Below are 282,215 nucleotides of genomic sequence, written 5' to 3' on the forward strand. Positions count from 1 at the left end.
ACCCTCTGTATGTGTAGTTATTTGTAAACTTTAGTTTAATGTGTGGCTATAAGCTATCATTCCTAATTTGGCTCATTTTTGTTTTCTTTCTTCTCCCTCTGTAGGTACAGACTTTTGTTTGTTTCTTGTGCATATTTATTCAAGGTTTAGTTTGGGTCTCCCCTTAAGACAAGGATCTGAGTTGAAGTTGTTTATTTGGTTGGTGCAGGGAAACACTGGAGGGGAGTGGGGAGATGACCCACGGGCAGGAAGGCAGCCAATAAAGAATGAGTTGTTCAGCCAGCCACAGCTGTCGGGACTGGAATGTGACCCTGGTGACTCTGGGAGTACAATCACACTTCTATAGGGGAGGAAGACAATTCCTCTACCTTCTAGGTCCTTCTGGCTAGTCTAAGAATTAAATAGATATGAGACAGAATAACAAGAGAAAATCAAGTTTAGTAACATGTATACATGTGACAAAGCCAGGAAAACTGAGTCACTCTCCAAAATGGCTGAAGCCACCACCTTAAATTATCTTTAGCTAAAGACAAAAGAGGATGTTGGGGATGGTGGCTTGGGACTTCAAAGGTGAGGAAGGCAATTTACATGGAGATGGAAAAGCAAATGTTTGATAAACAAGTGTTTGCTGGGCCATCAACAGACAATGGGACCCCAAAGAGACAGAACTTTGATAAAAATGGGCTTGCTGGTGCCTTTCTGTCTATCACACCTATTTTACATTATACTGTAGTTATCTTATTGTATTAGCTCCTTCCTGGAACAGGCCTTCTATCTTAAATTCTTTTAGGCAGTTAGGAGGAAGATCAAAGTTTCTTTCAGAGTCTTTTGTTCTTCAAAGTAATCAAGACTAAGAGACACATTCTGGGGGAGCTAATTCAGATCCCCCACACCTCCAAGGGATCCCACCCAAGGTGGGTGCACTGGGGTTATTTACACACAACTCCTGACGGTGATTGGTTGAGGGTTACTGTGTGTGGAGGTGGGGTGGGGTGGGGTGGGGTGGGGGGGTGTCACATGTTAATTCCCTGGCGCTGATGGCCTGTCTTGGGCACAAGCAGAAAGGCCTCCCACAGTCTCAGAAAAAGCTGTTGTGCAAAGGAATGCAGATACTGACCCTGGAATTCCTTTGGAAGACACCAAAATGACGATGCCCTGGGTATATGGGACAGACACAACAGCATCTGCCACATACACCCCCTGGGGCTTATTTATCAATTCTGCTCTTTCATGGGTTTCTAATTAATTTCATCTTTCAGCTTTATTCACTTATTTCTTCTAGTTTTGAAGTTTTAATTTAATGTCCCTCTTTTTAACCTCTTGAATTATATGCTTCCTTCATATATTTTTAGTTTCTTATTTGATAACAAAAGCATTTCAGATTGATTATGAGGAATAATTGAGAAACTACTCTTAAAAGTGCTTAGCCCAGTGTCTGTCACACAATAAGTGCTCAAAAATGTTAATTATTATTTTTATTGAACACTTTGAAGTGCTTCTGATTACAGATTTGGCTGTCTCCTCTTGATGTTGATATGTGGTATTTTTATTATCATTATTTTTCAAGGGTTCTGTAAATTGCAGAATTAATCTATGGATTATTTTGAAGAGTGTTTTCATACCAAGTAGTTGGACATTTTTTGCATATTTTTCCAATTTCTAGTTTTATTGTATTATGATATAGGATGTAGTCATGTGTAATTTCTGGTTTTGGAATTTAGTTAAAGTTTTTGGTGATTTAGTAGGTAATCAATTTTTAAAACTATACTATGGACATTGAAAAAGATTGTGTATTCTCTTTTATTTTTTCCAAATTTGCTAAATGTATCCCAGCAATGACTTTGTTGGGGTTCTATATCTTTATTTATTTATTTATTTTTTAAAGATTGGCACCTGATCTAACAACTGTTGCCAATCTTCTTTTTTTTTTTTTCTGCTTCATCTCCCCAACCCCCCACCCGCCCCCACATAGTTGTATATCCTAGTTGCAGGTCCTTCTAGTTGTGGGATGTGGGACGCCGCCTCAACGTGGCCTGACGAGTGGTACCACATCCGAGCCCAGGATCCGAACCCTGGGCCGCTGCAGGGGAGCATGCAAACTTAACCACTCGGCCGAGGAGCCAGGCCCCAGGGGTTCTGTATCTTTATGTTTGTTTACTTGGTCTGTTGAGAACTGACAGATAAAAAGTCTCCCCAGCAATTGTGCTTTGGTCATTTTCCCCTTGTTATTCAGAAACTAAAGGTTTATGACAAACACCTTCATTGCAGATCTTCATTTTCATTAATTATTCTTTACTTTGTTTAATAGTTTAGGATTTTAATTTTCCTTTGCTTAATACATCTTTCTCCATCCTTTTATTTTTAAAAATACTGAGCCACTTTGTTTGGGATGTGCCTGTTGTGGACAATATATGGTGGAATCAAATATAAAAATCTTTGTCGCTTAAAAGGGAAATGTAACTTATTTAGATATATCATGTGACAACGATCATGTTTGACTTTCCAGTGAATTTGTCTGGATCCCTTGGTATGGTATAGTGAGAAAAAAATATTTGATTTTCCTCCCTGGTTCCTGGCACAGAGCTCCTGAAATCCCTGGACTTTCCCCCAGTGATGGTGTGACAGGAGCATCTTTTGTTAGTCCTAACGAGCCCCTTTCAATCATACCTGAATTTATGCTAATGAGGTCACTCTAGGCCAGCCCCCAGATAGCTTCAGGATGGGGGCTGGTGCCAGAAAGACTAAGGCAGAATTAGAAGCTTGGAACTTCCAGCCTCACCCTGCCCCTCCCACCCCATCCCACTCCTCCCCTCCTCCGGGAGATGAGAGGGGCTAGAAATTGAGTTAATCACCAGAGGCCAATGATTAATCAGTCATGCTTGTGTAATGAAACCTTCATAAAAACCCTTAATGACAAGGTTCAGGGAGTTTCCAAGTTGGCAAACACAACCACGTGCCAGAAGGCTGGCACATCCCAAATCCGTGCAGACAGAGGCTCCTGCACTCCAGACTCTTCCAGACCTTGCCCTGTCTTCCTCCTCCTCTGACTGTCCCTTTGTGTGCTTTATAATGTTAAAAGATAAACTGAGGCATATTAAAGATTTGAAAAGTTTATTTAAGCAAAAATTATTTGGAATTGGGCAGCGCCAAACCGGAAGTGGTAAGGAGCACTCTGCCGACGGGGGCTAGGGGAATTGATTTATATAGAGAAAGTGCAGAAGCAAAGAAAAAAAATTACTTGCTTGGCTATAGCTTAAAGCCTAGTTGGCTATTTATGATTGATTGTCCATAGATTTCGATTTCGTAACCTTGAAGGATTTATAGGGTTAGATTTTGGTTTGCTTACGCAGGCAGCCATGGCATTAGAACCACCTCAGTCTAACAGCCCCCTTGTTTAATTAATTTAACGATAATAAACTGGATAGTAAATATAGAATCTTCCTGAATTCTGTGAGTTGTTCCAGCAAATTATGGCATCTGGTTGGGGGTGCATGTGGGAACCCCTGACTTTATAGCCAAGTTGGACTGAAGTGTGAAGATCCTGGGGACCCGATCCTTGAGACTGGTGTCTGAAGTGAGGGCAGTCTCATGGAATTGAGCTTGGGACCTGTGGAGGCTGATGCTAATTCTGTGTACTTAGTGTCAGAATTCAGGTGAACCATAGGGCACCCAGTTGGTGTCAGAGAATCAGAGAATTGGTTGGTGTGAGAAAAAAACCTGACACTTGGCAAAGATGGAGATCTACTTGTAGTGTATGTGTTTGCTAATACTTTAAAAACATTTGCTATTTCGATCGTAGGGATTGGCCCAGACCAGTTCCTACCCACCCTTGGTGATGGTGGTGCCACATAGAAATCAGACATGATTCATGTTGCTTTGGAACAGGGCTCTTTATTGCTGTTGCTGCTTTTCGTTTATAGTAGCTGCTAATGCCTGGGCTTTCTGTCTGGCTTCTCATGAAGCTGCTATGCTGCAGTGCCTAAAAGGACTCCATCTGGACCCTTTCCAGACTCTTCCAGGGCCTGCCCTTGTCTCCAGGATTTGCCTCTCAAATTGCGAGTGTCTCAGGAATTTCTCTTCTAGAGCCAGGGGAAGACGGAAGGTTGTGCTTCTTCAGGGAAGAGAGGTGAAAAGTCACTCTGAAGTCTTTCTTCAGTGTAGTCCCATCTGAACTTCGTCTAGTACAAATACATCGAAGTTTCAGGCATGTGATTGACACTCTTCTTGGGACATTATTCAACTAACTCACAAATTAATGTGGGAACCAATAAGATGTTAAAACTGGTTCAAAGAGCATTTGAGAAATTCAATATATGTAAATATAGATATAGATATGCAATCTAGTAAAGGAATGTTAGGTTAAGATTACTGGGTTAGACACACAATGGGTTAAAATGTTACAGGGCCATAAACTATAACCTTTGGGGTTATCTGTTCCACTTGACAATAAATTGTTTACATTTTTATTGGACAAAAAGCTACAACTTAACTTCTTAAGTATTGTAAAATAACCTGCTCAATAAAAATCAAGCCCAGCATTGCACTGAAAAGAACACTTCTAAATCTCTTGCCTAGTTGCATGTGACCGATCGTTTTGGTGACAGATATGCTGTTTTTCACTTTTTACTAATCATTATTTCTGGACTGGGTAGAAGTAGAGGGTCTGTCCCCAGTCCTTATGTTGCCATCTTACACGGACGACCAAAAGAAATATTCACGGTCTGCTGTAGCTACCTCCAGAGAGATTGTTTTCATTTCTCTTGTTAATGGATTATTGGCAGGCTCAATATAGTCTTGGCCAAACTAGATGTCTTAAATTATAAAAGAAACTTCTCCAAAATTCATCACAAATGTCTTATTCATTTAAAAATGCAAACACAAAAACTCAAATAAAATAGAATTACTGTTATATACTTGTTTAACTTAAGTACATCCATCTATATACTGAGCAAGAGAACTTGTTAAATAGTAAGAGAATTTCCCCTCGCTAGTCCATTCAATGCATATAGACCACAGAATGAAGGTGAGAGGGAGGCGCAGATCTGCTTTCATCTTCATAAATCTCATTTTGCTTGTATGAGTATCTTGGTATGCTGTGTGATTCTAATGTTTAAAAACACGTATATTTTTGAGGCACATGGTCCCCAAATGAAAGTCACCTACTTCAACTGGTACCATAAGTTCCAATTTAGAAGAAAAAAACCTAGTTGTCAGTGTCGGCCTTTTTTTTTTTTTTGAGGGAGATTAGCCCTGAGCTAACTACTGCCAATCCTCCTCTTTTTGCTGAGGAAGACTGGCCCTGAGCTAACATCCGTGCCCATCTTCCTCTACTTTATATGTGGGATGCCTCCCACAGCATGGCTTTTGCCAAGCGGTGCCATGTCTGCGCCTGGGATCTGAATCGGCGAACCGTGGGCTGCTGAGAAACGGAATGTGCGAACTTAACTACTGAGCCACGGGGCCGGCCCCAGTGTCAGCCTTTTTAAAGGATTTTCATGGGTAATTTTGTTTTTCATTGAGGTAACATTGGTTTATCACATTATATAAATTTCAAGTGTACATTATTAAATTTTGATTTTTGTGTAGACTCCATTGTGTTCACCACCCAAAGACTAATTATCATCTGTCGCCATACACATGTGCCCTATCACCCCTCATGGGTAATTTGAACACTATGTGTAATTGGCTTCGTACAAAGTCTGCAGATGTTATATTAGTTTTCTTTTACTGTGTAATCAGTTACCCTGCATTTAGCAGCTTAAACGCATGCACACATTTATTAACTCACAGTTTCTGAGGGTCAAGAGTTCAGACATGGTTTAACAGAGTCCTTTGCTCAGGGTCTCCCAGGAGGACAATCAAGCTTTCAGCCAGGCTGCATCTTCATCTGGAGGCTCAACCGGGAAAAAGTCAGCTTCCAAGCTCATCCAGCTCTTACTTCATCAAGTCAGCAAGGAGACTCTCTCTGACCTCAGGAAGGGCCTAGTCTCTCTCTCATAGGGCTTTCATCTGATTAAATCAGGCCCATTGCAGATCGCCTCTCTTATTAACTCAAAGTCAGCTGCTCTGGGACCTTAATTACCTCTGCAAAATTCCTTCATCTTTGCCACATTCTAAGGGTTGGAAGCAAGTCACAGGTTCCACCCACACTCAGGTGGAGGGGATTATACAGGGCCTGGACACCAGAGGACAGGAGTCATGGGGGTCACCCTGAGGTCTATCTGCCGCAGACCTTAACTCCCCTTTGTAGTCAGGGCCCAGCCAGGAAAACAGCAACCACACTAGGTATTCTATCAGAAAATATTTAATGTAGGAAATTGGCTAAGTTATCAGAGGACTAAAAATGCAAAAAACTAAAAGAAAAAAGGAATAACGAGGTAACAAAGTAAATAAGTTGAGGAAGCAGCTACCCTCCATGGCTAGGGGAGTGAGGGATGAGGTCGGTGTTACCAGGGACTATGAGCTTGGAGAAGAGACCCGCACACCATAACCTCTGAGTAGAGTCCCCCTCTGACTGCCTCTGTTTATCAAGGAGGGCCAGCAGAGCTGGGCTCAGACCTCTGAGGAGGGGTGCTGCCTGGCTGGTGCTGGTACCTCTGAGTTGGAATCATGAGGCTCATCCTAGGAGTGCTGAAAGAAGTAGCAGACTGGGCCTAACCTGCTGCCAGAATGAGGGGCCGTTATTGGGCCTCCCTGCCAGGTGGAGCAAGCCAATAGGAAGAACGGTCCTCCGTCCCCATGCCTTCCAGTCTCTCCTTAGCATCCCTCTGGGAAGAACCTAACAGTGAGTAAGCTGGCAAAGGAGAAACTTAATTTTCAGAGTCCTGCAGTCAGCATCACAAAACAAGTCTGAAGGGTAGATTTGGAACCTAGAGACAGTAGCTTGATAACCAGCGTACACTTCCCTAAGATAAGACTGCTGAAACCTAGGTGCAGTAGAAAACACTGGACTTGGCCTTCTGGTCTCACACTGGCAGGGCTGGGATTTTGGGTGGTCAAGGAGTAACACCTCTCTCTTCCCTGCTTGAGTTCTGAACCAACCAAGGAAGGGTCTCAATAGTTGGAAGATGGAAATAAAAATATGAAGTTTATTGCTAACAAAGTCTCTGCTGCCAGGTGTGCAGCCAGATGTGCTTACTAACATCCCTTGACTCAAACTTACTGCCTCAAACTGCAGGCCTCCCTGTGGGTTCATGAGAATGCGAGCTCTCAGGAGGCCCACAAGTTCCATGGAGAGATGGAGAGACGGAGAGACGGAGAAACACCCGAGGGAAGGCCACACGGGGAGAGCCTGGGGGCACTGAGAGAGGCCTGGCCGGTTCCCTGGTGGAGGTTCCTCGCCTAGGGAAGGGGAGGGGTGGAGAATGAGTTTTTTCAGACCAGTAGACTTGGAAGCATATTTGGTCACAACCTGGCTCTGGTTAGAGATATTGTAAAAAGACAGATTTTTTTTTCTTAGTTGGAGGTACTTTTTTTAAATTGTGACAAAATATCCATCACATACAATTTACCATTTTAACCATTTTTTTTAAGATTTTGTTTTTTCTTTTTCTCCCCAAAGCCCCCTGGTACATAGTTGTGTATTTTTAGTTGTAGGTCCTTCTAGTTGTGGTATGTGGGATGCCGCCTCAGCATGGCCAGATGAGCAGTGCCATGTCTGCGCCCAGGATCCAAACTGGCAAAACCCTGGGCTGCCGAAGCAGAGCGCACTAACTTAACCACTTGGCCGTGGGGCCAGACCCCATTTTAACCATTTTTAAGTGTACAGCTCAGTGGCATTAAGTACATTCACATTGTTGTGCAACCATCTCCACCATCCATCCCCAGAACGTTTTCATCCTCCCAAACTAAAGCTCCACACCCATTAAACAATAAGTCCACGTTACCTCCTCCCCAATCCCCTGGTAACCTCTCATCTACTTTCTGTCCCTATGAAATTGACTACTCCAGGGACCTCAGATGGTGGGATCATACAACAGTTGTCCTTTTGTAACTGGCTTATTTCACTTAGCATAATGTCCTCATTCATGTTGTAGCACGTGTCAGAATTTTCTTCCTTTTTCAAGTCTGAATAATATTCCATTGAACGTATATACCACATTTTGTTTATCTACTCATCCCTTGATGGACACTTGGGGTGCTTCCACCTTTTGGCTATTGTGAATAATGCTGCTATTCACCTGCTAAGAATGTGGGTGTACAAATATCTGTTTGAGTACCTGCTTTCAATTCTTTTGGGTGTATACCCTGAAGCAGAATTGTTGGATCTATGGTAATTCTGTGTCTAATTAGAAACACAGATTTTAATGGCTATTGTGAGGAGTGTCCAGAGGTATGTGCAGAGAGCCTTTGAAATGCACATCATCCAGTCTGGAGGCCTCTTAGGTACAAATCGCCCCTTGACCCTGAGGGTCTGCCCTTGCTGCTTCAGGCCCACAAAGTGGGGAATAGGCTTCTCGGGGAAAGGAGCCCGCGTGCCCTTCACCTTTAGGCTCCACACTCAAGAATAGGACAGTGGCTGAAGTCCACTTCAGTCCCCATCCTCCAGGGACTTGTTGTGAGACCTGAGGAAGATTCTGGGGCCCTTGCAGCTTGCCTAGCTCTGCTACTTTTGCTGTCCTTTGTCATCAGTGTCACTGTAATGATTGGCAGTAGAGCCTTAAGTATGAAAGCCAGCTGTGTGTGTCTTTAGGGACATTGGAGAAGGGAGCTGGGAGGCTTTTTTCTGGTCTAGGGCCACTCTTGGGGCAAGAGCGGATGGGCAGGGCCAGCGAAGGAAGGCAAGCTGAGTTCCTGGTGGCTCCTGAGGCTTAACAGTTGTGAGACCCACGCACCATTTCCTGATAGAGTTAAATTTCCTGTTCAAAGGAGTTGCCCAAATGGTAGAATTTCAAGCACTGAGACAGACTAAACATTTCGGAGCAGATGGCAAGGTTAAAAGAATAGTCTCTGGCATGGAGGGTTCAGGTACCTGCTGAGCCAGGAATGAGGATGGTGTTCTGAGCTCACTGGAGTCTCAAAGAGAAAGTGATGGCCACATCCTTCTGCCCTGGGGCAGAGACTGCACTGTGCCTGAGGCCAGTGAACTTACTCTCTTGCTTTAGCTGTACCAGGCAGTCAAGAATCAAGGGTGCTCCCAGGAATGTCCCTCAGTCAGCATCACAGAAATACACAAAAGAGGGAGATGAGTGCCAGGGGCAATTGTAAAGAAGTCAGTGCATCCTACCACTTTCCCTGAATGTGTAGGGCTTGTCTCTGTTCCGTTCCGTTCAGCAAGGTTCAGAGACTCAAAGAATCCTGTCTGATAGAAGTATAATGTGAGCCGCATACAGAAATTCAAAGTTGCTAATTGCCCCTTTAATATAAAGGTAATGGAAAGATAAAAGAAAACAGGTGAAATTAATTGTAATAATATATTTAATTTATCCACTATATCCTAAATATTCTCATTTCAATGTGTAATCAGTATTAAAATGATAGAGCTATTTTATATTCTATTTTGTTTTGTACTAAGTCCTTGAAATTTGGGCGTATTTTATACTTGTGGTGCACTTCAACCCAGACTGGCCACATGTCAAGTGCTCAATAGTCACATGTGGTTTGTGGCTACCATAGTGCATCATGCAGCTCTAAGAGGTCCAAGGATGATTACAATAGTGAGCATTTATTGAATGATTACTATTGCATGTATTAAATCTTTTAATCCTCATAGCAATACTCTGAGGCAGTTGCTATCTACTAAGGAATATAGGTATGTTCCTTGGTTTTTGGCCCTCTTCCTCTGTCTTTAAAAAGTCAGTGGTGTAACATCTGTTTCTGATTCTGCTTCCCTCTGCTTCCGTCATCACGTGGTCTTGCTCTGACACTGACTTCTTCTGAGGCCCTATTGATTACATCAGGCTCATGCAGATAATCCAGGATAATCTCCCCATCTCAAGATCCTTAATTTAACCACATCTGCAAAAGTCTCTTTTGCCATATAATGTAGCATTCCCAGGTTCTGGGGTTAGGGTATAGACATCTTGGGGGGACAATATTCAGCCTACAGAGAGGATGACTTTATTTTCACAATCATGTAAGAAAAATATTGAGCTGAGACCACAGTTTTTCCATTTTCTCTTCTTACTGGCTGTGTAGTCAGCTCACTCTGCTTCTGGAAGAGACTGTCTTCCTTGTTCTATCACATCTGAAGTCCTGGCTGCTGCTGGGAGAAGCGTGGCCTTGCTTCTCCTGGCATCTCCTGTTCTTCCTCTGCCCTGGTTGCTTGCTGCTGTGAATGACTCTACTGAGATTTACATGTGTCGTTCTTCTGAGGAAGTTGGAAATTTGTGAGAAGCCCTTCTTCCTGCTTTTTGCTTCTCGTTTTGGGGGAAACAGCCCAGAACCACTAACTAGAGCAGGCACATCTGTCCTCTTAGAAGGGATCTGAAAGGTCATCTAGCCCCAACGCCCACCACCCACCCGTGTCCTACCACCACCCTGCTCTGCTGTGTCCTAGCCAACAGGGACCTCCCACCTAAGCTTGATCTCTCAAGCAAGTCATTTCCTTCTTAACAATGATCTTTCAAGTGAATTCATTAGAGTCCTTTAGTTCCAAGTAATAGAAACCAACTTGAATTAACCTATGCAAGAAAAAACAAAGTTTCCAGAAAACCTCTCTTTGGGGAGATCCGATCTCTTGCTTTTCTTGGCAACTTGAAGACTCCTTGCCTAGGAAAGGGAAGCTTTCCCTGTCTACCTCTGACTCCCAGCAGATATTCAGTGATTGTGATACTTCTGGCCATGGCTCCTCAAATACCCTCCTGCCATATACACCTGACTCCACCCAAGGGATGAAGAATCACAGGCCTGTGGTGTCACCAGGAAGAAGATGCTGGATGAGAGGGTAAGTTGATAAGAGAGGAGCCAGACCAGGGTACTAATGACTGGCTAAGACATTGGGACATAAGCTGGAACTTTGATGTTGTTATTTAATGTACACACATGTGTGTCTGTTTGTACACATATAGATACACACAACATTACACAAAGTTTGGGCACCTACTGTGTGCTAGGTACTGTGCTAGTGTGGAGGATACAGACATGACTCTATTCCTGACTTAAAGGTTTCCCTAAGAGACAAAGGATTGCAGGACAGTTTGATGAATGCCATAGAGAGGCATGATCTCCTCTGCTTGGATGTGTCCAGGAAGACTTTAAAGAGAAGGGGACATTTGAAGTAGATCTTAATAAGAATTCAAAGATCATCAGAAGAAGTGTGTGTGTGTGTGTGTGTGGTGGGTTAGGGCATGCTGGGAATGGAGAAGAATGTTCCAGAAAGAAGGAATTATATGACCAAAGACCTGGACCTGAAAAAGCACTGGAGTTTAGAAAAGTGCAGATGGTTCTGTATGGCTGTCAGGAGGGGGACTTGGGATGAACGGTATGAGAATGGGCAGTTGAGCACAGGCTGAATCTGAGCAGACTGAAGTTTTAAAATTTTTCTTGTAAGGGACTGGGCATTCTGGAAAGAGTGAAAGCAGAGAGTGTGACAAGATCTGAATTTGAGAAGAAGAATGACCCAGGGAGTGTGGGGGATGGACTGAAGGAAGGGAGACTGGGGGCAGTGAGGTGGGTTAACAGAAGTAGAGACCAAGACAAAAGTTGACATGCAAGAGATTCACTGGGGGAAATACCCGACCTGTGATGGAGAAAGAGGAGGAACAGGGTAGCGGAGGAGAGCCTTCAGGCCGTAATGCAGGTGTGACACCTGTGAAGGAAGAGCAGGAGGGAAGGAGGGGTGAGTAGGAGGAGCCTCAGACCACAGTGCAGCTCTGAGAAAACAGCCAGGCTGACAGGATGTTCTAGGGCTGATGGAGTGCCCATTAGCAACGTCCTACATCAGGCACAAATGGCCTGTCTCTGGTACCCCACTGTGCTCAATCACTGGCTGGGAGTGGCCTTTGGGACATGACCTCACTGTGAACACCTGACACATCCAGAGGTGCAGCAGCTGGAGGCTATCAGTCAACTAGGCTCCACGCAGCAGGTTCTCTTGAAGGAAGACCTGAGCGCACCTCCCAGCCAGTACGGAGATCACTGCAGCAGCCCAGGCTGAACCAACACAGTACCAGGGGAGTGGAAAGAGACATGAAAGAGGAGTTGACCTCATTAGTACCCCTGGTCCGGGCAGGCTGTTTTCTGTCAGCCTCCTGGAAAGGCTTAAACTGCTCTCCCCAGTGGGTGTGGCTCCTGCCCCCTCCTCTTTTTCAACTGGGGCTGGAAGTCTTCCTCCCTCCACTCTTCTTGAGCACACCACAAGCTTGCTGGACGGCTTAGTCAGCTAGGGCTGTCATAACAAGTACCACAGACTACTGGGCTTAAACAACAGAAATTTGTTTTCTCACAATGCTAGAGGCTAGACGTCCGAGATCATAGTTGGTTTCTTCTGCGGCCTCTCTCCTTGGCTTGTAGATGGCCGCCTTCTCTCTGTGTCCTCACGTGGTCTTCCCACTGTGTGTGTGTATCCAGTCTCCTCTTCTTATGAGGACATCAATCAAATTGGATTAGGGCTCACCTTAGTGACCTCATTTTTAACTTAATTACCTATTTAAGACCCTATCTCCAAATACAATCACATTCTGAGGTACTGGGGTTAGGACTTCAGCATATGGATCTGAGGGGACACAATTCAGCCCACAACAGTGAACTACCCCACTTCTTGTTGTGCTGAGGCTGAGGGCATTTTACTAGAGTTTTTCCACTTTTCTTTCTTCCTGCTCAGGACCTTTCTATGTGTTCAGTTTCTGTGCCGCTTCTGCTTTTCTTTTCCTTTACTCTCTTTTCACTGTATGATCAGCTTCTGCTTGTAATTACTCTTTTCCACCTACCTGAGGGTCCTGTCTTATCAATTACTCAGCATCTCCCATCCCTCCCCTGTTTACTAGTGTGCTCAGGGTTACTCCATCATGAAAAAAACTTCTTTAAAACTCGTCACCTCCCCTCAACTTTGTCCTTCCATGACAGCCTGAAGGAAACGTTCATGCCCTTCCTGTCTGTTTTCTGATTGCCTGGCTTTTCCCCTGTGATTTTATATTATTTTATATACATGTACAGAATATATAGATTTGTTCTTAAGCATAAACGTGTTCATGCTGAACAGATTGTTTTCCAACTTGTTTTCTCACTTAAAAATGTCTTTGAGATCTTTCTATATTGGTATACCAGATATATCCTGCTTGGTTTAGTTCACGCTAGAGGGTTGGAGAGGGGCGGAGGCCTCAGTGTTCTTTTCTGGAAGAGCATAAACGTCAGTTCTGAGGTGCAGCTTGGTTGGTGAGCACGGTCCTCACTCCAGAATGGCAGCTTATTTGGGGGATGTCAGTTGAGGAGAGCTGCCTGGCTGGGAGGAAGCCTGCTGGGAAATGTCTTGGTTTTAGGTATGAACCTATTTTTTTATGCACTGAATTGTGTCCCCCACCCCAAACTTGTATGTTGAAGTCTTAACCCCCAGTATCTCAGAATGTGATGTATTTGGAGATAGGGTCTTTAAAGAAGCAATTAAATAAAAATGAGGTCATTAGGTGGGTCCTAATCCAATATGACTGGTATTTTTAACAAGAAAAGGAAATTGGGGCACAGACATATACAAAGGGAAGAACAGGAAGAAGATGGCTGTCTGTAAGTCAAGAAGAGAGGCCTGGAGTAGATCCTTCCCGCACAGCCCTCAGAAGGAACCAACCCCGCTGACACTTTGATCTTGGTCTTCCAGCCTCCAGAACTGTGAGAAGATAAAATTCTGCTGTTTAAGCCCCTAGTCTGTGGTACTTTGTTACATCAGCCTTGGCAACCTAACACACTATTGCAGTGGGTAGATTCTTTCAGACTGCAAGAAAAAGAGATGGGCTCAGGCTTAGAAGAGCTTGAGTGATGAGGTTTATTTTAGGGCCAAGTAAGGAAACTGTCTCAACTGTCTCAGAGTCAGGACTCACGGGAGAGTGAGAGTGACCCAACAGCAACTCTGGTTGCCCAGGCAACCGGTTGTCCCCTCAGAAGTGTTTATCTACTTTAGGTATAGCTGTTCTCCTCGCTCAGCTTCTCTCTCTCTCTTCTGTCTTTACTTCTCCTACTTCTGTTTATATTGCCCTTTCTTTTACTGCTCTTTTCCTCTCTGTTGCACACAAACCTCCCAAAGAGAATCTAATTGGGAAACTTAGTACTCTAGGATATGGCGCTCTCCTATAAATCCACTGGTCTAGCCAGTCCTTGATCCTTGGTCCACTCAGTTGTGTCCGGGGTAGCAGGATCATAAAACTCAAGGCATGGCAAATTTTGCTGGCATATAAGACAAAACTGATTTCTTCTGAAGGAGCCCATGCATTTGGAAGGAACTTATAATATCAAAAACTTCTCTTCAGTCCATCCATACCAATATGGCCTCGGGAGGATGTAGTAGTTTGATGGGGCTACCATAACAAAATTCCACAGACTAGGTGGCTTAAACTACTGAAATTTCTCTTTTTTGCAGGAAAGGATTCTCCCTGAGCTAACATCTATTGCCAATCTTCCTCTTTTTTTTTCTTCTCCCCAAAGCCCCATTACATGGTTGTATATCCTAGTTGTAAGTCCTTCTAGTTCTTCCATGTGAGCTGCCACCACAGCAAGGCAACTGACAGACTGGTGGTGTGGTTCCACAACCAGGAACTGAACCTGGGCTGACAAAGAAGTGAGAGCACAGAACCTTAACCACTAGACCATCAAGGCTGGCTCAGAAATTTGTTTTCTTACAGTTCTGGAGCCTGGAAGTCTAAGATCAAGGTGCTGGCAGAGTTGGTTTCCTCTGAGCCCTCTCTCCTTGGCTTGTAGATGGCCACCCTTTTGTTGCCTCTTCACAGCATTGTCCCTCTGTGCATGAGCACCCTTGGTGTCCTAATCTCCTCTTCTCATAAGGACGCCAGTCAGATTGAATTAGGGCCCACCATAACAGCCTCATTTTACCTTAATCACCTCTTTAAAGATCCTATCTCTGGTTACAGTCATATTCTGAGGTACTGGGAGTTAATACTTAAATATACAAATGGGGGGCAGGGCAAAATTCAGCTCGTAACAGAGAGTAAGCAGTATCCTACCTCTGCAACCGTCTCACACATCAGGAGGCCCTAGTCCTTTGGTGTATGTGTTGGTGCTCCTTCCTGTGATTCCTGCTTCTGCCATCTGACAAGGAAAAGGGAAATCCAATGGGTTCAGGAGACATGGACACAGAGGGTTGGATGAAGATATGAGAAGAGCTGGTGAGTGAGAATTAAACATACTAAATAGGGTTGAGCTCTCAAATTAGCTCTTAATTCTCAGAAATCTCTGTTGCCCTTCAGAGGAGGAAGTGGTCAGGCATTTGGGCAATGTGGTTGGGTACTCTTCTATCACTAGTCACTTTCAAGAGAGAACAAATGTAGCCATGAGGTGAAAGGACAAGAAGATAAGAGGTACCCAGGCTGGTGGAGGGAGTGAGGGATACGATAAATGGGAAGAGGCTGGAAGAGTGGCCGAGGAAGGAAGAACGTTGAGCTGGGTGAGAAGGTGAGTCTTTCTGACTAAGAGAGGAACCAAGAACTCAGTTCATTATGGAAGGATGTCTGTGCCCTAGAAATCCATCCTGGAAGTGTGTCTAGGAATCATTGTTCTAGTGGGTCGTTAGGGACAAGCTCTCAGCAGCAGAAGAAATGGGAAAGAACAGAAGACACATGTTGCTGGTTGGCTCTAAACTTCCTTTGCCTCCGTCTTGCTCAGAGGGTCCCAATCTTCTCTCTTACCCTTATTTTCCACTAACTCCCCACTCCTACCCTATGCTCCATCCAGACCTGACCATCTGATGTTTCCTAAAATATCCTGTGATGTTTCATCTCTGTGACTTTGTCATTGCCACTTCCTTCATGTACAATTTATTTTACTTATAGCTGCCTCCAGATCCCTTCTCTATGCCAGTTGAGCCCTCCAACTGAGTGGGCTATCCATTCTTTGAACTCTCGTGCTACTCTGACCCTTTGCTTTGTGTCCCCGTAAGGGCTTTGTCCTGCATGGCCAGACTGCCTGGGAATGAGGACTGTTGCATAAAATTTTGCGTCCCCAGTTTCACCTAGCACAGAGCCTTACATATGGTAGAATTAAATAGATCTTCGTTGAGTTGAATTGAAGCAGAAAAGGAATGCCTTAAGTTATTTTCTCTAGGTCATTCATGGTGAAGAGTCCCATGAGGGCTCTCTCAGTCAAGAAAATATTTTTTGGCTACTATACTTGGACTCTTAACTCCTGCCCTTTGAAGCTTCGATTGATTTAAAGCCCTTTGCTTGAAACGCTTAAGCTTGCACATTTACCAAAATGAGCTCATAGCTTCAACTAAGCCTGCTTACCCAAGGAGATTTACATTTTCTCTGAACATTTACAAAGATATTAGAACAGTTTCTAAACAGAGATATATTATGGTTTCCTCTTATCTTCGTAGCAGTATTTGCATATTAAAAGAAGAACTTGGGGAAGGTGGTGACAACCAACAAGAAATCTGGAAATCCGGGGACTTTCATGTAAGGAGGTGCGGGTGGGTCCCAGAGAGAAGTGATGGAGAGGGGCTTCTCTAAGGCAGCTCAGACTGTACCTCCTGGGTAGCCTTCTAATCCTCCTCCTCCTGGTTTGTAACCACTGTTACAACTTCCCCCACTCCCATCAGCTTTGCAAGATTTTCTACTGACAGCCATGCTAAGTAAACCACAAACCTGGAAAACTGAGCATGACAAATAGAAGTTAGAAGGAAACAATACTGACAGCATTGACGAAACGTTTAATTACACACAAGGCTCATGCAGTGCCTCCTGATAAATCAGCATAAATGTTCCCCTGTCCCTCAAAATCAACAGCAATCTGTATCTTCACACAAATGAAGTATTTTCTGGGGTCAACTTGGGGAAAAGATGGTTTGGAGTGGGAGCAGCTCCTCTTGCTGCAAGAGGAGAGAGCCAGTTACCGCTCAGTCCACATTTTTGCAAGGAAACATTGCCTTCTTTGATAGTAACGAAATTCAGAACCCCTGAAGGTGGGCCTGGAACAAGGATTTCCTGGTGGGGAGGGCCAATTGGAACACATAGGCCTGAGACACTCTCTGTTTTTGAGGTTCACCTTCTCTTGGGGGCTCTCCTTGATTACCACTTCTGATGTCCACCATGCTGGGTTTTGGGGATTTTGCTTCCCCTTCAACACATGGCTAAGATAGGCTGAAACCTTTAGACATGTCTTTACTAAAGACTAGAGCAAGCAAAAGAGAAACTTAAAAGTACCAGCAGGAATCTGTCTTAGGGGATACAGTTTAGGCACCTCTATCTGCTTCCTTTCTTAGTACCTGGCCTGTCTAGATGCCATCCTAGCATGTGTCACCCAGGTGACTACAATTGTCCATTTATCTCCTTCAAGTTGGAGTCAGGCTCCACCTGCTGAGACTCACCTCATCAAATCTGGTGTGCTGTTTGAAGATCCACCTTTTCCCTAATAATTGACACCAAAGTCATGTTCTATTTTATAAATTCCCCCACCCCAGGTGTTGTCCTACCTGCTTCTTAGAGGATGAAGTGGTTGTCATTTAAGTCCTATCTGGTCTCCTTTTCTTGTTCCTCCTAAAGGAGGGAGGATAGGGAGTGGGGACAGGTAAGCCATGGGCAGGCTCCATGGAGGCCCTAAAACCAGGATGGCCAGATGCTGTACAGAAACGTTCCTATGAAGCTTATCAGGAAATGTGACCAGGTGGGGGTGGGGGAGCGGTGAGGTTGGCACTTTCCAAATCTGTGTAGGAAGAGGGAGTAAGGGGGCTCACTGTAGCCACCGTTCCCACACTTAACCACTCTATCTGCCAGGAAATTATTATCAAATCTAATCCCCATCACTTTTTGCCACTGCAGATCCCTGTGATGGAAAGTTTAACGCATCTTTAATTTCACGTTCCTGCTGTTTCTGTGTTCATGTCCCATTCTGACCACCCGGGCTATTTGGAAATGTCTGTCTGAGGGGGCAGTTGTCTGGCTGAGGTTGCTACAGTCCTTACTCTAGATCATTCAGTAAAGCGGGCTACATCTCACTGAGCTCAAGCTTTTGCGTCTGTCTGTGCAGTGGTTTATTCCAGATCTGGAGGCAAGGGAGGTCTCAGCCTCTCTTCCCTCCTGTGAATGGCCCTGGACCTCCATCTCCTCTCCAGTGCTCAGTGGCAAACCTCTGTGTCTGGGTCCATTCTGATTTTCTTTCTCAGCCACCTTCTCCCATTTGCACCAGGCCTTTCCACCAACAGAAGTCCTAGCATTGCAGGATGCTGTGACTGGCTACCGGGAGCTTATCATACAGGGATGCAACGACTCTTTCCCATAACTGGAGAGAGACAGAGAAAGTGATGGCAGAACCAACTTCCAGCAGAACATCCTTCTCTTTGTGTCTGAGTAAAGACTGCATCGGCTAACCTCACAAGTCCTCCAGTGCTACCTGGGACCTTGGCATGTAACTTCAAGGACATAGGCTCAGCCATGCTTTGTGTCTCTCTTATCTCTTGCCACCAACAAAATGGCAAGCCTATTGTCAGTTGCTGGTCTTCTCATCTACTCATCCTACTCTGCCTGAACTACGATATCCTGGATTCTCAAGTCTACAGTCTACACACCTCCTCCCCACCATTCTCATTGTGCGGTGAGAAACAGAGTTCCTTAGGACCTTCGCTTGCGAGGAGTGGATCCATATTCAGGTAACGTCAGGTAAGAGGGGTTTATTGAAGGATGTATGGGGAAATAAAGAAGGTTAGAATCTTTTGTTTTATTTCGCTTTTTTATTGAAAAATATAGGTGAATGTGATAAAAACATTAGAAAAAATCTTTTAAAAGAACAAAAAGCACATTGTGAAAACCTTTCTTCCAACCCTAGCCCATGATTTACCCAGTCTACTCGCTATATTCTAAAAAATTTATGTATATATGCAAACATATATATCTGTGTGAATATGTATATGTATTTCTTCTTATATAGAAATGGAGGTGCATTGTACACACAGTTCTACATGTTGCTTTTAATTTTCTTTTCCTAACACTGTATCTTGGGGCTCACTCCATGTAGGTATTTGTGGACCTACCTTTTTCTTTCTCATGGCTATCTTATGTTTCATTATATGGCTGGACTATAATGTATTTAACCAGTCCCTTATTAATAAATATTTTAGTGTTTTTATTCTTTTGCTGTTTTAACCAATATATTTATATCAAGCTTTATAGATTCTACCTCCTCAGCATCATGCATATTCTGCTGGGGTGGGCATTTGCATGGGGCATTGATGGAATCCTGGCCTGGGAGAGCCTCTGAGGAGGGAGGTAAGAGGGAGCCAGCTTAGGTTTGCCCATCTCTGGATTCTCACGGGGGCTGGCCCTAGAGCTGCTGTGGGAGGTGGGGGCCGCTGGGTCCTCCGGGACCAGAGCAGGATGTGAAGTTTGTATGACGGGCATCTCTTCAGGAAGAAAAAGACAGCCAAGTGGTTGGAATGATTCCAGCGGGAATCAAATATGTCAAGGATGAGGAAAGCCCAATATATGGTATGGTCAGGGAGACAGGAAAAGAGAGAAGAAAGGGGAAAGAGGAAGGAAAGAGGAAGAAGAGAAGAAGGAGGGGAAAGGAGAGCAGAGGCCCTGGCCCTCGTCTGGCATGAAGGACGGGGGCAGGGACAGCTGCACAGGTGCAGTCCAGGAGCCTCCATCCCCAGTGGGAGGCCTCAGGCTGGAGACAGAGGGAGAAAGTGGGCTGATGGGTGACCCTGTTCCTGTGTCTCACAATCCGGCTGAACCTCCGAGCCTGGCCAAACCCCAAGTGTGAAGGAGACATCTTGACTCTCTGATGCCAGGAAAAGAGGAATGCAGCCCTGTCCCAGGTGACATCCTACAAAGATGGGAAATTCCTCTAGTTCTCTGAGGATAACCGACCTCTGTTCGTGGAGCCAGCAACAATGAAAAACAGTGGCCAGTACTGGTGAACTGGGCAGGTGACGTACGACCAGACAAACCTCAGGGATTGCCATGCTTCAAGTCCAAGGTGAGTCACCAGTTTGGGGGGTCGGGGGGAGTAGGGTGCTGCTCAGGTATCTGGTCTCTAGAGGTCAGCAGCTCTCTGGGCAGTACCCCCACCTCTGGCTGCCCCTGATGCTGGGCCAGTCCACAGGGCCCTGAGACATCCATGACGCTGTCCAAATACCCTGCCAACTCCCCATGGGGCACGTCTGGAGCCAGGAGAAGGAGGTGAAAAGCCCCGGAGAGGGGCTAGGAAGAACCCTGAACCAGCCCTGCCACTCACTCCCCTTGAGGCCCTGGGCTGGACCCTTCCCCTCTGGGGACAAATGACCTCTAAGGCCCCTCTGGCTCTGGCCTAGGATTCCAGAGGGACTCGGGTGTGTGGGAGTCGTTTCAGAGCTAGTGGGTAGGATGAGAGGCCGGTTCCTGGGAGATGATGAGTGTTTTCCACAGGACAGGGGGCTGTGGCCTGGGATGTGCTGAAGTGCAGACCTCAGCCTCCTGGGGCCTCGCTGTCAAGGGCTCCCCTCCTGAGTCCTGGGCCTGCCTCTCCCCAGAGCTGTTCCTGCTTCCTGTGCTGCACGCTGTGCCCTCTCCTGAGCCCCATGAGGGGAGCCCGGTGACCCTGAGATGTGAGACAAAGTGGCACCCCCAGACGTCGGCCTTGTGGCTCCTCTTCTCTTTCTACAAAGAGGACCACATCTTGCAGGACAGGGGCCTCCCCTAAGAACTCTGCATCCCAGGAGCCCAGGAGGGAGACTCCGGGCTTTACTGGTGCAAGGCTGCCCCTCAGGGAGGCCGAGTCCAGAAACAGAGCCCCCAGCTGGAGATCAGGGTGCAGGGTAAGTGGGGGAGAGAGGGGAGACACTCCCCAGGGATCTGGGCATCAGGCAATGGGGTCCCCTGGGAGTACGGATAGGAGTCCCTAGGGGAGGAAGAGCTGGGAGCCTGGGTGGTCCAGCTGACCCTCCCAACCTGTGTGCTGCCCCAGCTCCTGTGTCCCGTCCTCTACTCACGCTGAGAGCCAGGCTCACTGGCCTCGCTGTGGGGGACATGGTGGAGCTTCTCTGTGAGGTCCGAAGGGGCTCTGCTCCGATCCTGTACTCGTTCTACCTCAATGGGGAGATCCTGGGGAACTGCTCAGCTCCCCATGGCGGAGCCGTCTCTCTCCTCTTCCCGCTGATGTCAAAGCAGGATGCCAGGAACTACTCCTGCCAGGCTGAGAGCCCAAGTGAGCCCAAGATGCTCTCCCAGGATGTATGCCTTGTCCCCCAACTGGATTCTGAGCAAGCTGGCAGCATCACTTCTGACTCCTCTGTGTACCTCCCACCATGCCCGGCACAGAGTGTAGGTGGCTTGGAGGAGGGAGATGTTTAGAGAGAGAGGACTCTCAATTCACATGAAAATAAGCAGTTGCATAGGCCTCCTTTTTACAATCACAGATGTTGTGGACCCTCTAGAGAACTGCTTTCCTGGGATTTCACTAAACCTGAGCCATCTGGATTTTAGCCTGAAACACAGGCAACTTCCCTCCTGTGGACAGACCACAGGGTGTGTGTTATGGACTGAATGCTTGTGTCCCCCTCAAATTCATATGTTGACGCCCTAACCCCCAGTGTGATGGTATTTGGAGAGGAGGCTTTGGGAAGCAATTAGAATTAGGTGAGGTCACGATGGTGGAGCCATTGGGATGGGATTAGTGCCCTTATAAGAAGAGACACCAAGGGCTCTCTCTCTCTCTCTCCATGCAAAAAGAAAAGGTCACATGAGCACACATCAAGCTGGCAGCCACTTACAAGCCAAGAGGAGAAGACTCAGAGTGAAATCTACCTTGCTGGCACCTGATCTTGGACTTCCAGACTCCAGAACTGTGAGAAAACAAGTTTCTGTTGCTTAAGCCACGCAGTCTATGGTATTTTGTTGTGGCAGCTCAAGCTGACTATGCAGTGCGTGTTAGAGAGAGAAAGAGCCGGGAGAGGGAAAGCCCAGCACAGATACACACAGGAGCATGAACAGAGAAAGGCCAGAGCTGGAGTCCTGTGTGCAGATGAGCTCCAGAGACCTGCCGGAAGCCCCACAGCCTCAGCTTGGCCCCGCAGTTCTCCCCTGGGTCTGCAGGGGCCCTCTCCTCTGAGCTGGCTGTATTTCCTTCTCCTCTTGTCGCTGAGGTGGGCCTGCCTCTGCAGGCCTCCTCTTGCCCAGGACTCCTCGGAATACCAGGGGAGAAACGGCAGCTGTTTCACCAGGGGGCTGCCTAAAGACTCGTGAGAGGCTCTGAGGCTCTAGACACTGATTATCAACTATGACCTTGACTCAGCATCCTTCCCAAACAGTTCTGCAAATCTACCAGAATTCCCACCTCTCATGGCACACGTGCCCATCTTAACCTACTCCACCTGGGAATCCCTTACCTAATAACGTGAGAAGATGGAATGTGTCTGCCTCTGCGTCAGCATCTCCATGCCTTCCCTGGTCTCAGAGGGCACTGCGAGATGTCACTTCTCCCTCACTCAGGCAGAGCAGTACCCCTGGCTCCCTCCTCCAACCCAGGGTACCTCGAGCAGCACAACCAGCCTGCAGAGGGGCACAGTGGCTCTGGGCACATAGTGTCCCTGCTGGAGTCCCTCACCCTTGATTTCTCCCTGAGTAGCATTGTCATCCATGAGGGACAGTGGCCAGGAGTCTGGTCATGTCTGGATTGATTCAATTTGATTGGTTAGTTCATTCCTTCTCTCCTTCTCCTCACTTTGCTTGAAAAATGAATTTAACATGTTGTGTAGTGGGAAGGAATTAACTTGACCCAAAGAGAGGCCTGGCCTTTGCCACTGGCTCCTGGGAGTGATCTTTAGACCTTTGGAATATCGTGTCTGATAGGAGTGTCTTTGTTTGCATGGGGACCTTGGCCACCAGGCAGTCTGGCAGTGTGATTTATGATGAGGGCTTTGGGCCATGCAGTATCATTTCTGCCTCCACAGGGACTGGAGACTGAAGGTATTGGCCTAGCCTTTGGAAGGGCTGGAGACTGAGGGTCAGTCGCCTGGGCCGTATGTCATCCAGCCCCAGCAAAAACGGCACCAAGGCTCAGGTGAGCTTTTCTGTGTATATTGTCACATTGATGCCAGGAGTGGAACACTGTGCTAGGATTCCACAGGGAGAGGACGTGTTAGGTGCTTTTCCTGGGTCTCTGCGCTTCTTCCCTAGGCTGACTTTAATCTGTATCCTTCCCCTGTAATAAACCAGAGCTGTGAGCATAAATGCTTTCAGTGCAGTCTGTGAGAGCTTCTAGAAAATTATGGAAAGTGAGGGTGGTTTTGGGAACTGCTGGAACTTGCATTTGGTGTCAGAAGTGAGGGTGGTGGTGTGTAGACTATTCTGTCTAACTGTACGCTGGGCTAAACTCTGGCACGTCTTACAAGATGTGCACAATGTGGCAAGATGAGACACCGATCAGTTAGGAGAATGAGATTAGAAGAAAGCAGGGTAGGAAGAGAAGCGGGAGCAAGGAGCAAGGTCAGTATCTGAACTGCATGCTTTGGTGTTCTCTCCTGGTCATGGGAAGGCTACAGACCCGGTCTCTACGGGATGGCAGCCACTCTGAGTGGGCGATGAGATCTGCTATACAACCACAGGGCTGCGCGGGGAAACAGCCCTGCTGTTCCCGCCACGGGGAGGCATTTTTTCTCAAGAGGACACTGTGGGACAATAGTGAACAGTATCTTTAGCTACATCCATCTTTTCCATAGTCCTATTGAATATCCCTGCTTTATAACACCCTCTGCACAGGCGCTGGGCACTGCAACAAAGCACTTCAGTAGGTCCTTATATGATGTGGATCAGGTTTCAGCTTTCTGATCATCCCACTTATCTGCTCATCCTGGTTAGTGACTCTCAAGAGGGCAATCTCCTCTGACCCCAACCTTGAGGACCTCTGCCAGAGCAAGTCGCGATTACTTATAGGAGCATATGGTATTCTTTTATGTTGTGAAGTCTACAAAATTGGTGATAAACACTATTTTAAAGGATTTTGAGTAGAGTGGGGGATTTTTTTTTTAAAGGGAAGTCTCCCCTCCATCCCCCCCCCCCCCCGCCCCCGCCCCTCTGGGGAATCTTTTCATAAGCCCCATATGTAAATAGGAGAAATTCCAGCTATTCTCTTTGAAATGGGGGTAGAGGGCCTGGAATCCCACGTTCTCATGCTGCCTCATTTCTTTGCTATCTGCAACCCCTGAGCAGAGGAACTCCACAGAACCTTCATGGCTCCAAGGAGTTGCTTTGGGGTTTAAGCTGACAGGGGATACGCTCTCCAGCTTCTTTTATCTGTCTCATATATTAGATTTCTTGTAATATTTCCTGTGAGGAAAATGTCATGTGGATGTTTCTGATGTTCAGAAGCCACTGTAGTAAAGGAAGGACCGGACTGCACAGGCTTTGGGTAACACCTCATCGGGTGAGCCTTGGAACAGCAGCAAGTTAGGCACTACACCCCTTGCCCCCTCCTCCGCTCCCTCCCAATGCAGTTGGCCAAACTGGCTACGCCTAGAGCCAGGACTTGTCAATCCCAGGAAAAGTCTCCTCGCCACTGCTTCTTCCCCTACCCCAAGAGCAGTTGTGGTAGCAGCTCCTAGATCCTCCACTTCTCTTTGTGTCCCTCCATTTCCTCTTCTAGCACACTGAGGGATTCCTGAGGCCTTCCCCACGCCTTAGTCATTTCCATAGATTGAGAGAAAGTGTCTCCATTGTTGGTGTTTTGTTACCAGGCTGCTCTTCTCTCGGAGAAGGGAAACCTCTCAGGTCCAGGAGATCCTGTCCCACAGTGTGATGGCCTCAACTCCAAGCCACCTTCCATGCTCTGAGGGCAGGACCCCAGACAACCCCTCTCTTTCCTAGGAAGAAGGATTTGACCCAGAGCGTGGAGTGACACCATGGGGTGTCGTAAAACCTTTATGAGTGATAAGCTCTTCGGGGAAACGACAGGGAAGAGAGCCCTCCCTGGTGAGGGCATTTTGTATCTGATGATGGAAGAGCTGCAGCCTTTGCCAAGAAAAGTATTTAGTGGGGCCATGGGGGGCAGGTAGGCAGCCCTAGAAAAGGAGAAAGTGAGACTGCCTTCTGAGTCCCAAAGTATTAAGTCAAAATGTAGTGGGTCAGAGATGAGAGTTTCAAATTATCCCCAAAGAAACAAACGATCAAATGAAGGTATCTACCTTCTCAGAAAAACGAGATGGGGTGGTGTGGACTCATTGCAAGGAGAGTCACAGAAGTGAGCCCTGGCAGTGCCATCGAGTCCTGTCCGGGGACTCTGGCAGCCAAACTGCAGCATCCTGGCAGCCTGGCAGAGGGGCGCACTGTAGAGATGGACACAGGAGGTTGTCACCAAATTGTTGAATTCTAGGTTGTCCCCTTTCCTCTAATGCCATGCTCCCAGCAGTTTGTTGCTAACTCTGTGTACTGACTGTGTGCGGTGGGGGGGATGTCAGGGCAAGGTAGCTACTCCTGGAGTATCTGATCAGAATGCCCTCAACAAAGGGGACTTCCTGCCCCGTCCCTCCTTATGCTTCGTCCTGCTTTGTTTTCCCTCACAGTGCTTTATTACTTCATGCTGTGTGTATGTTGTGTATTGTATCTCCTCCCACCCCCACCCTAACTGTAAAGTAAGTTGCCTGTTTTCCTGTTCCCTGCTGCAGCTCATATCTAGAACAGTGCCTGGCACTTAATTGGAGCTTCATAAATATTTGTAGGATGAATGGCTAATTTTATAGGTCACTTGATAAAATGAGGCAGCATCCCAGATTCTGGTCAACCCTGGGACACTGATGAGCTGGAACTTTGAGCCTGTCCTGTGAGAGCTGGAGCCTGAACTGTGCTGAATTTGCTAAGAAAAATATCACCATGTGCAGACCTATCTGGGCGGCCATGGCTCTCCTCATCTCACTCCCCTCTGTTCCCTTTGGGTTTTCTTTGTGTGCCTCACAAATACAAAATTAACAATAACAAATGAATACAAATACAAATTAATAATGACCCCAAGCAGAATACTATTTACTGAGGGTTTTCTATGTGCTGGGACATCACCAGATGTAGTTGTCTGACATCCCAAATTAGTTTAATCAAGTAAAGTGCTGCCAGCAGGGCACCAGGAGACCTGGGTTTGGATCTCAGCTTTGCCATTAGACTGTGTGGCCTTGGAGAAGTCCCTCCACCACCTCTGCTTTAGGTTTTTTTGTGTTTTTAATTTGTAAAATAAGGGGTTGGACAAGATCAGTAGAATTTAATTTTTTTTCTTTTAGCGACAGCACCCTGTTTTCAAGCAAGTTCCACTTCAGCACGCCCATTTGACAAAGGACAAAAGCAGACACCTCACCGGGCTGGCCCAGGGGCATGGTTGCGCGCTCTGCTTCCACAGCCTGGAGTTTGCTGGTTCAGATCCTGGGTGCGGACCTAGCACCACTTATGGTGCCATGCTGTGGCAGGTGCCCCACATATAAATCTGTGCCCATAGTGGAAGATGGGCACAGATGTTAGCTCAGGGCCAATCTTCCTCAAAAAAAAAAAAAAGAAAAGAAAAGAAAAGAAAAGAAGAAAGTCGCAGATACCTTAAGTTGAAGCTCCTGGCCTTGCCCCTGCTTCCCGGAGCAGTCCATGAGACAGCTCTTCCCAGTTCCCAGTGGGACTCTGGGGAGGACAGATTAAAAGCCGCTAGAGATCCTCTCAAGTTCTAGGAAGCCCAGCCCCAGAAGGCAGCAGTGTCACAGCTCTACTCAGGGGGAAAGAAACCTTTTATGATTGGAGACAAAGATGTCACCAGCTGGGGAACTTTCTCTCTGCTTCAGCAAAATAGAAGAGCAGGCAAAGTGTGGCATTCTCAAACTTTAGCCTACAGTGGACCTGCCCAAGGGACCTTGACAAACAGGTGGACTTGCAGGCTCCTCCCCCCGCGGTCCCCATCCTGATTCCCCAGGTGTGGAATGGAGCCAAAGGAATCAGCGTTGTAACCAGCCCTCCATGTGGTTCTGATGCAGATGGTACAAAACCTGCATTTTGAGAACAGTAAGCATAAAGGAAGCAGAGGACACACGACCTGGTGAGTCGATTTGAGAAAAGGCAGACAAATCGTACTTACGAGGGAAGTCGAGGGAGGAGGGTGTGTGTGTAGGAACCACTCTGGCATCTGTGATGCCCGAGAGACAAGGAATGAGTTGTCAGTGCATTAAAGGGGCTCAGCCTAGTGTGTGGGCTCTGCATTCATTATGGGCTGACCTGGTGAACAGGCAGGTGGCCTGGAAAACCCTGAGCTGGGCTGTACATTCTGGCAGCAGTGCCTGCTGTCTCCCCAGACCAGGAGCTGATTGGTGCTGCCAGCGAACGTTCTCGAATGAACCCATTCATGTGTCTTATCTTGAGACTTCCTGTGTATTCTCTTCAGTAGCTACAGACCCTGGCCAGTTACCAAGGGCCCCAGGTCTTCATAATGCCAAAGCCGACAGTCTTTACCCTTAACCAACCTTCAGTAATAACCACAACTCACACTCACTGAGCCCTCACCACGTGCCAGGCTCTGTGCGAAGTGCTTCACGGGTGTCATCTCATTTCATTTTCACCACCATCCTATGAAGTGGGTATTGTGAGTATCTTTTTCTGCAGACGAAGGAGCCCATGCAGTTTGGTTCCAGATGCATTTTCTTATCCCCTGCCCACCCCATTGCCTTCCTCCAGATCTTCAGGGCAATTTGTTGACCAGAAAAGCTAAGAGTGGTCTAGAACTTGCAAAGCTTACCTATCTCACTGTGATTCCTTTAATAATATTTTGCTCCTGTTTTAGGGTAACCACATAATTTATCCTATAAACCAGGACACTTTATAAGGGTGAAAAGGGGTACTATTAATCATTATGCCAGGACAATAGGCTTAAACTGGGACTGTCCCAGGAAACCTGGACAGAGTCCCCTCAACTCTTTTAAACTTTATCCATTCTCCTGAAATACCTGCCGTTGATACACACACTTAAATCTTCAGTTTCAGCAGATCCTCGGCCTCTACTTTACAGAGAGAATTTAAACCACTAGACAGGACTCCCCGTAACTTCTTGCTACACACAGGTCTACCTGCATCTCTGACCATCTTTTCTTATTATAGTGAAGGAGCATCTTGCGACCTAAGACCACTTCTTCTTCCTGGACTCTGAATCTCAGGCTTTGCTCTGTTGATCATCTCCTTTCTTTCCTGCCTGTGCAGCTCCACTCCTTACTTGTCCCCTCAGCATTTAAATACATTCAAATCTCTCCCATCTTAAAAAAAATTAACAGCAATAAAACCTCCCTCTACCCTAAGAGCTCCCTTCGCCTCCATCCTATATTTCTCTTCCTTGTCAAAGGTAAATTTCTTGAGAAAGTATGACTTCTAAACTCCTGACCAGGTCTCTAAGGCCCTGGTGAGCTGTCTCCAGTCCCTCTGCAGCCCCCTCGCAGCTCTCCTCCACCCTACCTGGTCGGGATGCCATCTATGCCTCCATGTGCTCAGTTTTCTCCCACCTTGGGGATCATGAAGAGGCTGGTCCCCCTGCAAGGAACACTCCTTTCTCCTCTGTTTCATAATGACTCCTTTGGGTGCACTTCAACAATCTGCAGACTGTTTCAGTTCTCTCCAGCCAACTTCAAGATTCGAATGCATAATCACTCTTTTAACCCTGACACTTTAAAAAAAAAAAAAGGAAAAGAAGAAGGCAAATCATGGATCAAGTACACAGCAGGCCCCGGAACAGAAGACACATGTAGGTCTCACCTTACTTTGTGTTGGGAGGGAAGTGGCTTCTTTGGAACTTAGCTGCTAATGGCTCCTCTAGGACCATGGGTCTGCTGTGTGGCTCCCCATCTTTCCAGACCCAAAGAGAAGCTGAGGAGAAAGTCTGAGCAAAGGTTTGAACCATTATGATTCCCCTCATCCTCTCCATCAGAGCAGGACCAGCTTTTCACTGGTCGCTCTTTCCCAAGACTGTTATATCAGAAGAATTGGGGTGGGAGGCTTATTTCTCATTGACTTATTTGCCCCTAAAAACCCAGGCAGAGGGGATAAGGGATCTAAATTTCACTGGCTCAACTACTTTACCGTTTCTAATAGCACCTTAATCTAGGTTCCTCCCAATGAGGGGCTTTGACAAGCACTTGGGTGGAGGAAGTCTTTCTGGAAGATGACCCAGGAAACAAACCTGAAAGAACGAGGAACATGAGACAGGGAAGGGAGAAAAACCAATAAAGGGCGTGTCAGTGGCTGGTTACAGCTGTGGGCAACTGGGGCTCAATCCAGCTGAAGTGCCATAGAGAACACGGCTCAGAATTGCCCCATGGAAGGGCAGGGAGCCTGGGGCAGCTCCCTGTCAAGTCAGCACTCCACTGGTTGGGCTGCCTCTGGGGTTGGTACACTCCCCTACACTTCCCAGCTGCACTGAGCCTGGGCTGATGACCTTCCACTGCATCAGAGAAAGCCCTGAACCAGAAAAGCAGAGATGCAAACTTCAGGGTGGAGGGGCACAATAATGAAACTGTCCACCTCTGCAGTGTGGAAATCAACAGGACCAAAGGCTGTGGTAGGGATACTTAAGCATCTGCTACAAGCAAGATGTTAGCAGGAACTCTCCCTGCTGTGGTTGCACAGAGGTCTCCCTGTGACAGGTGTCAGGAGATCGAAGGCAGTTTGAAGGAGATCTCCTCTTGTGGGATTTACAGCCGGAATGAAGGAGAACCTGTGTCACTGCTCTTGGAACGCCTCCTCCATGGATGGGGAGTGGAGAGAGGGAGATTGGAAAGAGATTTCTTTGGAAATAGCTTATTTTATGGTGAGCACCCTCCACCTTTTCCCCCAGAGGATAGACGATATTGTCTCTGACCACAAACCAAGTGAGGAGACTTCAAGGAGAGCACCTGGAGAGCTTTGAAACCTGTGCCCTGCAGGTGAGGGTCTGAGGAGACAGGAGCCTGGGGTGGGCCTGGGAGCGTTAGAACGAACTGTGGACTGAGGTGGGCCTCCCACTGGGCAGCCAGGAGTGTGGTGTAGTGTTGTGGCTCTTGGAATCTACTAGGGTGAGGAATGTGATGGTGGGCAGTCACGGGACACCCATGAGATACAGCCCACCTGGTTGTTCTGGGTGCTGCACAGTGGGGACAGGTGGAGGGGTGAGGGGAGGAGTAGAGATGTATGGCCAGATGTCCAAGGGGCAAGAAAGGAGTCTCAAAGGACCACCCAGAACAGAGATGCACCCACCCTGAGTCAAGAATAGGAGAGAGGAAACCAGTGGAAACGCTTAAGAACCCACCAAACTGTACCTCAAGAGAAAAGAGGCCATCTTAACCATCTGCCAGACCCACAGAGAACAAAGCCACTCAGCCATGTAAGAAGAGTTTCATCGCCTCCCCTCCCTGCCTGCCCTCCTGGGGACGGGAAGGTGCGTTTGGGGAGGTGAGTTGAGGGGAGCTGAGGTGGAGAGGGAAGCTGAGTAGAGAGCAGGCCCTTTCTCTCTCCCTCCTTGTAGGCTTCCAGCCTGAAACAGATCCAAGCCAGGGGAAGGGGAGATGGTTTGATTCTAATTTAATTTTGGAATTTTGTATATTACATGGGACAGGAAGTTCTCATTTCCGAACTGAGACCAGAAAGCAAGGCGAGAGTTCTCATCTGGGGCAGAGGAAGACTACCTCACTGGACAAGAGTAAAGGGGCAGTGAGAGACAGAAACAGAGCTGCATCTGGGTCACAATCCATGAGCCAGAATGGAAAGCAGATTTTCAGAGCACTTGAAAATCACTTTCTGAGAAGTATTTTCTCCACATCGGACTAGGAGGGCTTAGTGAGGATGAGTTGGGGGCAGTTGGGGAGGGAGGGAAAATTATTTTCCTCTGCTCAATAAGCGTAATATACTGTTTATGCTTATTTATGGAGACAGATTTAATCAGTCTGAACACAGTTACCTTTTGGCTGATCAGCACATTTTCAGTAGCACCTACAAAGCTGCCTCTGGATCTCCTTTCAAGAGAGAGCTTGTCTTCAGCTGTGAAGGTGCAGTTAACTGACAGCCTCCGGTGGATCTGCTTCAGGCCCAGCGAAGGACTGTGCACAGTGGGGGTGCTGGATCTTTGCCCAGAGCTCGCTGCTGAGTTAGTGGATCCCTCCACTCTGCATCATGGTCTGAGGCTCTCCTTGCTCAATTCTGCTTCCTTCTCTTTTTATCTTTTACAGGCAATACCCCTGCCCCATTAAACCTCTTTCATTCCTAACTCCAGCATCTGCTTCTCAGAGAACCTAACTGGTACACTCACCCCTTAACCTCTGAATATTTCTCTTCCCCCCTTGCTTTAATTTTACTTTTTTTAAATGGAAGATTAAATAAAAATGTTTTTATACTCAGACTGAGACCCGGTCTACCTTTCCAAAAACTCCTGGTCCCTGAGGTTTGATACTCATAAATTGAATTTTAAGAACTATCCACTCATTCTCTTTTTCACTTAGAAAATCCTACTCATCCTTGAAGTTTCAGCTTAAATATCATTTCTCCCTGAAAGCTTTTCCCTGACTCTGCTGACGTCAGCTTTGCTAAACCCCCTTGCTACGGGCTCCCTGGCTTTTTCCTTTTTTTTTTTAACAATGTTTTTTTTTTTTCAAGATTTTATTTTTCCTTTTTCTCCCCCAACCCCCCTGGTACATAATTGTGTATTTTTTAGTTGTGGGTCCTTCTAGTTGTGGCATGTGGGACGCCACCTCAGCATGGCTTGATGAGCGGTGCCATGTCCGCGCCCAAGATCCGAACGGGTGAAACCCTGGGCCTCTGAAGTGGAGCGCATGAACCCAACCACTTGGCCACGGGGCCGGCCCCTGGCTTTTTCCTTTAATGAGACTCATCAAACCTACTGGTCTATGGTCAGTGGTTAGCTTATGAGCTCCACAGAGTCATCATCTAAAATTCTTGTTCACTGCTGATCTTCCGGCACTTAGGATGGTGTCTGAGCCATAAAAGCTGCTCAGTAAGTATTTGCTCAAGTGCCAAATCTGCTGACCTAAAGATATGAAATGTTGGCGCAGGACCAGAACTGAATATATCTGCCTCCATGGTGCTCTTGGTCTTGAGACACCACTCTTGTTTCCTCAGCACAGCACAGACTAAGGGAATTGAGTATTAGAAGGAACTTAAACATTATCTCATCTGAGGACCCATCTGATGCCACAGATGTTGCAGAAAATCAAAGCAAGTGATTGTCCAGTCTTACTTTGAACACCAGAAACTACCTCCGAAGGCCACCCATTGCATCCTGGACGGCTCTGACCATCAGATTTCCTATTTGGATCAGCTCTCTGGTCCAAACTGCTTTTTTAAAGAACCAAACTTCTTCCTCTGATTAGTCTCTCAAGTGGGAACGTAACTAGCTTTAGATAGAAAGACTTCATTCATTCATCCATCCCAAAAATATCAGTTGAGCGCTGCATGTGTCTAGCATGGGGACCAGCAACAGTGGGACAAACAGAGATGTCCCAAAAGATGCAGTCTGCCTGGGGAGATAAAGATGTTTACAGGATCAAATGATTTCAGCCACAGAGTAACTGCCTAGGGAAAGGCAAGGCGGAATATGCTGCGAGCCAAATGACAGGGCTGGATGGAAAGTGATCTAAGAGCTCGGAGCAGGTGATATGTTTGAGGGGTCTGAGAGCGTGGGGAGTCTAGGAAGGCTTCTTTTAGGAAGTGGGATTTGAGCTGAGTTTGATGAACAGGAAACATGAGTCAGTGGCTAGACCATTTTGACAATCAGGCTCTGAGAGAGAACTCTTCCCAAGCAGGCAGGGAGGGGCTTAGTGAGGCTGGAGGAAGTTAGAGGGCTGCTGGATAGGGTGAGAATTATTTCTCTTCCCTCAAGACTGTCAATCAGTCACTCTGTCTCTAGCAGCCTCCAGAGAGCTCGTCTTCTTCACAGCCTTGGGGGCTGACTAAGTCAGCCTCCTGGGGCTCGGGGCTGCTGACATGGGGGCCCTTCCATGGCTGCTCTTCCTCTTGCTGATCCAGGAAGGTGAGAGACACTGCTGCTCCGGGACAGAAGTGTCTCCTGCGCACTCTGTTCTCCTGTTCTGCTGGGCTTTGGGCTAGCGAGGCACTTACTCTGGGGCTGAATGCACCAGTTCTTCTGGAGTAACGAGGAATAGTGTGTGGCTTCAGGGCAGGACCAAGAAATGAGGGACTCTGGGGATATGGAAGGGGGAGCAGCCCCACAATGACAAATGGAGAAGGCAAGATTTGGAGGGTGAGGGCACAGAGGGAAGCCGATCCCTGATAGGTGCTCAAGTCAGGTGCAGCAGAAAGCTAGAGCCAGAGAGGCAGCTGGAGGTCAAGATTGAGTGTGGGGCCATAGAGGCTGCTCAGTTGAGATTGAGACCACGGCCCTCCTGCCAGGCTCAGCAGCCAGGAGACACCAGATTTTCCTTCTGTATCTGCAGACAAAGGGTACTCTGGAGATGATGTGGATCCTGAGGAAGTGCTTGCGGTCCTTCAGGAGTCCATTACTCTACCCCTGGAAATACCATCTGGTGAAGAGGTTGAGGACATCATCTGGTCCTCCCGCATAAGGCTTGCCACTGTGGTGCCAGGGAAAGAGGGACATCCAGACACCATCACAGTGACCAACTCTCGCTACCAGGGCCGAGTGAGCTTCTTGGGCCCCAGCTACTCCCTGCACATCAGCAATGTGACCTGGGAGGACTCAGGGTCTTACGAAGCTCAAGTCAATCTGAGGACATCCCAGATCTCCACCACGCAGCGTTACAATCTACGTGTCTATCGTGAGTTTAGGCTGGGAACCATAGAGCTGCTTTTTCTGGCTCTCCTGAGCCTCCCACCCAAAGGAGGAGGGCTCTCAGGACTCGGGGTTATGGTGTGAGGTGCTGAGACGGGAAGGCAGTGTGCCCAACCCAGTGTCTGAGGTGCACCACAGGTAGAATGACCTGGAGCAGCGAGGTCGTGGGCACCAAGGTTGTTTCCGTGGACGTGCCTGACACAGTGAGAGGAGGCAGGCGCTTCATGTATTGACCTCAAGGGGGCCTTTCTCTCCCAGTGAGATTTTGCACCCAGGGGATGAATGCCACCTTCATTCTTGAGCCTTTATCCTCTCGTGTGATTTGAAGGTGACTAATCAGTATCTCCGTTCTACTTGAACCCAAATTTCTTCTTAGTGCGTGTGACACTGACTGATATTCTACCTTGAATCTTGCAGAGACACTGATTAAACTATAAATGCCCCTGAGAGGGGTGATAGTATGTTCCGGGATCAAGGAGGCAGAATGGGGTTTGGAGGAAGGTGGGGCACAAAGGTAAAAGAGAGAAAGCAAGGCAGGAAGGGGAGTAGAAGATGCCAAAGGCAGCTGTCTCTACCTGAGCAGCTGCCCTGGGGACTCTGCAACCATGGGTTTTATGGTGGCTGGGTTTTGTTGGTTTTTGCTATTTTTTGTGTAGTTGAAGGGGCTCTCAGAGGGCCATGTTGAGGAGCTTAGGAGAACAGACTCAACCCCGGATTGCTTAGACAGTCTTTGTGTTTCTCCTTCATCTAGGACGGCTGTCGGAGCCTCAAATCACTGTGAACTTTGAGATCTCTGGGGAAGGTCCCTGTAATATGTCCCTGACCTGCTCTGTAGAGAAGGCAGGGCTGGATGTGACCTACAGCTGGATATCCCGGGAGGACGGTGCTGACACAGCTCGTGAAGGCTCTGTCTTCAGCACATCCTGGAGGCCTAGGGACAATGCCCTCTCCTATACCTGTAGGGCCGGCAACCCCGTCAGCAACGTCAGTTCCCGTCTCATCCCTGCTGGGCCCTTCTGTGCAGGTACCAGGCCCCCAGAGACAGCCCCTGAGCTACTTCTGCAGGACCTCAAGGCCACCACCTGCCTCCCCCAGTTCTTCCCAAGAGAGCACATGGAATCTAGAACCTAACCCCCTCCCAAAGAGACTTGACCCCTGAACGATGGGGAGGGAGGGCCTCCCTTTTCTTACTGCTCCCAACTTCCAAAGGTCTCGTCGGGTCTCTTGCTCAGCTTGAGAGTGCTCCCCAGATCTCAGTTCCTGAGCTTCTGTGAATAGAGTGTATATGTCCAGAGACACTTGCAAGGGAACATCAACTGACTGTGAACTTGAGATCCCCTCTGTGGAATTTGGGGTAGGTGTCTGACCCGTAATCTGGGCCTCACCCTCCCTCGGGTGAGTGCCTCTCTCCTTCCCTTCTTCCGTCCCAGATCCTGGCTACCCTTTGGAGAAGACCTCCACTTCCTTCTGCCTCCTGGCCAAGGGATTGCTCCTTCTCTTGCTCTTGGTGATTCTGGCCGTGGGACTCTGGTATATCCGAGTCCAGACGAGATGCAAAACGCCAAGGATGAAGACACTCAGGAGAAACAGAATGAAACTGAGAAAGAAGGGGAAGCCTGATCCCAGCTGGGCCTGATTGCTCCACGGAGACCCCAGTTCAGAGCTTTGTTTCTTCCCAGCCCCCGGAGAATCCTTCCTCTTCTCCCAGGGGGGCGAGGGGTGGATGTCCAACGGGCCATACTCCCAAGGGAAGATTGTCTGACAATAAACTAAAACAAAGTGACCACCACTCTGGAGGAGCTGTGTTTGGTCCTTGGCCGGGAGACTGTACAGTCCCGCTTCCCTGCCTTTCCTCCCACTCCAGGTGTTCTCCTCCACGCCCACACGCTGTCCGTGCTTGCCTTTGGGGAAGAAAGTGAGTCTAGAGACCCATTCACAATGAGGTGTTGTCTGTTATTGTTCACGCCTATCCCATTCCCCACCAACACACACAACATTTACACTTTAAATAAGAAAAGTGAGAGATCCCTGTGAACCTAACTGAACCTGTGACTCCTAAATGGGAGAATTTCGGGCTCTGAAAACCCTATACAAGACTGGTATTATTCCTGCTATGATTTTTCTGCTCTAATACCCCTTACTGCCCCCCTACCCAGATGAGTTCACTTAGCTATTCCCACGCACCCCACCCCTGTCGAGAGGCTGTCCTGCCCAGGGAGATAAGCAGCAGCCAGGTGCAGCCCCGCTCTGGTGACCTTGCTGCTCTGGGCCTCTGGTGCCTGCCCCACAGAGATGACAACCCAGCTGGATCAATAGTTGAGGTCAGGAACTTTGACCTCTGTTTGTGGGTGGTCTTACTGTCTTTTCTGTCCCTTCTCGATAGATTTCCATGTCTCAGAACTTCTCTCTGGACTCTTGTCCTGGGAGAGAAGAATGCCTATCCTTTATACCCTCCACCCCTGGCCAAGGCCCTTAAGTTTATGTTCTTGCTCTTTCCTGAGCCCAACGATCAGCCTGAACTCTTCTTCCAGGATTGTGCCACTACTGAAGTCTTGGTCGTCCTCCCCAAATCAGATCTTGTGGATGTTACTTAATGCAGCTACCATGGTGAGGGTGGGGAGCCGGGGTGGGAGATTGGAGAGGGAATTGGAAGCCACCCAGGTGACAGGACACACGTCAGTATGGAGTGAATTAGAAGAGGTAAGTAGGCTACAATAGGGGGAGCATCATGTGAGCTCTCAGGAGATCTGGGCTCTGCTCTGCCCCTCACCTCTGGTTTGGGACACTTTGTTCAGCAAATGCCCCTTGGGCCACAGTCCCTTTCCACAGGGAATGCACACTTTGGAGGAGAGGCAGGCATAGGCGCATGCCTGACATTTCTCTAGATCTCACTTTCCCCCTCTCAGTGAGGAAAAAGATGCTGAGCACTGAAGTGTCTTCCACGAAAAGGAACATTAAGGCTCTGAAGGGGCAGTGGGATGTGCTGGGGATGGTGGTGACCAAAGACACTGCTTTCAGGAAAATAGGACACGTGAAGCAGGCACTAGGACACCCCAGGAGCAGGGCTCCCAGAGCAGCATGGGGCACAGGCAGCAGCCAGGAGTCAGGGTCCCCCAGACTGGAAAGGGAGCAGGGCACAGGAGGTAGGCAGGGGCTTCCTGCCTAGGTTTTTGTGCAGGAGATGGAGCCCCTTGGGGCTTGGGAAGGAAGTGGTGAGGGTGGGACACCAGTCCCCAAAGAGCTCCTAAGACTGGCAACTGATCCACTCTGCTCCCTGAGGGCCTGAGTTCTTGTCCCGCTAGAAGGCAGTCTCTGGCGTGAGGCTGGTTTGCTGCACCTCCCTTCAGCCTGAGCAGTCCCACCTTCCAAAAGGCCTGCGGCTCCAGGACCAAGCCTGCAGCCCCAGTTCATCCGACTCCTTTAGTGCCTTTCCGGAGACTGACTGGAAAAGACCAACTGGAGCCCATCTTGCACGCACGGGGGCAGCTCATTTCTCATGTGTTCCAGGATCTGGCACACAGAAAGTAAATAAAGGGATGAATGGTCCCTACACAACTGGCCCACAGCTCTCCCTGGAATTTGGCAAGGTCCCTTCTTCTCACACCCAGTCTCTGAGCAGAGAAAGGCTGAGGCCCCCAAACAGCCCAGAGTAGCTGGAAGAGGAAGGTTGAGACCCTCAAGAAGGTGGAATATCAACTCAGAGAGGCCCAGGCCTCTTCCTCAGCTGGAAGTCAGGATAATAATCCCCTGACAGCACTTTACAGTTGGCAAAGTTTGCTCAACCCTTTGAAATAGGTGAAAGCAAACTGGGCAGAGGAGGGTCATATGTAAGCACCTACTAAGTGTCAGGCACTGAGCCAGCCCTGGGGAGACAGGAAAGACAGTCTGCCCTCAAGGAACTCTGTGTGGGATGTGTAAAGATGTAATTACAATGAGGTGTGCCTAGGTCTGTGGGTGAAGGTGAGGGCGTGGTGGGAGGAGGCAGGCAAGGTGTCCTGGAGGGAAGAGGTAAATAGAATTTTGCCCTGTGATTAGTAGCAAGTCCAGGGAAGGGAGAAAAAGGACATTCTAGGCAGAAGATAAGTGCTAAGGCACTGGAGTGAACTCTAGTGCCTGCAAGGCCACACATGGTGTGATAAAAGGATAGGTGAGAAGCAGACGGCTGGAGAAGCAGGCAGGGCCCCACTGGTAGACTAACGGCTGTGGGGGAACAAGGGGAAGCAGACAAGCTCCACACTGTCGTGGAGCTACAGTCTCATCGGGTCAGAAGCCAGGCACACAAACACTTTAGTGACAACCTGAGAAACCATACTTCTTTTCTGATCTGCTGCTAGGACCAGAAACACTGAAATTGACAACATTTTCCCATCTCCTTGTCAACAAGTTGAAAATATATGGACCGACTGCCGCTTTAAGTAGAATCCTGGTTGGTCGAATAAACTTTCCCAGAGTAATGATTAGGGATCAATAACAACCTGGAAGAAAATCTTTAGTTTTGAGCCTCATGGACTATTTTGATCAACTTTTACTTCTGGCATGCTGAGGGAACAAGCTACAGGGCTGGGTTCCTTTTTTTTTTTTTTTTTTTTTTTACCAAAAAGCCAACAAGATACATCAGAATCAGAGCAAAATGACAATAATAATAAAACACAAAATGAGCCTCCAGGAAAAAATGATTATATCACAAACTTTTAAAAATTGAAAACTATTTTAAACCTCAAGTTTACAAAAAGTTACTTTAAAATGCAAATGAGATTAGCTTATCCTCAGGAAAACACTGGAGACAGCAGAAATGAAACCTTTGGACCAGAGGTGTAGCTGATTTTAGTGTAGGGGAGATCCTTCCCGCTGGTTGGTGAGGAGCCAAGATGTAGAAAAGGCTTCGCTCTTTGACCGTCTTTCCTAGGTATTCTGCCTGACCTCGCTTTCATAGAGTGTCCACTAACATATTTTCATTATAGTCTTATCACTGTTAGGTCAGTCTGCTACACTGTAAAGTAATGTAAGCTAAAAGCTGCCACTGTGGGAGAATTCACTGGAGGGATGGTGGGAGAGACCACACTACTGCTCCCATCACCCCCACCTCCACCCCCACACACTTCCATCTCAGGCTATGACATAAAGCCAGATGTTTACACCTGGTAGAACTTTCCAACAGTCAGTGTCCCTAAAGATGGAATGGGTTACTACAAGGAGTGGTGAGGTTCCTGGCCCAGGATGTGGTCAGATGGGGCTGGCTGATCCCCTGGAGGGAGGATGAGGCAGGAATGCTGGTGTGAGCAGTGGTTAGACCCATCCTGCAGGGTCTCTCCCGATGTTGAGGCTGTGGTCCCATGAATCAGATGCCTGGTGCACTCAGTCTGAGTTGTAGGAGTTCAGACTGGGGTGAGATCAGTGTGTGGCCTTTGAGGGAGGCTTCCTGAAGGGGAAGGACCACAGCAGGTATAACTGCCTACGCCTAGCAGGGAAGGTGTGACGACCCTGTATCCCTAAGGTGGACCAAGCTGAGGAAGTAGAAAGCTCTGAGGGGCAGACATGCAAGACATCTTTTAGCCTGAGGTCTCCAAGGGGGTGGGTTTGATGAAGTCCAGGCTGGGTCTGAATCCAGCTCTGCCGTGTCCTACATAGGAAGTCTGGGGCAAGTTACTTCACCCCCTTGAGCCTCCCTTTTCTCATTAGTCAAACGGAGCTTTACCTATTTCACAGGGTTTGGGTGCAGGTTACGTAAGAGTTATAAAGTATGCAGTCTAGGGTCTGGCACTCTGCAGGGGTTCAGTAAATGATCATTTACTCCACTCCTCCTCTTTCAATCTCCCGTGTCAGGATGTCTCTCATTTCTCCCCTTTCTTCCCTCTGGGCCTGTTTCTCTGGATCGTTTGTGCTGGGAACTGCAGCAGGAGCTGACTTGGCAACTTCAAACTCGGAGCGCAGCCTTCCCCTGCTGCACACTGTGGGAGGCGCCTGGGCAAGATTTGGGAGCTCGCCAGCGCAGACAGGTATTTCCAGTCTGGCCAGAGAGGAAATGGGTGGAGGTGGGGATGGGGATGGGGGAGGAGATCAGAAGAGCCCAGTAGCTGGGTGGATCCCCTGGGAGGAGGGCGGGGTGTCCCGCTCCCCGCCGGGCGCTCCTGCCCCAAGGCTCAGATTTCAACCCTAGCTGCCGCATCTGCGGTTCTCTCTGTCCGTTAGGGGAGGAGAGAGGGTCGAAGCGAGTTTACGAAGGAAGAGCCAGCTAAGGGCCAGCTCCTGCGACCCCTGGAGCACCGGCCCTGACCCGCGAGCCCCGCACTCTTGCGGGGTGAAGTGGCCGACCCGCCTTTCCACGCTTGGTTGTACAGAGCTCCACCAGGGGGCGATCGAGCCCACGTGCCACCGACTCTTGCTCCCCCCGAAACTACAACTCCCAGGCGGCTCGAGGGTCGCGCCCGCCGCTCCTCGCCTTCTGTTTGCTCCAATTGGCCGCCGCGGGAGGGGGGGATTGGCGGTCTCCAGGGCGACGGGAGGCGCTCGGGGCATCCGAGGCGGGGAGGCGGGTCCGCCCCCTATTGTGTAGCTGGAAGAGCGGAGCCGAGCTGAGCGGAGCAGGTGAGGGCGGGGGCGTTCTGGGGGGAATGGAATGGGGGTTCTGGCGGGGAGATGGAGAACAGTGAGGGAGTTATGGGGGACAAGAGAAAGCGAGGGACTTGTGAAGAGGAGTGCAATTCTTTGGGGGAGCAGAACTAGGGGAGTTCTGGGGAGTGAAGTGGAATTCTTGGTGGGTGGGTCGGGGTTCCTGGAGAACTGGAGTTCTGGAGGTACTGTATGTGTGTGTGTGTGTGTGTGTGTGGGTTTGTGTGTGTGTGTGTGTGTATGTGTTGGGGGCTTCTTGGTGGGTTCCAAAAGCAAGGAGGAGTTCCAGGGGTCCAAAGACGACGAGGGAGAGGGAATTGGGGGTGGGGTACCAGAAGTGTATTGTGGGCCGAGGCAAGAGAATTCTAGGGAGGGACATTCCAGGGAGAGGATGGGAGAAGTGAGGGGGTGGAGGGGTGGGGATTCTGGAAGAGACAGGAAGGGAATTCCTTGAAGCGCAGAGGACCTTGTGCAATTGGAGATCAGGTGTGAAAAATTGGGATTTGGGGAGGGGGGCTATGAGAAGTAGAGATAAGGAATGGGGGACGTGGGAGAATGAAGGCGTGCTCGGTGGGGAGACTAGAAAGGTGAGGATGTGCTCGGGGCAGAGGAGTTGGAAAGATCTTAGGAAAAGCAGAGGAATTCTGGGGAAACCCGGGTTACTAAGGTTCTCAGAAAACGGAGGCAGGAGGGAACTGGGGGTTCCTACACACCTGGAAAAAGATTTGTCAGCGAAGTATGGGAGAGCTGGCTGGGGGTGGTGGGAAGCTGGGGAATGTTTGCGGGTGAGTTGTCAGGAGTTAGACACACAGGGCCATTAAGTAGAGGCAGGGATCAGGCTGGCAGACATGGGGGATGTTTTATAGCCAGTCCTGAACTGTGAGGCCAGGAGTGGGGTGGAGGCCACAGAACAGAGTCCGCTTGCATTTGCCAGTCCCCAGGCAGCACCCCCCCCCCCCCCCCAGCCCACTGTGACTGCTCTGGGAGCCCTGGGGCTGGGGCTGTCAAGTGTTCCTACCCTTCATGCTCCAGGGTTCACTTTGTGCACCCTAGGGACTCGCAGGCTTTCTTTTTTGGCTTCTCAGGGTCCATGCCCCTAGGGCTGGGGAAGGGAGAGCTGGGTAAACCCTGGTGCTCTGAGGATATTGGAGGAGTGTGAGTGGAGGAATTGGGGTAAGGCCCTTGGGTCGTGGTGTCTGACGGAGGGAGGGCTGCCTGGCAGCATGATAAAGAGCATGTGGTGCCAGCCGCCAGTGCTGGGACCTGCCCAGACCTGGAGGATGCTGCCTGGGCCCCCTGTACCAGCAGATGGAGAAGGCAGCTCCTCCTGTCCCAAGTGACTGACTGACTCACTCACTCACTGCTCAAGAACATTGGGAGGCTGAGTGGAGAAAGAGGTCTGGGGTCCCCAGCTGCCAGAGTCCACAGAGGCTAGGGAAATGGGGCCTGAGATTGTGTGGGAGTGTCCTGGGGGCCACTTTCTGGGGGTTCTTATCTAGGCTTTGCCCCTGACTGGCTCTGTGCCCCTGAGCAAGGCTCTCTGAGATCCTCAAGGTCCTTACATGTCACAGTCAGGGTGGGGGTGATAATACTGGTTCTACCTCCTATCTGCTCCCTTGTCATTAGCATTAGGACTAAGGAAAGAGAAGGGAGAGAGGCTGGACTGTGGGATTCTTCATCTCCCATACTTCCCTAACAAATCTTTTTCCAGGTGTACAGGAACCCCCGGTTCTTTCCTGCCTCTGTTTTCTGAGAACCTTAGTAACTCGAGTATCCCCAGAATTCCTCTGCTTTTCCTAAGATCTTTCCAACTCCTCTGCCCCCCACCCTGTCCTCACCTATTGGGTCTACCCACCCAGCACTCCCTCATTCTCCCAGTACTCCTATCCCAGCCCTTATTCCCTGGGGCATCAAGATCTCTGGTGTCTTGGCGCCCCCTCCCCCTCCCCCTCCGGCTCTCCTCTCTCCTTTCTCTTCCTTTGCTGTCCTCTCAGCCTCTCTCTAACTGTGGGGTTTCTTCTGGTTCCCACTATTAGCCAACTCTGCGTGTTGCCTTGCATTTTGCATTTAGATCTGGTGATGCTCCAGGGAGCAGCTTCATCAGGTGTTACGAGAGCCAAGCCCTAACTGTCCAGAAGAGTGAGAGCTGACACCTGTTACCTGATCAGAAGGGTTGGCGGGGCTTGCTGGGCTGTGGACATCCTTGGGCCCCTCCATCTGGGCCCCTGTGGATAGGAGGGGCCGGGTGAGCAGGCAGCTGGGCTATGGTTTGGTGCCTCAGTCTGGCCATCCTCAGCCTGATCATCAGCCAGGGGGCTGACGGTGAGCTGCACTCCCTGGCTTCAAGGACTCCTTGGGGTGGGTGGCATTGCCCAGGGGGTTCTCTGTGCGCATGTGAGGGGAGGGGAGGAAGAGGGCTGGTTCTGGAGAGGTTGAGGATTTCCTCAGTCACTTCACAAAGTCTTAGGGAGCCCACAGAGATACTGATGAACCTCCCCTCCCAGCCCTGACCCGGGCCCCTGCTGTCCCTCATGCCACCCACCATGCAGGTCGAGGAAAGCCTGAGGTGGTATCGGTGGTGGGCCGGGCTGGGGAGAGTGCAGTGCTGGGCTGTGACCTGCTGCCCTCGACTGGCCGGCCCCCACTGCACGTCATCGAGTGGCTGCGTTTTGGGTTCCTGCTTCCCATCTTCATCAAGTTCGGCCTCTACTCTCCCCGAATCGACCCTGATTACGTGGGTAAGACTTATTCTCAGGTAGGAGGTTGGGAGGTGTCACCAACAAAGGTGGGTGTGGTGGGGGGGAGCCAGACCACTTCTTAATGCTCAGTCCCTGCCCCAACTCATCTCCACCTCCGCTGCCTTAACTCTGCTAACAAGCATGGCTCTGCTCCCAAGCGCTGTTAATTCATTGAAGGATTCATTCATTTACACACACACACACACACACACACACACACACACACACACACCCCTTATAGCTGTGCTGTTTAGAACTCCACGTGGTCTGTTCCAAAGGAGATCCTGCAGCCCTATTCCAAGTATCCATCCTAATTCTCTCCTTGCTCTTTCTAGATCTCCTCGTGAAGCCTCCCAGACTCCATCCTGATCTCCCTTAGTCTCCCTCTTTGGTCCTCTCCTCGTCCCTGGCTCTGCTGTCTGCTCACTCCCCTGCCCTCCCCTTCCCCCACTGTCTTAAATGCTGGTTCTGGGTTCTAGGCTTCTAGGGAGTGGGCTGAGAGTGGCTGTGTCTATGACCTGTTTGTTTCTCCAGTGGGCGCTCAGCCAGATCGAGTAGAGAAGAGCGTGTGCACAGAGAGGTGGGCTGGGGAGGGCCAGGTTCCCTAAAGATCAGTGAGTGGATGGGGCTGGGCTGGGTTGCTGCTTCAGGGGCTCCTGTGCAGACTGAAAATAGTAGAAAGCCCCCTTGGGGGCCTTCTCCTGGGCCCCAGATGGCTCCCTGGAAAGGCTTGGCTTTCTCCTAATCCCAGATGGAGCCTTAATCTGAGCGGTTTAGTGCCCGTCTCAGAGGGCGGTGTGTGGGAGGGCCTAAGGATGGGTCTGAGGCCGCTGGGCAAGAGAGTCTTGTAACCTCTTCAGAGGGGAAACCCAGGAAAGGCCACCAGTTGATGGCGGAGGGGGACCCCCACCTTTCCCCTCTTTAGTTTGAATCCCGGGAGAAGCCCTAGGATTGGCTGAGCTCCCACCGTGGGGCGGGCTGAGCAGAGTGGGGAGGAGGCTCAGGCAGGTGCTCCGGAAGGGGAGAGTTTATTTTCAAACTAGGGGCAGTTGTTGGCAAACAGCCTGGTGGGAGCGTATGTGTCTACACAAGCCCCATGAGAACTGATGAAAGTGGGCCCCAGTTGGGACAAGAGGAGAAAAAAAACAGCTGTGCCTACCCTGGGCCCGGGAGGGGTTTGGGGAGGGGTTTGGGCAGACTCAGAACACTGCCTGAATGAGGGCACGGCAGGGGGAGGTGGAGGAGCAGGGGGAGGTGGAGGAGCGGAGAGAGACGTGCTTTTCCTGGGACTCCACCAGCGAGAGTGCAGCTCTTCCCCTTCCCTCTGCCCTCTGTCCTGTCTTGCGGTCCCTCAGGCGGATGAGCCACTGGATGGCTAGCAGCTTTGCTACCTTTCTTTCTGTCTCTGTATTGCTCCATTGAGCTGCAAGGGCTGGGAGCTGTAACCTCGGGGGCTTTCTTCCTACCTCTGCCCTTTGTGTCCACTCCTGCCCCCAGTCTGGAGACCAAGTCTGGAGCTCCTGGGCAGGCCAGAGCTCATCTGGGGAGTCAGGGCCCTGGGGGGAGGCCCCTGTGCTCATTAACCCTTTTACTGCCTCCAGTGTGGAAGGGGCCTCTCAGCCTTTGTGTAGGGGACTCTGAACTGCTGTTGCTAGGCAACGGGAGGTGGAGGTTGCTAAGGACAATGCTGTCCTGTCATAAACCCTCTGGGCAAGTGAAGGGGAGATGGCCTGGGACTCTGTGTGAGGCTGGTGGCCTAGAATGTGGGAGGGACCACGAGGGAAACTTTTTGGAGCTTTAGGGACTACACTGAGGGGAAAGCTTCCAATCTTTGAAGACTCGAGAATCCATCCAGCAGAGGAGACTGGATTTATTAATGAGTATAAAAGTAGTAAAAAGCAGTAAAAAACAAGCTGGGACTGAATCCTAGATTAAGTTAGCCACTGTATGTCGAGTAGCCAGAACAGAGCCTGCACAGAGTGCCCATGTGGTGTGAAACCGTGACCAGGCGTGCAGGGCCAATAGAGGCTTGGCTTATTGTACACCAACTTTCCTGGGGTGGATCTTAGACCCTAGAGCATATGGTCTGTGGTATGATAGAGATCATAGATCTCTTCTAATCTATGGGACTGGCTTTTGGTCTTTTCCTTTTGTGCTATATTTCTAGGGAGTTTGAAGATACCCCATTCAGTAGAAGGGATATGAGTTCTCTCTGTCTTGAGTTGTTCGATAAACATCAGTAATCTCATTCCATTTAGAATGCCCCGCTCCTTCTAGTCATTTCCCCTTACTACCTTTTATCCTTCAAAATGGTCCGTGTAGTCACAGCTTCCTGGAGGCCTTCCATACTCCTCTTGCTTCTTGTGTCTTGGAATATTTGGGTACTGTTAGCACCACTTTTGAACTGTGTGTATGTGAACTTGTACATGTACGTGAGTGTGGGTTCCCTGACTTCCGAGAGCTTGAGAGAGCAGAGTCTGTGTTCTCCTGCTTCCTTTCCACACCCTCCAGAGTCTGAAGTCCATCAGGTTCTGGCCCTGTGAGTGGAGAGTGGGCCTCTAGGGGGTGGGCCCCGGACTCAGGAAGACCCAGCAGTGCCTGCCATCTCCCTGTTCTTCTGTAACACTACAGGCCTAGCAGTCCATACCTCACAGAAAATGTGGGATGTACAATACGCTTCATGGGATATTCTGATCAACAAATGTTTAAAACTGTTACCCACTGGCCACCAACCTCCTCCAACTGAGAATACACTGAATATGCTCAGTGCTGAGTGCCCTGAACGTCACTTGATCCTCATGCCAGTGTGCAATGGAAAATACACTGCATCTGGAGAAAGAAGGCCTGGCTTTGTCACTTACTAGGCATGTGATTTTGGAAAGAAGCTTAATGTGAGTTTCTTCCTCTTTAATGGAATTCTTGGGAGCATTAAATATGGTGGCAATGCCTAATATAGTCATACACCGCATAATGACATTTTGGTCAATGATGGACTGAATATACAATGGTGGTCCCACAAGATCAGTACCACATAGCCTAGGTGTGTAGTAGGCTGTACCATCCAGGTTCATGTAAATACGCTCTATGATGTTCGCACAATGACAAAAATCACCTAACAACGCATTTCTCAGAATGTATCCCCGTCATTAAGCGACACATGATGTATTCCATGGCCTATAGTCAGTGCTCAATCTCCCTTCTCTCTTCTTTCTGCATTGTAGAGCTTGAAGATCACCGTGATGAAAAGTTACTACCATGTGGGACTTAGAAGAGGTTGCAGTCTGGGGTCAGCAGGGTTCCACGGCCAGGCACATTAGGGTTACTGAGGAATCCCATGAGGGGGTGGAAGGGTGTGATTAAGTTAAATATTTACCTGCAAGTCCTAGGCTTATCTCCTAGGTGGGGATTTAAACACCTAGCCCTTTAAGCAGGTCCACCCTTCCTAAGAATCCACACTCCTGAACCCCTTTTTTAGAGGAAAAAAATCCCTTGCCTCAGATCACATAGCCAGCCTCAACTTGATCATTCTCCTCTTCCCTGACAGCATTAGGGGCATTGTGGCTTAGATGACATTTCAGAAAGATTGCCCTACAGTTAGAAGGGAAGCAGATCAGAGGGGGTGAGCGCATAACAACTTCAGAATTTCTAGTATTAGGAAGGGCTAGTTAGGGGCACAATCTGGTTGGTGAGGTGGGCACAATGCTAAGGGACTTGTCTTAGAGCTGTAATTGTTTTGCATAACCCACAAGATTTAGAAACTGTCATTTGTCCATAAGAAAGGTCAAGGTGGGATAAGCAGTTGAGGAATGCAGGGGGGGTAGGCTGTTGGAGTAACCCAGGTGAGAGATACCATAGGACTAAACTAAGGTGGAGATGCTAGAGAAGGAACGGATATTTAGGAGGAAGAATTTGAAAGATTTACTGAACAAGACAACATGGAGGTAATGGCGAGAGGAATCTAGGCGATACCAGGCTTCTGGCTGGGTGACTTGGTGCGTGGGTGCTACTCACTGATACAGGGGGAGAGAAGGGAGATGATGTGTTACCAGGTAAGGGACGGGGCCAGGATCGAATGCGGGCTTCTGATTTCAAATGCTGAGCTCATTCCTCTGTTTACCAATCTTTATTTGAGCACCCACTGATGCCAGCCACCGTGCTGGCTGCCTTCCCTACGTTCTCTCTCCCCTTCATCTCACCTAGATTTTTCCTTTCTCTCATTCTACAGATGAGGAAACTGGAGTTGAGAGAGAGGTTAAAAAACTTGCTCAAAGGAGTCCAGAGCAGAGCTAGATTCTAGGTCTCTCTGGCTCCCAAGTGTATGCCTTTCTCATTGGCTGCACTGCCAGGGACCCCTGAAGCTGTCTGGGCTGTAGGGCTCCATCAGGGGAGGTTGCTGAGGGATGTGGGGGGATGTGTGGTGTGGATGCTGACTGAGGGTGGGAGTGTGGGGTCTGCCTCTGCTGGGCTGTGTGGCTTTGTGGAGCTCTATGTGGTCAGTCAACCGGGGCCTGGGTGCCGTGGGGCGTGAAGGGATGGGGTGAGGAGGCTGCTGACCTTGCTGCCTGGCTGGGCTGGACTCTGGCCACCCTAAGGCGCTTAGGCTGCTGATAATAGCCCTGAGGGATTAGGGGCTTTGGTAGGCGAGGTCTGGCTCCCTGCTCAGGCCCCACACTCTGCTGAGGTTTCTGGGGGAGAGTCCTCTGGCAGGAGGAGTACCCCCAGGAGCCCATACCTTGCCGCTACTAAAAGAGCCAAGGGGTGGCAGATCCTGTAAGAATCTGAAGGAGACTAAGTGTGGCTCTTCAACTCCCTTCCCCCAGCAGTCCCGGAAGCCAGGTGTAGTTCCGTGGAGCATCTTGTCCACCTGCTGCCTGCTGCTCTGGGTTTCTCTTTGTCTAAACCGGGTCCCACCTGTTGAAAGGCAGGAGCAATCAGAGGGGCTGAACGGAGAGATCTGCCCTCAATGACCCCAACCCTATCTCTGCCTCTTCAGACCCCACTCTATCAGAGTAACTGGGAGGAATGGAGCCTGTTCTTAACCTCTGAGAATGACCAGTGTGAACAGGGGTTTGGGGCTCCCATGGGGTCCCTTCAGCACCCTTAATTCAGGGCTCCCCTTCTAGGGCGAGTTCGCCTGCAGAAGGGGGCATCTCTCCAGATCGAAGGGCTCCGGGCCGAAGACCAGGGCTGGTACGAGTGCCGTGTGCTCTTCCTGGACCAGCACAGCCCCGAAGACGATTCAGCCAACGGCTCCTGGGTGCACCTCACGGTCAATTGTATGAAACTGGGAGCAGGTGGTGGATAAGGGAGGGGAGCAGAAAGATGGGGACCTCTGGCTGGTAGGGGAAGGGGAGGGGGGCAGTTCAGATGCCCACCCCAGCTGACACCCCGTGTGGCCACGTGAGCTGGCTCATTGTTTGCATCTTACCCCTCCCACCCCCACTCTTGCCCTCTCGGTTCTTCAGATCTCAATCCAATTGGCCTTCTAGGCTCTGTGTTAGGAACTCCCCCTTCCCTTCTCTCTTCCTTGCTCCCGCCTCCCTGGCCAGGAGAGGGTAATGGGTAGGGAGGGGGAGGGAGTTCTTGGACCCTAAGTGAAACAGAGCACACATATACATAGCATTTTGTTTTTCCAAACACCTTTTAACCAAGTACCTCATGAATTCTCTTTCCACGCTAACATGGAAGGAGTTCATGATTATTCCCATTTCATAGATGAGGAGACTGGGGCACAGGGAGACTGGGTCATGCAACTGGTTAAAGGCAGAGCGGAATCTAGAACCCAGGGCTCCTGACCCCCAGAATAGGCTCTTCCAGAGGGCACCTGGCTCTCTCCTGGCTCTGAACACACAGCCTATGCTCAGCCCCAGTTGCCAACTCTGAGGCCAGTCTGGGGATGGGCTGGTGCAATCCCACTTGGCCCTGGGGTGCAGCAGACATGGTGGCCCTGGGCTGGGGATTCCTCTGAAGGTGGGCAGGCTGGTGGGTTGAGGGCTGCAGCCCTGATCTGTCTCTCTGGTCCTCGGACGCTGCTCCTTGGGCTGATAGCCCTTCTGGCAGCCTCTGAAGCCTCTCTCCTCACAGCGCCCCCTCAGTTCCTGGAGACGCCTCCCCAGGTGCTGGAAGTGCGGGAACTGGAGCCCATCACCCTGCGCTGTGTGGCCCGCGGCAGCCCCCAGCCTCGCGTAACTTGGAAGCTCCGAGGACAGGACCTTGGCCAGGGCCAGGGTCCGGTGCAGGTGAGTCCTGGCTTGGGCAGGGTGGACCAGATAGAATGTGAGGGGCAGGTGGAGGCCTGGGAGCAAGACTGGAAGACAGAGAGGTAAAGGCCAGGCTGGGAGACCAGCCAGAAGTGGGACTTTGCGTTGGCTTCCTGAGCCTGGGGTACTGCCTCCCTCTGCTGGCCAGCCTTGGAAGTGCAGGGTCCGAGGTCAGCCGGAGGGAAGGGGACACAAGTGGGACCTTCCTCACCGACTTTTACCCTAGGTGCGGAACGGGACGCTGTGGATCCGGCGGGTGGAGCGAGGGAGCTCTGGGGTCTACATCTGCCAAGCCTCCAGCACTGAGGGCAGCGCCACCCACGCCACCCAGCTGCTGGTGCTAGGTACTCTCTGGGGGGGAGGGCTGGGAACTGGGATGCCTGTGTGAGAGGACAGTGACCTGTGGCTGGGGCGTACACAGCAGGAGTGAGGAGACATGTGCCTGAGGGCAGGGGCCCATGGAGAGTGAGGGGGCTCCCAACGCAGTTTGTTCCTCTAAAACCAGCATCTTAATTTTCAAAGGATCGTAAACGGACAAATAGATATTTAGTGCCCAGCAGTGTGGTATAGTGGAAGGAGCATGGGTGCTGGTGTGAGACCATGAGCCATGTAGCCCCCCTGAGCCCCAGTGTCCTCATCTATATAAAGAGGTTTATATCTGCCTCTCAAGACTGTTACAAGAATTTAACTAGGTTCAGCTGAGCCCAGTGATCTATGCTTAGTAATTCCTGGTGAAGACCTTCCCTTTAGAAGGAAAGCTGAGAAACAGAACACCTGGGCTCTGTCTCATGGAGCCTGTTTTCTATGTGGGAAGATAAGATGGATTAGCCAAGTGTTGCTCTCCTTGGTCCAGTGGGAAAGGCAGTGCTGGGTCCCTGGTGTTGGGAAGGCCTGAATATGAATCCTGCCTTCCCTGCTGACCCCGGGCAGGTCACCTCACAATCTCTCTGCCTCTGAGCCTTTGTTTCTTCATCTATGAAGTGGAGACAGTAATTCCTACCACCAAATGAGATGATGCAGTAAAGTGTGTAGCAGAGTGCCTGGTGTGCCCATAAGTGTTCTGTACGCTGGACGCGTATCATTACCTCTTATTACTGACTCCTTGTGCAGTGGAGCCCAGAGAGGGCAGAAAGCGGTGGAGTTGGGAAGTTAGAGATGGTTTTGCAAGAGCTATGTGGCTTGGCCAGGGTCTCAGGGAAGACCATTCTATACTGGGGGTTCAGAGAGCAAAGGCATGGAGATGGGCGTGAGCCTGGCCTGGGTCACAGCGAGTTGCCTCTACTGACCTGGAAAAAAAAGAAGTTTGAGCTAAGGGGGTGGAGACAGGAACTGTTGCAGATTCTTGAGCAAAGTGTTCTGTGACCAAAGGGGACGTTTCTGCATGGATGGCCATCAGAGTGGCAGAGGTAGGGGAGCCTGGAGTCAGGGATTGGGGTAAGATATTGGTACCTTGATTAGGGTAGGGGACATAGAGGTGATTTAAGATGTGACAGAGGAGGGACATAAAAGGTATATGAGGAGAGAGTTAAATGTGATTCTGCCTCTCCAACACACACGCATGTGCACATGCACACACAGTTTCTAGGCAGGGCAAACTGGGTGAATGGGGTTGTCCCTGGTGGGAAGGGGAGCTGGTCTTGGGGAGAGGAGAAACTTTGTTACGTACAAGGGCCTGCTTCACTTCCCCAAAGCCCTGTAATACCCAGCCTGTATTCCAGAGGGCAGGACTGGGAGGAAGTGCAGAAGTGACCTCAGGGTTCTGGGAAGACTGTGGGCTGAAACCTCCTCCCTCCCCTTCTGCTTCCCCACAGGACCCCCAGTCATCGTGGTGCCCCCCAAGAACAGCACGGTCAATGCCTCCCAGGATGTTTCCTTGGCCTGCCGGGCTGAGGCGTACCCTGCTAACCTCACCTATAGCTGGTTCCAGGACAGCATCAATGTCTTCCATATTAGGTGAGGCTCTGGGGGTGGGGGTGGGGAACTGGTGGGCAGTCTTTGAGGAGCCCCTTGGCTGAGCAAGGCCTGGACCCCTCCTCACACATGCCATATTGCAGCCGCCTGCAGTCCCGAGTGCGAATCCTGGTGGATGGGAGCCTGCGGCTGCAAGCTGCCCAGCCTGAGGATGCTGGCCGCTACACCTGCGTGCCCAGCAATGGCCTCCCGCGCCCGCCCTCAGCCTCTGCCTACCTCACTGTGCTCTGTAAGCCTGACCTCATCTCCCTCTTCTGCCTGCTCCCCTCCTCTGGGCCAGGCCAAGCTCCTCCTCCACAACTTGCCCCTGCTTCCCCCCTAGACCCAGCCCAGGTGACAGCGATGCCTCCTGAGACGCCCCTGCCCGTAGGCATGCGGGGGATCATCCGGTGCCCAGTTCGTGCCAACCCCCCACTGCTCTTTGTCAGCTGGACCAAGGATGGGCAGGCCCTGCATCTGGACAAGGTACAGATGTGAGGCAGGGAGGAGGAAGGTCTTAGCTTGGTGTTATTCTAGTTAGGACAGCTGGGGTGGAATTAGCTCAGTTTAATTCAATTCAGTGACTAGGAAACACACACTTCTTCCCAGGTGCTGTGTGGGGTGTTTTGGGGAGCAGGAGCAAAGAGACATCCATTGTTAAGGAGGGCACAGCGTAGTGGGGGTAGGACAGCAACAGACACTTTGCTGGAAGGCCAGGGATGGAGTCAGCACCTTTCTTTTAGGGCTGGTTGAGGATAGATCAGCAACCACTTCTAGACTTTGGTGATGGGCCTTGAAGGGCGGACAGACACTCCATACAGAAACCAGGGCCCCGAGGCAGGAAACTATATAGTGTTTATGGCATAATGAATCGTCCAGTTTGTTGGGAGCCGCAGTGCCTGTGGGCTCGTGAATAGTGTGGAGAAAGCTGGAAAGACAGGTTGGGGCCAAAAGGAAGAACTATGGATGCCAAGTTAACATTACTTCATTTCAAGGCGATTGAGATCTTTTGTTTATCTGCAAAGACTGCAAATTCCTTGTGGGCTACTACTGTTTCCTTTCATCCTAGTGTCTTAGAGGCTTCTGCAATAGTAATACTCAATAAATTTTTGTTAGAAGTTAAGAAAAAAAGTATAAAGGCAGTTGGAGGCAGTGAAGTTGTTGGAGCAATGGTGTGATAGCATCAGAGCCTTGAGCGGAAGTTCAGTTTGTCAGATGGAATGGATGGGAGAGGGTGGACATAGGGAGGAGGTCAGAGGCTGCTGAAATGGTCCAGGTGAGAGGTTATGGAGTCCGAGTTAGAGAGGAGGACGTGAAGATGGCTGGCCTTACGCCTAGACAAAAGGCCTTCCCAGGTGATAGACCTGGTGAGTATTTAAATGGGGGAGTGAGGCAGAGTGAGGAGTCAAATGTTAGTGAGGACACTGTATTCTCTGTGAGTGGCGCCCCCTGGAGTTGTGCAGTCCTAGCCTTCACACCCATTGGTAGTGGCCCCTCTGCAGGAAAGAGAAATGAAGGACTGGAATTCAGAGAGAGGTCAGACCTGGAGGAAGAGTCGTGGAGTCCTCTGCATAGATGTGGGTTTCTCAGCCGGTCTCCCTCCTTTGAGTCACCTCTCTCCATATCTGTCTTGCCTCTGCTGAGTTTCTTTCTCTCGTCATCTCCTTTTCCCTCCAGTTCCCCGGCTGGTCCCAGGGCCCAGAAGGCTCACTGATCATTGCCCTGGGGAATGAGGATGCCCTGGGAGAATACTCCTGCACCCCCTACAACAGTTTTGGTACTGCAGGGCCCTCCCCAGTGACCCGTGTGCTACTCAAGGTGAGGTTCAGGGTGGCCCTGGTGCTGACACCAGGCTGAAGGAGGGGGTAGAGCCGTCACATGTGGGGAGGGGTTTCCAAGTCTGTGTTTCCCACGGTGGCCACAGCAGCAGCTGTTGGACACCATCCCAGAGGTTTTTGCAGAGATGGTGCTGGGGAGGTGGGACATCAGTCACACAGCACATCCACAAAGTAAGATACCCCACCCGCCCCAACTCTCACCCACCTTGACCATGCCACTTCCCTCTCCGGAGGGTGAAAGGGTGTTCTGCAGAGGTTTGAACCTCTCCAGAGAGGCCTCCCAGCCCACCACTCCTCGTCTATCCCCCCATTTCCTTCCAGCCCCCCTGCCAGGGAACAGAGACGTAGAGCTAAAGAGACAGTGAGAGATGGAGAACTGAGCTGTGGTGTGACAGGGAGCCCTGTGGGGGGAGTAACAACTGACCCTTTGACAGCAGTGTGAGCGAGGCCCCTCCCAATGCCAGATCTGGCTTTCAGGCTCCCCCAGCTTTTCTAGAACGGCCCAAGGAAGACTATTTCCAAGAAGTAGGGCGGGAGCTCCTCATCCCCTGCTCTGCCCGAGGAGACCCTCCTCCCACCATCTCTTGGGCCAAGGTAAGGCTTCTGACCCCACTCAGCCTGCATTCATGCCCACAACACCTCTGCCTCTCTGCCCCTGGCCATTTTGTGGGAAGGAGGATGTGGGGAGGAGAGGGTTGACGGAGGCAGGGCGGGGAGGAAACAGGAGCTGCCTGGAGAGATGAGTGGCGCCCTTGGTGAGGGGTGGCTGCGTGTGTCCTCAGGCTGACCAGTGGTTCTGTAGGTGGGCCGGGGGCTGCAGGGCCAGGCCCAGCTGGACAGCAACAGTAGCCTCATCCTGCGACCATTGACCAAGGAGGCCCACGGGCGCTGGGTGTGCACTGCCAGCAATGCTGTGGCCCAAGTGGCCACCTCCACGAATGTCTACGTGCTGGGTTAGTGGCTGGAGAGCTGGCTGGGGGCTGGAGGAATCCATGTGGGACAGGAGACAGGGGAATCATTTTGGAGGCCCAGATAGGGTTTGTGGGTGGGGGACCCCTAGGGTGATGGGTCGAGGGCAGAGGCCCTGGGGCTTTCCTTAGCTCTTTACCTTCTCTCAGGTCCCTGACCATCATCCGTCTCTCCATTCCCCGCTACCCAGGCACCAGCCCCCACGTTGTCACCAATGTGTCCGTGGTGCCTTTGCCCAAGGGTGCCAATGTCTCCTGGGAGCCTGGCTTTGATGGTGGCTACCTGCAGAGATTCAGTGTCTGGTATACCCCATTGTAAGTGACCTGTCCCTGCCCCTGGCCCTCTGCCCTCTATCCCAGCCCTGCCCTAACTCTGCTGCCCGATTTCCAGAGAATCTTAGGTGTTCTGAGCCTAGGTCCTGAGACCCTGATGCTTGAGGGGAGGGGAGAGGTCAACTCTCTGGACTCCAACCTTCCTGGTCTTCCTAGTTCATGAGGTGCCCCCATTTCTTCATGTTCTCCAGGGCCAAACGTCCTGACCGAGCCCACCACGACTGGGTGTCCCTGGCGGTGCCCGTGGGGGCTGCTCACCTCCTAGTGCCTGGGCTGCAGCCCCATACTCAGTACCAGTTCAGTGTCCTAGCTCAGAACAAGCTGGGGAGTGGGCCCTTCAGTGAAATCGTCTTGTCCGCACCTGAAGGTAAAGAGTCCTCTCACCCCAAAGCAGCACAAGGATGGGGAAGGGCTGCCAGGGAAAGCAGGGATATGGGAGCACCTGGGTGGGAGGGGGCTGAGGTGCTGGGCAGCTTCGGCTCCAGAGGGGTTTGTGGAAGATGATCCAGGCTTGTACTTAGGGGCTCTGGGAGAATGGTTGGGTGGGGGTGGGGCGGGGTGGTGGAGGAAGGGGCCCTGGAAATCCTATCTCTGTCATGCCTATCTGTCCCATTCAGGGCTTCCTACCACACCAGCTGCCCCCAGGCTCCCCCCGACAGAGATGCCGCCTCCCCTGTCCCCTCCTCGGGGTCTGGTGGCAGTGAGGACACCCCGGGGGGTACTCCTGCATTGGGATCCCCCAGAACTGGTCCCTGAGAGTCTGGATGGCTACATCCTGGAAGGACGGCAAAGCTCCCAGGGCTGGGAGGTGCTGGACCGGGCCGTGGCAGGCACGGAAATGCACCTGCTGGTGCCAGGGCTCATCAAGGTATGTGAGGGAGGCGGGCACAGAGAGGGTGCTCTCCAGCTCTCTGTTCCACTCCCCAAACCCAGGCTTCTCAGCCTGATTTGACCATCTTTCCACTTAACCCTAATCCTTATCGCCCAACTGCAATGTCTTCCCGAAAGGGGCTGGGGTGGACGGTGCTGGGCCCTGATCCCCTTCTGGACCCCACCTCCAGGATGTTCTCTATGAGTTCCGCCTTGTGGCCTTCGCCGGTAGCTATGTCAGCGATCCCAGCAACACGGCCAACGTCTCCACTTCCGGTGAGAACCTGGAGGGAGGGCAGAGCGCTGAAGATTGGAGGGCTCGGAGCCCACTAAGCCTTGGACACCGAACCCCCCTTGTGGCCCCTCACCCAGGCCTGGAAGTCTACCCCTCGCGCACACAGCTGCCGGGCCTCCTGCCACAGCCCGTGCTGGCCGGCGTGGTGGGCGGGGTCTGCTTCCTGGGCGTGGCTGTTCTCGTGAGCGTCCTGGCCGCCTGCCTCATGAACCGGCGCAGGGCTGCGCGCCGCCGCCGAAAACGCCTCCTCCGCCAAGGTAGGCCCGGGGGCCCCGCCCACGGCAGGGCCCCGCCCCACCGCAAGCACGTCCTACCTGGAGGAAAAGTCGCTCCTTCCGGTGTGGGCCTGGTGCCTTCCCACAGCTCGCATAGTTCCCACTGGGATGGGGTTGAGTGCCTGGTGTTGGGTGAGGGGTTCTGTGCCTGGGTCCCTCGAGGGCCTTGGTTTTGCTTGTGTCACCTCTAGTTCCCCCTGCCCTTTCAGATCCACCTCTTATCTTTTCTGGAAAGTCAGCTTCACAGTAAGTCCCTCCACCTCCTTGGCTTCCTTCTGCCTTCCCCCTGTGGCGCCAGTATTCTCTGCTTTCTTTTCTGCACCTTGCAGAGAGGTGGGAGGGGCCGAACAGAAGTGAGAGGGAGGTGAGGATGGGCGCGCCCGAGGCCCCAGCCTGGGGGCGGGTCCAGTGTCGCTGGTGCCTTCCCTCCACCCCTCCACCATGTGGGTCCTTTTCTCGCTTGCTCTCCCTAGCTCTGCTCTGTTGTGCACCAAACCTCTCAAGGCCTGACGCTGGTTCCTGGGAGGGGGACTGGCCCCCTACCACAGACCCTGATCTCCTGTCCTTCCCCAGCTCTGCTCCGGGCTCGGGCAGTCCTGACAGCGTGGTGAAGCTGAAGCTCCAGGGTTCCCCAGTCCCCAGCCTGCGCCAGAGTCTGCTCTGGGGGGAGCCTGCTGGACCCCCCAGCCCCCCTCCGGATCCTCCACCTAGTCGGGGGCCGTTACCCCTGGAGCCCATTTCCCGGGGACCAGATGGGCGCTTTGTGATGGGACCCATTGTGGAGACGCCCCAAGAAAGGTCAGGCCCTGAGCGGGCGGAACCTCGGACCCCAGCCCGGCGGCAGGCCAGGTCCTATGACTACAGCAGCAGCAGCCCCAGTGGGATACCCCAGCCCCTCTGCATTGCAGACATCAGCCCTGTGGGGCCCCCTCCCGCAGCCCTGCCCAGTCCCCTGCCGGGTCCAGGACCCCTGCTCCAGTACCTGAGCCTGCCCTTCTTCCGGGAGATGAATGTGGATGGGGACTGGCCCCCTTTCGAGGAGCCTGATCCTGCTCCGCCCCCAGATTACATGGATACCCGGCCCTGCCCCATCTCATCTCTCCTTCAACCCCTGGACTCCCCCACTGTGTCCCCCAGGGCAGCGCTTCCTGGGGCTGTTGTTGGGGCTGGCACCACCCCAGAGCCTCCATACACAGCACTGGCTGATTGGACACTGAAGGAGCGGCTGCTGCCCAGCCTTCTCCCTGCTGCCCCTCGGGGCAGCCTCACAAGCCAGAGCAGTGGGCGGGGCAGCGCCTCCTTCCTTCGGCCCCCCTCCACGGCCCCCTCTGCAGGAGGCAGCTACCTCAGCCCTGCTCCAGGAGACACCAGCAGCTGGGCCAGTGGCCCTGAGAGGTGGCCCCGAAGGGAGCATGTGGTCACAGTCAGCAAGAGGTGAGGGCCGTCCCTGCACATTCCTGCCCTGGCCCCAGTTCCGCCCTATCGTCTCAGACGTTCTCCCCACGCCTTTCCTAATACCCTCTGCCCTCTCTGCTCCACCCCTGCCCTGGACCAGGAGACTTTGTCTCCTTCAGATGCTTTTCTTGAGGTCCAGACGTGTTCAGGTGAAACGCATGGCAGTGAGTTTGGGAACCCCAGGTTTAGGTTTTTTTGGCCACCTTCTATTCCTCTACCCACAGCACACATTTGTCCCTTTTAACAGGAGGAACACATCTGTGGATGAGAACTATGAATGGGACTCAGAATTCCCTGGAGACATGGAATTGCTAGAGACTCTGCACCTGGGCTTGGCTGGCCCTCGACCCCGACTTGAAGCTGAGCCAGAGCTAGGTGTGTGAGTCTTCCAGAAAGGGGGGCACTCCTGGCCTCGCTGTCCCATGTACCCTGACAGCCTTAGGACCCAGTCTGTTCCTCATTGGGCCCTGTGCCCCAGGCTCTCTCCTCTGGCTCCCTTGGCTCCTCAGCACTGGCAGGCCCTAGAGAGCTTCATGGTGTCTGTGAACCTCAAGACCTCTTCCTCGCATTGATCTGCCGTCCTCCTGCAGGTGCAAAGACTCCAGAGGAGGGTTGCCTCCTGAACACTGCCCATGCTCCTGGCCCTGAGGCCCGATGTGCTGCCCTTCGGGAGGAATTCCTGGCCTTCCGCCGCCGCCGAGATGCTGCTAGGGCCCGGCTACCAGCCTATCGACAGCCAGTCCCCCACCCTGAACAGGCCACTCTGCTGTGAACACCCTAATGTGAGGCAGGGTGAAGGCACACAGACCCTGCAGAGGAGCCCCAACAACACCCAACTCCAGCCTGGGACACTGCCACTGCCCCTTTGCACCCAGGCACAGGCCCCGCGGGTGGGCTTCGGATGGGATGTGTGTGCTGAGCCCCTAGAGCCTGGGGACTGGAACAGGGATCTCAGGTCTGCCTCTGTGTGTGTGTGTGTGTGTGTGTGTGTGTGTGTGTGTGGCATTTGTGGTGTGGGTGAGGTTTTTTACAGGTGAATAAAGAAAGTCTGAAAAATGTTTCTGTGTGTCGTCTGGCTTTGATTCTGAGAGGGAGCTAGGAAAATCTTTGAACCTTTAAAAAGGTGGGGGGGACTCTTCCTGAATGAATGGAGGTGCATTCAATATCCTTTCAAAAAACATTTATTGAGTGCCTACTGAGGTCAGCTACTAAAGATCAGCCATTGAGCTGGATGCTGAGAAAATAGAAAGTGCACTAAGATATGCCTTTGTCCTTGAGGAGTTCTTTCTAGTCACCGAAGCAGGCAAGTAAAGAAATTGTTACAGTATGATGCGACAAGTTCTGTGATAAAGCGCTGTGTTGGTTATTATGGTAGCACAAAGGAAGGAGTCAACAGTGAACACTTACAGTGTGTGCTGGGACAAACGCTACATGTGGGGCAGCTTCAGGAGCCTCCCAGATGGTGGGAACAATGATAATAGCTAACAGCTGAGCACTCACTATGTGCCAGGCCCTGCTTTAAGCTCTCGACGGGTATTTAATTCTCTACAACTCTGAGGCACGTAGTACTGTTAGCTCTGTTTTGTAGACTAGGGAACTGAGGCATACAGTGCTTGAGTAATTTGCCCCAAAATCACACAGTGGGTGGGGGTGGGGGTGGGGGCGGGGGGGGGGGGAGAGGAAGAGAGAAGTCAGTGAAGGGAGGGAAAGCATTCCAGGCAGAGGAATAGCCTCTGTGAAGGCACAGAGGGGTGGAAACCTGTGGTCTCACAGGGAATCACCAGGAGATCCTGGAATATAGGGCTGGGTGGGATTGGGGAAGAGAGAATGGAAAAGTGGAAGGACACTGGTTGTTGATGACCTTGAAAACCAGGCTAAATGGGCTTCCATCATAGATGAAGAATGCCACTAATGGGTGCAAGCAGGGACTCCACCCCAAGGGGCTGCTCAACTGAAGCCTGAAAGCCGGGAACACTCCTTCAACCTCCAAACTATGCTCTCCACCCTCAGAGATGGAATGCCAGCCTCCTCCACTGAGGCCTCCTCTTCAGATCCTTCCAGGATTAAGAAGACATGTCAGGTCATAGAGGAGGAGATGAAAGGGAGAGGTCAGGTCTGAACCCTGGGTCCCCACACGGATCATGCCCCTTGGGTTCAGGGCAAGCAATGACCTCACTGTTAATTCCTGCCCAGGCTTGAAGCAGGTGAGGAGCAAGACCACGTGAGGGTGCTGTCCCGGCCTGCAGTCTTGTCACACCCTAGTCTGTTGCGGGGGAAGGGTCTTCCTATGCCTCTGTTTACCCAACCACCCTTTTCAAACCAAGAGGCATCTTCCCACGTACGCACGCCCAGTCTTGAGCTAACCTAGGCAGAAAGTTTCCCACTGGGGCATAGGTTTCTGGGCTCTGGCGTGGGGATTGAGGTTCTCATGAGCAGAGACGACTACCGCTGCCCTGTCAGCCCAGATGCCCCAGATCCTTTAATTCACGTTCTAGCCCACCGCCCCTCTCTCTTAAGCACTGCCCTCTGCTTCTGCGCTGCGGCGCCTTTAAACCGCCTCGGCCCTTGCCCCGCCCCTGGTCCGCCCCGTCTGAGGCGGGAGCCGCTGAAAACCCCCGACCGGGCCCGGGCGCTCCACTCGCCGCTGCAGCCCCCGCCCGAGCGCGCCGCTGTCGATCCGCGCGAACGGTGAGCAGAAGGGAGGGCCGGGGCTCGGGGGATGTGCATGGTCTCTAGAAAGCAAAAAGCTCGTGCTTGCGACTTGCTCCAGTGAGCTCGACGATCAGGGGCTGGGAGGCCGGAGTCCGATAACTTCTCTGCCCCGCCCTGTGCTGCCAGGTCCTGTCCCCAAACTCTGACCCGGCATTGTTGGGCGATGAGGTCAGGCGAGGCTTGCGGGTGCATAGACGGGGCGTCTGTCCGGAACAAGGACTCGGGGACTGTCCCCTACCCGCCGACTGCAGCCCCGGGTCCTCGCCGGGGTGAGGAAAGGAGGGCGTCGGGGCTGGCTGGCCCCGAGCGTCGCGCGTGCAGGGGCCAGGCTCCCGCCCTGGGCCAGCTCCGCGCTGCCGGGCTTCCCGCGCGACCCTTCACTTCCTGGTTCCAGCAGCACGTGTGGGTGCTGCCTGCTCTCTGCGTCCCCGAGGCCGGCCTTTCTGTACCTCGTCCTGCCAGCTCATTTTCCTGGGGACTCGGGTCACGGGCTGGGGCGAGGGGGCTCCGTGCGCAGATCCCACAGTGGCCTCGCTTTCCTCGGTTCTGGCTGGGAGTTGAAGCTGCAGTCGCCTCCTGGAGAGCCCCCCGACCTCAGGCATCCTGCAGGCCTGACTGCGGCCCGGGGTGCCCTGCCTGGGTGAGGTGGTGTTGGGCGGGGATGGCTGCTTTCCAAGCCCTCCTGCCCCTACGCGAGCTGATGCCCCCACCCCGTGCCCCCTGCTGCTGGGAAAGCCGGTGGTGGCCGCGGGCAGGCGGGCGGGCGGACTGCCCAGACCACTGCGTCACCCCAGCGGCGGGCGGTGGGTGACTCATCCCGCAGTAACGGCCCAGGGTGTGGCGGGGGCGGGGGGGGGGGGGTCGTCGGCTGAGGGGGCCGGACCAGCAGGACCGGAAGTGGACTGCCGCCTTCTCCCGGCTCTGCAGGCCTCCTGGAGCCAATAGCACGGAGGTTCTGGGAGAACTTGGTGTTTCTGAGCAGAAAGAAGCGGCGTGGAAGTGAGGATGGACTGGTGTGCAGATCGGTGTAGGAGGAGACCCGTGGCTGGGTGGACCCTCCCTCATTCTCTGTTTGACTCCAGAACACCAGACAGAGGGACAGCTCCCCATCTCCAACTCCCCTCCTAATTTCTCCTTCCTGGTCCATTGGGAAGGCTTAAAACTGCAAAGGAAGCCAAGGTAGGGTGGGGCCAGCAGGGCCCTACCATTCTAGAACCTTGTCTAACTCCTATGGGCCCCCTCACTCCATCGCCCCATGGGGATCGGCTTTTAATCCTTTCTTCACCTTGTCCCTTCTCCTCCAGGATTTTCAGATATGGGGCCAGCTCAGAATATACTATCTGTTCCTACAGCATTTGTTCTTCTCCTGAACTATTTCCTTGAGTCTACTTCTGTACCCCAAAACTTATAACTTCCCGTCTCCAGCCAGTGCCCTCCATATCCTCCACAGCTGCCTCCTTGAGGAGTCCCTTGCACCTGACTATACCTGAGAACTGCTGCAAGGGAGCCTTTCCCCAAGAGTCCCCCCTCTGCCCTCGGGGCTCAGAGCCTCCTCACCACTCTGTGCTGAGTGGATGTTTCTGCCTGGTGCCCCCATCCTGCCCCGTTCCTGTGTTTGGTACACAGAAGCCATGGCAACGGCCCTCACCTCACCCCTCCTCCTGCGCAAGCCTCGTAGCTTCCTGTTTGTGTAGTTTCAGCTTTCTCTTCCGCTCACTTACTCTTGCTGGTGAGGGGGCTGCCCCAGGGTGCTGGCCCCTTAATCATAGGTCTCCCACCATCCTTGCTTCTGCCGGCTCCCTGTGGCATTTCGCTCTTTCAGAATAGTCTTAAGCCCAATTCTGAGCTGGGAAGTTCCCCTGAGTCCTGTCTGCACAATGAATGGAGAGTCCCTTGGTCTCCCCAATTAAACACTGCAGCCAGGAACCCTCAAATCCTCCCACCCCCACCCTGTCTGCCTTTTCTTTGGCATTGGCGTGGGGTGGGGTGGGGTGAGGTAAGCTTCCAGCCCAGGGTCTGGGTGGGGCTGAGGGCTGGAGTGCTTTTTTGGCCCCTCCCCCTTTCCTGACTATTGTAACCTTGTGGGTGGGGGTGAGGGCTGTTCCCACAGCTCTCCCTGGAGTTTAGATTGCTCACAGCCAACCCACCCTCCAAGTTGTTCAGCTGTCGTCTTCCCTTTGAATCCCCAGCTCTGGGCATCTCCCACATAGCTTCTCCCCACCCCAGTAGGCAACTGGCTGTGTTCCCTTCCTTTGAGGTAGGGCAGGGGTTGGTCCCCTGGGTGTTACTAGGGTGGGCCACTCCGGCTCCAGCTCCAGCAGCTGGTTCCAGCTCCAGCAGCCACAGCCCATCAGCTCTCACCCGCCCATGGGGGTGGGGAGGAGAAACAGCTGCTGGCAGGCTGGGTTCTGGGCTGACCCTTCCCAGAGCTCCGCCCTATGACTCTGGCACCTCAGGTCTCTGGGGCACTGGCCCCAGAGTGGAGCCAAGATACTGCAGCTGGAGGCTGTGACACTGCCAGCTGTGTGCAGTCCCCGGAGTTGGGAAAGGCCCTCAGCATCCAGCCGGCTCCCAGAGGTGGGTCTGGGAGGCCAAGTCTGTCCTGCCCATGGGGGACCCTGGTAGGGTCTGCCGGCCCCTGGGGGGATACTGGGAGGGTCAGGCTTCTGGCTTGCTCTCCCCGCCTAACTCTGGCGTCCAGGTTAATCATTCTCCTGCCCGTTCTTTCCCTGGGCCATTGTGATCCCTGGACCTCAGGCCACTTGGCTGTGCAGAGAGACAGCTCTGAGGCCCAGGTGACCATAGCAGAGCTGCTCCCATAAGATAGGTCTGGACATTGGGCTGAGAAAAGGGGCTTACTGGTGGCAGCAGCTCCTAGCCCCCTTCCCTCTCCCAGCCCCGCCCCTGTGTGTCAGGGGTCACAGGCTTATATAGTCTGAGTGGTGGCTGGGCATCTGGGGCTGGCCTGGGCTGGGGGCAGGGGGGATCTTGTCTGCCTCTCTCCACAGGCCTCAGCCACTCGACCTGCCTGCCCTCCCCCAGCTGAGTGTGTGTGTGGCTGGTGATGTGGGTCAAGGCCCAGACCGACATTTATCTGGCCTGGCTTTTGGGCTAGGGGAAGTAGGAGGCGGGTTGGTCTTAATGAGGTTTAAAAATAACTGATTTATGGGGAGGATCTCTGCCGGAAATGTGCAGCTCGATTAGCTGGAGTAGAAAGGAGCCGCTGTGTTGGAGTGTGGGGGAGGGGCCTGGCCTGAGACACACAACGCTGGGGCTGAGAGGTGTGAGGGGGTTTGAGGCAGCTGCTGCCCCTGTGCCCTGGCTCCTTGTACTGAGGCCGAGCCCCGAGGCTTACGGAGGGGGTGGCAGGATGGTTTAATCTTGGGGTGCATGGGAAAGAGGGAGCCAGAGTGACTTCATCCCTTAAGTTTGACCTGGAGCCACCTGTGGGGAGAAGTGTGTCTCTTTCCTCTCCTTGACACAGGTGCCCATGCTGGGGGATCCCCTTTTATGTGCCCTCAGACAGTTAGCTCTATTTCAGAGCAGAAAGAAGGGCCCATCCAGGGAGAGGACAGGGACAGGAAATGGGGTCCTGTCCCTTCTCTGGTCCTGGCTCCCCCTTGGCATCCATAGCATTCCTGGGACTTGCTCAACAGGTCCCTAGGGGTGGGCCCAGGGCAGGGAGGTGGTGGGTGGGGACAGACTGTCCACTGTGAAGTGCTGCCAACTCAGGCCAGTGGTAAGGAAACCACCCAGTTCTTCCTAACAGAGGTCCTCAAACTAAGTTAAAGAAACCCTCCTGTGTATTTCCCCACCTACCCTCTTCTCCCGGGTTTCCCTAAAAATACCACCCAAGGCTCCTGTTTTAGTTCCCTATTCCTGCGGTAACAAATTACTATAAACTTAGTGACTTAAAGCAACGCATATTTAATATTTTACAGTTCTAGAGACCCCAACCGAGGTCTCACTGGCTAAAATCAACGTGTGTGAAAGGCTGTGTTCCTTCTGCGGGGTTTGGGGAAGAATCCATTTCCTTCGCTCTTCAGCTTCTAGAGGCCGCCTGCATTGCTTGGTTCATGGCCCTGCATCACTCCGACCTCTGCTTCCTTCTTGCTTCTCCCACTCTGACTCAACAGCCTCCGTTTTTCGCTAATAAGGACCCTTGTTGTGGGTACCCTGGGCTCACCTGAGTGATCCAGGGTACTCTCCCTCTCTCAAGACCCTTAATTCAGTCACGTCTGGGAAGTCCCTTTTGGCAGTGTAAGGTAACATTCACAGGTTCTAGGAATTACCGCACACACACCTTTGGGAGGGGGGGGCATTATTCTGTCTACCACCGCTTCTAGAGAGGAAAGTAGAATTTGTTTTTATTGCCTGGGTCCTCTTGGGAAGTTCCTTTTGCCTGCTGAAATCTGTTAAGGGCCTACTCAGACCTACCTCTTCCAGGAAGCCCTCCAGGCTGCTTCTGCCCATACTCTTCTCTGAATTCATACAGTTCCTATGTGCAGTTTAGGATTCATCCTGTACAATCCTTACACACTCCTTTTTGCTCACTTTGTCTTTCTGATGGCACTGTGGGCAACTTTAGGACCAACGACGTCTGTCTCTGCCACAATCCCTAGCACAAATAGCAGGTGCTCACTTAAAATCCAGTGGCTAATTGCCGGTATATACATCCAGTCCTCTAGCTCCTGGCATAGGTTTCCCAAGCCACTCCATATTCTTCCTCTTCTCCCCAAATCTTTCTCCCCTGGGCTGTAAAAAGCAGGATTAGGGCTAGAATGACCAATCTGCCTTTGCTAAAGCTGACTACCCCAAATAAGGGGCTGAATGCCCCATCTTGGCCTCATTTACTCCATATTCCATTCCAGTGCGTTTTATAGTTTATTCTAGTAGTGGTACCGTTCAAATGAAATCTAATGGGAAGACTCCACATAATAAACAGGCTGCCTGTCATAGAGGGGGGCACCCAGAGATGGCCTGCGTGGCTCCTTAACACCTCCCAGAGTTCTGAGCAGTGCTCTTCCAGCCCATGTCCAGGGGTCAAGGTGAACATCCCCTCATTTGGCCTCTGTTCTCACCTCTGGGGCCCACCCTGGGGATATGGTGTGTGTCTCTGCAGGCAGAACCCCCCACCCCACAGGCTGCAGAGTGCTGACCGCAGGCCTGGGTGTGTCCTCTCCTCAGCTCCCCACAGCTACCGTCATCCTTCAGAATGGCCAACAGGGGACCTGCCTACGGCCTGAGCCGGGAGGTGCAGCAGAAGATTGAGAAACAGTACGATGCGGACCTGGAGCAGATCCTGATCCAGTGGATCACCAGTCAGTGCCGAAAGGATGTGGGCCGGCCCCAGCCAGGGCGAGAGCACTTCCAGAACTGGCTCAAGGATGGCACGGTGAGAGCCAGGCCCCTCCGACTGGAAGTGCTGGGAGAGCGGGGCTGGGTCTGGGGGACCAGGGGTTGTTTCACCTGAAGAACTGTGGGTGCACCCATCCCAACTTCCTCCTGAGCCTGGATATCTTCATCGTGCGGATGACCTGTGCTTTCCTCCCTCCTCTAGAGTGAAGGGTGAGGGTGACTGTGCCTCCCCGGCAGCAGAAGGCCCGGGGTGACACAAGGACGACTAGCTCTGAGGACAGAACTGTGGGAGGGTGTGCTCTAGTCTGTGATACTGGAATAGCCGGGTTTTCACTCTGGGCTCAAGGCAGGGAGCTGGGCAGGAAGGAGCCTGAGGCTCACCCCGGTGGAGTCAGAGCTGTCTGCAGGTAGGAGAGGAACTTCTGTGGTTCCCTGTGGATCTGCAGTAGGCGTGGCCTCACCCCTGCACACTGCCGTCCTCACCCAGGTGCTGTGTGAGCTCATTAATGGACTGTACCCCGAGGGGCAGGCCCCAGTGAAGAAGATCCAGGCCTCTGCCATGGCCTTCAAGCAGATGGAGCAGATCTCTCAGTTCCTGCAAGCAGCCGAACGCTACGGCATCAACACCACTGACATCTTCCAGACTGTGGACCTCTGGGAAGGTGGGCCAGCGCTGGGCGCTGTCATCCAGAAGACCAGAGACGGGGCTGGGCCATCATGACCAGAGAGAAGGGGCAGGTTTCTGGCACCTGAGGACAAAGAGGGGTGTATGTGTGTGTGTGTTTTAAGGATTAGTTGGCCATGTTGGGAGTTGGGATGGAGAGGGTATGGGGATAAAGAGTATAGGAATTAGGAAGCTGGACCTGCTGAGTTAATGATGGAGGTGGAACCCTGGCGTCCAGGACCCCAGCCCTGTTGAGGCCAACACACCCCTTTCTCCTTCCCAGGAAAGAACATGGCCTGTGTGCAGCGGACACTGATGAACCTGGGTGGGCTGGCAGTAGCTCGGAACGATGGGCTTTTCCGTGGGGATCCCAACTGGTTTCCGAAGTGAGTATCGCTGGGGCAGCCCAGCCCGGGACAGGTGCCATGACCCCACCCATTCCCGTCCCTTGGAAATGATGGTTACACTATAGCAGCCAGCCCTTTACAAAGCACTTTCACATTCCTCATCTCACTTCATCCTCACAACTCTCACAGGATGGCAAGGGACTGTCCCTTTTGAGAGATAAGGAAGTAGCTTCAGAGAGGTCAAGGCTCTTGAGGGCCCGGTTGGTGCCAGCACTTGAGTCCATGGCAAAGCCTGTGCTCTGTCCAGGGAAGACATTTACTGGGGCAGCCTCCTCCCTCCTCCTAACCAATGCTCCCTTTCCACCCAGGAAGTCCAAGGAGAACCCTCGGAACTTCTCGGACGACCAGCTGCAAGAGGGCAAGAATGTGATTGGGTTACAGATGGGCACCAACCGTGGGGCGTCTCAGGCAGGCATGACAGGCTACGGGATGCCACGCCAGATCCTCTGATCCTGCCCCCTAGCCTGCCCCTGCCCTACCATGGATGGTTAATATATATATATATTTTAGCAGTGACATTCCCTGAGAGCCCCTGAGCTCTCAAGCTCCCCTCTGCCAGGGTGGGGGCCTGGCCTGGCCTGTCTTCTCTGGGGGTGCCCGATGGCGGCCTCTCCCCAATGCTTACTAATACATTCCTTTCTCCAAACCTACCAAAACTGGACAAATGGCCTCTTCTTTTCCGCTGGGACCAAAATTTGGGGGCCTCACCATCCCCACCATACCTCTTCTCTTTCCCTCTGGCCCTTCTTCCCCCTGAGCTCTGTGCCCTCAATCCATTCCTTGGCTGGAGGTTGGGGACACTGCCTTCTAGCCTTCCTTCCACAAATATGCCTCGCCCACAGCTGTGGCTGCAGGGACGTAATTTATAGGGAGGGGCCTGTGGTGGCTGCCACTCCAGCCACAGCTGGACTACGCTCGCCACACATCTGCGGCCGCCTGCCCTGGCAGAGGCCCTCTTGGCTTCTCATTTTCCATTCCCCTCGCTGTGGCTATGGAGTGGGGGTGAGGGGACGGGGGAGGGAGGGCTGCCCACTGTGGGCTGGGGCTTGAAGAATCTGAGTTTGCTGATTTAAATAAAGAATCTGTCTTTTTTGGATGGACTCTGGCTGTGTCTGGGGCCACTGAGCCCACTGCTGGGGAGGGAGGAATATGGTAGAAGTGCACTGACTGGTACAGGGGGAGGGGACTTTGGGGTGAAAGGTTGTAATCTCACCCCCATCTTCGATTTCCTTCCCCATCCTCTTTCTTCCTTGCTTTGGATGAGGGGAGGTTGGCATTGAGAAAGGACAGGCCCTCACTGTCCTGGGGCTAGAAGCCATAATGCAGGATATTTGGGTAGTGTCCACAGGGAGGTGGAGCCCTCACCTACCCAAGGAACTGGGTGGTCCTGGCTGGGCCCCCTCCCCCAGCCAGAACAGCCTCTCAGCCACAATAGCCTCAGCCACTGCAGGAGGGTTGGGCAGGCTGTTGGCCAGCCCTTTGTCTGGCAAGTCTGGAAGGGGAGCACCTCAGACAAGGTTGGGGCAAGGTGGCCTCTGTTGGAGTCGGCCAGACCAGCTTGGGGGCAAGGGATGGGGGTTGCGGTGGTGAGGAGGAACTAGCAAGCTGGGGAATGAGCAGGAAGGAGGTAGTGGTGATGGCTAGAAGGAGGAAGCCTTGGTTGATCCCACGTGCCGGGAACTGCATGCTGGGGAGAGCCTAGCAACGAGGGTGTCCTTCTAGCTGGGTGGCCTTAGACCAAGATAATCAATTTTGGGTTCAGGTTGTCCCGAGCTCCTAGCCCTGACCCAGACATGAACATTCCACCCTTAGTTTCCAACCCCTGGGTGTCACGTTTACCCCATGAGCTCCCCATCAGACCCTGTGTCTTCCTAGGGAGAACTTGAGAGACCCTGGGCCAGCCCCCCACATCTGGTCCCATCCCCATCAGCCGGCCCAGGGGTCTGGCTTCCACTGTTCCTTTCCTCCTTTCTACTTCAGGGCGTCTCTGTTTCCTTAGGAGGAGAAAGCTGCCCATTGTGCCAAGGGTGACAGAGTATGCAGAGATTGATGACCAGAGAGGTTTTTCCCATCACTCCCCGGCCCCACTGTGGTTCCCTCTGCCAAGAAGCACCTACTGTATGCCAGGCCATATGCTAGCGCCATGCATCAGCCATCAGCCCAGAGGCTCCCAGCCTGGCTGATCTGACACCACACCACAGCACCAGAGACATGGTATTTGCTTGCTTGCTGCACTCCCTTGGGGCTGGGCGGGCACAGATAAGATAGGCAGTAGCCTGTGTGCTAATTCCTAGGGGGTTATCTGTCATTCCACTCCTTTATCCGGTTCACGAAGGTTTTGTGGAATGCCAGTGAGGGAGAGTGATGTCACTGCAGAGAAAACCTCGAATTCACTGATAATTATACTAAAAAAACAAACCATTTGCACTCTGCTCTGATTTAACTATTTAAAGCCACATGCCTCACAACTTTCTGAGACACCCACCATGTCACAGAGTCAAGACTTAGATGTGTTGCCTTTTCCCAGTAGATTCCCACAATAGTCCAAGAGGTGGATATTACTATATTATTTCCCCCCTTTCGTCCCCAGATGAACACACTGGGTCTCAGGGCAAGAACCTTGCCCAACGCCATGTAAGGAGTAAGTGGACGGACAGGGATTTGAGCCCAGGTCAACCTGGTCACTAGCTGTTCCAGGCTCGGCAAGAAGTGGAGCCATAGAGGGACAAGGGGGACAAAGGGTGGTGGTAGTGGTGGGGGTGTTCCTCATCTGAATACTGAAGATAATAATAATTCCTTCCTCATGGGGCTCCTGTGAGGATTTTGTGGGATATATACAGAAAGCATTCTGCATAGTCCTAGAACATAGCAAGTGCTCAGGAACTGGAAATGTGGAGAAAAAGGTAGGGTTTGTGTGGACACTGGGCTGAGGGAGAGGTGATGCCCAGCGTGCCACTGCCCTGTTGAACGTGGTCAGAGATGGTTCAAGGAACCTTATCCCCCACTCCCTGGACCAACTTACTCTTCAAGACAAGCATTGACTAGATTTGAGAGGTGCTCAGCCATGGGGCTTGCCTGGCTTCTGGCAGCTACCGCCATCCACCAAGCAGCTCTGTGAGGACTCTGCATGTCTCCCCTTAATCCGTCTTGCTGCAGGTTCAGCTCCTTCCTTCTGGAAATGGCCTGCACTGACACCTCAAAATTTTGTTTTGGGGGATTGGCCCGGTGGAGTAGTAGTTAAGTTTGTGTGCTCCACTTTGGTGGCCTGGGGTTCACAGGTTCGGATCCTGGGCGTGGACCTAGCACCGCTCATCAAGCCGTGCTGTGATAGCATCCTACATGAAATAGAGGAAGACTGGCACAGATGTTAGCTCAGCAACAATCTTCCTCAAACAAAAACAGGAGGATTGGTGGCAGATGTTACCTCAAGGCCAATCTTCCTCATTAAAAAAAATAAAAAATTTTGTTTTGGGGAGTCAGCCCTGATGGCCTAGTGGTTAAAGTTAGGGGTGCTCCACTTTAGCAGCCCAGGTTCAGTTCCCAGGCACAGAACCACACCACTTGTCTGTCAGTAGCCATGCAGTGGTGGTGGCTCATATAGAAGAATTAGAAGGATATACAACAATGTACTGGGGCTTTGAGGAGGAAAGAAAAAAAAAAAGAGAGAGGAAGACTGGCAACAGATGTTAGCTCAGGGCAAAACTTTCTCAGCTAAAAAAAATTGTTTTGTTTTCTGTTGGCTGCTAGGTATTTTGTTCCATCTGAGGTCACAGATTCATCCCTCATTTGGCCTCTCGCATCTCTCCTGGCACTCCTTCAGATCTTGGAGCCTAGGGTGCATCCCTGCCGTGAGGTCAGGAGGAAGAGCTCCTCCGTATGGCACCCCTTTTTCATGCCATTCCACACCTCATTTTCCATGACTCTCTACACTGGTGTTTCCCAACACTGCCCCTGTGGGACTGTTCCTGCTGCCCGGAACAATCTCGTCCTTCCAGGTCCCACCATGACTTGCTCCTTTATCTCCTTCAGGTCTTTGTTTAAATGTCACTTTCTAAATAAGACCTTCCCTGCCACCTTAGTGAAAATTGCACACTCCACCCTCAGCCTGAACCCCTTCCTCCTTCCCTGCTTTCTCGTGTCACCATCTGATACCCAATATATTTTACTTATTTATTTTGTCTCCACCCGTAGAATATATACTCTGTAAGGGCAGGTTTGTATTGGTTTAGTTGATGTAGAGTAATGCCTGGCATGTTGTAGGTGCTGGATAAATATTTGTTGAAAGAATGAATATCACACTACTGAGTTCCTGAATCCCCTGGTCTGGTGACACGGTGCTCAGCCAGCCCTGGCTGGGTCTCAGCAACCCAGCCTGTCATTGGATCTGAGATGCAACCAGCTTCCATTGCTTCCCCATCATTCCTTTCCCAAAGCTAGAAAGCTGTGAATCCAGTACTCCCTACAGCCAGAGGAGTGGAAATTTGGAAGGGGATGGAGAGTGGTGTGTGTGCTCTGGGCAAATGGAAGGTACACTGAAGAACTGGGGGCAAAAATGGGAGGAGGGCAGGAGGAAGAGGCAGGAGCCAACCCCAGTTCATTTACTCCTTGCCTTCAGCCTTGAAGTGGAAAATCACTGTGGAGGTGGAGAGAAAGGAGGCTTGGCCCACGGTGGCCAATGGAAAGGAGAGTTGGAGAAGGAAGGCAGGGAGGAGGGGGAGGAGTGGGGTGGGGGGCGGGAGCACAAGGAAGAGGGCTTCAGATGCTCCACCTAGTTTGGCTCACCTATGAGGAAAAAGCATAGATCTGTGCAGTCTATTCATGTGCGTGTGAGTGTCTCTTCACAGGTGTGTGAGAATTCACAGGACTAGGGCTCGGGGGTGAGGTGGGAGGAGATGAATCTGTGACTGTGTGGAGACTGTCTATGAGCATATGAGCATATGTTTACCAAAGCCTGAGGATTGGGGGTGCAGAGAGGTATGCGTCCTGCGTGCGTAGGTGGGAACGTGAGCACCTGTGCATTTGTACTTGGCTCCGTGGAGAACAGTATGTCTCTTTCCAGGCTCTACAGCCCAGAGAGGCCATTGAGAGCTTGGCAAAAGGCCCGAGGAGCAGTGGAACAGGGAAAGGGCCAGACAATAGGGCCCAAGGGAGGGAACAATAAAGGGCCTGGGATTAAACTTGTTGAAGACAAGGGTAAAGGGTAAATTGGTAACTGTCTCATTGCAGAGAAATGAGTCTTAGTCTCTGGCTATGGAGGTTGATTGAAAGACAATGCAGAAATTTAGGTTAGACAAGGAAAAATGATCCTCAACTCCGAAGGTCGTTAGCCTCTGGACTCTCTTAAGGGTCGGGAGCAATGTCTTCAATAATAGGACAAATTCCATCTTCTTAAGGTAGAAAATGAGCAATTCTGCCTGGGACTGCTCATACACACACCCATTTTTTCATTCATATATTTGTTCATTCAACAATTATTGAGGTTCTATTGTATGTCAGGCCTTTGGGGGGATATGAAGACGATTAATACATGATCTCTTTGCTCAAAGAGCGCATAGTCCTGCAGGGGAGACAAAACATGGATAGGAGTCATGACGATTCAGGAAGCCAGCGATGTGTGCCCTTGGAGAAATGCAAATAGGGCTCTTTGGGAGGATCACTCGCCAACCTCCCGCGGTCCTGGATCATTTCCAGAGTGGAGGCTGCTGGTGATGTCAAGGCGAGCTGAGGTTACATATCTCAGGGATTCTCACGCCTGATCTGCCCAGGGAAGTGGGGCTGCTGGTTAGAGGGCTCCTTCATAAAAAGGAGCAGTCGTTGGCTCTGTGGTCAGAGGTCAAGTTTCAGTGAGGGGATGAGAGGCTATTCCTTTCTGGCCCGGAGTGGGAGCGGAAAAGAGGCCCGGTCAGGGTGAGAACCAGCAATTGGGGTAGGGACAGATCAACATCACTGCGGGTGGAGGGTGAGGCAAGGTCATACAGACAGCTCCTCAGATGCTGGGGCTGTCACACCATTTCACACCCACGGTTGGCAGGACCTGAATTTTGAATTTTGTTTCCATCAGAGAAATGTGCTCGGTGTGGAAATGAATTGTAGTGATGATGATGATAATGATGATGATAATGATGATGATGATATTCATAATCACTTTTCTGCTAGTTACTGGGCTAGGAGCTTTACCTCTATTTCGTATTGGTTCTTTCATTATTTCAAAAAATATTCCTTGAGCACCTATTCAGGGCAGGGCTCCTGCTGGGTGCTGGGGGATATAGCAGTCAAGAAGACAAATATAGTCTCTGCCCTCCTGGGAGGAGCTAGAAAAGCAAAGAATCAATTATAGTGTAATGTGACTTGTGGCAGGCTGAGGGGGGCGTCTAGGGCTGTGAGAACACACGGGAGGGGACATGACCCAGCCTTGTGGGGAGGGGCATCAATGAAGATTTCTGGAAGATGGTAATGTCTGAGCTGAGGATGTAAGGATCATTAGAAGCATGAAGGAGAGGCGAGTGGTGGTGATGAGGAGCACAGTGTTCTAGGCAGGGGTGTGGCATGTGCTTGAGCTGGAGGCGAGAATGTGCAGAACTGGACTATAGAATGTATGTGTTTAGAGGCAGGAGGGGTGGGGTGGCGAGAAATGCAGTTGGAAAGGGAAGTCAGGATTAGATCATCAAAGGAGCTTCAAAGTCAAATTAATAATTTTGGATGCTTCATTAAGGGCATGGGAGCTATTGAAGGATTTGAAGGAGGGGAACGAAGAGCTGAGAGTTTTTTTTTTTTTGAGGAAGACTAGCCCTGAGCTAACATCTGCTGCCAATCCTCCTCTTTTTGCTGAGGAAGACTGGCCCTGAGCTAACATCCGTGCCCATTTTCCACTACTTTATGTGGGATGCCTGCCACAGCATAGGTTCACACCCGGGATTTGAACTGGCGAACCCGGGGGCTGCCGGGGCAGAACGTGTGAACTTAACCGCTGCACCACCAGCCAGCCCCAGAGAGTTGTTCTTATTTGCAAGTTTCCTTAGGTTGCAGGGTAGAGGATGGCCTAGGGTTGGGGAAGACTACTGGGGCAGGTGGACCTTAGGAGGGTACTGCGGCAGTCCAGACTGAAGTGAGAGTGGCCTTGGCTAAGGGAGGCCCAGGGGGGACTGAAGAGAATGGATTCTGAAATGGTTTAATACTCTCTGATTGACTGTGGACAGTGAAGAGGGGGAAGAGGATTCCAGAAAGCCAGGCTTCTGGCTTTAGCAACGAAGCAAAGGGTGGCATCTGTTGCTAGGACAGGAAGTCCAGGAGAAGGGGACCGATGCTACCACAAAATAGTATTCTCTCCCATTTTACAGATGGGGAAACTGAGGCTAAGAGAGCAAAAGTAACTTGCAGAACCCAGCTGGTGGCTGAACTGAGATTTAAACTTATGACAAAAGAAGTCCAAGCTAATTGCTCACCCCATCGTGGAGCTCCCCTGTGAGGTGGCCTGCAGCCAGCACGGGCCGTGGTTTTGCTGTGGGCGGAGGCCAGGGCCACAGTGAGGAAGTGAGAGGTCAGGCCCGGGAAGGGGCGCACGAAGTTCAGCGCTGCAGCAGCCAGTCCTCTAAGGCAAATGAAGATCTGGCAGCTTCAGAAAGGAACTAACGGAGAGACCCCGAGGCCCAGCCCCTGAGTCCTGCAACTTGGGGTTTCTGTCCTCAAGGCTCCCTAAGCTTTCTGGAGGCCCCTGACAGCTCAACTTTTCCCTCCAGGAATACAAGCTGCCACAACCACCAGGACAATGTGGAGAGTTGCCCTTTCAAGGCACTTCCATATCTATTAACTCCAGGGAGCCTTGCCACCTCTGGGGAAAGCTGCAGTATTTTTATACCCTTTGGGGAGAAGACAGAAACTGAAGCCTAGAGTCTGTAGGTGTTGTGCCCCAGGTCCCAGGGTTCTTGAGAGGAGAAAGCACACCTTATGTATCTTGGTATGGCTCATGACCCTCAGAACAGTAGTACCTGGCCCAGAAGGAGCTCATTCAAAGTTTATGGTTTTGAATTGGTCCTGCATGGACTAGAATCCATGTCTCTGGACTCCTGGTCACTCACTGGATGTTGAAAATACCCAGAATGAAACATCCCTGGGGAGAGGGCTGACTGTAGACTCCAGCAGATACAGGATGGTTAGAATACCCCAGTCCTCATCCTGTATCTTCCCCTACCCTGCCACAAGGAGTCCCAACTTTGTGAAACTTACTCTGCTTTTTAAGGGGCAGCCTCAGACGGCCAGCATGGGCATCATCCGGGGTGCTGGTTGGAAATGCAGATTCCAATTAGACCCATTAGGCCTATTAGACTGAGAATCCATGGTGGAGGTAGTAGGGTGCTGTCTTGAATTTGCATTTTAAAGTGGCTTCCCCCATAATTTTTAGGCAGCGCTGTCCTAGGAGATTTTGAGAGAAGTTTCTCCAATGAGCAAATTGAGGTCTGGGAGGGCCCTGGCCTGAGGCCTTGAACAGGAGTTATCCCTACCCCCCACCCCACACTGTTTGGTGACTGTGGCTGGGTTGCCAGGGGAACCAGGCTGTGTAACTTCCTGGCTCTGGCAGTTTTCCCCTCCTTGGCCTTATCTCAACATCCGCCACCCAGTCCAGGGCCTGTGCTGGTCACGTAGGAGGGGAAGCAGTGCCAGGCGTGTGGAGGCATGTCCAGGGCATCGGGCAACGCAGGCCCGAGGACTAGGAGTGGGTGGCAAGAGGGGTGGAGATGAGGTTTTGAGGAAGCGAGGGAGGCTGCAGATTCGTTCATATCCTTCTGTGTGGCCTGAGGGATATCTGCCCAGTGGGAAGGTGGCCAGGAACAGGGGAGGTGGAAGGGGTGTGACCCTCTGTTTCTCTGTCATGACTCTGGAGGTCCAGCTCCTTATTCATTGCCTCATCCCCCCCGCACCCCCCCCCTCCCCCGCCCTCCCATATCAGAAGGTGATACTGTCCTTCTGGCCTGTGCCCTCTCCACCTCCCCTCCCTCCCCCTCTAGACTCAGCTCCCAGCCCAAGCTTCCACTCCCACCCTACCATCTCCTTCCCCCATCTCCACTCCACCCTACTTTTTTCTCCTTGGTCCCGAATTTCTTCTTGTTCCTCAAACTGTCTCCCCTGTCCCCGCCCCATGCCTGGTCTCTCAGGCTATAGCAGGAAGGCCCTATGGTTTTTGAGGACGGGAAAGAGAAAGAGAGTTTTGAAGAAAGAGGGAAGGCAGCAAATACTTTGAGTAAAATAATTCATGCATTTCAGTATTTATTTATGTTTTAAGTCCTACTTTGTTTTAGAAAGACTTGAAGGCAATTTTGAGAGTTCAAGTATTCCAGGAAGAAGGGGGTAGCAAACTAGCCTCTCAGGCATCCTGGCGACGTAGAGGATTTACAGTCTGATTCCTGATGGTGTTTATACTACACTGAGGACAAAGGCCTCCCCCCACCCCCGGATCCCCCTGCTCTGGGGGAAGGAAAAGGGAAGAAAACCACCAGGCTTTGTGCAAATGGATTTTCGAGCCCCGTCTTCTCTTCACAACCCCTCTCTTCTGGGCTCTTCCCCCACCTCGAAGATAAGGGAACAAGCCCCAGGCGCTTAGGCAGGTTGCCCAAGGTTTCTCAGCTGCGAGTGGCCCAGCCAGGGTTCTAACCTTGCTAGTCTGGCTCCAAAATCAGTCACTGCTTTCCTTCTTCACTGAGCTGCCCCAGGGAGCACAATTGATGGGAGAGCTTCTTCAGTCTGTCGGTCATAGAATAGTTGGCTGTGAACCAGCCTCTAGAAATGGTGCTTTACTGAGAACTCAATAGGCATCCCAGAATTCCCTTCATGGGCAGTTGGTCATCCCTACAAGGGGAGCAGAAGCTGCACAGGGCAATAGAGGTAGGTTCAGAGGAAGGAGGTGGGGTCCCTATCCTGGAGAACTCCCAGCATGTTCATAGCAAAGGAGTTCAGAGAAAACATGAGCCGAGTAGACTATCGCTAACAAAGGACTGCATGCACTTAACACAAACTCTTCCACAGGAACGGGGAAGCCCCATCTCTTTTGTTCAGTCTACATATGTGGCCCTGCTACCCCATCCCACGCCCAGCTTCAGCATCTCTGATCCCTGTGCTGGGAAGTGCACGTTCCTAAACGCAATTAAAGCAGAGCGAGAGAGAGAGAGAGAGAGAGAGAGAGAGAGAGAGAGAGAGAGAGAAACAGGGAATCAAAGTCTGTCTTTTCATTTCTCTTAGACAGGAGGCATGTTCAAGTGAGAGGCCAGACTTTTCATTTTAACCAAATGGCTCCTCAGGGTCTTGTCTCCCAGGCTCCTCCCATTTAAATGTGCTTATTTCATCCCAGAGTCAAAATTCCTATCCCTCCTGCTTCAGCCAGTGTGGGGAGCTCCTCAGGAGGCCAGCAGGGTGGGGCCAGCCTGACCCGGCACCCAGGAAGGTGGGGTGAGGAGGAGCTTCGGGACCCAGCCCAGCCCAGCCCGGGGTTGCCGTGCTCTGCTCTCAGCTCCGCGGCGCCCAGCTCCTTGCCTGGCTCTGGGCTCCTGGCCCCTGGCCTGCAATCCAGGGTTTAGTCTGAGGCTTCTCTGGGTGCGGCAACTTGATAGGAAGGGTCAGGCAGCCGGAGGTGGGGTTAGGGTTGGGCAGAGAATGCAGACCTGCCCTCTTCCTCAGGCGTCTTCGGCCTCTTAAACCTTCCCAGTTGTTCTCACCCCTCGGCTTGCTGGGCGGTGAGAACGCTGAAAATGGGACGGAGCAGAGGAGAAAAGCAGAGGAGAAATGAGAGCTGGGGGATCGGGGTAGAAGGAAGAAGTCTCCGAAGATGCACAGCAAGTAGAAACGAGAGGAAGAAAAGGAAGGGCACGGGGGAAGGTGGAAGAGGCCAGTGAGGGGAGAGTGGGCAGAGCTGGCTGAGGTTGGGAGGTGAAAGCACGGGCACCACCCCGGGCCCCCTCAGATATGGATATGGCTGCGCTTTTGAGCCAAGTTTTGCTGAGAAGGGAAAGGTTGCCTCCCTACTTATCAAGGGCAGAACCAGGCTTTGTGAGGCCTAAGGCTTATACAATTTTGGAAGCCCCACAATAATTAATACAAAATAATTAATACAAAATTAATTACAGGTGTGAACATTTATTTAGGATAATAAATCACAACAAATTATAAATTTTTAAAAATCTGGCAAATGCTATAAACATCATAACATCTAGAAGAGTAACATAAGATTTGTATGATTTCATTGCCTGACATAACTCTAAACTGGTTTTCACCCATAACCTTTTTTGGCTGCTTATTGTCTCTTCAAATGACAATGATTTTATCATATTACTTGATACAGAGAGAACAGAACAATAACTTGGGCTTTCCTCTAGAGTGGATTGATCAATGCTTTTATTATTATTGATAGGTTAGCATGTTTCTTTCATTTGACAGTTTGTTGTTGGTAAAATCATTTTTTATGATTGTTGTCAAATTTGGGAAAATTTGTGCTCCATTTCTTTCTTCTGTGCGTTGTAGGATTTCAGGACGTTGTTCAGTAATTGATCGTGAATGTTCTTTGAATTGACGGCACTCATTAACCAGATTGTCATAGGTCCTCATGTTAGTGTTTTTATGAGTTTTATGCAATGTCCATCCATGTCGATGTTTTATGTCAAACCAATAAGAAATTTAACATTTTCCTTATGTGTTCCTATGATTTTCTTCTCCTCATTGATTGGATTATCAAACAATCCAAGTGCCTGTTTATTCTATTCAAAATTTGTCTATTCCCCTTATTGAATTACCTTTTTTGGTATAATCTGATAATTTTTATTCCAATTTGCTTCTCGATTTCAAAATAATTCCTACCGATTTCATGGTTCATTTTTTACCACTTTTGTTTCATAAAGCTATTAATTTTTCTATTGAGATTATAATTGACATAGTTTCAGGTGACATAATGATTCAATATTTGTATATATTGCAAAATGATCACAATAAGTCTAGTTAACATCCGTCACCACACAAAGTTACAAATTATTTTTTCTTGTGATGAGAACTTTTAAGATCTACTCTCTTAGCAACTTTCAAATATACAATACAGCATTATTAACTATAGTCACCGTGCTATACAGTACATCCCCAGGACTTACTTATTTTATAACTGGGAGTTTGAACCTTTTGCCCACCTTCACCCATTTCACTCATCCCCCAACCTTCCCTCCCCTCACCCCCAGGCAATCATCAGTTTATTTTCTGTATTTATGAGTTTGTTGGTTTTTTTTTTAGATTCCACATATAACTGAGATCATACAGTATTTGTCTTTCTCTTTCTGACTTATTTCACTTAGCATAATGCCCTCAAGGTCCATCCATGTTGTCACCAATAGAAAGATTTCCTTCTTTTTTATGGCTGAATAATATTTCATTATATATACTTATCTATCACATTTTCTTTATCCATTCATTCACTGACGGACACTGAAGTTGCTTCCAAGTCTTGGCTATTGTAAATAAAGCTGCAATGAACAGAGGGGTGCATACATCTTTTTGAGTTAGTGTTTTCATTTCCTTTAGATAAATGCCCAGAAGTGGAATTGCTGGATCATATGGTAGTTCTATTTTTAATTTTTTGAGGAACCTCCATTTCCATAGTGGCTGCACCAATTTACATTCCCACCAACAGTGCACAAGGGTTCCCTTTTCTCCATGGCCTAGCCAACACTTGTTATCTCTTGTCTTTTGATAACAGGCTTCTAACAGATATCAGGTGATATCTCACTGTGGTTTTGATTTGCATTTCCCTCATGATTAACAATGGTGAGCACCTTTTCATTTACCTGTTGGCCATTTGAATATCGTCTTTGGAAAAATATCTATTCAGATCCTCTGCTCATTTTTTAATCAGATTGTTATTTGCTATTCAGTTGTGTGAGTTCTTTACACATTTTGGATGTTAACCCCTTATCAGATATATGATTTGCAAATATTTTCTCCCATTGGGTAAGTTGCTTTTCCATTTTGCTGATGGTTTCCTTTGCTGTGCAGAATAAACCCATTAATTTTTAAGAAAATTTTCTGTTCTTTAATATATACATTTAAAGTTGACAAAAGAAGAAAATATACTCTTGATATATATCCAAATCTGTTAAATCTCACCTGTATTATTTAAATCTTCTAAGAGACTTTCTAAAATGCAGTTTAGAATGACATGTTCAAGTTGTATCAACGTTTTGAATAAATTTTTTGCATTTTGTTTATGTTTGTGTTTCTCTTCCAAGCCTTTGAAAATATATTATAGATCCTTGAAACACCATCGTTACCTAACAAGGTGCAGTAGGCAGAATAATGCACTCCCCTCCTCCAAATATCCACCTCTTCATTCACAGGACCTGTGAATATTTACCTTACACGGTAAAAGGGACTTTGCAGATATGATTAAGTTAAAGACCCTGAGATGAGGAGATTATCTTGGATTATCTGCGTGGGCCCAACCTAATCACTTGAGTCCTTAAAATCAGAGAGCCTTTCCCAGCAGAGGGAGATGTGACTCCTTTGGAGAGCTCAGAGATGCAGTGTTACTGGCTTTAAAGATGGAGTAAGGGGACCATGAGTCAAGGATGATGGGCGGCCTTTAGACACTGTAAAAAGGATTCACCCTGGGGCCGCTGGAAGGAATGCAACCTTGCAGACACCTGGATTTTAGCCCCGTGAGACCCATGTGGAACCCCAGAACTGTAAGATAATAAATTTGTGTTCTTTTAAACTACTAAATTTGTGGCAGTTTGTTACAGCAGTAGTAGAAAACTACACATAGGCTTGAATAGTTTTTAAATGGAAAGACGGTCTTATTAGATCTAGAAAAATACAAGTAGGCATGTGTGTTTAAAATACTTTTTTTTTAAAGATTGGCACCTGAGCTAACAACTGTTGCCAATCTTCTTTTTTTTCCTGCTTTTTCTCCCCGAATCCCCCTAATGTATATATTTTTTATTTGTCAAATTATTTTGTATTATTTGTTTTATCAGTTGTATATATTTTTTTTAGTTGTGGGTCCATCTAGTTGTGGCTAGTTGTGCTATGTGGGATGCTGCCTCAGCATGGCCTGATGAGCGGTGCCATGTCTGCACTCAGGATCCGAACTGGCGACACCCTGGGCCGCTGAAGCAGAGCACGCAAACTTAACCACTTGGCCACAGGGCCAGCCCCTAAAGTACTCTTTTCTATGAGAGGAATGCAAAAAGAGAATGTATCACTGTTGGAAAAACAGAAGAAGACACAAAGTCTAGGTCCTCTCAAGGCAGTTTTTTCTCTGATGAGATGCATAACGTGTTTATAATTATATATGCTGCATTACTGGGTCTCTCCCTGGTCAGAGAGAACTTCAGTTTTGAAGGCATTGATAGGAACAGAATCTCCACTTACAATTTGACACAATGAAGGGTTCGAATTTTTTCACAGTCTGGCTTCCGGTTTTGTTTAATTCAAACCTTGTTTTCCCTCCGCTCTGCAAATACTTCTGGTGTTTGGCACCATAGCACATATCGATGTGGAGAATATGGCTGGCACTTTCCGGTCTGGACATCAGGTGAGTTGGCATAGCGGACTAGTGGAAGGAGTGTTCCAGGCAGCCATTCCTACACCAGGACAGCAGGCAGTAACGTAACTATACATGGAAATAATGGAGAACCACACAAACATGTTTTACTAAATCCAGAATAAATCCCTAACTTAGCTTATTTCTGCAAAAAAAACCATGGTCAAGTAGACACATCGCTAAGAGCCTTGATATGAGCCTTGCATGGGGCTCATGAAAATAGGATGCCTGAAGCTTAAGCACTGATAGCTTCGAAGTAAATTCAAACAAAAGCCTGGGAGGTGATTCCCTCACGCTGCACTCTATCGTCCCTCCTTCCCGCCTCAACTTGACACCTTTCCCTCAGAGAGGCCGCCTGGGTTGAGAAAAGAACAGAAACTTTGAAGTTTGGACCGTTCTCTCTCTTCGCCTCAGTTTCCTCTCTGGAGGATAAGAACTACCCCATAGAAATGTGGCTCTGAGGATTGGTGGAAAACTTACCGGAAGCATCCGATCCACAGCGGGCTGGTTACTTCACCTTCCCTCCTTTCTGGGCTGCAGGGAAGAGGGGGTTATGATGCCAAGGCTGGGAAAGGACTGGTGCCAGGAACAGAAAAGTCCTTTCCTGATTCCCAAGCCGGCGGGTGTGCCCCCTCCTTCAGATCTGCCCCTATTGTAGCTACTCTTCTCTCCCCGCCTCTGATCCCACCTCCAACACCTGTGCCCGCCGCGCCTCCCACCCCCATCCTGTCTTTTTGAGCTTCCCAAAGGAGATAAGGCTGGGAAATCTAGAGAAGGAATGTGAAGCCTCCTTTTAAAACAGCTGGAGGTGACCTCTGCTCCCTTCCTCCATTTCCCTGGGGCTTGTGAAGAGCCCTCAATGGCCCTAGCTCGGCAGCCAATCCTCCTTTGGCCCAGAACAGGTCACAAGATGAAGCGATTGGCTTTGAAACACAAAAGCCAAGTTGGAGTGAGCTTCAGAAAGGCGGGCTGTGAGCGTTTGGAGAGAGGTTTGGGAGTGGGAAAGCAGCACGGAATCACAGTCACCACTTCTTTTTGGCCTAAGAATTCAGCTAGTCAGCCGGAAAAACAAGTACTGGGCCGCGTGGGAGGGTTCTGTGAGGCTTAGGGCAGGCAGGCCGTGGGGGTCAGTTCCGGCTGCAGGTTCAGAGCGATAGGGGCCAAACCGAATTGGGAAAATCATAAAACTCCTGAAAACCCTTCTAGAACATACAAATGGGGAAGCATGAAAAGGCAGGTTCCCCTAAAGCCAGTTCCATTGATTTCGATTCAGGTCCTCTAGCAGGGCCTACATTTTATTTTTAATAAACTCTCTCAGGTGATTCTGAGCTGGAGGTCTGAGGCCCACATTTTAAGGAACTGCTCCTGAAACTACATACACATCCTCACAGCTGGAAGTTCTTTCTTTGGTCTAACCAGACTCTCTCCTGTTGCGACACTTGTTTCTTCTGATCCTGCTTGCTTTTCTGCAGACTAAACTCTCATCAGGGTTTGGCTAAACACCGCAAGTGCACTGGGGCAACGGTAACCATGGTAACCTAAGAGGAGCGTCCGGGGAAAACCGTGACCCTGGGCCTCGCTCTTAGAGGGGCTGCCAGGAGTTCGACCCCCTGGGCCCATGCTAGCCCCGTGAGGATTTGGGTCCTGACCCAAGAATTCAGCCAAAGCCAAAGTGAAAGCGGAGGGCGCCAGAGCAGGTCAGACTTTTCAGAGCCACAGTTCCCGCTCGAGCCCCGGGCGGGGAAGATTCGAGGGAGGGGTGCGGGCTCCTGAAGCCGCCAGCACGCCGCATTCGCCCGCCGGAGCTGATGGGCCGGGCGGGGCCGGGGGCGGGGCCGGGGCCCGGGAGCGCGGGCTCTTGGTTGCTATAGCAACGCGTCAACACCCAGTGCCTCGGTGTCTGTGCCCGCGGCGGAGGCGACGGAGGCGCCGAGTCAGGGCGTGCGGCTGAGATGGTGAGGTCCTGGGTGGCGGAGGGGAACCTCGGATGGGGCCTCACGTGTCCTGAACTGGGTTAGGGTTCTGAGCGGGGAAAGCGAAGAGCTGGAGGAGGGCAGAAGATGGGTCTGGGTCTGGGGTCAAGAAGGCCCAGGAGTGGGGAAGACACCCCTAGAAGAAGGAAGGGAAGTCCTGAGGGGGATCCAAGAGAGGAATTAGGGGTGGGGTCGGTAGGGATTGAAAACGCGGAGTGGTGCTGAGCCGGGGAATTGGGGAGAAAGGGAGATCCCACACCTCTTCCCTCTCCCTCCCTAGGCTGGGATTGTGGGATGTGATGTGGAAAAACCACTGGTGAGGAGGCCAGATAAGGGGTTATAGTACCTCCTCTGCCACTAACAAGCAGAATGACAAGGTGTAAGTCACTTAATGTCCCTGAGCCTGTTTTCCTTTTTGTGTGTGTGAGGGGGTTGGGGGGGAAGGGGTGAGTGGGTGATGGCCATGGGTACTCAGTAGGTACTCAACAAACATTTCCAAATGAATAAATGAATGAATGCATGCATAGGGAGGGTACCAGGTTTGAAAGGCCGTGGAGTGGGTTTGGGCCTGGTCTGGCAGGCCTGGGGCTCTGGGATGGGGAGGACCACCGGGTGATAAGGGTTTAGAAGAGACCAGCCCTGGGAGGGGCTATGAAGGGGATGTCTGATGTCTGGGCTCCAGTGAGGAGGGTGTTGGTCCCTGAGAGGTAAGGGAGAGGAGCAGAGAATAGGTGTTGAAGCCTTGGGTTACTGGAAATAACCTGAGAATTTCAGGGGGCATACCAGATGGCAAAGGTGGCTCCTTGGGTGTACTTGTGGACACACTTCATGCCCAGAGGTCACACTGCTTTTCTGAGACTCAGTGGTTCAAATTCAGGGTCCCCAAGTAGAGACTTCAGAAGAGCTTTGTTAATTATAAAATAAACGCATCTCTAACAAAGAGCAGTTCCCAACTTCTGAGGACCCCCTCTGGTATTGCAATGGGGGGCCCCCTTTCACTGTGCATTTTATTATACATAATTATCCCCAGCTCTCCTCAGTGCTTTACAGGCACAGTGGTGTATGTCTGTGTGTGAGGCCCTAGTGTCATGCCTGGCATCTGAAGGCACACAGTAAATGTTAGTTTTCATTTTCTCCTGTTTAAAAAATTTCATATTTCCAAGCCCAGTTAATCAGTGAGTTGCACCTGGGTTAGATGTGTGGGCTTTAGCGCACTCGGATCAGGGCCTCCCCACCCAAGGGCCACTCAGGGCAGGAACTTGGCCTGTGGACTGAGCCCTTCTGAAATCCTTTGGACAGGACTGGGCACACGGGCACCTTTGAGAAGCAGTGAGTCAAGTTAGTGTCCTCTGCTGTTCTGGCAGGCCAGGTGTGTGTGCGTGCGTGTGTGTGTGTGTACGTGTATGGTGCTACTCACTAGCTTTTGAAAGCGTTTGGAGGAATGAGGAGAGGTGATGGTGGGGGTGGTCGTGCTCAAAATTAGGCAGACCTCCAGGACTCTTATGAAAACAATGAATAACAATGTCCTCCGGAAGGAGGGACGGGACCTCAGCACTGACTAGGGTGTCATCTTCTGATGCTATCCCACAGATAGCCAACCTGGTCCTATTTGAGGAAAGAGGTGAAATGAGTGGATCGGATCATTAGTAAAAGCCAAGATGCCTGGTGCCTGGGCATCCCCACCTTCTTAGTAACCAAAGCCTACAGACAAAGGAAGGAGAATCAGGCTGAGAGCTCAAAGCCTGAATTTGCTAGCCTGCAGTGGACCTTTTTGCAAAAGAGGAAGTAGATCCCAGGCTGGAGAGGGCATCCAGGAAAGGACAGGCCTTCGTCTTTGTTCAGTTGACAGGTGTTACAGTTACGTCAGGGAAACTCCACACCGACCTGTTCCAGCCCCGTTGCAGCTCTGTCCTGCCGGATTTGAGAGGAACATCCGGGATCCTGGGACATACCACACTGTGGTTTCTTAAGGGCTGCACTCTCCTGTGTTCCGAGGCAGGGCACCAGGCCCACTGTTACGTTTTGTTTTCAAATAAAAATATTTTTTTTCCTGGTTGTAAAAACAGTTACCTACTCATTGCAGAAAATTATTCAATACTGTACAAGAAACATCTTAAGATGAGGATGCTCATCTGAAATTACTGTTAGAAAAATTTTGGTGAACATTCTTCCACTAATGCATTCTGGGTTCATACCCTTCATACAAACATTTTTACAGCAATACTTACATGTTTCTTATAATCTGCTTTCTTTAAAACTTAGTATGTTATGGAGATCATCCTATATCAATGACTAAGTCAAAAGCATCAGAGTCTCTCCCAGAGCCCCTAGCAGCGGCGGAATTCTTGTCTTCCTGGGGTGGGATGGTATTTGAAGAGAGAGGGGGTCAGCTAGGTTACCAAGATGAAGATATCAAAGCAGGGCTGGCGTCTTTATCTGTCCCCAATCCCCATCTTCCCCAATTGCCCTTGCCTTCTCAACTATTACAACCCGTTTTTATCAGTCTCTTTTCCTTTCCTTCAGGAGCTGCCTCCCCACCAGGAAGACTAGCCACACTTCTCTCTAGGCACTGCTCAGCTTCTTAGGGATATTTATTTGGTCATGCTAGAAATAAAGCCAGCCCTTCACCTCCTCAAAGAACCTCTTGGCTACTGCCTCTGGCTCAGAGGGCTCTAACTTCCCATTTCTGCTTGGTTCTTCATTTTTTTCTAATACTTGTACACAGTGACCTCCCTAATCCTTCTTGTTACTCTTGGCAAAACTGGTTATTCTAACCCTGGTGTTTGGCTTGTGGCTTCAAAGTCAGCATTTCCCCAATGAGGTTTCCTCAGCCACCCAACCCTGGAGCTCAGTGTCTCCCTCTGCCCTGCCCAGTGGCCACTTTTCTGTGGTCATCTCTTTTTCTTTCTCTGTTCTGCCTTCTAGGCTCAGGCACTCGAGTATCTCTTGGGTAACTTCCTCTTGACTAGGGTACCAAGGGCGTAGGAAGGAGGCGATGCAGTCTCCACCCTGGAGGAACCTATAGTCTGGTGGATACCTGAACACAAGAGAAAACCTGCAGGAGCCCTTGAAAAGAAAAGGGAAAACAAATGCAAAACATTAATAATACTTTCCATCTGTGCTCCACAGCCCTTTCACATGCATTATTTTCCACAGTGCAGACCACATGCATGATATGGAAAATGTGGATGCTGGAGTGACCTGGAGTCAGGCAGGTGTATTCTGGAAAGACTTCCTTCTCAATCTGGTCTGCAGCCCTTGCAAGGTCATCTTGCTTGGTTTCATTCATTTATTCTTCACCAAGTGCATATTGAACTCCTACTGTGTGCCAACCACTGCACCTTTTCCCTTAATTATATATGGAACTCACACCATCCCTTCATGATCCAGCACCTTCCACCTTTTCCAGTTATTCCCAATGCTTGGCCTCAATCCCACCTATTGCAGTTTCTATTCATTTCCTCTTATGCTATTTTCAGTGGAAAGGGGAGCAGTTGCTCACCACTCACATATAATAACCCTTCAGAGTCTGTTATTAGGCATCCTTGGGGATGCTACATTTACCTTTCAATAAATCCAAGATTTCGGCTCTGCTGTATTGGGCTGACTGAGGCTGTGAAGGGAGGCTCCCTCTGTAAGCCTTTTGCTGGTTGTGCCAGGTGGTGAGAGAAAGGGCACACACAGCAGGGCTCATGGTACGGAGCAGAGCCAGCTGGAGAATAATTGCCCAATTTAGTGTGAAAACCTGATGCAGGTGGAACAGGTGCTTGGGGTGTCTGGTTGGTCATGGCAGATCAGAGAGAGCTTTCAAAACACTGTCCAGTGCTTAGTGACCTGGAAGATGTGGTCCGTTTTCCTGTCCACCCTGTCCCCTTGACCACTGCTGATCCACAGGCTTGGCAGACCCAATGTCCAGCCCGTTCTCCCGAGATATCCCCTGAGAGAACTGTGGGAGATGTGGGCTTCTCCAAAGAGAGATTTGAATCAGCTTTAGATTAAGCCTGGAGTTGTCCCGCAGTCCTCACAGAAACCTCCTCCTGGAGACAGACTTCCCCTCTTGGGGCTGAGCTGAGGCTAGACTGACCTTTGGGAATGGAAATTTCATCAGTCAGCATTCTTGGTTATAAGCAGCAGAGCCAGAACTCTAATTTAAGTAGCAGGGAATGTATTGAGAAGATTTTGGAGAGCTTGTGCACAGTCTTTACACCAAGACTGGGAAACTAGGTTTGGAAAATGCGAACAAAGGGAGGCTCTGCAGCTGGAACTGAGGCCAAAATCACAAGCCAGAACTGGTCTGCCAAGGACCTGTGAGGCACAGTTGCACCCCAACCCTGGCAGCTTTGGACGTGGGGTCCTGCTGCTGGGGTCCTTATCAGTGTTGCCTCAGACACTGGGTATGGCTGCCACCACTGCCTTTGTTGGAAGGTTTTCCTCGTTCTCCTTCTTGCATCACTAGTTCCCTATCCATTGTCAGGCTTGGGTGATCTGATTGGGTGAGCCTAGGTCCTTTGCACAGGCTTGGAAGGCAAATATCCGGTGTTTTCAGCTTCTACAATCAGAGATGAGCCTTGTCTCCCACAACTCATTAAATGGGGAACTCTCCAAACAGAGATATGGGGTGGTTAAAAACGAGCGAATGCACACTGAAGGGGAGTGAAAGAGCACGCAGTAGACATTAGGAACCGGTTTGCCTGATTGTAGCTGGCAATCATTCATCCTTCATCCACTGAAGCTTATTAGGCATCAACCATGTGCAAGCCATGGGTGAGATGCCTTTCTCTGCTTAATGTCCTCTGGTCCCCGCTGTAACCTTGTGAAATTGTGGAGACATGAAGGAGGTCAGATAGTACTGTCAGTTGGGAAGGGGGCTTGGAGCTCAGGCTGAGAAGATTGGAGGTGAAGAGGACATATACATTTCTGGGGAGGCAAGCCCACGTGGCCTCACAAGAGGATTTCTTTGTGGGAAATTGGGACCGGGCTGATAATGAGGTTGTCCTCCTGCCATCCCCATTTCCTCCTCCTTCCTTCCATACCACACGATGACTTGGCCTTCTTCAGCTCAGGGACTACAGGAATGTTCCTTCTTGCTGAGCCAGTGTGCCTGGCCCCTACCCAGAGAACTCCCTGCGTCTGTGGGGGCTGTCCCCTACGTTTTACCCAGGGCTTTCCCTCAGTGGCTTTTCCACGTGCCCACCCACCTCCCCCCAGCATGGGCTGGTGAAGTGTTTACCTTGCTCAGGGTGCAGATGGCACTCACTACTGATCACCCAAACTTTCTGCCTCTCCCTGCAGCCGTTAAGCACGACTGGCGTCCTGAGCTCGTCTTCTACCACTTCCAACAGGTCGCGGAATAGGACTCGCTATCGGACCAAAGCTGTGAGCTCTGAGGTGGATGAGAGCCTCTTTGGGGGTGTCAAGGTAACCCTCTCCTAATCCCTCCAGGTAGCTGCCACCTGGAGGCAGTGTTGTTCAGAACAAAGCTAGCACTGGGCCAGTCACCCCCCTCTCCCAGGTAACTGTCAGACGAAGACAGAGGCAGTTCTGAGACCTGATGGGTGGAGCTCTGACATCTAGTGGGGCCCATGCAAACAGGGCACCTGGCTTCCTCCACCCCTGCAGTCCTCACGTCTGCACAGCATTTAAAAATCTGTTGTGATGTCAAAAGGAGGCTCAGCCATAGAGAGCTGGATAGTTGCTCAGTGAGCGCCCCACGATGAAAACGTCTAAGGGCCACGGGACCGAGCTTGCAGACGCTGAGCCACGTATCTGCCCCTCATTCAAGAACAGCATCAGAGTAAAACACAAAACCCTCACTGCTCCCAATTGCTCAGCTAAAACAATTACTTTGCTTTGGAAGATGAGCAGGTCTTTATTTGTAAATATCGTCTAGACTAAGAGGTTGACAACTCCTTTAGTCTAGAGAAGGAGAGCTGGAGCGTTACCTGGAGTAGTTTTGGTGCATGTGAAGTTCAGTAGGTGAGAAGGAAGAGAGGCAAAGGAAGAAAAAGAGACGTGGAGAGAAGGGCAGCTAGAGATTAAGAGAGAAAAGAGAAAGAAGACAGATGCCAGTGGTGGTGTGAACAGCCCTGGCGGCGGGCAGGCTGGGGAGAGGAGAGTTATCTGTTCCTGCTCCTCACTATCCTCCTTGTGAATCAAAAGGGACTTTCCAGAGGGTTCAAGACAGGCATCTTTCTCATTTAGCAGATCCCCGCTCTTCAGGAGTTTTCCTATTGACGAGGAAAGAATCAAAGGAATGCAGTTTCACTTACAGACATTTTTTTGTTTTGGGTCCACAAGGAGTCTTCTAGTCAAAGTGAAGTAGATCTGGAAATGGCTGAGTTCTCCAGGAGTAGTCCTGGTGGCTTAGCAAAAGTGGGCAGCCAGGAAAACGCCTGTTCCGGCCCCGTTCCTTTGGCCTTATTGCTGGGTGAGGCAGTCTCTCAACCGGCAGTAGGGGGCAGGAGTGGCCTGTTTCGTGGCCAAGTGGTGCCCGCTTAGAAGCAGAGATGGGCACCAGGTGGCAGCAGCACTCTGGGACAGTCTGTCAAAGTGAGGTTCTCAGGACAGGAAGGACCTCCACTGAGGTCGCCCCCTGCCTCCACTCAGGATCAGATTTGTGGCATCAGCGACAAATGAAATTCCCTCCTGTGTTAAAAACTTTCCTGAAGTAAGCCATTTCATTTGTTTATTATCCAACTCCTTCATGGTCAGAAAATTTTGAGAGAAATCATATATCTAATCTGTATTCTTCTTGTTGAATTCTAACTCACTGACTTCCTCACCACGTTAGATTTAAGAGCATGTTTCCACCAGGCCATTTAGCCACTTCTAACTCTCTCAATAAGGCTCTTTTGAGGATCAAAGTAAATGAATCATTAGAAAGGATTAAAAATTATAAATATTATAGTTTGGATGAGTCTGTAACAAATTGTATTGCTTCAAATCCGCGGTGTGGTCCAAGAGAGATAATTATTTCTTTTTTCATAAATCATGGAGGGAGGAGAACCTAGAGACCCCAAATTTTCCTTCCTCACGGTTTTAGGTTAGGAATGGAAACACACTAGCAGCCCTTACCCCCTATCCATCCAGGAGTATTTGCACGAGTTGCAGAGTGGCCTTGTTCTCAGAAGAGCCGGTCAGTATAGGACACATCAGTTATGTTCAAGTGCAGAGCACTACGCTGCTCTCTCAGTGCCCTAGCAACTCTTAGGGGTCCTGCGGTCTGGGCCCCAGCCAGGCTTGCTGCCACTGGATGCCTTGGAAGCCCCAGGAGAGAGGAAGGCTACACTTGAATTTAGGACTGATTAGCACAAAGTGAGGTGATCAGCTTCTAAGATGTCCTTTCCTGACCCCATAGCCCCTGGCCCAGAATGACAGCCCCATCGTGCTGCTCCGAGATAAGCATGCCATTCAGAAAACTCTCACTGCCCTGGGCTTGGACCATAAGCCAGAGACCATCCAGCTCATCACCCGGGACATGGTCCGGGAGCTCATGTGAGTGTCCAGGGCACGGTGCCCTCTCCTCCCAGCCTGCACTTCTGCTGAGGACCTGAGCAGGGCGATGGGAAACCCATCTGGTCATTCTGTCAGTCCAGTCCCCACTGCTTTCCTATTCGTTTCTCCTTTTGTGTTTCATGGTTCTCTTTTCTCTTCTCCCTCTTGGCCTCTCCTGTCTCTCCACTTCTTGTGTCTATTATTGCCATTGCCCTTGATTCCAGATCCTTTCTCTTCCCTTTCTTCTGGCTGCTGTGGGACCTAAAGTGCTGGTAGAGGGGAGGTGCATAGTGGGCCCTTTCTGAGCCCCTACTAGTGCACTTGGTAAAGAGGAATGGTCCAAATGAGTCACTTCCTTTTGGTTGCATCAAGAATCCCAAGCAAAGGAAAACTGATCAGATGCCTAATTAGCCCCCTGGCTGCTTCCCAGGCTCTCAGGCCAGAAGAGGAAATTCCCAAGGGCCCTTGAGTTCCTTTGGGATTAGCTCAATGTGGCTTCCTGGCTGGAGCTGTCCCCTTGCTTGGGCCCCTCCTGTGGGGTGCGGGCCTAGCTCAGCGATGTGAAAGGAGCGAACAACACTGTCGCTCAGTGGTTTAGCTCTCACGCTAGTGCTTCATTCTCTGAAACCATTCTCCCAACTCTGGCTCCACCCACTAAAAGCTTGAATTCCCAGAAAATGCTGCCTGTGTCACGAGCCGAGCTGGGACACAGCTCCAGGAGCCCTGGTATCAAATGGCTAGCCATGGTCGGCAGCCCTGCAGCCAGCCCTGGGGCCCAAGAAAGGCTTCCTTCTTGGAATGGTCTAGTCTTGAAAACACGGGGGAGGTGAAGCTGCTGGTTATTTGTCAGGGCTGCTGAAAGCAGCACGAGATGCTGTCTCAGATTCAGATCATTCCTGGTCCTTCCAGATCCCGGGTTGTTTTGGGCCACACCACTCAGTGAACCATGAGGTCTTGGCTAAGCCCCAAATCTACTCACTCTTTCGGTCCACCTCCTGTACCCTTCCTCCCACTACTTTTATTGGATGGGGATTCACTTCCTGCCTCAGACCATCTGCGTCTTGTTGCCACGTACCTGTTAAATTGCCTCACCCAGAAGCAGCTTTCCTCCACCCCCCTGCTACTCCCTAATCCATCTTTAATGTATGTCATTTGTTTATAATCATTATAATTAGATATTGGTTTGTTGAATGCGTTGTGCAGCTAGAAAAGAGAGGTCTATAGACATGTCTCCAGCTGTTGTTGATCAGAGATTTTAATTAATATTTAGGGTTCAAAGCTTCACTCTGGGGTGGAGAGACAGGGATGTTTAGGTTTCTCACTAGCATCTGTTTCAACCTTGTCTGGCGTCCCTGTGCCCTTTTTGTGTCATCCTTAAGGAATAATCTATTTTTAAAGTTCAATTCAGCATCTTTGTTTTGAGTTCTCACTCTGTGCCCAGCACTATGCCAGAGACAAGGCTAACAATGTGGTTAAGACAGAGTCTGTGTCCTGAAGGAGCTTGTAATCCAGCGAAGGAAACAGACCCTGCCCCGCTGGCCATAACACAGGGAGTGAGAGCAGAGCTCGGTGGGGCTCCGCGGAGGAGGTGGGCTGTTGGCCTGGTTGAGGGGGGAATTGGTGTATGTGTACATGAGGTAGGGTCACGGACGCTGTACAGAGAAGGTAACACATACTGGACATTTTAGAAAAAGTCCTTACAATGTCTCTTTTTGGCCTAGGATGCCACTTCACCCTTGCCTGGGACCCCTTCTCCCAAGTGGACCCATAGTGCAGTTGGCAGTCTCTTCTGCCATTGGCCGAATCCCCATTGGAGGGTTGCCGATGATGGGGTCGGGGGTAAAACAGAGAAGCTTGCAGCAAGGTGCTGACAGCCGTCCCCCTCCTCCCCTCTAATTTTGTTCATTCCTTGTGTCAGTGTTCCCACCAAGGATCCCTCCGGGGAATCCCTTATCATGAGCCCTGAGGAATTTGAGCGGATCAAATGGGCATCCCACGTCCTGACCCGAGAAGAACTGGAGGCCAGGGAGCAGGCCTTCAGGAAGGAGAAGGAAGCCATCATGGTAGCTAACTTCCCTGAGCCCTGGTCTCTGCAGATGGGGGGCAGAAGAGAAATGTGCTGGGGAGGGGCCAGATTCCCACGAGACTGGGAGCTCTAGTTAGGTGGCCCTGAAACAAGGCGTGAATGTGTCCTCAATGAAGACATGTTGTAGAGTGAAGACCAGGTGTGGGGTCCACTGGGGGGCAAAGAGAAAGTGAAGGTGGAGCCAGGCTGAGAAACTTCTGGGTCTGATAGCATGAGGGGGTGAAGCCAAAGTCATTTTGTCACCTGTGGTAGGCAGGCCAGTGCCCAGGCCACAGAGCACAGGGAATAATCCCCTAGTGATCCAGACTGCTCTCCCATAGGATGCAGTGAGCACACGCAAGAAGATCATGAAACAGAAGGAAATGGTTTGGAGGAATAACAAGAAGCTGAGCGACCTGGAGGAGGTAGCCAAGGAGAGGGCCCAGAACCTCCTACAGAGAGCCGACAAGCTGCGGATGGAGCAGGAGGAGGAGCTCAAGGACATGAGCAAGGTGGGGACTCTTCATTCTGCCCTGCTCTGAGGACGCTGCCACTGTCTCCTCTTACTCACACTCTGGACGGCGTTGGCTCCAGCTGGAGATGGGGCAGGGAGGGGTGGAAGGTGAGGGGCTGGCCTTGGGTGGGGTGGGGAGACAGGGGAGAGTTGCACCTGCCACAGAAATTGCTTTGATCAGAAGGAGGACTGGCTCTGCCATGTGCTAGCTGTGTGACCTTGAGCAAGTCACTTGCCCTCCCCAAGCCTCACTTTCTGCATTTGTAAAATAAGGGTGGTAAAACTACTTAGCAGAATTATTAAATAAGCTAATATATGGGAGAGGCTTTGTGAATATGAGGATATTACTTTTATTTTTATTCTGCTAGTTCAAGTCTGGCCACATACAATGGTCTAGACAATTGGGTTCTCTTTGATTCCTGAAGTGCTTCCTTTAGCTGAGAGCATAGAGACCAGAGACTCATTTGAATTCTGTTTTGCTGCTCATTTGCATGTGGTTCATTTCTTGACCAAATGAAAAATGCTGGCTCTCCAACCCCTTCATCTACAATTTCTGTCTCTCAGGTAAATCTTCTCTACTTATACCTCCTTTTATTTTCCAAAGCTTTTATTTTATAGTTCTTATTGATGGCCCACGGTTTTTCATCTACTTATGTGTCATGTTGGGCTCTTCCAGCTTAAAAATCTAGTGGCTTAGCCTCTGCAAGTGTTTTAGTTTCCCTGAGGAGTAGAACAGGGGGTCTTAACTTGGGGTTCATGGGTCCCTAAGGTAGGGACCATGAACCTCTGAGGTACGGAAGTTTTGTGTGTCTATATGTAAGTGAATTTTATGGAGGCGAAGGCTTGTAGCTTTCATCATATTCCCGAAGAGAAATCCATGACGTCCCAGACACTAAGCCCCAATACCCTGAAAGGTGCTATTCTGGGCGTCTCCTTGCATGGACTGGCACTTAGCAGGAGCCTGTAAATCTTAGATTTGAACTATATGAAGAGGAGAGGTAAATATAAAAATGCTCTTGCTTTTCTGGGCTTGTGAGCAGCCATCCTCATTTCCAGCACACTTGATAGTATTCTGCTCCCTTTTCTCCCGTGCTTCCAGCTTTCACACCCCCTTGGTGCCTTCCTCCCAGACCTAGGGCCACAATTTCTCTTCCACTTCCCAGATCATCCTCAATGCCAAGTGCCATGCCATCCGGGATGCTCAAATCCTGGAGAAGCAGCTGATCCAAAAAGAATTGGAGGCAGAGGAGAAGCGGCTGGATCAGATGATGGAGGTGGAGTGGCAGAAATCCATTCAAAGGCAGGAGGAGCTGGACAGGAAGAGGAGGGAAGAAAGAGTCCGGTAAAGAAGTGGTTTGGGTGTCGTGTCTCCCTCCCTAGGTCATTTGCGGGTATCTGTAGGTCCATGTAGCTTTGCAAAGAGGGAGGATAGGAGAAACTGTCATTATCATCATCTATGATTATCTCAAAACCTTTAGGAAGTGATTCACAAAACCGCAGAACTTCTCAAAGCTTATTTCCAAGATCATAACAGGTGCTTCACAATCTGGCCCCCATTCAGCCTCATTTCTCACCATTTCTTGCCATCCACACCACGCTTTTCCCCCTCCCCCCCATGCCAGGACTTGTCACAAGTTCATGACTTATGTTGTTCCCTCTGCTTTGAATGCCCTTCTCTTTCCTTTTGCCCCTGGAAAAGGCGTTCTCTTCCTTTAGTGTGGAGCTTTGCTGTCACCTCCTCTGAGAAACCTCCTCCACCTCACCAGGCAGGCTAGTGGCTCCCTTCTCTGGGCCCCGTCACATTGTGTTTACACCTGGCACACCACTGCTTGCATTGTGGCTCTCTGACCCTCACTAGACTGTGTGCTCATTGAGGACGGGGTCCCTGTCCTATTCATTTTGTAGCTCCTGGGCGTAGCAGTGTTTGGCCGTTAGTAGATATGTAATACATGTTAGAATGAGTAAATTTATTCCTCTTCATTTTGCAGAAAAGGACAAGTCCTGGAGCAGGTAAATTATAGAATCATAGTGTCCTAGATTTAGAACAGCAACCATATAATATAAGAATTGCCTCTATGAATAGTCCTTGTGTCATATTGAATGGCAATTCTCTCTCCGCATCTGCATTCTATACTCTTGTCCCATTCATCTCTGTACTTCCAGTAGGTACCAGGTAGACTATACTAGGCTCCCAGTAAAAGTTTATTTAATGGCTAAGCAGCTCTTCATCTTCAGCATAAATAGCTCCAATGAAGGAAATATCTCTGCCTCATTAGGCAGCTCTTATGATTTGAGCTGGTCCTTATACTGAGTCCAAACTTGCTTCCATGTAACTCTTTTACTTCTTACTCCTGTTGATTTCATCTGGAGTCATGAAGCCATTTAAGTGCTCTGAATGTGAATCTCCTACTCTTTCCTCTAGATTCCTGTCCTAATTTGTGTCTTCTCTCATTCTCCCAGCCTTTACTCATATATCCTGGGGTCTGGATGCTTCCAAGTTTATTGGCATCCCAATAACACTTAGGGAGTCACTAGCAACATGGATTGGAGAATCTGGTTTCTTTGCTTTTAACTGGTGAGCCAGGGCACTGCTGAGTGGAGAGACTTCCCCAGACTCAGCTCTGTCCACCCGCAGCTGGCAGTCTTAAAATGTGAGATAGGATATAAGAAAGACAGCTACCAACTAGGCATGGGGGGGGGGGGCGGTGGGTGGGAAGACAAGACACACTGGGTAATAGCAGAATTGCTGGAGGAAGAAGTCTTGGGCATTTAATTCTGTGAAGCCCTGCGAAGCCAGCCTGGGAAGCTAGCTCCCTGTGATTACTCTGGGAAGGCTTGGGAGGTGGCAGGATTTCAGAAGCTCTTTACACACTGAAAGGGAGAAGGTGTATTATGATGTGGGGTGCACTCGTGGGCAAACAAATGAAGAAAAAGAATCTCAAGAAGGGTGAGCCTCAGAACGAGGAGCTCGGAAGAGAGAGGACTGACCCGCAGGACACTCTGGGGAGGGACGTCGGTCTGCGCCCATGAAGAATAGCGATTTGGGGGGGGGGCACTTGTCAAATTGTTCCTGTGATGCCTCCCATCTTGGGGGTTATTTGGATGGAGGTTAGAGCAGAGAGAGACACGGACCTTTGATTTCTAAGACACTGTGGTACTGCTCCCTCCCAGAGGAAGACGGCATATCGTGGAACAGATGGAAAAGAACCAGGAAGAGCGATCGCTGCTTGCTGAACAGCGGGAGCAGGAGAAGGAGCAGATGCTGGAGTACATGGAACAGCTCCAAGAGGAGGATCTAAGGGTAACTGGACAGATAATGCCAAGTTCCACCAGCAGCAACAACAACATCCTCCAAGATTCTGGGGTTTCATGGTGTGGACTGATTTTCTGTCAGGCACATGCTCATTTCACATCGTCATCACCATCAACTTTTTATTGCCATATTAGACATTTATTTGGCAATGGTGCCATGCTGGGGGATGAGCAGTACTTTGGATAGATGCTGTCCCTGCTCCCAGGGACTTGGGGTCCGGGACTGACATATTCATGTGAATGGACACATAAAGGAATTATATGGCTGCGTGCTTTGCACAAGTAAACATAGGGATGTTTTATAGTCTTCTTTCAATTATCCAGGGATATTATACACTTTGTGGATGAAGAGTAGCAGTATCTTAGTTCCAGGCTCCCTGCTGTTACCTCATTCAAAGTAGCATTCCAATGTCATTAATTGTGTTGAGGAGCCAGACCTTTTTTTCCTGCTAGCCTAAACAAAATTATTAGGCATACCCATTGCAAAAGAAATGACGACATACCCGCCGAAACCAAGAAGACTTAAAAATTACTTCTTCTCTTCGCCTTATTTGATCTGTTGCAATAGACAAAAGCCCCTGGCACAGTAAGGGACTTAACAAGCATTGGGGGCATTTTTTCTTTTTTTCTCTCAATTTTTTACTTTTGACAATTTTTATACACATAGACAAGTTGAAAGATGTACCTCATCAATTCTTCACCTAGATTTAAGGCTTGTTCATTTGGTAATCTGCCTTAGTTATGCCCCTCTTTTAGATGTATATACATGTTTTGTTATTGTTAAACTATTTGAAAGCAAGCTGCAGATATCTTGACACTTTACTACTAAATGCTTCAGCCAGCATCTCTGAAGAACAAAGACATTCTCTTATGTGCCAACCATACCATTATCACATCCCCCCATGAAAAAATCTAATCCAGTGATTCTATAATATCATTTAATGTTTAATCCACATTCAAGTTTTCCCTATTTTTCCAAAAATGTATTTTCAGGGTTTTTTCCAAACGAGAATCCAATCAAGGTTCACACCATACATTTGCTTGTCTCTTTAGTCTGTCTTGATTTAGAAAAGTTCCCTCATTTATTCACTTATTTTTGTAACACTGATATTTTGAAGCATCCAGGCCAGTTGCCTTGAGGAATGCCCCACATTCGGATTTGTCTGATTCTTTTCTCATGGTGCCATTTAACTTGTAGAACATACATTCTTTTACTTTTCTCTTCCTCCTCCATGTCTATGGAAGATTGTGTTGTCATCACCCAGTGCATTTGATGGTGGTGAGTGACAGGGGGGCACTGAAGGTTCTCATGGGTGGCCTTATAATGATGAAGGCTTCTCAGGGTACAGGCAGTGTGAGGAGTGGGAAGAAGATCACCTGGATAGTTAAAGAAGACAAGGGGGCGTTTAGCCTTGTGAACTGCCTGAGGAGAGGACCAACAGGGCCAAGAAGACAGAGAGACCCGACAAAGTTCCTGACTCAGGAGAGAGAGAGAAAGGGGCAGAAAGGCGAGGTATAGGGTAAATGTACAGGGAAAGGGGTGAGAGATGAAGACTGGAAAATCCAACTAGATTATGTGGAGTGGGAATTGGTGGGTTCACTGAGAAAGTTCCAGGCCTCAATGAGTCAACACCATTACATTGATGTTGTGTCATTGTCCCTTTGATGTCCTTCTAATAGGCACTCCCTGAGTCTCCAGGAAATATTATTAGGCAATTTTAAGGTAGAAACCTGTGCTTCCCCAGCTTGGAACTGCTTTATCATCTTAGGGTGGTTCAAGGGCACTTTCCCCACCTTGCTAACAAGATGGAGAAGAGGGAAGGGGGTTTATTGGGGGTTGCTTTGGAATGGCTTCAAAGACAAGAAGCAGGGAAAATCCTTTGGTTTCTTAGAATGAACAGAACCAACAAAAACAACAGACCAAAGAGTGAGTAAATAGGCAAAGAAGTAAGTAAATTAATACATGATTGTATATGTTATAGATATATATAGATTATAATCTATAAATCATATATTGTAAGTCTATAATATTATAGTCTAAGTCTAATAGACTAATATAGTCTATTATAATATAATATTATATTATAAATTTATAATATTATATATAAATCTATAATCTTATAGATTATAATCTATAAGTCATAGATTATAGATTAGAGGTATGGATTAGATTAGATAGATAGATTAGATAGATTAGAGGTCAGTAGCTTTTCTACTTTTGATGCTCAATGAGATTAAATAATGCCTAGGTTACCAATGGCAGGCCTAAAATTGGTGGGAGGAAGGTAGAAAGGAAGGAAGAAAGGGAGAAGGGGGAAAAAGAATGTGAGAGTTGAAGTGGCAGAAGGGGAAGGGTGGAGTGAGCAAGAGGTATGTACCGAGAGTGAGGGAATGCTGGCAGCCTGACTCAGGCACCTCGTGGACCTGGCAAAAGGCAGACAGTGATCTGGTTCAGAAGCCTTCTTGGAAGGAGCCCTGAACTTGGCAGTTGAGCCAAGCTGGGGGAGGCCCAGCAGAGTTGCCTTGAGTGAGTCAGGGCAGAAGCTGGGCTGAGGAGGAGCTAGAAGGCCAGGGAGGAATTTAGTTTTTGAAGAAATAGAGGGAGCCGGAAACAGTGTGGGAGGTGAGGTGAGTTGATGGGGAGAAGAGTTTGAAGCCAGGAGCCTGAGTTTGATCAGAAGGTGTAGGTAAGCCAGCTGTACAAAATTCCAATGCCCCTCCATGTTGGGACCTGAGAATGTGTTCTGGCTCAGAAGTGCTCTGATCATTGGGAGCTTTCAAAGGCTTAGGGGCTGGGAAAGGCAGAAGCTCCTTCCTTGGAAGGGATCTTGTGTTTCAGGGTCACATTGGTACTCTGATTTCCGTTGCTCATTGTGTTTCTCTGTGTCTAAGATTTTCTTTTCTCTTTCTCACATGCCACTCACGTTGGTCCCTGCTTCCCTGCCTCAATTAGCAATAGTTTATTGAGTATTTCCTATTTTCTTTACATTGGGTTACATGTTGTTGGGAAGAGAGGAAGTGTGACACACGGCCCCTGTCCTCTAGCTGGGACAGAATGAGCGCATAGGAAATGAATGGGGACCTACAAGGCAGTGTGTAATCAAATCCCAGGAGATGTGGCACCATCTCAAGTACAGAGGGAATTCAGAAATTAAGGGAGAATTGAAAGTTGGGGCAATTGAGTAACATTTCCAAAGACTGGAACTTTAGACAGACCGGGTTTCGAAATTCTAGCTCTCGAGTTAATTGGCCGTGTGGCCTGGGACGTCACTTAAACTCAGGGTCTCAGTTTCTTTGCACGAGAGAGATAACAAGGCCTATATTTCAGAGTTTGGGAGGGATTTGGGTGTTAGAGATAGGCTATATAAAGTGTCCAATGAATAGAAAGTACTCAATTAGGGCAACACTTATTATTTTAATCATCACCATTTAATAGAGACCAAAAGTTTGGGTTTTAGGAGAAGGAAATTGAAGGCAGGTGGAACACACATGAACAAAGGAGAGGATTTGGCACGACATGTGGGAGACACTGAGGAGAATTTTAAGAGCCTCCACTTGCTGAGAGCATATAGAGCTCCACAGTGTCAGGAGCTGCCACAAAGTCTAGTTGGATGAAGACCACAAAGAGGCCATTTGGCTGGAGTATGTCATCGACGACTCCTGAAAGGACAGCTGTAAGAAAGGATGGTAATGGAAGCTAGACCACAGACAGTGAATTTCCTCCCTGCTCCTCCCTGTGTCTCTCTGTCCTTTTGTGCCAGTATCTTTTGCTCTTGTCGCCTTCTACTCTGAGGCTCTCTTCCTTTTGCTGGCAGGACATGGAACGGAGGCACCAGCAAAAACTGAAGATGCAAGCTGAGATTAAGCGTATCAATGACGAAAACCAGAAACAGAAAGCAGAGCTGCTGGCTCAGGAGAAGCTAGCAGACCAGATGGTGATGGAGTTCACCAAGAAGAAGATGGTAGGGACTTGGTTTCTGATGCCTGGGACTTCTGAGCAGGAATGGAATGTCTGTCACAGGCAAAGGCAGGCCTGAGAGCTAAGGGAACTCCAACACAAGGTTCCATGTCTTCATTCTAAAATTCATGCCCTCAGTTCAAGGGCCTTACTTCTTTTTCTCTTCATCTTGGCTAGTCCACTTGTTCATTAACAGAGAGTAGCCTGGAAAGGACACCCAAATTAAGGTGTTATTGTCCTTGTTAACACCTCTGATTAGAAGTTGGGATGAGGGTCAGGTGCAGGCTGGAAAGAAAATTAAAACTACTGGTGGAAGTTAAGTTTTCGTGGATTCCTCATGATGTGGATAATTATATCCCCAGTAATCACAAGTCAGCTGCCCCGTACATTTCTTGTGAAAATTCTTATATTGGGCATCCTGTATTGGGTGCTAGCTCAGAAAATAGAGCCTTCTCTCCTTGCCCGCCCCCCCTCCCCCCCATAGAACCTATAAGAACAAATCCATCATGGTCCAGAGAGCAATACCTGCAAACAGTTACAGGGAGATGCAGCTCATGAATGTGTGCGCTCATTATTCTGGGGCAAAACTGAGTAGTGGAATGATTGGGGTCTGTGAGGAGTGAAGGGTAAAAGAAAGCTTCTTAGCATAGTTTATATGGCATGAACATGGATTTATGTAAAAAGAGAAGGCAGGACTCAAGGTGGCAGGAAGGCTGTTCAATTCTTCATGTGTTGGTCCTGTCTCCCCCGCTAGTTTGGAGGATCCATGATGATAGACAGCACATCATACTTCTCTACAGTAGTGGTTCTTAATGATGGGCAGGTGTGGGTATAATCTGCAAAGGCGTATCTGATATACCTATATACTCCGAATGCAAACCACAGAAAATAAAGCTCAGCGAAGCTTCGTATTGGCTTTAGCTTTCTTATTGGATGCCAGGGAGATGCAGGCAACAGAGTGAGAACGCAAGACTAGGGACAAAGATGGTTCGTGCATAGTAATGATCACACAACTACCATTTATGGAGCACTTAGTCTGTGTATAGGCTCTGTACTAAGTGCTTTATGTGTGTTGTCTCATTTCATTGTTACAGCAACCTTGTGAACCTAGTCATTGACTGATTCAAAATATCCTGAAGCCTTCAGTGTAAGTCCAGTATCAGACTAGGCTGAAGGTACCTAGAATAATGCTTTCTACATCATATGGAACTCCACCACTATTTCCCTGAATGGGTGAAGGTGGTGATGATAAGCCAGTCATGTGTAGGAGTTGTTGAACAGGTTTGCTGGCTACAGCATGGAGTCTGGGGTGGTCATGATAAGAATCGAGATGGTGATACGGAAAGCTGAGAGCAGTTGTTGGGGATGCCTTGGGACTTGAGCAGAGCTGGAAGCATGGAATGATGAGAAATCACAATATAGATTTCTGAGCAGGAGAGGAATATGTCTTGTCTTCATACATGGAAAGGTCATTGGTGGGAGGAGCTAGGAGAGGCTGGAGACTGGCAAAGAGATCAGGCACTTGGGCATGCCCACAGCCCACTGTAAGTATCCAGATATATTCAAGTCCTTCCCTGACCTCAGAGTGGTCTCTGTTCTTGTGGGGGAGGGGAGGGCCAGCACACGCACTGCCCTTTTAGAGCTAAAGGCAGAGATGGGTTGTGGAAGCCTCCAGAGTTCCCTGCCCTACATCTAGGGCAAGGTGGAACAGAGAGACCAGCTTGACACCCAGTCAGCTGTGCACAGCTTGCAAGCAGTCAACTCACTGGGCTGCACAGAAGTCTGGGCAGGTGGGACGAGGCCTAAGGAACGTTCTTTATGGGGAGATCACATTTCCACCCAACCTGAGCCATTAGTCTTATGACAGCCCAAGTATGATAGTTGGGAAATTTTTAGAGATTTGTTCAGAGAAAGAACAAAATTAGCAAAGGGAGCTAATTTTGATGGTTCACTCCTTAGGGATCTGCTGACTACTCTGGGACTGCCTAATAAGATAACCTCCACCTGCTGCACTTTACAGGCCGGGCAGGAAGCCACAGTTCTTCTAGAAACTTGGCCCAGTGGCCTTGCCACTTGGAAATTGTGAGGTAGTGGGAGGAGCGTGAAGGCTGGGCTCAGGATGCCTGCATTCCAATCCAGTTTGGCAGTTTACGAGCTGTGCAGTCTTGGGCAGGACCCTTGATCTCCATGAACATGAGTTTCCTCATCTATAATATCTATCTCATGAGATGTTGGGGGACCCTCTGGGATAATGCAGGAGAAAGCATTTTGTAAACAAGCATTTTACAAATGCTAATTGGTTTGATGTCCATGCATTGTGAGTCCTTTTGCCCTAGCTTAAAAGGAGTCAGGAAGGGGGTAACGAGAGACTGTTGTGGGGGCTTGGTTTCTCTCTGCAAGCCTGGGGCAATGGGAGCTATTCAAGTCCTTTTCTTCCTGGCAGGCTCGAGAAGCAGAGTTTGAGGCTGAGCAGGAGAGAATCCGGAGGGAGAAGGAGAAGGAGATAGCCCGCCTGAGGGCCATGCAGGAGAAGGCCCAGGATTACCAGGCAGAGCAGGTACCTGTTTAGTCTCCACTTCCCTTGGCCTCTTCCACTCCCTTAACTAGTCCTTTGACAGCCTGTAAAATGGCCTCACAGGTGGAGATAGGGAAGAGAGGACACAAGTTATCTAGACTTCAGTAGTCTGAGAATGAGGGGGTGGGCCTGCTCCCAGTGCTCACGGCAGCAAGGACTGAGGTTCAAGAGAAAGCTTTCGGCTGCTACATAAAGAACTTTCAACCTTACCTAACCATTGAAATGCGTCACCGGAAGAACCTGTGTCATTAGCAGTTTTTAAAATTAGAAGCGATGCAAGATAGCCTGGAGGTGTTTGAGGTTTAGGGAAAGAACTGGGATCAGTGAGGTGAAAGGACAAGATGACCCCTCAGGGCATCTTCTGACCTGAAAGTTATATGATAGGATTCCATTGACTGCTTCCCAGAAGAACCTTGCTGCTAGAGAAATTCGTGGAGCTTCTCAAAGCAGGCTGTGTCTGAGTCTAAGTAGGTGTCTCCCTAAGGGCACCTGGTTGGTATCTGAGGTTATTTTGCACCCTCACTGGTCTCCCCATCCTTTCCTTTCCCAGGATGCCTTGCGGGCTAAGCGCAACCAGGAGGTTGCAGACAGAGAGTGGCGCAGAAAGGAAAAGGAAAATGCACAGAAGAAGGTGGAAACAGAGGCCAGACTGCGGAAAAGTCGGCTGGAACAGGTGGCTTTCAAGGAGCACACTCTGGCTGTTCAGGTGCAACGGGACCGAGATGAGTTCGAGAGGATTCTTCGGTAGGAAGGGCTGGGAACCTTGGCTTCCTTTCCTGGTACTGTGGCAGGGCTGGTTTGTATTGGGTAGAGAGGAGCGTTCCAGCGTGTCCACAGGTAAATGAGCATCCACCTTGACTGGGTTGGTGGGGTCGTTGTAACTAGATGGATAGTTGAAATATTTCAAAGACAGCTGAGCCAAGAATTTTATGATTAGAGAATTGGAAAACAGCAACTGAAAGTGTTTAAGGAGTTGGGGATTATTGGGATTATTTATGCGAGCATCAAAAGTGTAAGTAGACGTATAAATCTGGTTCCTCTGCCCTCACCCACCTCCATGTCTCCCTGCAAGTGAGGGATGAAACTGTAGCAGGAGAGGTGGAGGAGAGATGGAAAGAAGAACTTCAAACGCTAAGGGCTGTGAGTCACTGGAGCGGGGCTTTACGGGAGGTCTTAGCCATCTATTTGACGTAAATTCAAGGCTCTGTGCTGGACGCTATGGGGGATATTAGAGATGAAGGAAACACTGTCCTGGCCCGTTCATGTAGGAAGGATGTTAGAGACTCACAGTTTGATGGACCTCACCTGTGTTTATCCATCTTTCCTGCCTTGCCCGCTCTTTATCCTTTTATTTTTGTTCTCTCTGTTGGCTCAGTGATCACCTAACACCTAAGTGGGATCCAACACCTACGTGGGAACTAAGCATTCACATCTCTCACTATCCCTGCCCGCCTCCTCCTGTACCCCCAAAGCAGCCAGCAGTCACAGCTGCTCTGCTTCCTACCAGTCAGTTCTGCCACCACCAGACCTGGCCCCCGAGGTGTTCTCCTGGCTCAAACTGTTCTGGCCTGACCTGGAATGAATCCCTTCTTGCTCTGGTTCAGATGCTAAAAGATGAGAATTTTTCAAAAGGAAGCAGACCAAACAAAATTAGAATTGGCAGGGAGTGGGGGAAGATAAAAAATTACAGAAGTTATGCTCAGATAAGTAGAGATTGAGTGGTGCAGCCCAGCCAGCTTTCTTGGTCTATGTGCTCCAGGTCCTTCTTCTTAGTAATGCCCAGTTGCATGCCAGACCAGACCCCTGGGCCCCTGGCCAGAGGCAGAGCAGATCTGTAGGAATCTCTGTCCTTGCCAGAACCAGGTTCCTGGTCTTTTATTGGACTCTCGGCCCCAGCCTGTCCCCACTGGCTGCAATGCCCTTTGGCTCTATAGCTTTCCCTGCCCTCAAGGGTCATGCCATAGTCTCTGGATAGCTGGTGAAGAAGGCAGCTTCCTTAATGGTCCCAAAGATTCTGCCCCTGGGCTCTGGACTGCCTTTCAGATGTCTTCCCTCCCTTGCCTCTATGCCCCTGGACCTCTGTGTTGCCTTTAGCAGGCACTAATAAGTGTTAATGCAAGGAAATTAATGTCCTACTTTTGTCATTGACCCATTTGTCTCTGCGTTGCTTGCCTGAAGCATACATACTAGTCAGTTATTAAAGCTGGACCAGCCTTTTGGAGAAGTTCAACTTCACCCATCATTCTAGGTTAACATCTAGACCTAGTGTCTCCATGGCCACGTGACTACCATGGTGGGTGTCTTCAAGTTCTAGGAGTGTCTCTGCCATAGCCAGCAATTCAGCTTTTCCTACTTCAAAAGTGTGTCCTCCTTGGGCCGGCCCGGTGGCGCAGTGGTTAAGTTCGTACGTTCTGTTTCGGCTGCCCGGGGTTCTCCAGTTCGGATCCCAGGTGTGGACATGGCACCGCTTGGAAAGCCATGCTGTGGTAGGTGTCCCAATATAAAGCAGAGGAAGATGGGCATGGATATTGGCTCAGGGCCAGTCTTCCTCATCAAAAAGAGGAGGATTGGTGGCAGATATTAGCTCAGGGCTAATCTTCCTCAAAAAAACAAAAAAAAAAGCATGGCCTCCTCTATGGCCTATATATGGACTTCCTGATTCTGGACAGAGGGATGCCTTTAACTCTCAGCCTGCTGACTAAGCAGAGATAGCTCACCTACCCTACCTCTACCCTACCTACTGGTTCTTAGAAGTGCCTGGGAGCTTTCAAAATGTACTGATGCCCAGGCTCCACCTCCACAGATCTGATTTAACTGGTCTGGGGTGAGGCCCAGGCATCAGTAGTTTTTGAAAACTCCCAGGTGGTGGTAATGCAGCCAGGCTCCATGATCACTGCCCTAACCCTATGAAATGACCAGGCTCTTTCCCATTCAGATTTTCAACTGCCTGTCACCCCAGGGGCTCTCTAGTGACACTGACAGGTCCCCTGTTTCCACTCTGTTTCATGTAATGTGAAACAATAGAAAACTGTTCTCTATATAGGAAAATAATGGCAAGGGGAAGAGGAGAGTCTTCCTGCTACCAGAGACGTGTCTGAGCAGTGGGGATTTGGTGTCTAAATACAGACGGCAAGGGAGCCAGCAGTTCTCTTCTGATAAACTGGGAAGGCTCTGTAGCAGGTGTAGAACTTTTGGAAGTGTTTGCATGGTGTGAAAGAGTTGCTGGGAGCTGAAGGAATCCCCCATGGATGGTGGATCCTGGAAGATGGCTGGAGGGAAATGAGTAAGGGAAGTGGTGCTTTCGGCACCTTTGTTGGGTTACGAATGACCCTGGGAAAGAGAGCAGGTGAGAGGTCCCTGCCTAAGATGATTTTACATTTTGTTTTTGATTGCATTGAAAAGAAATAAGATGTTAGCTCAAGTTGGCCTCTGACTGCATTTCCTCTGAGATGTGAATACATTTCATGTAAGTTTTTCTGAGTCTATCTGGTCTGCATTAGCCATTTCCCCGTGATGTCAGGGTCCATGAAGTATTCTTGTGGAAGAGGCTCCTAAGAGGAATTTGGAGAACTGGATCAATAAGAGAACCAGGCGATATCAGGCTGAGTTCCTTCCTTCTTCCAGCAACTAAGGAGAGCCAGCTAGCACTACAGATTTTACCACTTCTTTTAACTTCCTAAGCATCCCCTTTGTTGGTTTTGTTAATGTCATTATTATCATTAGTGGGAAGGAAGAAAGAGAGAGAGAAAGAAAGATATCTTAGAACAAGCTGGAGAGGAGTTATGCATTGTTATAAGAAAGTAGGAACGGTAGCTTCCAGTGGGTGAAACCCTGGGTGTAGAGCCAGCTACTTGGAGGGCCCAGTGAAAAATGAGAATGTGGGGCCCCTTGTTCACAAATTATTAAGAATTTCAAAACAATGAGAGCAGAGCATTAAACCGAACATAGGGCCCTTCTAAGCATGTCCATGATGTACAGTTACATCCCCCGAAGTCAGTCCTGTCTGGTGGGAAGGGGGAGCATGCGCAGAGGCAGCCTTTGGGGCTGATCTCTGAGCCACAGAAGATGAGGGCCAGAGTGTGGTCTCCGAGGCACGTCCACCGGAGAAGACCCCCCAAGAGGCTCCCCCGCTGCGTTTCCTCAGCTGGGCCGGCTCAGCCTAGCCCACTCGACAGCCTGTGTCCATCCTCCAGGGCTCAGAGAGAGCAGATTGAAAAAGAGAGGCTGGAGGAGGAGAAGAAGGCGACGGGGCGCTTACAGCACGCCAACGAACTCCGGCGCCAGGTGCGCGAGAACCAGCAGAAGCAGGTGCAGGACCGGATCGCCACCTTCGAGGAGGGCCGGCGCCTCAAAGAGGAGGCTCAGAAGCGGCGTGAGCGCATTGATAACATCAAAAAGAAAAAGCTGGAAGAGCTGAGGTGCGCTGGCATCCCTTCCTCCCCAGCTCCTCACCCCTCCCCCAAAGAGGTGGTGTGGCAGGCTGGAAAGCGTGGCATTCAGGGAATGAACGGGCCATGACAGAGGCGCTCAGGGAAGGCCCCTTCTGACTGGAAGCTCAAACGGGGCTGTTGCTGTCTGAAGGGGACTCTAGCAGAAAGTTCTGGGACTGGGACATCCTGGCTCTCTGGGCACTCCTTGGCAGGATGCTGGAGCCTTGACGGGAATGTGTTTGTGGGGTGGATTGTGGAAGCAGGGCTGGGACTGCACGTTCCTGGTTTCTGTAAACGCTGCCCAGAGCCTGCTTCCTGCTGCCTCCTCTCTGGTCCCACCCTTCCCCTTACGCCTGCCCTGTGTTTCCCCTGCAGAGCCACCGGCCTTCCTGAGAAGTACTGCATTGAAGCTGAGCGCAAAGCTAACATCCTGCCAGCCACCTCTGTGAACCGAGGGCTGCCTCTGTGCCCCTCGGGATGCCTTCATGAGACAGATTCCGCCCAGTCTCTGGGTATCCATAACTGCTGCTAACCTAGACATTTCAGAGTTACAGATTAAATCTATTCTACTTCTTTAAGGAACAGCCTAGCTTTCTTGACGTGGGGAGTGGCTCCTACAGGGTACTGAGCGTGGAGCAAAATAGATTACAGGAGACTTGGGCCATGGGTGAGTGATGCTCAGGGGCAGAGAATGGGAGGGTGCTCTCTCATGATCATCCCTCCTAAGCTAGGCGGTCCCCTTGTCCTGGTGTTTCCTGGCCTTTCTGTGACCCTCTGGGATGCTGTCATCATGTCCACTTTTAGCCAGTCTTGTCTCTGCCCCTACTCCACACTCTACACCCAGTTCAGAGGCATTTCAGGACAAGGAGCTAGAAATACTCTCAGGGGGTGCTGGGACAACGGCTGGGCTTAGCTGGGGAAGGAGGTACTGGGGTTGCCCATGGCATACTCATGCCTATGACTCAGACCCCAGATGTGGAGAGGGTGGTGTATGAACCTGGGGCTTAATCTCCTGTCTCTTCTCCTGCCAGAGGAGCCCACTCCCTCCAGGCAGACACCTGCCCTGTCCCCCACTGTGACATGCTCAGGGTCCTGCCCCTCATCCTGCCAGCCCAGTCCCCTCACTCAGACACAGCTGCTTCCTTCACTCAAGTGGCTGGCTGGGCTCTCTTCATCCACCTCACTCGAACAATTGGGGCTCCCCAAAGCCATCTTTATCTGTGTTAGCTTGCCTCACTTTTGCCCCAGATACTCTTTATTCATTCATTCACTCATCCAAATACTTACTGAGTACCTGCCATGTGCTAAGTACATTCTAGGCACTCTGTGAATGCACCAGACCTGGTTCTACCCTCACAGAAGCTTCTCATTTGTGCCGGTCTGCTCTTGCTTTCTCTTTCTGCTGCTCCCCACCAAATTTCTTGCACCTTTAGAATAGTCGCAGCCTTTGTTGGAAGGACCCTGATTATCAGGCTTCCATTTTGGGCTGAAGTGCTAGATTCCGAGGATGGAAGGATTTCTCTGTTTTGTATGCCTTGGGGACAAAGGGCTTCCATCCAACTCCCATCCCTATGGCACTCACCCCTGCCCCTGCCGCCACCCCATCTTCCATTTCTCAAATCCAGAGCCCAGTCTTGTCTCCCTTGATGGGTCCTGAACTAGCAGAGGCAGAGGACAGCTGCTGGGTGCCTCCCAAGCCTTTACAACACCACGTTACAAAGGCCTCGGGCAAGAGCCCTCTTTTTTGCAGGGTCCAGGGGGAGTGGCAAGCTGCTTCCTGGGCTTCCTCTTCCTCAGGACAGTGGCAGCTTCCCCAGGCTCTTCTCCACCTTCCCCAGCAGGGAAGACTGTTGCATCACCCACCAGGTGGGCAGCCCCACCAGCTGCCTGGGGAAGAGGCTTTCTCACCTTCCCTGCTCAGTACAACTTCCTACCTAGGGAAGCTGATACCTTCCTCCCTAGGAGTCTGAAAAGATGGAAAGATGTGGTACTCCACTTAGGATGAGAGAAGAAATGGCAATGCCACTGAGGATTCTGGCATCCTTCTGCAGCTCGCTTACCGCTTCGGTTCTCTCTGACCATCGCCTATTGCACAGTAAATACCTGCAGGGACCAAGGAGCAAGCCCTTACCTGTTTCAGGGGACCCTCTTCCCAGGAAATCTGGAAAGGCCGTGGGTGCCTGGAGTTTGCCCAGCTCCCCACTGAAGTCATCCCTCTCAGGGCTGGGAGGAACCGGCTCCCTGGAATGCAGGTCAAAAAGAAAGGGGCGTCCATGCTCATTGCTAACTTCTGAGCCCATGTAGAGAAAAATGGGCCAAGTTCACGGGTTGAAAATAAGACTAGCACTTCAGAACTGCTGCTGGTGCAAATGCAGAGCTACATGGCCTGAAAATGAGACTGTATTGATGTGGCCTGGGTATGGGACGGTGGGCAGTCATAGGTTACAGGAATGAGGTCTGGCTTTGGAGATGGGGGAATATAGCCATCTCCGAGCAAGGGAAGATGGTTTGAGAGAGAATCTCAGAGTTCTGCCCTCAGGGTTGTCCCCTCTAGAAGTTCTTGGAATTGGCCTATGGTGTGGAAGAGAGGTTCAATTTCTTCTCTCAGGATTCCTGAGAAGTCCCAGACAGGCTTCCTCAGGCTTCAGGACTGGTCTGACTCATTAGCAGGAACCTAGTTCCTAGAAGTGGGACACTCCTGACAGCCGGGCAGGCAGCTGGCATCTGAGGCCAGCTGGCTACATTTGGGCATCTTTTATAAACCCTCCACCCCTCTCACTCAGGAATGGCAGTGGGGATAATTACAGGGAAAAGTACCCTGGCATTAAGTGGGGGCTGGTGGGGTCAGGCTATGTGATAGCGGTGGCAGAGCCATCAGGGGACTGCATGAGCCCAGCTTGCAGAGTGGAGGTGGGGCCTGGAGACAAAGAAGAGAGAAAATGCCCCGAATTCTTTTGAGGACTTAGTGGGCCCATCCATCAGGAACAACCAGTCTCAGACTTGTTGCTAGAGGTTGGGCCTTTGGGTGTGTGGTGCTTTCTCCTAGGGCTGGCTTCAGCTCCTGAGCACTTCTTCTCAGTGCCCAGGGGTGGAAATGAGCTCCGTGCACCCCTCCAAGCCACCAAACCAGCTCAGGGTGTCTGGGAAGCTGCAAAGGGTGGTAGTGCTGGAGGAAACTGGAGATAAGTAGGAAGTGCTGTTGGTGCATTGTCTTTGTTGATGTAAAGACGTTAGAGGCTTGCAAAAAAATGTGCCAGGCTACTGACTTTGTTGTATGGGTACCTGATAGACTTCCCAGCTCCCTTTCTTCTGTTCTTTGGGTCTTCTGGTCCTTGCAACGTCAGACTGGTATAACCTGGAAAACCCAGTGGTTGAGCTCCACCTTGGAGCATGAATCAGGTCTGCAGGCAGCTGGCTCCCGGGCACGTGTCACCTGGCTCCTGGCTGGGCTCCATGCTCTACCTGCTCACATGTGCGGTTGCCTGCATCATGCTCCACCGTGGCTTGGAGGCGGTCTCAGAACCTTTGCAACTGCTACAGAAACAGCTCCAGTTGGGGATGACTCAGCCCTGGTGGCCGAGCCGGGCTGCCCCTGACTCGGTGGAGTGCTGGGATGTCCTCCCGCACCCCTGAAAGTCTCAGCATCCCCATCTGTGACTCAAGTCACAGCTGGGCATTAATTGGTTTCAGTAAAAACATTTTGATTAGGCTTGGATGAAAAGGGCTCAGAGAGTTCAAAGCCAGTCAGGGCTTTTGGGGTGAGGGAGGGTGGCAGCTGTTTAGGTGACAGTGGAGGGGAGACGCTGGAGTCTCAGACAAGACGTCTGGGCATGGAGGCCGTGGAGTTCCTCCCTCTCATCAGTCCTGACTGTTCCTTCTGCAGAGTGGGAGCCTGGGCAGATCTGTGGGGAGGGGTAGTGCCCTCCAGACCAGAGGTCTCTTCCCCATTCCAGGGGGCTGCCAAGGTGACCTGCCCCCCTTCCCTCTCCATATTCTTTTCTTTTCTTTTCTTTTTTTAAAGATCGGCACCTGAGCTAACAACCGTTGCCAATCTTCTTCTTCTTTTTTTTTTCTGCTTTATCTCCCCAACCCTCCCCCCCCCCCCCACCCCGTACATAGTTGTACATCTTAGTTGCAGGTCCTTCTAGTTGTGGGATGTGGGATGCCACCTCAACATGGCCTAACGAGCGGTGCCATGTCCATGCCCAGGATCAGAACTCTGGGCCACCGGAGTGGAGCATGCAAACTTAACCACTCAGCCACGGAGCCGGCCCCTGTCCTCCATATTCTGAGAGCTATCCTGGCAAATCATGCCAAGGTTACCTGGAAGAAGCTCATTTCCAAGATCATGGAAATCTAGAGTCCCAGAAAAGGCTAAGTTATTCTTGATTTGACTGGCTTTAAATAGCTTAGGCCTTCCATCTGTTTTAGCTTCCATAGCTCACACCCTCCCAGCTGGGATATTCTCCTTACAGTGTAAGCTCTGCATTTCTTCCTGCATTCTCCTTGTCTTCTTGGGAAATGAGCAGCCATCACCTCAATGCCCTTTCATGACTTTGAGGCAGGGACAGGAATGGGATTGAGATTTTGGGTGGCTTTCTCAGGAGAGTTCTAGAAAGAGGAGTCAAGGGGGTGGGTGGGAGTGAGGAGCAGGAGAAACTGCCCAGAGCTAATGAGCTTTTCTGCATGGCCCCTGGGGAAAGACTGTCCCCAGGCTAGTGGGGGTGAGCACCAAATCATAGAATCTCAAGGCTAGAAGTGATCTCAAAGACCCTCTAGTGTTTGAATCTCCTTTGTAAACTCTAATCAAATGGTTGGACAGTCTGAGCTTGCATGCCCTGAGAGACAGGGTGCTCATTACCTCGTAAGGCAATCCAAACCATCTCAGATCAGCCCTGATGCTCAGAAAGTTTTTCTGAATACTGGGTCACTATATGTCTTCCTTTGCATCACTGTGGGGTACTAGTTCTGCTCTTTGCAACAACACAAAACAAGTCCAGGCTCTTTTTATGGGGCACCCCCTCAGATATCTTCTACTCCAGCTGCTTTGCTGCCTGGCCCCATGTGGGGAAGTGTCCAAAATTCTGGAAACACAAGGCTCTTCTGAGCACTTCAGGGTGGGGAGGGTTGGTGAGTTGTTGGAAGAAAGAAGGAGGGGAAAGTGGGGAGCCTTCTACTTTATCCATTGCGCTGGGCTTGTTGCTTTTCTGCCAGTTAACCCTTTCAAGTCCCAGCCAGCCCTGGCTGAGCTGTGTTGCCTCTGAACCCCACCTACTCCGGCACCACCTTCCCTTCTGCCAGTGTCCAGGCAACAGGAAACAAACAGGGAGATCAGAGGGAGGGCTGGTCAGGATGGCTTAGTGGGGAAGCTCTGAAGCAGACACTTGGATTAACTCTGACACCTGCCAGCTCCCACGCACCTTCCCTGGCGACTCCGGGAAGGAAGACAAGCCTGGGGCTGCCCTGGGGCCCGAGCCGGACCACAGTGATCCTCTGCACGTATGTGTCGGGGGAGTCCCGATGGCAAAATCAAAGGCAGATTTTATTTCTACAAATTCAAAAGTCAAAGGCCCATTGGACGCATGGATTAATTCATCACAAGGTCTTTCTCTCCACTCTAACATACACACGGTTCAGGATGATCAATCTTAGTTGCCTAGTCCGTCCCGAGGGCCTCGCTCTGGTTCCAGTGGGTGCTCTGGTGGATTGAGTAGAAGGTCCCCACAGGTTCAGTTTTCAAGGCTCTTCCCTCCTCAGTCCAAAAATAACCATCAGCTGTCTTTCCTGACTCCACTCTCTTCTCTGCTGTGTCTGGCTGGGCCCTGGTTTATCTTCTGAGAACTGAAATACTCTCTGGTCACCTGGCTCCACTCCCAGTCCTCCCCGGCACGTCATTAGTTACCCTTCAGATCTCTCTTTCAGTGTCATTCCCACCAGGTTAGGGGGCCTTGCAGCATATCACCGTAGCTTATCACGCGTAATAAGGGGTTGGCGCCCCTTCCCTTGTCTGTCTCCCCCACCAGCCTCCTCTAGAAGGAAAGACACTGAGTTCCATTAATCTCTGCTTCCCCAGGGCCCAGCACAAGGCCCAGCCCTGCATGAATGGATGAAGTTTCTGCAGGATATGGCTAATTTCCGTAAGGTGAAAACATCTTTTATCTTCAGTGTCTTTTAATTCTTCTTCAGGTTTGTCATCAGGAATTCACATACTCTGTACAAGCGAATTCTTCTTTCCTCCACTGTTCTCTGGATAACAGCTCAATTCCTAACATTTAATCAACCACCCTTTGCCCTGGTGTTTTGCGGATAGACTGGTGGGTTAGGCCACTCCTTTCAGTGATGGGGACCATTTCAGTGCAGTTTGCTTTTATGAGTCCAGGTCAGCTGCAGGGTATCACTTGATGGGAGAGTTCTGGGCATATCCAGGCTCCTTCCTGGGCTCCCCCCTTCTTCTGAGGTGGACCAGCAGGAATCACCAAGGCTTGGGAAGCCTGAGCAGGGGCTCAGGGAGTCCCTGGGTGGCATGTGTCCGAAACTCTTGCCCGTCAGCCCTGATCTGGGCTTCAATCCCTAACCCCGACCCAGATCTTGAAACTGAACCCCACACACAGATCTTGTCCCTCTCTCTGTAACGAACCCTAACCCTTCCTTGTCTGGCCTCGACAGTCTCCCATCATACCACCTGTACCACCTCTAAGTTGCCCACTCTTCTCATCCAACCATGCCCTTACCTGGCAATCCTCCAGCCCCAAGCCTTCACTGAGAGCTGGGCGGAAAGGCAGCAGCTGCCCTGGCTCCCTGGCTTCTCCGTGACTGTGTGCCTCTGTCTGCCCTCTCTGAGATGCAGTATTGTGTTGACTATACTACGGCTATTCAGGACTCCTGCTCCCAGACCATTTTCTCAGAGGTTTTCTCTGCACTGCCACTCCCAGGGCTGGCTGTACACTCCTTGGTGTTGCAGGGGTGAGCCTAGGTCTACATGGGGTCTTGGGAGTGGGGCTAAGCAGCCTGCCGACTGTGTGTTGGGGGAGTTTAAAAGGGTCAAGTTGTAGACCTTGGGCCCTGAAGAAGAGATGGGGGCTTGAGCCCGAGCCTCGGGAGCCTGGGGGGGAGGGGATGGGGGTAGGCCAGGCAGGTGAGGGCAGGGCACAGGGCTTGTGTAGAGTTGCTGAGAAGGGCACTCTGGAGGAAGAGTAGATGGGTCAAGGCCTCTGTCTGTTCTTCCTCAAGACGTTCTGGGGTTGGACTGCACCTCATCTCTGAAGCAGTCTGGGCTTCTCCAGGTCCTGGTCCCCTCTCTCCCCACCTCCTCTATCTCTGTTCACTCCTTTCTAAGCCTCTGTCTTTGATTTTGTTTCTGTCTTAGAAGAGAAGCAAATACCACTCAAATTGGGGCATGTGCACAAAAGAGCGGCCATTCTCCCCCCCCAGAGCCATGGATTTCTCAGGGAAAGCAAGGGGCCCTTTCAGAAATTTGTGTGCTGGGTCCAGACCACAGCCTGGGCCCTCTGCCTCTTCTCTCTCCCTGAACCTCTGGATGGGCCGTCTGGATGCCACATGTGTTTCTCTGCCCCTTTACTAATCACTGTCTCTCCCTGGGGGCACAAAGGGAACCCTGACAGTTTCCTGGATTTGTCCAGACCTTTATGGGATCTTAAAAGGAAGTGGGTGTGGAAATGGGATGTTTGGGGTGGAGCCTGGGTGGAGAAAAAGGAGAGGGAGGAGTTGGGGTGGGGGCTCCCAGGAGTGGGCCCTCTTTCTCTGCTGAGGAGGAAGCCCACAGAGAAACATGGGCTGTGGGCTGATCCAGAGGGAGGGGGCGGTGGGCTGGACCTGTGCTATGAAAACTAAGCTGATATCCCAGCGCCCTTACCCCACTACTGTCCCCCTACCCCAAAACCCTGCAGGGCTCAGGGCACAGGTAGGAAGGTGACAGCTTCGTTTATGGGCCCCAAACTGCAAGGAGGTGGCAATTAGCCCTCAGTGGGTCAAAGGAGAGCAACAATGTGCCCTGCCTTTTGAGGCTTTGAGGGGCCCCGGTGTGGAGCCCTCAAAAGTGGCTTGGCTATTCTAGGAGCATCTAGGCCCTCAGTCTTTCCCAACTCCCATCTCCTAGACTCCAAAACCAGGACCCGCCCCTGGCCCAGTAAAACTGCCTCGGATGGACCCCATCTTCTACTGCAATTTAGTGTCAGCCCCACTCATTGCTAATAGCTTCCTGCATCCCCTCTCCAAATGCCTTTCTGGGGGCTTGACCAGGTGGTGAGCTTAGGTTGTGGAGCAGGATTTCAGAGGTTACATTTGTCACAGGATTAAGTTGTTCCATATCCCTCAGATGGGCTCGTGCATATTTGGAACTCTCCCCCAAATCTTGGGACCCCAATCTACATGTGCCATTGGTATTCTCCCAGAGTGAAGGGATGCAATTCTAGCCAAACTTCGATTTAGTGCATGCAGGCTGAAGTCTTTCTACATCATAAATAAAACCTCATTTTTGATCCCCATGAATCCCCCTGCCTATACAGCTTTACCCACGTTCTAACCCTAACCCAAGCCTATTCTAACTCGAGTCCCAAACTCAATTCTAACCCAGCTGTAACCCGAATCCTAAATAAATCTCAACCCAGCCTTCAGTTTAGCTCTAACTGCATTCCCAAGCACAGCTATATGAAACTAAAACCCTGTTTACCATAACCCGAATCCCAGTCATGAACCCTAGCCTCAGTTCTAGCTGTCATTCTAACCCTAATCTCAACCTTCATTCCCATCCCAACCTCAAATCTGACCTCAACCTCATTCATAATTCCAATTGACCAACCCCAATCTTAACCCCAACTCCAGCCTTCTCCCCAACTCCAACATTTGCCCAAATCCAGATTCAATTTAACTCGAACCCCACCTTCAGTTTAATGGACCCTCAACCTCACTACTTTCTTTGCAGTCTCCCTCTTCCCGGTCCCATCCGTTCTCCCCTCCACCCATCCCTGACCTTCCCCACGGGTGGGTCTAGTAACCCACAGGGTCACCAAGCTATTTTCTTGGACCACTCTGGATTGAAAGTCAGAATGCCTGGGTGTCTCCCTCTTAGTCAAGCCACAGTAGCATCACCTGGGCTGACTCCTCCTGTTTCTCCAGGCCATTGTTTCCCCCCTATAAAGTGGGGATAATGATCCCTGCTCTCCAGAGTGTGCAGGACAATCCTGTAAACCCCCAAAATAAACAAGGAAATGAAAATATTCATTGTGTACATCTGGTGGGTGCCAGAGCACCCTGTTATTGTTGGGAGAGCAGGGCGAGGGGTTTGGAATGCAGAGATGCGTGGACTCCTTGTCCTTCCTTATTGTTCTGTCTTATTTTTCCTGGAGGGGTGGGCTCAGCATCCCTGAGCCCCATAACTCTCCCCAAGACTCTTTCCTCACTGCTCTTCCTGTGCCCCCTGTCAGGGATGGGGGAAGGCCCTTGACTCCTCTGAGGGAGTTGAGCTGTTGAATGGGGCCATTCACTGTGTGTGGGGGCAGTCCTGGAGTCCAGGGAGGCTCAAGGCCTGTTCTGGGAACCCCTGGACCCACTAGCAAGCGCAGGCCCTCCACTTTCTCTCTCTGCCCACCAGGACCCTCCCCACCCCAGCTCCAACCTTCCCAGAACTGTACTGGCTTAGCCACTTGACGAGCAGTCCCGGTTATGAGGGTCCTTGGTCTCCTTTTTTGTGCATAGAAGCACAGACACCAAATGATCCCTAAAACAAGTCCACACAGAGGGGCTCAGCCCTTCTCGACATGATGCACGGGCATGTCCCAGTGAGTGGGTGCACACGTACACAGGCACAACCCTTCCAGGCCCTCCTGGTGCTATTCCCTCCAGCATCCCCTGACCCACCCCATCCACTCACCTCGCTCTGTCCACACTCCCTGATACCTCTCCTTCAGGCCTCACTGAACTGGTTTTAGTTCTGTGTGGGAGGTGAGGGGCTGGATCCCTCATAATGCCACCAGCTTCCAGGGATTCCCCTATGCTCAGGGATGACCTTGCATCAGGGATGGATTGGGGCACAACTCCAGAGGGGGCGGCCAGGGGAAGACCATGTTCCCTCACACACCCCTTCCCTCCCTCTTTCAGCTCAGGAGGGCTGACTACCTTTGAAGTCCTGGGTCCCTTTCATCTGTCTGGGCCTCCCCTCCAGCCCCAGTGCCCCCTTCCCTGCTGCCTCAACCTGGGGTCGGGGGGTGGGGACCCTGGAGAGTCGTGGATATATATGTGAAGGCGTGGGGATGTGGAATGCTGGAGGCTGCACTGGGAGGGTGTGTTGGACACCTGTGCCCTGGGGTGAGTGTTGACCCTTCAAGGCCTGGCCAGCCTTCCATCCCAAGCCTGGCTTCTCCTTCCTCTTCTCCATTTCCCCTGGGGAAGGAGGCAACAAATGAGTGGTGAGGGGAACTCTGTGGACGCTGTGAAATGGGGCGACTGTTGTCACCTCGAGGATGTGGCCAGGAGGAAGTGGAAATTTAACAGATGCCTAATTACAAGTCCCACTGGCCTCCCTGAGCCACTCTCGGGATAGGGAAGAGCTTGGGTAAGGGCTGGGTAATGCCTGGGTAGGCCACTCTGTCACCCCGCTAATTAGGTTTCCTGGGACTCCTCCCCAAGGCGGGGACCAGGCCCCCTCCCTCCCATAGAAATAACTCTGGCTGCTCCCCAGCTGGGCACTCATTGCACCTTCCTGCCACCCTGGGCAGTGTCTGGGTCCTCAGCTCCCCCTCCCTCCACACACCACCACTGGCCCACCGCCAGCGGCCCCCGGGATACCCAGCCCAGGCGGAGGAAACACCGAGCCTAGAGACATGGGAGTTCGAGGAGCATTCCACCTTCTACTCGTGTGCCTGAGCCCAGGTATGGGGCTGGGCAGCTGGCAGGGATGCCCATATGACACCAGATGGGCAGGGAAAAGGGCAGTGAGGGGCTCATAGAGGAGCCTTGAGGGTGGTCTGAGATACCCTGGCAGGGTGCTTCCACCCTTGCCCTACTGCCACCTGGGTCTGGATATTGCCATGGAGCCCTCCCCCGAGGAAAGCCCCAGCCTAAAGGTGTGGGGCATATGTCAATGGGACAGAGGTCTTTGATGGATCCTCATCACCCAGAGCCTGTGGGGCTCACACATGTACGGACATGCTGCGAATGGGAGCACAGGGCTTGCGTGAGCTCCTCTGGGAACCGGGGGTGGGGTAAGAGGGTCAGGTGAGCAGCAAAGCTGGGTGGGGGCTGAGGAGGAGCCTGAGAAAGCTCCCTTTTCATCAGTCTGTGTGCTATTCCCAGCGGGAGGGCCCTCGCCCCACTCTCAGGCCAGAGCTAAGGGTAGGGAGCTGTTTGCCTTGAGGGGGCAGAGACTGGGGCTGGTGTAGTCTGAATGGGCTGCTTCCAGCCGGCCAGTGAGAGCCCAGGCCTGAGAACTCTGCTCCAGGCCCCTGGGCTGTGAGAACTCCAGGGTAGTGCCCCCTCCAGGATGAGGCCTGAGGAGGGTGGGGACGGCAACTCCGGGAGCCCCTCACCCCACTGGGGCACACTTTGAGGGCAGGGCTCAGGATGGGATATTATGGCTGCCTGCCCAGGTTGGGGCAATTCTCGGCCAGGGCCATTCTATGTGGGCATCGCTGGAAATGGCTCTGAGACCCTCCTGGGGTTTAGATTCAGGATGAGGGGTCGGGGAGGAGCTTGAGAAGGAGGGAGCATTTTCAGGCTTTGTATGAGTGTGTGTGCGTGTGTGAATGATTGCATTTCCGGAAGGATGTCTGCAACACCCTCTCTGTCTGGTGAGAGCTGGGCTGGCCAGAGCCCACTCGGGAAGTGCCAGCCATGCTATGGGGACCTGGGACATCTCCATGTGTGTGGCGTGTGTCGTGGGCTTTGTGCATTTATGCACCAATACCCTCTCACGGGGCCACCTTTTCTCCCCTCCCTCACCTTCGGGAGGAGGGTTAGGAACTCTGCAAGCAGCTCGAATACTCACAAAGGATTTCCAAGCTGAGAGTAGACACTACTACTGAAGCGACACCTCCCTGGAGGGTGCAGCCCTGTACTTTTGTGGAAGGACAATTAGTCACCACCATCCTCCTTCCTGGAGAGCCCATTGCGATTTCCCTCCCTCTCTCCAAGTCTCCGCATTTAGCTCTCTCTCCCACTCAGGCTTTCTTCCTTCTTTCCAGCCTCTCTCTTCTCTCACCTTCCCTGGAAGTACTTCCTCAGTGCCACAGCAAGAGGAATCAAGGTGAGACACCAGGAACAGCCTCCCCAGGAGAGTGAGGGGTGCAGAAAGGCTGGAACCCTTGGGAGGACATTGAGAAAGCTTTTAGGGAGATTGAAAGGCTAGGGTGAGGCTCCCTGGCTGGGGACAAGGGAAGACACTCCGCCTAGTGCAGGGTGGAGGCCCTCTCCTTCCAGCCCGTCCCTCCTTCCCAAGCCCCCTTCCTTGAATACTTACCCCGCTGCGTGGCTGGCCCCGGGTATGGGGAAAGTCCTCTTGTTGTGGGTTGCTTCTGGCAGCCCTTCCCCAGGGTGGAGCCTCTGCTCTTTGCTGAGTTCTGGCTCATGCCTGGCTTGCCTTGTGCCGCCCTAGGATCCGGCAGATGGCATCAGGATCCTTATCTCAGGAATGAGCTGCTGTTCTCTTGGCCTGGGGCTGGAGGAGGCATCACCAGGTCCCGTTAGAGCCCCAGCAGCCAACCTGCCTGCTCTGGGTTACCCTGGACTCTAGCAGGCATTTGGTCATGGCTGCCGGCCCAGCCACGGTTCCGAGGAGCAATTCAGTGATGCCTGAGGTTTTGGGGGTGTTGAAAGGGCACCTGCTGGCTCTCTAGAACCAGACTAAGCTTCTACAGGTGTGTCTGGTCTTGAAGGAATGCACACGGGGGACTCCGTGTGTGCGTAGTCAGCGTGTCTTCCGGATTAACGTTAATATGTTTGGGTGCAGATGTGAGTCTGTATGGATCTGACAGTGTCTGTGTGTATAGGAAGGTGGGACTGCATAGGTATGCATCTGCACTTGGAAGGCTTGTAACAGTGTGTCTAGGTGTCGATTTCTTCGGCTGTGACAGTGTGTAATTGTGTGTGTGAGAGGTTCTCTAAGTGTGAAGGTGGTCCCAGGAGAGAGCCAGAGAAGGGCAGAGCAGAGGTCAGGGGCTGGGACTCCAAGGGACTTGCTTGCTGACTCAACAAAGAATTCAGGAGAGTGTGCCAGGCTGGGTGAGGGGCCTGAGGAGAGAGGGTTACAGGAGACTGGGAGATGGAGTGCTGCCTGCCCTACCTGCCAAGGTTGGGGCCCTGGGCACACCCCCCTTCATATTCCTCTCTAGGTCCAACCGGTTGGGGCTATTGCTTGCCTGGGGTCAGGGTAGGGAGGGAGAGGAGCTCAGCCCTGAGTTGCCAGATCCTGGCTCCTCACCCAGGGCTGACTCAGTGGAGCTAGTGCTGGCAGTAGTGGGAGGGGCCCCAACTGGAGCGAGAAGGTGGGGGCAGCTGTACCCGAGCTGCACAATCACACAAGGGGAAGGACACAAAGTCCACAAGGTCACATGTCGGCATGCAAGGCTCATACTGCCCTACAGATGCATGTGGCCATAGTCCGAGGCACACACCATCATTCACTATCACACAAGAACACAGCCAGTCTCCTGGTCACAGCTGCCCACTGTCACACACAGGCACACTATCACTTAGAGCACTTACATAGCCAGGCATACAGGCATATAGTCACAGATACACATTGTCATACACAGAGACAGACACAGACACTGTCTTCTGCTCCTTGGTCTGGAAGGGGACCCCAGAGGCCATGGTGTCCATTCTTCTGCCTCCAGACAGGAGCACCTCACTTGGCCCAGACAGAGGCAGCTTTTAAGGAGTCAGGCTCTTCCATCAGAGCATTTAAAAACTCAGTGTGGTCTATGTGCCTACACACACACACACACACACATGTACCATCATGTAAATATATAAGCAGACACCCTGCCTGGTCACGTGCACGAGTATCCTTACAGGACACATAAGCAGCCACAAATACTCATAAGCACGCAATGTACATATGTGTACGTACTCATACATGCACACACAATCATGCAGACATACAAGCATACAGAATAGCTATGTATATATGCAAACAGTATTCAGATGCATTCCTACACAAAACCAGAATATAGACATACTTACACAACCAGAATATAGACATGCATATACCAATTCATACACCCACATACTCAGAGCAGCTCCTCCTCCCTACGGAACCCTTACTGAGACCTGGGTTGCCACCTACAGAAAATGGTGGAGGGAGGGGCTGAAGCTGACCACACAAGCTATTTTTGCTCCCCTCACCCCACGTGCTCTGCCTGGCCTGTAGCACTGCTGTCTGCTGTGCGGATCAACGGGGATGGCCAGGAGATCCTGTACCTGGCGGAAGGTGATAATGTGAGACTGGGCTGCCCCTACATCCTGGACCCTGAGGACTATGGTCCCAATGGGCTGGACATTGAGTGGATGCAGGTCAACTCAGACCCTTCACATCGGGAGAATGTGGTGAGTGCTGTGCACAGGGTTCCCCTTACCCTACACTTCATGGTGTCTTCCTGTCAGCAGCCCACACCCTGAGGGAAAAAGGAGGGCAGACAAGGAAACTAAGACCTCGAACCTCCCCCAAGGTCTCTCAGGAAATGGGGCAACAGGGATGAGAGCTTTGCAATCACAAATCAAGCCAGCCAGTTCATCCACCTCCTCCCAGCTCACTCCAAAGGGAAGATGAGGCATGGTCTCTGCCTTTGAGAAGTTCTCAGCCTGACTTTATACTTTCCAAAGTGCTTGATGTCATCTGATCTCACACGATATATAAGAGGTCAGTGGATCAGGCATCATATTCCCATTTTTCAGCCAAGAAAACTGAGTCTGAGAAGTTCAGTGAATTACCCAAGGCAGCGAATCTACATGGCCCTCCTCGGCTCTGCCTGTCTCACCACCTCTGTTTTCTTCTCTTCTTCAGTTCCTTAGCTACCAGGACAAGAGGATCAACCATGGCAACCTCCCCCATCTGCAGCAGAGGGTCCGCTTTGCAGCCTCAGACCCCAGCCAGTATGATGCCTCCATCAACCTCATGAACCTGCAGGTATCTGACACAGCCACCTATGAGTGCCGGGTGAAGAAGACCACCATGGCCACTCGGAAGGTCATCGTCACCGTCCAAGGTATGGCTAGACTCCTCTGGGAGCTTCTTCCCCAGACTTCAGAGCCAAGGGAGGCTTGGCCACCCTGAGCCTGGCTCTGCCTCTTGGCTGGGCCCTGGCTCAGAACTGCTTGCTTTTCTGCAGCACGGCCTGCGGTGCCCGTGTGCTGGACTGAGGGCCACCTGACACACGGCAACGACGTGGTGCTGAAATGCTTTGCCAATGGGGGCACTCCACCTCTCTCCTACAAGTGGGCCAAGATCAGTGGGCACAGCCGCCCCTACCGTGCTGGGTCCTACCATTCACAGCAGAGCTTCCACTCTGAGCTCTCTTACCAGGAGTCCTTCCACAGCAACCTGAATCAAGGTGAGGGGGCCCCAGGAGAGGGGAGCGCGAGAAGCAGAAGGTAAGGACTCTGGGAACTGCTGGGCCTTCCCTGGTCATCAGTGGTACAAAGTCAAACTTAGAAGCCCTGTAGGAGACTAGTCCTCTGAGCCTGTTTCAGAAGCTGCTATTGAGGGAAGAAGAGGAGGCAAAAGGGGGGAGTCAGTCAAAAGCAGTATGGTTAATTTGGAAGGAGCATGGCCTAAGACAGACAGAGCTGGGCTTGAATGCTGGCTGGACCACTGACTGGCTGTGAGACTTGGGCAAGTGGCTTAACTTCTCTGTGCCTTGGTTTCATCATATACGAAAAGGGAATAATAATGTTTGCCTTCCAGGGGCACGTGAGGATTAAATGGGATGAGGCGGGTAAAGTGGCTGGCACCCAGGGAAGCTGGCTAGTACTCACAGTCGAAGAATATCAGAGCTGGAAGGCACCTTAGAATTCCTCTGGTTGACCCTGTCCTCTCTGTACAAATGAGGAGACCAAGGCTCAGAGAGGGGACATATTTCCCTAAGATACCTAATGGTGTCTCTGTCCTATTGCTGGTAGAGGGGCCCTTCTTTGCCTCTCTGTTCCAGGAGGGGCAAGGTGACTCACCTGGAGAGTGGAGTGGATCCGTGTGTGTATACACCTTCCCTCGTTCCACCCACAGCCCACAGGGGCCTGGGTTAGGGTGGAGCTCTCAGAGACCAGGCCCCTCAGCCTCACTAGAGACCCCTGGTTCTCCTTCAGTTGCAGGCCTGAGCAATGGTGACCTGGTGTTGAACGACATCTCCTACAAGGATGACGGGCTGTACCAGTGCACAGTGGCCAACCATGTGGGCTACAGTGTGTGTGTGGTGGAGGTGAAGGTCTCAGGTATGTGCAGCCGCCCTGGAGGTCCCATGGCTGGGAAGGTTGGATGGGAGGAACTTGGGCTGTATTTTGGAGCCTCATCTGGCTCTGCCCTCCCATTGCCCTCAGGGCATAGGTCTCCACCTAGGTTAGCTGGGAAGCCCTGGGAAAGACATGCAAACGTAAGGGGTTCACTTGCATTTCCCCATATACTCCTCACTGGGTGTCCCTGAGACCCCCCTGAATCCCTCTCCCTCTTCCCCACAGGCCCCTGCCCTGGCACCTCCTGGTTAGCCAGGCACCTGCCACACTGCAGAAAGGCTGACTCCTCTTTACTTCTCTCCACAGACACCGGGCGCATAGGCATCATCATCGGCGCAGTGCTGGGCTCTTTGCTCATACTGGCCTGCCTGTCGGTGGGCATCTGGGGGCTCATCTGCTGCTGCTGCGGCGGCGCCGGGGTTGGCGGCGCCCGCGATGCCTTCGGCTACCGCAACGGCGGCGGCGGCGGCGGGGTCGGCGGAGGGGCCTGCGGCGACTTGGCTAGTGAGATCAGGTAAAACCTGATGCATGCTGCATGCTGCTGTGCGGCAGGGGACCGGCGCCCTGCCCCTCCTCACCCTTGCCTACCACCGGCCGGCTGGGACACCCACCCCAACCCTGCCCGCCACCGCCGGCGAGTGCTGGGACCGCAGCATGTCGACCTGCCAATCATCGCATGGCTTTCCTCTCTCCCCCTTCCCACGTCCAGTCTTCACTTCTGCTCCCCTGTCCGCCACTTCCCTCCTGTCCGTGCACCTGTCTGTCCGTTCTCGTCTAGACTGTAAGCTCCTAGAGGGCAGGGCATGTATGCTTTTCACGTTTCCCCTGTATTGCGCCGGTGAGAACTCTGGACGTGCTTATTTAAGAAGAGTTAATAATAAGAATAGTGCTAATAACATATCAGAAACGAACTAGAAATAAAAATAGAACAAGACTAGTCGTGCTAATGATTGCAGTGCCCTAGGGATAGAGGAAAAGATGGAATAGATTGAGGGGCAGGAGGTGAGGAGAAGAGGGAGAGAGAGGTCAAGGTCAAGGTTAGTTAAGGAAAGGACAGGGAAAACAGCTCCTGGATCTCCAAGGTTCCCTCCCTGTTAAAGCCGGTGGTTCTGCGAAAACATCTGAAGGGGACTCGAGGGCGTCCAGATGGGGCTGCCTACTGTGGGCTGTCCGGACACATGAGGACAAGCCTTGTCTAGAGGATGGGGATGGTGGCCCCAGGGACCACTGCGGGGTCGCCGGCCTAGGAAGAGGCAGAGAGGAGGGTAGGTCGAGGCTGAGGGAGGGCGGGAGGCGCGGGAGACGAGAGGTTGCCAAGAGCCCCCGGCTCTGCCCAGGCCGTGCCCATGCCCCGCCGCGGAGGAGCCCGCTCACCCGCCCGCCTGTTGTTTTCCACAGAGAGGACGCCGTGGCGCCGGGGTACAAAGCCAGCTGGCGCGGCAGCCGCGTCACCCAGCTCCTGGGGTACCCGACGCAGAACGTCAGCCGCTCCCTGCGCCGCAAGTACGCGCCTCCGCCCTGCGGCGGCCCCGAGGACGTGGCCCTGGCGCCCCTCCCCGCCGCCGCCGCCGCCGCCTGCGAAGCGGGCCCCTCCCCAGTCTACGTCAAGGTCAAGAGCGCCGAGCCCGCCGACTGCGCCCAGGCGCCGCTGCCGGGCAAGGACGGCCTCTTTGTGTGAGCGCGCCGCGCGCCGGGCTGCGCCCCGGCCGGGAGGAGGGCGCGGGGCTCTCTGCCTGCACCTGGGGACGCTCTCGCGCCGGCGCTGACCTCGTCTGCCCCGGGCCGCTCGACGGCTGGGGGACTGAAGGCATTTCCCTCGGGAAATGAGTAGGGAGGCGGAGCCCCCTTCCCCCAAGTGGGAGAGGGCGGGGGAAAGCAGAGAAAGGCCATCGAGAGCCCTCTCCGCACGCCCTGGGAGCTGGAGGGAGGAGGAGGTGTGCGAGCGCTTGAGGCTGGAGGCCCGGTGTCCCCAGCCAAGGCAGAGGGCCCCGGGGGCCAGGTGGGTGGGGGTCTGGACTGAATTGTTCTGTGTGTGAGAGCTGAGCTCCGAGGCAGCAGTGTTAGCACAATAAAAAAACTGTAAGACTTGAGACTGATGTGACTGTTGGTTCCACGGAGGGTTGGGCATAGGGTCAGGGTGGAGGGCCCTGCTCAGGGCGGTGGGAGTGGGAGAGGTTGCTCCCTGTCGTCCAGCATCATTCCTGCACCATTTCCGCCCTTCCCCTCCTTGGATAGGTAGCTGCCAGAGTTAGAATCCTACTCCTTCCCTATACAGATGGGGCAACTGAGACGCTTCAGGCTGAATTTTAAACCCAGAATCCCGCTTTTCTCTCCCATTCCAGAAGGTCAGAAGAGGCGAAACAAGGGGCTGGCAGAGATGACCTCTCTGAATGTTCCTGGACCATTCTGAGCATCTTTCTTCCTCCTCCCCTCATCTCTCTGTTCCTGACTTCCTCATCTCTACCAGATGTCTGCTTTCCTTCTCAACAACCAGGAAGGCTTTCAGAGTCATGCTTGTAAGGTAGAAAGACCTTCAAGATCATCTAACCTAGGCCTGTTTTAATGGAAAGGGGATGGACATTTATTGGGCACCAACTAAGTACCAGGTATTTTCCAATATTTTGTCTTATTTAATCCTTACTTTTGTCTTATGAGGGTGTGCACTGTCCCATTATACAGGCAAAGGAACTGAGGCTCAGAGGGGTTAGATAGATTGACCAGGGCTACAAAGGTAATAACTCAGATTTTGATCTAGGACATCAGGCTGTTTCTCTGGATTTGAATTCCTTCTGCATCATTCCTGACCAAGGATGTTTCAACCTCTTCTTGAATACCTCCAGTGGCATCTCACTACTCCCCAAAGCAGTCCATTTGGCCTCTGACTGTCAGAGATCTCTTTTTCCTCTTGAGCCCAATTTTTGTCCCCATATAACTTTTATCCCTTGGTCCAAGTTCTCCTCTTAGGGAGCCCCAAGCATTGCATTTCCAATTCACCTGCCTCTAGTGGACTAAGTGGTTGTACTCCATACAGGATGGCTGCAACAGGCACGCAGCTAGACGTGTGTTTGGTGTAGGGGTTGAGGGTCTTCTGAAAAGCACAGTATTTCGAGGTCATTCAGTTCTCCCTGCCTCTCCCAGCCACCTGCCTGTTGAGAGTCCAGCACTTTCTTCTCTCTTTACCTCTTTTTGCTTGAGGACAACTGGACTTTCTAATTCTTCCTGCTTCTACTCTGGGGCCAGATGAAGTGTGGTGTATGGATGGACCTCAAAGTATCTGAGTTTCAACTTTCTTAACTGAAGAAGCCCTGAAGCCCTGCTTGGGTATACATAACTAGGAAGTCCTTCTGGTTGGCTTGGGTATTTGCAAAAGGGTGATGGCATTACTGCTGTGCCTTGATAGTGCTTGGGAAGAGAAAGGATGGTGGGACAGAGGGAGCCAGGGACAAATGTCTTCGGGTAGGGGTGGGGAAGTGGGGGTGTTCCTGGGGATGGTGACGGGGGTAAGGGATTAAACACTGAGGGAGCACAGAACTTCAGGAACCATCCATCCCTTCATTTATTTGGACACGTTTATGAGCACCCATATGATGATTTGTTCATAGAAAGTTAGATCGTCAGCAGGGCACTGGGCCTGGCGCACTTTTGCCCTACAACAGGGCACGGAATAGGATGACTTGAAGAGGGCCCTCCCAGTCTGAGGAGCCTCCTGCAAGGTGATGAGGAACAGAGGCAGCCAGCTGGCTGTACAGGTTGTGTCGAATGACCTCATCTTCCCATTCTAGGAGCCAGGGAGCCATGCTCAGACTTAGCCTTCATTTGAAAGGTGAGAACAGCCAGGCACTGGCAAGAAAAGCTCATTAAAAAGCAGTAAGAGAGATTTTAGAGAGACTCTGGAAACAACTTACTCAACAGAGAAGCCGGGGAAGTTCTTGATCTGAGGCTGGGTCGCAGTGGTTATCAGGGCACTCACCACCGCTGGGTGAGCAGGGAGGGCAGTTTCTGACCTGTGATTTTGACTCAGGGACACGTTGGTGCTTTTTCATTTCCCCTGCGTGAAACCTTGTCTGTTCACAAGAACACTTGTGGTGGTACCTGTTTGACAGTGGCTTTGGGGACGGGGTAGGGAAGCCCTACTTTCCAGCATTTGCTGTTTCCATGATGTAAATTCTCCCACCATGGCTGATTTCAAGTTACCAACATGATGTCCATGGTGTGGAGTCGGGAGACAGGTGCCGTACCACACCATTGTAGAGCATTTCCACCATACCCATCCCCTAGAGGTGGATAACTCGAGAGCTGAGACAGTGGTGAACTGCAGTAAAATAATTAGGAAGTGATGAGTTTTGAGCACCTTTCTCCTCTGTTTTAATATAATTTATTTAATTGTAAATTTATATAATTTAACTTTTAATAATGGCTGCATTTAACAACTGGCTTGCAAAATTTAGGCGGGCCATGTCACCAGGCAATCAGGAGGCTGTGTACACAAACGCTGCCTCAAGAGAGGGAATCTCAAGTACAGTCCTGGTTTTTCTCTCTCTCTTTTTCCTTAGAGATGCAAATAGCACGCAGTCACCTGTCTCCGTTCTTCTTCCTAGTTCCGCCTTTTGCGTCTCTCTCCAGTCTTGCTGGAGCTGAATTCTAGTTCCTATGGTCACTGAAAAATAATTTAGAGAATTGACGTGTCCTTGGTAACCATGAGAAACCTAACTTGGCGTCCACAGAATTTCCGTGAATTTGTCTTTTAGGGCATCCGGCCCTGGGAAATCTATTCAAGAGACATTCTGAGTCATTCCTGACTCAGTTTCTTCCGTGATTCTCTTCCCCAGGTTTTAGGAAGTCATCCTCCAGTCATCTTCTCTTAAGCCCCAAATTTGCAAGGCCATGATTGATATGAAATCCCGGTGGATTTTCTTCTTTGTGTTCCTGGTGACGTAACTATTAGCACGCGTGCTGCTCAATTACATTTCAGTTGCTCCAGGACCAGTCAGACTCTGGGGAGGGATTAATTTTTTTTCCTGCCTCACTGGAAAAAAAGGAGATTTGTGAATTACCCAATCCTTGTTTGGGCAGTGGCCTGTCTGGAGGCAGGGAACTGGATGCAAAATTTTAGCTCTGTCCCTTGTGCTTCCCAGGGAGCCTGCTGGTGACAGCCTTGGTGACCCCTGCTCTAGAGTTTATTTGTCCATCCAGCCTGTCTGGAGTAATCATTTCATTTATTCCTGGCGTATGGAAACAAAACCATTCGTCTCCATTTAGTTAGGTTACGAAGGAAGTGCTGAGAAACACGAGACCATGCAGGCGAGGTGGGGATAGGGGCTGCTTTGGGAAATCTGGACGACCTTGGACATGGTCACTGTGCCTTCCGGTGGGGAGTGGACAAGATAGCCTTCTGCCACCCCTCTGCGGCTCTTGCTCTCAGCAGCTTTCTTGGATGTGTTTTAGAAGGACAGGCAGGATGGGACACTGAGTGCTGGGGAGGAGTCTGAAGCCCTTGACAAAGGCAGGAAATGGAGGAGAGGAGGATGGGGCAGAACTGCCGAGCTCATTTTTACAGAGGCTGAGTTTGCAGTGATGGTGGACCCATGTTGAATGTATTGGGTAGAAACGAAGTAAAGGAGAGAGGAAGAAAACTTGTAATAAATATTTGTGAGTTAGTCATATTCACATATGAAAAGGAAAAGACCGCAGTTTTGGGATCAGACAGACCAGAATTCATAGTTATTTCATAAGCTCCCAAAGCCTCAGTTTCTTCATCTATAAAATGGAAGAGTAAAAGGGGTATGATGTGTGAAATGCTTATTACAGAGGCTGGTGCATAGTAGGGGCTCTGTAAATGGTCGATCCCCATGCCCCCAGTCCTCAATATGTAATTTCATCTCCCACAAGACGGCAGGCCTAGAGGCATAGATCCAACCACACAGAGGTGGGGGGTGGAGGCTGAGGCAGTGGGAGGTCCAGAGGGAGGGGGTTGGAGTGAGAAGAATGAAGTCCTGAGATTGAACTTGGAGATGACTCACCATACGGGAGAAGAGGCAAGGAGCCCAGGAAGCAGCAAGTAGAGAAGGAGGAGGAGACCCAGGCTTTGCCTTTGAGTCCTGGAATCCATGTGCGTGTATTAATATTGACAACAGTCCTCATTAGTAAGAGTGCTACTGCTAATAACAGGAAGCACCTGAAACACAAGCTCGGCAGGGTCCTGGAGTCAGGCCTGGGGACAAGCTGCCAGAATCCTCTGGGCCGCCTCCCTGGACCCAGGTGTGCCTTCCTGTGCCCTTCACATCTGTCTACCTGCTCTCAGCTCCTGGCACTCAGGCGCAAGGTGCTGTCCTCTGGGCCCAGTGCCCACTCTGGTGCCCCCTGGAGCATGGACCTTGACAGCACTTCCCAGGTCTCTACACAGCTCTCCCAAAGCTGAGGAGGAACCCTCCCAGCAGGGGCCACATAGATTTCCTTAGACATTTTTGGGAGAAACAGTTCAGTCTTGGAACTGAGCTCCTTCAGCTACTACAGGACCCACTTCCTGCCTGTCTACTCCTGTCAGTCCCCACAGGCACCCTCTGGTTGGGACCCCTCCCCTTTGTTCTTCTTGGATGCCGCCCACAGCCTTGTGGCCTCTCCCTGCCATGACCCGCCTGAACTTGCTCAGCTCTGTGGCTCTCCAAACACTGGGATTCAGCTCCCAATCCTGGCTCCAGCCCCAGCCCCCACCTGGCCTCAGTCCCTTTGCCAAGGCTGCTTTCCTAGCCTGTGACTCTCGCTCTCTCTTTCTGCCTCACATCCTCTTTTGTAGCCTCCATGGGTTCTTCACAGAGGCAGACTGGCTGTATTCTGTTCTGTTATCTCAGTCTCTGCCCTGCTCCCAGCTAAGGGGACGTGGTGTTTACTTTGTTATCTCCCTGGAAATGTCCTGTTATCCTCCCTTCTCCATCAGACCAGGCTTCCACTGAGGACAGGGCTGTGTCGTCTCCTCTCTCAACATCTGCTCCCTTCTAGAGCTCACAATCTCTCCCTGAGCTAACCTTCCCTATAATTAATGTGATGGAGAAAGATCATACTAAAGACTCCTCCCCTAACTTCTTGTTGTTGTTAATACTGTCAAGTCGATTCCGACTTCTAGCAACCCGGCTTACAGCAGAGCGGAACCCTGCTCCATCTTTCTGAGCCATCCTTTCATCCTCTGGCACTATTTCAGACCGTGTTCCACTGCTATTCACAGGGTTTTCATGGCCAATTTTTTGGAATTGGGTGGCCAGGTCCTTGGTCAACTTGGGGTGGCAACAATAATCAATGCCAATGATAACCAATGATTACTTCAGGGGCATGTGATGGAAAAAGCCACATATATCCCACGAAATCCTTCTCAAAGGTGTGTGTGAAAACTGTCCTCCCTGAGAGGGCCCATCAGCTGATGAGCAGAGTCAGGCAGGACCTGGGAAATATCCCACTGCTGCTCCAGTCCTCCTTGGACCAGGGCAATGGGCCCCACCAGGTTCTACTGGGCAAATCATGGTGCCCCTGTTCCTCTGACTACCAGGCTCTTTAGGAAGCTCTTCCCTGTACAGCATGCAGGCTTCTCATCCACAGTGTATTAAGGACTTAGGAAATGCCATCTTTGTCATCACAGCCATTAAAAAATTGAGCAAAAAGTTCTTGGTCAGGAGCCTAATCTGCTATTATAACATTGTTCCTGTGGGCAAATCCAATTCCTTCTTTTCAATACCCATCAGCCTTTCCAGGAATGTAGCACACAGTCGGAGATAGTGAGGAATGGGGATGGGAATAATCTCCCACCCAGCTCCCCCACCTCTCTATCTATCCATCTAAAATCGATATGCCAACAAAACCCAAATTCATATACCCAGGCCAGACCTCTCTCCTACATTCCATACTCACTTATCTGCTTAGGTGTTTAACAGACATCTCAAACTTAGCATGCCCCAAACACTGCCCCTGATCTTCCGTAAACCTCTTCCACCCACCGTCTCCCCATTGCAATTGATGGCAACTCCAACCTTCCTTAATTCCTTTCCTTCTCTCCCCCCTCTACCCCCACCACATCCAATCTTTCAGGAAGTCCTGTTGGCTTTACCTTCAAGGAAGATCCAGAATCCGACCCTCCTCTCCTCCTCACTGTTGCCTCCCAGCCACCATCACCTCCTGCCTGGGTTACAGGAACAGTGTCCCAACTAGTCTCCCTTGCCCACCTGCACTTATTCTCAGCAGAGAAGCCAGAGTGATACTTAGATCATTCTTCTGGCCAAAACCCTGAGCTGGCTTCCCATTTTACTCAGAGCCACGGCAAGGTCCTTTCACTGGTCTTGCAGGCCTTGCATGGCACCACAGAGACCTAACCCACTGTCCCTCCACCCCTGGCTCTGTTTTCTCGAGCCACACTGGCTCCTGTTTCTTGAACCCCGTTAGGGTCTTTGCTCTGGCTGATCTCTTTGCCTGGAATGGCTTTCCTCTGGGTTTTCCAGTGGCTCAATCCTTACCTCTTTCAGGTCTTTGCCCAACCCTCTCCCTCTCACTGAGGCCTTATTTAAGATTGCAGTGCCCTTGTGCCTGCACTCCTTATTGTCCTTACCCCCTCTATTTTTTATTTAGTCTATAGCACTTATCCTCTTCTAACATACTATATAATTTATTTGTTATGATTACTACTAATTGACTCCCCCCGCCCCCTTCTCGCACTGTAAGCTCCACGAGAGCAGGGATCTTGGTTTTATTCACTCATGTGCCTAAACGCCAAAGAATTCCAAGCATATAGTAGGCACTCAATAAACATAGCTTCGAAGAATTAAAGAGAATGGGAGGAGACAGACAAACTGCAGCAGGAGGAGGTCACCTCCCACTCCAGGGCCCCTGGGGAGGTGGGAAGTTAGTGAGGAGCAGCCGTCTCCTCATGGGGGCCACGAGGTCCCTAAGAGCCCAGAAGGTTGTCTGAGCCCAGCCAACTGATTATGCTGCCTAGCAGGCGGACATCCAGATATAGAATCTCCCAGCCTGAGACTCTTGGCTTCCTCAGTGGAGGGATGTCTGAAGAACGGTCGCTTACTGTCCTGCATGTCCCCCACCCTCTGCATGAACCACTTAGTTCACAAGCACCATTTGGCGATGTGCTTCCTGGGTGTCAGTGGGTATGAAACCTGACCATTCCAGGAGCTCCCAGCCTCCTTAAGGAGACCATTAACACATTTGGAAAAATGTACAAATGACGTGCATGATTGTTGATTCAGCTTCATGCAAGGCTGGAGAGTTGATGCTATGAGATCACTTGAGAGGAGGCTTCTGGGAGAAGGAGTGCCTGGAGCTGGGCTTTGAAGCTTTGATTGGAGAAGGAGATGGGTCAAGGGGTATATTCTAGGCTGGGAGGTAGGGGAAGAGCCTGGAAAAAGGGGCAAAGTTCATGAGTTTGTCAGGGTCAGGGGACAGACAATAGCTCAGGCCTGTCTGGAATCGAAGGTGTGAGTTGGGGCTGCTAATTGCTGAGTCCTCTCCATCTGAAGGCCTCCCAGGTGGGCCTGCAGGAGAGGGGGAGGTAAATGAGTGTGCCAGCTGGAATGCTCCCAGTAAGGGGTGGGAGTGAGCTTGAGGAGGGTGTTCCCTCCATGCTCCAGGCAGAGACCCTTATTTCTTCCTCTGAAAAATGTCCGATGAAGACTCATCTCTCCCACACTCCAGTTTCTGCTCCATCTTCCAGGAGGCAAAGGAGAACTCGTCTTCTCTTTAGCATAGGGGGCCAGCTGACTCAGTCCTCCAGGAATGTGGCCCTACTCTGATGGCAGCATTGAGACTATGCTGGTCCCCGAGGCCAAGAGCCAACTTGGTGATGGGATGTTTGTGTGTCCTTTAAACTGGGTGGTTGGACAATCTCACAGGGCTGTGTGTGAGGGGGAGGATGTTCACTGGGGTCAGTGATGGCTAGAAGGCCACAGCTTCAAGGGATGGGACACAGCAGACCACCAATACCCTCCTCTGCAGGTCCAAGAACTCCCCCATCCCAGGGCCCTGACTCATGCTGCTTCCCACTCTCTACCCTGCCCTCCCCTCCCTTAGGCAACTCATTGGCCCTTCAGAAGAATATGGGATATTTCTAGCCCAGTGTGGGTACGTAGCCGGATATTCTCTGCTTCAGCCCTGATCTGGTGCTGTGGCTGAGAGCCCTCTGCAGGCAGGTGCTGGTTTCCATCCTGGAAAGTTGCACCCTCCTTACTGTACAGCAAGGCATAATGAACAATCCTATCACCAGCCAGCCTGACCCTGGGCAGCTCCTCTTGACATCCTCACCACAAAAGTATGACTCAGAGAGAGGCCCCATGGCTTCTGACCTGGCTAGTGTGACTTACCTCTGGGGGACAATCACGGCATCATGTCCTTTGGAGTGACTTATGTGCTGTGCTTCTCTATCTGACCATGACACTGTCCCTTTGCTTGGACAGGCTCTCGAGACAGACAGCACTCGGGGCTCCACCTAGACAGTCCACGTGGGACTCTGAATGCTGCAGGAGCGGGCATGAGGTGGGTTGCATTCAGAGCTTGTTGGGGTCTAGGACTGCCCCTCCATGGCCACTGAGGCAGCTCCAGTGCTCCCCACCATTATGACCTTGGGTCCTGAATGTTTTGGGGCTTTCTGGAGCTGGGTTGGCAGGATTCAGGCCAGGCAGCGGAGAAGCTGACCAGGACAGGATGGGCTGGAGTAGTTTGGGCTGAGGGTGCTGTGGGGCCCTCTGGCCTGGAGATCTTTTGCAGGCCCTCCACCCTCAGGATCATATCAAGGGACCTGGAGTGTAAAATCCCACCTGGTTACAGGCACGAGCCAGCTGTCGTCCATGGGAGTGGACTGGGGCAGAGGAAGACATGGCTTTTCTTTCTCAAATCAATTCACATTTCAATTATTAGGTTGCATCATATGAAATTACCTATATTTGACTATTTTTTTACTTATGAAAATGGCCATTTTCATATGATTCAACCCAACACATTGTTCAGTCTCCAAATAAAAGCCCCGTTTCCTGATAATTAAGGGCCAATCAACTCTTGACTTCACCCCAAACTTGCTCTTCTTTCTGTATTTCCAGTTTGGGTAAACAGCACCTCCATCTCCTGGTTACCCAGTTCAGATACCCCAGTGTCATCCCTGACCCCTCCCCATAATGAATACCAAGTCCTGTGTCTTCTAGCTCCTAGATGTTTCTTGAATCTACCCACTTCTCCACCCCCACTCAGTTCCAAGCAATCATCATGTCTTGCCAGGATCACGGCAGTAACTTCATCTTCCTGCCTTCTCTCTCTCCCCATTCAATCCATTCTCCACACAGACACCAGAGTGAGCTTTTAAAAATGCAAGTCTGGGGACCAGGCTGGTGGCGTAGTGGTTAGGTTCTCGGGCTCCGCTTTGGTGGCTCAGGGTTTGCAGGTTTGGATCCCAGGCGTGGACCTGGCACTGATTGTCAGGCCATGCTGTGGTGGCATCCCACATAAAATAGAGGACGATTGGCACAGATGTTACCTCAGCAACAATCTTCCTCAGTCAAAAAGAGGAAGATTGCGGGGCTGGCCTGGTGGCGTAGTGGTTAAGTTCGCACGTTGAGCTTTGGCGGCCCGGGGTTTGCCCGTTCAGATCCTGGGTGCGGACTTATGGCCCACTTGGCAGGCCATGCTGTGGTAGGCGTCCCACGTATAAAGTAGAGGAAGATGGGTACGGATGTTAGCTCAGGGCCAATCCTCCTCAGCAAAAAGAGGAGGATTTGTGGTAGTTGTTAGCTCAGGACTAATCTTCCTCAAAAAAAAAAAAAAAAAAAAAAAGCAGCAAGTCTGATCATGTCATTTCCCTTCTTAAAACTTTCAGTGGCCTCCTTTTACATTTAGAATTAAATTTGAAATCTTACCATGTCCTACCAGACCCTGCATGATCTGACCTCTGCCATTCTCTCCTCCGGGAGTCCTCCTTGCTCGTTACCCTCTGGCCATGGGGACCTTCCTTCAGATGTTCATATATGCTGGGATCTTTCCAGAAGGGCTTCCAGTATGCTTATCCTCAGAGGCAGGCCTCCCCACTTTGCTTTGCTGACTCCTCTCCCTGCTGGTCTCAGATGGAACGTCCCTGCTCGGAGAGGCCTTTTGTGTTGCCCGGCACCAGCTATATTTTGCTCCCTCCTTCTTCTTGCTCACGGTTGTTAGTTATTTTCTTCTATAGAGCTCAGCACAATTTGAATTAAACATTTGTGTGTATTTATTTAATGTCTGTCTCTCCCAACTAGATTGCAAGCTTCCTGGGTGTAGGGACCTGTCTATTTTGCTCACAGCTGTGTTCCCAGCATCTCTGGCACGCAGTGGTGCTCATGAGTGATGTGCTGAGCGGTGAATGCTGCAGACAGACAGCTCCGTCCTCCGGGAAATCAGGGGCCGTTGTCCCTAGTTTGATTCCAGACCCACTCTGTTCTGCTGCTTCTGAGCTACAGTGCGAGCTGGGGGATTGCTCTCTGTGATGAGAGGAGGTCTCAGGTCCAGGAGGTGGATGGGGATCATGATAGGAAAAACTCCAGGGGCAGGGTCCCCACGTTCAGGCCTGTCCTTCACATTCATCCTGATTAATTAAGCTAACAGTTTGTTACATAAAACGTATCCTGTCCCCCTACTTTGACCAACATACCTTTAAAATGACCTGGAAGGCCAGATCTGGATTCAGAAATTTTGGACATTTTGGGGTTTTGTTCCAGAACTTGGTAGCATAGGGAGAACTGGCCCCTCGTCCCAGGACTGAGGCCAGACTCCCTTCTCTTCTCACCCACACTCCAGTCCTCACTGTGAAACACCTTGTGCCCACATGTGTGGACACCCCAGGCTTTGTGTCTAAGCTCCACACTGTCCCCCAAAGCTGCCCCTTAGCTACCTTCAGACCTCAGCCTGCGCATATAGGCAGTTTGGTCCATGTTTGGGAGGATGAACCTAGGAAAAGGGCTTGTATAAGTCCCAGATTCCCATTTGGACAGGGAATTCCAGGATTCTGGATTCCTGGAGTGTGTTCTAGAAGGGGGAGAGTGAGCTCCAGGAGGATGTACCCTTGGCTCTTTCCCGTGGAGGAGAGCCAGAGCAGGCCCTGCAGGACGGGCCCAGGGCAGCAGCCCTCTTGCCTTGGTGGAAGGGTAGTACTATCTGTGCTCATGGCCTCCTGGGGATAACTGGACAGGGAAGGAACTGGTGGACATCTTGCTGCTGTGCTCATCCTTTCTGGACGCAGCATCTAGAAGAATAAACTCTCTGTTAACTGGTGCCTGGAGTTGGCTGAGGCTCTAGCTGGTACTCTGGCTTCCTCCCAGGCGAGTACACGGAAGAGAGCTCTACACCTTCTCCTGACTGCTCAGGTCTTAGGACACCAGGCAAACCAGAGATGGGAGCCTCAGCCCCACCCCTGCATTCCTTGTCTCTCTTCCTGGAGTGGCCAGGCCTGTGGTCAGTCTCTCTTCCATCTGCTTCTCTCACATTCTCATGCTGAGCCATCACTGTGTGTGGGGATGTGGGCTCTGTGTTCAGTGCTCAGGAGGAGTCCAAAGCCTCTGGTGTATATGGGGATTGTTAGGGATTTTCTAGGAATGTTAGGCTGTAAGGTTATTATCAGTGAGGGACAGGAGAGATCCCAGTGTATTTCTGAGCAAGGCTACCAGCTGATTGTCGCTTTGTGGGTAGGTAGGGTGGGAGGTGATGGGTTGTTGGCGTGGCAAGCAGGCCAACAGTGAGTCTGCCAGAGCACTGAGCATCTGCAGTTAAGCTGGCTGAAGGTGGGCGAATGGCAAGTGGGTCAGCCAGTGGACAGTGGAGCAGCCGGCCGAGCTTGGACCTCCTCACTTTTTCTCCAGCTAAGCTGAGTTCAAATGACTTTACCTGACTTTGGAAGACTCCTCAGGGTCTGAGCAGCCCCAGTGAGATGATACAGGCCTGAAGGCCAACAGGGTGGGCTAGAGGGTGGGACTAAGCATGTCAGTGTCTCACTACAGTCATCTCACCCAGGACCCCCCACCCCAGGAGGGTGGCACCAGCCCCAAGTGAGCAGACTGCTATTCCTTTCCTGTACACCTACAGGGGAATCTAAAGACAGCCTACCAGCCTGGGATGTCTTGGTATTCCAGGAACATAGTCAACCAAAACCCTGATGCTGCTCTGGGAAGACCTGCCACAGGAAACCACTATGCCGTACCTTCTTCAGTTCCTACCAACTGAGGCTTTACTCACAGTCAGAGCCTCTGTCCTTTTCACCGCTTCCCCTGGGGACCTGATTGGCCCTCCTTGGGGACAGAGTTCTCACAGGCCAGGAGATACCTTTGATTGCTTGCTGGGGGTTGTATTATCACTGACCCATTGGAAGCATTTGTTGACATGTTGCTTCCCCACTAGACTGTAAGTTCTTTGAGGGCAGGAACTGTGAGCCCACTATTCAGGAATCTCTATATCCCAGTTGGTGCTGGGGCATATGGTAGGTGATGAATAAATGCTCACTGAATGAACAGATAAATGTGTTTCCTGTTCTACAGATTCCTATTCAAACTTCTTTAGGTACTTAATTTTGTTAAACCAACCCCCACTTCTGACAAGGTGTCCTGCAACTCCTCTCCATCCCCCAAAGGGAGGATCCTTGACTCCAGCTAGGCCAATCAAGCTTAGTATGTTTCTTGGGAATTTACATTTCAGTGAGTGACATGGGAACAGAAAACAAAACAGATTTATTCCATGGGGGTCCCTAAGGAAGTTATCCTGAGGCCTGTGTCCCCAAAGCCACCTGGCTTTGTCCTTTCTGAGGCCCAGTTGGTCGGTGTTGTCTTTGGTTCTCTGAGTGCTATAGATTGAATGTTTGCATCCTCCAAAATTCATATGCTGAATCCTAATCCCCAGTGTGATGGTATTTAGAGGTCCTGAGGGTGGAGCCCTCATGAGTGGGATCAGTGCCCTTGTAAAAGAGACCCCAGAGAGCTCCCTTGTCCTTTCCACCATGTAAGGACACAGCAAGAAGACAGCTGTCTAAGAGCCAGGATGCGGGCTCTCACCAGACACTGAATCTTCTGGGGCCTTGATCTTGGACTTCCCAGCCTCTAGAACTGTGAGACCTCAATGTCGGTCATTTATGAGGCGCCTGGACTATGGTCTTCTGTTACAGGAGCCTAAATGGACTAAGACACTGAGCTAACTTTCAGATAGAGTCCTTCTTTCACTTTAGTTAAAACCAGAGTTGGTTTCTGTTGCTTGCATCCAAAGAACTCTAACTGATTCAAGTGTTTTCCCTTTATTCTTAAATATTCTAAAGAACGTGATTTTTAAAATGACTTTATGTTCTAGATTTACTTGTTTAGCTGATTTCCTATTGTTTTGTGCTTTTCTGGCAATAATATTACTACTTCCCATCAATCTCTCCTTTTTTTTTCAGTTGTGATAGATTCCCTGAGCAACATACTGAGAAAAGCGTCAGAAGAAAGGAAACCAGAATAAGTCGTCTTTGTAGGAAGCACAACTTGTTTCTGACACACTAGCCAAATCCTTTCATTGGTCTCTTTTGTTCCACTGTCTATGCATTCATTCTTTCTTTCATTTTTAATTCATTCTTCATGTTGGAAGGGTCTTAAGGATTATCGAGGGTGGGAATGGCAAATAGGTTTCATCTTGGCTTCCCACTTCAATTAATTGGTCAGAATTACTTGAGCATTGTGCCATATGTGGACTCAGTGGCAAAAATGTGTTATCACTAATTATCCACGTCTGAGATGGTGCTGGAAGGTGGAAGTCTGGATATATATACCACATATTTGTCATTTCTGATCGAATGCAACTCCCCACCTAATATGAAAAGTCTCTAGTCTCTAGTATTGCCCTGAGATGGTTTCTGCTTAGGCACATTCATTAAAACGGCTCACTTCATATTTGGATTTCTCCATTTGCTAGAAAGTTCTTCCCTGGTAGTATGGTGGAGGGTAAGGGCCTGGACTGATTTAGATAACCTAAAACTAATTCTGACTCTGCCACTGGTAGATTCTGTAATTCTAGGGAGTAACAATCTCTTTGGGCCTCAGTTTTCCACCTGAGAAATGAAAAACTTGAACTGAGTAACCACAAAGTTTCCTTCCAGCTTAAGATCCTGTTATTCATATGAGTCAATATCTGCCTCACAGTGACATGTTCCTCAGTTAAATAGTCTAGCCTCTGTGAGAGCACTTCAAATATCTGTGGACTTATGCCCCTCTGAGTTTCTTGTTCTAGATTGAACATGACTGTTTTTTTCAGTCATTTCTCTTACGATAAGGTCTCTAGACTTTTCACCATTCTGGTCATTCTCTTCTAGACACTGAGTTTTTCAGTGTCTCCCTGGAAGTGTGGCTCCCAGAACTGGATGCAGGCTGGTCATGCGTGGGAGTATTCTCACTACTTACCCATGGGCTCAGCCTGCCCCTCCTGGCAGATGGGACCCATGTTGAGCAGTGCACAGCGTGAGGGGAGGCACCCATTAAAACTTGCTCAGATCTGGGGATAGCTGTACTGTGCAGTTTGAGAGGCACTCCTTCAGTCTGCATGCAGAAAAGATGCAAGGAGCCCTGGAGTCAAATCTGGAAGGAAATGGTGCTTCCCCCGAAGACCAGTAAGTAACCTAGTGCTGAGTAACTGAACAGATGCTACTTCTTCATAAACATGAAAGGAAGATTTGCCAGAGATGTCATTAATGTTTGCAGCATCTTTTTTAAAAAATGAGGCATTGGGTGCTTGTATCTCCATTGATGAAAAATAAATGTCTCGCTAACCCTTCTCTCTTGCTCTGCCCCCTCTCCCTTCTCTCCGACATTATGTCACATGACTCCTTTGTCCTAGCAGCGCTTGTATTTGTTCTTTGCACAGAAGAATAGGTACAAAGGCTTTTGCTCAAGGAAAATAAGATGAAAACAAGAAAAAGCAAAAGCAGATTTGGAGAGGATTCTGGTCTGACCACGAGCCTACTGGAAGTAGTGGTGCAAAGGTTGTCGTGGGAGGAGTCTGACACCCACACAGAAGGGAGCTCTCCTGTCCACCCCAACCCCAGGCAAGGGTGTTCTGAAGACCGCGAGGTCTCACGTGCTCTGGTTTTAAGCCATCACTCTGACCCTTTCCCTTCCACCTCCCACCCCCTCCTGCCACTCAGCCATCCTGGCCTCCACTCTTCATAAACATCAACCGTACTGCCACTCAGGGCTTTTGCATCTCTGGTCTCTGTTTGGAACGCTCTTTGCCCAGTCACTGCATGGCTCATTCTACTTTACTGGGTTCCTGTTCAAGTGTCACCTCATCAGAAGGTGTTCTCTGATTGCCTTATCTAAGATGGACCCCTTCTCCCCAACACATCATTCTTCAGCCTTTTGCTCTGCCTTATCTTTCTTCTTGTTTTTTTTTTTTTTTTTTTTAAAGATTGGCACCTGAGCTAACATCTGTTGCCAATCTTCTTTTTGTTTTCTTCTCCCCAAAGACCCCTGAGCACATAGTCGTATATTCTAGTTGCAGATCCCTCTGGTTGTGCTATGTGGGATGCTGCCTCAGCGTGGCTTGATGAGCGGTGCCATGTCCACGCCCGTGCCCAGGATCCGGCCCCAGCCTTATCTTTCTTAATAGAACCTGTCAACATCTGACATATCCTTACTTGCTTATTTGTATCATCTCAAATAAAACTCCATAAAGGAGTTGCTTTGTTCATTACCAATTCCCCAGTTCCTGGAAGTGTACCCAGCACATGCTGGACCCTCAGTCAATATTTGCGCTTGTGTGACTTTTAAAGCCCAATGCTTAACACAAACATTGTTCTCACAGAAGCGTTTGTTTTTTTTACTGGAGAGTTAATTAGTCCACTAGTTCACAGGTGAGTCATTGGGGATGGGAGCATCAATTTATTTGAGTGGTGTAGGTCTGTTCAGAAAGGCTCTGGTGCACCGCACTACAAAACCACTGTCCAAATGAGTTCACTAAGAGTTACCTTGTGAAGGGAGAGTGGGGGTCTCCTCCAATCCAGAACTGCTCTGATCTGAGGTGGGGCCCTGGGGAATGAAGGGAAGGAAGGTGGGGAGCGGTGTGCGTGTGTGTTTCTTCCATACAACCACCATGGCTCATTGCTAGATCCTGGGCTTTCCCTTTCACATCATTTTAAGGGACTGAGGCCAGTTTTGCTTGATTCACTGACCAGGCATGGGGAATGTCTCTGGGTGGCAGGTGTGGGCAACACAATCTGCCAGGTTGGGTGGCCATGTGCACTATTCAGGTGAAATTGGGGGAAGGTGATGGGAGAGAAGTGGGTGCAGGAAAGGCATGAGGACTAGCTGAAGCCAGGTGACCAGCAGGGGACCTCTGAGCAGAGCCAGCATCCAGGGAAATTCCAGGACTAGTCAAGTGGAGGAGTGGCCATGTGAATCTAAAGGCCAGTTGTGTTGACCGTTTGTCCAAGGTGAAGTGACTGCCCAGGACTTGGGGAGAAGAGGCAGGATCCTTGGACTGGACTGACATCCTGGGTAGAGTGAAGCTGCCCTGGGAAAATACTTCAAAACCTACCCCTGTTTCTTCAATGCCTCCTTCCTCTCTATTATCAAGGCTTCAGTGAGGCCCCAGAAAAAATCCAATTACACCTGGAAGGGAGTAACCATGAATGTTATCATCTACTAATCTCTAAGTGTAGCTTATCAAGCTTTTTCCAGTGGCAAAAGCCCAGAGCTTTTCTAGACTCACTCAGTGGCAAATTGTATTTTCCAATGATGGTCACAATTATAGCTTCCACCCCACATGCTCTTCTTTTTCTTTTCTATTTTTTTAGTGGGTAACTTTGGTTTATAACGTTATATATCATGCTCTTCTTTCAAAGTGATGTTGACCATCTTCCCATTGAGTAGTGAACTTGAACTTGAGTGGCTCTTCTGCACTTGGATCTGAAAATGAGCGTGGCAGATTCTAGGATCCCTCAGCACCATTTACCTCTGTAATTTTCCTTCTACTTAGCTTCTCCTGCCTCCTTGCTCTCAATCTCAGGCAGAGACACTCATCCTGAGCTGAGCTGCTTTTCTTAAAGTTGTGCAGGAACTTCCTGTTGACTGGGGCAAATCTAATATCTCTTTTCTGGGTCACCCTGCTAGATAGTGAGGAGAGAATCTCAAATCCCACACCCAGCTCCTCCAGGAGGCATGATGATCAGAGAGCATGGTGAATGTGTCAGTTAATAAGGTGTTCCCTGAAAAATGGCACCCATCCCAGCCATGGTATGTTAACAGTTTCTTGATTGTCTCACAGCTGCAGATTACCTTTCAGGGCCACGAACCCAGATGAGCTGAAAGTCCTTTGGGCCAGAAGGAGAAACCCTTGTCCCTCACTTCGCACCTTTACCTGTTTCTAGACCTTTTCCTATGATAATGTCTTGGTGGTCAGGAAGCCTCAGGGTCTCAAACTACAGGGGCTGGGCCTGGAGCTGGAAGTGGGTGATTCAGAGTTTCCCTGTTAGTGCAAATGTCTAAGATCTATTACAGTTTGGGACCCAGGTTGGAGGCAATCCTCTGGGTGCAAGTTGGTTAACACTTGTATTAGTCTGCTAGGGCTGCCGTAACAAGATACCAGAGACCAGGGGCTTAAACAACAGAAATTTATTTTCTCACAGTCCTCGAGGCTGGAAGTCCAAGATCAAGGTGTCGGCAGGCTTGGTTTCTCCTGAGGCCTCTCTCCGTGGCTTGCAGATGGCTGCCTTCTCTCTGTGTCCTCCCATGGCCTTTTCTCTGTGTGTGGGTGCTTCCCTGGTGTCTCTCCCTCTTTTTATAAGGACATCAGTCATATTGGATTAGGCACATCCCAATGCCCTCATTTAACTTTAATTATCTCTTTAAAAGCCCTATCTCCAAACACAGTTATGTTCTCAGGGTTAGGACTTCAACATATGGATTTTGGGGGGCAACTTCAGGCCATAACAGTGCTTCATGAACAGTGGCGGGGGAGTGAATGCCCTGGTTAGCCAATGTCTCTGTGGATCTTGGAGAGCTTCCAGTTGTCCTTGAGGGAATGTTCCGTTAGGCCCATCTTGCTCAGAGCAGAACCAGGTTGTGCAAAGAGAGGAGAGAGAAGGGGAAGGATGTGGAAGGTTGTGCCAGTGTTTTCTGTGTGATGGCTCCCAGGGTGATGGTTTCCCAGGCTCCTCCTGGGAGGCTGGATGGGAATCTCATGGGAGGTACAGGGACCATGGTGGTTTCCAGACACCAGCTATGTCCCAGAGCATCCTGTGCCTGGCCAGGGGGGTTCCTGAAGATCCAGACATCAGTTTATATCCTCCCTCAGGGTAGACCCTACACAAGCGGGTTCTCTGTCTCTGGAGCCACTCTGTCAGCACAGACATTCTTCTTTTTCCCTGGCAAGGAGACCAGAAAGAAGGTTACCCCTCCAATGTTGGGACTCTTAGCATCCTTGGCCTGGCCCAAAGCCTCTGAATCCTAACTGTCCTGGTCCCAGATCACTTCAGGAAAAGGAACATCTCTCTTCGTCTTCTAAGACCCTGGAAAAGGCAATGCTTCAAGAACAGGAAGTTCTTCCTAATGTCTAGCCTTCCTCTGCAACTATGTCATACACTTAGCTATAGAAGGTATAGAAAGTTAGAGCTGGGATGGATCCAGTTAAATGACTGGCAGAAGCCACATGGCAGAGCTGGGGCCAGCCTCCAGACTCCTGGTGTGGAGCCTTTCCACTGTCCCAGGTAGTTGGGTTCTCTCTGTCCCTTCTCAGTGGCCAAAGCTGCTCTTTTCTGAGCCTTGAAGACAGTAAGCTAAGTGAAAGCAGTCAGTCACAAAGGACCACATAGCACATGATTCCATTTATATGAAACCCCCAGAATAGACAATAGAAAGTAGATTAGTGGTTGCCGAGGGCTAGAGGGCAAGGGGGATTAGAGAGTGATGGCTAAGGGGTTTTGGGATAATGAGAATGTTCTAGAATTTATTGTGGTGATGGATACACAACTCTTTGAATATAATAAAATTCATTGAGTTGTACACTTTGGATGAACTGTATGATATGTGAATTATATCTCAATAAAGCTATTAAAACAAAATGCTGCTCTTTTCCTGGCTTCCATCTTCTTACTACAAATCTTAGGGACTGTCTGGGGCAAAGGGCTAGAGCCAATCTCTAGGTGGAGTGCAGCCTCAGCTGCTCCCTCCGTCATCCCTCACCCATGGAAAGAATACACAGGAGCCAGCCATCCAGCCCTGTTTCCATGTGCAGTGGCTGGGCCAGAACTCTTGCCTTCTAGGAAACACCCACCACAATGAGGTTTCCTGCCTCCTTCTCCTTGCTGATCCACTCTTTCCACCCTGGGGCCTGCAAGCCAAGTCAGCCTGGGATGGACAGATCCAGAAGCTTGGGTCAGTCGGGGGTTTCTTTCAGGGGCAAAGGCAGGGGCTAAGCTGGATGTAGAGCTCAGACCTGGGCCCAATCTCTGAGTCTCCCCTTCTCTCTTCTCCTTGAGAAGGAGGCCCTGTCAGCTCCTGGCCAGAGAGGTGTTTCTCTCAGGGAGCATTTCCTAGGAGTGGTAGGCAAGAAAGGGTTTGGACTCATCTAGACTTTTACTCAACAAGCTTCTATTAAAACCAACTAGGTGCCCAGTGGTGATCCACCATTTACCTTTAAAGGGTTGAGAATTCAGTAAGAGAGAAAGTACAACGGGTGCTGTGACTGGGGTAAGCAATGAGTATTAAAGGCAAGACACTAACCCAGCCTGGGGGTGGGGGAGAAGGTCAGGAAGGCTTCCTGGAGCAGGCACACCTTGAAGATCATGAAGGAGATAGCCAAATGAAGAAGGGGAGTTGGGGGGGAAACCATGGAAAGTGTGTTCCAGACAGAGAGAATAGAAGGTGCAAATGCTTGTAGATGTATGTAAGAGAATAGTTCATTTGAACTGCAAAAGAAACTTCAAGTAGTTCAGTCTGATTGGAGGCCAAAATATAAGATGGAGAGAGCCAAGAGATGACGTGGGAGAGGTAAGGAGGGCAGACCATCTGAAGCCTAAATAGGAGGAGGTCCAAACCCTGTCCTCCTTCCCAGAGGTCCACCTCCTGCACCTGTAGGACTCCTACCTGAGCAGGGGCCCCAGTACCAGGCAGAAAGGAGACCAGCTAGGAGCAGGAGCAGCGAGACAGGCACCACCACCAGCAGCACATCTTTGTAGGAGGCCCTCCCTGGAGCCGAACATGGAGGGGCTGGGGTCAGAGGTGGACTTGATGCCTCACAATCCCTCAACCCCTGACCCCTGGCCCTTGGCATACCTGCCTCCTGATGGCAGCTTTCCCAGGGGGTGACTGTGGCTGATTCCCAGCTGACAGGATTGGAGACAATGCAGGAATAGGCCACACGCTTGTCTCCTGGTCCCAGCGAAACCCTCAGCACCTGTCCATCCGCGAAGAGGCCTTGTGACTCGATACTAAAGTCGATGGTCCCTTCTTGTCGCCAGCTGTAGGTTATGTCGCTGATGTTGGGGGCCGAGCAAGACAGGAATACCTGGCAGGTGTTGGGGGGCTGATCATCCCCTGGTACAGCAATGAACACTTGTACTACTGGCCTGGGCACGGCATCTGGGCAAGAACAGTGGAGCAGGTGTGGGTTAAGGGGACGCTGGGTGGGGCCCACAGCTCCAGCTCTGGGACCCACGCGAGGTTAGATGCCACCTCTGACCAGGCCACTCTTGCTCTAAAACCTGGCCTGGCTCCCCATTACCCACAGGACAGAAACTGAATTCCTTAGTCTGGTATTCAAAACCCTTTGTGAAATGGATGGTGTCAATCTTTCCAGCTGTGCCTCCCTCTGGTCCTCCCCATCTATCCTCATTAATTTCTAGTTCTCCCAAACATGTCATGCTCTTCTGTATCTTTCATGCTTTCGTATGGTTCAGCTGTGCACACACACCTTTCTCTTCTCATTCTCCTAGAAAACTCCTACCCATCCTTCATGTCCCAGCTTATCATCTTGATTGTGAAGCTTTCCCTGATATTCCAGGTGTGGCTCTGTCTATCTCTTGTCATGGCACTTCCCTCATGATATATCAATCAGAGGGACAGTAAGTATTTATTAAGTCATCCAAGAAGACAAGCACATTCCTGGACTTTCGGAGCTTACACTTTGGTAAGGAAGACAGATATTGACAAATGACTATGAGTAATTAAGAAAATAATTACAAAATGCTGTGAAGGAAGACGGGGGTAGAGTCTCTGTCTTATTATCTCCATAACCCTCGCTCTCCAGGTGCTCAGCTACCTGGGCCACTGAATAAATTGGTGTCCTGACATCCTAGGCCATGGCTGCCTTTTCCTATATGGGTTGATGAGTAACTACTGAGTCTCTGTGGCAATGGAGGCCAGCGGGAGAGCATTCTGGTGACGACGGGAGGGCTCAGTCTCTGATAGTATTCTAAAATCAAGCAGAGTAAAACCTCATTAATGCCAGCTCAATCTGGTGGGATTTGTGATATGAAAGAAGAAAAGATTTGCTGGGCACACTAATAGTATAAACAAAGATTACGGGGGGGATATTTACACTACTTAAGAGGACAAGCTGCTTCCAAACACGATCAGGCACAGTAGAAACACCCATTGACGTTTCTAGTAACTGATCTGCTAATTCAAATCATTCTTATCTATTGTCAAAGCAAAGCTCCTAAGGACGGCTGCTTGGCAGCTTTGCGCAATTAGTTCTAATCACGCTATGTATTTGGAAGCAATAAAACAGCAATTTCCTTAAAATCTGTAATTCAGATGCTGAGAACAAGGCGTCTTAGAGCTTAGTGGTGTGGGTGCTGCATGTATTATCACATTCAATGTCCTCATTTCACATGTGCGGCAGCGGAGACTCAGAACAGGGAGAGGCTCCAGGGCAGCCTGTACGGTTGTGTAGGTTATTCACTGCAGAAGGGCAATGGGCTAAGGGGACAACAGGTGAAGGTGGGGGTGCTGACATCCAGCCAGCACTCTGCTTGCCAAGCCATGCAACCTGCTTCAGGGCTGCGTGCAACCAGAAGAGCAACCATCCAATTGCACACCAGCACTCCGAGTGGTTCACCAGAGGACAGCCAGTTAGCTGTCTCAGGGTGGGGTGTCTCTCCTCCCCAATTTGCTCTGCCTTTCTCTCCCCTCACTGTTTCCCTCTTCCCAGCTGTCACCCGTATTCTCAATTCTCAATTTTTTTTTTCTTTTCTCCCTGCTTTTTCTCCCCACCTAGAGGTGGAGGTGATGGTGGAGGTGGTGATGGTGGTAGAAGTGATGGTGGAGGTAGACGTGGTGGAGGTGGAGGTGGAGTTGCTGGAAAGAAAGGCCCATCCAGCCCCCCCGTGGATTCAGCCACTCCAGCTGAGGTACTGAATGCAGCTGCATGAACGACCCTGGCAAACCCACGTGGAGCAGAAGTCTTCCCAGCTGAGCCCTGCCAACCCACAGAATCACGAGAAATAAAAATAGTTGTCGTGTTTACTCAGGCGGTTTGGGGATGGTTTGTTGTGCAACAATGAATAACTGAGAGAACTCATGAATATTATATAGTTAAAATCTCTAAATACATCTAAAAGAGCTCTTTAAAGAAATATAAAATAAAAATTCCATAATTATAATTTAATATTTTAATAAAAAGCCTTGTGTCGTAAGTTAATTGGCAATATTGTCTTTCCTTTTTTGTGGTACATAAAACGATGGCATGTCTTATGATCTTAGAATGAATGGAGAGCAGGCAAGCTCTGTCCCAAATGTCACTGTATTTCACCTTTATAGGCATCTACAGGGTAATATTATGACGCTCCTTCTACAAATGAGAAAGGTGAATGTCAGGGAGGCTGAGCATTATGTCTAAGGCCACTGAGCCAAGAAAGGACCAAGTTGGAGTTCAGACAAGGGCTGTGGGTGGTAAAGCCAGGCTGCCCCACATAGGAGCTCACCTGGGAGAACCTGAGGAGTTTTTTTAGATGTGGCTGCAGGGAGCAGCTGTTCCCTGAATCAGTCATGAAGTCAGAGGCCAGAGGTCTCTGGAACCCAGTTCTCCAGCTCCCAGGACTCAGGATGCCTCTCTAGAGCTTTGGAGGAAGGAGGGTAAGAAAGCCAGTGTCAGGTTCACTCACCATACACCTTGAGCTGCAGGATCTGGGTCTGGGCCCGACCTCCTGTGTCCACCAGCAGCACTGAGAAGTTGCCGCTGTCTCCAAACTCCAGTGGCTGGAGCTCCAGGCTGAGGTTGCTGTGCAGCTGGGCTCGGCCCAGGAATCGGGAGTGGTACAGAGTCTCCAGGGAACCCCGGAAAAATGTGGCCAGCAGCTCCTCCGAAGGCCAGAGAGATCTCCAGATGGCCTCTCGGACTTGGAAGCCAGGGGCACACTCTGCCACCAGCAGCACTGAGCCCCCTACCTGGCCCTGCACTTGGGTACCAGTGACTGCAGCAGGAAGTAGAGCTGAAAGAACAGAGAACCGTTACTCTGCCAGTCCCAAGCTCCTCGTCTCTCTTGTGCACGCAGCTAAGCTGCCACGGAGCAGATCAGGGCCCCTCTCCCCACTCCCTCCACCCAAGCTGAGGAGGGTGCACTGTGCCAGGGACTGGGAATAAAACAGTAAGGAAGAGAATTCAGTCTCTCTGCTCATGGAGCTCACTCTTAACCAGACTCTTAAGCAAGCAATTAAAATATATTGTTAAGTACAATGATAGGAAAAAAGGGGTGCCCTGGGAGAACACAGTGAGGATGATAGAGTGACCTCACTCAGCCTTGAGGGGGTCAGGGAAGAAATGGTTAAGCTGAGACGTGTAGGAGGAGTGGGAATCAGCCAGGCCAAGTGGAGGGCTGTCTGGAGCGGGGGATGGGGAAGCGTTATAGGCAGAGGGAAGGGCCCATTCAAAGGCCTGGAGGGTGTGAGAGCCTGGTGCATGGGGAACTGAAAGTAGTTCTCTGCAGGGACAGTAAGAAATTTCACTGCAGGGTTGGCGGGAGCCAGATCATGCAGGGCCCTGAAAGCAACTCTGGAGTCTGGGCTTTATCCTTAGAGCAATGGGGGGCCTCCGATAGGTTTTCAGTAAGAAAGTCACATGATTAGATGCACGGTTAGAAAGAGGACTCCAGCAGAGGTGTGGAGAATGCATTCGAGGTGGTTGGTAAGACTGAGGCTGCTTCTATTAATCCAAAGGAGAGTGATGGAAACTTGTGTTGGGGAAGGGAGCCCCTGGGACGGGGAGAAGTGGGAGGAATTGAGAGAGGTTAAGATGTAATCAGCGAGATCTGGGAGTGAAGGAGAAAGGAATTAAGGATGGCTCCCAGGTCCTTGGGACCCACTGAGTGCCATTCTCTGTGATCCAGAACAGGAGAAACAGAAGGCTGGGGAGGGGTGGAGGGTGGGGTGTGGAATGAGAAGTTGCTGAGTTTTGTTGGGAACATACGGTTTGAGGTGTGTGGGTGACACCTCTGCTCGAAGTGCCCACCCTGACTCCTTTGCTGGATAATTTCTGCTCATCCTTGAAACATCACTGCCTCCCCCATCTCTCTCTGTGTTCCCATGGTGGCCTGCGATCACGCTACGGACGCCCCAATCCCTCTATTGTTATTGTCTGTTTACGCGTCAGCGTCTCCCACTGGACTGTGAGTTCCTCTTTTCATCTTTGTACTCCCAGTGCCACCACTGTTTAGAAGAAGGATATAGGAGAAGCTCAGTAAACTTTGCTGGATGAACGAGGGAATTGCTGAGGACTTACCTTGTGCCTGGCACAGTGGGGGCGCTGGGGTGCAGAGCAGAATAAGAGCAGACGTGTAACATACCCAAGTGCTGGGAGTTTGGTTAGGGAGACGTGTTCTGGATGGTGACTCAGCCAGCCACTGGCAACTCCAGTCCCTTGCCCATCTATCTCACTGCTCTCCCCAGCCCCAGTCATCTCAGGCCTAACTGGAGATGGCTTCAGTGTTAATGCAGAGTGGAGGCATATCATACGGAGAGAATAGCACTGGACATCAATCAAGACTCCTAGGTTCCATCCTGCCCTGGCTCTGCCATGAATGAGCTGTGTGAACTTCAGCACATTCCCCTCCCTCTCTGGGCTTCCATTGTCCCAACCGTAAAACCAGGGGTGCACCCAATCAGTTGCATTCATCTTGTTTCTCATTAAGAGCACTTTGGAAAAATTATTTTTGCTTCCTCCCATGTCTAAGGATTTGAAAGATTTGTGAACTAAACAAGATTCCTTTTTTTGAGGGATTTCCTTCACATGTCTAGAAATGTTGAGATCTGTAGGGCTTTTGGAGCACAAGGCCGGGAACCCAGGCAGGGGACTCTGGATAAAGTCATCTCAAAGTCTCTGATGTAAGCAAAGTTGTCTCGGTATTTGCTACACCCCACAATTCCTATGCCCTGGCCTTGAAGTGCTGACCCAGTCACACTGATCACGTGTTAACCAAGAAAGGGAAGTCAGGCATCAGACAGGATGGCGGGACTGCCCAGTGTTGAAGAGATCCGATGTGTCAGCCATTCCATTACACCATTATCGGCCACCCCAAGTCCACACGCACTGTATTTGACTTGCTCTCGCCTCTCATCCCTATTCAGTATCCACCTCCCCTTACACAGACCTGCAGGAGGAGCCTGAGCTTTCCCACAGGTTGTGGAAAGACATCTCAGAATATAAGAGCCCTGCCCTCCCCTTCTCTTCCCAGATGGTATTTAGAATTTCCATGTGTTAACACTGCCAGACCCTCACCATTCTCACAGCCATCTCTTTCCAAACAGCTGGTGCCACCCGCCTCAGTATTAACTGCCTTGCCACAAAACATCTTGTGTCTCATGGACATGATGACCTAATGCTGCTACCTCCTTCCGCCCAGGACCCTGCCTCTCTTTGCCTCTGCCTAGCTTTTGAGGTTGCCCAAGATCTTGCTTCAGTCTTCCTTACCGGGTACTTCCTTAGCTCCTGGGTTCTCACTTGGGTGTGGGGGGCCCTGCCCAGACGTCTGGCAAGGGGCAGCTGAGGAGGAACCTTCAGCTCTCTGATGACAGGCCACCCACCTGCCCCACTTACCTCCCCAGAGAAGCAGACTCCATAGGGACCACACAGCCATCCTTCTCCGGAGAGGCAGGCAAACTCCCTCAACAACCAAAATCCAGAACATCCCAAGTCGAGTGGATGAACGGAAGAAGCTGTGGTCCTTCCGGAAAGTCCCATGTTCAGAAGGAGGAATCTTGACTCAGAACAAGATGCCCTGAAAGTGAAAACATCCAGAGTAAAGTGGAAGTTGGCCACAGGCCTAGCTGAGCTCTTTCAGGAGCTGATTTTTGTAAGTAAGCCTCTTTCACATGCCTATGGTTGGCCAGTGCAATCGCAGGTGACAAGCGCCCCCACACAAGCCTACATCCTTCTCACTGACTCTCACCGGGCTTCCCTGCATCCCACCTGGCCCCACTGTCTGCCTTTCTTGTTGTAGCCACAGAGAGCGCTCCAAAATGCAGTTCCCAGCTCCACTTCCTCTGCTTAAAATTCTTCCGCTGCCCTCAGGGTAAACACTGAACTCTAGGCTTAGCGTACAAGGCTCTCCTAAATCTACTCCAGCCCACTTCTCCAGGCTGCTCTCCCACATCCTTTCTGCTGTCTAACCATACCAGGCCAGAGCTGCCTCCTCTCAGAACTCCCAGTTTCACACCCCATGAATTGTACTTGCTCCTCCACCAGGCATGCTGTTCCCTTTATCCTTCCGGACTTGGCATGCAGCCACCCAGTCTCCCATGCCAGCCTTCCTGACCACAGGTAGAGTGAAGAACCTCCTCTCCTGTGCCCTGTGGTGTGCCCATTATTCTGTCATTACTCTTAGCACGTTACTTTGCAACACTTTCCTCGCCTCCACAGACTGTTTGCCAGCAAGGTCTTATATTGATTTCTGTGTTTCCCACAGTGCTTGGCACATCATGGATGTATAATACACATTTGTAAAGTGAGTATATGAATTCTAGATATGGTGACATATTTTGCCTCCTGGAAGCCCTACGACTCTTCTCTGAGAGGATCTTATTATCACACTGTCAGAGACGGGGGGATTTGAAAACCAGAGTGAGGATAGCACCTTGCGGAGGTCACAGAGTGGCAGAGCTGGGACTTGAGTCTCCACCTGTGGAGTGTGGCCCATTTTGCCACAGTCACCACTTCCTCACCCTGATTCCTGTCCCACTTTGAGTTGCTTGGTTTCTCGAGTCAGGGAAGGCTTTGTGAGATGAGGAAAATTCCCGAGCATCCTGAGTGTGGCTTGCAGTACCTGGTCCTGTATAGCTTCTGACCTGTCAGTCAAACTGGATGCTCTGATCTGGACCCAGCCAGGAGTGAGGCAGACATGGTGGCGGGTGAGCAGGAGATTCTGGGGTAGGGCTCCTACCCTCCAGGCACTCACGCCCAAATTGTAAAAACAGATATGCCTGGGAGGAGAAGGCCACTGCAGGCATGCACAGCCCTGTGCGAGAGGGCAGCACAGGCAGTCCGGGCTGCAGGGGGGCATGGGGAAGGGGTCTCTGTGGATGGGGGCCGGGGACTCTCCCTTAAAGCATGGAATTTGAGCTGTACCTTGAAGGCAGGCGTGATTTGGATAGGCTGAGAAAAAGGGGAGGGCCAGAGGTTTGGGGGTGGGCTCTGAGCACGAGGCGAGAGCAGAGTGTGTAAGGCTTGGCAGTGGGAAAGTCCCAGGTGGGATCCAGGGACAAGGAAGGCGGGAGATCCTTTATTGCTGAAGTGGGTGAGAACGGAAAGGGGTGTTGGGGTCAGATTACGGAGGCCTTGAGGACTAGATTAAGAGTCAGGTTTTTATTCTGGACGCAGGCGGCCCTCAACCTTGCTGAATACTTGGATTCTCAGGGATTCTGGTTCAGCGGGGCTGGGATGGGGCCAAAAGCTGTAGTTTTCACAAGGACTCCACTCCAGATGATTCTGAAGCTGGTGGACAGAGGGAATGCTCTGAGAATGCTCAGAGGGAGGGGACTGTTGCCCATTTGAGCTGTGGATAATCTGCTGGTGGGAGAGAAAGAAGAGGCAGGGAAGCCTGGCTGGCAGCTGCTGGGATGGTCCTGACTGAAGCAGGAAGGAAATCTCTAGAGTGGAGAGAAAGGGGCAGAGCAGGAGTCATGACAGAACTTGGAAGCCGCCTGGCTAGGAGGCAGAGAGGCCAAGCGAGGGGTATTATTTATGACTCCATTGTCAATTCCATCATTCATGCGTCAGACATTTATTGAACATCTACTTACGTGCCAGCTGCTGGGCACACAGATGAAAGCATAGCCCCTGTCCTCAAGGAGTCCGCAGTTTCGATGAGAGGATGGATACGTAACCCAATAATTACCATCAGTGTGGCAAGAGTGACACATGTAAGGGTTTAGAATGGGTTCTGGTGCATAGTCAGCACTCAAAAGAATATTCATCATTGCTACTAAATGGCCAGAGTGAGGGAGGAGGGGAGTGCTGGGCAGATGCAGATAAAGTTGTGTTGAGGTGTGAGCAGCCCCTGCTCCATCTCTCCCAGACTGGGAGCTCCATGAGGACAGGGATCAGGCCCCCTGGCCTTCTGCACCTAGTATATCTCCAAGGACAGGCTTTCCAACAGGTGGTGCCCTCGAAGCATGTATTGAAGTGGACTGAATGATTCTGAGGTGTCAGGGCCCTGGCGGGGTGGGATTGCTGGGAATACAGGTGCTGAATTCCTTTGCAGGAGACAGTTAGCAGTCCCACTCTGTCTTAGCAGAATTGGTCATTCATAGTGGTCCATCCAAGCAGAAAAGGAGTTGCAATCTTCCCTGTTCCCCCACCCTCCAGCCCTTTTCCTTGAGGGGAATTTCAGGGAAGCTGAGAAAGGGGGAAGGAGGTAGTTGGGTGAGGACTGGAAAATATCCCACCTCCCCAAAGGGAAAGACTTCTGGCCTGTGACGACTGGAGAAAGATGGGCAGATGAAGGCGCAGGAAGGGTTAAGTCTGCTGCGGCAGGTTCTCCCCCAACTGCTAATCATTGGTTCAGACTACATTAATTACCCAGCCACAGAGGGAATGCGCTGGAGTAAATTAGCTGGTGAGTTCAAAGGGGCCACTCCCCACATTCCTTAATTAAGAGAGCAGCTGGCAGCCGGGGCTGCTATTCAGCCTCCCTGGGGCCTTTCTGGGAAGCCCGGAGCCAGCAGAGTCTGCCTGCCACAGCCCAGGCAGGCGCAGTAGCTCCATCTGCCAGGCGCAAGGCCTGCGCCTGCCATTAGCCCACCTTCACTGTAGGCTTGGAGCGGGGAGCAGGTGTTAACTGTGGCCAAATAAGCCTCCTGAGCTTGACCATTAACCCTGGGAGCTGGGGTGCAGAGACTCAGGGCTGGGTGGAATTTGGGTGTGGTGTGAAGGGTGCAATTGTGATGCCCTGTCCCTGCCCACTCACACTTGTCCTTGCTCATTGGACTGGCCTGAGGGCACAATGAGGCCATGCTTCTCCCAGGAGGAGAAGTGGAGAAGGGAAAAAAAGGTGGGAGGTTTGAGGAGAGAAGAGCCCAGCAGGAAAGGAGGCAGAGGCAGAGTGCCCAACAGGAGGGAGGGGCATTCGGCAGGTTTTTTGCGAGCCAAGGGTGAGGGAAGAGGGCAGAGTGTACTGGGGAGTGGGTGGGACTCTGGGCATCACTTCAAGGGAGCGGTGCAGGATGGGGGCTGAAGAGGCAGGTAGAACCCCTCCTAAGCCCCATCTTGGTGTCCACCTTCACCTATATGGTTCCCACAGAGTGGACCGTCTGCCTGCATGATCTGCCAGCTGACACCACGCCACCAGGCACTGGCCAGCCCCAAGGCTGCCCTGGGTGGGGGAGCTCATGCACACCTCTCCCTTACCAGCTGGCTTAGGCAGCAGTCTGTGATGTGGCAGGAAGACTGGGTTTGAGGCATTGCCTGCATGTGTGAATGGATGTACCTTTCCTCCTCTGAGATGGCACTCTCGCAGGTACATGGCCCTGAGCATAAGTGCCTCCTTAAATTTTGTGCCTAAGTCACCTCTCTTGCCTCACCCTCATCCTGGCCCTTCTGGGAGCAAGTAGAGGGAATGGAATCTTTGATGCACACAGCTGGAGAGGGAGAAACCGAGGAGAGAGGAGAAAGAGTGAGCCCAGTGAAATAACCCATAGCTCCTCGTGCAAGGTGTCTGAGGCTTAGGTAGGGTCTGCTTTTGAGGCAAAGATACACCTTTCCATGGGTTGAAGTCAGAGAGCATACAAAAGAAAAAAAGCCAGAATTGTGCTTTATTGAGGGAGAGAGTAGGGAGCTGGAAACACACTCATTCATTCACTCATTCACCAGACATTTGTCGGATTCCCATCCTATGCATGCTAATGCATTAAACAAATGTTTATAGAGCATCTAGCATGTGTAAGCCCCTTGAGGTCAGGAACTCATGCTGATGATGACAGTGATCATGAGACTGATAAGAAGAGGAAAAGTCACTATTGATCTGTAGCCCCCATGGGAAAGAATTCTGGAAACAAATACAACGTAGGCTGTTCTTTCAAAGAGCTTGAGAGAAGAATTCCTCTGAGCAAAGGCACAGAGAGTGATGCATGCTGAAGAAGCAGACTTGCTGACCACTCCAGATCCTGCCAACTGCAGCTTCTTCCAGCAGTGCAGAGGGAGATATGAACATGTGTACAGGGCACGAAATATCCCAGTATTCGATGGAAAAGCCTGGGTCTCCCCCTTCCTGTGTACCCTGTCTATAGCTGCTCTAATCACAGTCAATACAAAGATGAAGGACACAGAGCTGCTGAGTGGATGCTCATTTAAGTAAAAATGTAGAAGACCCTGTTTTCTAGCCAAATTTTAAATAACAAACCTGAAATTGACAGAAATCTCAATATGTGCAACCTGCCTGGTTTAGGGAAGGACTATGCTCTCTTTTTACTGTTGGTATCTAAATTTTACAGCCACATACAAGACAAGGACCAGGTGTCTAATCACATCTCGCAATGAAGCCATCCAATGAATGGATCAGGCTGGAGCCTAAGTCCTTGACTACCCAAGAGAGCCACCAGAGGGCAGCCACGAGGCTCCCAGCTGTCCTCTTACTCTCTCCCTTAAGGGACAGTTCCAGGCTGCCTCTCCATCCTCAACCCAGCTATGGAGTTCTTTTCTCTCTTCTTACCCTATATATGATGTCACTCCATGGAACCTAGGTCCCTAGAGGAGGCACAGCCAACTCACCCTTGCTAGGTAATTGTTTGCATTTAGCTCCGACTTGGAGAGAAAAATAACATTTCACAATGCAAAGCCTTGAGACTGCATGGAGGCTGCTGGTGGGCAGTCCTGTGCTGAGCGCCCTGTGGCAGGCTGGGTGCTGTGGTATCCTTCCTCAGTGTCTGCAGGGTCTGTCCCTGGAGAACTGTGAGAGTCCCATTCTCTCTTGGAGATGGCCCTTCTGCTCCTGCTCACCAGTGTCCTCTAGAAACAGAAACAGGTTCTGACTCCAAGGACCGGAAATGGGACTTTCGGGCTGGCTGTGCTGATATCAGACAAACCAGTGAGAGTCTGGGCTGAAGACCATGGGTGTCCTCTGAAAACTCTACTTCCTTTATGTTCTTTTTGGGGATTTTCTTAATAATTGTTCATTTTGAAAAAATCCCAGCTCATTCTTTTCTAAACTAAGGGAAAAAGAACTGGGGGTGGGGAGAGATTCTGGGGAGAGAGCAAAGCACTGGAAATGCCAGGCTGGTGTGTGTGTGTGTGTGAGACAGAGAGAGAGAGAGAGTGTGTGTGAGTGTGAGGCTGAGTCTATATGTATGTGAAAGAAAGTGCGGGAGTGTGTGTGTGTGAGAGTTGTGTGAATGTGAGTGTGTGTGAGTGTGTGTGTGGAATAGGACTTCTCACTTATCTGTATTGAAGGACCTGTTTTCTTTTTTATTTTCAATCCATTGTGAACCTATACTTTTGTAGAATACAATAAAAGCAAATTACTAAAAAACTGAAATTAAAAGAGGCATACAAAATACAAGCCCTAATTTTTTATGATTACACATAAAATTACTCTGTATAGAAGTTTCAAGATTTGCTATAGAAGTTTCTAGATTCTTGCTTTCAATTGTTCTACTTATCTCATCCTGGCCTGGTAGACACAGTTCACAGATGGGCCCTAGTCCATGGACCATGCATTGAGTGTTCCTGGTGTAGGGGTGAGGGGGCGCGAGGGGAGGTATGAAAATTCAGGGAGAAGGCAGTCTATGGGGATGACTGGACCAGCAGGCTCCTTTGGGGTCCCCATCATCAGTGTTTCCTTCACGAGCTGTCCATGATTTGACCTCTACAAGGAGGGTGCCTCCTTTACAGAGGGCACGGCCAGGGCTTGGGCTCTGTGGCTGCTTCCTGATCGACCAGTGAGGGCCCTGCGTTTCTAGATGACCTGGTGTGTGCCTCTCAGACACCCTAGCAGAGTCAAAGAGGCAAAGGGGAGAGGGTCTTGGTGTATTCTGGCTGTGGACTGGATTGGGGATGAGAGAGATGGGGAGGGGGATGAGGAAGAGGAAGGCTTCCAGTGGGAGAAGGGAAGAAAGAAAAGGGAATAAAAGAGAAGTGAGAAAAAAGGCTAGAATGGGTTGTTTTACTAGTTCTCCTGGGCCGATCCGTCTCATCCACTGTCTTCACCCAGAGCAAAACCACAGGCGGTTAAGCTCCCAAAGGCGAGTGTACTTTGGTGAAGTATGTATTCTGGAGGCAGACCAGGCTTTTTAAACTTTAATGTGCATACAAATTGCCTAGAGATCTTACTGACATGCAGATTCTGATTCATCAGGTCTGGGGTTGGGTCTGAGCATCTGCATTTCTAATAAGCTCAAGGGTAAATTCTAGATGTCTGCAGCTCTGTGGGGCCAGGAGCTCTCTGAAAACGTGGACTTCTTGCTAGGAGAGGTGGGTGGGGTCTGGTGTAGTCAAGCGTCGGTAACTGAGACTTCATTCTGTGGTTCCAGAGCAGGGCCTTGTGAAGCTGGCGCCAGGGCTTCGCAGGAGCAAGTGTAACTAATCCTTCATTGACCACTCTCAGGCCTCAAAGAGTGTAGACTCCTTGAACAAACCAAATCAAACTAGCAGGCAAATGAGTGATATTGATGAACAGTATGAAACAAATTAATGATACACCTTTATTAACGAGTAAGCTTTACAACCATGTATCTTTTAAACATGCAAGGGGTAAGTGGGTTTTCTTGTGTACTCCACACATGGGGGCTTTGGGCGAGCCTCAGTTCCATAAACTTTGGTAACCTGGAAGGGTTTGAACCAAAATGGAGCTGCACGTGAAGCAGAGTTCTCGGAGCCAGTGGGGCTCTGGCTTCAGCGTCAAGAATTCTCTGATATTGTCTGGGCCAGGCCCTTTCCCCACTGATCCTCGGTATCACTGAACCTCTGAGAGAACCCTCAGCCCTGTGGTCACTCATGGGCCTCAGCAACAAAAAAAAAGTTGGAAGTTGAAAGTTGGAAATGCTTTATAGGAGCTACCCAGGGCCAGCCCTCTGGGATATGCAGATTGACGTTCTCTCCTTTCAGGGTCAAGCCAAGCACATCCAAAGGGACTGAGGACCATAACAGAAAGCACTTATATATAGAGAGAGAAGGGACTCTGACCCCTCCATTCACGTGGAAAGAAAACATCTGTAGCTTCCAAGTTCAGTTCACTGTTGGAACCTATTGCGTGAGTGGGATCTCCCTTCCCACACATTGCCTGGGCTTCTGCTAAGAGGGAGACCCAGAGTTCATTCATGTGCTCCTTGAGTCTCCTCAGGACCCTGACCAGGACAAAGGGCTTAGGGGCTCCCTGACTGGGAGACCCACAAAAGAGGCTGGGGCACTGCTGGCCTGCTGAGGAACACTGGAGGCTGTGGATGGATGTGCACGTTGAGGGGTACCGTCACCAGTAGAGGACCTCATCACGGTCACCAAGGGGATCTCTGTGGGTCCTGCTTCTCATATTCAGCCGCTTGGCTGGAACCTCACCAAGCTGTGGGCATCTCACCTCAGTGTAGATGACAGAATTGTCCTGTGAGAGAGTCAGGTTAGGATGAGGAATCGGATGTAACACAGAGGATGAGAAAACAGCAGGGGGGTCCCAAATTACCTTTTCCCTTGAGGTTGACTCAGCAGGCCTGGCTGTGGGGGAAAGAGGAGTACACTTAGGTTAGGGTCTGTGCTCACTGTTGTGTCTCCTTCCTAACTCCTCCTTGCCAGTTGTCTTCTTCTAGAGAGCTCGTACCAGCCCAGGGAACTCTGTTCCCCCTTTGACGTCTCAGGACCCTTGACCCTCCATCTGCAAATAGGTGGGCCTGGGAATCAGGAGACCTGGGTCTACGACACACGAGCTGTGTGACCTTCGGCCAGTCACCGGGAATCTGCATCTCAGCTTCCTCAACCAATAGTGGTGGTGGTGCTAAGAGCGACCACCTCACAAGGATCATGGAGAGGATGAAGAGCGATGAACTTGTCAAAGACACTTTAAAATAACCACTACATTAGACACTTAGCGTGTACCAGCCAATCTCTTAGTTGTGAGGATCATATTTATTATTGATCTTTCTCAAAGTGGGATGAGAGAACCGAGGCTCAGCAAGGTTAATAACTCTCCTCAGCCACTTCCATAAGAAGTGGGACTGTAGGCAGTGTTGAATCTCTGCAAACATGAGGAGATCCAGGGTCCCCTTCCCTATGGATCTTGGAATGTAATGGCCCCTCCTCACTCTGGGTTTCAGATTCTTCACCCATCCGTCAGGGAAAGCCTGCTTAGAGCATGAGTTGGGAGCAGATCGCCCCCAGCCCCACCCAATCCTGAATCATGCCTTCACCTTTGTTGCCCTCCTAGGATTAAAGCGGTCACATTTCCTTATTTTGCCAATGAAAACATATAGTCTGAGGCTGGTTTCTTTTTTTCTTTCTTATGTTTAAGTCCTCATTGTGACTCTCCTCGGGAAGGAACCGTGCCCACGTGTGCTTTCCCGTCTGCCCTGGCAGTGCTTTGGGCAATAAGCAGTCAAGTCCTGGGGGAACTGCCCCCAGTTCAAGAGCCTCCTAGGCTGACCACTGCCCTTAGTGCCTTTTATGGGAGGGAGCAGAAACCCTGGGCTCATTCAAACTCATTTTACAGACCAGGAATCAAAATTTAAGAGCAAGTGAGGCATACGGAAAGAAGCTCCCTATTTTTTGAATACCTATTACATACCAGACAATCTTTAAGATTTCTACAACCCAGGTTCTATTCCTAGTAATTTATAATAGTCTTGAAAAGTAGGCATTATTTCTACTTTATAGCTTAGGCTCAGAGAGGTTAAATAACTTGTCCAGTCACACATGAGTACATAGTCAGGTTTTGAACTCAGTTCTGACTGACTCAGAAACACACACTCTTCCCACCACACCACGTTGCCTCTCTCTCTGTTAGAGTGAGAACTGGCTTCTCCCCATCCCAGCTACCCTGACACTGGTAGCCTGGCTGGAGGTCATGGTCTTCTTAACTCCCTCCTATAGCTGGGACTGTCTTGTTCTGACTTAGACTCCGGGGAAAAGAAAAACTGTATCATTCTTTTCTCTCTTTCCTTTGTTCCTCCACAGTGTTCAGAAAAAGGCAAAAAACTCCCTAGTTAGGATGGTAGCAGTGTTGGTCGAGAGGCTGTTGAGGATAGTGATTATAGTGGTCATAGTGGTGGTGCTGGTGATGGTGGAAGTGAAGGAGGAGGCGGTGGTGGTGATGATGGTGGTGATGGAGATAGTGGTCATTACGGTGATGGTAAAATGGTCTTAGTAGTCTAGTGGTTAGGATTCAATGCTCTCACCCCTGCTATCTGAATTTGTTTCCTGGCCAGAGAACCACATTACATATCTGTTGGTTGTCATACTGTGGTGGCTGTGTGTTACCGTGATGCTGAAAGCTATGCCAACGGTATTTCAAACACCAGCAGGGTCACCCGTGGTAGAGAGGTTTCAGTGGAGCTTCCAGACTAAGAGAGACTAGGAAAAAGGACCTGGCCACCCACTTCAAAAAAAGTTGGCCATGAAAACCCTATGAATAGCAGCGGAGAACTGTCTGATATAGCGCTGGAAGGTGAGAGGATGGTGAGAAAAGACTGGGCAGGGTTCCCCTCTGCTGCACACAGAATCAACTGGATGGAATCAACTCACTGACATTAACAACAACAAAATGGTAATGGTGATGAAACCCTCAAAGTGGTAGTGATACCCTCACCCCAGGTGCCAAACTTCCCATTTACATTGGCAAAGATGTCAAGTATGGCCCAAGATCACTCACCTTCACTATTTGAGGTTGTACGCACTGCAGAGTAGATGACACCTTCTTCTTTCTTATTCTGATAATGAACTGAAAGAAGGAACGAGGCTTAAATATGACCCACCTGCTCGCCCACCTAAGACAAGTGTCCTGAAGACACGCATGCAGGAAAGGCAATCAGGGGCTGTGTCATGGTGAAAACTGGCAGTGGGAGGCAGTCATTAATATAGGATACCCATGTTGGCAAGAGGTGCCTGGTCTCTGCAACAGATTCTAGCAGCTTCCCCAGCCCAACATTGTTTAAACTAGAAGTTGGCAAACTTTTTCTGTAAAAAAGATAGTAAATATTTTAGTCTTTGTGGGCCACACAGTCTCTGTGGCAACCACTTGGCTCTGTAGTAAACAGTCACGCACAATACATAAACAACTTTCTTTACAAAAATATGTGGTGGGCCTGGGTTTGGCCCATGCACCATAGTTTGCCAACCTTTGGTCTAAACACTCCCTGCCCTCTCTCCTGGAGTCCAGGCTCTCCCACCACCAACTCCACAGCTCTTGCTCGTCAAACTCTCCGCAGCAGCCATCCTTCCCCAGATGACTCTGATTCCTGAGACCTGGGGCTCACAAGGGCTTCCTTCTCCTTACTCCCCTCAAGAGGCCCTTCTCTGCCTTAATGGACAGACCATGGTCCTGCTGGGAGTCCTTACCTTTGGCACACAGTGAGTGCTGCTCTCCACTTGGAGCTGGGGGCAGATTCTGGGGTGGAAGGGGCCCTAGGCGATACAAAGTCACAATTCATTGAGATCCCTCGGAGAGAAGGCTGGACAGGGGGGACAGAGAGGCTGAGAGAAAGAATGTCAGTGGAGGCTACTGGAGGTCTGAGGCTGGTTTGTTCATGAAGGTTAATTCATAGGTCTGGACACAGTAAATTTTTATGGGATGTTTCCTTTGAAAAATACCCTAGAGGGTAGGATACCTCTATAGGAATCACAAACTGGGAGGGAATAGGGTCAGAAAGGATGGGTTACACCCTTGCATGGAAAGGGCCCCAGACCTACCAGTCAGGCTGCTTTTGAGAAGGGGAAAAAGCTAATAACTTTGACCACACACTATGCCAGACACTGGGCTGGGGAATTCAAATGCAGTGTCTACTTCATCGCAAAGCACCTAACCCAGAGACCACCACATGGCTGGATGTCAAAAAAGCCTCCTTTCCTAATTCTTCGGTGTTGCAAAGGCCGATACTGTATCTCCATTTTACAGACGAGGTGACTGAGGCTGGGAGAGGTGACTTCTCCACAGTCACACAGGAAGTGGTGAGGACAGAATCTTAATCCAGGTTTGTACGCTTTTTCTCCATGATCATGCTGCCTCTGTGATAGCAGCTACTTCCAGAACTTTAAAAATTAGCTCCTGGGATAGGAATTGAGTCACATGTGGATTTTAGAACACCTGGTTCATGGTCAGTGCCCAAGAAATATTCATTAGCTCTAACAGCAAGAACGCATCAGAATCAGTGGGTAGGATCTGTGGAAATGACTCCTTCTGTGAAACCAAGGGTGCATTTGTGGAGACTCAGAGAGGCCTGTGATTATTAAACATGCCCTACTGCTCATTCCTCGGGGCCGTGGTTCCGAGTCTCCACTCCATGAAGAGCTCTGTGAACTCGAGGGAACTCTGTTTTATGGGAGGTGTGACAACAGGTAGTAAAATGAACACTTGTAAACAAACAAACCAGAACTTGCACACCTAAGTAAGTGCTCCTTTGAAGTAGGCCCCTTGCATGACCACATCCTAGTTCTAGAGACATCATCATCGGTCAAAATGTTTTGAAAATGACCTTCAGAGATACAGACTCAATCTACTAAACAGCTTTGGTGGTGGCATATTTTTGTCTGGTGAGGAATGGATATGCTATCTGGAAATGGGTAAGGATCTTCCAGAGCTGGGTGTGGAGAAGGAAGGTGTTGATATGACTGTTTTTCTTGTGTAGCTATGGAGTCGGGCCTGAAGGTGGTTTTCTGAGCTACATTATAAAAAAGGTTTTGTGCTCCTGAGATTCTGAGATAAGAGGACCACCACCCGGAGTCTTATTTTCATGAGAGACAGGTTTCTTAACAAGAAATAGCCCAGGTGCTCCTGGCAGTGGGGGTTGGGTGGGGAGTGGGGATGGGTGGGGAGTGGGGATGGGTGGGGGGGAGGGCAGAATCTCCATGTGAACAGGTAATGCTCTTTTACTCCCTGTGAAAGGCATCTTCCTCTTGATGATCTTTCACCAGTGATTTCTCTTCTATCATCTTGTCCGGGGCCGGGAGGGAGAAGGCTGTGCTATGTTGCTTTGCCTTTAAAGATCTGACCCACAGGTGAGTGAACGGAAACACCTGTGCTACCGAGGCCAGACTGGGCCACTGGAAGGAGGCTTTGTTACAGATGCAGGGATGGTAGAACTCAAAGATCTTCAGTTCATCGTCCTCTACTCCAGCGGCCTCCCCATCTAGCTCTGGGCCTGCCTCCATCTTTCTCCTACCATACAGGTAATATCTTAAAGCAAGTCTAGCCTGCATGAAATCTATACTCAAGACTAGAGGGAAGAGGGAATGGGAGGCTGGATGGACAAAGACTGCTAAATTAAAAAGGCGAGAAGAAGTTGGAGGCTGGCCCAAGCCCTAACTGGGGTGCTTGGTGAGGCAAGAGATTGGGTCTAGGGCCAGAGAGAGACTCTTTCAGGTATCCTGGCTGATGGTCAGGGAGGAAAACTTGGATCGCATGACTGGGTGGTCTTCCTCAGAGAGCAGTCTGTCCCAACTCTGGGAAAACATCACTAATTCCTCAACAGAGGGAGCTACAAACTTGAATAAGTAAATCTGGCTCTGGAGGTCTAGGAGAGCAATTGCTTTTGCCCTCGGCAAGTGGAAAATAAGACTGTTGCCCTGCAGAGGAGGAAGTGGGGTTGTTTGAGCCTCTGTAGGTGGATTTGAAGGCCTAGGAATAAACTGGCACCAAATAGCTTTGGCTCATTTCCCGTAAATGTGGCCTGAGGTGAACAGGGTTAGAGTTGGAATAAATGTGTAGCCACCCAAGGTAATTGCTTTGAAAGCCAACATTCACGCTTAACTATCATGACCAAGACAGGAAGAAGAAGAGAGTCTTGAATATCAAAATTGATAGATTACCTAGAAATGCCATTTCTCTGATTGTTTTCCCTGTGCATCTGAATTTTAACCAAATTTTTTATTTTCAGTGATTCTGACTGGAGGAATTAGAGAATGGACAACAGGAGAAAGGGCCACCCAGGGAACCTGCTGGGTGACCTGCTGAGATGACTGAGAAATGTACTGAGCACCCAGAAAGTGCCCGTTTAACACATTAGGTTAGATGGTGTTAACTCATTAGTTGTTAGATAGATGTTATTGTTCTGACTTACACCCTTACGATATCTGAGAGCAGATCTTAGAGCATCTTAGAGTGAACTGGGCCAAGGTCACAGAATTAGTCAACAGCAGTGTTGGGGCCAGGCCCTTGCTCAGTCCTCTCCACCATGTTTCCTTTCTGATGACTTATCCACTGAACACTCACTGAGGGCACAGCCCTGTACAAGATGAGTGTGTGTGTGTGAGCAGGCACACACACTCTGGAGTTTTCATTTCTTCTTTCTCCTCTACTAGGTAGACCAGAGCTCTGGTGAGTTTAATGAGAGAGAGAGTTGGAGGCCTTAGGTTTTTTCAATCAAATTCACAGCCACAGACTGTCTTTCAAATGTGAAGGACACTGATCGACATCAAGTTCGGTTTGTAAGAATCACTATTTGTGCCTCTATTCATGCCTCAGCGTGTAGCAGTGTGTTTGTGTGCAACTCTGGGTGACTGCATGTGTGAGACAGTGTGTCCCTGTGTGTGTATGTTTTGGAAGCTGTAAGTGTCCCTCCATGGGCCCCTTTGTGTGACATGTGAAGAGAAGTCCTTCCTCCCACCCAACACCCAGGAGAAGAAAGCAGCTGGTCCTGTCAGACTCTGGCTTTCCAAAGGCTGGGCAGTGCCTGGCATAGGGATTCAGCAACAAAGAAAGCCAGAAAGAGTTACTGACCGTTTTTTCTCCAGGGTCTGAAATAACCCAGAAGTGCAGCAGCAATGACCATCACACCCAGCAGGCTTGCAGGTAGCCAAGGAACCAGCCAGTTGCTGCTGGTGGGGGTGGACAAGACCAGAGGACCTAGGGGGTGAGTAGAGATGACCATGAGCATTGAGGAAGAAATTCAGAAATACATCCCAGATGGGCACAGAAGAGACAGAATGGCTGGCATTAGGGGGAATCATGTGGCCTGGAGGAACCTTGTAGATGGGGATGAAGGATGGCTCAGAGGATGCCAGCATGGACAGGCAATGCCATGGATGACCAGGTAGCCCTTGCCCCACGGCGTTCCCCACTCTCCATAGACTTCATTGTTTCCCCACCAGGTTCAGTGGATAGGGTCCATGCTCAGTCTCGCAGTGCCTGCTACCAGCCCAGCATTGTGCCGGGCGTGGTGGGAGGTACACAGAGGAGTCAGAAGTGACCCTGCCAGTTTCCTGGGGCTCAGAATCCAGTTGGGGGACAAGACGTACCATCCAGGGAGAGTGTCACAGGCCCACTTGACTCTTTGGAAACACTGTTCTCAGCCTGGCAGGAGTAGTTCCCAGCATGCTGCTTTGACATCACTGGGAAGAGGAAGGAGACAGCTCCACCATGGGGGGCTGAGTGATTCCCCAGGATCTTCCCGTCGAGGTAGAATGAGTACAGGATCGGAGGGGAGCCCCTCTGGACCTCACAGAGAAGCTCCACCATGTCCCCCACAGCGAGGCCAGTGGGCCTGGGTCTCAGCGTGAGCAGAGGACGGGACACAGGAGCTGGGGCAACACACAGGTTGGGAGGGTCAGCTGGACCACCCAGGCTCCCAGCTCTTCCTCCCCTAGGCACCCCTCCCCACACTCCCAGGGGACCCCATTGCCTGATGCCCAGATCCCTGGGGAGTGTCTCCCGTCCCTCCTCCACTTACCCCGCACCCTGATCTCCAGCTGGGGGCTCTGTTTCTGAACTCGGCCTCCCTCAGGGGCAGCCTTGCACCAGTAAAGCCCAGAGTCTCCATCCTGGGCTCCTGGGATGCACAGTTCTGGGTGGAGGCCCCCGTCCTGCAAGACGTGGCCCTCCTTGTAGAAGGAGAAGAGGAGCCGCAAGGCTGACCTCTGTGGGTGCAGCATTGTCTCACATCTCAGGGTCACCGGGCTCCCCTCACGGGGCTCAGAAGAGTGGACAGTGCTCAGCACAGGAGGCAGGAACAGCTCTGGGGAAAGGCACGCCCAGGACTCAGGACGGGGCCCTGGACAGCGAGGCCCCAAGAGGCTGAGGTCTGCGCTTCAGCACATCCCAGGCCACAGCCCCCTGTCCTGTGGAAAACACTCATCATCTCCCAGGAACCAGCCTCTCATCCTACCCACTAGCTCTGAAACGACTCCCACACACCCGAGCCCCTCTGGAATCCCAGGCCAGAGCCAGAGGGACCCTAGAGGTCATTTGTCCCCAGAGGGGAAGGGTCCAGCCCAGGGCCTCAAGGGGAGTGAGTGGCAGGACTGGTTCAGGGCTCTTCCTAGCCCCTCCCCAGGGCATCTCCCCTCCTTCTCCTGGCTCCAGATGTGCCTCATGGTGGGCAGGCAGGGCATTTGGACAGTGTCATGGATGTCTCAGGGCCCTGTGGACTGGCCCAGCATCAGGGGCAGCCAGAGGTGGGGGTACTGCCCAGAGAGCTGCTGACTTCTAGAGACCAGATCCCTGAGCAGCACCCTACTCCCTTCAATCCACCAAGCTGGTGACTCACCTTGGACTTGAACCATGGTAATCCTTGAGATTTGCATGTCAGTGAATGGACCATAAGTCACCTGCCCACTGCACCAGTACCGGCCACTGTTTTTCACTGTTGCTGGCCCCACGGACAGAGTCTGGCTGTCCTTAGAGAACTGGAGGGATTTCCCATCTTTGTAGAATGTCACCCGGGACACGGCTGCATTCCTCCTTCCCTGGCATTGCAAAGTCAGGGTGTCTCCTTCAAACACGGGGTCTGGCCAGGCTCGGAGGTTCAGCCAGACTGTGAGACACAGGAACAGGGTCACCCTGGAGCTGCAGGTTCCATCAGCCCGTTTTCTTCCTCTGTCCCCTAGCCTGAGGCCTCCCACTCGGGATGGAGGCTTCTGGATGACGCCTGTACAGCTGTCACTGTCCCTCAGTCCTTCATGCCAGAACCGGGTCAGGGCCTCTACTCTCCTTTCCCCTCCTTCTTCTCTTCTCTCTCTTCTTTTCCTTGCCCGTCCCCCCCCCCCCCCCCCCCCCGCCCTCTTCTTCCTGTGCCTCCTTTTTGGCCTTCTTCCCTCCTACCCTCCTTGTCTCCTTTTACATTGCACTGTCCTCTGCCACCTTACCAAGCTTGGGTCAAGTTGGATTCCTTCCATCCATTGTTCTGCTGCACTCCTCCTGAGCCAATTCTCACTCCCCTAGATTGGTTTCTTATCTCCTGACTCCCCAAGAGCAGCTCCTTGTGAGAGCTGCACCCCTGCCCACCAGAGAGGAGCTAGAGCGGCAGGTGTCGGAAGTGCCACCGCCTTGGCTCACTCCTGCTGCTTTTCTTGTCAGGCTTCCCCAGACCCAGCCTCCATCTGCACCCCCAGCAGGGAGTTTTTCACCACATTTCTACCATGGTCACGGGCAGGGATCTGTCAACTCTGTCCTCACTACTAAAAATGTATACTATACCCTGAGGTGGACAAGGAAGAGCTCCTGGGGACCCAGCATCATTTGCAGAGTGGCCCCAGGCCATACTTCTCTGACAAGTCAGACACCACCAGTCCCAGGCAGAACTCAGGGGCCTGAACTTTTCACTGGAGAATAATGATGAGGACCAGATAGGGAGCTCCGAGGGGAGCCCCAGCATACCTTGCCTTTGCCTGGATCTCCTTGGATCCTCAAGACCTGTCCCCTGGAAGTAATGATGCTCACAAAAGTAATGATGCTCCCAGCCTAACTAAATGATGAGTTTTGCTTCCACGACTGCTCCTTCTAGGAGCACTAAGTGTTGCGTTGAATTCTCCCTCCCTGGCATCACAGAACATGTCCTTTAAGGTCAAGATGTTCATAGGTCAGAGTTTTTTCCTACTCAAAAGAAAGCTCCATGGAGGTCAGTGGGACGGTGGGCTAGAGACTAAGGGCAGCTGAGGAACAAAGACTGATCTATAGACAAAGGTGCCTGCTTCTCTGACTATAAAAGGGAGAGAAAGGAGTCCAGGGTCTCTATGAGTGGAGAATACTGGGGCTCCAGGGCCACACTGGGAGGAGATGGAGGCCAGTGCTACCTGGAAGGAAACAGGATGGAGGCCCAGAGCCATTCTGCTGGGACTTGAGTCACCCTAGAATTACCCTCAGCCTGAGATCAGTGGAGTCTTGGTTTTCTCCTCTTCCTGGGCATTAGCTAAGTCTTCTGAGGCAGGGCCTAGTCTGGTGTTGCTCTGAAGATGTTTCTGGGGGACCCAATGGCCCTGCCTTGTAGCCATCCAATGTTTTGACCCAGGAACACACTTGGAGATAGAAGAGACATAGACAAGACTTACCTGTTTTCCCCAAACAGGGAACTACAAGAGAACAAAATGAGAAAATTAGGTTAAGTAGCAGAAAGAATTTTATGACAAGGAAGCCTGTCACCTCAGGAATGGGTAGTAACACCCATTCAATCAACCAACCACCCAGCCCCACAGGCACCTAGTCATCCAACCACCCAATCACTCGGCCATGCAGCCGCTCCACCATCTAGCCACCCAGCCACTAAACCATCCAACTACCCAGCCACCCAACCACCCAGACAAGCAGCCACCTAACCACACAGCTAACTAGCCACCCAGCCACCCAGCCACCCAATAACTTTTATGGTGGACCTACTGCCTGGACTCCTCTGCTCTATTTCAGTTAAAATGTTGCCTCCTTAGACAGGTCTTCCTGGGACACCCAATCAAAAGAATTCTCCTCAATCACTATCACAATGCCCCATTGTATTATCATCAGAGCACTTATCACTGTTATAAATTATTGTATTCATTAAATTGCCTGCTTATCACCTGTCTCCCTCTGTCTAGAATGTAAGCTCCATGACAGCAGGGACTCTGCCTGTCTTGTTCAGGGCCATATTACCTATGCCTATGACCTGTGCCTGGAACACAGTCTGTGTTCAATAAGCACCTGTTGAATAAATGCATGAATGCTTTCCTTTGTGCCCAGACATGCGGGGCAGGGAACAAAAATTAGAATCCATAGGACTAGACTCTTGCACTAATGTGCCTGTGGGTCCTATCTGCACTTATAGAAGAACTCAGATAGCAGAGGCAGGACCTGACTCCTGTGGTCCAATGTCCCTACTCTGAGGAACAGAGGATGGAAGCAATCAGATGCAGGAGGTAAGGTTTCCCTGGAGGAGTAATCATTAAAGGATGTGGGACATGGACAGGCAGCTCGGATCAAAGAGAGAACTACAAACCAGCCAGTGCATCACACACTTGCTTGCACCTTGTATACACTGCACTCATGCTTTTAAATGAATGAATGTTTGAGGAGAATAGGTGGCCTGGGAAGAGAGGCCAAGCCATAAAATGATGACAGATGAGGTTAGACAGATATGAATAGCCTACAGGATGGAGGACCCTAAATTGAGAGGCACGCTTGGATATGAGGCAGTGGAGAGTATTTTGGCCTTTGGGGCACGGGTGAAACAATAAATGGTGTAGGGCTGAGAGCAGTCAGTTCAGCCTATCCTCTAGATTTCCTTGTGTCCTTCATTGCTGACATGTCCTAGGTGCTGTGCAGAACACTGAGAAAAATGCAAGAATAGCCTTGGGAGGGGTGGGTGAAGACTCTCTCAGTAGATGTTTGAGATGCAGATGTTTGCATGTTCCTTCACATGCTGCCATCTTGCTGTCCACACTACCTGGGACACAGGCAGAGGCTTTCCACCTTCATTCTCTACTTAGCTCAGGCTTAGCTCAGCCACAGGTTCTCAGTGTGCGCAGAATTATGAGTTTCTTTCTTACCATCCTGCGATCGCCCCCTCCCCACATCTAAACATATCTTTTACTATGAGCTTGGTGTAGTGGAAAGCATGCAGGATTTGGAATCAGACGACGTGGACTAGACTCATGAATACAGCTCTTTCTGTGTGACCTTGGACGAATTGTTTAAATCCCAGAGCCTCCAGTTCCTGGTTTTGCAGGTATACTGGGAATGATAGCAGTCATTTTTTCCTTACAGAGTAGTTGCGTAGGTTATATTGTCCCCCTGCCTGGGAAAGTGGTTATTACATTAGCGGAGAGCAGAGAGAAGGCCTGACCTCAGAGTGACTAAGACCTTACTGTGTAGCAATGCCTCCCTTTTGTTCCCCTCTTCACCGGAAAACAATCTTGCAGCCACAAAGTGATAAACAAACAGGGTTGAGGGTACTGAAGCCTATAATAAGAGAGAAGGCATCTAGAGAACATAGAGACACTTCAACTGAGCTCATGTCCCCAAATCCCGAAGACTTGCTCTCCAAGGCACTGAAAGACCTTGGAGTTGTGATTGCAGACCCACCGGCTATAATCAAGACAGCAGTGAACTGGGCACATGCAGACTGGGCAATGTCTGCTTACAGCAGTTCCTATAAAAAGGACCTGGGGGCCTCAGTAGCTGTAGGCTAAAGATGAGGTGATAGTGTGATGAGATAGCCAAGAGCTATTGTCAAACTAGGTTGCACAGCAGAGTCTTGGACAATGGAGGCAGCAGCCCCACTGACCTCTGCACCAGTCAGGCCACTACGGGAGGGAGGAGAATGTCTAGCTCCTGGCCCACTAACAAAGCGCATCAAGACCAAGCATCCCAGGACAACGAACACGGTCTAGAAACCATTTCCTATTAGAGGGATTGGGAGAAGATATTTATCTGAGAAAGACAAGACAGAGTAGGGACATATGGTGGTCTTCAAATACTTGATGGGTTAAGCTTAAAAGAGAGGAGAGACTTATTCTGAGTTACTTCATAGGGCAGAAGTGGGGCTAATTCATGGAAATTAGAGATGTCAGGGAGGCAAGTTTCAGCTCCACATGAAGAAGTATCTCACAGCTGTGTTCTACCACATCGGAACATGCTTCTTTGCCAAGCTGTGGCTGCCATGTAGCCGGGAGGGTTATGTGGAAGCCCCGTGAGACCTGTCATGGATGCTGTGTGTGTATATGAGGATGGGTTCCAGTACTGGGAGTGAAGTTGGTTAATGCGTGGCTCAGAAGAAAATTAAGGTTCATCTCCCAAACATTAAATATGTCTTTCGTGGACAGCCATGTACCAGCATGGTCAATGTCAGGGCCTCTAGCCTCTTGAATCCCTGATAGCCAACAATAATATTAGGCACCATTTATTGTGTGACCATGCCCTGCCAGGCACTTTAAATGGATTTTATTTTCCAGTTTTCCTGATTAGAATCCAACTACATGCAGACCAGAGGTAGTGAGGTAGAAGGGAAAAAGCATCGGGTTTGACATCAAATGGACTTGGGTTTACATCCCTGTTTTGTTCTTGTTAGCAGGGTAATTCTCGGCAAAGTTTCTTAAACTTTTTGAAGCTCATTTTCTTCAACTCCTTAATAGGGATAAAAAAAAAATGCCTGCTCTCTAAGTCTCTGAAGGTTAGATGCGAAAACGTCCGCACTACAAAGTAGGTGTTTTTCTCTCAGTCCCTCTGTCCACATCCGAGAGGAAATAGCAGCTCTGCTCTTACAGTAACTCTGTTCCTACACATCTGGCCATGGAGTCCATGTCTTAGGCTGCTTTTCTGGGGTCCTGAGCACCAAGTGTGACCCAGTCATGCCAGTCTCTCTCTGACTGACTCTCTCCTTCTTCTCGCACTGACTCTCTCCCTTTTCTCTTCCTTTGTTCTCTCCCATCAGATCCTGAGTTCCAAGCTGGGAAGCTCTGGGACTTTATCTAGTCAAGTCCTAGGGCTGTTCCTTCTACAAGGTAGCCATTTGTCCTTGGGGATCTTTCCTCTGGAGTATATCCAGGCACCAGGCCATCCTGTCCCCGCCCTTAGTGTGAGCATTAGACCTTTCACTTGTTCAAATGGCCATTCATAGAACACACAGGCTAACCCAGGGTAACACAGTGATGTCGGGGAAGGAAGAGCTCTGAGTGGAACAGGTATTTTCCTCACAGAGGTCAAATTCTCAAATTCTATCCAGGAAGAGACTGTATTTAGGAATGGTTTTGTTTTTCTGGTTCAATGAAAACAAATAAACAAACTACTGAGACCAAATTTAAAAAGTAAGTCAACTCAGAAACTATAAAATGAAATGAAATATATGACGAGACTTGTTCCTTTTAAGTGTAGCAGGGTGACAATGGCTGAGACTGAGCTGAGTCTGAGGGAGCCCAGGGACCCCCTTCCCCCAATCTTCTACTCATAGACCAGCCCCTTCAGTCACTGGCCTGGGTTACTGGCCCCGGGGGGAGGTGGGTCAAGGAAAGAGATATGGATCAGAGAGAAAGGATTTGATCCTTCTAACCATCCCCAAGGACCAGTCAGACTAGAAACAGACCCCCATCCCCAATAGAGAGAGGATGTAGGCAGATAAAGGACAATCAATTTGAAAAGGGCTTTGAACACCCAGAGCAAAGCCTCTTGACCAGTTGAGAAGCCTGGTAATTGTTGATAGGTTCTAAGAAAATGCTGAGGCTTCATAAAAATACATCTCCTTGTAAAACCCCAGCTCCCATCTGCTTTTCCCTGTTTCCCTCATCTCTCCCCATCCCTAGTAGCCTCCTTTCCTTCTATAACTTTATTTTTCCCCCACGACAGCTCTGATGAGTGTTTTAACCTGATTTCACAAGGTAAATATGTCACTGGGACTCAGAATGTGATTTTCTGCCTCCCTAATTTAGCTCTGATACATCGAAGGGCTGCCCTTCCAGGGACCCAGGCAAATGGGACCGGAAACATCAGGGATCCCTCCTACCCACCCCACCCCCACCCATCTCTTTCAAATATACCCATGGGTACGCACGTGTCTCAAGCTCCAGCCATAAATGCACGTGAACTGAGAGAGGTCAAATCAGGCTTCGCGTCTCAGGAACGACTTACAGTCTTTGGTGCCCAGGAGGGGATGCTAACGCTCAGTGACTTACCGAAGAACAGCACAACCGTCCAGAGCAGCATGGCGCCTGGCCTGGTGCGGAGGAGGGAGCAGGTCAGACTGAAGGCAGACGGAAAGCTGGGGGCAGAGCATCTAGGCCACAGGCGCAGGGTGGGGTGAGTAAGTCCTCTCACTAAAACGGTGCTACTGTTTGACAGTCTAAATAGAGGAAGTGGGGAAGAAACTTAAAAAGCTCAAGTTGGTACTTCCTTTTTGATATAAGGAGTATTATACGAATAAATTTTCTTGACCATGGAGCATGAAGGTATCAGTAAGTAAACCACTAGCAAGCACTTTTGAACATTCTCTCTGTGGCTTCAAAACACTCATTCTAGGGAACCAGGATGGGACATAGCTATGCAAAGATCCAGAAACTGCCAGAATTTGCTTGGTCTCAGCCTCAGTTAGCTTGGAAGGTTTCCAGCACAGTGCGGGAAACACGAAGATCATCCATCCCCGACCCTGAGTGACCACCAGTTCTCGGAGGTGCCCCACCGCCTCCAAGGAGAAATGTGTCTGGACAACACAATGAGATGGAGAAGTGAATCCTGAAAATGGTCCACAAGACCATCAGTTCAGGAGGGAATCAGAGATCAGTGAGGTTGGACTAGAAAGGGGCTAGAGGTTCTGAATTTGAGGCTCTAAGACCATCAGGTTATTATTTTGAGAACAACTGTTCATTAAAAGACACCATTAAGAGAGTGAATAGGCACCACAGGGATAAGATATTTTTAATACATACGGCTGACAAAGAACTCATATCCAGATTATAAGAATATCTATAAGTCAGTAAGAAAAAGACAGACAACCCATTAGAAAAATGGGCAAAATAATTGGATAGGTAATTTACAAAGGCAGATATCCAAGTGCCAAACAAACATAGAAAAAGGAGCTTGACTTCATAAATCACTGTAGAAATGCAAATTTAAACTACAACGAGATACCACTACGTACCCTATAAAAATGGCCAAAATCATATAAACAACCAAGTTCTGGTCGAGATATGAAGCAACTAGAACTCTTGCACACCTCCAGTGGGAGTATAAATTGCTACAACCACTTTGTGGCAGGAAAACTATGTGGCAGAATCTACTAAAACTAAACATGTGGATACCCGATGACTCAGCATTTTCACTCCTACTCACAGGCTGAACAGAAACACATGCATATGGGCACCAGAAGCCATGTGCAAGAATGCTCATAGTAGCATCATTTGTTACAGATAAAAACTCAATAGTCCCTCAACAGAGAAGGAGCACCTACCCTCACCACCCCATCTCCTTTGAGGAAAGAACATGTGAGATTAAGGTGAAGCACAGAGAGTCGGGTAAAATACTAGGAAGCACTTACTGACAGTAAAGTTTTTCCTGGAAGGCTTTACATGAGAAGTTTCATAGTCTGGAAAGAATTTGATGTGCTGATTTCTAAAGGTGGGAATGGAGCAGGTGAATTTTCTGTTTTCTTGGCCAAGATGATCGATTCAGTGGAAGTGGGAAACCAATCTGACATGGCCAGGCATGTCTTTTGTGACTCAGTTGATTGGGAATGAGGTAAAAATGGTGAGGAAGTAAAGCAGGAATTGGATATCTTGTCCACTCACCTCAAGATGCGAACATTTATATGTTTTCTTTTATCCTTCTCTGTCCAACAGAGCTCCCCACTTGAGTGGTCTCCAACATTGTTCAGCTATGGGTCTAGAGGACCAGATGGCAGACCTGCAGGGCTGCAGCTAAGGTAGGAGGCAGGTGCAACCACAAATGGTCTAGCTTGCAAGCATTCGTGGTGCCCTGCATGCAGAACAGTTGAAGCTTCTGCCCCTGGCTGCTTCCACTTTTACTGGGTTCCAGCAGCTTGAGTGTGTGACCCCTGTCTGACTTCTCACTCTACTTCTGCAGAGTGAGAAGCTGCTGCACCTTCAGAGGTGTAAGTAAAATGGGCTCTCTGAGCTGAACTGGCTGCACACCATTCCCTTGAGGGTGAAGCTGAGCCTAAGGAAGTGGGGCTACTGCCCAGGTTAGGAATGTTCTAGGACCCAGGCTGACCTTGAACCGAGACTGGAACGGGTTAGGGGAAGAATCAAAACCCATAATACTAATACTCTAAGGGAAGTGAGGGGCTAAATGGAGGTGGGGAGGATAGGAGAGGGAGGATTCTTATCCAGAAGGAGCTTGAAGCCCAGATACCCTCATGACTCAGGGTCAGCTGGCAGGGAGAAGCTGTGAGGGACCATGACTGTTGAGGAATGGGAAGAGTCAGTCCCACTCCTAGGAGGTGAGACGGGGAGCAGGGTAGCTGGGGTTAGGGTGCAGCTGTTGGCATAGAGACAGCATGGTGGGCTCTGGAACCACCCACTGGAGCTTAAATCCTCGCTCTGGATACTAATCTGCTGAGAGCTTGGCTAAGTTTCTAGCCCCTCTGCACCTCAGGGTCCTTATCTCTAAAGCAGATAAATAATTACACCTGCATCATAGGGCTATTATGAAGGTTAAATTTGGTAAAAATGTGAGACTCACTTAGTGCTAATAGAACTTTCAACTGTGACGGAAATGTTCTCTGGGCTGTTCATGCCAGTAGCTACTAGCCACATGGAGCTATTGAGCACCTGAAATTGGCTAGAGAGACTGAGGAAGTGAAGTTTTAATTGTTTTTAATTTTAATTAACTTAAATTTCAATGGCTCCATGTGGCTAGTGGCTGCCTTATTGGATATTACAGGCTTGTAACAATGCCTGGCAATAGGAAGTGCTGATAAAGGTTAGCTATTGCTATAAGGAGGAGAGTCAGGAAGGCTTGAGCCACCAGAGCCTTCCTCTCAACCTTAGCTTTTACTGGTAAGGCCCAGAGAGGTGAAGAAATTGTACAAAATACTTGGCCATAAAGCTGGTGGGATTGGAGCCACATCCCTAGCTGGAACTGGAGGTCCAAGGAAAGACCTGAGACCATTTCCCTAAGTTAGGTCCCAAAGGGAGAGCAAATTGGGGAAACATATTAAAAGCCTGGAACTTAGGACAGAAGCTGAAAAGACCAGGAGTCAGTGAAGATGGAGCCAGACTGGGAATGAAGCTCCAGGCCTGCCCTGCAGGGGGCAGGAAACCCTGTGAGGCATCTGGTCACCACCTTCCTTCCCTCTCCTTTCCTTCTAGAGAACAACTGGAGATCTTGGAAAGGCCAATGGAAAAAGTTTGTGTCAGGTCTGTAGCGACCCCTTGTGGCTACATGGACAACTGCCTTAAGGAGGGAACCCTTATGAGTGCTGAACCGTCAAGCATTTTTTTCGAGCTCTTGCTCTATGCCCAGTCCATCCCTGCCTCCAGGAGCTCAGGAATAGACAGGCATATAGTCAGTATAGTCTGAGCTTCTTAAAGCATTTTTTCATGACTGCATTTTTAAATTTTATCACACTGTATTATATTTGTTTCATTGTCCTTTTCTACATCCAGTCTGTGATTTCCTCAAAGGTAAGGGCTGAGTCTAAATCATCTTTGTGTCACCAGGCCTAGCCTTGTATCAGGTTCAAGATATACCAAAGTATAATTGTTAGGAGTTCTGGAGTCAGAAAGATCTGGATTCTAATCTGTTCTGCTGTTTACTAGGTGGAGGACCTGGGGCAGTGGCTTAATCTCTCTAGCCTCAGATTTTAAACTTGTAACATGGTAATAATGACATCCGACTTCTAGGACTGTGGGGAGGATTATACTTCCACTCATGCAATATCTGTACGTTCACCCCTCCACCTGCAGTTGGACTCTACCCTTACATCTTAGGAGGCTTTCATACCAATGCTATCCTACTCATTCTCTCCCATGTATTCAGTCACGCCACCTCAGCTGGATCTTTCCCATAGATGCTTCTGAAAGATGCTCGTCTCTTTTGTCTTCAAACCAAAGCAAATCACACCCTAAACCCTCTCCTGACTCCACACTCACCACGAGCCGCCATTCACAGTCTACTTGAAAGAGTGGTTGATGGCGGCCCTTCCTAGCTGCTGTTCTGAGATACACTGGTGTGGCTCAAATGGTTACAGGTGTTATAGGATATTGACTTTCTCAGCCCTCAGGGCAGCTGGGTGGGGCCACACTTCCAGCTGGGAGCAGCCTTGCTCAATTACCCAATGTCCCATTTAAATATAATTTTCTCTATATGCCACAAAGCGAAAGACTGTGGAAGCACCGTGTGAATTCTCCCTGTCTCCATCTGCTCCTCTCTCACTCATCCCTCCACCCACTCCAGTTTGGCTTCGGCCTCCTTCATGTCTCCAGCGTAACCGAGGGACAGGTTTTTGTCCTCAGTCTGCTGGACTGCAGACCACATTGTTACTGTGGATTACTCCCTCCTTCTTCAAACACCAGGACACCTCTCCTGGTTTTCCTCCCTGCTCTCCCGCCACTCTCTTTTCCCACTCTCTCTGCCAGCTCAGATTCCCTCCTCCAGTGACTTGAAGAAGTTCTTCAGAGCTCCATCCCAGGCCCCTTTCTCTTTTCACTCCATATTCTCTTGCTAAATATTCTTATCTGTCCCCATGGTTAAATAATTACTTTTTTTCCTTTTTTAAAAAGATTTTATTTTTCCTTTTTCTCCTCAAAGCCCCCTGGTACATAGTTATATATTTTTAGTTGTGGGTCCTTCTAGTTGTGGCATGTGGGACACTGCCTCAGTATGGCTTGACAAGTGGTGCCATATCAGTGCCCAGGATTCGAACCGCTGAAACCCTGGGCCACTAAAGCAGAGCGTGCGAACTTGACCACTCAGCCACGAGGCCAGCCTCCAAATAATTACTTTTAATGCAATGAATCCCAAATTTGTCTTCTAGTGCAGGCTGGAACCTCTATTTCAGATACAAAACTGCTTACCTGAGAGCTCCGCATGGGGGTCTCAGAGGCTCCTTAAAATCAACCTGTCAAGACCAAACCCAGCCTCTGTCTCCCAGCCTCGTCCTCTTCTGGGGTTTCCTGTGCTAGTCGGCAGCACCACTCACCACCCTGCTGTGCAAGTCAGAAACCTGGGTGGCAAGACTCTGATTTGCCCCAAAGCACAAATTAGCCCAGCAAAAATGTTTCCATTAATATGATGCTTTTGGAAATAGGTATTGTGTATGTCCATGTGTGTGCATGCACACTTTATATTTCTGTTGTTTATAATTTCCCTACTGCCTGCCCCCACTGCCAGCCTGGCTAAATCCTACTCATGTCTCAGATTTCAACTTACATACCCGTTCCTACAGAAACTCTTTCCTGACCTCTGTTTCCCCCCAGCCTGGGTCAGGTGCACATCCATCTGTCTCAGCACTTACCACATCCATCTGGCATTGATCGCCTCTTGTGTGCATTCCTGCATAGGCCTACAAGCTTCCTGAGGGCACGGGCCATGTTTATCTTGTTCTTTGCTGCACCTGGCACAGGGTGTGTGCTCAACAAATATGTGTGAGACGGAGATTGAGATAGAACGGGGCCCCCCTTCTTTCTGCTCCTGCTTATGCACAGGATCAGTCCGTGGCATGGCTGCTGAATTGTAATCTCATCTGCCCTCTTTCAGGTCTTCTCATCCTCAAATTAGTGGATTTTAGGGTGACATTTCCCTACCTAAAGGTGTTTGGATGACTCTGAGTTAGCCTAGGATCCAAATAACTCAGGACTGTTATTCCTTCCTTCATGAGTGGGAGATGGTCCATTTCTTTGGAGGGCCTGCCATTTAATCTATGCTATCCTTTGAATCACAACTCCACCCCCACCTCTATTTCCTTACTTTTAATTTTATACAAATCCACTCCATTCTTCCTTGCATGCATCATCCTAGGGAGCACGATAAAAATTTCTCAGTTGTGCTTCAGCTAGAACAGCCTTGACTAGAAGCCTGTGGTCACCAAAAGCAGTCTGAGAAATTAGGAAATGCCACCATAGAGGGGCTGGAAAAGGATGGAGGCACATTCTTCCCTGGAGATTGAGGAAGAGAAGCGATATAATTAAAGCGATAAATTGGATTTTTTTGGCTCTCTGTTTACCGCTGTCAAACATAATCTATTTCATGCATTTACACAGAATGCATAAATAGGTCAGATTTAATTTTCTTCACTTTGCTTATTTTCTACTCCAGTTCCCTGGGTAGACACGGAATCCAGATGGAAACGGGAAGACTGTAAAACTTGTGTATTTAGAGGAGGTGGTGGTAAAGGATTTAGACCCCTGGATTCTGGAAATTAGACACCCATGAGCAAGTAGAAACTAAAAAGAGGCAATGACATATTTGGGAAAGAGCAAGGCATTTGGAATCAGACAGTCCTGAGTTGGAATCCTGGCTCAGCCACATTCATTGTGTGGCTTGGATTTTCTTCTTGTTCCTCTTCTCAAAGGACTCCTCCCTGCACTCATTCCCTGCACTCCTCCCCCACGGATTTCTGTCTCCACTGGATTCCTTCAATCTGCATATGGATGCGCACAAATATTATCCAAAACAAAACAAACCTCTCCCTCTGCCTTACTCATCTTGCTCAGCTTTCACCGCATGTTTCTCCTCCATTTATTGCCAAGCTTCTCAAAAGAGTTGCCCACATTCACCGTCTCCTGTTCTGCAACCCCTACCCACTCAGCCCCCACCACATCACTAAACTGCTTTTGTCAAAGTCACAATGACTCCTGTGTTGCCAGCTCTAACAGATCATTCTTCTGCCTCGGATTATTCGGCTACTCAGCAGCATTTTCAACAGTTAAACGCTGCTTCCCTCTTGAATCACTTTTCTTTCTTGGCATCCATAGCATCCCCCCTCTCGTGTTTTCCCTCCTACCCCTCTGGCCACTCCTTCTTAGTCTGTTTCTAGATCCTGCTCTTCTTGACACTGAAGGTAGGGGTCCTCAGTGTTTAGTCCTGGGCTATCTCCCCTCCCTACCTCTCCCCTCCCCATCTCTCCTCCCCTCCCCTCCCTTCCCCTCTCTTCCCTTCCCTTCCTTTCACTTCCTAGCTCTTCTCTTCAGTGTTCACACTGTCTCCCTAGTCTCATGGCTTTAAATAATGTGCAGTGACCCCAAATTTATATCTCCTGACCTGACCTAACCTCTCTGGTGGACTTCAGACCTGAATATACAACTGTCGGCTCTCCTCCTCCACTTGGGTAGTTCACAAGCATCTCAAACTTAACAGATCCAAAATAAAACCCTTCATCTCTCTCCTCCTTGCTGGGAATGAATGACCAAACAAACACCCTTTTCACTGTCCCTGCCTTCCTCCCCATCAGTTTTCTCATCTCAGTCAGCACCACCAGTTACGTAGAAACTTCGAACTTCATCCCTCACAGCTAATCTATTACCCAGTTCTACTGGTTCTTCTTTAAAATATATCTCAAATCCACCTTATTTTCCCCACCTTTGCTGTCCCATTATAATGGAGCTCCTCAACGTCTTCTGCCTACATTATTGTTAAAGTCTCTTAATTCTTTTCCTGGCATCTGCTTTTGCATCCCACGCATTTCACACACACAAGAAAGAAGTGACCTACTCAAAATAGAAGCAGATCCAATGTAAATATTCCTCTGCTTAAAATTTCCAATGTCTCTCCATGGCCCTGAGATTAAAACATACCCCTTTTTATAACGCCCAGCAGGTCCGGCCATCTCCCTCTCTGGCCTTATTTGAGGCTGCTCCCTTCTGTCATGGTGCCATGGATGATCCTTCAGTTCTGCTAAGACCACAGCTCCTCCCTCCTCGGGGTCTTCATTTGCTTTTCCCTTTGCCTCCAGGGCTCTGCCCCATCCACCACGTCTCCCTCCATGGCCGGTGTGTGTATATATATCATTATATGTATAAAAGAATATTAAACATCCAGAAAAGTATAACAGATAACATAAGAAACATCTGGGCACCCACCACCCAGCTCTATTTAATTCTAAAATGTTGTCATCTTTGCTTCAGATTCGTGTTTTTCTTAAAGAAATAAAGTAGCACAGAATCAGCTGAAGCCCCTTCTTCCCTAATTCTTTTCTCCTCCCTCTCTTCCCAGAAGTAACCTCTGAATTTGGTATTTATCATCCCATGTCTGTTTTTCTACTTTCATTACATACTGTTGTTGTGTATCCATCAACAACATAGAGTATTGTTTGGCATGTTTAAATTTTATGTAAACAGTATTTTATTGTGGGAGGATTCTGCAACTCACCCTTTTCCTCAGCAAGGTTCGTGAGGTGGATCCATACCGACACAGGTGGCTCTAGCTGTCATTTCCACTGTGGCATAGTATTTCATTGGATCCACATGTCGACCTTTATTCTCCTAATGGTGGATAATGGTCCCATCTTCAATTTTTGGCCATTATAAACACTGCTGCAAAGACCATTTGTACACATCTCCTTGGGCACATATTTGAGAGATTCTCCAAAGCAAAACCTTAAAAACAGAATTTCTGAACAATAGCTTATATATCTCTTTGGCTTGACTAGATAGCTCCACATTGCTCTTCAAAGCGGTTGAACCAACTTCCGTGGGCATTTCTGGAGCCTGTAGTCTCACCCAGTGAGCCGCCGAGCTCGGTTGGGCCCCCAGGGGGCGCCATGCAGCTCGCTGTCATCCAGGCCAGCTGCGGCGCCGGACCTGCGGTGGAGCTGGCTCTTCTCTCTCCTAGTTCGCGGTGCGGGCAGTCATTGCTGAGGATGGGATCCCAGAGACACGTTTAGCGCAGGTTCCAGCCCCTGGGCCGCTGGCAGATGTGACCTCCATGCTCTCCTCACCCAACTCTTCTAAAATTTGAAAGCAATACAAAACAAAAACTTCCCCATCTTAAACTAAAACTAAAAAGGACCCAGGTCGCTAGAACAAACATCTACATGCTTAATACCCAGAATATACAATGCTAACATTTTAACATTTATATTTGCTTCAGACGTTTTCTTTTTAAGAAATAAAACATTCCAGTTAGGCTTAAAGTTCTCCCTGTTCTTTCACCAACTTCCCTCCCAGGAGGCAGATAAGACCCTGAGTTTGGTGGGTATCCAAACCATTTATTTTTATAACATATGTAGGAATCCATAAACAATTTATAGTAGTTTGTTTTTATTCACACAAACGGTATTCTGTACCTAATATTTTGCAAGTTTCTTTCCTACACACCAACACTGTTGCCGAGATATATCTGTTGATGCCTGTGTATCTAGTTCAGTGTTTATCCATTCTCCTGATCATATATTTTTAGATTGTTTTCAGTATTTGGCTATTTAGACAGTGCTGTGTATACATTCCATGAGGATAGAGATTTTTGTGTTTTGTTCATGCTCAATTTTGAGCCTCTAGAAGTATCCCTGGTACATAGTAGGTGCTTTCTAAGTTTGTATTGGGTTAGTGAAGAAGTGAACAGCCTCATACCTGTTTGTAGGTTGCTCACAGGCAGAATTTGTCCAGAATATGCAGATAGACGTGAGGTGGCTGGATTTTCTGGGAGAGCTCACCCTGTTACTCTCCAGGGCTGCCGTACTGATTTACATATCCCGCTCCACGCCCCCGTTTTCCTTTGGCCCTGCCACCTTTAGTATTTGAGATTTGGTATGTATGTGTCCAACTTGATGTATATAAAGTCTCATCTTATTCTTATTGTTGTTTTAATTTGCGTTTCCCGAATTCCTTTCTGACACGCCCCCTCCCTGCCGCCCCCAGCCATTAACTTGCTTTGTGGCTTCTGGGTTTTCAAATGAGCAGAAGTGGGGTGGGATGGGTTGAGGGTGGCTCTCAAGCTCTCAAGGGTGCAGCCTGACTCCTGCGTGGGGCTGCAGCTCTCCACACATTCCCAGCCTCCTTCTCTCCCCGGAGAGTTTTGAGCATGTGTCAGGCCAGACCCAGGACCTCAGGACTGAAGAGCAAAGTGTGGAGACCCAGCGTCACCCTTCCTGCCCAGTCCCACCCTGAGCTCTGAAGGCTCCTGTGAGGGAGAGGAGGGGACTCCCGGGGTGCCCTTGCTGGTCTGTTAATCTTGAGGTGTCCAGCTGGAGAGTGCCAGCCAGGAGAGGTCTTGGGCTTAGGGTGCTCTGGCGTTTGCAGCTGCCTCGACTCCTCTGAGGACCCTACATGTTCCTGTGGTGGAAGCTGTCTCTGAAGTCCCCAGCACTGCCCCTCCTTGGCACACAGCATGCCCTCCACTTATAGGAGAACATACCATCTGGTCTGTTTGGCACCTCTGTACTTGACAAATTGACCACTATTTTGAGATGGAAGGGGACAGATTGTGGGAGAGAGGGTTGGGGAGTTGGGGTGCAACTGAGGTAGAAAGGGTGAACTCACAGGTCACCCTTTGGCTTTGGGACAATATGGAGGAATACCAGGGTGCTGAGCTGAACGCAGCGCCAGGGGTCACCACCCCTGTGGGCCTTGGAATCGAGTCAACTGGGATATGGCAGCAGCCCCGGATGTAACATGTGACGCCAGTGAATCAGCCAGAGCAGTGGATGTGCAGGAGCCAGGGCCAGCTGCCGTCTGAAAGACACACATTTCTAGCATGTTGGGATGACACTTGAGATCTTTTCCCATTTGAAAAGCATTAAAAAATCATAACCTGCATGCGCAGAGGGTGAGCACTCTGACTTAACAACCCTTTACTTTCTTTTTGCAAAGCATTCAAGTCATTAACTTCCAGCAAGCAGGGAGAGCAGGTTCTTACTTAACTCTTATCTTCGGAAAAGTCTTAAAATCAGCAGCGGTGAGACCTCGTCTCTCTCTGGCACTGTTAAATCATAAAGCACCATACTGCTGCTAAGTAATGGGGCCATTCTGTTAGAGTGTAGCTTAAGAAAAATGGAACCTAGTGACACGTCCTCTGCTCAGAAGCCTGTGGTGACTCCACACTGTTGATCAGAAACCATCCTGACCCCTTGGCATGAGTTTCTGCTGCCCTTTCAGCACCTTCATCTAACCATGTGTTCTCTGCTACTCACTGGATGAGGTTTGTACATCATGCATGCCAATCGACTCCCTACATCTTTCCCTCCCCCTCACAGCCACCCATTCGTCTTGCCCACCTCTCTCTCTAAACCTCCCTGTGTGGACTCTGCCGGACACACAACAGTAGTATTTTTAGTAATATCCAACATTCCTGTATGCCTTTAGGCTATCTGACCACACCCTCCACATCTCATTGAAAGTTCAACTTTTTGGAATCTTACCAGACACACTCTATCTCTTTAATCACTCTAGCATTGCTTAAGTATTTTGCATTGCATCTTTTCCAATTGTGTGTATCCATCTTTACATGTACACTTAGGGGTGTACACATGTCATGTATCCCACACTAGATTATACATCATCTAGATTTATTCTTTCCTTTCCATTTCTGCATCTATGTGTAGATACCCAGGTAGGTGACAACATGTCAGTTAGTTGCCACGTGTTTATCGAGCACCCATGTGCCAGGCTCTTGCAATATCCTGCTTGATAAAGTGTCTTTGCATATCCTGGCCAGGCCAGGAAGTCTACGCTAACAACATGATTGTGGTAAACGCCTGTTTTTATATGCGTAGGCTGCTTTGGGCCATGCTGTATCAGCCTGACCTCAGTGGAGCTGCAGACTGAGGTACTAAGGTCAGTCATTTGGGTGCTACATGCCTATGTGACTGGCCCCCAATAATAACCCTGGGCACCAAGACCTGGGTGAACTTACCTGGTTGGCAATAGTTCTTATATGTTGTCACACATTGCTGCTGGGAGAATTAAGCACTGTCCATGTCACCCCATGTGACCCCACTGGGAGAGTATCACTGGAAGCTCGTGCCTGGCTTCTCCTAGACTCCGCCCTATGTGACTTTCTCCTTTGCTGATTATAATTTGTGTCCTTTCACTACAATAAACCATAATTGAGAGGATAACAGCTTTTCTGTGAATCCTTCTAGCAAATCATCAAACCTGAGGGTGGTTTTGGGGGCCCCAGCACAGGTAGCAGAGAGGACAAGGGCTATGGAGGAGGCAAGAGTGTGCGGTGAGGGAGGAGATAGAGGAATGGACTGGATTCCTCAGGACCTTACAGCTCGGGGTCAAGAATGGCATAGCTCTGTCTGCGGGCTTGATCCAAGCATAGTTACTTTATTTAATTCTATTCCATGGCCCTAGGCTGCACCCAGCCCTGACTAGATGTCACAAAATGTACCTACAGAAAACATCCAAGCCAGTGAATTTGCTTGGGGGTGGGGTTGGGGGAGCTCAAGGGCACATAAAGCCTACTGAAGGAAGTGAGCACTGTCACCTGCAGGGACATCTACACCTATTACTTCATGGCCCACTTTGGGTTTGGAGCAGAGTTGATGCTCAATATATATTGGTAAAGAAGAAACAGTGGTGCGTTTATTACAAAAGCTAGGGGGAAAAATCCCAGAACTGTTTGCCATACTGAATCCTACATATTGAAAATTCAGAGGTGACATCACCAATTTGTTTCATGATCACATATCCATGGCGACAGAATAAGTCAAGGGAAAAATAGGAGGAGAGAGTGGTTGAAGCAATTTAAGCAATTTATTGGCACAAAGGATTCAGTTATCAAGGTTGCAAATAAGTCATCAACTTCAGGCATGGACGTGCACCAAAGTGTTTCTTGAATTTCTGCTTGCTTGGACAAGCACGCTGCCTTCTGAGAGCATGCCTTGAATTCATAATGGCTGGAGAAAATTTTAAAAGTAATGGAAGAAGTGCTTATGTAACTCATTTCTATATCAACGGGGGACTATATTTTTTGACGGTGCGGGAGGCTGAAGCAGAAGCTTGTTAGGGGTGATGACTGTGCTGGCAGCTTGGCACTCCGGAGGCAGAGCAGTGCTGCCACAGCCTGGAGCAGCAGCATGGGGGAGCCGTGTGACTACAGGGTGCCCCTGATGGCCCTGTGCATCCAAGTGCCTCGATTCTGGGGAACATACGAGATGCTGTTATATATTTTCTAATTACTACAAGGTCTCTTTTCTCTGCTCCCAAGAGGGAAGGCAGTTTATAGTTAGACAAACCCAGATTTGAATCCTGGTCTAGCTAGGTTACTTTGGGTGTGTTACTTAAACTCTCTGGGCCTCAACTTACTGATCTGCACACCGGTCATTAGAATAAGACCTTGTTCCTAGGGTAATTTTGAAGACTAAATGAGATAATGGCTATAAAGAACTTGGCATAGTGCCTGGTATGCATTAAGGGCTCAAATAACAGCAATAAAACCAGAGAGAATATTAGGGTTTTTAATAAATCATCAGACATACAAAGACATTTTCAAGAGCTCATGCTAGTCACATGTGCCTCAGGACTGTCATTCTGGGTGAGGACATCGCCTACTCTGAATTAGATAACAGTGATGTGACGGAAGTGCCCTGATGAATGAGCTTCACTCTTTTGGCCTTCAATGCTCAGGCTGCATTTTACAGAGCAGCCAGCAACTCAGGCGCTGTGGGCTCCAGCGTCGGGTGTAGGTTGTTCTCTGGCCTCCTAAGAGGATGAAGAGCAGATGTTGGAGGCTGTGCTGATAAGATGACCCTCGAGGCCAAGGTCTGATCATGAAGACAGACCCCACTGTGTAGCTGGAACCAGGGGGAAGCCTCGGTAGGCGGGATGTCTGGTCAAAGGAGCCTGGGTCTGGAGTTACCTCTTGGGTTTGATCCCAGCTCCTTCGAAGCAAGTGTGAGGCATTGGGCAAGTTACTCATCTCTAAACCTCAGTTCCCTCAACTATAAAAAGGGAAAAATACCCAATTCGCAGAGTGGTTGTAAGGATAAAATGATATAATGCAATGTATGTAAAATACTTGCTATATGGTAGGTGCTTCATAAATATGACAATTATAATCGTATAAGTAAAGTGCAGTCACTACAAAGTGTGACATGCCTTAGAGGTAACTGATGTTGTTTTGTGATAAAACTATCCTGTGAGACCACATTATTTTCCTTCTTAGAAAGAATGGCAAGATACAGACAGCCGAAGGTTTGATTTGAGGGTTGGCAAACCAGTGCTGTTCACTCTGGGAAATGGTTTACGGTCTGGATCAAATCCCCGCTCCAGGCGACATGTTCATCTCCGCCCTGGGAAGACTTGAGCTGGGGGATGATGGGGGGCAGGAGGAGAGGGTGTGCCCGAGGAGCTGACCTCCTTAGCCGGGGCACGATCAGTGATGAGCGGCTCTGTGGGACGGTCCCGACATGCTATGAATGGCTCTAAGGGCGATGATGAACACAGCTCCAAGGGAGGTGTGGGGCAGTCACAGATACACGCTGTTCCCTCCTCTAGTCCTCTCTGAAGCAGGAAGCACATGGCCTGGCAGGCAGTCATGGAACCTAGAGCCCAAAGGGCAAAAGGACCCCAGTCGGGGCATGCTGTGGGTGAAGTGGAGGTAGGAGAAACAGGCCGGGGAGGAACAATCTCAAAGAGTGTGGCTGGTGTTCCTCTCGTCCTGATGTTTCCCACATAGAAAAGCCTCCATTAGCAGAGAATTAGGATCACATGCCAGAGAATAAACATAAATGGAATTTTAAAAACATGGGGGTGAGAAGTCGAAGTTCCTGCACTTATGCCCACCAGCAACTCACTGAGAATAAACCCTCCTGAATGGAGAAAGTTAATGGTGTCTATCACCATCTTGGAAACCCAGCCTGGGAAAAGGGGAGGACTGCGGGTGGGTGCCAGACACTGCTCAAAACAGTAACTTTTGAGTTGGCCCTTTCTCCCGCATTGAGATGTGTGCATCCACAGGAGAAATTCCCGGGTATGTTGCCACCTCTACTCCCACAGGAAATGAAAGCCTATGATTGCATCTGGTGCTTGCTGGTCTGATGCAGTGGTTCTCAGCTGGGGCCGATTTTGTCCTTCCAAGGGACATTTGGCAATGTCTGGAGACATTTTTGATTGTCACATTTTTTGGGGGGTGGCATGCTGCTGGCATCTAGTGGGTAGAGGTCAGGGATGCTGCTAAACACCCTCAGCGCACAGGGCGGCCCCCACAATGAAGACTCACCCAGCCCCAAGAGCCAGTAGTGCAAGGTTGAGAAACCCTGGTCTGGGGCAATGTGAGGTTCTTTTGTCGATGGAAGTGGCTTGTTCCCCTCACCTATCATCTCAGTGGAGGGTAGAATGGGGGAAGGGTCAGGGCTAGGCTGTTATGCCTCATTGGTGGCCATATACAGGAGAGGCGGTGATGAGAAGGCAAAAAATTTGAGGGTGAGAATGAGCCTGAAGGGAGCCTCGGGCTAACCTCCTGAGGTAGGTGGAGGATAAGGGCAGAGTTTTTCATTTCAAGGCAACTCTTACTTATTTAAAAACCAATTTCCTTAAGCACATAATTATATGTTTATTTCCCTAAGGAACTCTTGAGGCAGAGGAGACCTGCTTAAATTATGGGGATGGAGGCTGCGCACAGGGCCTTAATGGGCTTAGAAAAATTTCTGTCTCCTTCGGAGGAGCCTTGGGAGGAAGGGAAGGGTGGATTCCTCTCCCGTAGTGTAAAGGATGGGGGGAGGATGGAGTGAGGCAGGAACAGAGGCGGAAAGTGTGAGGACTGGTTGTACGATCCCAGCAGGTCAGGATCCGAGTAGAGACACACACTCTGGGGTGCAGCTTCAAGCCTCCCACTTCTCTCTTGCCATCCTCATAAGCGGAGGAAAGGGGTCCAGGAAGTGGACCATTCACACCCTTCATGCCGCACTGCCTTCACGTGCGCACACACACATCACTCACACTCATACACCCCTTTGGAAGATGCTCTGGTTTGCACCAAGAAACAGAATGGGCCATGCTGTGGTGGGAGGAGCAGGCAGCGGGGGCAGGGTGGAGGAAATTTGGATGACAGCACGGTAAGGGTTTTAGTGTGTCCCCTCTTTGTGTTATTTCTCGTTTCCCTGTTGCAGCCTGAATGCCTGGAAGTGTGGGTGCTTCTCTTTGGGAGATGGCCTCACCTGGGCAGGCTGGGTGCAGACCAAGGGAATAGAAGGAACTCATTACTCAGATTTGACACAGAGGGAAAAAGTGGTGAGGCGGGGAAGCCATCTTACAGCCTCTCTGTCGCTCCTAGATTGGCAAGACCAGCTAACATACCTTTTGTGTAAGTGTTGGAGGAGGATTAAATTGGGTGGGCAGTAGTGCAAGGGAGAAAGATGTAGTGAGGAGCAAGTAGCTTAGAGCTGGCTGTGTTCTAGGCTAAAAGGATGGGGTCTACAGGGGAACAGTTGCCTCTTCCCTCTATGTCTCCACCGCATCTGGAATGCAAATCTGTCATAGACCCGTTATATGGGGTGGGACTCTGTCTGTGCCCATCTCCTCAAGGAGGCTATGAATCATGGCTCATGCGCTGGGTACCCTCCACATTTAACAAAGCCTGGTACATACAGGCACTCAGTACATATTTCAAGATGAATTTCTACCTTATCCAGCCTGGCCTGCCATAACAGAAAACAGGACAGGAATTCAGGTAGAAGTTATAGCAAAAAGAGTCCATTTGGCTGGTCTATCCCATTCATCCTACCTCTAAAAGCTGATAGTGTGGTGGTGGTGCTGGTAGGATGGGATCCCATGGGGTGAAGGTAAAATCTGGGAAACATGGCCAAGATTCGTAGCCCTCAATCTCTTCATTTAATCATCAAATATCCTCTCTGCTTAACCACCCAGAATGGCTCAGTTCCAGCATTCCTTAACCTGAGGTGTGGGGCAGCACACCGAGCTGGAGGTCACAGGTGAGGTGAGCAGCCCGAGGCTGGTGAGAGGCATCCAGCCCTTGGGAGATGGAGATGGTGGTTATTTGTGAGCACAACATCTGGGCCTTCTCTGTCCTGAGAGGGCTAAGGGGATGACGCACGTGGGGCATGTGGGCCTACACTGAGGGGTTGTGTCCACAGGGGCCCTGTGAGTATCAGAGACCCTGGGCTGCTGGGGCTTTGTGTACTTTTTATTGACCAGCTCCCAAGAGGACATCAAATATCATCAGGGAACAGATACATAGAGTTTCAGCACTTTTAAGAGGCTGAAGATGTGTGTTGTAGTCCTGACCCATCTGTCTACTTTCTAGAAGTGTGACCTTGGGCCTCTCTGAGCCCTAGCCACCTCATCCAAATAGGGATGGTCCACCTGCCTTTCCTATATAACAGAGTTATTATCAGGCTCAAATAAGTTGATGTGTGGGGGTGCTTTGTAAAGTGTAAAGTGCATTGCAATGTGATCTGGTTTTTATAAGTTATTTATTCAAGGAAGCAGCAGAGGGACCCCCCACATCAATGGGGCCTCCAGCCATGCCTTCAAACAGGACCCGCCTGCAAGGGAGGGCTACTTCAGTCTCTTGAGCCAGCTGGCAGCTGGAGGGTTCAGCACTTTTAGTCCACTTCTGTGTCTCTGGCCCCATCTAACACACAGCACAGGGCAGTGGGGGCCTGGCAGAGGGTGCTGAGGCCCCTTATTTAGTTCGCTGGTAGAACTGGAAGACGGCTTTCTCCTGCTCATAGGTCTCGATGGAGCCGGGTCGAAGGCGCCGGATTTCAGCGATGGCGTCTCCTGCAGCCAGCCGCCGCTCCTTCACCAGGTAACAGGCCAGCATGGTGCCAGTGCGGCCAAAGCCCAGGGCACAGTGCACTCCCACGGCCTGCGAAGGGGAAGCTTCATGGGGTGGAATCCGATGCCCTCCCAACACTCTGCTGCCCTCACTTGGGCCAGACAGCTGTTTCTTCTGGGTCAGGCCCATGATCTGCACATTTCAGGTCATCAGGGGCAAGAAGTGACACCAAAATAAGGGAGGGCTGTCCCTGTGAGGCTTGGAGGTCACCAATCACCACCGAGGTGGCTGGTTCAATTGCTGGGCTCCTGCTCTGCCTCCCCGCAACCCTTGACCTGCGCTGTCCAGTGCAGAAGCCACTGGCCATGTGCGGCTACCAAGGATCTGAAATGCTGCTAGTCCCAACTGAGATGTGATGTCAAATGCAACTAGGTTTTGAAGATGTAGTACAAAAGAAAGAATAAAAAAATCTCATTAAGAATTTATTTTATATGGTTTATATGTTGAAATGATAATATTTGTGACTTACTGGGTTAAACTATATTATCAAAACTAATTTCTCCTGCTTCTTTTTTTTTTTTTTTTGAGGAAGATTAGCCCTGAGCTAACATCTGCTGCCAATCTTCCTCTTTTTGCTGAGGAAGACCAGCCCTGAGCTAACATCTGTGCCCATCTTCCTCTACTTTATATGTGGGATGCCTACCACAGCATGGCTTGCCAAGCGGTGCCATGTCCACACCCGGGATCTGAACCGGGGAACCCTGGGCCGAAGCAGAAGGTGCTCCCTTAACTGCTGCGCCACTGGGCGGGCCCCCTCCTGCTTCTTTTTCACCTTTTTAAAATGTAGCTGCTAGAAACTTTAAAATGACGTATGTGGCTCGGTTATGTTGTACAGAGCATTACTCTGCAGACTGCTCAACAGCCTCCGTCTGACTTCACCCCCACCTCTCCCAAGTCTGTATAGCCTTTCTCCTTCGCAACTCACAATATTAGCTGGTTCTTCGCAGCATCTCCTCAAGCCCAGTTCACAGTGTTGGGCCCCTTCTTTACTCCACCCACTTACTGGCCCGCCCTCTCCCCTTGGTTTTCTGTGCTGGTGGCACCGGTAGAGTCCTGGCCCTACGGTGTTCCCCCAATCTCTCTCCCAGAGCCCAGATAAATTACTCCCGGCTCTGACTTCCCCAGCTCCGCCCGTGTCTCCGCTGACCCCTTCCAGGTCCCTCCCTTCCTGCGCTGACCCCGCCCGCTGACCTCTCCCCGGGCGTTGGCCTCGTCCACGATTTGCACGAAGCGGTCGATCTGCTCGGGGGCCGGCGGGCAGAAGTCTGGGATGCGCAGCCGGTGCAAGGTGAGGCCGGGGCAGCTGTCGCTGTGCGGGGGCCCGCGCTCCGTCAGGGACACCAGGTGCCGCACGCCCAGGTCCAGCAGGAACTGGTAATGGGCAGGGAGCCGGGGCAGCGCCAGCCCCGCCAGCCGGCCCGGGAGCACCCACGAGAAGTTGGGGGGCTGCACGCCCATGGCTGGGGGAGGGCACAGGACAGCGGGTCACCGGGAGCGAGGCGGGCCGTGCCGCTCCGCCCACTAGTCCCCCCGCCCGCCCCAGGCCTGGTAACCCCCACTTACCTAGGGCGGGCGCTTCCTGGGACCACGTGGTCTCCGGGGCACCGCCCAGGGTGACGTCTGCTCCGCCGCGGGGGATTGGCAGAGCTGCCTGGGGGGCGGGGCTAGAAACCCAACGCGGGCTCTGAGTGACCGAGACTCCGGCCCCAAGGAGGACACTCACTGATTGGTTGGGTAATCAATGATGGGCGGTACTACTGCAGCGGTGCGCACGGCGATTGGTGGAGCGCTCCAAACAGCCAAGAAGGAAAACCTAGGAGGGATTGGGAACTGTTTTCTGTGGCTGAAGCAACCCGGGGTCAGGCTCTGCTGCTCCCTGGCGGCCAGTGGGAGTTATTGTATCACTGGCCAACTGGCCCTGCCGCCCAAGGGGCTGGCCTCCTCTTCCTTTCTTCACACTGGATGCCCAGGGAGTTAAGAGATGCCAAATACACTCCGCCTTGGGGGAGGAATCTCCTCTACAATGACTCTGACTAGTCATTATCAGTGACTTTTTGAACTCGTCCGGTAAGGTGGAATCACTGTTGTAGAAGGGACTATTTTCATTTTTCCATTGCTGGAATTATTAAAAAAATATTGGGCTGCCATGTGGTGCCGTGAAATCCTACCAGGGATAGTAGTTATAGTATAATTATAAGAATAATAACCAACAACATAAGAATTAACATTTGTTGAGAGTTTACTATGTGCTGCACGTGATAGACAACTAGTCTACTTTACATGTATTAAGTCATTTAATTGCCACAATAATCTTATGAGGTAGGTAATCTAATGAACTCTATTTTATAGATAGAAAACTGAAGATCTGGAGAAGTTCAGGAACTTGACCAGGAGATGACTGATGGCCTGGGGATTTGGAACCAAGCAGCCTGGCTCCAGAATCTTGAACAACACAGCATTGTTTCCTAAGGTTAAAAAGAAGTTTACTGACTCTTCACATAACCATCCTCATGTCCCCAAATATCATCTGGGTTAAACAATTGCAGAATTTCTTAATTTCTCTTCATATTTCACGATTTCCAGGCTCTCTGAGTCACCCCCCCCCCCCCCCCGCCCCGCCCAGTGTCATTCCTAGGAGGTGGGGACCTACATCTGTGTGTGAGCTGACCAGTCCATATCCTTATTTGAACAATGTGCTTCTAGTGATACAGGCTAATTGTAATTATGAACATAGTTAACCTCTATTGAATTTGCTATGTACCAGGCCCTGCGCCAAGTGCTTTCTGGAAGAGCCACATGTGGAAGGCATTTTTGTATTCCTTTTGAACATGAGTAATCAGAGGCTTAGAGAAGTCAGTTAACTTGGCCAAGATGCACAACTAGTAAGTAGCTGGGCTGGTTGAGCCAAGGTCTCTCTGATTTCAAGCCCAGGGCACTTAGCCATGAAGATGTACTTCCTTCCCTCTGTCCCCACCTGCCCCTGACACACACATTTAAAACTCTGGTTCCAGCAAAATGAAGGAATTTCTCTTCCCTCAGAGTTCAACGTCTGCTCTGACCCTGTGGAAATGCACTTACCGTTTACCCAGACAACACTGAGGTCTTGCCTCCAGGTACTTTCTCCAGGTCCCAGGAGCTGCCAAATCTACCCTTTCCTCTCCTTCCTGCAGTCAAAGCTCTGATTAAGCCCTTCCTGTTTGCACTCTCATTTCCCACACGACTTCCTAGCAATCTTTCTAGCCCATCCCAATTCATTCCTTTCTCTCCTTCCCTGCTACTCTCTCAGCCACCAGTCACCCCTCACCCCCACCCAATTTCTCTCAATCCCATTGCTCGCCAGGGTTTCTGGCTGCCCTGCCTCTGGAGACCAGACTCCAGCACTTGTTCCTTTCAGGCTGAACTTTTCTTAGTCCCTTTGCCTTGTTCTCCTTTCTTTGCTCCCTCCACTCATTAGGGAAAACTGCCCACATTTCTCCCTACCACCTACGTCCCTTCCCTGCATCCTTGAGATCCAGCCCAGAGCCCCTCTTCTCTAGAGGGAAGACATTTCTGGGGAAGACAGAGATTCTCTTCTCCCCTGAGTCCCCTAATAGGGATTCTCCCCTTTGTGTGGATCTTTGCAGGAGTAGAAGTACATCCATCAACCCAGCAGGGCCTCCTTCTGGAAAGGCCAGTTGGCTCCCTTTGTAGGAATTCCTCTATTTTCTCTACTGCTCTGCCCCTCTCTTCAACAGACCCTGCGTGGAAAGACCCTGCCTTGGACTGTGTCCCATTGTCAAAGGTGCTATTTAATTTTCTGTCTTGGGCCCAGGGAGCCTCCAATGGAAAGGAAAAAACTCTCTCTGATGGTTTCCTGGCTAGAACCCCTACAGTGTCAGCACCCTGCACGTGCCCCTCCACACCCTCCATATGCAATCCTGATCTTGTTTTCCTTTCTCTTCTGTGAAGTGTTGCCTGACCCTCAGGAAGATTTAGGTTCTTTCTGTACTCCTATCTCACCTTATATAAATATGTACTCCTAGTATGGCAGTTATTTCATTGGATTGGGGTTACCTGTTTGTGTAGAAGCCAAGACAACATCATTTTCTCTTTGAATTCCACACATTTAATATGGAGCCTGGCACACGATGCTCAAAAATGTTAAATGAACCAATAAATGAAAAAATAAATTAGTAGAATGCCTAGGCAATAGTGTGAATGTACATTTCTGGGAGTGTATGTGAGTCTACAGGACTAAGTGACAAGGCATGTTTATGTCTTTTTTTAATTGGATGAGTTTGAGGACTGTGTTGGGTATTGTGTAGTGCCTTCTTGAAGTGTACTTTTTACATGTTTGTATTTGTGTTTTTAAGGAAAGAATGACTGTGTCACTATTGTCCTGCCTTTTTGTTTTTTAGATTTTTAAAATTTTTCCTTTTTCTCCCAAAGCCCCCCGGTACATAGTTGTATATTTTTTTAGTTGTGGGTCCTTCTAGTTGTGGCATGTGGGATGCCGCCTCAGCATGGCTCGATGAGTGGTGCCGTGTCCGCGCCCAGGATTCGAACCGGTGAAAACCCGGGCCGCTGAAGCGGAGCGCGTGAACTCAACCACTCGGCCACGGGGCCAGCCCTGTATCCTGGCTAAGTTTAATTACTATTTTTGTATAAAGGGATAAATGCTCTTTATAGAGCTCTGCTCCTGTTGTGTGCATGTCTATGATCACATGTGTATGTGGGTGTGTGTATGTGAGTGTGTATATGTGAGTATGTTGAGGGGGACATATTTCTGGAGAACAATCTGTTGACACTGACAGTGGCTGAGTAGTAAGCTTAATTTCCCTGACTTCAAGGAATTTACAACATACTTGGGGGGATTTAGATTCAGAGGTAATTGTTCTCATAACATATACTGAAGTACTAAATTGCTCGTCAAAGACAACCAGATAATATATATTTAAAAGTTAATTGTGCAGTAAAAATAACAAGCACAAAAGAAGTCAGTAGGGGAAGATAAGCTTGGGTTAGAACCACCAGAAAAGTCTTATGAAGACGGGGATCTTCCTTCCATTTTGTTCTCTGTCCATTGTGAAATACTGGAAGTAACTTTAATTATAAAGCTCAACAGAACAGTTTTAGGGCATCCTAGCTCCCTCTTCTCCAGTTGATAAGAATATTTTGACCTCATTCTCTTTCATATTGGGGCCCCAGTTACTTGACTGGCTTGATGCCAGTGGCAGTTAGAGGCAAAGCCAGAGTCAGAGAATTCCTTCCTCAAGTAGGTCCCTGTGTGCCACCAAGGCAAAAGATTGCTTGGGTTTGGTTCCCGTGGCTCTTGAACTGCAAATCAGAATTCTCAATGTCTTAAATGTTCTCATCTTCCTTTGTCTAAACACATTTCACACCTGGGACTTGATGATCTGGAAATTGTATTTAAGAAGGGATGGTGTGGTAGCCAACCTTCAAGATGGCTCCAATGAGTCATCTCATGCCTTGTGTAGTCCTTCTCCACATTGAGAGGGTCAGTTTTTGTAACCAGTAGGATATTGTGGAAATGATGGTGTGTGACTTCTTAGGTTAAGTCATAAAAGACGTTGTGGTTTTTGCCTTGCTCCTTCTTGAGAGAAGCCAGTTGCCATGTTGTGAGGACAGTCAAGGAGCTTTATGGAGAGATCCATGTGGTGAGGAACTGAGGCTTCATACCAACATCATGTAAGAGAGCTAGCTATTTTGGAAGTGGATCCTCCAGCTCCATCAAGACTTTGGATGACCTGCCCAACATTTTGACAATAACCTCATGGATTCGCTGTGCCACCAAGCTAAGCCTCTCTTGAATTCCTTATCCACAGAAACTATGAGATAATAAACGTTTATTATTTTAAGCCATCAAATTTTGGGTAATTTTTCTATGCAGCAATGGGTAATTAATACAGATGAGAATATTCAGATAGAAGGAAAGAAGAGAAATAATTTCTAATCAACTCAAGAAGTGAAATGAAATCAAGTTTATTTTTAAAATAAAAAGATACCATAAGCAATTGTGGTCTAAGTGTGTGTGTGTTTGTTGGGGATGGCGTGTTGTGATAGGTCAATGAAAATCTTCCACATTTGGAAAATCATGCTGTGTAGAGGAACCAAGCAGAGGAGTTTGGGTGTGGGTTTTGTGTGTGTATGGTGCTGGAGATATGGGGGTTTATGTGGTATTTGTATAGTTAGGGATAATATACAAATTATTTAATAACTGACCATGGCACAGGAAGCAGGCAATCAGAAGGGACCTTCTACCAATCAGCACCATTGGCTATAAACAAAGAGTGAAACTATCCTGCTGTCTATTGGATTCATATCTGTGTGGAGTGTAGAGGCTTAGACCTGATCTGGGGTGTGGCTAGATTACCTTGGACATTTTAGTATAGGTCTTTCCACAAGATGGCACTGATAGCTTTTCCTTGTTTTTCTTTTTTTGTCTTCTTGAAAAATTTATGATTTGTATACTGTTACAGAACGTACCATGACTGAAATCTCACAATTTACTGGTTGATTTCTTGTACTTCTGACATTCTATCACCTTCGTAGCACTTAAAATTATATATTTCCTTTAGACTTTTCCAGCACATCAAGACTTCATCTTGGGATGTTGTGGGGTGGTGCCTTATACCAGAAGCTACGATTAGGGGAACTGGAGATGGGGAGGGAATCGTGGGCCAGGCTTTGGTTTTGCAAAGCTATTCAACAAAGGCAAGTGAGGGCACGATCAGAGAAGAGGGGGCACTCAGTTAGGTAAGAACCACCTTTGTGATGAAAACCGTCCTGGTTGAACTTGCTCACGTCTACTGTTCAGGCTGCTACAACCTTTGCTTTCCTTGGATCTGAAAGAAAGAAATTACTGAAAATCTTTGCATTGAACTTTTCACAACGTAAATGTCAAAATTGAAGGAACCTCAGAGATCTTCTTATTTTACCTCTCCATTTCTAGGTGAGGAAATTAATGGTCACTCAGTCAGTCCAGGCTAGGACTCAATCCATTCTATCAAATGTCATTGGGTCACTAAACAGTGTGACGTAGACCAAGTTACTTAAAATTTCTAAGTCTCAGTTTCCTCATCTACAAAATATAGAAGTCTATAATGATAAAGATTATTAAGGATTATTGATGGGGTTAAACGAGCTAGGAGTATTCAAGTACCTAGCAAAGTGCTGGCACATAATTGGTGCTCAAAAGATGGAAGCTACTGCTATTACCACCATCATCACAGGAGGATTTAGAGCCCTATGCATAAATGAAGAAATTACTCTAATGAGAAGCGTGTAGTCATATGATGCTATGGTTGGGAGAATTCTAAGATGGCCCCAAATGACCTACACCCTTCGACCAAAGGGTATCACTCCTATGATTATGTTAGGTTACACGGCAAAAGGGGGCCACATGGCAAGATGGCCTGTAGGAGCTGAGAGTCCTCCCCAACTGATAGCTACTAAGAAATTGGGGACTTCAGTCCTACAACTGCAAGGAAGTGAATCCTGCCATTCTGAATGAGCTAGGAAGAGGGCCCCGAGCCTCAGATGAGAGTCGCAGCCTGGTTGGCATCTTAATTTCAGCCTGATAAGACCCTGAGTAGAGGATCCAGCTAACTCGTAATTGGACTTCTGACCTACAGAACTGTGAGATAATAAATGGGTATTGCTTTAGCCACTAAGTTCGTAGCAATATGTTACACAGCAATAGAAAACTAATACAGATGCCCTGTTTGCTTACTTTATTTTCTTATCTTCAATATGCTGCTTGCAATACTATACCTTTGAGGGTTCTAAACTGTCTTATTTCTTGTCTCTTTCTCCTTTATGTCTTCCAGTCTCCAAAACTATAGCGCACACAGGTCCATTTTCCAGTGCAGATGCAACAAATGCAATGAATCAATGGAGCTCAGGAATTGTCAATATCAGATTCCCTCCAGGTACTTTCCCAACCTCCGACCGCTAGACCAGTGCTTCTCAAAATGTGATCCACAGTTGAGCAGCATTGGCATCACCTGGGAGCTTGTGAGAAATGCAGAATCTGAGGCCCTGCCCCAGGCCTGTGGGATCCCCAGGGGTTCCTTTGCACACCTAAGCCTGAGAAGCCCTGTTGTAAGACCAGTTTGTCCTGCAGCTCTGTTTTCCCTTCTGCTTTACGGTCAGCAGTAGCACCTGAAATATGGCCTGATCGCCTTTGGTGCCTTGGACATCCCCAAGTGTCTCCTCTTGGGAGCTAAGACGCTTTGGCTAAGCGGGGCTGTGGGCAGAGGAGCCAATCAGCACAGGGAGAGGTCTCAAAGAGCCTTAACTGGCCTGAGTAAAAGCATGAGGTCAATTAGAAACACCCAGCAATCCCTGATTGGAATAATCTATTGCTTTATCTACAGGCTAGGAAGATGTCCAAGAAAAATACACCTAGGTATACACTGTCACTTTCCTGTTTTTGTTGCAAGGAAGGGCTTGGTTCCCAGATTTCCTTTCTGGAGGAATTCTTGAAATATCACTTTCCCCTCTCCCCACCTTTGAAGTGCATTCCAGGCCCGGCAGAAAGTACCTGATTTATCATCCTCCAATTTAAGTGCCTCCAGCTTCCCTGCAGTTCGAGGGAAAGAGGAAGGAGCCGTTGACCACCCCCTGTCACATCCCCCCACCCTCCAGCAGACGTTCTTCCGGCCCAGATACTGTCTTCAGGAATCTCCCTAGGACCCATCACCTCCATGGCTCTCTGGACTGGCTTCCACTATTCCAGCCTCTACACATATCCCCTCTGTGCAACTGCAGTGACTTTCATAGAACACAGATATTACTTTTCCAGCTCTTCAGTTGCTCCTTATTGCCTTCAGGAAAATAATCCCCAACATTTAATACACTGACACAGGAAGCCCTCCTGGATGAGGCCTCTTGCTTCTCTCTTTAGCCTCATCTTACCTTATTCCTGTGCAACAATGTATGTCCCCGTCACACCAAACAATGTGTGGGTGGGTCGTCAAGGAAGCAGAGCTCTCTCACGTGGCTTTGCACATGCTCTTCCCTTTACCTTTCCCGTTCTTACCTTTAGCCTGCAGCAACGCCTCACCTCCCGCAAGATGCAGTTTGGAACACGCCCCTCTCTCCAGGAAGCCTTCCCTACGCCCTTACAATTCATATTTTGTATCTCTTTTCAGAGCTTCTGTAGCATCTCTATCAAAACCTTTAATGCTTTATATATTTAAAGCATTTTAAAGTATTTATTGCTTTATTATACAAATAATATGTCTAGTGTAAAAACACTAAAATATATATACACAAAACAAATATATATAAAAAATATATACACAAAAAAGAAAAAAATGATTACCTGTTACTTATTTATAGTAGTTGGTATCCAAAGAGAAGCCATTCTGTGTTTTCCAAGTCTGAAGGGAAGCAATGCAAGGAATTAGAGGTTTACATACCTGTTGGATAGGCTGGGTTAGCAAAGGTCCCAGCAGATCTTAGCCTGTGACGTCGAAGTGAGAGGCTTTCAAAGACCCTGCCTGAAAACCACTCCACTAGAAAGCTCAAGAACTTCTGGGAAAATTCCCATCAGTGATCTCAGTCTGCAGCAGTAATGTGGGGAGTCTCAAGAGATTCGCCTGGATGCTGTTTTGAACCTCTCATCTGTCTAGGCACTTGAACACCTCTGAAAAATAATGGCCTCTTCTTTCTTCTGGAGATGTTGTTTCCAGCATCTCCTCTGTGGTGCAGAGGTCTTAATAATGAGCAGCATTGGTGTGAAGTTGATAACAGACAGTTCACCTAAAGATAACCACATTTTGGTGCACCGCCTGTCATATGTATTTGTGTGTATGTGCATATAGGTGAATAATATACATGTCAAAGTCTCTCTTTAATGTGCTGTGTCTATCTGTCTATCTATATACATTTCTCCTCTCTGGCTCCTTGAAGGTTTAATGAGCTTGCGTCTCTACTTTTTAAAGCAAGGATTCCCAGCACTGGTTTGATGACACCCTGGAGTGTCTTCATTTATCTCAGGGGGTGCCTTGAAATTCACAAAACAAGGTTAATTTAAATTCATTTTCATTTAAAAAGGTAAACAGACATTATATAGTAATTACAGGTACAAGTGTGTGTGTTGAAATCAAACTAATAAACGGTTGCCTTAGAGAGGAATCAAGAGGATGGGGGTGAGGTCGGAAGGAACCATAAAGGTAGTTTAGCTTGAATCTTTCTAAAACATCCCCCCTAATTACTTCCAAGTTGGTATTTCCCCAAATTAATCATGTTTCTCAAATTGGGAGTCAGGGTTGTGGGGGCTGAAAGCTCCCAGTAGGCGGGTCTATCATCTGTGCCTACCATGGGGCCCGGCACGTAGTAGGTCCTCAGGAAGCACGTTTTGATTGACTGTGGTTGGTGGGGGACATAGTGGTGGTGGCTGAGGAGAGTGCACATCACACGAGAGTTCCAGTTCTGCGGGATTGGAGGCCATGAGCTATCTGCAGAGATTGTGGTCTGGGTAGCAAGCCCATTCAATTTCCAGGAGAGTGTAGATGCCCAGACAGTCCAGGAGAAGCGGACCTAGGCTGAGGTTCACTGGCCTTATGTGACTGGCCAGAGTCTTCTGTAGTTGCCCTTCTGCTAACAATTTGTGCAAATCATCAGAAAGTTAGATGGGTCAGCTTGCATCATAAGTAGATAAACATCAAAGACTTGCTGTTAAAGGTACAGTCCCAAGGTCATGGATGCAGGAAAGAATTTTGAATTTTGCATGACATCACTATCTTTGAAGCAATGGAGCTGATGGCGGGTTCAAATCCTGTCTCTGCTATTTAAAGCTATATAACCCTGAATAGATTGCTTTACAACCCAGTGCCCTCCTCTATAAAGTGGAGATAATCAAAGCACCTACCTCATAGGGGGGCTGTGAGGATTAAGTGAGTTAATCCATGTAAAGTGCTTTGAACAATGCTTGGCACAGTGAGAGATCAATAAACACTGGCTCCTGTTATCATCATCCTCACAGTAGGCTCTACATGCTTATCAGGGCTAATTGGTGGTAGGTGTTTCAATTAGAGAGTAATAGGGATACCCATTCCCCTCTGCCCTTAGCTTGGAGAGCTTTAGTGATCCCGTCTGGTCCCAGGAACTCTTCCTCTTGTCCCCTAGACTTGGGGTAGAAATATCGTTTGCAGTGCTGGGACTGGAAACTTAGGCAGAGGGTTAATTTTATAACAAACAGAACAATGGAAAACTGCCACATGCACATTGACTACTCAGTGAATCCCCTTGTCACACTTTGAAGAGATATTCTGCTTCATGGGGAAAAATTGTACAAAATACCTGGTTTTGTAGAATCACAATTGGTAGAAAGGGATGCATGCATCTTTTAGCAGTTTTATGGCCTATCAATCCTTGAAGGCAAGACGTCATTAATCAAGAGACAGATTCAAAATGTGTTCATCATTACCCACTACTATCGATGAAAAACCCCAACCTCTTCTGGAGAAAATGGTTGATGGGAGGAGAACCTTTGAGGCCATTAAGACACATTCATGATTCTCTTTATTTTAGTGAAAAACTAAACATGCCTATATCCTCAGACGAGGAAGATGAATCAGCTCTCATGTCTGATTTTAGCAAAATTCAAATAATAGGTTTGAAATGCCAGTAACTCTATTTAATCCTTTTTCTCTTGTGCAAATACTGAGGAGTATACATTGTATGATTATTCAGGTATTCAAACAGTTAGGATCAGAAAATTTCTCAAATTCATATACCGTTTATTTCTAGGGTTGCTTATGACTATAACAGAAACAAGGCTGATGAGTTACAGTGATTTATTTGAACTTCATGATACCCTAGAGACCACCTTCGGCCAGAAAAGATATTTGATTTACAAGAATGTGGAAAGATAGTGGGAAAGAAGTGTTTTTAATGGTTCGCTTTGTTTTATAGTATTTTGGAGTTCCAGGGTTATAGTAGTCTGAGACTTTCTGGTTCCTGCATTTCCAAAACTCTGTGCCTCTTCAATTCAATTAAACAAATATATACCAAATATACCTATGTGAACAAGATTTTGAGGTATACTTGAATGAAGATACAGAGAAAAGTACAAAACTTACATTTCACTTCTGTAGTAGATGGCTATAGTCACAACCCCAGTGAATGACACCTGCCAACATCCACATCCTTATATATTCCTCTGCCACCTTGACACTGGGTTCAGCCATGTGACTTGTTTTGGCAACAGGACATAAACAAATGTGATGGAAGCAGAGGTTTGATAAGCACTTGTCCATTGAGGCTTGTGCTCCTGGAACCCTGAGACCATTATGCTGTGAGGAAGCCCAGAATTAAATACCATGTGGTTGCAGAGGCCAGTTGGGTCCAGACCCCAAAGGCCCCCTGGCTGAATGCAGCTGCATCGGTGATCCAAGACATAACCCGCTGAAGAATGACCCAGCTGAGTTACAGAATCATGACAAGTAATAAATCATTAGGTCACTAAGTTTTGTGGTGGTTTGCCACGCAGAAATGGAAAAATGATAGAAAAATTGACACCTGGAAGTGGCATGTTGCTGTAACAAAACCCTAAGTTCTGTCGCATTGACTTTGAGACTGGGTGGCTGGCAGAGGCCATAGGGGCAGCAAGTAGAGTGCTAGTGGAGCCTGAAGACCTGAGAGGAAACCGCTACTGGAGGCTGATAAAGGGCAACCATATTATGTAGTAGTGGGACAAGTGGCAATACTGTCACTTCCAGGAACTTGGAAGATAGAAAATGTACTTAGTGAAGTCTTGGATTTGGAGTAAGATTTCCATTTAGAGTGCTGAAGGTGTCAATTGACTTTTAAATAAAAAGTTATATGTAGTAGGGTATGAGAAGAGAGAGAGAAACTAAGGAAAGAACTGGTCTGTGTGCAAGCAGAATTTAAAGTAAATATGCATAGCCCAGGATATGCTGGGCTAGGAAATAAAACCACTTCACATTTCTAGTGTCTCCAACTGGCAAAAGTTTCTCAAAGTAAGATATGGTCTCAAGACACAGATCAAATCAAGAGTGTGGATTTAAGACTTTGTTAAGACCACAGTAAGATTTGAAATGGTGGCTACTGGACTCTCTCAGCTAGACAAAAGCCTTCTAAGAATTTTAAGGGCATTTTTCCAGAGCATCTTGACATGCTGACAAAAGTGGAGGTCTGTCTCAAAATAACTGGTGGTATAGCTTTTGTCTAATGAAATGGACATAACCTGGTAAATAGAAAACTCACAGAGTTTATAAGGGAATTGGACTAGTCTAGATTAAATGGTGCATGGCAGTTCAAAATAAGAAAGAGTCAGGAGGCAAGCTGAGAAAACTACTCAGCTGCAAATAAAGGCTATTTCTTATTGAAAAGGAGGAACATTCCAGAGGGCAGAGCCACCCAGTTCCAGGGAGTAGAAGCAGGCTCTATTCAAGAACCATTTCCTGTACCCAGAATAGGAGGTCCTGCAACATTTGCTTGGCTGGATTTTAGAATTCCATACCGGTAACTGCTATGTGGCTCCCTGTTCCTCCACCTTTTAAATAGAACTGCCTATTGGGCATTCCATCTCTCTTGCCAGCTTTGTGTACACGACGAGGTACTGATGAAGTGAAGATAATGTGTTATAGGGTCTCGTAGCTGTATGTAACAATGCTGAATAATGGATGAAATTCTTGATGAGCATGGGGCAGAATAGAATGAGAACGGGCTATGAAACATTGTTAATTGTTGATGCAATTGTAGTTCTGCAACTTAACTTTGGGCAAATTACTTAACTTCTCAGAGTCTTTGTTTCTGTACCTGTGAAACAGGGATTACTACTTCATGTAAAATAGGATTTTATGAGATTACTATCAGGATTAACGGAGATAACATCTGTAAAAACATGTTGTGCAATGCTTGGCACGTGGTGGGTGTTTACCACATGTTGATCTCTTTCTACTGGAATTTGCTTTGCTCACCAGGGAACATTTCATTGAGTTCACTGGGATCTTGGTCTTGAGGGTCATGGAACAGCAATGCCAGGGATCAGGAAGACTGGGGAAACTGGGTCCATGATTTCAAGGTTAGGAATCTGTAACCAATTCCAGGGATAAAGCAGAATTTCGGAATTGATTTTTCTTTAGGGTTCTCTCATATGTGCTTTCATTGGTCTTCTAAGCACATTGTGCAGTGGCTCAGTCTTTGGCATTCTCTTCCTCTTTCGCTTGTCAAAAGACCCTGTCCTCAGTCCCACTTCCTTAGGGTCCTGCTGAAGTACCCCCTTGTCTTATAAATTGCTGTTAATATATGAATTCCATCCACAAGTAGAGTCAGTACCATGTCTCTGACATAATCTAAGACATATAAAAGAAGATATTCCTTTTGTGAGAAAATGATCTTGCTTCTGAGCTCTGGATCTGGCCAACCCAGGCAAAGATAATGTTTCATCACTCAGGTGGGATGGCCTCAAAAACCCAAGCAGAGGACCCAGTTGGTCACAGCATTCTGGACACTTGGAACAAGGTGCTAGTGGAACTTCTGGCCAACTGAAAGGGCACCATGGTTACTGATGAGTTGCCTGCTTCAGTCTAGTATCAATTTGACTCTGCTGGCCTCTGGGGTAGTTTGTAATAGCAAGAAATGATCACTATGGTGCATTGGGAAAAGTGTTAATTACCTTCAAAAAATAAAATGGTAGAAGGAGAAGAAAAGTTGAAGCTAATCCAGGAAAAGGAATGGGAAAATTCCCTTAGGGTGACTATTCCTTGCCGTCCCTTTGAGAATTCATCCATGACGAAGGTCCTCAAACTGCACACGATGCCTGAGAGACTGGGTGGCGGGGGAAGGCACTTTGTCAACCTATGCCTTCCCACCTTTTTTTCCTGATCATCTTGCTGATTTTCAGGGTGGTCTTGTGGTATATCTTTGGTTCCCTTTTGTTGGTTTTCTATTTTTGAATTTCCATTTGTTGAACAGCTTTAATGCATCAGATGCTGTGCTAGGTATTTTATATGTATTTTTACGCTTAATCCTCACAACTGCCCTACACTGGAAACACTATTTTCTCCACTTTATAAATGATTTTGACTTGGAGAGATTTGAAAGCCAGGCTGCCTGACTTTGATGATTTTGTTCATTCACTGCACCAGGCAGTGGTGGGTAGGGTAGCTGCAGGGCTTCTGAATCAAGAAGAGTTGCACCAGTCTTTGCGGGAACCATTCTCTTTACTGACTGGATTCTGGTTTTGCTTCCTCATGCACTACTGTTGGTTACAAAGAGTCTTCTGAATACTTCTCACCACCAGAACTGCTCGAGTTCTGCTCTAACGGGGAGCTAATTGATTTCCTTTTACAAATTTTATCCAGTTGAAGGCCTCCTTCTCCTGCCTTTTTTAAAGGACAGTATTGCTCTATTAAATCATAGAGCCATTATTTTGGTGGACTTTTGATTTAAACCTTGTGCTGGTGTTGTCTTCCATAAATTATAGTTCCGAATTTTTTCTAACATTTTCTATGATGAACAGGTGGGATTTAGGTGTAATATTCCATCATTAATAATGTCACTTCATTATGTGTTGGAAAAATCTGTCGGGAATACCTTTAAGATTGCTTGTAAATGTAATTGATCTTGCTTTGGTCTTTGTGCATAAAAACTAGTAATGGTCTAGTGTATCAGTCACGGCTTGTCAGGAAACAGATAGCTCTCATAAAACTAAGTAACTGAAGAGAGGTTAAGAAAAGGAACTATTACAAAGGTATAGGCAAGGTTGGGGAAAACCTACAGAGGTTGGTGTGGCATCCTGGGAGCCATTGCCACTCACAGGCCTGAACAATCAAAGTAAGTGAGAGGTTACTGGAATTGGAAAAGTGTGGCTATGTGAAGACGGCTGCCTGAAAAGTGTTGTATACTCTTTCTTAGAGAATGCAGATGGCCCATGGTGGCCTGGCAGGGAGGGAGCTGGGGGAACAGATAGTCTAACTTTCCATCTTCCCACCTCTAATCTCCTGCTAGTGCCTCCCATTGGCTGAACTCCTCCAGAAGGGAGAGGTCAAGAGAGCTTGTTGATGCAGCCTGCACAGGTTAGCCTTCTGGGGCACGGAGCAGTGGGGAGAAGGGTGGAGAAGGGATGGGGGGAGGTGAAACAGAAGACAGTCAGCAGAGCTAGGATGCAAGATCTGATGCCTAATGCTTATGTTCAACTTGAGCTTTAGACCATGGCAAGTGTTCACAGGGGTGGTCTCCTGATGAGTCAGATAATAATTTCAGTCTTTAAAAATGGGCCTGTGTTCTGCCTCTGCTTCCTTCAACCCTTCTTTTTTATTTGTTTCTTAATGATTTGAAACAATTTGTGCATGATCTAACTGCATGTACTCCTATTATGAAAAGTATAAAAATAACTATTCTCTATGCTGGTAATATAATTTTGTTGTTGCTAACCAGAAAAGGCCTCTTGATCTACTGGAAAACAGAGTGGCTTGAATTCAACTTTTCTAAATCCCAAATCATCATTTTTGGCAGACAGTGTTTTCAATTTAATTGGCTTATATCTAATGACTATATATAGCCGGCCAGCTCTTTCAGCTACTTAGGGGTACATTTTGCAACCATTTTTCTCTGGTGGTTTTGCTAGAAAATTATGCTACTTAAAAGTAGATTTTTCTTGGGTGCATTATTGACTTTTGTTTGCTTCTGGGTCCTGGGAGGTTGGTAAAATCTATTTTGAAAATGTTTCAGGGACAAAGCATAGTATCCATGCCTGCTCAGTAAATGCTGGTTGAATGAAAGAGTGAGGGAATTAACTCTGTAGCTTTCATTTTATCTTTCTTTCCCCTAATTTTTTTTTTTAGGGAGATTAGCCCTGAGCTAACATCTGCCGCCAATCCTTCTCTTTTTGCTGAGGAAGACTGGCCTTGAGCTAACATCCATGCCCATCTTCCTCTACTTTGTATGTGGGATGCCTACCACAGCATGGCTTGCCAAGTGGTGCCATGTCCTTACCCGGGATCTGAACTGGTGAACCCCGGGCCGCCAAAGTGGAACGTGCGCACCTAACTGCTGCACCACCGGCCTGGCATCCACCAATTGTTTTTAAGAGAGAGTTTCTGGAAATCATCTTGAGGAAAACTTTGGTCTTGCTGGGAGGTCCTCCACTGAAAACCCCCATGTGGAGGCGGGGTGGCACCTATTTGGGTTTTGGTTAGGAGCTGCCATTTTCCTTAAAGGAAGTAAGACTGTCTCCTGCCCTATAGATTTTTAAGGTGTATGGGGCTCTCCTTCATTAGCAATAAAAATTTCATGTAGTTCACACTCTTGTCAAATGTTAAAATTTGGACATTTCTGCTGCCCAATGCCTACCAAGAGCTTAATTAGAAGGCGAGCAATTCTCTGATCAACAGCCAAAGGATAAACAGTTTTTTCATTATTCTAGATCAACACTGTCCAATAGAACTTTCTGCAATGATGGAAATATTCTATAATTGTGCTGCATGATATGATAGCGATTAGCTAGGTGTGGCTATTGACCATTTGAAATGTGGCTATTAAGACTGAAAATGGCATTAAAAAGTTTTAATTTAATTTTAATTAATTTTTTTTTTTTTAAGCGATTGGCACCTGAGCTAACAACTGTTGCCAATCTTCTTTTTTTCTTTTCTTCCCAAAGCCCCCCAGGACACAGTTGTATATTCTAGTTGTGAGTGCGTCTGGTTGTGCTATGTGGGACGCCGCCTCAGCATGACCTGATGAGTGGTGCCATACCTGCACCCAGGATCCAAACCGGCGAAACCCTGGGCCACCAAAGTGGAGTGCGCGAACTTAACCACTCGGCCACGCGGTTGGCCCCATAATTAATTTGAATTTAAATAGCCACTTATGCCAGTGGCTACCATATAGGGCAACACAACTCTAGACATCCTGGATTTTATCCCTGGATCAAGTCAGACTATCCCTTCTTTGGCTTCAAAAGAATAGCATTTATTGAATTGCAAATTTCTATCTTGAAATTCATGGTGGTTTTAAAACATGTTCTCATATGCTTGGACACTCCTCCATCAAAATATGGAGACTAATTACCCTTCCCTTGAATGTGAGCTGGCCTTAGTGACTTGCTTCTGGCAAATAGAATGTGGAAGAAGTGATGCTGTGTGACTTTCGAGGCTAGCTCATGAAAGGTGATACAGCCTGCCTGGCTCTCTTCTTCTCAGCCTGAGCTTCCATGTAAGGATTCTGGCTGCTCTAGGGCTACCATGCTGAAAAGTCACGTGGAGAGACCACCTACAGACATCTGAAGAGAACCAGCTGTTCTAGCCCCCAGCTTAGGTTCCAGATGATTCCAGACCCAGCCACAGTCTGACTGCAGCTTTGTAAGGAACCCTGAGTGAGAACTGCTTAGCTGAGCCCAGTGAATCCCCAGTGAGATAATAATAAATGATTGCTATTGTTTTAAGCCACTATTTAGGGGTTGTTTCACAGCAATAGATATCTGGAACACTCTTGTATGAAAGGATGCAGCAGAAAACATTTCTATTAAGCTCCCTGGTGTAGTCATTATTTGGTTGTTTTAAGGACAAAGTCTACTTCATCAATTACTCTTGGATCTTAATATCAGGAAGAGCTTCACTTTCTTGAGCAACCAATATACTTTTATTTTAATACCTTTTTGCTTTGGTTGCTGGGAAGCTCAAAGCTGAATTCATGCTCCACCTTTGTAACTAAATAGGACTGCAGAGAATTTATTTCTGTGAGTTTATTTTTCATTTGGTCTTATCTTACTATACCCTTTATAATTTTTTCTTTTTAAAAATCTCATTGCAGTACATACATTGTCAAACCACTTCAAAAAATGAATGCGAGTAATGTTGGGCCTTTGCTGAACCATTGTGAGCTATAAGATCATCCAGTGAATTAGTAATGATGGTTGGGAAAGCTCTGGCATTTTATAACTCTCAAATGGCCTTATTTTATAGGAAGAAAATAAAGCCTTGAAAAGTGAAGCAACTGCTGAGGGATACAGAGCTAGTGAGTAGCAAAATCTCAGCCCAGGGGAGGCTGTCTCTTACCATCCATTCACGCATATGGCACCCATTGGTCAGATATTGGTTCTTTACTAAGGACCAGCTCTGGGGATGGGATGATGATACAAAGATAAATAAAACCTCACTGAGGGATTGACTCTCAAGATTATGCCTGATGGGGGATTGTACACGTGTTTAAACATAAAATAATATATATTATAAAAGAGATACAAATTAAACATTGTAAATGTTCAGAGGAATGAGAGATCACTTCCAAGTGGAGGATCATGGAAGGCTTCATGAAAGACAGATACTGAGCTAGGCCTGGAACGATGGATATGATTCGTATCTCTAGACATTGGGAGAGAGGATGGGGTGAAGGGTGAAGCAGATTAGTAGCAGGGAGTTTAATGCTGGGAATTCTAGGCACTGTAGTGTTTGGTGGGAAAGATATTTTGGGCAGTGGAGATTGTGAAACATCTCAAATTATGCTATGGGAGTACTTGTTTAATCTTCTGTTTTGGGGCTCAGCTCTGTCCAGGGGCATGTGACCTGCACATGTGGATGTGATGGACTCAGGGAGAGAGACAAATGCTGTTTAAAGCTTCCACATAGCTGACTGCTCAGAAAACCCAATGCTTGGGACTATATTCTCAGGTACTTAAAACCTTTTGTACCTTAGACTTTAGTATGGAAGAGAAAATGCTGGAAGAGATTCTAAAGTGTTGTGCAGCCCTGCAAACAGGGGGCATTTCAGAATACTTCTGAGGAACCCAGTGGTGTGCTCAGCTGCTTCTTAGACTGCCTTACATTTCTTGCAGCCTCATGCTACCTGGTGTTCCGTGGACAGTAAGCCCAGCAAAGCTTAAGGGTAGGGCTCTGTAGGGACCGATCTGCGGTTCTTTCCAGAGCTTGATTGATTTCCTACAATTGGTAATAGGCAGCTCTCCTGAAATTCTGCAATTGCCTCTTGAAATAAGAAAACCCAAGGTCACGTGGATAGGAAATTGCTAATGGGATGGAAACTTTTCCAGATCATTAAAACAAGATCCTGCCCCTTGTCCGTAAGGGAAAGTCTAAACAAACCTCCTTTCTTGGCTACGAAAACCAAAATCAATATCTTGTAACAGCAAAATTCAATGCTATTCTGCTGGATTCTTCTGGGCACACAAAGTTCAAAGAGCCCAGGTAGATGACCCACAGTTGTCCTGACTTAGAATCCAAGTTCTTGGGGTGCTTTCCATAGAGTGCTCCCAATGGTGTTAAACCACCAATAGTCAAAGCTGCTATATTAACTGTGCACAAGGCTGTACAGCCTGTAAGTCATTTTTGTATACATTATCTCATCTAATCCTCATAAAAACTAAAGGAGGTGAGTATTAACTTTGCTACTTCTGCAGAGGAGAAAACTGAGGACCAGAAAATTTAAGCAAATTATCCTAAATCTCAGGGCAAATGTGCATCAGTGGAGAGGTTTACATCTGGTCTTAGGAGTCCAAGTCCATTTGTGCTCTTGAGCAAGGTCCAAAGAGGGGAGGCCGGGTTGGAAACTGTAGGTGGAACGGTGAACACAGAGGTCTGTTGGGTAAAGATCTGATCATCTAGGGATATGCTGGCCCCAGACAGAGACAACCTTTTGCCAGCCTTCTCTCTGCCTGGGAAAATAGTCAGTTAGTGGCAGAGACCCCCACATCTGAAAATGATCAAAGTTATTATGTAGTTCAAATCCCTCATTTTTCAGATGAGGAATCGGAGGCCCAGGGTTAAATGTCTTGCAAAGATTTACACTGCTAACTGATGACAAAGCTGGCATTATTGCCCAGTGTCCTGGATCGTATGCAAGAATTTCTACTGTTACACCTGAATGCTCTTCCTGCTACACTCTCTCTCCTTTTGTCTAGGCAGAAATGTGTTTACAGTGAAAGATGATTGGGTATTCCTTAGATAAGTGAGCTAAAATTAACACTTGCTACCATTCATCGAACACCTGTGATATGCCAGGTTCTATCCTAGATATTTCACGTGAATTATTTTTAATCTTCACAAGAACTCTGAAAATTTGTATATACTATTATCTCTGTGTGGGGACTGAGACCGGCGGTGGGGAGGGGCTTGGCAAGACAATACTGAGCTCATGCTCTTTCCACTGTGCGATGCGGCCTCTGTAATAATTTATCTCTTGTCCTAGAAAACAGCAACGTCTGAATTTTTTACATGTGCAAGTATCATTTTTGAGAAATCATTAAAATTCAAACTGTCTGTGTTTATTCCTAGAACTATATCTGACTAAAAAAGGAGATAAGGGAGATGAATCAGTTATCGCTTTTGAAATAGTCCTTAGAATCTTGATTAATAACTATTTCTTTATTGTGAAGGAAAACCAACAATTTTTTTAAAAACTGTACTTCAAGTCATATGCTTAAGTAATTTTTTTAGAAGAGACACAGGTTTTGTTTTTTTTGACCCCTATTCATCTGGAGTGCCTGGGGTAGAGCTCTAGAGGTTGTTTTGTGTTAATTAGTTCTTCCCTTCAGGTTCTAATACCTTTAGGACATGAAGCATAGTCATCATTTATACGTCAGTTAGAGTTACTTGATATACCTGCTGTCCCCTTAGCATCTGTGATATGCCTTCCAAATTTAAAAAAAACAGCATAGTTTTGTAATTTGGAAACTGAGGAATGGTGAGGTCTGAGGGCCCTGGCTCTGAGGGAGGATTTGGACCACAGGTGGGCAGCATGGAATCGCTCGGGACTTGAGAACCCACAGGGAAGGGTGCCAGGAGCTGGGAAAATGGAACTGACAGGAAGTTGGGAAAGTGTCAAAGTGAAATTTCTCAATTTCCGTTCTTTTCCCTGACCCTTAATGACTATTTCTTGGCCAAATCCTGATACGACATAGGTGGCCAATTACTGGCTTAAAAGTTCTGACCTTTGTCAGGCTCTGCATGGGGGGCCATGATGTGTCTTTCAGTATGATTCCAAACACTATACCTCTGTCATTTGGCTCCATCCCTGTTTACATGGATCCTCTGTTTTTTCCACCTGCACAACCCAGAAGGATCACATCCTGGATTGCTCCCACAGAACTGAGGTAAGAGCCTTCCTCCTGAAATAGCAGGTACCTCAGTGTCAAGGCCATCGTGACAATACCTCTGGTGCCTGTGAATTTTCTGGTTCCTAATCTCTGGCTTTGTTTTTAACCTATATACTTAATCTTGACTCCTGATATGTGCCTCATCATTTGGCTTCTGAGTCCTATTGGCTTTCCCATTCCCAGCCTCTGCCTGTAATTCTTAGATTTGTTTTATTTTTCTGCCTGGATTCCCATCCTGGCTCTGGGATGCCCCATCAGCACCAGTCCTGACCCAATAGGGAGATTCATCTCATTGAGCAACCAGGTAAATGAGAGGACTGTGGAAGGAGTTGACAATCTCACATTGTCATCTAGCATCTGGCACAATTCTCATGGTCTTTTTGATCATGGCATTGCTTTTACCTGTAATAAGAGTTCAAAGGATGTTTCAACAGAAGAAATATTTTGTAGTCAAGGGGCAGTTATTGTTATTCTTTCCAGTTGTTGAGTTAGCTATGCATTTATAAGTTATAACACAGTGTTCCAAATTTATGTGTTCCTGTGGTGTCCTGAAATTGGGGTCAGTCCACCTCTCCAAAGAAGACTAGACATGTTCCTGTGATAACAGGATATTTGATAGAGGCTTTATGGGTGATAATTTCTACTGCTTCTTCCTCATTCTAAAAGTGAACAAGTCAATTTCCCCACAGAGCCTAGATTTGTAGGTATGAAATGATGTATGTATGTATGTATGAAATCCCAACTGATCTCAAGAAGATATTATTAAAGGAAGAATTTCCCATCCAACACAACTAACCCATATCAAGATCCTTGATTGGGAAAACAAAACTCAATATCTGATCCTAGCAAAGCTCTGACCCTTTATCTCACAGGTTTGTTGAGAGTGTGTAACCATGGGTAGTTTCTTGGGCAAATGAGCCCAAGATTTATTTCTCACCATTTTCTGGGAGTATATTGAAACATCTGCAAATTAAGATGGGATGGGCTCTCAAATATCAGTTCTTTCAGACTATTGTTCTTAAGAATTCATACTGTGCTTGTTTCTAAAATTATAGATGATTGTGACAGATAAGTCGATGAGTCAATGTCATCTCTTAGAGTTCATGATGACTTTAAAGGCATGTTGTCAACCACATTTCTAATGAAAGTCAAGCACTTTCAGGTGTGGCTCTTAAACTAGTAGTTGATTTCCACAATGTCACACTTTATACTGCACTTATAGCTGCTTTTTAAGCTGCAGGATTTGGTGGGGTTGGGAATGCTGAGCTCAGGAAGGATTTGGGACAGTGCTTGGCAATCCCATGACATCTTGGTTGTTCTTTCCCATCATCAACCTGGCATTGACTGGATCAACAACCAAGCACTATTCCCGGTTTATGTTGAAATTCTCTTTGTCCTTTGAAATCTTGAGTAAAGATTTCCTCCTATTGTGTAACTCAAAAAGTCTGATGAAGTATCAGGTTTGACATTCTGTTTCTGGAAATTGCTCTCACAGAGGCCACATGTGGGTGTTCTAGAGTTGCTCAAGTGACGGTTAGTGCTGGATGATGCAATGGAGGCCACAAGCTAAGTCCGTGTGGCAATAAAACACATCCTATAGGAACAGAGAGAGAGATAAGCAGGGGCAAATCTAAGACGGATGCAACAAGAACTTGAAGGATCTATCACTCAGACAACCAAGGTCATAGAGAGCAGAATAGGAACACCAAGAAAACAGTCCCTGATAAACCAATGCAGTAATTGGAAGTGTTTCTGGCGATGTGAAGGAGGACTCTGGAGGCCTCCAGGGTGAGATAAGGCAAGCAATCAACATGTCAAGGTAATTTGTTAGCAGTTCTGGCTTTGGGTTGAGGTGTGTAAACCTGCCTGCTGTGATGTATGAAGCCTGCTAACCTGAGGAAACTTGGCTATAGAAGGATAATAGTAAAGTGGAGCCTGTTTGGAACTGACAAGAGGGGCCATCCGTACCTGTAAATGTAACATCTGTCCCAAGGAAGGCAGACCCAGATTACAAACTGCTTATATAGATCAAGGGGTAGGCATGGCCTCCATATTGGACTGCAGGGTATTTTCCTGCTTTCCCTGATCTTGCTGAGTAGCTCTTATGGACTGATGTTCTCAAAAAGCTGGGAAATGGGTATAGGATTTAGTGAAGTTTCATCAGTATAGGCCAAGGGGACACTAACTATAGCTCTCTGAACTCACACCAACTGTGCACATCCCTCACCATCTCACTGAGCCCACACAGATTCTATACCACGCACTACCTTGTTAATCTCACACCTGACTCTGTATGTTTTTCACTGTCCTACTAAGCTCGCACCACCAGCACACACCCTTCTCCATCTCAACAATTTCACATCCGCTCTGCACTGAGCTCAGTAGAGATCACACAACCAGGCACACTGACTTCACACAGACTATGTGTTGCTGTGACAGGCAGATGGTGGCCTATGACTCTTTGGCAGCCTCAAGGTTGTCCCTCAGATTTGGGATTCAGGGGGCATGACGTGTGTGATAGTCACCCCCCTCATTTTGCTCTTTATAGCTTCTACTGGGACTGGTATTCACACAGTCATTTCTCTAAAAAAATAACCCTCGTTAATTTTTCATGGATGAGTTTCCTATCTTCTTAACTTCAAGAGTCCTACTTTCTGCTCACCCTGCCCATCTTAGCCTTTGGATATTATTTTTATGTTAATGACACTTCCCATAATAAAGACGCTGTTGCTTCAGGTCTTTGTTCTTTCTAATCTGTCCTATGTTATCACTTGTTGATAGGGACAAGTCACTTAGCCCGTTTGAACTTCAGTTTCCTCATCTGTAAAATGAAGGCAAAAACACACCGAGGACAGTAACCCACTTAAGCCACAAGCTGATAAGTGGCAGAGTCCAGGCCTGCACTCAGGTCTGCTGATCCGTTCCTATGACACGAATAACTCACAGCTTGTTGTGAAAATCAGATTAGGTAACGTGCTGAAAGGCATTTTGTGCTCTCAAAAGTGACAGGAAAATCTGTGTGATTATTGGTAGAGATTTATGCTCCCTAACAATCCTAGTGACAGAGTGAGGGCTCTGCTTTTAGAGAAAATTACTTTCCTTTACTGTTTTGTTTCTCCCACAAACCTTAGGGGAATGGCTTTTAGGCTTTGTAAAGAGTCAACTAATACTTATGAGGCTCTAAACTACAGTTAATGAAGCTTCTGTTGGCCTTGCCCAGTGTCTGAGTCTTCTCTGATCTTGCCGTAAGCTAATGTTAGTTCTCCTCTGTCACCAGGGACCACAGTAATAATATCATCCCTTTTAGGTGTACCATCTGTGTGTGTGTGTGTGTGTGTGTGTGTGTGTGTGTGTGTGTGTGAGTGTGTATCCCTGACAAGAGTCACAAGGATACCGTGTTCCTATTTTATATCTATGTGGCTCAGAGCAAAGCTCAGATATTGTTGGGTTCTATATGAATGAAAACCCCTTCGTGAGGGAGATGCGAAAGAAAGAACATTTTGAGGAAATGGAGGCAAAGCTGATCTTAGAGCAGGAACAGGATTTCTTTGGTGTGGACTTTATTGAGAACCATTCTTTGGAGGCAGATAATGGAGATAAAAACTTGAGAAATTTTTTATCCCAGAATGGATTAACACTGTGGATGGTGGTGGGGCCTTTAGTCCTAATGTCCTGGACTGGTGGGTGCTGATGGATGTGCATGTGGTGTTTGTTCCTCAAGCCCCAGCTGCGGTCCTGGGGTCCTCATGCTCTCAGAGGGCGGGGTCCTTCCGGTGCCTCCTGGAGAGTGCTCCTCCCACTTCTGTCTCAGATTCTGTTGCCATTCACTGCCATCCACACTGAGGGGCTGGCTCTTTCCTCTCTCTTTCTATCCGACCCAAGAACACTTCAGAGGATCTAAGAGAGTTCTTGAGAGGAATGAGCTTCTTTAAGAAAGGTCACCATAAATAATAGAATTGTAGGATTTTTTAAACGGAAGAGGGTCTCAGAAACCTTATGGTTCAAAGTTCTTATTTGATAGATGAGGACACTGAGGCCCAGAAAGGTTAAGTGATTTGTGCAAAATTTTGCAGCACAATAGTGTCTGTGTTTGGATGATGATGCAGGTTTCTTGATTTCTAACTAAAAGCTTTTTTTTACTGAGTCTTTTTGCAATCAAGAAGCAGACAATGTTTTGATGAATAACTATAGGAGAGTTAGGGCAGATTTAAGAATTACCTGATTTATTATCTGGCAGTAGTAGCCACTCTAAGAGAAAATGGCTCTCAGTTAGTTTTAAGCAACAATGAGGGCCACAAAAATGCACAAATAAATTGTAATGCCCCGTCCGCATTTCTCAGTGCTCTTCATTGCTCTTTCTGTTTATGGTCGCACCTTCTAGTGTCTTCCATCTTAATAAACTAAAGACACAAGGAGGTACCCATAGGAGTCTATCTTTTTTCTTTTTTTGCTCACAAACACGGGTTCTTATGAAAGCCCAGAAAGGAAGAGAATAGAAAGGTTATATTTCCTTCATCTTGCTCTCCACTGACTGACTTCATTTGTGGCCAGGGACTGTGGGCCTGGGCTTATTTCCAAGGCTATGTGTAACCAAGACTGGAAATGGAAAACTTAGCAATGGTGTTCAGCAGTTTTCTTCTTCTATCTTTAAAGAAAATGTTTATTTAAAAATGTCATTTAAATAAATTCAACTAGCATGAAAAGTTATAAAATAAAGAGTTTGCATTTTCACCCAGTGGGGTGTTGGAGCTGACCCAGACTGGCTCACCAGAATGGATCACTATTCAGGAATTATTGCGAGCCTGTTTAAGTCATCGGTAGCTTGAAATCAGACAGGTGGGAGTGTTTTCACCATGGAGATCAGCAAATGCTACAAGTCAGGAATTTATTTATTTATTTTAAATCATAGATTCAGTTTGATTGCACAATATCTTTGCCACATAAGAAGTTCCACTGCCTGGAGATAATCATTGTTAATTTTCTTATGTAAACATCCAGGAAAATGATTAGTCCTATAATAGCACATATGCATCGATTATTTTAATTCATTTATAGAAAGAGAATAATATTTTATGAAAGTTTCTTGAGCTCTTTCCATATCAACACATATAGATCTAACAACTCACTATTTTCAGTTGTTCTATAGTGGGCTATGTTATGGCTCTACCATAGTTTATTTAACCAATCTCTTAGTGATGGGTGTCTTTATTTGGGTTTCTCCCAAAGTAGACCCTGAGACATGGGTTTGGGTGCAGATAGTTTATTAGGGGTGAACGAGGAAGCCAAGTGAGACAGTGAGCAAAGTGGGACAGGGAAGTTTGCTTGTTTAAATCAGGATCCAAATAAGGTTTTCACGTTTGATTGGTTTATATGTCTCCTAAATCTCTTTGGATTTATAGGCTCCCCATTTGTCATCTTTTTCCCTTGCAATTTATTTATTGTAGAAACTGGAGGCTCGTGGTATAATTTAATATGTTCTTCCATATGCTGTGTTTTCTATAAATTATTGGTGGATGTAAAGGTAGAAATTTGTCCCAGTTTAACAATGATAATAAAATAATGATAGGTATTCTGATTGTTAAGCTCCATTTATTTTTATTAACACTATTTTTTTATAATAGACTTTGTATTTTAGAACAGTTTTAGATTTACAGAAAAACAGAGAAAATCGTACAGAGTTCCCCATATACTCCCCCCGCACCCCTGACAATTTCCCCTCTATGAACATCTCACTTTAGTATGGTACATTTGTTACAATTAGTGAACTGATATTGATGCATTATTATTAACTAAAGTCCGTAGTTTATTTAGATTTCCCTGGTTTTTACCTAATGTCCTTTTTCTGTTTCAAGATTTCATCCAAGATATGTTACATTTAGTTGTCAAGTCTCTTTAGGGTCTCTTTGGCTGTGACAGTTTCTCAAACCCTCCTGGTTTTTGATGACCTTGACAGTTTTGAAGAGTATTGGTCAGGTGAATGGTAGGATGCTCATCTATTGGAATTTGCCTCATGTTTTTCTTCTGATTAGACTGCAGTTATGGGTTTTGAGGAGGACAATCACAGAGGTAAAGTGTCATTTTCATCACATTTTATCAAGAGTATAAACTATTAATGTGATTTGTGACTGTTGATGTGAACTTTGACCACGTGGCAGGAGTGGTATCTGTCAGGTTCTCCACCGTAAAGTTACTCTCCCTGCTCCCAAACTTCCACACTCTTTGGAAGGAAGTCACCGAGTGCAGCCCACACTTAAGGAGTGTTAAGTTATGCTCCCCCTCCTTGTGGATGGAGTTGTATATACAATTCTTCGGAATTCTTCTGCATGAGATATTTGTCTCTTCTCCTCAATATTTATTTACTCAATCATTTATATATATCAATATGACTCATAGATATTCTATCTTTTGGGCTACAATCCAATGCTGCTTTATTTTCTGCAGCTCAAACTGTTCCAGCTTTGGCCAGTGGGAGCTCTTTCAGCTGGCTGCAGCGTCCCTTTGACACACTCCTCTCATTGTGGGTTATCATTTATTTATTTTTTAGCACTTTCTTAGTTTCTGGGCTCCACTGGTTTTGAGGAATAGAAATTTACTCCATTCGCTTCCAGTTTCGAGTGGGGCGATTAAATTTTTTGGTAAGAAGTACATAAAGTTTTACTCTCCTTCTCATTTAATGAAATGTCATGGCTAGCTTTGCTTGATTTCTTAAACCACTGGGGTCAACAATCCTCCCCCGCCAACCCTCCATTCCCCATCCATAATCCTTTTAACTCCTTCCAAGCCACATGTCCCAAAGCACAAATTCCCTATCATAGAAATTATATATAATGCTCTATCAGCTGATTAGATTCCCCTTAAGTTTGTTGAAAAGAAAAAAATTTAAAAAGCACTTGACTTATAAAAGGATTTGCTTCCCAATATCCAGTTACTCTGAATTATATGGAAAAGACTTTATCAAGACTTATCAAATGACCCTTAATTTTATCTATTTCCTTTTAGAAGTATTTATTCAACCCAATATGCTTAGAAAGGTTTAGCAAAATTTGAATATTAATTTTAATACAGCATTGTTAATTTTGATAACATACATTTATTATGCACTTTTTTGGGGGGAGCAAAAGTCTTAGCTCTGGAGATTTAACTCAGTCAATTTGTGGAAATTACCCACCATGTAACCTAACAATGGTGGGCCATTAATTATGCCAGGGCAACAGGCATGAGCAATGACCGCCCTGGGCAAACTGAGACATATGTTTACCTTATCTAATGAGCAAAGCCACTATTCGTTGTCAAAATCAATCAGCCAAATCAACCACTTTTCTGTCAGAAAAAGTCTGACTTCATGTTCAATTCAAATAAACTTGCTATTATGCATTCCCATGACAACCAGTTCACTTCTGAACACAGCGACTAGCTGGGGATGAGATGATCCCATTTCCTCACACATCAATTTAAAAAGATGCAAGTTTAACTCCATTGATTTTATAATATTTACAATTTAAATGGCAACATCCAATACTCCTACAAGTCAGAACTCCACTTTTTGCAACCAAAGCTTGTTCATCAATAAAATTGTGTTCCCAAGCTAAAGCAAATTTTAAAGCATGGATAAAAGAAATAAAACTTAATTTCTGCATCGTCATTGTAGCAAGCAGGGCCTAGTGCAAAATGAAAATGTGGGACTCCTTGTTCAGAAATTAAGTATTTCATGATGCCAACAGCAGAGTTTCAAAGCCAGCACAGGGTCTTCTGAGTGGGGCCCTTCTGAGGCAGGGACCTGTGTGACATTTCAGGTCACACATTCACGAGCTGGCCTGGACAACAATTTTGTTTGTAGACACCCTTATGTCCCCTTCCTAGTATAAGCCAAATCAACATGAATAAAAGTTTCCAAAATTTAAAAATAACATCACCAAGGCACTCTTTGCATGCATTTTCTTCTCTATCAATGCGGACACCATCTATTAACTGGAAATGTCTGTGGATTTTCCTGTCTGTAGGTCACAGGAAATCTATCTACCATAATCTTTACCTTACACTAGTGAACAGTTTTCTCAGTGCCTCAGTTTCCTCATCTGCAAAATGGGAATAATGGACCTATCCCAAATTTTAAAGACTGAGTTAATATGGGAATGCACTTAGAGCAGTGTCTGGCATATTGTAAGTGCTATAGAACTGTTTGCTATTATCATTATTATTATCATTCCTATTATTATTTGATTGTTTCATTCACTATCCTAACTACAATAATGTCAGAATAGGGAACTGATTTAATGGCAGTGACAGACTTGGCATGTAAGATCCTTTTCCTATCAATAGTGCACCAGATATCATAACCTTTTCCACATTTATGTAAGAGTCTCTATTTTTCACTAGAAAAATAGTGACACTGATGCCAGCCCTGATATCGGTTCCCCTGCATTAAGCCCAGCATATGTGGGGTTAAAACCAAAGCACTCTTTTCCTGCTTACTTCCTGGCTCCCTGGCTCCAGAATCCACTATCTGCCATGGAGACGGACACAGCCAAGGACAGTTACCTGGATTCCATATCATCTCCTCCTCCTTCCAGAAAACAGTGTCCCAAGGCTGAAGGCAAGCTAGTGGGAAAGCTCCGACCAGCAAGGACACTGACTCCCCCTCCCTCTCTACAAGCAGCCACATTCCTTACAAACCTTTAAAACTCCTTGCCTCCCCTCCTTTGGGGAGATGAGATGAAATGAGACAAATTTGAGGGCTCACTCTCGTCTCCCAGCTTATATCACCCGAAATAAAAACCCTTTTCTTGCCATAAGCCTGGCATTCCAGTTTTTACTTGGCTCCTCTTGTGTGGCGGGTAAAGAACCTATGTTTGTAGGCGGTAACAACACTAGTGAGCAATGCTGATTCTTATAAGGTTCTTGGAGCCAACCCTGATCACTGTGTTTAAATGTTAAGCTTACTGATAATGGTACCAGTGCCCTTAGCTTTCCTCACAATTAATTGATTTAATTTTAGAGTCTGAATGTTCTGTAAATAAATTACTGTACATTGCATTAGAAATTTTTTTCATACTGTTGTTTCACAGTGTTTTATGATGAAGATCACCAAACAGAGTTGTTATTAGAAAGAAATACAGGTTATATGTAAGATTCATTATATTTAAGTATTGGTGTTTGCTTTCAATTCTACTTCGGTATCTCTTGGAACTTTGGTTGAAAAACTTCCTTTATATTTTTATTAGAGCTTGAGTCTGTTATAGAAAACCCCCAGACTTTTGCTTCACTGTGTCGGAGGGAATCTCCATGTCTGCTTTCTTCAAGACTCTGATTCCTTCTTATTGGAATCTTAGCCACAGATTGGCAAATTTTAAAAAATTTAAATGACGTAAAATGCCAACTTCTTTTACTAGAGAGTAATGGTGCAATTCAAAACTGAAATCAAATTTGCGTGAAATCCATCTGTATTAGTTTCGTAGGGCTGCTGTAACGAAGTACCGCAGACTGGGTGGCTTAAAACAACCGAAGTGATCGTCTCCCAGTTCTGGAGATAAGAAGTGTGAGATCACGGTGTCAGCAGGGCCACGCTCCCTCTGAGACTTAGCGGGGACTTCTTCCCTGCCTCTTCCTAGCTTTTGGTGGTTTGCCGGCAATCTCCAGTATTCGTTAGCTTGCAGCTGCATCACTCCAGTCTCTGCAGTGGGGGCGTCACAGCTGGTGTGCAAATGGTTTCCTAGATTCACCCCCTTGGGGGCCAGAGTCAGGGCTCCAGAGCTAAATGCAGCAGGATCATTTTAGAAAAGGGAAATTGAATAGAATTACTTATTAGAGGCTCCTGTGCCTGCTGGAGTTCGAACTCTGTGAGAAAATTATTGGAAACCTGGGGAGTTAGGGGCAGCCAGTTGTGTTTCCCTGGCTCTGCTACACTCTACCCATGTAGCCATTCTTAGAAGGCTGGGAGGTAAAAAATTGAGGCTCCATCTCCATTTTATGGAATGAATATACCTTCCTTCACCAAGAGCTTTGACAGGTACAGCCTGGATATAGACCCTAGAGAGGGGCAGAATAAATGATCACTAATGCAAATAATGTTTCACGACTGTATCATGGGATCAAGATTCAAAGCTTTATCAGGAAAGCAAGCAGAATTATTCCCCAGCAGGGAAATCCATGTGGGTTACGTATTAGAGATTCTTGTGACCGCACAGCTCCACTTCCAGGTGTGCAGATTCAAAGCCAAGAAAGATGAAATGCATTGAGGTAGGACAGAGGGAAATCTCTGTCTCTGTATTATGGCATGAATTCCTCTCCTTCTTCTCTTTTCTCCACTCTTAGAGCTCTAAGGAATAACCAGAACAGAGAGCTCATTCCTCAGGGGAAAACAATTGAATATCAGAGCTAGAAAGGATTGTAGAGATCATTCAGCCCAAAACACCTCGGAGACATCAGGTGTCTTGACTGAAACCACACAGCCTCATGTTCTTGACAGTTCTGGTGCTATTGCCCTGACAATGCAGGAAATCTGGCCGCATTCCAAGCCAGGATCCAGGAGCCATGATGATGGGCTGTCCTTGGGAATGTTCAGTAATAAATAGCAGACCCACAACTACTCTTGCTTTGCAACTATCTCGCCCAATGTTCTTCTTTATAATGGAGGACCCTAAGGCCCCAACAGCCCTTACCTTCTTCTCGCAGACTCTGTGGATTCAGCCTATTGCACTTTCTTCTTCAAACATCTGCTCAGTCTCCGGTGCTTCTCACTGGTGCTTCACACTGAACGGATTTAACATTAAGTCTGTGTGTGTGTGTGCGTCTGATATTTAATATTGTGGTTTATAAATCTTCTGGAAATTGGAGTAGCTTTTCATAGGTATGTAGTTCCAAGCCCTTCTCTCTGTGAATGGAGGTAAGATGATTCTTGAATCCCATAGCCAAAGATAATGAAGTGACCCTATTGATGAGTACAGGACTAAATCTTAAAACTATAAAGAATGCTGCCTGCCAAGAAAGAATCTGGAGGGGCCGGCTCCAGGGCCAAGTGGTTAAGTTCGTGTGCTCTGCTTTGGCAGCCCAGGGTTTCGCTGGTTCAAATCCTGGGCGCAGACCTAGAACTGCTCATCAAGCCATACTGAGGTGGTGCTATATGAGTCCGATATAGCTGAGCCAGAAGGACCTACAACTAGAATATACAACTATGTACAGGGGGCTTTTGGGGAGAAGAAACGACTCTTTTTTCTGAGCAGTAGGTTCTAAAATGAGCTTAAGTTGTTTAGTAAACCATGTTGTAAACACTTGTGCTGTCATAAAGCCTTTGTTGTTCCATTTATAGAGGACAAGCAGAGTAGATTCAACATAATTCTTAAAGGCTTTAGGATTTTTAGAATGGTAAATGAGCATTGGCTTCACCTTAAAGTCAGCAGCTGCATTAGTCTCTAAGAAGAGAGTCAGCCTGTCCCTTGAAGCTTTGGAGCCAGGCATTGACTACTTTTCTGTAGCTATGAAAGTCCTAGTTGGCATCTTCTTCTGATATAAGACTGTTTCTTCTGCATTGAAAATCTGTTGTTTGATGTAGCCACCTTCATTAATTCTCTTAGCTAGATCTTCCGGAGAACTTGCTGCAGCTTCTACATCAGCACTTGCTGCTTCACCTTGCACTTTTATGTTATGGAGATGGCTTCTTTCCTTAAACCTCATGAACCAAACTCTGCCAGCTTCAAACTTTTCTTCTGAAGCTTCCTCACCTCTCTTAGCCTTCATAGAATTGAAGAGAGTTAAGACCTTACTCTGGATTAGGCTTTGGCTTAAGGAAATGTGGTTGATTTGATTTCGTATCCAGACCACTAAAACTTTCTCCATATCAGTAATAAGCCTGTTTCACTTTCTTATCATTCATGTGTTCGCTAGAGTAGCATTTTTAGTTTCTTTCAAGAACTTTTCTTTTGCATTCACAAGTTGGCTAACTGTTTGATGCAAGAGGCCTAGTTTTTGGCCTATCTTGGCTTTCAACATGTCTTCCTCACTAAGCTTAATCATTTCCAGCTTTTGATTTAAAACGAGAGATGTGAAACTCTTCCTTTCACTTGAACGCTTAGAGGCCATTGTAGCATTATTAATTGGCCTAATTTCAATATTATTGTGTCTCAGGGGCTAGAGAGGTCTAAGGAGAGGGAGAGAGACAAGGCAACAGCTGGTTGGTGGAGCAGTGAGAACACACACAACATTTATGAATTAAATTCATGGTCTTATGTGGGAGCAGTTCACGGCATGCAAAAACAATTAGAATAGCAACATCAAAGATCGCTGATCACAGACCACCATAACAAACATAATAATAGTTAAAAAGTTTGAAATATTGTGAGAATTACTAAAATGTGACATAGAGACATGAAGTGAGCAAGTGCTGTTGGAAAAATGGCGTTGATAGACTTGCTTGACACAGGGTTGCCACAAACCTTCAATTTGTAAAAAATGCGTTATCTGCCAAGCACAATAAAGCGAAGTGCAATAAAATGAGGGATGCCTGTACACTATTTGAATTTCTGAATCAGCCTTGCCTGGAACCAAATCTACACCTGGACTTTCCAAATTCATGAGCCAATAAAGCCCCTGTTTACTTGAGTGAGTTTGAGCTGTTTTTTGATGGCTGCATTTGAAGCTGTGACTAGCTTTTCTAAAGATCCTCGGAAACCAAATCCCTGTGAATTTAGACTGACCATTACTGTCCTGGAATACCATGTCTACAGCACTCGAACCTCTCCTAGAGCCTCCTGTGGGGATTGTCTCTGACAAGCAAGCCCCTCTTTTCTGATAGCTGGTCATTCACGTGGGGTCAGTTGTGGGGTTTTAAAAATCTGACTCTATCATTATTTCAATTTGAGGAACAAAAACTAAAGATCGTTGAGATCCAAGAATCTGCTGTCAGCTTCAATGACTGGAATGCAATTGCCCAGTGTGCTTGGGTCCTTTGTGGAAAAGGACTCCTCAAAGATGATGGCTGCTGGTTTCCTCCAGAGGTGTCCTCCCGCATAGCCTTTCAGTACTGGGTGAGCAATTACAGTTACTCCACAGAGGTCACATCCAGGCATGAAATATGCGGCTCCCTGTAACTACTTTGGGGAAGTACTTTGGGGAAGGCATATAGTAGATTAGTTAAACATAGAGGATCTGGAATCTGATTGCCTCAGTTCCAAGCCTGGCTTTACAACTGACTAGCTATGTGACCCTAGGAAACACAACCTCTTTATGTCTCAGTTTTCTCATCATCAAGTGGGGAAGGGATAATAGTAAATTAGCTCAAAGGGTTGTTCTAAGAATCAAATAAGCTCATGCATATAGAGCACTTAGTGTAGTCCCAGGCACGTGGTGAGCTCTCAAGACAGTTATCTGCTGTTATTGTTACCAGGCTGTTTTGTATCATATTCCTAAACACAGGTTCATTGTATACCATCAAAGTGCAATTTGGTGGAATTGGTCTGGGACAACAGCATTTGAGGGATCTAATTTGCTAAAAATTAAGTTCAGAATATTAGGAGGATGAACAGCAAATCTTTGAGGTCATTATTTATGAATATTATTTCCCTAACAGACTTTTGATAATCAGTTGGAAGTGTAGAAGTTAAGGATACGTTCTTGGGCAAAAATGTGAGTGCAAGTATTCTCTGTTGTCCAATTAGGGCAGATCCATACACCCTGACATTCAGCTAAGCAGAAGAGAGGGTTGATACATTATAGTTAAAGAATCCAGTTAGGAAATATGTCTTAATTATAGAAGACCATCCCAACTCCCCAGGGATGTGGGCTGAGATAATATTTTCCTCAGAATTCAATTACTGATACCTTACTACATGTGGTTTAGTGGACAGCCTCTGGCCCTAATAGTTTTAGTCAGGAAAATTTTTATTGCTAGTATTCACATTCAGTGATCACTAAAAAATCTCAATAAAGCATTCTTAGAATGTTTAAATTTAAACAATTTAGCTTACGGGTAGATAATTTAACATAATTTTGTTAGAAAATATATCCAAGGCGACTGGTCTATTGTTGTACTATATGGACTTGTTAGACATCATTCCAATTAAACGTTAGATGACATCTGCCAGAGGATGATTTTGGTTTGGGTGAGTTGGGTCTAAGCAATTCTTTTTCACAGTAAGTGGAGAGTAAGATCCATTGTCCAATGAAGACCACTTCTAGCTGATGTTAATAAAGCCATGTCATCAGCACTGGCGTTCCTTGATAGCAGGGATCATGCATCCAGTTTGCCTAGAAGAAGAATCAGGCATTAAGGCTTAAGTTCAAAAGACAGAAGGCCAAATGATAGATAAAACCGACAATAAAAGCCACTGTAACGGGCGTCCATGAGAAAAATGAGGTAAACTATACAAAAGGCACATGCATAGTAGACCATAAACATTTCTTTCCTTCAAAAGAGGTAAGGAGAATGGATTTATACTCTTCTATCAATGAAATGAAGTTTGGATGCAATGGGGGTAGTGGCCCAGCACCTGAAGAGATACTATAGTACATTTACAGGCCAAATAAGAGGGGGCAGACCACTCGCATACATCAGAGATTGTAAATGTCTAATCATAGGGAGATGCTGGAGGTTGCTACTTGATAGAACACTTTCCTGGGGACTGAAAATAGTCAAGTTGGTGCAGGAGTCAGGGCCAGGGCTTAAGTGCCAAGCCTGACCCAGTGTGAGCACTTTAGCAAGAGATGCAACATGGTCATGTGCAGAGCAACCACCTAAAATCTCCCTCTGTCAGGCAGAAACACTGGATCACTGGTCTTGGTGACAAGCCTTGCATGGTCTCCAGCCAGATGAGTGGACAAGCACCCATCTCTGTAGTCAATCCATGGCCGGGATGAGAGACTAAGTCTGCCTCAGAAATGGGGCTGGGACCTGACGGAAATGGCTTTGGAGTCCCAATGAACAAAGTAGGTAGGATGGTAAGTCTGTGATTTTTTTTCCCCGTACTTTTCACTATTCCCAAGTTTGGTGTGCCCCAGGGAAAAAAGTATGGACAAATGAAGCACACATGACTCCAGATCATTAAAACAACCACCAAAATACTCAAATGGGGTTGCTGAAGTACAGATTTCTGATCCGTAGAATCCCAGGGAAAGAAGAGAAGTGCTGCTTTGATTTCTAAATAGCTTTATCCTAAGATAACCAACCTCTAGTCTCAGATGGGTAGGCGTAACTTGCTTGGATTCCTTCCCTGCATTTCTCAGCCTCTGTCTCAGCTACACATCTTTTCATTTCTCCTGTACCGGAAAGTGGGTTAAGTGGGTTTGTTAGCCTTCTTTTTCAGAAAATGCAGCCTCCTATCTCAAATTTCCTGGATCGCCTGGTCCAGTAATTCTTAAATTGTGGCCTGCTGACTACAGGCATCATTGTCACCTAGGCTGTTTATTATGAGTGTAGATTCATTGATCCCAGACCTACCAGATTAGACTCTCTGGAGTTAGAACCCAAGAATCTGCAATTCACAAGCTCTTTTGCCCAATATGTTTTTGGAACCATCACTTTAGTGTCTTCCCGGCAGCTCAGAGGCTTCTCTGGGGGACATGCCTGGATCCCAATAGGCTTGAAGGCAAGTGGTCATCTTTAAAGAAGGATCTAGTATATATTGACTCAGCTTATTGCCTTGGCCTGTGTCTGGTGCACTCTCTGTGAACTCATTCAGTGTGATCACCCCTACCCTATGGCCTTTTCATACATACAGATGAGTGATCTCATAAGTTTCTATCACTGCTCCCAGGAGGATAATAGCTTAATCACATGGGGCAGATCACAGTCTTAAAAATACCTTACACATACTGAGCTCTTACCATGTCCTGGGCACTGTTCTAGGTCCTTCACATGCATCTATTTGTTTAATGACAACCCTATGAGGTAAGTACCCTTTTATAGCCCTCATTTTACAGAGAAGGAAACTGAAGTCTAGAGAGGTTAATTAACTTGCCCAGAGCTTGGATTGAACCCAGGCAATGTGGCCACAGAGCCCTGTGCTTCTAATCACTGTGCTCTACCCCTAAATGCAACAAAAGCTTACACTCTGCACTTACACTCCTAGTGGGGGAGGGAGAGTATGGGATGTGTGCATGTTTTCTCAAGGGGAAGCCATTCCAGGATGCCATATATCCAAATTGTTAACTACCATTTCTGGGCAACAGGCGATCTCCCAACTTTTCATTTTGTTATTATATGTTTAGCAGAATGACTTGCACATAAACACCATACTCAGCCTCAGCATCAACATGATGTTAGGTAGATTATTCCTTTGACACACTGTCAAAGTTCTTCTTTGACTTAGAAACCCCCACCTTTTCCAATGTCATGTGTGCCTTTAGACATAATTTCATATCCTAGGAAGCATTAACCAATGCATGGAATCATATGAGAAATTCTCTAAGCCAGCAATTCTCACCTTTGCATGCTAATACTATAATCACCTGGGGAACTTTTAAAAATCCAGCTGCCCAGGCCGCATCCCAGATCATTACATCAGGTTCTCTGGTGGTGAGACCCAGGAAGCAGTTTTCTTCAAGCTTCTTAGGTGATACAATGTGCAGCCAAGTCTCCAGCAGTGAGGCTGGGCATCCACTGTTCTATCTCAGTGATACTCTTGAAAAGACGGCTCTTGTCTCTGACTGATTGTGAGGTTGTTTCTGACCGATGTGTCCCTTTCTTCCTCCTTTCCTTGTACTCTAGTGGTTTCAGTTTCAATTGGGGGAGCATACCAAACTCTTTACTGAAACCCTGGGGTCTAGAGTCGGCACTGTTCTAGAATTAAGTAAAGTGATAACACTATATTTGCCATGTTTTATTTAGTCAGTAAAGCTGCACCATGATAACAAACATTCTGTTTGTCTTAGAATGTTTTCTTCTTTTTCCTCAATTGGTACTTTGGATCTCTGCAATTTGAGGTGTTTGTCTGAGCTACTGGGGCTTTAAATCAGGGAGAAACCAAAGTGCCAAGATGTCTAGAAAACCCGCGATCCTTTGGTATGTTTATTGGGTTATCACAAGCCGTAAGAGGAAGAGAGGAGAGGCCTCCATAGCAAACATCTGACATGAGGGTAAAGCTGACTTATTACACCTCTCTCCTGATAAAGTTCACCCAATGCTCTGTCATATGATGTGAGTGGTTCTGGGACTGTGTTGGCAGGTTGCTGGAACCAGGGCTAGATTGTGAAATGGTTCATTGGGAAGGTCTCTCAATTTCTGTCTTCCACTTTTTCTCTCTTCTCTTTCTATTGCTTTAGCTCTCCCTCTCCCTATCTCTACGTCTCTATGCCCCTAGCTCTCTCTTTTTCAGTTTTAAGCCTTATTCAGGATAACTATTTTGGAGATAGTTCTGATAATGTGGTGGGGTCCTTGAAATCAGTAATATTTCGAAAGAGTCCACGCGTCACATGGCTAGTTACATTCTTTTGACTTACCTGGGGAGCTCATTGCTAACAAAAAAGCAATTTGGGTATTGGGAAAACAACTTCTTCCTTCTTTGTCCCAATCTTTTCACATGTTCCATATCTTTTTTTGGTTCAGATCATGTATATATCTTTTATTTTGCAAATGTTTAGACTAAGAAGCGGAAAGGTTTTGAAGCAATTGCTTTAAGCCAATCTTATAGTTTAAAAATAAGACACAAGAAGTTTAAGAAAGGATAATTAAAAAGAAAACTTAACTGTACGTCATTAGAAAACAAACCTTTCCAGAAATGTACTACCATCTGTAATAGTTCTTTTTTCTTGTGTGTTTAGAATATGCCACCCACATGTTAGTTGGTTCTTCCAGTCAATTGAGAAATAACCTCTATTATTAATTTCTCAATGAATATCAATGGGAAAACTCATGATGAGGCTATATGAATAAGCTCAAGATTCTTTATACATGCAATTATAGTGTTTTATATAGGAGTTTATATATTGCAAAGTACTTTTTTTTTTTAATTTTTAAATTTTTTTTTATTTTTAAAGATTTTATTTTTTCCTTTTTCTCCCCAAAGCCCCCCCAGTACATAGTTGTGTATTCTTCGTTGTGGGTTCTTCTAGTTGTGGCATGTGGGACGCTGCCTCAGCGTGGTCTGATGAGCAGTGCCATGTCCGCGCCCAGGATTCGAACCAACGAAACACTGGGCTGCCTGCAGCGGAGTGCGCGAACTTAACCACTCGGCCACGGGGCCAGCCCCTATTGCAAAGTACTTTTGTACCTAAATACATATATCTCAGGGTATCTAACTGATGCTGTTCTCTGTTTTAGGTATTCTTGGGGTAAAGCCAAATAGCCACAGTCAGACTGGGTGTCCTATTCATAAAATGAAACAGTAGCTTTGGAGCTTCAAGGACTATTGACCTTCATTTCCTCTTTCTTTGTTTCTTACACAGACACAGACACAGATACACACACACACACACTTCTTTTTAGAAGCAATAGCCACATATGGGAACGTTGCTAATGAGGGGAAAAAAAAATCCTCCATAATGTCACTATGATAAGAACATTTATTGTTTGGGGGTATTCCTAATAGATTTTTTTTTAATAAACTAGTTACTTCTTTTAAAAAATAGTGTACAAACAAATTTATTTTTTCTCTTATAGTATCATAAGCATTTTAACATGTTGTAACATAAAATTCACAACTATTTTTTAAATGACTTTCCATTCTATTTAGTGGATGTAGATATATACAATTTACTGAAATATGCCCCAATTTTATGATTTTTCACTCTCCTAAGTAATGTTATGGTTGCCTTTGTGAATAAAGCCTCTCCCGTCCCCATATTGTATGGCTCTTCCCCAGAATGGATTCCCAGAATGTGACTGTTTTAATTCACCAAGCATTGCCACACAGAGCTCTTGGAGCACCAGCGGACACCACAGAGTCGCTAATAAATAGCCCATATTGATCTCTCATTTTGTGATTTATCTTGGTTTATTTGCTCTTAGAGCTTTGATTCATGGCTCCAAGTGGCAATTTTGGAAAATCATTAACCCGTCAGTTGAGCCACTCTGACAGTTGCACATATAAGGTCAAGATGGAGCAGCCCTGAGACAGAGAGATCTCAGAGGACCAAGCCCAGAATCTCAGCTGCTGATACCTTCTTCCAGGAGGATATCTCAGGATTCTAGGCACAGTGACTGCAAGGAGGGAACATGCAGAAGCTGTTGCTGTGTTTCTTGATCGTCATCAGCCTCCCCAGTGCTTTTTCCCAGAGAGGTAGGCACTGCTTCAGATGGTAGCTGAGTTCTTGTCTCGAGCTTAGACTGTGCAAAGCCAAGTTAGGGAAAGCGGCCAGCATCGGGGAGGGGTCATGGTCTGGGGAAGAGGGCAGTCTGTCGTTTCTAAATCCAGTTTCTTTCTATATAGTGAGAGAATACATCTTTGTGGCCTAACAAGCTGTTAAAAAAGAGACAACAGGCCCAAAATGGAGTCTCTTGTGTTAAGCCCCATGTCAGCGAGCCAAGACTTAATACCTAAACTAATTGTGGTTTTAGCGCACTTTTAACCTGGGATTGCCTGGTCAGTAGTAGTGAGGTAACACGGTAAGACCCCTTCCTTACCCAGGAAGGCAGCTTTGCCTGAAATCATCCACTCTTTGCTAGAAACTTCCTCGTCCTGCCCCCTTCTGCCTATAAAAGGCTTTCATTTTGTAGAGCTCTTTGAAGCTCCTTCCATCTGCTAGATAGGATGCTGCCTGCCTCATGAATCGTCGAATAAAGCCAATTAGAGCTTTAGATTTACTCACCTGAATTTTGTTTTTTAACAAAGCTCAACTGCTGACATTTCCCCTCTCTGTTTTCTATTCTACAGACATGTCCAAACAGGCCTTTGTGTTCCCTCAAAGAGTCAGGAAATTCCTATGTGTCTCTGACTGCACAGCTAAGGAAGCCACTCACAGCCTTCACCGTGTGCCTGCAAGCCTATACCGACCTGACCCGTGATTATAGCCTCTTCTCTTATGCCACAAAGAAGCAAAATAATGAGATCCTCCTCTTCAAGGGACAGAAAGGAGCATACAGTGTAAGCGTGGGTGGAGCTGACGTCTTTTTCAAGCTTCCTGAGCGTTCTCCTGCACCAATGCACTTCTGTGTCACCTGGGAGTCCCACTCAGGGATTACAGAGCTCTGGGTAGATGGGAAGCCCATGGTGAGGAAGAGTCTGAAGAAGGGATATAATGTGGAGACAGACGCAAGCATCATCCTGGGACAGGAGCAGGATTCCTTTGGTGGGGGCTTTGACAAAGGCCAGTCTTTCGTGGGAGACATTGGAGATGTGAACATGTGGGACTTTGTGCTGTCACCAGATGAGATTAACAATGTCTATCAGGGTAGCATCTTCAGTCCTAATGTCATAGACTGGCAGAAGCTGAAGTATAAAGCATACGGTGAAGTGTTCATCAAGCCCCAGCTGTGGTCCTGAGGCCCTTTTGTGAATCCTGAAGTTGCCTCCTGGGGATTACACCTTAGTTTTTCCTCATCTTTCGCTCTGATGTTTTATTGTCTTACATACACAGCTCCCATGCCCAGGGGGGACTATATTTCCCTCCCCCTTCTCCACTGTTTTCATCATCGCAAGGGTAGTGCAGAGCAGAGGGTCTTATTCAGGGCTGCACATTAGAATTAACAGGCCACACTCCAGGCCAATGAAATCTGATTTTGTGGAGGTGGGCCCCAAGCATCTACATTTTTTAAAGCTCTCCAAGTGATTCCAATGTTCAGCCAAGGTTGAGAGCCACTGCATTTTAGGTGTCTAAGAGCCGGAGAGCCAACATTTTTTTTTCTCCTGAAAGACTGCATGTGTTTATTTGTAGTCTTGCCAGCATTTTCATTTCCCTCTGTGGTCTGACCCACCCCATTTTATTGTGCTTTATTGAATTATCTAAAGGACATAGGAGTAGAATTTTTCTAACATTCTTCCCCTACCATCGGGATGTGATCATTATAAGTTAGAATTATCTTTAATTCCTAATCCTTTCAATTTGAAGTTTCAAAAATCTAAAAAGAAATGTTTTATTGTTGTTTCTGTTTAATTTGTTCTACTTTTTCTTGTGAGAGTTCCATTATTTTTCTTTCTCATTTATCATCACTCAGATCACTTTTATCTGTATATCCTTATATTTTGAATTTTTATTTTTTAAATTTCTTTTATTTTTATTCTTTCAAAACTATCCTCCACATTAATGATTTGCTTTTCTGTTTGGCATATTGGGATCTTTAGTGTTTCTAATGCCATTTAAAATTCTGCAGTGCTTTTTGAGTTGTCTTAAATTCTTTCCAGGATTTGGTATGTTTTAATCGACTCTCATCTTCCATTGTCTCTGGTTTCTTCAATTTGCTTGAGAATTTAATACAGTTGCTGTCTAAAATTTTCTAAATTTTCCTGTGATCAATCTTTTTTTGAAATAAATCTTTTACAGGTTTTAAATAATTTTCTTCTTTATTTTAGTACTTTTCAGTCCTCCTATTCAAATACAGTGTGGGGAGTGACTTCTCTGAGTCCCCTTCCTGCTTACCTGGCCGCCATTAAGTTCCCTAACAATTTAAGCTGGCTGGCTGGTGGACTTATGTTTATGTTAGGAGTTTCTAGTCATACAGCCCCAGCGTGGACATCCTGCAACTCCCCTTTAAGTGACCCCATCTCCCCCAATTTCTGCCAGTTGTCCCAGACTCTCATAGGTGTACTTTCTCAGATATTTGTGTCTTCATTTCCCTCTCAATAGAATGATCTGGAGTGCGAGGGAGGACACAGTTAATAATAGCAACATAATTAGGCAAGACCAGGTTCTTTTGGAGAGGGTCACAGGCTGGGGAATCTTCCATCTCCCTCTGACTGGCTCCTCCCTGTGGAAGGAGGAGGGACTTAGCCTGTGGGTGCCATGTCCCCCATCTGACCTCCATTGGTTCACTCAGGGGCCAGATTTCATAAGCATGTGACAGCTCTCTCTGGGCTCTGGAATCCTTTGCTCTCCACCAGATGTGAAGCAGATGGAGATTCTTGTTGCTGCTCTGTCCTGGAGCTTAGATCTGAAGGGGAAAAGTTTCGGGAAGGCCTTCCTTACTTTCAATCCAGGCTGGATTCTTTGCCAGCCACGAGGCTGATGTTGTGATCCTTATTTGAGTCCTGTGTCTATTTCTCAGCTCCTTTGGAACCCACAGGGGAAGAGATGAGATTGCCCCTCAGAGCTCTAAGTGTACCATGACGAGAGACAGAAGCTCCTCTACTGAGAGGTCTGGACTTTGTGGTTCTTTACCTACAAGCAACAGCAAGGGGACCTGGGCAGGACTTCAGGCTTGTCAGAGCAGTAACAGAACAGTGAACAATCTCTCACCTACCGCACGAAGGGTCTGCTCTCATTGGGGATGGGGTTTACACTTGGAACCGGGGTAGGCTTATCCAGGAGTTCCAACTCAAAAAATTGTGAAGTTCCCCAGGAACTGGGGCAGGTTCACTCAAAACAAACTGAGTCCTGATGCCTGGAATCTTTGGCTTTTGTATTGTGAGTGCCAGGCATTGACAGGCAGAACTAGATACTGTTCCTCTCAATATGCTTCACTCATGTTCAAGGTCAAAGTGGGACTACTGAAGGTCTAATCTGTACATTTGTATGGCTCATTTGCAGTTTCTTAAAGGGCCCCTCTCACTCCTCCACAACCTTTTACCCAGAGTTTAAGATAACAGACTGCCAGAGCTTAGATCCTTGTTCCATCTAACTCAATGGTGTGTGACCTTGGGCAAGTTATTTAAAACACTGTATTCTTCAGGTTTCCTCACCTTTAAAATGGGGATAATATAGGGCCTACTTTACTACCGCATAACTAGTGCTCAATGCATGTTATCTATGATTTACTAATAATATTATTAGCTTGATCATGATTGTGGATTTCAAAGACCCAGGCGCTGAATGAGAGACCCAGTAGGCAGAAGGGATCCATCAATGAACAGGTGTTGAAGAAGGGAGACTTGGACTCTATGGGCCATGTTGCAGCTTGTGGTAGAGAAAATAAATCATGAAAATTATCACAGACTTATGGGACAAGGGGAACATTTGAAAGGCGTGTGCCTGGAATACTTGTGGCTGCTGGAACCAGGGTTGCTCAGAGAATGAAGATGACGGTGAGAGGGCGAGGAGGCTCCAGAATTTGGCGTGTGGTCAGAAAACTCTCACTTGAATTTTTAAGAGAACATCAGAAACTAAGGGAGGATGAAATCAACTTAAAAGACAGGTTTTATTCTGCAGTCAAAACAACAGGAAATGGAAAAGGAAAGGAAGATGCTGTGATCCAGTCCATGTTGGCCCTACAGGGGGTAATAGGAGCAGGATCAGTGTGGGCAGCTGGCTGCAGCTTTTGCAGCTCAGCAGCGGGCTCGCTTCAAAAGAACAGAGGAGCCATAGAGAGAAAGGAAGTGGGACATTAGAGGAAGCAGCATCAGATCAAATTTCTGAGGAAAAGAAGGTAGAAAGAAAGGTTTCTGTATCATTGAATAGCCCAAGTCACTTTGGGCCTGGAAACTCTAAATCTGAGGAAAGGTGGTGGCCAGGGCAGAGCAGGGCTGGAGGACACAGGGGTCACCACTGAACCCCTGAGAAGAAAGGCTTTGGAAGCGCTCAATACACAGTACAAATCCAAACTCCACTGACCTCTGACTGGGAGGTCAAACTCAAAGAGGAAGCATTTCCACAAGGCTTCCTTACTCCCCTTGAGCAGAGAGAATGATCTTTTCAAATGTAAGTAAGATCAAGGCCCCGCCAGATGAAAAACCTGCAAAGGTTTCCCATTGCATTTAGAATAAACTCCAACCGTTTCCCTGGCCCTGGAGGTCCTGTGTTTCCTTGTCACAGGCTCACACCTTTCTCTTTCACTCCCAGATTCCAGCCCTTCTCCCATTTTTTTCATTTTGTGGGGGATCAGGATTTGCCACCCCAAAATATGTCTCTTTGGCTTGAGTATTTTTAAGAACAAAAGAATCAGAAAGAAACTTTGACCTTCCCCCTAACTGCCTGAAAGAATTTAAGACAGAAGGCCTGTCCCAGGAAGGAGCTCTCACCATAGATAACTCTAGGTGTGGTAGACAGGAGGGCACCTAGCAAGGCCCATTTTATCAAAGTTCTCTCTCAGGTCCCATTGTCTACAGATGGCTCAGAAACATTTGTTTACCAAACATTTGCTTTCCTCTCTCCATGTGAATTGCCTTCCTCCCCTTTGAAGTCTTGAACTACTATCCCCAACAGCCCCCTTTGCTTTTAGCTGAAGATCTTATTTAAGGTGGTGGCCTTGGCTATTTTGGCAAGTTACTCAGTTTTCCTGGGTTTCTCCCAAGTATACATGTTATTAAATTTGTTTGACTTTTTCCTGTTATTCTGTCTCATGCCAATTTAATTCTTAGACCAGCCAGAAGAACCTAGAGGGTAGAGAAATAATTCTTCCTCCCCTACAATTTCTTCCACGTATATATATTGAATGCCTGTGATGTGACAGGCACTAGCTTTACGTGCTTGGGATAAGCAGTCAAACCACAGAAACAGGAACAAAACCACACACATCAGACGAACTTAAGGTCACCTAGAATTTACGTGACAGTAAGTTTAAATGTGCTTGATTTCTTCCCACAAAGCTTTGTGTTTGCTCTTTCTCTAGATCCTCAAATGGCTGGTTCCACATCACTCTGATCAGATGTCCTCTCGTTACAAAGGAACTTCCCCAGTCTCTTTCATTACCTACTATTGATTTCTAAGCAGACAACACTATCTGAAAAAAAGAAAAGAAACTGGGGGGACCATTGTTTATTTATTGTTTTCTCCTCTACCAGATTGTAATTTCCATGAAAGCAGAGACATTATTCTCTTTTGTATTCCAGTTTCTAGAATGGTATGGCTCATAGAATGTTCTCAATAAATATTTGATGAATTAATTAATTCTGGAGAAGGCAGCAGCAGCAAAGAAATGATATGAATGCTGCTGAAGATGGAGAAATACTTAAAGAGTGGGAAGTTGTAAGACCATAGTTTTGCTCACAGAAAGACCTGTTATAAATGTGTGTTAGCCTGCCCCTTAGAGAATGAAGGTAATGGCCACAAACAGAGTCCACACTTGATTCAGAGTTATGCTTCTGTGAGTAAAGCAGGTAGGGAAATGGAAATTAAAAAATTATTGAGAATAAATGGAATAGACAGCAGGGTGATCAGGCAGCTTCAGGAGAAATCTGCCAATTGCAGACCAGTACAAATCTCTAAATTTTTCAAAGAGACAGAAGTATTCCTAATGTTAGTTTCCATAATAAGAGGCAAGATGCCTATTGGTGAATTTTCCTCTAGGATATGGAAAATATTGTAGCACAAGGAACTTCTTGATAAGAGGAAGATTTCTCCCCAAATATGTGTGTGTGTTTAAGACTTGTGCTGACTTATTGATGTTTAGCTTTGACTAGGGTCTCTTTTGTTTTAAAATCAAGGTATAATGTAGGAGAGCAGAATGTGCCACCCCAAAATATGCCTCTTTGGCATATTGGTTATGTAGGAGAGGAAGAAACACTCCTCTACCCTCTAGGTTCTTTTGGCTGGTCTAAGAATTAAATTGAAATAAGACAGAATAACAGGAAAAAAACAAAACAAATTTAATAACTTGTATATATGAGAGAAACCCAGAAAAACTGAGTAACTTGCCAAAATGGCCACCACCTTGAATACCATCTTCAGCTAAAGACAAAGGAGGGTGTTGGGAGTAGTGGTTTGGAGCTTCAAAGGGGTGGAAGGCAATTCACACGGAGATGGAAAAGCAAATGTTTGGTAAACAAATGTTTGCTGGGTCATCTATAGACAGTGGGACCCAAGAGAGAACTTTGGCCTTGCTAGGTGCCTTCCTGTCTACCACACCTAGAGTTACCTATGGTGATAGCTCCTTCCTGGGACAGGTCTTTTATCTTGAATTCTTTCAGGCAGTTAGGAGGAAGGTCAAAGTTTCTTTCTGATTCTTTTGTTCTTAAAAATACTCAAGCCGAAGAGACACATTTTGAGGTGGCAAATTCTCATCCCCCACAAGTATTTCAAGCTGGTTATTTTTTTACTTTGTTTTTTTTTTTTTGACAAAGATTAGCCTTAAGCTAACTGCTGCTAATCCTCCTCTTTTTGCTGAGGAAGACTGGCCCTGAGCTAACATCCATGCCAATCTTCCTCTACTTCATATGTGGGATGCCTATCACAGCATGGTGTGCCAAGCAGTGCCATGTCTGCACCCAGGATCTGAACCCGTGAACCCAGGGCTGCCAAAGCAGAATGTGTCCACTTAACTTCTGCACCACTGGGCAGGCCCCTCAAGCTGGTTATTTTTAAGAAACAGCAGACACAAGAGAAGCTCTGAAAACTGAGTAGAAAATACCCTTTTGTAAGAGACATTTACATTTATAATGGAAATCTCCAGATGTAAGGATGTTTCCCTCTCTGTTCCAGGAAGAGAAAGATGACTCTAAATCTCTAGAAATTGCTTATTAATGGAGAAGGCAATCACTGAAATCTGTGTAAAGACCTTACCCTGTTTACCGTGTGTCCCATAACCATCAGCCCCCAAATTTTCTTTCATCTTTAGCTGGAGATGGTATTTAAGGTGATGGCTCAGGCCGTTTCAGGGAGTTACTCAGCTTTGCTGTGTATTTCCTGTGTATACAGGAGGTATACCCATTATTAAACTTTGTTTTTTTCTTGATAATTTTTCTTTTATTAAACAGGGGTCTCAGCCAAGAACCTAGAACAGTAGAGGGAAATTATTTTCCTCCACTAAAATAATGTACATGTCGGGGACTGGAATTGGCCACCCCAAGATATGTCTCTTTGGCATGAGGATTATTTTGGGCTGGTTACTTTTAAAGACTGCAGACATGAGAGAAACTCTGAAAAGCAGAATTTAACCCTTTGTAAGGAGACATTTACATTTGTAAAGGAAATCTCCATCTGTAAAGTTGTCTCCCTCTCTCTACCAGGAAGAAGGGGGGATGACCTTGTCTCTAGAAACTCTTATCAATGCTGAAGGCAAGGACTTAAATCTGCACAATAACCTTACTCTTGTTTACTGTGCTTTTCTGGTAATCTCCCATAACTGACTCCCCCCATGCCCAACATCCTCCTTTGTCTTTAGCTGAGGATGGTATTTAAGGTGAGAGCTTCCACCGTTTTGGTGAGTTGCTCAGTTTTTCTGGGTCTCTCCTGTGTATACATGTTATAAAGCTTTGTTTAATTTTCTCCTGTTGTTCTCTCTCGTGTAAATTTAATTCATTATCTGGCCAGAAGGACCTAGAGTGGGTAGAGGAAATGTCTTCCTCCCTTACATGCATATAGAAAAATGCATGAATCATGAGTGTATAGCTAGATGAATTTTCCCAAGGTGAAAGTACTCATGTAACCATCACCCAGATCCAGAAATTCCAGAAGTCCCTCATCTTCCCTCCCAGCCACAGCTTCCCAATCAAAAACAATCATTGTTTTGATTTCTAACTCCATAGATGTGTCCGTTTTAAATCTCTATATCGAAGATTTTTTATGAACCATTTAAGAGTAAGTTGCTAACATCATGCTCCATCACCCCCAAATATTTTAGAGTATAATTCATGGAAACAAAGACCTTCTCTTATGTAACCTCAAGACAACCATCAAAAGTCAGGCATTACTATTATCTAATTTACAAATCCTATTCGAATTTCACCAGTTGTCTCAATCATGTCCTGTATGGCAAAAAGTTCCAGTCCAGGATCATGTGTTGCATTTTTTGTCATGTTTCTTTAATCTCCTTTGCTATCTGGAGCATTTATTAGTCTTTCCTTAATTTTCACAACCTTAACACTTAAGGGTTACAGGTGACAAGAAATTTTCACATATTGAGGTTTATGGGGTAGCTATTCTGGTTTAAAACTGATTCAGTTTGAACTAAAGAAGTCTGACTTATTGGCTATCAAATGTACATTGTACATTTGCTTTAAACATTAAAGTAAAGAATGCACTAAACATCTCAAAGTAAAAGAATCCATTCTTTGGAGGTAAGAATGTATACTTCCCCTCCTACAATGCCAGTATTGGTAACACCCACCAGTATTGATAAATTCCATTTGCCAGACATCAGGGTCAAGTTGACCTGCTTTTTGCACTGAACATCTCTTTGAAACTTTGATGAATATGTATCCTGGGCATGTTTAATGTATGTTCTTTGTTCTAAAAATGTGTAAAACTGTACTGAAAACCATGCTTCTCCAGAACACTTTCCTCCTTTGTGGAGACTGCTTTCCTGGATTATAGTCCTCAGCTTGGCTCAAGTAAACCTCACCTTATTTCTCTTATCTATATAATAGTTATTAGTAATTTGCATCAACACAGGACAGAATATTCCTCACTTTGGTTCTATCTGATGTTTTCTAATGATTAGATTCAGGTTATGAATTTTTGGCAGCAATATCACAGAATTGAGGCTGAATTCATCTCATTGTATTCCATCAAGAGGAACACATTTTGATTTGTCCCATTACTTGATCACTTGATTAAAGTGGTTTCATTTGATTTTATCCATTTAAAGTTACTTTTTCTCTTTGTAGTTAATAAACATGTTGTGAGAAGATACTTCAAGACTATATAAATATACAATTCCCCATCAAATTTTCATTCACTAGTTTTAGTATCCATCAATGTTTCTTGGCTGAATTAATTATTACTCTGATAGTTTATCAAATGGTGGTTTTCTAATTCCATCATTCTCCCTAGTTTGTTCATGGCATTCTACTCTAAAGGAAAAACTTTCTCTTCTCATTCACTCATTTATTTATTTGTATCAGTGTGGACTCAGATTATTTTGGTTTCATTCCACTGTATAGCACCTTCACTTGAATGAAAATGGTAATTTTCAACATCTATTTTTTATTCCTAATCTCAAGAGGAATGTTTCCAATAATTTGTGATTAAGTACGTTTCCTCTGTTTTTTTCAATTATTTTGTTGTGATCATTATAGTTTATAATAATGTGTAATTTAAAGTGTACATTATTATTATTATTATTTTTTGTGAGGAAGATTTGCCCTGAGCTAACCATATGTTGCCAATCCTCCTCTTTTTCTGCTTGAGGAAGCTAACATCTGTGCCAGTCTTCCTCCACTTTGCATGTGGGATGCCTCCACAGCATAGCTGGTGAGTGGAGTAGGTCCGCACCGGGGAACCAAACCCACGAACCCTGGGTCACCAAAGTGGCATGTGGAACTTTAACAACTTGGCCACTGGGTTGGCCCCCAGGTGTACATTATTACGTATCAATTTCTGTATAGACTGCATCTTGCTCACCACCAGTAGTCTAATTTTTATCGGTCACCATACATTTGTGCCTCTTTACCCCTTCCACCCACCACCCAGCCCCCTTCCCCTTTGGTAACCACTAATCTGTTCTCTTTGTTCATGTGTTTTTTTAATCTTCCACATATGAGTGAAATCATGCAGTATTTGTCTTTCTCTGCCTGGCTTATTTCACTTAACATCATACCCTCAAGGTCCATCCATGTTGTTGCAAATAGGATAATTTTGTCTTTTTTTTTTTTTTTCTGGGGAAGATTAGTCCTGAGCTAACATCTGTTGCCAATCCTCCTCTTTTTTTGCCTGAGAAAGATTAGCCTTGAGCTAATATCTGTGCCAATCTTCCTCCACTTTATATGTGGGTTGCCACCACAGTGTGGCTGACAAATGGTGAAGGTCTGTGCCCAGGATCTGAACCTGCAAACCTGGGCCACCGAAGTAGAGTGTGCCTAACTTAACCACTACTCCATGAGGCTGGCCCTTATTTTGTTTTTTTTATGGCTGAGTAGTATTCCACTATATATATTATACCACCTCTTCTTTATCTATTCATTCATAGAAGGGTACTTGGGTTGCTTCCACGTCTTGGCTATTGTGAAAAATGCTGCAATGAACATAGCGGTGCATAAATCTCTTTGGATTGTGGATTTCAAGTTCTTTGGATAAATACTCAGTAGTGGGATAGCTGGATCACATGGTATTTCTATTTTTAATTTTTTGAGAAATCTCCGTACTGTTTTCCATAATGGCTGCACCAGTTTGCATTCCCACCAGCAGTGTATGAGGGTTCCCTTTTCTCCACATCTTCTCCAACACTTATTATCTTTTGTCTTGGTAATTATAGCCATTCTGACAGGAGTAAGATGATATTAGTTTTTAGTTTAGTTTAGATTTAGTTTTGATTTGCATTTCCATAATGATTAGTGATGTTGAACATCTTTTCATGTGTCTGTTGGCCATCTGTATTGAGTTGTACAAGTTCTTTATATATTTTGGAAATTAATCCCTTATCAGATATATGATTTGCAAATATTCTCTCCAAGTTTGTGGGTTGTGTTTCCATTTTTTTCATGGTTTCCTTTGCCTTGAAGAAGCTTTTTAGTCTGATATAGTCCCATTTGTTAATTTTTTTTTGTTTCTCTTGCCTTAGTAGACATGGCATTTGAAAAGATGCTGCTAAGACCAATGTCAAAGAATGTACTGCCTATATTTCCTTCTAGGAGTTTTATGGTTTCAGGTCTTACATTCAAGTCTTTAGTCCATTTTGAGTTAAATTTTGTATATGGTACAAGATAATGGTCTACTTTCATTCTTTTGCATGTGGCTGTCCAGTTTTCCCAAAGCCATTTATTGAAGAGACTTTCCTTTCTCCATTGTGGGTTTTTGACTAAGTTGAAGTGTTTATGTTACTTTTGGTGATTTCCTTCCCTTTGTCTTTTAATTTATGATTATTTGCTACCTGTTCTGAAAGAGAGCTGCAGTTTTCTGATTTTGTCTGTCTATTTATCTCCTTGCTCAAAGCTTTGTAGCCCTTTGCCTTTTTGTTTCAGGTATGAGGGCATCCTGGATCATTTCTTGTAGGGGAGGTCTAGTGGCAGTGAACTCCCTCAGCTTTTCATATCTAGGAAAGCTTTTATTTCTCCATCATATCTGAAGGATAGTTTTGTGGATATAGTATTTTTGGCTGAAAGTTTTTGTCTTTCAGCATTTTGAATATATCCTTCAATTCTCTCCAAGCCTGTAAAGTTTCTGCTGAGAAAACTACTGAAAGTCTGATAGGGCTTCCTTTGTAGGTTATTTTCTTCTGCCTTGCTGCCCTTAATATTTTTTCTTTGTTATCGACTTTTGCCAGTTTTACTATTATGTTCCTTGAAGAAGATCTTTTAGCATTGAGGTAATTAGGAGTTCTATTGATTTCATGTATTTGTAAGGCTGGTTCTTTCCCCAGGTTTGTGAAGTTCTCAGCTATTATTTCTTTGAAAAAGTCCTCTGCTCCTTTCTCCTTCTCTTCTCCCTTTGGAATACCTATAATCCTCACGTTGCTTCTCCTAATTGAGTCAGATATTTCTCAAAGAATTCTTTAATTTAAAAAAAATCTTGGTTCTCTCTCTTCCTCTACCTGAAGCATTTCTATATTTCCATACTCTAAATCTACAATTCTTTCCTCCATAATGTGAGCTCTATTTTTTAAGGATTCTAGATTATTTTTTATCTCATTAATTGGGTTCTTTGTGTCCAGAATTTCTCCTGGGATTTTTATTGTTTCAATCTCTTTGTTGAAGTATTCTTGCTTCTCATTAATTTTATTTCTGAGCTCATTGAATTGTCCTTCTGAGTTTTCTTATAACTCATTAAGTTTCTTTGTGACAGCTGTTCTAAATTCTCTGTCATTTGGGTTGTAAATTTCTGTGACTTCAGGGTTGGTTTCTGGAGACTTGTCGTCTTCCTTCTGCTCTATGTTGTTTCTCATGGTGCTTGATGAACAAATCCTTTGCTGGTGCATTTGTGGTAGTATCAGGTCTCAGGTTCCACCTGCCAGCCCCAGAGAGGGGGAGCAGGGGCTGTGTTTCTGATTCCACTTTGTCTGCTGGAAGTTGTGGAGGTACAGTGGATGCTCCCACTGGTCAGGAAAGCATTTGCACGTGGGCTCAGCACTGCCACTGCCTCTTCTTACAGCCACACTGAGGTACCTTCCCACTTGTGGGTCTACAGCAGTACTGTGGGTGCTCTTGCCAGCTAGGAAAGCATTTGTAGGTACATGTAGATCTGCTTCAGCCTCTTCTTATGGTTGTGCTGTCTCCTATGCTTGGTGGGTGGGGCTTCTTCATGGGGTCCTAGCTTGGGCCACTTCTTGGGACCACAGCAGCATGATGGGCTCTCCTGCTGGCCAGGGAAGTGTTTGTCCATGGGCTCAGGCCTGCTGCCGCCTCTTCTTACAGTCACGCCTTGGTGCATTCCCACTTGCAGGACCAAAGCATCACTATGGGTGCTCCTGCTGGCTTGGAAAGTGTTCTTGCAAGCACACAGGGCTGCCAGGGAAGGGTAGGGGAGAGCTCACCTATCTGCACTACTTCCTGGGGGCCCCAGTCCACCCATCTTCAGATGTATAGCTGTGTAGGTCTCTCAGGCATCCTGTTGTGCTGTATGGGTATCCTCCATGGGTCAAAGAATGTCTATTTAGCTGTAATTCAAAGAGGGAGAGATAATGGGAACAGCTCACTCTACTGTGTTGCTGATGTCACTCTCTCCTCCATTTTTTTTTTAAAAAGTATCCTTGCATCTTCTTGTGGCAAAAGAAAAAGTCCAGCCTCGCAAGTAGGCTTTTCTAAGGATAACAGTCTTAGGCCTGTTATGGTAATATTTTTCTGTACAAGGTCACAGAAACTATCTTTGGAAATATCAATTATCTTAACAGGTAAAATGTACTTTGATGGAGGGATGAGATCCTGTGCCCTGGCTTTTTCTCTTATTGGTGAGTTTGAGAGTGCAAGTGGGGTGCATTCCAGAGTAGAAAGCTTCTAGTATTATAATATGGTCTCAACAGTTTCCTGTTTACTTCATTCCACCTACTAGGTGATTCTGTCTTTCATGAGTGTCTGCCTACCTAGTACTTCTGCCCTAAGTATTTCTGTTTTCCAGAGGCTATCTTCCTCTATTGTGACTGATTCTTCCATAGTGTGAGACAAGAGGAGGAGAGGGTAGAAAGAAATGCTCAGATTATGTATACTTTTTGTTATCAACTCTTCACCTCAGTTAGAATCATCCTACTGTGAGTCTGCCACTTAAAGCTGATGTTGGTACTAGCCTGATGATGTTGCTTTCTCATCAAGCTATTGCAACGAGATGGGCACTAATCCTCCCAGGCAATGTGGGCAAGATTAGAAAACTGGCCCAATTAGAAAACTGCTTCCCATCATGCCCCCAGTCTTGGGGTCTGGCTTCCTTTTGCCAGAACTTCCTTTTTCCCTTTCACATTGAGGCTCAGTCACTTCATCTTCCCAAGCGTTTCTCCCTTTTTTTGTACTGGGATCCAGCAACCTCTTTGTCACTTTGGTGCCTTCTCCAGAGTTTGGTTCAAAGGAGGAAGCCATGAGTCCATGCTAGCTTGTCATATTCTACAGAACTGCCAACCTCTTAAGGAAGAAACTTAATAGGAATCACAAGATCTGTATGAAAGAAAGAGCATTGTTATTGTAGGCCAAGACACGAATAAATTGGAAAGACATTGCATTCCTGGGTGGGGAGACTTTATATTATAAAATCTCAATCATCCCAAGGATGTCAATCATTTTTAAATTAATATATAGATTTAATTTAATTTGAATAAAATTTCCAGCTTATCTTAATCAAAGAAAATAAATCTGAAATTACCTTGAAGAACAAATATGTGATACACGGCAAGAAATTTTTGAAAAAGAAAAAAATAGTAAGGGGAAGTTGTTTTTGATACATAGCAGAATTTAGTATTTATAAAACCACTAGAATCAAATGAATATGGCATTTGAATTGGAATTGACAATAGACTAATGAAAAACAAATAAGAACTCAGAGAAAGATCCAGGCCTACATGGAATAAAGCAATTCATTTCAGTAGAGGAAAGGATGGCTTTGGCAATAATTGGTGTTGAAACTATTGTCTATCCATTAGAACTAAAATAAAGTTAAATCTTAATTTTGTACCATATAAAATGACAAAACACCAAAGGCGTTAAAAAATTTAGGAAAATATTTTTAAAAGACCAAGGTCATGGAGACTTTTCTGAACAACACAGGAAACTCACGGCTACATAAAAACCTTGCTATGGCAACAGTCAATACAAGCAACAACTAACACCAGTCAACAAACTTAGAGAATATTCTCTGTTCTGTCTGTCTCTCTCTCTCTTTCTGTGTCTGTGTGTATATCAGACAGAGGGATAATATCTTTAACATACTAAAAGTGCTTACAAATAGATAAGAAAATTTAAACAGACAAAGCATACATATGAAAGGACAACCATAGCACAGAAATTGCAGATGGCCAGTAAAGACATGAAATGATCCTCAATCTTACTTGTAATCCAAGAAATGCAATTTAAAGACAATGACAGTATACACCTTTTGAAATGTTATTAGAGTGGCAAAAATGTTCTTAATATCCAGTTATCCCTAGGTTGTGGGAAAATAAGCAGTTTCATATATTTGCACTAGGAGTGTAAATTTGTTGAAGCTTTCTGGAATTTAATATGACAGTACCTATTAAAGTTTTGAAACACTCGCATTCTTTGACATAGTAATTCTGCTTATAGAAATCTGTCCTACATCAATTAGATCAAAGTTCGTAAGGAGATATGTAAAAAGATATTCATTACAGAGTTCTCACAACAAACATCTGGAAAAGCACATGTGTTCATCAATAGGGGAAGTCTTGAATGTGGTTGAATAAATTATGCTATATCTTGCTATGGAATACTGTGCAGCTACTAAAAAATAATGAGATTGATCTACATGTACCATTCAGGAAAAATGTTCAGGGACAAAAAGCAAATCACAGACCAGGATGTGCAGCATAATTCCATTTTGCAACACAAATCATTTTTATGTGTATGTATATACAGATGGTTGGTATATAAGTATATAGATAGATAGATAGACAAAAGGTAGATCTGTATGAAGGCAAGATAAATTGGGAAAGATTCTGTTTGTGTTACAATAAATAGGCAAAGGTGGGAATTCTCTACTATTGCTTTGTCGTAAAATTGTTGAAGTGATGGGACTGTGTCAGTCAGTGTTCCATGTAGAAAAGAGAAACCATTCTAAATATTTTAAGCGAGGAAGCATTTAATATAGAGAATTAAGTATTTGCAAAGCCATGGAAGAACTGAAAAAGCAGGCTTTTAGATGGCTTCTGGGAATGGAATGACCTCTAGAATAATCAAGAAGTAACACATAGGGGTCTCCTTTGAGGCCACTGCTGAAACTCCAAGTTCAAGAACACAATTCCCCCTCACACCTGTTAGAATGGCTATCACAGAAAAGACAAGAGATAGCAAGTGTTTGGGAGGATGTGGAGAAATGGGAACCCTTGTACACCATTGGTTGGAACATAAATTGGTTCAGTCACCATGGAAAACAGTATGAAGGATCCTCAAAAAATTAAAAATGGAACTACCATATGATCAGAAATTTCACTTCTTGGTATATACCCAAACAAAACGAAATCATTATCTTGAAGAGATATCTGTGCCTTCCTGTTCATTGTGGTATTATTTATAATAGCCAAGACATGGAAACAACTTATGCCCATTGATGGAAGAATGGATAAAAAAAAATGTAACACATACACACACAGACACACAGACAATGGACTATTATGTAGCTATAAAAATAGGGAAATCTTATCATTTGCAATAACATGGATGGAACTTGAGGGTGTTGTGCTAAGTGAAATAAATCAGACAGAGAAAGAAAAATACTGAATGATCTTGTTTATATGTGTAATCTAAAAAACCCAAACTCAGAACCAGAGAAGAGATTGGTGGTTGTCAGAGGTGGGACATTGGGGGAAATGGATGAAGGTAGTCAAAGTGTATAAACTTCCAGTTACAAGGTAATTAAGTTCTGAGAATGTAATGTACAGCATGGTGACTATAGTTATGAACACTGTATTGTATATTTGACACTTGCTAAGAGAGTAAATCTTAAAAAAGTTTTCCTTACAAGAAAAAAAATTATAACTATGTGAGGTGATCGATGTTAACTAAACTTACTGTGGCATCATTTCTCAATATATACATATATCAAATCATTATGTTGTATACCTTGAACTAATACAAAGTTATATGTTAACTACACCTCAATAAAATGGAGAGAAAACAAACACTCAAACCAAACAAAAAGTTCACAATCCTATAGTTACCATCCCAGGGTAAGAGAGTTAGAATCAAGAAACAGTGGAAGCTGTTTCTCAACACCCAAGATACTGAAGAATGTGCACTGGAACGCTGATCCTAGTAAATCTCATGTCTCCATGATTTTGTTATCCAGCAAAAACTACCTGAAAGAGAGGAGGAGAAGGGCTTCCATCTCAATTCCATCTTCCAAATTTCATGTAAGTTCACTGAATTGACAGAACCTGATTCACATCCAGAATCTGAGCTGCAAGGGAGCTTGGGTAATGTGGTGTGTAGCTACATCATTTCAGGAGAGAGAGTGGATGGAGATTGAGTGGAGCAATCCACAGGATCCACCACAGGGATTGTGCATAAAGTTTACTTTGTTGTGTCTTTAAATATTTTGATATGGACATATGCCCATAATGCATCTCAATAAAAAAGAATGGATATCAATACCCACATTTTATCATTTTGTATAAGGAAAAGGCTTAGAAAAATACAAAAGAGATTCAAACTAAAATGTTGAAAGTGGTTTTCTTGGAGGGGAAGGATTACAGGTAGTTTTAAAAATCATTGGCAAATTCTATAATAAACATATCTTGCTTTTTAAAACGTGACAAACTTTATTTTTTAGAGCAGTTTTAGGTTCACAGTAAAATTGAGCAGAAAGTACAAAGAGTTTCCATGTATTCCTTGCCCCCACACATGCATAACCTCCCCCTTCTATCATCATCCTGCCCCAGAGTGGCACATTTGTTACAAGTGATGGATCTACTTTGACACACCATTACCATTCAAAGTCTGTAATTTACGTTAGAGTTCATTCTCGGTGCTGTACATTCTATGGCTTTGGATAAATGTATAAGGACATGTATCTATCATTATAGCATCATACAGAGTAGTTTCACTGCCTTAAAAATCCTCTGTGGTCTGCTTATTCATCCTCTCTCCCTACCTCCCCACCCTCTGGCAATCACTGATCTTTGTTCACTGTCTCCATAGTTTTGTCTTTTCTGGAATGTTATATAGTTGGAATCATACAATATATAGCCCTTTCATATTGCCTTCTTTCAGTTAGTAATATGCATTTGAGTTTTATCTTGCCTTTTAAAAAATGGAATAAACATTAAACATTTTTAAAAGACATGGAATACAGGATGAATTTCTGGATCATGTGACCTTTGAGTTAGTGTTATATTCTGACCCATTTCATGAGCTGCTGTGAGTGATACCATGAAGGCAGGTCTTATGAGCTGAATGGCAGCCTCGCTGGTTCCAGATTAATGTGCTTAATGGTGGAAATGAGGGAGTGGGCTGGACATCACTATCTCTCTTGGAGAGAGAAGTCTGGCTCAAATTTACCATGGACCCCATTCAGCCCATTGAGTCAGCAGAAATAATTCGAAGAGGGCAATGGAGAAATATTTAAAGTTCCTCCCTCTTATTTTCTGTTCCCCTCTCTCCAAGAAAGAGAGTTTCTAAGTGATTGGTCAGATTCGAAGACTCTGATGGTTTCTGGTTTGTTGAATTAAAAAATTCAGTCTCTTTTACCTTCTCTTCTTATGACATCAGAGTGTAGGAGAGCCAGAACCTTATCTTCTCTCTGCATCACCATTTTTCTCTGCAGTGTCGTCTCTCTCCGCTTGGGTCTGTCTTTGTCTCCTCTCTCTTTCATCTTCTACCCCCTCCCTCTCATGCTCCAGGCCAATGTCACCAAACTCTCTGCATCAGGGGATTTGGGCCCAATCTCAGGGACATAGCAGGGTTCTTAACCTTAATTGACTGTATTCATATGAGTTATAAATTTTAGGCACACTCTACCAATATTTGTATACTTATTTATTTGTGAATTATATATATGTAGTACAGATATATTATGCACATCCTAATGTTCATAGAAATAGAAATTAAGAAAGGATAAAATTAAAATAAATACAAACTAGTTCCAGTATTTAATTCTTGCCTGAATGCAGGGCCAACTTCATGGATGCATGAGCTGTATAGTTTCTCACAGGAGGGCACCATACTTGGTTTAATGCTTTGCTGTCACAATATTGGTATTCTTAAATATTTGGAAAAAGGAGCCATTCATTTTCATTTTGCTCAAGACCCCATAAATTATATAGCCAGTCTTGTCTTAATGCAGCATCTTCCCCTTCACTGGTTTTAGCTCGCTTCCAAAAGGAGTGAGCAAACCCAGAGCCCTATATAAAGTATGTGTGAGATAATAGAAAATATCTATTTGTCTCTCCCCCTACTTTCTGGCATACAGTTCATGAAACTGTTGTAATTTTCTGGGTGATAGGAGTGTCTTTTGTTCTACTCAAGTGACACTGAGTGGGCTCTTGGAGGAGGGCTGGTCACTGGAAAGACCAAGCCAAGACTAGAAGCTTGGAATTTTCAGCCTCATTCCCCCATCCTCCAGAGAGGGAAGAGTGGCTGGAAATGGAGTTAATGATCAATCATGCCTATGTGATGAAGCCCTCATAAAAATCCCAATAATCTGGGGTTTGGAGAGCTTCCAGGTTGGTGAACACATTGACACTGGGAGATGACACACCAACTCCATGGGGACAGAAACTCCTGCACTTGAGACCCTTCCAGACCTTGCCTATGTGTCTCTTCATCAAGCTGTCCATCTGTATCCTTTAATAAACTGATAAACATAAGTAAGTGTTTCCCTGAGTTCTGTGGGCTACTCTAGCAAATTAATCAAACCCAAGGAGGGGGTCATTGGAACCTCTCATCTGTAGCCGATTGGTCAGAAGCACAGGTGATAACCTGGGCTTGCGACTGGCATCTGAAGTGTGTGTCTGTGTGTGTGTGTGGGGGAGTCTTTTGGGACTGATCCCTTAACCTGTGGGATCTGACGCTATCTCTGGGTAGATAGTATCAGAATTGAGTTAAATTGTAGGACACCCAGCTGGTGTCATGGAGAATTGCTTGATGTGGGGAAAAACCTCCACATGTTTGGTGACCAGAAGTGAAGTGATTTCTGTGAGTAATGAAAAGAGACTCACAGGGAAGAAACACACACGAGAGAAGAACTGGGGTTTTCCCTATATAGGAAGGAAAAAAGTGAATTGCTCCTTTTCAGTATGTGTTCCCTAAGTGTTTTCTGAATTAGGTAGATACAAAGAGTACTGGGCAGAACTGTTTTGTTGCAAGGGAGGGAATATAACTTAAACTATCATAAGCCAAATCAGGAATCTACTGGTCATGGAACTAAATTGCCAAAAGGAGGCATGGTGGGCCTCAAGGATGGCTGGAACCTGGCTGGAATGTTGCCAGGGCTTTCTCTCACATTTGCTTCTCTCTGCTTGTTTCATCTTCTCATAACCGGTTCTTCCACGTGGCTGGAAACTGGTCACTGGGAGCTCCAGGCTCATACCTCATATCTTTTTTCTAGAAAGTTCAAGTGACACAGGAAATGGCCCAGACTGATGGCGCCCATTACTGGACCAACTCTTGGTCCCAGTTTCTCAACCTTTCTGGGTTGTGTGGGTGTGTTTGAGGGAGTGGTGGGGAAGAGATGGAATTTCACAGATCCTGGAATAGCTAGATTCTTAGGCAGGTGTTTACCCCAGCTTTGTTGAGACATAATTGACATACAACATTGTATAAGTTTAAGGTGTACAATGTGTTGATTTGATACACTTATATGTTGCAAAATGATTACCACCTAGCGTTAAGACAGTTCTTTTTATTTCTTTTTCTTTATTTTCTCTCTCACACATAATTACCACAATTTACTTCAAATTCCTGCCACAGTTTCATTCAATCAAATGTTTATCTATAGCTATGTTTAGTTTGCATAGTATCAATAACAGAAAACTACATTTCTGAGTTTTCCGATTTTACTGTCATTATTCATTTCCCTCTTTAAATTATGAACATTAAAAAATTGTATTTTGAAGTAAGAACATGGATCAGTTGTTTAGTAGAGACAGGTTGCAAAGTAAGCTTGAAATCACTGAAAACAAGTAGGAATATTAGGGAAATTCAGAAAACCAGTCATAGTGAGGGGTGTGGCAGACATGATATTGTCCCTCAGGAACCAAACAGAGAAGATGACAAAACTACCTCTTGTCATGATGGATGAATCAGCAGTAAATAGCAGCATTCAAAGGAAAAGGTTTAGGATATTTTTGGAAGCCTTTTCAAATACAGGTTTTATTATGTTTAAGTGTGAATGAGCATAAGACATTTTTTTCTTACATGACAAAATCTGCACATTTAGTTGCATTCTTAACCTTTGGAGGTTCCATTCTAAATACTGGGAAGAATATTCACATGTACCCATCTCCCAAATATAAATTTTTCCTGTAAAAATTTGAGATAATTTTTATAGTTTTGCTTTCAAAATTATTTAACTAAAAGTAACCTATTTAACTCAGGTTTCGCTGTATCTTTTGCACGATCATTTTTCATACATGGGAAATTTTTGGAAGGGAGAAGTTCTCCTCCCAAACAAATAATTAAAATAACTGAGTTAAGTTTTTAGTTTTTATAAAATTTATTTTCAAAGGGAAATTTATTATGAAAGATGAGATGGTTTTGAAAGTTTCTTTTTTTTCTACAAGCCATATATATTTCTACTAAATTCATTGGAGAAGGTGTCAGAGTATACAAATTAAAGATTGATTTATTATTTAGCTGTAGGGAAAAAAGATGTATTCAGAAAGGATAAATATCTAGACAGGGTGAAGTGATTAAATTCTTATCTTAATAATTGAGAGATGGGCCACAGATTTGACATATTTAGCAATTTATAAGAGCCTCAGTACTCTCAATAAATAACTGTAAGGCAAAACTATTAAAGTTTTTATGGTGTAAAACAAAAGTACTGAATGAAGATGATGTTTGAGATTTGACTAAAGAAAGTTGATTGTGGAGCTTGAGTCATTTGAAATTCTTTATTCATGTGGATGTGATGAAAATTATAACTTTGGTGGTAAAATAAGGAAGGACATCATTACCATCTTTCTTTGTTGAAAACAAATTCCTTTGGCAAGTATTTTCCCAAAATAGCAAAATAAACTGGTCCGTGGATCAGCAGGTGTTTTACCTGAACAAATGACAAAAGCTGTTTGATCACTGAGTAAGGAAATACACTGATCAAAATGTCCTCCAAGTACAAGCTGTTAAATGTTGGCACCTCTTTGGCAGTATTCTGGTATCTCACCTTGGTGATCACCCTGGCATAAGAATAAAACTTTAAAACCAACAAAAAATGAGCCTCTCTCCCTACGAAACTCCAACCACCACTACCAAAATCTGATTCTATTTTTATCTGCATGAGTGAGCCCAGACTCTGGAAATGTTATGACACTAAGACAGTCAAGAGCAATTGCCTGGTTGCTGACTCTGATTTACCAAGTGTCAGTTCAGTTCAATTCAGTCCAGATCGTAAAAGTGACATGCTTAGTACATCAGTCTCTTATCTGCAGAGCGGTAAGATAGGTGGAACACGGTTGGGTTATTTAATGTGACTTTGAGTAATTTTAAACCTATATATCAATAAAATATCAACAAAAATCAATGTATTAGAAATCCGAATGAAAAATATGTACTCATTTTAGGATAGAACACAAAACTGTTAAGACATTTCATGTTTGTGGCAGATTTGCTTTCTCATGCAATCCGTGGTCTCCTGAGGTCTTATCTATTTTGTGTGTGTGTGTGTGTGTGTGTGTGTGTATAAGCAAAGTGCTCTGGGTTGGGTGTTCTGAAGTCAAAGCTGAGAAAACAAGTCAACAGTCAAGAGGCAAGGTACACAATAGGAAGTGAGGTTTATGGCCAGGAAAAAGGAAACAGAGTAACAAGAAAAGCTGGCACAGAAAAGCAGCCCATAGGTTCAACAGTGTAAGGAAAACATCCTTCCCCATCCCCCTTACTGTGTGCTCATCTCTTGTCCTGAAGTTGGGCTATTATTATATTCTGATTCTGGGTCCATAGATAAGACCCACATGAAACGTAGGATCTTGATTCTCCCACAAATGTCTAGATATTTCCAGTGTTAATCATTATGGGAAGAGGATGATCTTAACTCATAGGAAGATAAAGGTGGGGCTTAGCAGGAAGGAGAGGGAAATCATTCCTATTTTAGTCCCTTGCTCACTTGGGCCTAGACGTGGAGGAGGAAAGAATTGCGTCAGGATATTCCTTGGCTCTTGCCTAGGGATATGCCTTGAGTTGGGAGAGAAATAAGCCAAGGCCATCTGAGGTGGACAGGCCAGAAACTGTGGTCTCCAAGAATAGTCATATCTAGGAACCAGATCTAAGATTCACTTTGAGTTATTTTTTTATCTTTAATAATTTAGTAATGTTTTACTAAATATAACAGTATGGGTTATGGAGAATTGAGAAAGGATTTATGTCCATTTTGGGGATTCAGTCAAAAGAGAGAGAGAGAAATCTCTGAGACCATTAGGCAGGGGTGATAGAGAGTGCCTTGGGAATGCGAATTTCATGGAACCAGAGTTGGAGGCACCAAATCCAGTTATTCTTTCATATAAATAGATTTTTGTGGTAGTCGTTTACTCTAAGGAATTTGGAGAGATGAGAAGTATTGTAGACTGGCAGAGAAACTTGATGTGTCATGGCAGAAGTACTAGGAGAAAGCAACCAATGAACGGAAGATTGTTTTTTGGAGGTATTGGGCAATTATTTATTTCTTAATTAACTCTTTCTTCCCCTTTGCTCGGGCAAAAACTAGCTATTTAATATCTCTCGAGACAGAAGACTGATAACAGTGTCTGGCGCATAGTGAAACAAGATATTTATTGAATAAATGAATGAATGAATAAATGAATGGATGAAGATGACACAGTCTCAGTCCTTGCAGCTCACAGGTGAGGAAAACATGTACAAACAACTATATTCCAATGAGACGTGTTATAGCAGATTAGATGACAATGAACTATAGGAGTATAAATTAATAGAGTAAATTATTTTTCCTTTCAAACAAGGGAGGGGAAGATTGTGAATGGAATAGGGGGTCAAGATAATATTCAAGGGCGGTGAGATTTTGAATGGAACTTGAGGACAAATTCATTTTTCCTTAGTAGGGAATATTTGAGAAAGAAATTATAATGAGTGGGACATAGCTTCTTAAAATAAATGAGTCAATATTTTGTGATCAATTTACAGTGAAAGTCTTGAGGCTCTGAGATGTAATTTTTAGATCATTTCCCTTTATCCAATTACACAAAGAGGACAATACAAGGCAAGGGCTCATATGACAGCTTTAGAACTTTTTCCAGGAAGGTCAGAAGATAGAAAACCTCACATACTTCCCAAATCTTACCTAAAGCTTTATGTAAATCTTGGGGGATCCTGGTTGCCAGAGAAGATATCTTGCCTCATGTCTGTGGTTTAGAAACAGGCAGGGATAGATGGTTGATACCAGGGAAATAAAAACAAGTGGTCTACCATAAAATTAGAGCAAGTTATATCTTTCCGATATAGCAGAGACGGTAAAATGGGATTAGGATATGTCTGATGAAATAGAAGCAGAACTAGGGGGAGTTAATTTATGCAAGGGCTTTTTCTCCTAAAGACATGATATTTGTTTGGCACGCTTGGGGAAAAACTGGACACGGGAGGATGGCTTAGTGTGTATCTCAGATTCTTTCCCTGCTTGGGCCCTATGGATCAGTTCTTGAGCATTTTGGAGATTTGAGGTGATAGGTAGAAGTCAAACGAGCTGTATTTTTTAAGCACTCAGCCACACATGAAGAACAAGCAATTCAGGCTTGGTACTCCATTGAAGTGGGGAGATATAATTTTCCCTACTTCATGGGGAAAGATAGCAAAACTCTGCTGCATTGAGGACTGAATAGAGAGCACCCAGACTTGGCACCTGATAGCGTCATCCCTGGAATAAACATCGGGCTTCTCACAGAGGGCAGTGGTGGCAGCGACAAGGAGAGAGGTTTTGTGAGCTTCAGAAAAGTAAATGGCAGTAAAAGTCCGAGAGGGGACTAAAGTCACATGGATACCACCAGAGAGCCTCAGAAATAACAGAGTATAACTCTGGGGCTAGGGGAAGGGCCATGAAGGCTTTCAGTTAATGTGATTCAATTCTCTTTCCCAGGTTGGTGAGGCCTGGGAAAAGCCAGAAGTTAACAAAAAAATCAATAGAGGCTGAGTACTCCAAGGCTTTACAATGAGCAGGTGCGTAAGCACATACTGAGGCTTGATAATCAAGTCATCAAAACAAAGAAGTAGGGCAAGTTGGATGGGATTTTGGAATATCAGGGGACTCAGAAAAGAGCATCTAGATGAGACCAGAATAGACACTAGTTCATTTATGTTACAAGCATTAAGGATTCTCCCTTTCTTCAGTGAGGTAAAACAGAAGAGGCAAATCATTACACACAGTCTAATGTGAAAGGCCAGGCAATTACGACCAGTAAACATATTGTTCTCATCATAGAATGTGAATTCAGTCACTCTCAATGGATCCATTTGCTATTTTTCTAAAGATTTTTGATGAAGATCTTTCAGGTATTCATGTATTGAGAGAGCTTGACTGAATGGATCCAGATTTTAGGTTAAAATAATGGTGTCTAGAGAGAATAAAACCAGGGAATAAGCACCATTTATACAACTTGGTCATTGTGGGGCTTATTTCTCTCTGGGTATGCCACTGTTAGTTTGAGTGACCGTTTATTATTTCACCCGTCACATGTATGTAGTATAAATCACTAAGCCATCCGTTTATGTAGTGAACATAAATCTTATTCAATAAACTCAGGTGAGCAAGAAATGTCACATCTCTATTTGCTTTAAATAAAATTAAGTAAGTCTCTGGGCTTCTGTGCCATAGAATTGCTGAACATTCTAACTTAGTCATTATTGGGGTTCCCTTTCTGATGGCCCAAGGTCATGTAAAGGTTTCAGGAGTCTTACATTAACACTCAAATATCAAGGAGACCCACTGGGTAGTGCTGAGATGCCCATCATTCAAGCCTTTCTGGATCCTTGAAGCCTGCGACTCTGCTGCTTCTGCCAAGTAGACCATAGGTCTCTTAGTCTAGGTTGGGAGTCCTAAGGATCTTAAGGTACAGTTTGAAGCCATCTTCTCAGAGACTCTGCTCCCTCCCCAGAGGGCTGGCAGAGGTTGGAACCAGGGTCCCTGATACCCACTGGTCTTGCCAGTCTCTGTTCCTCTTCCAGCCTGGGGTATTCTCTTCATTCTCCCTGGATGCTTCCATGTGTCTGCCTCCCTCGACTCCCAGCATGATCTCTGCAGGAGCTCAGGGTTTGTTGAACACATGTTCAGTAGGAGACTATCTCCAACAGCTTTGATTGCTTGCTGTTACAAACCTTCCTGTGACACAAGGAAGCTCAGTGCTACTTGCTTGAAATAGGATATATTCCACTATACTGAGCGATGGCCATAGCAAATTACTACCTCAGGGGATATCCTTGCCTTGTTTATTCAACAAACAGTAACCTTCCCCCTAACTATGTGACAGACTCTGATGGGCACTGAGAACATTGGAATGAACATGACAAGGCCTTATCACTGTCTTCAGGGATGTTGTTGTAGTGGACAATATGCACAAGTCAACAGCCAATGACAATACGGTTGATAAACTTGGGAAAGTCACCTAATCTAGGATTGGGAGGTGCATACATCATTCTTAGAGGATGTTTCATGTAAGCTGAGGGTGGAAAAAGAGCAAGAGTCAGCTGGACAAATGAGGATGTGAGTCAGAATGAACAACACGTGCAAACATCTGGGGTAAGAGAGATACCAGCATGTTTTAAGAATTGAAAGATTAACAGGCCTGGGATGTTATCAAGTGAGGTGTGGAGAGAAATGAAGCTAGAGGATTAAACATGACCCCAATCAGTGAGAACTTGTAATGCCTGCTAAGGTCTGTAGAGTTAAGGGGTTGGCTCACTTAACACCCATCCCAATCTCATTTCTTGCCTTCCTTTTCTGTAGTGACTGGAAAGTTAAAATATTCAACTTCCCAACTTCCCTTTGAGTTAGGAAGGCTGTGTGACTCAGTTCTGGCCAACTGATACCACGTGGAAGTCCACAGTGCTGCTGATTTATTTCTTTACTCTTCCTGCCTGAAGGGCAACAATTGCTAGAGGTCATCGTAGGGCTGGTGGAGCAGAAAGACAGGACAATCCTGCTTCCCTGATGGCATTGTGGAGCCACCGTACCAGTGGCCACACTACCTCCCCCAATACTGCTTATGGGATGAGAGGAATAAACCCACATTTGGGTAAGCCGCCATGATTGAGTTTCATGCAGATGAATGCAACTCCTAATACAGGGAGCTAATAAAATGTTTTAAGTGTGAGAGTCGATATTTTTATTTGAGAATAATTGCTGTAGCTCCTTTGTGAAAACTGGTTTGGAGGGGGACAAAGGTAGCTGTGAGGACACAAATAGGAGAGTTGTTGGAAATCCAGGTGGGAGCTGATGGCAGCTGGAGGAGGTCTAAGGCAGCAGTGTGGGAGAGACACAGATAGATCTGAGAAATGTTTATGGGGGAAGAGTTAACTGGAGGTTAGGAACACAAGGCAGTTGAGGGGTTTCTGGTTTGAATCAGTGGGCAGAACGAGCAGTCTATTTCTAATTGTTTACTTCTCTAAATAATGCTGGGGTCCAAAAAGCTTTTTCATATTTTGAGTAATTTCCTTAAAGTGGTGGATGGGGTGAATTTTTCCCAGCTTTTCAATTATGACTATGGAGATTTGGAGCTCCAGGAATGCCTGAAGTTGCTAATAAATAACTCTCGTCAATTTCCCAGTTTGGGAGTGATCCTGCCTCCTTCGCCCCAAAAACAGAGCTTTAAGAGGCAGCTTTGGGAAATGATTCACACATTAGCTGATATCTGGAGTTAAAGTTGTCTATGATATCTAGATCTTGATAGCTCAGCCACTAACACACTCACCGTGGAGAACAACGGCAGGAAGAGTGAAGCTGGCGAAGCTCCCACTGTTTCCTGGTCCTCATCAGCCTCCCAGCCCTTGCCCAGCAGTCGTTTGCAGCCCCACGCTCTGCCTGAGATCTGATCCACTGCCTGAGATCCCAGTCCACTGGGCTGAGACTTTGAAAAGCCTTGTGTGGGCTGGGGGGAGGGTGAATGAGTTGAGAGCACCCAGAATTGAGGGAGTTAAGAGCTGGAGTGGATCTCTAGCTTCCAATATTGTCCTTTATAAATATAACATATAACTCAATTTCTTATTTCTGCCTTTTTTCCCCCCTTCCACAAACACAGGCATGAATGGCTTTTGTGTTCTCCAGAGAGAGAGAGAGAGAGATAAAGAGAAAGAAATTCCTACCTAATTAGATAAGCACAACTAAAGAAACCAATAGCCTTCAGTCAGTCCAGGTCTACACTGATTGCCTGGGTGTGCAGCCTCTTTACCTGATGCCTGGGCCCAAGCTAATAAGACTCCTTCATAAGGAGAAAGACTGATGTGTATAGTACTCGTCAAGTGGGATGGCAGCCCTTTTCCGGGTCTCTGGGCCATTCTCGCTTTGCTGCACATCTGTGTGAGGTGGAAGCCCTTCAGGGATTGCAGACTCTGGGGGATGGGGCGCCCGTGGTGAGGAGGAGTCTGGAGAAGAGATATTCTGTGGGGACAGAGGCAAGCATTGTTCTGGGGCAGAAGCAGATTCCTTTTGGGGATTGGTCTTCGATATGAACCCCTTGGTGGGAGACATCAGAGATGTGAACAGGTGGGACTTTGTGTTGTCACCAGAAGAGATTAACAGTGTCTGTCACGGTGGACCTTCAGTCCTAATGTCTTGGACTAGATGGTGTCAGTGTATGATGTGCATGGGGGAGTGTTCACCAGGCCCCAGCTGCACTCCTGGGCCTGTGATCCTCTCAGACAGCAGCGGTCCTGAAGGTGTCTCCTGGATACCTTCTCTGTGTCCAAGACTCTGAAGCTTTTTGTGCCTTTATACACTGGAGTGCTGCACTGTGGACACTGGGCTTCCCTTCCCTGCTCTGTCTTCATTAACATCAAAGAATGCACATTTCTTCTTTTTTTTTTTTCAAAGATTTTTTTAAATTTTGTCCCTTTTTCTCCCCAAAGCCCCCAGGTACATAGTTGTATATTCTTCGTTGTGGGTCCTACTAGTTGTGGCATGTGGGACGCTGCCTCAGTGTGGTTTGATGAGCAGTGCCATGTTCACGCCCAGGATTCGAACCAACGAAACACTGGACTGCCTGCAGCGGAGTGTGTAAACTTAACCACTCGGCCATGGGGCCAGCCCCCACATTTCTTCTTAAGTGAAAGGCAATCCATCTGATGTGCTTTTTTCAGAAGGCGTCAAACTGGATTTTTTTTTTTTTAAATTGAAGGGATTTTAGACATAACCCAACATCCTTATTGTATTGGCTTTTTATTACTATTGTAAAAAATTACCACAAATTTGGTGGCTTAAAACAGTGCCAAGACAAATGTATCATCTTACAGCTTTGGAGGTCAGAAGTCTAAAATGGATGGGTCCACAGGGTTGTGTTCCTGCTGGAGACTCTGGTGGAGTGGATTTGTTTCCTTGCGTTTTCCAGCAGCGAACACCTGCCTACACTCCTTGGCTCATGGCTCCTTCCCCCATCTTCAGAGGCAATGGCTTAGCATTTTCTCTTCTGTCTGACTTTCTGCCCCCTCTTATATGGACACTTGTCATTACATAGAGCTCAGCTGGGTACCAAGATAATCTCTCCATCTCAAGATCATTAAGTTAATTACATCTGCAAAGTCCCTTTTGTCACATGAAGTAAAATAATCACAGGCTTCAGGGATTAGGACATAGACAGCTATTCAGCCTATCATATTCATTTTATAGAAGACACAACTGAGACCCTAAAGAAGAGGAATTTTAAAAAACTCACATGGCTACTCTGGGCTGCTGCTAGTCCATATGGTGCTTTCGTGTAATAGGTAGATCATGCCAGGTACATGGCTCAGTGAGTGGAGTGTGGGGAGATGGCAGCCCCCATCACTCCCTCAGCTGGACACTCATGTACAGTAGACACCCTGCACACCATACACAGTGGCCCTGGGGCTGCTGATTTTCTGTCTTGGAAATAGAATGCTGGTCTTAAAATTTCCTATTCTGATTCCAGCCTCACTCCTGCTCTCCACCCTTCATGGCTGTGCCTCTCTGAGTCTAGGCATTATCTCAAAAAAGCTGGCTCAGGGAATTCAGGACATGCATGGGCTATCCTCCTAAAGCTATCAGGTCATGCCGCCTTTCAACCCTGCCTCTGAGTACCTTCCATTCAGCTTATATATGACAGATGTCTTTTATCAGTAATATTTCAATAATCCTCCTCCTATTCCACCTCGTCAGAATCCATAAACATCTACATCCCAGTCAGAGCTCCTATCTTTTATATGAGAACTGCTTGCATCTTGTTCTACAGCACTGAGAGTTTTAGCCACACTTAAAAGGGCAAGACATTTTGGCTCTGAGTTTTATAAATCTTCTGCGGCAATGTTACCTTTCTACACCATTATTACAAAGGAGCTTTGATGAGCCCTGACTGCAAGGAGAATTCCTTTAGATCAGCACTGTCCAGTAGAATCTTCTGCGATGACAGAAATACTCTAATCTTCCCTGTCTAATATGGTAGCCATTAGCCATATGTGGCTACTGAGAACTTGAAATGTAGCTAGTGCAACTGAGGAAGTACATTTTACATTTTATTTAATTTAAACTTAAATAGCCACATGTGGCTAGCAGCTACTGTATTGGACAGCACGGAGCTAGATTCCTTCCCTGAGATAAAGGAAAATAAGTGTAGGATGTAGGAGAGGGTGTTCTCAATCATAAATGCTTATAATTAGGAGAACGAAGGAAGTAGAGGTCTCCACTGGAACAAGAAGACAAGAAAATCTGGGAAGGTTTACAAATTGTCTTCTATCAAGCCAGGACCTAATTTTCTCTTGTTTCTACCAGAGGACAAAGAAGTCGTCATCAAATTATGTAATGTATTCTGGGGCAAATCTTTAGAAGTATGTACTTTATGTTTTTAATCTTTCTTTTGTGTTCAGTATTTTTATTAGGACTCATTTTCTCTAGCTTTTTTCTTTCTTTTAAATAGAGGTGAGTTTATCCATACTTATAATTTAGTTAAAAAAAAAAAGCGTGCCCAGAACATCTTTTGATTCTGTTCTTGAGCATCAGTTGGAAGGATGCTGGAGGATTCTTTCTCTTGGGAGAGTTGGGTTCAATATATGAAAGTCACTTCAGAATCTCTCCATTTGTTGCAACATTTTACATATTGTCACTTCAAAACTGTGCCCAGGTGCGTTTTATTTTAAGGATCTGAGATGATATAGAGGCCTTATGCTTGAAGAAAGAGAAAATACAGCATTGGGAGAATGTTTGGGATTATGATGTCCATCTAGGGTGTTTATCAACAGGGAGCTTGTAGTTTGTCTGATAGAAAGTTAAATGGGGCTTTTGCTGAGAGGTAAAGAGTGTGCTGTGGTCAAAATAAGATGGCTTTCTTGAAAGGATGGGGGAGGTCACTCTCTGGAGGAGGTGCTGGGACTGTGGAAGGGGACCCAGGATGCATCAACAAAAGGAAGATCTTTTAGAAGGAGATGGAAAAACATTAGGGGCAGCCACCCTCCTAAGTTTCTGCAGGAGGGATCATAGAATTATACACGCTTGGTGTCAACAAGGCAGGATGACCTTCAGCCAGTAGCACCCATTAGGTGCTGAAGTAGAGTCGAGTTGTAGGAAGCCACAAAAGAGTTAGAGAAGGAAAAGAGAGTGGCAATAAGGAACAAGAAAGACAAAATGATGGATAGGATGGAGGATGCCTAGTGCCATTTCTATTCCATCTACTGCAAAAATACTAGTGCACTCAAAGAAGGGCGAAAGAAAAGAAGCAGTTCCTAGAGGTATCAGTACAAGATGTGAGGGGATAAAGACAATGGGATGTTTCCGCCAACATCTGTAGTGTGAAGGAGATAAGCAGGTGCCTACAAGAGATTACTGTGGTGGGAGTCCCCACCGTAAATGTGCCCTGAGACACATTTCTGTAGTCCTGTACAAGCAATACAAAAAAGATTTTGTAAGTTACAGATAAGTAAGAGGATATGATGTGTCTTTGAGGAAATATTAAAAATGAGAGGAATGAAAGCTGAAATACTTCTGTGAATTTTTCAGGAAATCTTTAATTTTTTTGTGCACTTACAATTAGAGCTTTCTCCTGAGCCAAATTCTATTGATAAAGAGATGAATGAGACAGTCTCTGCCCTTAAGTAGCTCTTGGTCCCGCAGGAGAGGAACAATATAAACATAGTATTATGCTCCCATGATATAAGTGTGATATATGTGTGTGAATAAAGAACGTTGGGAATGATTTATTCTTTCTAGAAAATAGGGAGGGAAGAAAGTAAGAGAAGAACAGCCAAGGGATAGTAAGATTTTAGTAAAATCTGAAAGTCAAATAAAATTTTGCCTGGTGCAGAACTTGGAGAATAAAATTCTAGGTAGAAGAAAAAATAGTATAGTGAGGTATTGAGATCTGATGGATTATAGGTTGGCTGCTTAATAGCAGACACTTGGTGACACATTTGTGATGGCCACAGGGAGGCAGTGGGATATCCTACTTGGTACAGCTGATGCTGAAGAAGATCTGCCAGGGGCCATGGATCTAAGCTCTACGTAAGGACGGAGAGGAGAAAGAAACCACTACTCTGGATCATCTGGATTCTTCCTGAATGTTCAGATGACTGTAAGAGAACTTGAGCATCTCAGAATCCATTTTGGTTTGTATCTGCAGTTCAGAAACAGGTGGGTCAGAAGGAAGAAACTGGGTGAGCTGAGAACCTGCGGGTTACTATTAATTAGAGAGAATTGAAGTCTTCCAGGTGTGCAGAAAATCTTGATTGTGCCAAAACCCGGATTCAATTTTGAAAACGGAGTCTGTATGTTAGGAACAGATAGAAGGCTCTTGAGAAAACTATTTGCTCAAGGATTTTTGGCTGAGACAGTTTGAAAGTTTGCTTGGCCACTTGGGGATAAGGAAAAGATAGGGAGAATGGCATGGCATCTCAGATCCTGGTGCTCTGCTCAGGGCTATAGGGCTGTAGGCAGAAGGTGAAGGGCTCATGGGGCTGGAAGCAGAAGCAGAAGCGGAAGCAGGGTTTTTAAATATGGACATAATAGCTGCACAGCTTTTGTGCCTAGGTAACAAAAACGTGATAGGATATGTGCAAGAGGGATACTTCACTCTTTTGCAAAGAATGGAGCACAGCTGCTCTGGCCTCGCTAGACCTCTGAAAACTCAAGGTGGCTTTGGTACATGGTGGGCAGCTTTGGGACCCCAAAGACGCTGCACACGTGGCACGGACATCAGTGTTTTCTTGGAAGGCACGGCCCCTTGAGACAATAGCAAGACATTCCCCTCTAGTAGCTTTATGGGTGGAGGAACATTTCAGGGTGGTAGAATAAAAATCTACCAGAAACTTGGTAAATTCACGTGGGCCACCACCAGGGACCCCAGGAGCATTCAGTGAGGCTTGGAGGGTGTTGGCCTACCTGAGTGATGCAGGAGGGGCCCTGAGCCAGTGACACTGTTTGTTTGTGTGTGGGTTGATTGTGGTAAAATATACATAACATAAAATTTATCATTTAAACTGTTTCTAAGCAAACAATTCAGTAGCATTAAGTACATGCACAGTGTTGTACAACCACCACCACTCTCTGTTTTCAGAAATTTTTAATTATCCCAAACAGAAACTCTGTACCCATTAAACAGAAACATCCCTTTTCCCCCTCCCCTCAGCTCCTGGTAAACTCCCTTCAACTTTCCGCCTCTATGAATTTGCCTATTCTAGATTTTTCATATAAGCGGAGTCATATATTTGTCCTTTTGTGTCTGGCTTATGTCACGTAGCATGTTTTCAAGGCTCTTCCATGTTGTGACATGTATCAGAATTTCCTTCCTTCAGTTTCAAGGCTGAATAATATTCCATTGTATATATAAGCCACATTTTGTTTATCCATTCATCTGTTGACAGATATTTGGGTTGTTTCCACTTCAGTTAGATTTTAATGATTACTATAGGTTGGTGATGTTTGGGAAAAATTTTTTAGCATCAAAGTCAATTGACAAAGAAAGTAAACAATTATATCAACGAAGAGGCAGCAAAGTAGAAAGACACTGCCAACAGCAGATCAAACTATGTGGGACAAAAATATGAAACCCAGAGGAGAAGATCTAGGTTGAACCAGATATAAAATATTTCATTGATCACAGGGGTCAGAGGCTATCATTAATTACTTAGTGAAAGAAAATTGGAGAATTTTGTCAGGGCCTGTAGTAGAAATATCTTTAAACTTCTAGGTATGCAGCCCTCAAAATGGATGTGGGCTTTATCATTCTCAATGATTCTTTTTTTGCCTTTTATAAAATATTTCAAAAAGGAACTTCTAAGCGTGCAAACACACACACACACACACATGCACAGGGGTCAGTATGACACTAAACTAATTAGAGAGAAAATTTTTGTTATTTAAGTGGGCAATCTCAGATAAAATGCACTACTTAGAGAACTTCCTCTTCATAATGTTTATTCTTTTGTATATGCCATTGTTGTTTTAATGCCTCTGTGATACTTCAATAAATACATTGTGCATGTGGAGATAATATAATTGACTATTCATTTATTCACAAAAATGCATTACACACCTGTTACGCAACATGATCAGAACATACAAAATCTGTGCCTTCATGCAGTTATAGTTTTATGAGCGTATATAAAAAAAAGATAGTTCAGTTAAAAGGGATGTGGAAGAGTAGGGTACCATGGAAGAGATGAGGTCTCTGACCCAGATCTCAGAAGTCAGGAAGAGTTCCTGGAGGAAATGAAGTCTAAGATGCATAGAAGTTAGCTGAGTTGAGGAGTGTGTGTGTGTGTGTTTGTGTGTGTTGGAGTGGGGGGTAGTGGGATGAGCAGTATTCTGGGCAGAGGAAACAGTGGGTGTAGAAGTCCAGAGGCAAAGAGATCATGGAACACTTGAGACATGAAAGTTCGATTTGCCTGGAATGTAGAGACTGAGTGACTGAGACGAGACTGGAGAGATCCCTAGAGTCAGATCTTCAGGGCTTTGTGGGCATATTAGCCTGTTTAAACGTTACCCTGAGGTCAATGAGAAGCCATGAAAGTATTTTAAGCACTAGAGCAATACGATCACATTTTAATTAAGGAAAAATGACTCTGGAAGGTTGAGAATAGATTGGAAGGAACAAGAGTGCAGGCGGGATAAACTGGCCAGGAGCTTGTTGCAACAACACAGAGGAGAGGTAGTGAGGACCTCGACTAGACTTAAGGTAATGGGGAGGGAGAGAAAAGGAAGGGTCAGAAAATAGGAGTCTGAATGGACAGAAGGAACAGGTGAAGGAGAAGGTGGAGAAACAAAAGACTCCCTGGATTTCCAGTTTGGGGGATCCTCTGGATGAAATATTTAGGGTGATTCTGTCTTTTCACTATTTTCGTCGATTACATATTGAATACGTTTGGGTGTAATACTGCCTCAATATTTTCCATTATTTCCTTAGAAGAGGTTCTGAGACATAAACACTTATTTAAGGAAGATTTATGAAATTTGATATTCTCAGGTTTCCAGTGGCTGCCACCGAGACTTGGAGCTCCAGCCCAGAGTCTCTAACAACCCAACAGATATCCTGGTTTGGGAATGGTCCTCATTCCTCCTATTCCCACCTCCAGAACCCTTAATATTGGACCTTAGAAGTAGTTTTATAATATTGTTTGCACAATTGGGAGTTGCCTGCGCTGCCACGGGCGTAATCTTAAAATAGAACAGGTGCCAGGAGGATAGGGGTCTAAGACATTGAAACCCTGTGGTTTTAGGGATCACTGTCCTTGTCAAGGAAAATACTATGCTGGCCTGATGGAACCAGCATCTGAATGAACATGGAGAAACAATTGTATTTTCTGGTCACCAGTTGGTCTCTGAGCCCCTCCTGACCCTGAGATCACACTCCTTGCCAAGACCGGATTCTCCTGGAATTACCCTCACTGCCCAGGTGCTAGTGTACAGAAGAGCTTCTACCCTGCATCTTTCTTCATCACCAGAGAACTGTCTGGAGAGTGGACCCTGCTCCATGAGAGTGTGAGAAACATTTTGCAAAGCGGGAGCTACTATAGGATGAGAGTTCTATACTTGCAAGCGATTTTAGAAACAATCTAGACCCAGAGTTTTCAGTCTTATCGGATCCAATTGCTATATAACCGTTATGTCTGACATCCTCTTTATTACCCTGAAATGAAATCCATATGTAATATAGCCTACCATTCGCATAAATTAAGCATGTCAGTAGAATGCTTATACTATAATAGGAAAAATAAATGAAAGGAAAGTAGTGTATGATAAAGTACTGTGTATTTCCATATGAAAATGCTTGGGCATAACTATGGGTGAAGATATAATGAAGTGGTCCGGTGTTCGCATCTTTAAGTGGAGTAGCTGTGAATGCAACAGCCACAAAGATGGCCCAAAACATGAGGGGAGATTTCCTAACTCAGAGATCACAACAGCCTTGTGATTTTTGTGACGGGTGAACCATTCTTATAAAATTCTGAAGCGAGCAAAGTAAAATTTTCCCTTGATTAACATGGTAGCTGCATTCCTGGAAAATCCAGCTTAGGTTAAAACCTTGTAAAACATATTTGGTATTTATATGCAAAACAAATAGAAGGAAGTACTAGGCTTGGGTGATTATGAAGATATTATTATTTTGTTAAATTACTTAAAAGTCTTGGAGAATATTTAAAAGTCACAAAGGGCAATTGTATTGTGTGGGGCTGTACCAAGGATTGCACTATTTTGGGCATCCCAGCTCCTACCTTCTACTCTCAGTAGGTTCCCTAATCATTGAAACAATGAAAAATTCCCCATAAACGCTCACAGTGGCCTTTGGGTATCAACTCCTTTGAGATCCACCCATCTAAAGTGACATTCTCTCTTTGCAGAGGATCTTACTGTGGTTCAGGCAGGAGGACTGATTTTCTAAAAGTCATGTGGTGAGTCAGGTTCAGATGTGGAGCTTAAATCCAGGTCATCTCATATCTTATTCAGTGTTATTTTCCCTTAGCCCTTTTTTTTTTTTTTTTTTTTGTGTGTGTGAGGAAGATTGGCCCTGAATTAACATCTCTTGCCAATCTTCCTCTTTTTCCTTTAGGATGAGTGTCACTGAGCTAACGTCTGTGCCAATCTTCCTCTATTTTGTATGTGGGATACTGCCACTGAGTGGCTTGATGAGTGGTGCTAGGTATCTGAATACGCTGGGTATCTGACCCTGTGAACCATGGACCACCAAAGTGGACAGTGTGAACTTAACCACTATGCCACTGGGCTGGTCCCCTCTTTCCCCTATCTTAACTCACTAACATTTTGGGAACTGAAGGAACAGTTTTACTTGTGCATGGGTAATTTAATATGTTTCTCAAATCTCCATTCCTCTTACTGAGAACCTTGAAGAAAATGGTTGTTTGAAAGATTATGAGTTCAGTTTAAATAATCTCATAAGATATTTGTTGGCCCTGTTCACATTTCCCGCATCTATTTGAAACTCTAATGTCCAAGGCTTCATGACTATGTGAAGTAACACTTATTTTAAAATTTTAATAGATATATTTACATTTTATCCAACTAATACATACTTGTAATTAAAAGATGAAATAGTGAAGAAATGTTTTAAAGAAAAGCAAATCTCTTGCCTCACCAGTCTACCCCTAGTCCTACTCTGCAGAGGCAATCGCTTTGAACTTTTAAAATGTTTTTATGGAGGTAGCCTCCATTTTTCTAAAAAAGTCTTACATTGCTATTTCTTATTTTGCCAATTTTGGACGTTATCTATAGACATCCTGTTATGATAGAAGTGGAGTCAGACCGCCTTCCCCACTTCCCCCAGATGAAGGTATCTCATCATTTAAGTTAGTCTCTCGGTTACTTTGTAACATTTACTTGAATTCTAGCTTATAGAGACACTACAGTATCTCTTTACTCCTCACTTTACATATTACAGGATGAAAAAATTAATATCCCTACACTTTCTTTTCCTTCTTTCCTCCACTTTTCACTTCCTTCTTTCTATCTTTTATATTTTTAGATCACTGAATTTAATAGCACTTACAATCTATTAACATAACATAATCAAAAATTGTGAGCTTTGCTACAGATCGATTCTAAAAGCTGAAACTCAGGAGTGTTTTTATGCTTACGATTTTGTGACTATTCTTCACTCCAGAGCCAAATTATATGCTATGATTACATTTCTTTCTAGCTTGGTTTTTTCCTTTCCCTCCGGAGTTTCCAATTCCCTTTTTTTCTTGTACTGTTGTCTTTGTAGCAGTAAAGATACTGCCAAATGAAAGGCACCTCTTAGGGCCTGCCCGGTGGCGCAGTGGTTAAGTGTGCTCATTCGCTTCGGTGACCCGGGGTTTGCCGGTTCAGATCCCAGGTGCGGACGTAGCAAGCCATGCTGTGGCAGGTGTCCCACATATAAAGTGGAGGAAGATGGGCATGGATGTTAGCTCAAGGCCAGTCTTCCTCAGCAAAAAAAGAGGATTGGCAGCAGATGTTAGCTCAGGGCTAATCTTCCTCAAAAAAAAAAAAAAAAAAAAAAGAAAGATGTCTCTTTATCCTCTCCACCCCATCCCAACCTTGATACTTCTTTTTGGAGGCAACTGTTTTTTCTCTCTAACCTGGGTTGATGATTCTTTAGGGTGGTTGAAGAGATGTTGTTTTGAGTCTTCCCACTCACATTATTCTCCTAGGCTGGAGTTCCAGTTTCCTTGGTCTCATATCTTTTTTTTTTTTTGGTTTACCTCTTAGATTTGCTGGAGCATGTAATAGTAACTTCCCAAGAAAGGGTAAGATATGAGGGAAATAGATGCTCTGGGTATTTACGTGTCTGAAAATGTCTTTATTCTGCTCTTATACTGGATTGATAGATTGGCTATCAAATTCTAAGCTGAAATATTTTTTGCTTTATTACTTTGGAGGGTTTCATCTTTTAAAATTCATGTTAATTTGCCAAGTCTGATGTCAATCTACTTCTCACTACTGAGTGGACTGTTTTTTCCTTTTGGGAAATTTTTAGGATCTTCTCTTTACCTTTGGTGTTCTAAAATTTCAAGAATTTGGGACTAGACATGGGTATTTTTCTCTTCATTCGTTGTATTGCACACAGCAGAACATCTTAGCTTGGAAAATTATTTGCCTAATTCTGGGAATTTCTTATATTATTTCTTTAATAATTACCCATTCTTCATTTTCTCCTTCTAGAGTTCATATTGGTTGGATATTGGAACCTCTGGCTTGATGTTTTTATGACTATTTTCTGTTTCTTTGTATTTAGGTTCTATTTTCAGAGAGATTTTCTTCATTTTATATTTCAATTCTTTATTAATAATTTTTATTTTGGCAACTATATGTTTTTATTTCTAAGAGCTTCTTTTGGTTCTCTTAGGGCTCCTTTTTCATAACACCTCTGTTGGAGGAGGTCACTGAGAATACGTGACCACTGGTTGACCTTCGAGATGGCCCTGGGCGATTGGCTCCTTACCTCCTCCCCTGTCCTTGGAATGTAAGCTCCGCCCACCATTCCACTCTAGGAGCCGTTTTCAAGGAGGCAGCCTTGAGATAGCAATGGGTTGTTGAGACCATCTGGACTGGATACGTGACTGAACACCGTTAAGGCCTCTATATAAGCGTCTAAGATTCTGGCGGGTGGGTGAGGAGATCTGTTCATCTTGCAGCCACCAAAGACAGGCCTCATATATAAGTTTCCTTCCTTGTTAAATCCGCCCCCTACCAATCTGGAGTGGTCTGCCCCTTTCTTAGGTCTCTCCATGCCCTCGGTGTGTGGGGAGGTCACTTTTGGATTCTACCCCCAGGGAATTCTAGAGGTTGTGAATCAATGATCCCCTTCTCCTTATAGGAGATTATAGTGGCTGAGAATATTAGAGTTTTCTTTTGAAGTTCTCGTCTTCTCCCTAAATAACTGTGCTGCTTCCAGATTTACTTTTCCCCTTCCTTATCTCAGTCTTTTGCTTAATGCCACATTCTTTCTCAAATACGTAATGATACTTGGTTATGCATCATATTAAAAAATAAGGCTATAGAAAAGATCCAGTCTGTGTGTGTGTGTGTGTATGTGTCCATTTATGGACTTTCTTTTTTGAATGAGCCTGTGGGGAGCCAGCCATTTAACCTGGGGATCGTTAAGTAACACAATCTAAAGAGTCCCCTGGACGTTTGGGACCATATACAAGCTCCCTTTGTTCTCTTTATTTTGGTCAATTTCTTTAGCAAAGTGCCCATTGTTTGTGTATTCACTGTTGGTCTGGATGTAAAACAATTCCCTACCAACCATTCCGTCAAGGATCAGGGAGGGGATTGCTGGCGGTGCTGCTGTTAATGGTCCTTAGGGCCTAGTTCCTTCTGCCTGGGGTTCCCAGAGTCTCAGAGGCAGGCCAGTGTCTTTCCGGGCTCTCCTGGGAAGACTTTCTCCCTCCTTAGCTGTGGCCCCTTCTCGGATATTCCAGGTTCTGGTTTCCTTTGCCCAGCTCCAGAATCTTTTATTCACTTTTTCCTCTTCCAGAAATGTTTAGAAATATTTCACTTGCTAATAGCTTCCCTCCTGTTCTCTTCATTCTTGTGGGTTTATATCATTTTTGTTCTTTTAACACTTTTTTAATGTGGCCTTGGGAGAGAGAGCAAATAACCACTTTTGCACAGTTTGCAATTTTGAACGAGAAAATTCTCTGTATCTCATTTGTCCCCCATTTGATATTTTAAAGGTTTTTTGCATTAAAATTTTTTATAGATAATACATGTACATATTACAAAATTCAAGAAGTCCAAAAGGGTATACAGTGAATTTAAGTCTCTCTCATCCCTGTTCCTTAGGCACCGTTTCCCTTATATCTTTATAGAAATAGTCTATGCAAACATATATTCTTTTTATTTAAAAAAAATGCAAGTAGAAGCACACAAATGCATTGTTTCACACCTTTCTTTTTGCACTTACCAATATCTTGGAGATCATTCCATATTGGTACAGCATAGGGCTTTTAAAAAATTATGTTTAATTTCGGCAAAGTGTTTCACTAATGAATACATTATAATTGACTTAACATTTCCTTACCGTTTAACTTTTTAATTTCCCCTGCAATCTTTTGCTTTTATAAACAAAGTTACAATAAATTTTCTTTTATACACAGTATTTCACACACATATGAGTAAATCTGTGATAAATTTCTAGACGTAAAATTGCTGGTTAGTTGCCAGCTTTCTTGGGGGGGGTTGGTGTATGTGTCAATTAATGCTCTCTCCAATAACGTAAGATTGCCTGTGTCTCCACACCTTTGGCTATGGTACCAGTTAAGATCCAATCAGAAGCCATAGCAATTATTTAAACAGAAGGAGTTTCATGTAAAGAATTGTTAACTAGGTATAACAATATAAAGAAGAGGATTAAGGCAAGAAGAGAATACTAAGGTATCAGGGAGGTAGGAATTACAAAAAAAGCCGCCCTCTCTGGGGCTGGGGGAACAAGTGAAGAGGTTGAAATTATTAAAATTTAGAAGCTTAGAGGAGGGAACTTACAGCATTGAAACTCAGACCCCTGAGGAGCGGAATTTTGTTCAGCTGGTGCTGTAAGCTTGGAGGAGCATCCCCAAGTGGCTGGGACCAGACCTCCGAGGAGGGAGCACTGATTGGTTAGTGGTGGTTCTCTGAATGTGGAACACTTAGGCTGACTCTTTAAATGTTGGAAAAACTGCACACTGGATTTAGCTGCTGCAAAGGTTAAGCAAGGATGCTGTAGGTGTAAAAAGTTGTCAGGGGTAATTTTGACCGGAAGGGGAGGCAGAGAGGGAGGAGCAAGTCCCTTTTTCCTCTTTCAGCCTTTCTCTCCCCTTCAAGTACTCCCTATTGCCAGAGGCTAACCAGGTGCCAGATGGTGAATTGGAAATAGTGTGTGCAATTTCAGCACCAGAATCTCAGAGTTTACAAGGATGGGATTGGAGTGGAAAGACGACCCAAAGTGGCAGGGCAACTGGTGAGTTCTCAAACTTTTTGCTTGTTGCTATCGTAATAGCTGGAAACTCATAGCTTGTAGTTTTGATTAGTGTTTTTTTTTTTTATTAGGACTGAGATTGAATACGTTTTAATTTTTAGAATTGTCTGATTTCCCTTTCTATGAACTATCTTTTGATATCCTTTGTTCATGTTTGTTTGCCTTTGGTTGTCGTTTTTGTTTCTTACACATGAAAGAAATTAGGCTTTTGAATATAATATGATAGCAAATACTTTTCCTGGTTTGCCATTTATCTTTTGATATATGGTGGATTTTGCATGTATGCCTTTTTTATTTCTACGCAGTTGAGTTTATCAATATTTTCTTTTGTGACTTCAGGGTTTTTCTTCATGTGCAAAAAGACCTTTCCAACTGTAAGATTATAAAAACGTTTTTCCATTTTTTTCCTAGTGCTTTTATGGTTTTGGTTTTAAAATTTAAATATTTGACCAATTTGGAATTTTTCCTATTATATAATATGAGGTATCAATCAAATGAGTTTCTTTTTTCCTACTTTACTATCCAGATGTCTCAACACCATTTATTAAATAATCCACATTTTCTCCACCAATTTGAAAATTCACCTTTTTTATAATTTCTGTTAGGCAGATTAGATTTTCTAATCCGTTTCATTGATACATCTATTCGTGTACTAGCACCACACTGTTTTAATTGCCCTAACTTCATAATATGTTTAAATATCTCCTAGAGTATTTCTCCCTCCTTGTCTTTTTGAGATTCTTCTTGTTCTTGTTCTTGACTTTTCTTTCTCCCATAGGAACATTATAGTCAGCTTGTCTAACTTTAAATCCTGTTGGTAGTTTTATTGAGGTCATATAAAAATATAGATTAACTAAGAAAGTGCTGACAGTATCATATTGAGTTTTTCTATTTAAGAACATGGTGTACCTTTCAATGTCTTTCTTTTTTTTTTTTGCATATTTCTTCTTAAGTGTATTCCAAGGTGCTTACTCTGCCTCCCCCCCCCCCCCTTATTTGCAACCACATGCATCTTGACTTGGTGTTTTCCCACACCCCAGTTTTATCTTCCATGCATATGGCAGCCCCACTTCATATACTGTGTTCAGAGTTACAGATATCTTGTGGTTTTATTGAAGATGGAGTTTTCCTTTTTGTTCCTCTTCTCTTTGTTGCTTTTGGGTGATTCATGGGAGAATAAGGGGGAACAGATTCTTGCTGTTATTTCATAATCAGATGCTATTTCATTTACATGCTCAAACACTCTGGTATCCTATCATATTAACTGCAGGAAATACAGTTTTTATCACCAAATGTGTCTGGGAATCTCTACAGAGTGATAAATAGTTTCACAGATACACTCTGAATGTCATTGCTCCTCAGCTAGGAATCTGTCTTTTGGTGCTTCTCAACCATTCTGCAGTTAACATTTATTTATCTCAAGACCAGCTTCCCTTAGGGTGTTATTGCTTTCACCCATCCCACCTGTTTTCAAACTGGGGTAAATACTTCCCTGAGTATGCACGAAGGCATTCTAAGGAGTAGCAGGAATTAGTCCAGGTTCTCAATTTCCATGTGTTTACTTTCCTAAAAGTGATCTGCCTGAGAACATGCCAGTGGTCTGCAGCTTCTCTTTTCCACTTCCCCTTCCACTTTTCCTCGTTCACACTTTGTTAAGGAAAGGCATTAGTCTCACCCATTCTAGATCTCACATTGGCTTGGGATGGAAAGCATCTAGGGAGCAACCAACCAGGCAATTCGGAATACTGGTGCTGATGTGGAGAATATGAGTGACTCCAATGATTAGTAACAAGACTTTTGCAACTCAGATGGTTCCAATTCTTTGCTTTCATTAAAGCTAAAGGAAGACAAAGAGGCTGTCAGTGGACAGATGATTTAAATTAACTTTTGTTGATTGATTGTTTTTATTTCGTATATAACTTGCAAAGAATTAAAGAAAAGGAAAGACATTATTATAATAAGGCTCTTACATTTGCATCTACTTATATATATGAACAGTTGTCTCAAGCGCTTACATTTAAAAGAAGGAATAAAATTGATGATAAATTCTGTCTCACTCTGGTAATGAAAAATGTTCATCCATGTATAGATGAACTAATTTTTTAAAAATCCAGATCTATCTCATTAAGAAATGCAGTTCCTGCAAAAACATACTTTTTATATTCAAAATTATTTAACAAAATCACATACAAATAAAAATTAGAATAATAACAGTCTAGAAAAAGCTCTTCAGCATTTAGATCTTTATGGCCACTGGAAATTAAATAAAATGCATTTTCATTAGTTTACTTATTTCTGTTGCAGAGAATTATGATAGGGTGATCAATAAAATACTTTCAATCATGAAATTTACATTATGATACAATTCTGTAGGGTGAGTAGATTGGAAATACGAATTCTAGGAGGAAAAGGAAGGATATAAACTTTTGACTGTTAAAAAAGGAAAATAGCCTGGGGGGCCAGCCCTGTGGCAGAATGGTTAAGTTCGCGCACTCGGCTTTGGCAGCCCAGGGTTTCCCTCATTTGGATCCTTGGCACGGACATGGCATGGCTCATCAGGCACTGAGGTGGCGTCCCACATGCCACAACTAGAAGGACCCACAACTAAAATATACAACTATGTACTGGGAGGAGTTGGGGAGAAAAAGCAGAAAAAAAAAAGATTGGCAACAGTTGTGAGCTCAGGTGCCAATCTTTTTTAAGAAGATAAAGCTTGTTTATATATATTTTAAATGGATGAAGTATATGAAATCTCAATATTTTGTGCAATGTGCTTAACAAACGATGTAAAAGTTTTATCTTAAAATGTCAGTATTCATAATATGTCAAAAGTTGTATTCTTTGCAGTTATTTAAACGTGATGAAAAATTTTAATTGCCAAATTTAAAATATATGAGAAGGTGCATAGATTTTCTAAATTCTTTTAGAGGATTTCAAGCAAAAAAACCCCAAGCAACCCCCAAAACCAAGAAAAACAAAAAACAAACTGACAACTATTGCCCTAAACCTTCACTGCAAGTAAATGCCCAGTTTTAACATCAAACTTTGAGAATAATAAAATAAATTAATGTACAGGGAAAGTGAATAGACCCCAGGTAAATCCAGGTTGGGAGTTTGGGGACACAAACTACTCCATATGGATGCCTTGTTGGACCAGACTTTGCTGGATCTGCGTTCTTTTGTTAGAAAGAGGCCCCTGAACCCATCTTTGAGAGAGCACCCCTTTCCCCACTTCAATGAGAGTCCCTTTGATAACTTAATCTGGAAGAAGCTCTTTAGCATTTAGATCCTATGGCCTTCTTTTTAATCCAGGACCAAGCTTCCAGAAGCACAGGGACATGGAATAGTTTCCCATTCTCCTCAGGTGAGGCCCCAAGTTTCACCCGTGAAAGCTTGCTCTTCTCTAGGATAACAGTGTGCCTGCTCATTTCCTTTGAGAAGCCAAAATCCACCCCAGTTCCGGAAGTGTGGTGTTACTCTTAGGCTTCCCAAAGGCAATAGAACATAGTAGAGAGACATCAGTACCTTCGACAGCATCTAGAGTATTTTATGTTAAATAGCATCACATATTGGACATTAACAGTCCAGTGGAGGCAACAATCTGGTCAAGTTTTTTGTTTCTCACTTTCTTCTCCAGTGATGAAATGTGAAGTCTGAACATCTTTACTAGCCATCTTCCTAGTCTCCTCTTTTGGTGAGTAAAGACTTTAATAATAACACACAGACCTTCCCAGAATCGGCAAGAAACTCTCATGCAGGGAAGATAAATTTACCTATTAGAATACAGATATTAGAGCAGAGATAAAGATATGTTAAATGGCACATCCAATTTATATCACTTAACACAACACAACTTGCTCAGCTGAAACAGTTTACGTTTGATTATTTCAGTATCTTTTCCAAGTTCAATGGGAAGGCTAAAAATACATCAAAAATTAAAAAAAGGAACTTCAAGTGGTTTTTTTTCCTCCAGAACCAAGGGTGGCCTTTCCCAAGAAGTCAGTTCCCTTCTGAAACTCTTTTAAGGGACTACCTTTCAGACTAACCAAAGATTGTCTTGTTACCTAGTTCTTAATTTTCTGGCTGCTCTCATTTTCACATCAATTCACCAAACTAGAGAACACAAGGAGTTGCCCATTAGAGTCTCTCTTGGGTCACTGCAGATTTTTATTCTACAAATATGGATTCTTGTAAGAACTCGCATGAACCTTAGGGCAGGGAAGGCATATCTGCTGTCTCATAACTATGTTGCTTGCTTTGGGGCTGGGCCGTGTGGCACTGGGCTTATGGCTTCTTTTTAAACATTGTCATTAATAAGGTTGTACAAAATGACGCATGAATACATTTTCTTCGTCAACAATTCAAAGTTTATAGGTGGAAGTTAAATCCAAACAAGAACCCAAAATCCAACCACCCCACTAATCCCATTTACCACTCTAGGGGTACCTTATTACTTTTGTATATATCTTTCCAGAATCTCTCTCTCCTCTGTTAATTTTTAAATAAAATAGCCAGTTATTTTACCAGGAAAATGAGTTTATTCAGGAATAGCAAAAGAATTGTAATTTGGGACATACAAACTATTGTGAACCACGGGCAAATTCAGAGAACAAAGGAGGGGATCTTGCTTTCCTAGAGAAAAAAGGGGGAGTTGGGAGGGGCTGTTGTAAGTGAAAGTTCATTGGAGGAGAGTAAGAGTTCAGGGCGGTGACAGTTCTACATTGGCTGAACTGTGGTGTTTTCCATTGTCTGGGCTTATTGCTGGGCAAGAAGAAAACCGTCCTTCCTCCTGCTGGCATAGTTGAGTAGTAGCCAACTTCCTACTGGAGATGTAAGGTGTATCTCTTCCTGTTTGAGGTAATTGACCATGAGTCTAGGACGTGAGAGCTCCCTCTACAGGGCTTCTTGACTCCAATTTTAGTTGAGATTTCCTTTATTAATTTTCGCACCTCCCTAACATCTTGTTAAACACATATCCAAATATAGGTATTTTTCAGCAACCTCTTTTTTTTTTTTAAAACTCTACAGTATATATTGGAGATTTTCCCCTGTGAATGTAAACATACTTACCTCACTTTTTAAAATTGACATATAGTATTAATACAGTCATGCACCGTTTTGGTTAATGGCAGACTCCATATAAGACGGTGGTCCCATTAGATTAGTATCATATAACCTAGGTGTGTAGTAGGCTGTACCATCTAGGTTTGTGTAAGTACTGCAGGGGAGGAAGAAACTTTATTCTACACTTCCAGGTTCCTCTGGCTGGCCTAAGAATTAAATTGTCATGAGATGGAGGAACAAGAGAAAAACAAAGAAAAGTTTAATGACATGTATACATGGGAGAAACACAGGAAAACTGAATAACACCAAAATGGCCAAAGCCCTCACCTTAAATACTATTCTCAGCTAAAGACAAAAGAAGATGTTGGGGGGGAGGAGAGTCAAGGACTTCAAAGGGAAGGAAAGCAATTCACAGGTAGGTGTAAAGGAGCAAATGTTTGAAAAACAAGCGTTTATTTGGCCACACAGTAACAGAAAAACGCAGAGGGGATCCCAACAAACAAGTTTTTCTAGGTTCCTCCCTGTCTACCACCAAGTTCACATTATGCTAAGGTGATAGCTCCTTCCTGAGACAGGTTTCTTTTCTCTGAATTCTTTCAGGCAGTTAAGGGGGAGGTAACAAAAACTTTGAGCCCTTTGTTTCTTAAAAATAATCAGCCTAAATAATCCTCATGTTAGAGAGACACATTTTGGGGTGGCAAATTTTGTTCCCCTTTAGTATACTCTATGATGTTCACACAACGACGAAATGATCTAATGATGCATTTCTCAGGATGTATCCCCATCCATAAGCAGTGCATGACTGTATTCCACACTTTATTTGGAAATTCCTTCCTGATAGCCATTTTAGTTGGTTCCACTTTCTCATAATTCTACAACTATCCTTATGCATGACTCTTTGTACATACATATAAAGGCTTTCCTTACCTTTTTTTTCTTGGCTTGTTTACCTTTTTATCCCTGATTTTAAGGAATATCTTTTAGATACAAATTCATTGTCAGTTATAGACTTTGCAAATATTTTCTCCTCATCTGTATCTTGTAGGATTCTATTGATGTCTTTAGTCTTAGAGAAGTTAAAATTTTGATGTAGCTAAATATATCAATTTTTTACTATCATGTTTGCTTTTTTTTACTTTAAGACATTTTATATCTGTGGGGTACTGGAATTGGCCACCCTAAGATACGTCTCTTTGATATGAGGATTATTTTGGGCTGGTTACTTTTAAAAACTGCAGATGTGAGAGAAACTCTGAAAAGTAGAATTTAACCCTTTGTAAAGAGACATCTACATTTGTAAGGGAAGTCTCTGTCTGTAAAGGTGTCTTCCTCTCTCTACCAGGAAGGAAGGAGGATGACCTTATCTCTAGAAACTCTTATCAATGAGGAAGCAAGGACTTAAATCTGCATAATAACTTTACTCTTGTTTACTGTGCTTTTCTGGTAATCTCCCATAACTGACTCCCCTCATACCCAACATCTTCCTTTGCCTTTAGCTGAGGACGGTATTTAAACTGAGAGCTTCCGCCATTTTGGTGAGTTTCTCAGTTTGCCTGAGTCTCTCCCACATATATGTTATAAAGCTTTGTTTGATTTTCTCCTGTTATTCTGTCTCAGGTGAATTTCGTTCAGTGACTGGCCAGAAGGACCCAGAGTGAGTAGAGGAAATGTCTTCCTCCCCTACAATATCCAAATCATAAAGTAGTCTCATATATATTTCTTATAGTTCTAAAATTTTGCCTTTATATTTATATGGATAGTTTATCTTTATTTTTGACAATGTTCTGAGGATGGGCACTAACTTTATTTTGTATCTAAATTAATAGC

At 47.3% G+C, this 282,215-nt stretch overlaps 8 protein-coding genes, 1 long non-coding RNA gene and 1 other non-coding gene across 47 annotated transcripts; 6 read left to right on the forward strand and 4 right to left on the reverse strand.

The window, feature by feature from the left end:
- The first annotated feature begins 10,246 nt into the window (after window positions 1–10,246).
- SLAMF9 (SLAM family member 9) lies at window positions 10,247–35,656 on the forward strand. 18 transcript variants are annotated; one of them, XR_011439125.1, is made up of 7 exons: window positions 10,893–20,073; window positions 20,606–20,890; window positions 21,804–21,918; window positions 23,024–23,133; window positions 27,068–27,129; window positions 29,905–29,992; window positions 33,512–33,643. XR_011439125.1 is itself a non-coding variant. In XM_023640904.2 (4 exons), the coding sequence occupies exons 1-4, from the start codon at window positions 33,042–33,044 to the stop codon at window positions 35,501–35,503; spliced, it is 867 nt and encodes a 288-aa protein (XP_023496672.1). In that variant the 5' UTR covers window positions 30,922–33,041; the 3' UTR covers window positions 35,504–35,656. The 18 variants fall into 18 exon arrangements, 1 of the variants encoding a protein (XP_023496672.1); XR_011439110.1 differs by lacking the exon at window positions 29,905–29,992 and adding an exon at window positions 10,247–10,885 and having other exon boundaries at window positions 15,132–20,073; window positions 21,804–23,133; window positions 26,336–27,129; window positions 33,512–33,596; XR_011439115.1 differs by lacking the exon at window positions 29,905–29,992 and adding an exon at window positions 10,285–10,885 and having other exon boundaries at window positions 18,286–20,073; window positions 21,804–23,133; window positions 26,336–27,129; window positions 33,512–33,596.
- A 3,355-nt stretch (window positions 35,657–39,011) lies between these two features.
- IGSF9 (immunoglobulin superfamily member 9) lies at window positions 39,012–58,516 on the forward strand. Of its 6 annotated transcripts, XM_023640909.2 has the most exons (24): window positions 39,014–39,065; window positions 39,762–39,863; window positions 40,057–40,452; window positions 42,548–42,798; window positions 43,026–43,214; window positions 48,338–48,490; window positions 49,299–49,453; window positions 49,701–49,818; window positions 51,286–51,427; window positions 51,529–51,674; window positions 51,768–51,910; window positions 53,102–53,242; window positions 53,740–53,856; window positions 54,065–54,215; window positions 54,422–54,545; window positions 54,755–54,930; window positions 55,181–55,431; window positions 55,625–55,709; window positions 55,806–55,985; window positions 56,213–56,249; window positions 56,577–56,801; window positions 57,141–57,437; window positions 57,706–57,833; window positions 58,049–58,516. In XM_023640909.2, exons 4-24 carry the CDS (start codon window positions 42,741–42,743, stop codon window positions 58,228–58,230), a joined length of 3,198 nt encoding a protein of 1,065 aa, XP_023496677.1. In that variant the 5' UTR covers window positions 39,014–39,065; window positions 39,762–39,863; window positions 40,057–40,452; window positions 42,548–42,740; the 3' UTR covers window positions 58,231–58,516. The 6 variants fall into 6 exon arrangements, with proteins under 6 accessions (XP_023496676.1, XP_023496677.1, XP_070123037.1 ...); XM_023640908.2 differs by having other exon boundaries at window positions 39,012–39,065; window positions 56,577–57,437; XM_070266936.1 differs by having other exon boundaries at window positions 39,043–39,309; window positions 56,577–57,437.
- Window positions 58,517–58,629: 113 nt separating this feature from the next.
- On the forward strand, window positions 58,630–67,699 carry TAGLN2 (transgelin 2). Of its 2 annotated transcripts, XM_005609971.4 has the most exons (6): window positions 61,098–61,349; window positions 62,627–62,747; window positions 65,358–65,565; window positions 66,016–66,190; window positions 66,476–66,578; window positions 66,908–67,699. In XM_005609971.4, exons 3-6 carry the CDS (start codon window positions 65,386–65,388, stop codon window positions 67,047–67,049), a joined length of 600 nt encoding a protein of 199 aa, XP_005610028.1. In that variant the 5' UTR covers window positions 61,098–61,349; window positions 62,627–62,747; window positions 65,358–65,385; the 3' UTR covers window positions 67,050–67,699. The 2 variants fall into 2 exon arrangements, with proteins under 2 accessions (XP_001504458.4, XP_005610028.1); XM_001504408.7 differs by lacking the exons at window positions 61,098–61,349; window positions 62,627–62,747 and adding an exon at window positions 58,630–60,146.
- Window positions 67,700–79,013: 11,314 nt separating this feature from the next.
- On the reverse strand, window positions 79,014–82,721 carry LOC111773500 (uncharacterized). Of its 2 annotated transcripts, XR_002807995.2 has the most exons (3): window positions 82,545–82,721; window positions 81,646–81,699; window positions 80,859–81,234 (listed from the first exon to the last, which is right to left on the reverse strand). It is a non-coding gene; the product is annotated as an uncharacterized lncRNA (long non-coding RNA). The 2 variants fall into 2 exon arrangements; XR_011438661.1 differs by lacking the exon at window positions 82,545–82,721 and having other exon boundaries at window positions 79,014–81,234; window positions 81,646–82,012.
- Window positions 82,722–82,972: 251 nt separating this feature from the next.
- CFAP45 (cilia and flagella associated protein 45) lies at window positions 82,973–126,034 on the forward strand. 2 transcript variants are annotated; one of them, XM_023640910.2, is made up of 18 exons: window positions 82,973–83,120; window positions 88,431–88,556; window positions 90,496–90,632; window positions 92,551–92,695; window positions 93,039–93,209; window positions 94,375–94,553; window positions 96,383–96,512; window positions 100,339–100,485; window positions 102,925–103,038; window positions 103,607–103,800; window positions 107,250–107,474; window positions 107,862–107,998; window positions 121,870–122,045; window positions 122,503–122,704; window positions 122,828–123,049; window positions 123,801–123,926; window positions 124,251–124,458; window positions 125,343–126,034. In XM_023640910.2, the coding sequence occupies exons 1-18, from the start codon at window positions 83,118–83,120 to the stop codon at window positions 125,620–125,622; spliced, it is 2,922 nt and encodes a 973-aa protein (XP_023496678.2). In that variant the 5' UTR covers window positions 82,973–83,117; the 3' UTR covers window positions 125,623–126,034. The 2 variants fall into 2 exon arrangements, with proteins under 2 accessions (XP_023496678.2, XP_014595458.2); XM_014739972.3 differs by lacking the exons at window positions 82,973–83,120; window positions 88,431–88,556; window positions 90,496–90,632; ... (7 more) ...; window positions 107,250–107,474; window positions 107,862–107,998 and adding an exon at window positions 118,156–118,373.
- Window positions 126,035–143,551: 17,517 nt separating this feature from the next.
- On the reverse strand, window positions 143,552–152,585 carry SLAMF8 (SLAM family member 8). Of its 6 annotated transcripts, none has more exons than XM_070266940.1 (6): window positions 152,564–152,585; window positions 151,986–152,166; window positions 149,059–149,385; window positions 146,228–146,533; window positions 146,039–146,140; window positions 143,552–144,318 (listed from the first exon to the last, which is right to left on the reverse strand). In XM_070266940.1, the coding sequence occupies exons 2-6, from the start codon at window positions 152,074–152,076 to the stop codon at window positions 144,257–144,259; spliced, it is 888 nt and encodes a 295-aa protein (XP_070123041.1). In that variant the 5' UTR covers window positions 152,077–152,166; window positions 152,564–152,585; the 3' UTR covers window positions 143,552–144,256. The 6 variants fall into 6 exon arrangements, with proteins under 6 accessions (XP_070123041.1, XP_070123040.1, XP_005610029.1 ...); XM_070266939.1 differs by having other exon boundaries at window positions 152,358–152,569; XM_005609972.4 differs by lacking the exon at window positions 152,564–152,585 and adding an exon at window positions 152,338–152,433.
- Window positions 152,586–158,660: 6,075 nt separating this feature from the next.
- On the reverse strand, window positions 158,661–174,601 carry FCRL6 (Fc receptor like 6). 2 transcript variants are annotated; one of them, XM_001491018.5, is made up of 10 exons: window positions 174,420–174,530; window positions 169,836–169,856; window positions 168,056–168,322; window positions 167,240–167,524; window positions 166,809–167,090; window positions 166,291–166,416; window positions 162,915–162,980; window positions 162,229–162,297; window positions 160,051–160,082; window positions 159,049–159,972 (listed from the first exon to the last, which is right to left on the reverse strand). In XM_001491018.5, exons 1-10 carry the CDS (start codon window positions 174,448–174,450, stop codon window positions 159,844–159,846), a joined length of 1,308 nt encoding a protein of 435 aa, XP_001491068.4. In that variant the 5' UTR covers window positions 174,451–174,530; the 3' UTR covers window positions 159,049–159,843. The 2 variants fall into 2 exon arrangements, with proteins under 2 accessions (XP_070123045.1, XP_001491068.4); XM_070266944.1 differs by lacking the exon at window positions 169,836–169,856 and having other exon boundaries at window positions 158,661–159,972; window positions 168,056–168,348; window positions 174,420–174,601.
- Window positions 174,602–191,558: 16,957 nt separating this feature from the next.
- DUSP23 (dual specificity phosphatase 23) lies at window positions 191,559–193,645 on the reverse strand. The gene is made up of 3 exons (XM_023640917.2): window positions 193,507–193,645; window positions 193,135–193,403; window positions 191,559–191,973 (listed from the first exon to the last, which is right to left on the reverse strand). The coding sequence occupies exons 2-3, from the start codon at window positions 193,399–193,401 to the stop codon at window positions 191,788–191,790; spliced, it is 453 nt and encodes a 150-aa protein (XP_023496685.1). The 5' UTR covers window positions 193,402–193,403; window positions 193,507–193,645; the 3' UTR covers window positions 191,559–191,787.
- Window positions 193,067–228,955, forward strand: CRP (C-reactive protein). Of its 7 annotated transcripts, XR_011439131.1 has the most exons (6): window positions 193,095–193,231; window positions 194,293–194,413; window positions 199,773–199,874; window positions 210,885–210,936; window positions 211,464–211,589; window positions 213,989–214,024. It is a non-coding gene; the product is annotated as a C-reactive protein (transcript). The 7 variants fall into 7 exon arrangements; XR_011439132.1 differs by lacking the exons at window positions 210,885–210,936; window positions 211,464–211,589; window positions 213,989–214,024 and adding exons at window positions 226,882–227,046; window positions 228,772–228,955; XR_011439127.1 differs by lacking the exons at window positions 199,773–199,874; window positions 210,885–210,936; window positions 211,464–211,589; window positions 213,989–214,024 and adding exons at window positions 194,983–195,056; window positions 195,567–196,132 and having other exon boundaries at window positions 193,067–193,231.
- A 4,092-nt stretch (window positions 228,956–233,047) lies between these two features.
- LOC138915014 (C-reactive protein) lies at window positions 233,048–235,440 on the forward strand. The gene is given in 3 exon segments (XM_001504402.5): window positions 233,048–233,232; window positions 233,827–233,855; window positions 233,857–235,440. Coding segments are annotated over 3 exon segments (672 nt in total). The 5' UTR covers window positions 233,048–233,168; the 3' UTR covers window positions 234,436–235,440.
- The last annotated feature ends 46,775 nt before the right edge of the window (window positions 235,441–282,215 follow it).

The sequence above is a fragment of the Equus caballus genome, chromosome 5 (assembly GCF_041296265.1).
Source record: "Equus caballus isolate H_3958 breed thoroughbred chromosome 5, TB-T2T, whole genome shotgun sequence".
In the NCBI taxonomy this organism is placed as follows: domain Eukaryota; kingdom Metazoa; phylum Chordata; class Mammalia; order Perissodactyla; family Equidae; genus Equus; species Equus caballus.

What these genes read in the sequence shown, in the direction of transcription:
- SLAMF8 (XM_070266940.1), bottom strand. Translation starts at nt 152,076, where the DNA reads ATGTTCTGGATTTTGGTTGTTGAGGGAGTTTGCCTGCCTCTCCGGAGA. An exon ending in GAGTCTGCTTCTCTGGGGAG is followed by an intron (nt 149,386 to 151,985) that starts GTAAGTGGGGCA and finishes CTGTTCTTTCAG; the next exon opens with CTCTACTTCCTGCTGCAGTC. An exon ending in CCTGCAGCTCAAGGTGTATG is followed by an intron (nt 146,534 to 149,058) that starts GTGAGTGAACCT and finishes GTTCTTGCCCAG; the next exon opens with ATGCCGTGCCCAGGCCAGTA.
- TAGLN2 (XM_001504408.7), top strand. Translation starts at nt 59,887, where the DNA reads ATGAGCAGAGACGACTACCGCTGCCCTGTCAGCCCAGATGCCCCAGAT. An exon ending in GCTGTCGATCCGCGCGAACG is followed by an intron (nt 60,147 to 65,357) that starts GTGAGCAGAAGG and finishes TCCTCTCCTCAG; the next exon opens with CTCCCCACAGCTACCGTCAT. An exon ending in ACTGGCTCAAGGATGGCACG is followed by an intron (nt 65,566 to 66,015) that starts GTGAGAGCCAGG and finishes GTCCTCACCCAG; the next exon opens with GTGCTGTGTGAGCTCATTAA.
- SLAMF9 (XM_023640904.2), top strand. Translation starts at nt 33,042, where the DNA reads ATGGGGGCCCTTCCATGGCTGCTCTTCCTCTTGCTGATCCAGGAAG. An exon ending in CCTCTTGCTGATCCAGGAAG is followed by an intron (nt 33,088 to 33,511) that starts GTGAGAGACACT and finishes CTGTATCTGCAG; the next exon opens with ACAAAGGGTACTCTGGAGAT. An exon ending in TTACAATCTACGTGTCTATC is followed by an intron (nt 33,854 to 34,618) that starts GTGAGTTTAGGC and finishes TCCTTCATCTAG; the next exon opens with GACGGCTGTCGGAGCCTCAA.
- IGSF9 (XM_023640908.2), top strand. Translation starts at nt 42,741, where the DNA reads ATGGTTTGGTGCCTCAGTCTGGCCATCCTCAGCCTGATCATCAGCCAG. An exon ending in CACGAATGTCTACGTGCTGG is followed by an intron (nt 54,216 to 54,421) that starts GTTAGTGGCTGG and finishes CCCGCTACCCAG; the next exon opens with GCACCAGCCCCCACGTTGTC. An exon ending in CGTCTTGTCCGCACCTGAAG is followed by an intron (nt 54,931 to 55,180) that starts GTAAAGAGTCCT and finishes TGTCCCATTCAG; the next exon opens with GGCTTCCTACCACACCAGCT.
- FCRL6 (XM_070266944.1), bottom strand. Translation starts at nt 174,520, where the DNA reads ATGCTCTGCCCCCAGCTTTCCGTCTGCCTTCAGTCTGACCTGCTCCCT. An exon ending in GACGGTTGTGCTGTTCTTCG is followed by an intron (nt 168,349 to 174,419) that starts GTAAGTCACTGA and finishes CTGCAGCTCCAG; the next exon opens with GGTGACCCTGTTCCTGTGTC. An exon ending in GCTGGAGATCAGGGTGCGGG is followed by an intron (nt 167,091 to 167,239) that starts GTAAGTGGAGGA and finishes GTGTTGCCCCAG; the next exon opens with CTCCTGTGTCCCGTCCTCTG.
- CFAP45 (XM_023640910.2), top strand. An exon ending in AGCTCAAGGACATGAGCAAG is followed by an intron (nt 93,210 to 94,374) that starts GTGGGGACTCTT and finishes TCCACTTCCCAG; the next exon opens with ATCATCCTCAATGCCAAGTG. An exon ending in AGTTCACCAAGAAGAAGATG is followed by an intron (nt 100,486 to 102,924) that starts GTAGGGACTTGG and finishes TCTTCCTGGCAG; the next exon opens with GCTCGAGAAGCAGAGTTTGA.
- DUSP23 (XM_023640917.2), bottom strand. Translation starts at nt 193,401, where the DNA reads ATGGGCGTGCAGCCCCCCAACTTCTCGTGGGTGCTCCCGGGCCGGCTG. An exon ending in AGGCCAACGCCCGGGGAGAG is followed by an intron (nt 191,974 to 193,134) that starts GTCAGCGGGCGG and finishes TCCCCTTCGCAG; the next exon opens with GCCGTGGGAGTGCACTGTGC.